The sequence below is a fragment of the Apus apus genome, chromosome 1 (genome assembly GCF_020740795.1).
Source record: "Apus apus isolate bApuApu2 chromosome 1, bApuApu2.pri.cur, whole genome shotgun sequence".
Lineage (NCBI taxonomy): Eukaryota > Metazoa > Chordata > Aves > Apodiformes > Apodidae > Apus > Apus apus.
The window spans coordinates 59,956,939-60,245,296 of NC_067282.1; the positions used below are offsets into that span (position 1 = coordinate 59,956,939).

The following is a 288,358-nucleotide window of genomic DNA, read 5'->3' on the forward strand; positions in this document are numbered from 1 at the left end:
GAAGTTGTGCAAATATTGTTTGAATTTTTCACCTGACAAATGCGATCTTCTCATTTCGCTGCCTTTAGTTGTTGAGCTGTTGAAAACATATACTCATGTGTTTTGAAGTAATTGAAAACAGACCTTTTTCAGACCTTTTTTAACTCAGTCAGTTTAGCATCCACATCTTTGCTACAAAATGCTCTGCCTGGGGAGTGTGTGAATGAAAGGAGTCCACTGTCAGGTGTTAAGCACCCGTTTTATGGAGATCATGTCAATGCAGACATGGCATGTTGTTTGGTATGAGCAAGGCTAACAAAATTAGGCTTTTTGTAAGAGTTCCTAGTAAAAAAAAATATTTTCAAAGTGGAATTGGTGGAAAATAACAGTTTCCTTGCAATGAAATAGTGAAAAAATATGTGGGAACCAGCAAGTTCTGCTATAAGTAATGTGATATAATGTCTGTAAGATATCATTTAGCTTTTGTTGAAAGAACCTGCAAGGTAATGCATGGACCCCATAAGATGTCTAGGATGCTCTTTCTACACTGAATGCTGTAGGAACTCAGAAGGTCCAATGGCACTTCACAGGGTAACAATCAGCAGTTACCAAAAAAAGCTAATAATGCCTGATTTCTGAGAAACCAGCTAGGCAGGACAGACGTTCAAGACACAAATCCATGGTTCTTGGCCTTCCATCCCCTTATTGACAAACAGCTTGGCTTGGGAAGGTAACAGGAAGACTTCCCACTAGAAAACTATTATTCCCAGTCAGCAAGAAAAAGCCATGTTTCCATGCTTCATCTAATTTTTTCTGAGCTGACAGAGCTGGACAAAAATAGCTTTTCCACTCTATGAAAAAAAAAATTATCGGATCCCATTCTCAGTTTTTAAAATTTGAAATTTCAGTTTTAAAAATTTGAAATTTCAGTTTTGAAAGTCCATCTAGACATTATTTTTAATTCAGTGAATTAAAATGTTTGGCTTCAATAATTTAATATGGTTTGACCTTCACCTTTTGCTCTTGTTAGCCTTTAACACATATATTTTAAAAGCAACTTATAATTGTGTTATATAGTGTTGTACATATGCTATATATAACATTGCATGCAGTAATGAATATTTTGCATGATGACATTTCAAGCAGAAAAACAACTCTATCTTTGGAAAAGATAAAAATTTTCGTCCGATAATTAAATTTTTTTTTCAACTTTTCTTGAATCGCAAAATGTTTCTGAATGTACCTTTTGACAACTATGGTTTTGGCTTTGCTTGAAAATTTCCAACTAGCTCTAGCAAGCATATCTTGCTGGTGGAGAGATATACAGTCTGAGCAAGGTAATCTCGGAGAAGGAAGAACACAGGATGATGAGCTGACTTGTCCCTAGTCTCAAAAGCCAGATTTTAGCAGAGGTGAAGATAAAATCAAGGCATGGAACCCAAGCATTAATAAAGCCTCTGATATTTTTTTCTCAGAAATCTATGGGACCATGATTTTCTCACTACTCCTGGCACCCTTGCCATGGGCTCAGATAAAATAATCAAAGTGTAAAGGAATCAGATATATAATTTAAAAGAGTTTGAACCCTAAGAGAGCTTAAAAGATGAATCTACAATGAATGTCTTTTGAAAGTCAGAAATAAGACAAAAGACACAATGGGATTTTGGTAACATAGGACTTACTTGATGACCACACAATATGTTAAGTCAGTGGAAGGTAACCTTTATCACTTGCAAGTCCCCTGAACACACAGGTTCAACCATATCCTTCACCCTGTCAGTGCACCCCTGCCAGATATGTCTCACTCTCTCCCTGGGTGGATGCTCTTTGTGTCTTATTTGGAAGTTTTAAGTAGCTCCCCCCACTAAGAAGGCTGGGCAGTGTGGTGCTAAAAGCTGAGGAGAGATTGTACTTTGTACTGGAACACAGCCCATGTGCTACTTGATCCAGAGTACAGCAGTATCTCTTCTTAACGTTTGTTTAAATACCTGCTAATTCTTAAACTAATGTAACACATTTGTGCCTCTCAGCTCCAGCCTGCAGTTTGTGCCCAGCCCTTGCTGTCTGTAGATCAAAAACAACAGCATACTGCTGGACCATGGAGCTCAAACTGACGCCTGAGGACTGAATTGATTCAATGTCAACTCCCATTCCTGCCCAGCCTATCTTCCCGTGTGCCTCCATGGGTCTCAGCAGCAGGCTTTCAAAAATAAACTTCCAGGCCTGAGTCTGAAAGATGAAGGGTTGGTATGGATGTTCATCATCATAAGCAAGGACTACTGTGAAAAAAGAGGAAGGAATTTATTAGGATTTCATAGAGAACACATTTTGTCAAAATTCTGCAAATTACAGAAAGACACATTGAAGCATTCAAATAATGTCTTTTAAGATATTTGCAAGTTTTCATTATTTTGGAGAAATTTTATGGTTGGAGATAGTATTTTCTATTTGTGGGGGTTTTTTCTGTTCATGGTTTGCAAAAACAGTATTCATAGGAAAAATAAATAAGGAAGTAAAAATATGCTTTTTTGCTTTTGACAAATGTGGGAGCTGCAAATTACTGGTGGAAAATGAGGATTTCCATCTTTGTGTGAACTTGGTGAAAAGCCAGAATCTTCCACACAGCTGCAGAGGTGCAGGGCCAAATTAATTTTTGGTGCAATTCAATGGACTTCTATGAAATGACATCAGTAAGAGTTTAGTCCCCATGCAATAAAAATGAAGGCATATAGTGGCTCATAGTGGTAAAAGGTTTATTAAGTATGATATGAATAGAAGCTGATGTAACATATTTCGTTGGAGTAGAAAGAGTACAGAAACAGGTAAAGAAATCACTAAGCTTGTTTTACTTGCAGCTCTTTAATTAGTGGTAGTCCTTGTTCAGTGATGCATAGTTGCTCCTATTCTATCCCCCTCATGTGTAGTGAAGTCTGCATTCTCCTATTTTCTTATACAAAAGCAAAACTGATGTGAGTACTACTGCAGATTTTGTCTGAAAACTTGTAGCTGTAGTGGTTTACACTGTAAAAGGCCTACTAAGTAATTCCCTGGTCCGTTGCATCTCTTCTTGGTTCACCAACCAGCCAGTGGATGTTTGTAATCCTTGAGCCTAGAAGTACCACAGGCACAGAGATGCACCTGGAGTTACAGGGAAGAGGCTGCAGTCACACTCCACCTGGAACATATGTCTGTGTTTCCATTCTGAAGGAACATGTGGAAGAGGAGAACAGCATGTGCCTATATTTGGTCTCACCCTGTTATAGGGGTCTTCACAAACTGGCTAAGCACTTTTGGATTTATCTTAAATTCTGTTCTGATTGAAGGTTATGTGGTTCTGTACTATCTCATGAACATAAAAGGATTAAATCCATCTCCTTGGCTTTCCCAGCTAGGTAAGGACAAGAGAAAGAGCTCTATGGTGCACAAGTAAGGCATGACAGAACTCCATCAGTGTGTGTTTACCCTTCAGCAGATCCTGTTGGGCAACCTGCAAGCATTTATAGGAATTAATCACAGCTAGATCCTATCAGGATGTTGCAATTGCCTCTGAACAAGAAGTACATCTGTTGGCCTGTTGGCCATGTATGAATTCATAAGCCACAATGTTTGCAGGAATCTTTTGACATGGGGCTGGCAGCAAGTGTTTCATTTATGCAAAACACACCTTTTTTTTCTGTGATCAGATTTTGCCCAGCTGCTTTATATTGCCACTTCTAAGTGGTATTAAGTGGTTGATGCTACTCAGCCAGTGTTCAGCAAGTCAGTGTGGATTCTGCAGTCATACTATTTGTTTTATCTCAGCCAGTCTATTTGGAATAAGATAGTTTTACTCAAACTTGTGGAGTTTATCAGGCAAGTGCCAAGTGCAGCCAACTCTCCTTTCTCACCTACAGCTCTCAGGATGCTCTCTGATCTTTTTCTTCCACACAACATGGGATAACTAAAATCAAGACTTCCACTTTGTATATACCCTTCCAAAAATATCACATTTATTGAACTCCAGACTTTGGTCTCTTTGAGAGTTCCAGTGTTTCTAATCAGAACTGAGTTTATTACTCTAATAGCTTTTATTCATATTAGAATACCAGCAAGACATAGAAAATTAGTTTTACAGTTTTTCTTTTCTAGCATACTTGGAGACTGTGGATCCAGTTTAAACAGCACTATGGATTTAATTAAATTCCAGCATTAACTCACAAAGGCTTTTTAGACCTTTACTTTGTCCCTTGGAAGTGAGTTTACATGTGGAAAATTCATTTCACAAGTAATAATTTTTAGAGCATACCGAAAGGTATTAATAATTATGGTTATTTTATATTGGACCTTAGTGACATAGCACAGATGGCTTTGATGTTTAATCAGTAGCTGTGCTTCACAGCTTATTTTCATTAGTGATTAACCCTGACCTATTATATAACAGAAGAGCATAAGATAGAGTCTGAGAGTCAGTTTTCTTTGCTACGGCTCTGTTTGCAGTGAAATCTGGCCTCATTTTCAATGAAGCTTACATCTGCAGCTGATCACTTCTTATGAGTGATCGCACATGGACTTTCATTCACTCCACTGGATCATAAATAAAAATATGGCATTTGTGTATTGAAATTAGATGTTGCTGAGGTGTCAACCTATGCTTATTTCAAATCATTCAATGAGAATGCATTTTTATTTTAGAATTGTAAGGTCTTGTCAGATTTTTTTAAAAACAGAGAACACAGAGATCCACCCTTTTTTAAAAAAACAAACAAACAGCAGCAAAAACAAACAAACAAAAAACCTGAAACCCCCCCCCACTAGCTAGGCATGCTAAAATTGTCCTAAAACCTTGACCAACAAAACGTTTCTGACCTTCCATCTGCAGTTTTGCTTTCTGTGACTGAACTCACATTTGGCCTTGCTGACTTACATAGTTCTGACTTCAAGACTCGATTGTCTGGGTTCAGTATATTTGGAATGAAGCAAAATGCCTTGAAAAGAGCTTCAACTAATCAAGGAAGCAGCAAAATGTCTGCTTGACAATGCAGGTCAATTGTGAACACACGTTAGTGTTCCTTCACTTTTTCGCCCCATTGAATTCTGATCCCAGTTCAAGGTCTCTTTCTGGTATTTACGGTTCTCCATGGGATTGATTCTATCTCTTCCAGCAATTACATTTTCCTCGGCAGAGATGACCTCCATGACAGATCTGGTCCACTAGAATCAAAAGAACTGTAAGAGGAATGGAAAGGAACAAAAAAAGAGAGCTTGAACTAGATGATGTAAATACTTATCTCGAAATACAAAATAACATTAGTGAGAAGATCTTGAGAATAAAATACAAAACTGTAATTTTTCTCATTGAGTCTCATTCTATATGCCATCAACATATGTAGTCAATGTCTTGATCTTTTGTGCGTTAAGGCCATCACTTCTAGAGGTATGACTGGTAGGGCTTCAAGCAGAAAACTGAGAAGAGTTGTAAATATTCTTGTTTTAAAAGGGGTTTAGATAAGATGTGAGTAAATACTTCAATCTGTGCTCACACACTGTCCCTCTATACTCCATAATTACCTAGGAATTCCATCATCTATCTGCAGAACTCAGACAGGTGAGGCAGCCTTAAAAGAAGAGTCTTTAGTTGATTTGATTATGAACCCAAACACTCAATCCTAGCACAGTAACAGGATCTTAGAATATAGCCATCTTAATGTTTGGCTTAAATAAGATTAGATTTCAAGCTCTATTTGTTTCAAAAATTCAACTGTTAAAGACAAGTCGCCATATCTTGCTGTGTCCTGTTTTTCCTAACACACTAAACACTGTCATAAATATGTTAACTTTCCTGGTAAAGATGACTCTTTTCCACCCAAAACCCCTCCAGCAATAGCATACAGCAATTCTGCCATTTCATTTCACATCTATTTTTCATTGTAAAGGGAGCAGCATTTAGCTGCAATCTTGCATCTGAAGAGACAATCATAAGTTAAAACAAGTGAAACACACATATGGACTAACCATATAGATGACAGTACCAATTAGTAGAGATTTTGTATTTATTTTTTATATTTTGAGCACAGGGTGAGACCTGCCTTTTTCCAGCAAGTGGCAAATTTGAATGTCATTAGTGCTGTTTTTCACTAATACAATTTCTTTTCTGAATAACAAAAAACACATCAGTGTTATTTTTAATAAAAAACCCACCCTTTAATTTACATACATTTAGGGTGAAGTAAATGAAAATGCATTATGTTACCACTGTGCTATTGAATAATGAGCCTATAGGGTTCTAAATGGGAAGGAAAGTTGTTTTTCAAGCCGTGTACCCACTGTTCCCTTTACAAAGGCGCCATTGTGATCAGGATACATGAACTGGGTTTCTAACTGTAAAGATCCACCTTCTGGCAGAGAGACTGGGAAATAAAGCACCCCAGTAAGCCACCACTTCAGCAGGAGAAGCTGAGCTAACGAAGGAAGGACAGGTGGAACTGGTCCCTTGGCCTTTCAGTGACATTTACAGCCTCTGTGCAAGGACATGCTCTTTTCTTTCTGTTTCTATTTTCTCCAGTTAATCAGGTGACTTGAAAAGAAGCTAGATAAGGGTATTGTTTGCACTGACAACATCCTGATGATACTGTCAGAAGAGATCACAGGAAAATGTTCCCTTTTTGAACCAATAGAGTCATTAGGGAGAGTACTCATCACTTGAGTGCATCTAGGTTAATTACCACGGAAAATCTGGAACTGGCAGTTATAATTTTTCTGAAGAAAGTACTGCTATTTTTACTCCTGATGCTACAGAATGTCTCATAAAGTACCTCGCAGGACCCCATTTTACAGCTCAAAGGCAAAATTATTTCAGAAATGTAGCTTTCTGGCTAAAATTAGTGGGACACTATCCATGGAAATTTAGTGAAAGTACGAACTGTGAGTTATGTACTGCATGAATGAAATTCATCTCTGTTTGCCAGGACTGATTACTCTCCCTCCTATAAATGAGCAAGCATATTTGTCTATTGCAGTGTCACTTTGGGAAACAGAGAAGTGTCAGGTTGAGATGAATGACTTATCCCTGCACAGATGTAGCAAACTGTCAAATGCCTGATTCTGTTTGCTATGGTACATTATGGCATAGAGGAGCCAAAAACCCTCCAGCATGAGACAAACACAGAATGCTGTTTTTGGATCAGCATCAAAGCACACGCAGTGGATGCCTTTTTAGGAAAAGAGAGACATGGTGTAGTTTTAACCCACCCAGTATTCAAGGAGTGCTTGCAAACCCTAACAGTGTTCTTGATTTTTAAAAAGCCTCGAACAATAAAAGGAAGTTGCTTGAATGTGCTGAATACTTATTCAACTAATAATTCTTAGAATACTTCTACTGCTGTGCCTGTTCTTTAAGGGTTTGCAAAGACTGATTACATTTTTTCAACCTAATTATCTTTTATCCAAAATTATTCCAGGCCAGGAATTTTTGTGGTGTTTGCCTACCCCTGATGTGATAGGCGTGCAATCATGTCTATCATCTCTAACAGGTGTCATCAAGCCAGAGCAGTCAGTGGCACTTGGAAAGTTGCTCACATCCAATAGCATAGAGAGGATGCAAATGGAAAAGTGTTATTATGGGTTTGGTGGATGGAAAAGAGTTAAATATTAATTGGTTAATGCAATGAATCTCATGTGCTCCTCTCCCCTTTCAATTCACCTTTTTTTCCTATGGTAAGATTGTAAAAATACTAGGTTTAAAATACAAAATCCTGTTCGATGTTAGCAATTTCCTGTAGAAATGTGCATTACTAGACTGTGCTGCTTTCTGTAAGCAGCTCACACATAGAAATTACAAATGTTTTGACCCATTCCAGTTAAGTCTGATGAAGTAACTGAAGCCTCCAACACATGGAATTCTGTCAAGTTTCTTGAAAATGATAGCCAGGTTAAGAAAAGAGATGCTATAGAGCCAGATGAACAGCATTATTTGACATCATAGAGCCCCCACTTGACAGATGTAGATGAATCTAGGCTGAGCAAGCATGCCCGGTCATGAAACAACTTTATTTCTTAGAAATTTTTGGTTTAGACCCATTCCTATATCCACATGAGAGTGAGATGCCAGTAACTTGTTAAAGTGTAGAAAAAATATTTCTGGTTTCCAAAGCAAACATTTTAGTAATTGCCCCTCATTTATTTGTATTTTCTAATTTGCTTTACATACTACAGGGAATCCTGCAATTACCCATAGAATGTACTGTCTGTACCTTCCTGATTGAACTGCCACCTCCCCTACACTTTGTTAGAGCTGCCATTCAACACAGCTCTGATTCATACTCAAGGGAATAGCCTTGACACAATGCACTGAAGGCAATATTTGCAGAGAAAAGGGATAATCGCTGAACAGCAGCCTAGCTCCACATTTCCATGTCCCATGACCTCTTTTCTCTATAGCCTTGGCATACAAACTTGGTATAAGTCCCTAGGACTCTGCTGTCCCCTTTCATGACCCCTTACCCTCAGGAGCACTTTGGCACTTTGGAGGTACTTCTGACTGGTTGATATACTTCACAAGACAAGAGCAGTGAAATATCACAGTCTGTTTCCAATAAGGTTTCAGAGGAAGCTAGAGCGATGTCTTTATCTGCTGATATTTGCCAAGATCATCACCTCTAACTGCACATGGTTTGCAAAAACTCCAGCCAGTAAGACAGACTTTAAAAATGAAACTCGATGTCTCTGTTTTGTTTTCCATTCAGGATTATTATTCACTCCTAATGATATTTCTTTTACCTCAGGCTCTGTTAAGTTTCCAAAAATCCCAGTTTCACATCATTTTAAGAAAAATCTTTAATAGAAACTTTGGCTTAGGCTGAACTGTCCTTACAAAATCAGTTCCCTATGTGATGTCCAACTGCAAGATTTATCTTCAATTAGATGTCAGTATGCAAGGAAAAAAAAATCAAAGCACTAATATGAAAACATAAGTTGCATAAAATACTGAATACCAAAGTCAAAACTTAATATCTACAATTTGGGAGGGGTTAACGTTATGCTTGCAGGACTGTGTTTTACTTCTGTAGTCCCATAGATTTGTATGATTCTTTAAAAAGAAAACAGCTGGCAAGTTCCTGCTAGTGCTGGATCCTGTGTCAGGAACAGTACAGTGCTACAGAAGTGATTGTGGATGAGACAGGGAACCCTTAATGGGAAAAAAATAACTCAACACCCCAGATACTTCCCAAAAAACTGCTATTTTCATTTAACATGTTTAAAATGTCTGGAATGCAGCATGGCTGCATCTCTCACCTAGTGAATTTCATTTGTGTTAGCCTGATTTTCAGGAGGATGAAGAGACTTCATCTTTCATCTTCCTTGCTACCTCTTACTGTTAGTGGACCCAGTGAATTAGCAGAAGGGTGTGTGCACTGTTGTATACTCCTCGCTACAGTATACTCATCCTGGGAGAGGGAAGTTGTACCTGTGCCTTTCTTTGGTTACCAAAGATTAATTTACTACGGTCACTTTTGCTTGACATGTCCTCTAACTTCTAGAAAATTTCAGCTGATATGTATCAACAGTAGCCATGTCATAGTAAGGATGCAACAAAATTGGAGGTTCATGGAGATATTATATCTTAATTACCTTCAAGTCAACTGATCAGTCTTTTGCTGTTATTCTGCTTGTATATACCCATGAGACATGTGCCCCTTTACCTATGTCAAGACTCTAAAAAAGCTAAAGGAGTACATGAATGCAGACTTTGCAGGAGGTTGCTTACTGTGCATTGTTCATGCTGTAAAACTACACATTCAAATCTTACCTGCTTTGGCCTTCCACACTGTCGAAAGATTAAAAAGGCAATTCCAGGATGTAGAATTTGCTGAGAAATCTGTCAGCATATGAAAGAAGCTCAAGGGAGATGGAGAAGTGAAGCATTTTTATCATCTTGATTTTATTTCATTCAAAAAAGAAAAGAAAAAGAGGCAGCACAGAAAAAAGAAGCAAGCAAAAAAACCTGCCAAAAACAAACCCCAGAAAATTTCTGGCGAAACCTCAGAAATTCACAGTGGAAATCCTTCTGAATGCTGCAGCTGGGCTTCTTGGACAGGCAACACAGATCCCAAGATGCACAGCAGCTTCTCAGTCAGGGAACTGCTGCTGCTCATCACAGGAAGCCCCCCTGGCCACGGTGCATTAATGGCTGGTGCATCAACAGACCAGCTAGTGAGATTAGTCTACAGAAATGGTGCATTTTGCATGCCATGCCTTCCATAAAACATCACAAAGGGGTATTTTAATGCTAAATACAGTAAAATTATTTTATATACATGTAAATGTAGCTATAAGTATCTTGTGTATGTTTTCAGGTGAATCTTCAGACAAATTTAGTTTAGGCAAAGTGCACCATTTTAGGAAAAATTTACACCAGTCGAAAGCTGGTCACACTTAGAAAACTCTTGCTGGCCAATACTACATTCCTTTTCTTTCCAAAATCACCTGTGCAAAATGTAAACTTGTTTCGACAATGTAGTTTTATTTTCCATGTATCCTTCAGCCTGCCAGAAATCAGCATTGCAAAGGAAGGAGACAGGTCAAAAACTTTATCATACCTAGCATCAGAAATTTTCCCCTGAACAAGGGGTCAAATGAGCCTAAGGGCCATTTTTGCCTCTTCTGTTCTAACAGCTGTCACGGGACTGCAGTACACAGTACAATTTGTTTCTTTACTTCAGGTATTTCAGTAAAAGTAGCAATTAAATTTCCCTGTCTTTGCAGAACATTTTAATAATTCTTCGAATAATGAAAAATAATTATTTTCATTTGTTAATTATTTCTTATGAACTTTTAGGTCCTTTTTAAGGAAGTGTAAAATGCAGCAAATTGGAGGCAATCAATAACCTATTGCCCTTTCCTCCTGCCTCAGTTTAATATGCTAATAACATACTTTTGGACTTCAGAAAAAAAATCTGCCTCACAGATGTTTGACACAGGGAAGCCAGGCCCTACAATACTCCCCCTAATACATTTTTAGTTGAAGATATTGAAAGTTTTGGACACTGAAGCCCAGTCAGAGTCCTTCTAATTGGGTAACTGAAAGATACATGTGTCCTACATACCAGCAAGTTACCTAGGAGAGATGGTAGCAAACATAATAATTACATGTATCTGTTACTGAGTTTTGTTATTGAGAGTAATTGGTAGAAACAATATGTACAGGATATTCCTAATTATCCCTTCAGTTTGGTAGCATATTTAAAGCACTGTCAGAAATCTGTGCTTCCTTCTCCTTTACTCTCTCTGTGAGAGTCAGCCTCAGCCAACATATTCTTGATCAGTACTGCTGTAATTCAGCACAGTTGGCCAACTGTATTTTTATGCCTTCTCAAGTGACTAGGGATGTTTTCTCTTTAATAGTAGCTGAGAATGTGTTGTTCATAAGTTTCTCCTAAAATTTTATAAAAGATTGAATTATTACATGTTTTACAGTTAGTGAAACAATTAGCATTTTCATTTAGTCCTGAAAGCATGGGCACTTCAAAGGAAAGGTAACACTTATTATGCCTGCTTTATTGCTTGATTGTGTCGAAAAGTAAGAACTCACCTCTAACAAAGGCTAATTTGCTGTAAAGTTCATGCTTTCTCTGATATGCATCTGCTGGGTACTTAAGATAAAACTCTTTCCCACAATGAGATCTGAGAGGACTATTTTCTACATCACCACTCATACTGTTGACTGGAGGGCTTGTACTTTGACTTGTACTTTAGCTGTATGTTGTCTCTTATTCTCTGTTTCTCTTTGAGTTGTCAGAAATTATTGCGTAGTTGATTTTCCAGTTGCTCAAGAGACCTTGACATAGCTTTTCTTGAGCTTTTCTATTTCAAAGTTCTCAGAAGCAGCAAGGTGCAAAAGAAAATGTATAGTAGAGATTATTTTCCTAGAACCTGTTCAACAGGTGGAGCTGTGTGCTGCAAAATAGAGTTCAGAAATTAAATCCATATAATGAGGTGTTTGTTCAAATGAGATGTTTGTTTTCAAAGTTACAGAGAATAATACACCTGTACCAAGCATGTTTCTTTTTCAAGTTTTAGGGACAACCTTTCTGCCATTGCCCGAGATTGGAATAGGAAAAATAAGTCTCAAAAATGTTTGTTGTGCTTTTCAGTGTGTTTTGCTAGTGGGCAGGAGCCCAGCAAGCTTCGCTCTAGTCTTCCTTAGAAGATTAAGGAATAAATGGAGCTGGGAGATCTTGCCTGTCACACAGCTGGTGTTCAGCATTGTATTATTAGGGAAGCATAACGCTACATCAAATATTTATTAATCAGCACTCTTTATGACATTTCCTCTTGCTATTAGTGAAGGAAGTTTGGGTGACTGAAAACTCACAAAAGACAGTTTAATGAAAGAGTGCAATAGATAGAGAATGCATTATAAAGCATCTTTCTCTCTCTGTCTCTCTCTCTCTCTCACTGCCAGTTTTAACCTGTTCTCCTTTGAGGGAGAAAAGCAAGATCTCAGACTGTTCCTCTACAGGTGCCAATATTCCTGTTCCCCTTCTCAGAAAAAAGGACTATTTGTCTGAATTTTCTATTTCCTTTAGAACACACTGAAAATACAGTTTTGAAAAATGAGCTATATTACTGTCACTCATTAATTCATCTCTAACATTACTGGTGCATCAGAAGGTGTTTTATTTGCTCATGTCAGAGGACAGAGCATGCATAATCTAGTGCAGTCCTCAGTTTGTATCCCACATTTACAGAGATAAAGGTATTATTTCAGTAACAGGAGGTAACATATTATGTGCACCTACTGTGACATATAAATGTACCTAGAAAGGAAAGGGGAGGAGATTATATTCACAGCTGACATCTCAGTTATGTATTATCCATCCTTTGACAGTGTTGTACCAGTTTCATACTACATCTGTTTACAAAAATATACATAAGTATCATAAAGCAGTAAAATGGTAGTAACTAGAAGAGCGTTTTTTCCACAACACGAATAATTTTTTGTCATGAGTTAGTTTAGTTGCCATTCTTTAACCTTTTAGGGATTTATTTTCACCTGATTGGTATTTGTTTCCCTTCATTAGTGCAGACTGTACCAGATTTGCTTGCCTTTCCTCAGGCTAAAGGAACTTACAAGATTTACTGAAAATATATCCTACCCAATGTGACAAAGGTGCAGAACCATATCTTATTATTTAATCCTCTTAATTACCTACCTTTATTAGATTAGGTACTTACCTGATCTTCAGAACTATATTAGTTTACAGCCACAGCTGGAAAGCTTTACTCATGCTGGGCAAGGAAAGAATGATTTAGCTATTTCACTTGTATTAAGATGCCCAGTGTTCCTCTTTTCCCAATAAGTCTGGATTCATAGACTTGCAGAGTTTCAGGGTTTACGTTCCGTTCGGGTTTTACCTTATAATGCCACCCAATATCACCTGTGAGAAGGTCCTATGTAAGAGCTATGTATGCCTACAGGAAGCAAAAGTCCAGCTCTGACTTGCCCAAGGCTCAGGCAGGCAGTGACAAACACCAGAGACCCAAAGAGCATGCTACAGTTGAGTAATACGAGTTCTTCCATGCATGAAGGTGTTTGTTTGCACTAGAGAGGAACAGTTTCTGGATTCTTTCTTTGAAGTTGCTTGGAAAAACATTGCTATGGGCTTCCTCAACCTATAATAAGTGCCAATGGTGAGCATTTAGCAACCAGCCCTCATACAAGCTGACCATAAAACAGGACCAAAATAACATAACCCTGCTCAACTTGAATATTTCAACATAGGGCTTCATGAAATATTGTTTGAAAAAGTATGAAGAGAAGGGAATGAAAGAAGTAGAAGACATGGCATAAAGCAAAATGGGAAATCTTAGACAGAGGGTAGATGGATCTAGAAAAAGATTCAGAGAAGTCTTTTTGGTCTGGGAAGTAATCAAAATGGTACTGAGTGTGGGAGGGAGAAAGCTGCCTTCAGATGCTCCACCTCTCCTGGCTAGGAGGTAGTGGATTTGGATTGGTCTGTGTGACAAGTAAGAAACTGCATCAAAGAAATGCTGAAACCAGTCACACACTTGATTTTTGAAACTGCTCTAATAAGTTGTTGCGTTTACAAGACAGCTGCCCACAGTCCCCATGTGATGACACATCATGACAGTGTAGTCCAACATTGAATAGGAGTAACTGTGTTGTCCAGCAATGAAATGAGCTACTCCTCTCGTTCACAGATACCTTTCTGCTCAGTTGGGACACCTGATAAAGGGATTTCTCATGATGAATACATGCCAAAACTGTTTACCAGTGGGTAAAATAGCTGTATGTCTTTGCTAGCAAGTCACTACTTAAGTTTGATTCACTTTTTGGCTTTGATTAAAATAATAAGTTTTCAGGACATCATTTGAAGTTGATGAGAACGACTAAGGCCACTAAGTTATAGTTAAAAGGAGATTCATCTCAACAGTAGAGAAATAGTAATATTCCTTTTCTGTCTTCTTTTTCTTTGTCAGGTTTTTGCCCAATTTTTCCTTCAAAATAAATGTACTTAGAGGTGCACTTCTCTTTTGACCAACAATTTCATACAGCTACCTGGAGCAAAACTGTAGAATTTACTCAGCTGAATTTTTTCTCATTTTTCTGGGTAATTTATAAGTAAATTACATTTGCTATCAAGATGCCTGGTCTTTGCTTTCTATGATTCTGGGTTCTTTGAAATGAAATAGTCACCTAAAAGAACTTTAAAAAATCACAATGAAATTATAGGCTGGGTCACACAAATTGAGTGTATGGGTTAATTCAAATTTTTAAAAAGATCATTTTTAGCCAGCTTCTCTTGGCATCTCTCTGTATAAATAGAAAAGATCCACTGAACTGTGCAACCTGAGATTGCCTTTTGCAAATTGAAGCTATACTGGCATAAAAATGAACTGGTACCAACATCTGCAGGACTGGCAGTTACACGAATGAACCTATAAAATCACTTATGAATCCCACCTGGAAAAACGAAATGTTTCAGAAATGCTGTGGCAAATAATTTTGAAATTTCTGGGGTTTTTTTTCTTCCTTTATTTCTTTGGCTGAAACTGTCAGCTGAATGCAAGTTGCAAATACACTTGAATTGTCAGAAACTAGTCGGTCAGAGTAATTCTGATTTTTTTGTCATGAAAAGTATTTGCCTCCTCAAAACAGGCTTGGATTTTTATATAAGAAGTTGTACTGGGAAGGAAATAAAATCTAGATGAAAGATGATGTCTCTTCATTTTTATTGAATCATCAGTCAGTTTTTTCAAAATTAAGAGTTTATTACTAGATTCTATTGTGGATAGTCATCACTAGCACTGATAGGGTTTTCTAACTGTAATTTTGGAGTGAAATGAACATTCATCAGAGTACAAAACAGGAGAAAAAATCACTAAGCAACATCATAATTTTTATTTATTTATTTTTAACTGATTAGCTTTAAAAGGTACATCCATCATAGTAAGAAAAAGTAGCATGGAGAACACAGCTGAGTTCAAACATACTGTATTAATCACACGTAATGATCATTTCTTCATTTGGCAGCAGAAACCACACTAAATAGATGGTAAGCTACAACTGGCTTCCTAAAAAATCATGGCCCTTGACTTTAATTCATCCTCTGTATCAGTTTTGTATATTTAAGAATGCCTATTATTAGGTCTTCTTGCTGTGCTCTCCTCAGTTCCATGTTGCTAATTGGCTGTGAGTGAGTCTGATGTTCTCTAATACACCCTCCTCTGCTGTGACTAAGTCTGCTAGAATTGCCACCACCAAACATCTTCCCAATGCTGTAGCAACTGTACTTACTACACCATAGAATATCTCTTTTGTAGTATTTTCCAGTAATCTCTCTCAATCCAAACAATATTCTTGATAAGATTTTTACATTTTTATTCATCTTAGCTGCCTGATATTTTTATGGGAAAACAAAAATTAGCTAAATCATATTTTTCCTCTCTGTTTACCAGTTTTGAATTTTGTGGATGCTGGAATGTAAGGGGTTTTCACTGCATTCAATGATATTTGTATATCTCGGTGTGAGTGTTCTGCCCATTCTACATGCAAATGGACATGCAGATTTGTGTATGTGCATATTGAATTGAATCTTACTAGTAGGCAATGAATGGAGCTGGTGTGGGCAGATGCAGACAGATGTGTGCCCACCTGTCTGTTTTGCAAGCTGGCCATGTTTCCAGAGGGGTTTATCAGTTTGGGCAGGGTGCCATGTCTACAAAGCTATACAAGTCATCAGCTAGAGCTTGTTCCTATCCAGCCAGCTGAAAGCAAGACAAGGCAAATTTGTACATCCAGATGTATCCCAAAATGTTTTCAAAAGCACTGTTGGTGGGGTCCTTCCTTTCCTTCTGATTGTATCATACACTGGGCTGACCAAATTTCTTGCTTTCCCTAGCTGAATTGTAAAATTTGACAGAAAACACAGGAGAAAAAAGAAGTAATTTTTTATCTGAAGGTAGAGTAAATTTCTTCCTACATTTTTAACTTGAGCCTGTTTTCCTTCCAGGCATATTTTGGGGACAATCAGTGTTGTCTGCTCTGAGCTGTTGAACCTTTTTCCTACTTCTCCTTTTAGCTATTGCTTGCAGGACCTATTCACTCAAAAGTCTGCAAAAGACCAAACTAATGGACTGGGGAGCCATGGCTCCCAGCTAATACTTGTTTTGTTTCAGCTGTTTTGAGGAGCAGTTGTGATCAAAGCTAGTAGTTTTGTAAGACAGTGACCATTGTCATCACCACTGAAATTGGGAAGGGGTGCCCTGTGCAGTCTCATACATGTCACAGAACATGGACCTTTCTTCTCCAGCATGGTATCAATGAAATCAAGGGACTGAGCTTTTTACTAAGAACTGGAGAAGTGCCTTTCTGAAATTGTATATTTCATAAGAAGATGAGGAAGAAAATGGACAGCTTGGGTGGTTAGAAACAGTCTTACAGTCTTGATTTAGCATCTGAAGAGAAGATGCTTAGAATTAATATTGCAGTATTGACTTGTATGCAGTGTCATTCTCTGTCACTTCCAAGTCACTGCTAGAATTGGCCAGAATTACTTTATTTTTTTTTAATTATTTTTTTTTTTCCCCCCATGGAAAATATTTCCTCTTGCTAAGATTTCCTTCTAGCACAGATTAGAAAATGCCAATATTTCCTGAATATGTTTTTGGGATACTTAAGACAATTCTTGAAATGTTTTGCTTGAATGAAGCATTGAATCTTTAATAAAATTAAACTTTTTTATTACTTTCTGTCAAAGCATGTGATTGAATACTATGTTCCCATGAAACACTTCTGTGTTTTCTGGTATATTTCTGTCTGTGTTTACCAGCTCTGGGCATTGCTAAAAAGATAACCTTACTGTACTTACTTCTGGGTCTTCGGGCTTACACATATCCCCACCGTACAGAATTACACGGTGTCTCTTGAAATCTGATGTTCCACCAGATTTAGTGACTGTAAAAAAATATATAAAATTATTCTAAGTTTGGATATTTAAATTATGGAAAGTGTATGTCCTACATATATCTATAAAACATATTCCTTTTTCCATGTAACTTCTTTTTCAGTATAAAAGTTTCCTCAAAACTTCTTAGTAGGATTTTTTTTTTTTTTTTTTTACATCAGTTAGCAGAGGTTTCATGGTAGAGAATGTGTAAAGTATGATACCAAGAACAATTGAGGCATTTTTAGTTACTCACTAAAGGATAGTTTTTAGTGCTACATTTTTACATGCTAAGTACTCCATATAGGTAGAGTCTATTGTGTTCTCTTAAAATAGTTCTCCTTCTGATATGCTGACATTCTTGCTGTGGAGCACGTTCCTGAATTTCCCTCATTTGGTTCACAAGGTTACAAGAACCTTTCAGCCACCAGCTGGAATTTCTGAAAGAAAAGTTGTTTCAATCTTCAGCTCGTCTTTCACAATTTGCTCTACAGAAAATTGAAGGAATGACTTTTAGCACCTTCACATCTTACAGGACACTGACACAAACATGCACTTAGCATGAAGTATGCCAGTAATGGTCTGCAAGTCAGCAGAACCATTCACTCACTGAGTCAGGCGAGTGCTGGTGCCCTTCATTAGCCTGAGGCATAGGAAACTGCCAATGTACAGTAGAGCAGTGAACAAACCCTTCCTTTCCACTTGATCATTTATAATTGCTTGTGCACAACCTTTATATCTTTCACTTCTATAAATGACATTTGGGCATACCTGGTTGGTACAATCCAGGAGATTAATTTTTTTGTCAGTTTTGTACCCTCTCGACAATGAAAGGAACAGGAAAGAAAAGGTCTTTTTATTTTCTGAGATACTATCTGATATTGTCTCTTGAAGTGCCATAGCATATATGTGACAAATTACAGAGATTAGCAGTGGTGTCCTTTCTTGGTGGCTACCTCATATTGTAGCTTGCTGCAGCCAACCTCTAATCAAGGAACAACTTGTAACAACCCAGAGCTCTGAGTTTCTATGCTGGCCCTATCCTTCTACTCCTGCACCAAGAACATATCTCATACTATCTTACACCTGCAGACTGATTGACAAGAGTATTTCCTTCTTTCCATCCATAGAAGTGGTAGAGGCCTTCTCAGATTCAAAAAGAGTCTGAATCATCAGCGCTCAAGGTATTAATTCATGCCCTGATGGGTTGATTGCCCCCAGTGTTCACCTTCTTGCCCCTGCAGACCTTTATGTTGTGGATATGCTGTGAGGTCACCAAAAGGCAGGGACTGATAACAAAGTTGTCCAAGCCCCTCACAGTTGTGCAATGAATTTACCTGGCCAAGTTAGCAGCTTGATCATCCTGGTGTCATTATGTAGTGCCTGCAGAAAGGCTGAGGCTGACCCATTACAGTTTGCCATCGCCATAGATATCACTCCATGCATAGACAAACTAAGAAGACTAGCCCACCACCTTACCCCTTTAAATTAGCTTAGCTAAGTGTCTCAGCCTGGGTGCTGCAAACCTCACATCCTCATTAATACTGAATTAGTCTGTGAAAATTTCTCAGAGAAATGACTTTTGACTCTCAGCAGACTCTCAGTACTTACTAAGCAAAAGTCAGATTTTCTAATTTTTTTTTGCAATCACGATGGCTAGAAATTGGTTTTGCTGTGGAAATTTAAATTCTGAGGTATTCTGAAAACTTAAATTCAACAAGAATGGATTCAGCTACCCAGCGTGGACCTCTAATGTTATGAATTTCAAGTGCCTTACTTTGGCCAAGATATTTGCAGTAATGCAGTTTGGCTCCTGTAAGTGATCTATGCCCTTGTAGAATGGCATCTGGAGGTTAAGGTGGACCTCATAGCAGGTCTACTTTTGTCAGCTGTATCTCATCTCCAGAGATTCAAGGAAGAGAAGCTCTGGTTGTAACTCCATGCTGTAGTATGCCCCTGGTTGTGCAGGACCTAGAAGTGTTGAAGCCTGCATGCTGTTTTGTGCTCTCTTCCACACCCATTTTGGAACTGACATATGACAAGTTCAGCCTGATGCTTCACAAAGGTAGAGAAGATAGTGTGAAGGCTGCTGCGTTTATACCTTAGAATGTGGAGCATATTCTGTGGGAATTGACAAGGGGGGAAAAAAAGCAAAAAAAGCCTATCAAACAGCAGTTAAATTAATATTTCTACTATTTGTTGACAAATGCTAAAAAAGCTGTCATTGAACTGTCTGTAGCATTTTTTAGGTTTTATTTGCTGTAGGAGTAGTTCAAATAAGGCAACACTGCATAATCATGGAGTGAACCACGAGTACACAACTTTTGACTGATTCACGTGTACACTTAATCAGTTTCAATAAAAGTTTGGGGTTTTTTTTCTGTATTTGTTTGAGAATATTAAAAGTCTGCCACTTTGCAAGGTCTTGGATTTGCTATAATTAATATCCACCTCCCTATCGTGCTCAAAATTTACCTCTTAAAATTATGAGGTGCTATGGAAAGCAGTAAGAATGTTTTGGGTGTATTTTGTTTTTGTTGTTGTTGTTTGTTGGTTGTTTTTTTGTTTGGTTTTTTTTCAGGGTATGGGAAAGTCTTTTAAATCTGAACTCTGTGATCTCATGCCTGTGAATTAGCATGCAGAGCTACACAAGCCTTGTGGTGGAGGCAGGGGAAGAAGCCAGCATTGAGAAAGAGCAGCAGCAGGTGAGAGATAGGGCTAGCTGCAGGAGGAGGGGTACACCAAAAAAAGAGAATGGAAAGCAGCTTCCAAAGGGAGGGAAATGGGAAAGAGAAGGGCATTAGCAACAGTAGAAGGGTGAAGGTGAAGAGGGGAGAACAGCTGCTTTTCCCCCTCATATCCTGACTGAGTTTTTCTCTGAAATGCCCGTGTTTTTTTGAGCATATTGATTCTGTGACCCTCTTTAGCTGTTTGAACTCTCTATTGGAAAGAAACAAATTCAATCCAAATCTGTTTCTGGAATCTGTATTATTTTGCATTCCCTTGAGGTCTGAAGGAAACAGAAAAGACAAATGGTGCGATAATCACAAACCACACAAGAAAAAAACAAAGCCCGGTAGGGGTGAAACAGTCTGGGAGAGAGGTCTGATTTCAGGGACTGGCAATGTGATGGTCAATTTCTTCACATGTAATTTAAGATGCTTTTTCTGAGCTCTGCAGTGGTGATGATAAAAATGCACTTTGAAATATGGAATTGATTTATTTGTTTCAATTACTGTTTCACCAGAAAAATCTTTTTCATTTAAAAAAACCCCACAAAAACCTACAAAGGCAGAGTCCAAAACTGAAAAAAAGGTGTTGAAAAGGCAAGAACTGGGTCAGTAATTTTTAAAAAACCTGCAAACATACACAATACCCTTAACAAACGTTAGCTCTTTAACTTTTCTCAGGTAATGTACTTTTCCTGTGCATTTAGTTTTAAATTTGTTCTGGCATCTTTAGGTGGTGACTGCTGAAGATACACCCACAACAACTTACTTTGCTCTTTGCCAGTAGCACAGACAGTGCAAATTGTAGAGGTGAAGGGCTTTCACCACCTGAAGTCTGAGTCCTTAGATCCCACAGCTGTATTCCAGTATCAGTCCCAGCAAAACAGCTACCTGGGAATGCCACCCGACCTTGGGTACCTTGGTGCTGCCAGGAACTGTAACTGATCCAGAGAGGAGTGGACTCTTATGGAATCAAAATACATTAGCACAGCAAAACTATTTAAATGTGAGTGCAGTCTAAATAATAATGTTTCTTTGAGAGAGGGACAATAGAAGGAAACCATATTAACTTGGAATGGGAAATGAACGTTCGTTTAATTGGATATTTAATTATTATCTGTTTTCTTCTTCTTCTTTTTCTTCTTCTTCCCTTTTTTAATCCAAACAGAAAGGTTAATCTAACTATACATTTAAGGCTTTTAAAGGCTCCATTACAAGACTTATTATGCTAAAAGAAACATACCTGGCATGCTGTAGTTTTCTAAATGTATCAGCGATGCATGTAATGATTCACTTAAACCATCATGGTCTGAATTCTTTTACATTATTTCTATGTAAATTGGATGCTTCACAATTACTATAATACGTGTGAAATTCCACTTATTATTTCTTTTAACATGGAAACTTTTATCACTTAACTTCAACTCACTGGACAGAATATTTGAACCATTTGCAGTCATTAGAGCATTTTTGTTTGGTCAAAACCCTTGTGGGATTATACTTTGGAAAAATAGCATGAATTACATTCAATGCAAGTGAATGGCAATTTTAAATATATAAAGGGCATCAGGAGTGCTCATCATTATGCTTAGAATTCAACGTTATATTTTATCTGTTACGGACTTGTTTTTACATTTGCGTCTTTTATCTTTAAGAGACTTATTTCAGCACAAAACCTTTAAAAAAGCCATAATCCATACAGAAAAGGCTATCTGGTGAAGTACATCTACACATCTACCTTCTCATGTTCTGGAAGACTAATTTAAAATACTAGCTTGGGTCTAAGTTTTTTAGTTTTATATTACCTGTCAGAAGACATTTTATATTCTAGGAAACACTGGGTGAGCTGGTGCAGCAGGAAGTCTCCTCCAGCAAAACTGAAGGTGAACTACTTCTTTGCTAGTCTTGAGACTTGGCACAGGGTCTCTCAACACTTCCTGAGATTCCCCAAAAGTCCCAGTCCACATCAGGAGAAGAGAATAGACCCAGCAGCCAATATCCTCATCATTCAGGCATTTAGTTGAACAGTAAGAAGCCCTGGTTTGAATGTCTACACTGCCATTCTCTCATAGTCAAACTAGCCTGCCTTGTTGACTGTTAGGTCTTCTGGGTGGACTTCTCTGGCTACAGCTTGAGAGATTGCTCTAACAGCTTGCCTCAGGGAGTGTTATTTACGGACTTCTGCAGAGCTCTATGTAGAGTTGTGGCACTAGAGAGAGGGAGCAAAAACAATAGCCAAAAGGTTTTGCAGAAGGTTGTGCAGATGCATGTCTTCCATGTTCCAGTGTGGTAGGACACTGATTTTTTACTATTCTGGCTACTTTTTCTTAATGATCTTTCTTTCATCATCTTCCAACCCAAGTACACTGACCTGACATTTTCTGCCTCTGCTTCCTCTGGCTCAGAGCCTTCCCAGCCTGTTTCTATGTTAAACACACTGTGTAACATTTTTCCAGAAAAAAAGTTAACTGACAATAGTAGATTTTAAAGTTACAATGTTTCGGGTTTTTTTCTCTAGCATGTGAAGATGCCATTTTTAAGACAAATTGATGAAACAGATTGTGGTCTCACTGTTTTAGCTTTTACTCCAGTAAACTCTGTTTCTCATCCCTCAGTAAAGCACTCATTTCAATTTGAGTGAAAATGCCTCCAGTTAAAAATACACATCCTGATTCCAAGGACAAGTTCTCCAACACTTCCACCACTGCTCTCCCACCACTTGGTTCCAGAAACACATCTACCTGAGCTCACAGAACTGTAGGCCTTTGATTTCTGCATCGAAACACAGAAGACACTTTAAAAGCATGGCTTTTTATAATAAAGGTGGAGAGATCATATCCTGGGCCCTGGTATGGGGGTTTGGGTGTGCTGAGTTCCTTAGATTTAAGCCTCTGTGGCTTTAAGCAAAAAACTTTGCCTCAGTTTCTTGTAAAGAAAGGGCATTATACAAGGTGATAAAAGACTTCTGTCCTTTTGACAGGACAGGTATATGGCAACAATTTTCTTTCTGTTAGTTAGAAAATTCTCTGCTTCTCTACAACACAGATACACACAGTGAAAAATAAGCTTAACATAATTGACATAATTTTTTTTATTTCTAATAAAAAGGTAATTTTGTATTTGAATTAATATTTACAATACAAATATTGGCATATTTTATTAAGTGGTTTGAAGGGGATATGTTGAATTTTCTAGGTTGGTTTCTTTTATGTTTTTTATATTTTAATTTAACTTAATGAATATCTGCAATATATAGACAAATATCTATAGCTATGTATGTTGCATGTACTGCATATTTTAATTGCCATTTTAAACTGCATATTTAAAATTAATATGACTTATAAAATCCAGAATCTATTAGATAAAATAATTTTTTTAAAATGTCCCCTATCACTCCCACACCTTAACTGATGTGTGTGTTTATGGCATTGTTTTAGACATGCACATGTGCATTTTAAGATAAACTATTCTTCTAAATACTTGCTTTTTCTATTCATTATGGTTTTACTACACTCATTAAAATGCAGAGTGAGTGCTCACTTTAGATTTTTCTTTAGAAACTAAGTTACCTGGGAAATATGGGGTAGTATATCTCTCTGCAATGTAATCATCAGCTATTGGAATCGTTATAGTTAAAAACAGTCAAGACTTAAGTTTCATCATAACTCCTCGTGGAATTAATGACTCTGCTCACAGACCTTGGTTTGGAGGACAGAGACCGAGCAGTGCTGTTACACAGAATAAGCCACTGGCAAGACAGGCAATTCATTGAGAACAGAATGATTAGCCACAAGGAGCACTTACAATGTGCACTGGTAATTTAGGTAATTGTATTGCAGGGTTTGTATACCCATGAATTACGGAGTTCTTTTTAAAAATATATATTGTGCAATTTGAACATATCCTGAAGCAGACACCAGGAAGAATTAGCTATCAAGTAATTCAGATACGATAAAGTTTCATTGATGTATAGTATTTGGAAAAACACATAGAAGGCAGCACGCAGTAAAAGTATAACTATAGCATATACATCTACCATAGGAACTTCTTCACTAGGATATTGGGTAGTTAGACACTCCAAAAGACACAGATTTCCTGAAGAAAATGAAAAGCAAAACAAAAAGAGGGGGAAACCTTAAGAAGGAGGTGATTTCAATGGATTACAATGTTAGATTGATTTATGTTATGGCTTTAAAATATATGATATACCACACCTAATCTAGCAAAAAAAAAAAATATCCTTATATTAATTTGCTTTTTTGCATTGCATATTTTCACAGACCTCCTATAGTTAACATTATAATATAGTTAGTTGCTACAAATAATCTGCACTGATTATAGGAAAACTGTCAAGGTCTGAAAAGGCTGCAGCAAATAGCTTTTCTCTTTGCCATGGAGACTGGGGTCTGTTTTTACGGTTACTCTGGTAACCAAAGCCTTTCTGGTGCTAGTCCTTTTCAGTTACTTTAGGTATTAAACCTTCGGGTTGAGACAAAAGAAGGCGGTATGCAGACACTTCCCTATAAAGCAAATCTCAGGGTTAAATTTGAGCAAAACTTGTAATAAAAGAAATAAAAGCAGCTTCTAATCAGCTGGTTACAGTGTAGCTGTGGGGTGTTTGTGTGCTTGCCTATATGTGGGAAGCTAGGCTTTGGTGTGTTTGAATTTTAATCTGATTATTACAGGACTAGAAAATGGATTAGGTATCTTCAGGGCTATTCCAAGGAACACAGTCTCTCAAACTCACAACCTTCACAGTGCAAAAGGTATCACTTTTCAAAGTTATCAGTTGGTGGGGGGGATTTTTTTTAAGGTGAGGATTCTGACATTGCTTAGGGTGATGGATATTAGAATAATTGTAAGCAAAGATTACAGAATTCTGCCCCCAAAGTCATGGGTTTGTTATGCAGCATCAGTGAACCTTCAGAGGGTCTGGGATGCTTTAGAAAACTAAGTCCAAAAGTGGATGCTGACCTGAAAGCTTATTATCATCATGATAAAAAGAATATCCAGTACAGTGATGAGTTTCACAAAGCTGATTACTGAAGATTAGCAACAGCAACAACAAAAAGATGGAAGGCTGAATAGCAAAATATTTAACAGCCAAGATGGTAGTTAGTGTCAGTTTTGCTTGAAATCAGTAAGCGTAAGCAGGCTCCTGAATAATCTTGTTTTTCAGAATAGTAGGGTTTTTACCTTAGGTAAGGGCTTATTATGGGTAAGGGCAAACTGTGACACTCCCTACACATTTTGGTTTGAGCTTTCTACTCCAAATAGAGAGGATTTTTCTCTAGAAGAAACAGCAGAATAAACAGACCAAAAATAATATGCTTCCCAACTGAACAATCCATTCTTGCTCTAATATGGTCAAACTAAGTAACTCTAAACACTGCAATACCCATGGTGATAAACCACTTTTGAGCTGCAAAGTATTCAGTTGTTTTTCATTTGAACTATTAAATATGTCACTCAGAAATTCCCCATTGCTATTTTCACCCACACAGATTACCATGGTTAAAAAAAGAGACTAACTTTGTCCTATCAGAAGAGAGTTCAAACTACAACACTGCAGAATATAGCAGCTAAATTAAGACCAATTTGTATTTGTCAATAGAGAGGAAATCACCTTCAGGATTTAAAAAGCTAAGGTATCTGTTAATCCGTAAGTTAAGTGCAAGATCACAACACTGGACTGATCTCAGTTTAATCAGACTTGAACTTTTCAATAGAGAATGTTCATTTAAATGTATAGGCACAGTATGAAAGTGTTAAGCATAAGGTTTTCTTGAGGCCACTGTTTGATGTGAGCATCCCTACTAGAAGGGGCAAGTACCAATTCCTGATACCAGGTGTGCAACTGATAACCAGGTGCTCCCACACTTAGAAATAAAATGTATTATATGTCCTTTTTGTTCCATTTTCTGGAGAGGTGTCATAAGGAGAAGGGGAGAAACATATGTCACTGAAATGGCTGAAACTGGAAGGAAGTTGACTGTTTCTGTATTCTCTGTAGTTACTGTTCTAAATAACTTACGGAAATTTGTGCTGAAAATGGATCCTGCCATTTAACCTGGTTTTGCACGGCTTCCAGAATTAGTGGGTTCATGCAAAATTTTTTGCCAAATCTGTTCCCAGTCTTTCTGCCACCTCAGGTATTTTTCTGTTTTCAAAGAATTGGATATTATTAATGAAAAAACCTTGATCTTACACATACCTATGTGTGTAAAAATCCAGACATGTAAGTTAGATAGAATGGAGGACGGGTTTCTGACAGTCCTGCAATCCCTGAGCTAAACAGAGGAAGCTCTTGGCTCAGGAAGATTTTATTTCATTTGTCACTACCCTTTCTTACTAATTCCTTGTGTTGATACTTAATGTCTCACTGAATGCTCTAACCACAACCTCTCTCTGACACCCATATTCAGCAAAGCCCATTAGAAGTGGCAAGGAGGGGGGTATTCTGGGTTTGTGCCCCTTGTCAAGTCCCTGATAGTGTGGGAACATTCTCATGACCCAGAAAATCAGCTTTTTCTTTATCTGTGGTCATGGGTAAAATGGAGATCAAGCTCTGGCTGGCTAGCTTTGGTTTCCCATCCCATATCCCCGGGAATGATATTCCTATATCTCCCTTGCAAATCAGTTACCCAAGGATAACACTGCAGGCAGCCTCACAATTTGCAGGAATCCTGCCTGGGCTCACGGGTGAGGATTTACTTGCAGAGCCCTGCCTGAAGGACATGTCCCAAATGCCTCATGCTCCTCTTCTGAGGAGGGCTGGATACTTGTAAACTATTGCTTTTGCCCTTTGTGTAGAGGGGGGCAGAATTTTTTACTGCAAACAGTGCACATGGTGGTTGGCAGTCTGCAGTCCTTCATGGCATTTTGCCTGCAGGAAAAAACAGCCATTATTCCCACGTTACAACAGAGAAAGCCCAAGCTGAATGACAGCAAAGACTAGAATTTAAACATGAGCTCTGGGGTCCTAAGTCTGTGATGAACTGAAAACTTCATGGCAAAGGGCTTAGGCAAAACCCCCAGCTAGGCTTGAGACACATTCATCTGGGGTAAAAGCATTTCTGAAGGAGTGCAGAGCAGTTCAAATTGAACTGAAAGCCTACTTGTGTGTCCTAGCTTGCACATCACGTGGTTGAGAAGATGTGCCTAAACTGAAACTACAAGATAAGGTCATCTGACCCACCAAAAAATGATATACAGGTAAATAAGGGGGATTTATTGCTTTTGCACAGAGGCACAGACACAGAATGGCTGGAGTGGCCTGCTCATCTCCAGTGAATGAGCAAGCCTCACAAGTATATTTGATCAGTGCATACTCGGAACGCTCATCCCAGGATAAGCTGTTCTATCTTGCTGATTTTCTATCTTCTTTGGTATTTACTTTTATCAAGCAAAAACCTGGGCTCTGTGTTTTCCAGATGTTTTACACTGCCTCAGGCCTGTGCACAAGTGCCCTCAAGGATGATCAGTGGTAAAGCTCCCAAGAGCCTTCTAGCCCTGCTCCTCTTTTGTAAGATTAAAAGCCATGGGGCATAAGTACTTGACCTTTTGTGACTTCTGGGAGTGCAGGGATTTGTGACGAGTGATGGAGAGCAACCTTTGGGCTCCAGGATTTTAGAGAGGACATCTTTTAAAATGAATGAGTAATGTCTGAGAGGGAAGGAGGTGGTAGTCAACACAGGAAAAAATACCGCTGCTTGTGGAAAAAGGTCTTAACAATGACTCCATACAGAGACAAGCTGCTGTATATATTTTCCACTTCATATGTCTTTATATGCAAATACAGTTCCAGTTTCAAGGAGGACATGTCCTTGTAAAGCTGCACTTCACCATGAGCTCTGTGTAATTTTCATCTTGTGTAAGTGTAGACAACTTTTAAAAAAACATCTTTACAACATCTCATCCGTGAAGTGGCATGCTGAGGTGTGATTTAACAATTGTGAAGTCGGAGTGATTAAAATATGGGCCTGAGATGTCTCACACTGGTTTGAAAGTCATGACTCCTGAACCTGCTGCTCATATGGGACTGAGCAAATCATTTAACTTCTGCAGTCTACAGCTACCTCTCTGTAATGGGCAAAAACATATTCAGGCCCCAGTTTTGCCAAATCAAATGTGCAGAAGAAAGCAAAAGTGGAATTTCATAGAATCATAGAAGGGTTTGGGTTGAAAGAGACCTAGAAGATCATCTAGTTCCAACCCCCCAACAAGTTTGCAGAATTTTAGCAGTAAAAGCTTATTTCTAGTAGGCTTTTTTCAACTGAACAGAAACCTTACACATATAAATGTAGCAGGGGGATTGGACTCAATGATCTTCAGAGGTCCCTTCCAACCCTTACGATTCTATGAAATAGTGCTCAGAACCGTTACTTGCAAGCACTCAGCAGCAAAGATATGACTGGAAGACCCATTTCTCTGGCTGCTAATCTTGTGGCCTTGCTTCAGTTGCCTAAACCTAGACAGCCAGAACCACTTGAGGCAACTCAGTTTGCCTGAGATATCCTTATGGTGCTGGCAGGTAGAATGCAGGAGATATGGAAGACCTCTGGACCGATGGATGAGAGCCAGTCTGGAGACCCTCACCTATTTCAAACACAGCAGTTGCCTGTTTAGGCAAGTAAGGCAACTAAGTTTACCTGTTTAGGCAACTAAAGCACACATGCAGATGATCAGCGGGAGCAATCCCCGGGGCCTTTGCAGAAAGACAGTCTCAGTAGCTCACAGCTTTTTTCAGTAAGAACTGATAACAATAGAGTCCAATGAACATGCTGACTTAACTTTTTTACCCAAACACCCTGAAAACATTCTTCCAGCAAAAGAATGGATACATTTACTTTAGGAAAAAAATTGTATAAAGTTGTTCTAGTTTCGGGGAAACTGTAAATAAGCATCTGATTTCACCTGCTCTCCTTCAAATCAAAATAAACCAAAAATAACCTCAAACCAATTTCCTTTTAAATATTTTATGCCACCCTTGTAGTATATTACATTAGGCCTGCTGAAAAGCTACACTGACAACAAACGTGTCACTGCCATGAATCAGTATGTTAAAACAATTAAGACAGGTTTCAGTAAAGTGTGGACTGAAGTATCATTTATATATTTTTAGTTTCTATTCATTTCCTGGAAAGTAAACTCTTTTACTCTTGTTAGTTTTAGAACAATCTTTTCTGTGCCATTAAGCATTCAGATAGTCACACAGTTGCTAAAGTTACTTAAATTATTTGCGTTACCCTGCGAATTTGTAATTCACCATCTTCCAGCATCTAGCCCATGTCCCCAGCTTGGCAGACAACTTCGTCACAGATGTCATATTTTCTTCTTTCTCACAGCTCCTGAAAACTAGAGCTGTATGATTGTAGGAGGTTCTCAAGCTTTCATCAAAGCAAGACTTTTTCTGCCTTTCATTTGCCTACCATATTTCAAAAAATGTAATCTAAGCATGACAGAGATTTGCAAATAATACAAGCTAATGAAAACTGATGGAATATTCATTACTAATTTTTCAAAGCTTTTTCAAAGTTTTACAGGTTTGTATCAGCCTTGAGTCCAGTCTTGCTTGCTGTACGTCCAAGCTCATGTTGGGCAATTGAGGTGAGAAACTTTCTGCAAATTCAAAATTTTTGTTGGGTAACATGTTCACTTGTAAGGTTGCACTTAGCTGAAGACAGAGAGGTCTGTTCTCTGTCCACCCATGCAGATGTCCAGAGCAGCCCATGGTGGGGATATGTGGGGAATAAGGAGTCTTGGCTGGAAAGCTAGCAGGTACAAGGTAGTAACACCCCTCATACCACCTCCAACACCTCTCTCCCCAAACCTGTAATCTTGCCTGCTAACATAACAGGACTGAGCAAATGAGCAGAAGCTGATGCCACAGAGAAAACAGTGCTTCTGATGGGCAAAAGAGCATGACCCATCAATATGGGCATCAAGGCAAAGGGATAGGAGTCATAAGATTTCCAATGTACTACACACCTATTTAGGATGAAGAAACATTTAAGAAAAACTCCTACCACTGAAATTTTCATTATGGATTTGTACCGAAAGCAGGACTAGCTTCCTATACCTGCTTTGAGACCTGTGAACACATGCTGATAAACTTATGGTAGGGAGCAATTTTAGTTTTCTCATAAATTTCCATTTACTCTGTGCTTTTCTTGAAGAAATAGCTATTTAGCAGTTAAGTCTATCGGTCATCTTTTACCAATATTCTGTAACACCATCTTCAAGATTATTGTTTTCCATGTGTAAATCAGTGTTTGTAGGACCTTTGGCAACATATACTCTTTGGCCAAGATAACATGATTATTTTGTTGGAGCCATGTATAAATTCTTACCTTGGCTATTTTTAATCTTTATTAAACAAGTTATTCAAGTGCAACATGTGTCCTCACTTGTCATATGTGTTCCAAACGTTGTAGAGCCAAAATCCATGTAAAGGATTGACAGAGCTTTGATTTATTAAGCTACCTACACCTGTGCCTGATTTTGCCACAAGGGTAGTTACATGGACCCTTACAGAAGTTCTCTAGACTTCAGTGCACAGCTTTATAACTGTAACTTTTTAAAGCACAGAGAAATCATGTTATAATTTGTGTGCAAGTCAGGAGTCAGTACTGCTAAGATTACTCCTGCCAAGCACCAGCTCAGTCCACAAGATACATTGGCAAAACTGCTCTTGACCAGCAGATACACTACAACACAAGTAAGAGTAGCAGTCTGTGTTTTTGTGGATAAATTAATTATAGATAGATTATAGATTAATTATTACCTGAATTTTAGTTGGTAGATATTTTTACTTGCAACCAGGTCAGCCTTTCAAAAGTTGATGTAATAGTTTTACTCCGTTTTATTTTCTGTTCCCATATATTGCTTATTACTTTAAGAAAAAAAATTAGAACCCTTTTTAGCTCAAAAGGGTCCTTTTTAACTCTTTTTTCAATAGAAAACACTCATAGATTTTATTCCAGAATTAATGGAACAGATACATATATATCACAACATGAAATAAAATACTTCCATAAACTTAAAACTGGAAGTGTATATCTGTATTTCACTGATGTTTGTTAGAAGGCTTCCACATGATACCTGTCTCTTCTGATACAGAATTTTAACAGGTACACAAACACCGGATTATTTCATCATGGTCCACCTCATTGCACATTTTTTTTGCCAAATCTAATATATCACTGGTCGTTTCTAAGAGCTCTCTTCCCCCCTCCCCAATTTTTGTCACTTCTGTTAAAAGTTTCTGGAAACAACAAGCCTCATATTTTCTAAACAACAATGCAATTTCCTGCACAGTAGGCTTGACTTTGCTGAAAGCCTAGAACTGACCTCCATCAGTCCCCATCAGTACCGTAAAATCAATCCAAGGCGTCTTGAGGTGGGTTATCTGAGTGTTCTCTGTCTCTTTGGCTTGAGCCTCCTTATACAGGATGAGCCTTCTGTACTAAACTTCAAGTCTCAAAGGTGAAATGGAACAGGCAGTTTCTTCTGTTTATGCAGGGCTACATGGCCCTCAAGCTACTTTGTTATTTCTTTCTTTTCCCAAGATGTAAAACATTTCACCTGCAGCCTCTGAACATTTGCATCTCAGGAGTTCTGCCACTTCACGTAAAGAAAGGAAAAAAACTGTTAAAGATACCCTAGAAGCTGGAGAAAGGGTTCAGCTGTACAGATTTGTTTTTATTTAGGTGACCTGTATGATGTTGCAGGTTGTCCCTTTGTCCAAGAGGACAAAGACCTTCAGAAATGTGGGTGCCTTTTATGGCTCTATAGGGTTATGTCTGTTGTGTGTATACGTGCACACGCAATCTCACATACACCAAAGAGAGGAAGTAATTTTATTTTACACAAATCACCTACTTAAAGTAAATTGAGATATATAGAATTTACCAATGAAATGAGTGATTTGATGTGAATAAAAGAGGTGGTGTGTTGTAAATCAGTACTGACAGCCAAATGGGAAAAATTGACAGAGCACTGTAATCACTCCCAACATCCACTGAAGTTATTGATCCAGAACCTCTATAATCCCCTTCACATAACACAAGCAATTTCATATAATACCTGTAATAACAGTGCATTCAAACTCAAGTAGCCATCAGAAGCTTTGTATCTAATGGCGAAGCAGGCCTCTGCTGAGTAAGTGTAACAACTAGAGCACAAAACCGCCGACGGCTCTTGCCTTTCATAGGTAACGGTCTGTGATAAGAGCTAGTTCAGAAGATAAACAGTTCCTAAGACCAAGGAAAAATGAGCTATTAATTGCCCGCTCACTAAACGCGTTGTAAAGGCCTAAAGCCCCGGGTGCAAGACTGGGAGAACGTAAGGGGGATTCGGGGACAGATAACGCCCCGGGCACTATCCACACGGCAGCTATCTGATGTTAATTACAAGAGGGGAAGGAGGGCTGAGAGGTATTTAGCTGCCGGGTCATTACATCCTTCCCAGGTGTTTTTCCCATGAAATGTTCCACCAGTTTTACAAGCTCCTTCTCTGGCTGATGGATTATTCCGCCGCCTTATCAAAGCTTTGCCAGCTCCTCATTAATATATAGAGCGAGCAGCGAGGTTCTATATATCATTGTCTTCTTCTCGGGGAGGGCTAATCAGTCAGGCATTATCAGCCCGTCAGCAGAAGGCAGGCAATCAGGCCTGACAGCGGAGAATCATGGGAGAGCAGGGAAGGTTAAATGAGGCTGACAGTTGTGATAATGATGATTATACTATAAATTAAGATATGATGATAAAGGAGAATAAAAGACACAATCTGAAGCAATATTTGGTTTAACATGTCTCTCTTTTTTCGGTACTGTTAAATGGCCATAACATTTATCACGCCGAACAAGAATGGACATTTAACTACCATGATAAAATAGGACAGCATCAGATTGAAAACCCAACAAGTTGTGATTATTGTGTCAGGCACTTTTCCACTGGTTGAAAAAACTGGAGATAGAGCATATGTTATAATCATTCATACATTATTCTGCAGAATGAAAAGAATATAGATCTATTTTAGAAATGTCTTCCAGACTTCTAGATTTAAAAAAAAATATATAAAAAAATCCAAAAGGAAAGAATTAGTATATTCTACTGCTTCCAAGACCATTTTTATCAACGAAACCATAAGAAGCTAAGTGATAGTTCCTCCCCTACCACTTTCTCATAATGAATGTGTGTATTTATTAGGAGCTGATTTGGAGAATTTGTAACTGTTTCACTGTTAGTTTCTTATTCGGCAAAAGACTGTAAATGAAATTGCAGAAGATCAACACATAATTTTAAAGATTGCTTTCTCAGGTGGTGAATAAAAGTAGGCTCACACAGGTGAAATCAAATATGAGCTGGCATGGTTTGACTGTGAGAGTACATGTAATACTGTGAAATTCATGAAAATATTTATTCATTTGCTTAGATAGATGATATACATAGTTTGTTTCTGATATTTATGTTCAGGGTGTTTAGCAATCCTAAATGAATATCATCTGACTGTGAAAACTAGAATGATGTTGATAACTGCTTTTTACACAGTGGCCCAACCCCCATGATTCTCTATGCTGTCAGCCAGGGCAGCCAGGCCAGGCTGAGCAGAGAGTGCTCTGTCCGTGGGTGAGACTGCCATGCAATGGAAGGACGGAAAAGTTTGGAAGGGAAAGTTCAAAACACCCTTTTTTTGGAAAACCATATATTTTAAAATAAATTAAACCCAGATGTCCTGTATATCTGCAAATAACCACTCTGCTTCTTGCAGGTATGTCAAAGAAATCATTATCTATTTACATCGAGATCTTTGTATAAAGCACAAGTCTAGGAATTTGCACAAGTATGTAATTTCTGTGTCCGTAGAGCTGATCATGCTTCTATTGCAAAGGCAAAACCTCAGACTGAGCCAATGGTGTAAGGCTTCACTCTCAATAAGTGTTTTGTATATGAATATCTGAGTATATTTTTGTATCATGCACTCGTATGTCATGCACCTGCATCTATGATATGCCTGCAAGTCCATCACTTACAAATACATGCAAGCACCTAATAGTTTTCTAAAACACTGCATTATCTGGTTGCTAGCTGATCTGTGAAAACAGAGATTTGTGTTAGACATAGAAGAAGAAATAAACTTCAGTTAGTCTATGCTGTATTAAAGTGACAGCATGGAAGAGAGAAACAAATATTCTGGAAGTTCACAGCTTCATTTTCTCCATCTTTTCTTTATCACCTCAGAATGGGAAGTATTCTCAGTATAAAAGCTGATTATTAATTGTAGAAATTGTTGAGATGACTGTGCAAGTCACAGACACAATTAATTTCTTTATAAATCAAACAAAGTTGGTACATAGCAAACCTCCCATAAAACAGGACTTCTCTGGAAGCTGCTCAGATACTACAGTGATGCCAGTCACTTAAGTGCCCTAGGCAAACAGAAATCTTTGCTGTGATTAGCTTTTAGTGATTAGCTTTTCTTCAGTGACTGACTCCATGGAGATAAAACTAGAGCTATTTTGTAGCAGGTAAATGAATAATAATAATAATAATAAAAATACAACAACAAAAGCCACCTTGAGACAACTGCTGTTATTTTTCACTGGAAATGGCCTATTGTCTAACACACTTTAGATCGGTATTTTTATTATCTGATCAGTTTGATTTACCAGAGTACTGAAGACTGCACACATTCTTCTCGTTCAGATGTAAATGAAGGAACACAAATGAGTTCATATACCTGACAGTCTGTAATGGAAATGCTTATGCAACCAGCACTCCCCGGCTGGGCATTCTGTTCTTCAGAAAAATCTATAGATATTCATTAGCAGAGAACAAGGCAAGAGCATGGAAAAATACAAAGAAGGAAATGTGATCAAATGGAATATCCCAATGCAGCATCCTATGCTTTATTTGTGTTTCTTTTCTATAGTGAGACATGGCAGAAGTGCCTTGTTTCTGTTTGAAATGTGTTATTGCTTCTGAATAAAATTACTACAGTTCTTCATGAAGATAGAGATTTTGTTTTGCTATTTATCCTCCTTAAGATCAGGGTTTTATTAAAGGAGCAACGCTGCTTCAGAGACTTTCCCACTAGCTTCTTCCATCAATTCAAGTGCAAGCTGAAGATATATTCACAGGACTTCAGTCCAATAAACCAGCAGGTTTTAGTGAGATAATATATGTCTTCTAAGAGGCAGAGAGCGGATAAGCCTGGTGCAATCAGGAAAGAGGGAGGAGACCAGTGCGAACATTGTGACTACATATCTTAGGGAGATCCACTGCAAGGGTCACGGCAGCCCGGGCAGGAGCAGATTCAACTTGTGTTCTTAGAAAATAGTAATAAAAAACCAACATGCCCCAATCAGAAAATAAAACCAAGTTGTTAGGTGGATCAGTTGAGGAGGTGTGTGTTATTAAAACCAAGCTGTTTTCAAAGCCTGTATCCATGTGTGGTATTATTTAGCTGAGCTGTGGAGTTCATGACATCTGTTGGGATAAATATCACTTACAGGGCTCAGAGCCCCATGTAGGCAATGACCAAACTGAGATACAGGTCGAGGCACATCAGGGTAAGCTGTAAATTTCTTAGGGGAAATAGCAACTCCACTGAATTCAGCTGGGATTTTGCAATTAACTGGGGTGCAGGTCGGGTTTCTTCTGTGGAGATTTTAACAGATATGGGCATGCATTGTGGGTGTTTGGATACTAAGGTTCAAGAAAAGGCATCCTTTGTCTTCCTTCCAACTTCTTTCCTCTCTTTCCCCTCCCACCGCTCCTTAATGGCCCAAGCATCTAGAGTGTACCCCCCACTCAGTAGATGTCCATTGCTAATGCCAGTCAACCTGAAATGCTCAGCTGAGACTCATTAGTCTTGTTATAAACCTGCAATTGGATGGATGGTTTATCATTTGCAGGTAAGGTTCTAATTTTGGCACATAGGAGGCTGCAGGCAGGAAAATATCTTGTTCCTTATTCCATTTTATTAACTTTGTTTTGTTCGCTTGAGCCTAGTACTGTGTTACACTTTGAACAATCACAGCTGTACAGGTAGCTCCAGTGGAGTGAATGAGAGGCTTTTTCAAGGGCTCTGCTCCCTGCAGAAATGATTTGTACCTCTGCCTGATTGTCACTAACAGAAAATGAGAAATAGGAACATTCAATGCAAAGTAATGTGTTCTGTACAATTACTGGATTAATAATTTTATTCCATTACTGTGTGGGGAGAGAGGACATCAGGTTGAAGATCTGCAATTCTAGTATATTTCTAAGCATCCTGTTAAGAGAGTGAGCAAGGGTCAGGAAACTTAATTATGCCATAACTAGATAGAAATTGCCAAATGATAAAAAGAAACATCCAGCCAGATTCAGCAGGAAATTACAGCTTTAATAATATAGCATAATGCCTACTTCTATACAATTATTGGAGAGACCCTGAATGATTTTAAATAACAGGCTTGGTTTTCCAGTAACGACAGGGGAAAAAAAACCTGAAAACGACATTTTGCTGTAAATATTTTTCTGAGTTTTTGGGGGTGTTTTTTAAGGATTAAATTATTAAAAATCGCATATTTACTCTTGGTAATGTGGAAATGCTATTATTCTGAAATTAGAGAAAGGTTAGTATTATGGAGGAATTTATATTTGTAGAAATTAAGCCTGTGGAATCATACTTTTGGTCTACTGTGCTCTGTATTGTATTTGTAATTTTGAAATGAAAAAGCAAAGTGCACTGAAATGTATATGAAAAATTTGGACAGGGGTGTTTTTTGTTTCATGAGCCCAGTTTTTTCCACACTACAACCATGTTTTTGTCCACTATCTTCCCAGATGATATTATTTCAGTAAAATGCTAATGAACAGATTAAAGGTGCACTTGCATGCTGGTACAGGATATCCTTATAATTTTGTAGTCTTTATGAAAGATTTTAGAATGTTATTTTAGCATAAACAAAACTCTTCATCCTAATGAGAAGCAGCTTTTTTTTTTTCTTTTTTTTTTTCCCCCCAGATGAAAGAAGGTATTTTAAATATTACACTCTTATCACCTCCGTAAACACTGCAAGTGATATTAAGGCCTTTTGCAATATACGTGCATGTGTTTGTCCATTTATTTCTAGTGTAAGAAGGAAAAGTCATTTCTGGTGCTAACCCAGGAGAGCCCAGCATTTCATTTTGTATTCTGAGGATGCAGATTAATCAACCTGACTCTCTTACCCAGGGCTAGCCATTCTGCCTAGAAATCTGCATATCTGCATATTACTGTTCTTCCCTGAATTTAATTTCCTACAGGAGCTGATATTAATCACCCTGTTTAAACAGAGGGGATTTGGGGTCTATACAAATATGACATTTTTTATGGAAGTCCTAGAATATTTTCTCCTTTTTCATTATTATTTAAAGAGACAATAGTGTGGTGCTTTAAAGCAAACTATAGGACATTATTTTTGTTTATTGGAGCTCATATATCCCTAGTTTAGATTTTAATTGCAAAATATGGCACACCAAGAAAACTGTTTTACATTCTTCCTTCCAGAATCTACCTTCCTCATCAAGAAAAATCCTCCAGGTTTCATTGCAAATGGCAGAACAAGGTTGAGACTCGGGTCTCACAAATACATCGTAGCTGAGAAAGTTTATTAAAACCCTTTATTTAAAACCTGTACCAGTTCCATTGCCTGAGTACCAAGCACTGCAGCAAGCAGGCGAGCGTTCTTATGCTCCTGTTCTGCAGCTGGTGAACCCAGGTAGAGAAATCTGGTTGACTTGTTGGGTTGCCACTGAAATCCATGAGCCAGGCAAAGATCTACTCTTGGATTTCTGCATCCTCTGCATGTGCCTGGGGGAGGACTGGAGGAGCTGCAATGCCAAGGGGTGGGAGGAGGAAATTAGCCGGTAGGCTGTACCTCCTGTCCTCTGCCAGGTGAATCTGTATCTACACAAGGCTACCAGCCCTGTCTGCGTGTGGTCACAAAATTTGGTCATACCAGGAATCCTCACAGCTGATAACTCCCTGTTGTCTCCAGGCAAGAACAGAGACAATTTAATGAAGGCAGCAGCAGCAATGCCTTGCCTTCCTTCCTTAAACCCTCCTCCATATTTTGTGTTTGGAAGTGGAGAACAATGAACTGTCACTGTGTGACTCCACTGATGTCAAGCGCATTGTATCAGGCAGGAATTTGGTCCAATCCATCTGTCCCTCAGCCAGTATTACTTGGCATATTTTATTTTGGCTGCTGAGACTGCGGTTATGGTCCAAACGCAAACAGCTCAGAAGAACAACATGCTTGGAAATATGTGCCTGCATACCCCAGGAGTCGCTGCCAGCTGGAACAGCAGAGCATACATCAGTTACTGCCTAGATATACTGCCCTAGTTAAAAAAACGAAGCTGCCATCCAGGTTTTTGTTTAAATTTACACCCTGGCCTATTGTGGCACTCCAGGTTAATTTGGATTGGTACTTCATGCAGCTCTGAAAAAGATGGGGCTTTTATTTCATAAGGCTGAGCTCTTTTCATAGGAAACCCTAGCCTCCTGTCATGGCAGTGTTTTTCTGTCTCCTATTTACATACCCCAAATCTTCATGAGGAGAGATCCAACATTGCATCTCTCTTTCTTTATCAAGAAATACGTACAAGCTTTGAGCTCGGAAAAATTTAAACACAGAATTGCTGACTGTTTTCCAGTTAACACCAGTGTAGAACAGGTATAATAGTGAGTAAATTTTCACATAAGTTATGATGTAGACTTGTTTCTTTATTTGTAGAGGTTAAACAACAGGGAAAATTATTGGGAATATTAGGAAAAAATTAAGAACTGAAAGAGTCATCAAGCATTGGAACAAGCTGCCTAGGGAAGTGGTGAAGCCACCATCCCCGGAGGTGTTAAAAAAATGTTGTAGGCATGGCACTTTGGGTCATACTGTAGTCGGCAGGGTGGTGTTGGGTTGACAGTTGGACTTCATGATCCTAGAGGTCTATTCCAACCTTGATGATTCTATGATACTATGAACACATTTTTAACTGGGTATGGTCTGGTTTCTGTCGGAGGTCCTGGTTCTTCTAATCCTTGTTTTACAATTCCCAGAGAGGTTATGTCACCAGCAGTTTCACGAGTTCTGCTCTGGCAAGTAAATTATGATGCTGCAACATACAATCAAGACAGGTGTTTGTAGCTCTTTGATAAAAAAATCATAGTGTGTGTTTTTTTCCATTTCTGACCTAAGAGTGAATGTGAGTTTGATCTAATTTTTTTTTCCTCTCTCTACAAATTTAATCAGATTTTAGAAATGCTCTCCTGTTTCAGAAAACTTTTGTAATAAGGTAAAAAATAGTCAGTCATCATTCCTAACCCAAGACTTTCTGGAGGATTTATTATCAAAGGTCTTGGAATCACTGTGAATAGATTACTGGTATTCATATAATTCTTCCTCAACACCTAAGCTGTTATATTTTCATTGCCTGTTACAAATCACAAGGGTTTCACCCCAGGCAAACAGCAGCTTAGCAGGTTTATCTGTCTGTGTTAATAGCATTTCATTTGAAGTCTTAAAAGTCACAAGTGGCTTAAAAGGGCACTATTACATGACTTCACATTTTATTGCAAAGTGACAAGGTCCAGTTTCATTTGTTCTGCTTTGAAATATTTGTGTCCCTTGGCTTCCTGATTGCAGCCTTTTCCTATTCAAACTTGGAGCACAATCCCCTTGAACCAAGATGCTGTTTTCTCTGGACAAGAGGGAGAACTTTGCTTGTAAAAATGCTCTTTTCAATCTTAGTTGTCTGGCTTCCACTGGTGTAACATTATTTTAGTGCTGCCTTGCCTGTAAAGGGAAAGATTTGGTAAAAAAATACAGTTTTGCAACTAACTTATGCTAACTGACTGCATTCACTTGGAAGCTAGAACTGAAAGTTATTTAAGAGCATTAAAATGTGAAAGCTTGTAGAAAAAAAATCTGTATTTAAAACTGATAGCCTGGACTGAACATGTTACACCTGGTATTTCACAGGCTTTAGTTAATTTATAAAACAAATATTTTTCTTTTAAAGTTTTGGCACCTACAAGCTTTTTGTAGGAAATAGAAATTGCAAAATACAACTCAGGTACTGTACCTAAAAACTTTCCTGAATCAGGGCGAAAGACAAATCTGATTTATTTTTTTTAGTCACAGATTTTCTGAGACACACCTATAAGTACTAAGTACTAGAAATAGCCCCAGTCACTCTTGGCTAAGGGAAAAATCATGTCATATTTCTCAAAAACAAATAATAACAGATAAAACATTTTTTATGCGAATCTAAAATATTTTCATGCAATTACAGCAACAGAAAACTTGGTTCACATAGTTCTTAGCAGGCCCTCTGAACAGTATAGAGACAACTAACTTCTGAGCACACTGAGAGTACAGTATTTTGATTTGGATTGAAGGTGTTTAAGTTTTGTGAACTTCAGAGTAACCACACAGGACGAAATCTTAGAACATGTGGAAAAAACCCTCTTGTTCCACTTGAACTAATTGGGAAAACATTTATAACAGTCTTTAGTAAGCAGAGGAGTAAGAGCTGCAGAACTGGCAAATTAATTTTCATTTCAAAATGTCTTAAGTCCAGAATTAATTTTCATAGTGCTTTTAGCAGGAAACAGCTTTCTGGTATAACATACGTGGTATTAACATATAAACATAGTTTCCAGCTACAAAACAAACACCAATGCTTTGCTTCAGAGCAAATATTGTCATCTGATATGCCTGGCTTAGGTTAACACACTTACAGCACACTTTTGCAGTATCAGGAATGAGATTCTATGTAAATAAATCTATCAAAAAGTAAAAAGGGAAGGAATTGTTCTGAATCAAATTATTTTACCTGTAAAGCTTGTAACAAGAAGGTTCCTTACTTTTCTTTAAGAAACAAGAAAAAAGGAGACAAGAGACAATGACAGGAATATTTATTAACCTGAGTCTTCTCCTATAACCAGATTCTTATTTATTTTACTGAAATCAGAAGAGTGTTCCGATCTGCAAGAACCTGAGTGGGGGAGATATATGTCAGAAGAAAAGATAATTGATGGTAAACGTCAAATATTAAATCTTGATCTGGTTATTACCCAGTATATTAGCTATGTAAGTAGCTTAACAATTACAGCTGTGATTGACTAGGTGGGATCCAAAATCCTAAATATCAACTGCCAGAAGGGATAATTATAACACATTAGCACCTGTGTGCTTAGACAAGATTGACAACTCCAGTCTAACATCTGCTTAATATCACTTTCATACTTCTCCTATTTTTTTTTGTTTTAGAAAGGAATAACAAAGATTTTCTTGAAGCATAACAATAATTCAGCGTCCATTTTACACATTCAGTTGTTTACAGTTGCTTGTTGTGTTTGGTCATATTTTGCGCTGACACATTTAAAATTAAATAAAGCCTTTTTGGGATTAGACAGTCACAGTTGTGGTATATTTTTAACAAAATGTACCTGTCAGAATCACATGAAGAAATCCCAACAAGTGGGCTGCTCTTCAATCAGCTGGGCTGGCCAATGCATTTTAAGAACAAAATTAATCTGGGTTGGAAAAAAAAAAAGTGTTATACTCCCACCATGGAAGCAACAGAGAGAAGAATATCTAGTATTCGACAAGAACAGCATAGTGAAACCACCCTGCTGGGGTGTTTGCAGAGGTGAGGCAAGCTGTTCCCCTCTGGCTCAAACCCTGACCACCCCAGCTCTGTGCCTGAGGCCAGGGTGTCCACCATGGGAGGCATGAGGGCTCTTCCGCTGTGGCACTCGCCCTCAGACCCTCCCCAGCTTCCTGCCCTCACCCTGGCTCCCCTCTTGGCCTTGCTCCTGGACCATCCCAGGAGCAATTTGCAGTGGTGTCAAGCCTGGCCACAGGCGTCATGGAGATCAGGGACCCCTCAGGGCTGCTCTGCCTCTAAGCCCTCCCAGTGCAATCCAACAGCACACACTGTCCAAAGGCAGGAGCTGTTTTCCTCATATTGACTCCTAAAGACATAAGAGAATTTACCTGAGAAATAACACTGGCACAGCCACTCCAGCTTTCCAAAACAGGAGCACCGTCATGAGTGGAAAACTTATGGGGCTGGATCATGGCCTCATAAAAGAGGAGGGTAGCAGTAGCAGTGCCATTATGATACAAGTTCAGTTAAGCATAGACTTCATTATTCCTCTGTCTTACAGGGCAGGGATGACACCCCTCAGTTGTTAACCCAAAGACCCCTCCTGGTTCTTGCATGTTTCTGTGATGGGGAAGACCAGTGGCTGAGGCTGCCCTTGATCCCATTGAGAAATTTCTGTCATTTTCAATTGAAGTAGACAGAAATTTCTCACAGAAAAACATATAACCAGTCCAGTAGCCTATTCTTTAACTAGACAAATAAACCCACTCAGTAAAAATTTATAAAAACTAAAAGAAATTTAAAAGAGGAAAAAAAATCCTCATTGCTTCTAGCTGTATCTTTACAGTAGTGGAACAATAACTAATTTTAAATTAAGTCCTTCAATGCCTTTAGTGAGCTATAAAGCTTTAACCCCATTTAACTCTCTTCACATCTTTGGGGTTTTAATCCTAGGTTTCTTTTTAAGTTTAGAAAAGGTAATTCAAGTACACATCACTCAGACAAGATGTCATGGCAAGCTGGAAGACTCACCCACCCAGCAGTACTAGCAAAGCTAATGTACAGAGGCAGAAGAGTCTTCTCAGGGTACAGCTACTGGGTATTTTGGACAAAGTCTGTTAGCAAAAGAAATCCTCTTGCTGGTATAACCACCTGTAGATAACCCTCATCAGTTTTTCCATTCTTCACCTTTGTTCTGATGTGGTCTTTTATTTCACAGTTACACAGCTTTTATACCTTGCTCCAGTGGAAACCACAGGAAGGGAAGACTTCCTGAAGCTGTTGCACATACTGGGTAACTTGGCATCAAAAAAGAGCTGCCTACTGCCCTCATCTGTGAAAAACCCCAACTCTTGTTGGTTCTCTACTGCTCCTGAACATAGACTTAAATCTCACATGCCTCTGCATTATCATCCTTTACTCTCCATCTGCAGTGCAACAGTTGCCATTTTGTGCTGCCTATCCCTGTAGTCTGATGCCAGTTTCTGAACTTACCTCTTGTACTGCAGAGACTTTTCAATTTTTTCTGTGTCAGCTTAATGCACACTTTCATGAAAACTTAGAAAAAAAAACACTTATTGGTTAGTACTAATAGTCACCAATCTCTGTTTTCAACCTGAAGACGGTCAAACACTGGAGTAGGCTGCCCAGGAAGGTTGTGCAGTCTCTGTTACTGGAGATTTTCTAGCTCAAATGAGATAAAGCCCTGTGAAATTCAGTCTGAGCACATAGCTGACTCCTCTTCCAGCATGGGGGCAGACTACAGGCCTCCAGAGGTCTATTCCAACCTGTATTTTCCTATTATGCCAACTTCTGAAAACTAAAAGGAAAAAACTGGTATGATCTATTTGCTAGGGAGTGTAAAAAAGATCATAGAATTATAGAATCGTAGAATCATTAAGGTTGAAAGGGACCTTAAAGATCATCAAGTTCCAACCCCCCTGCCATGAGCAGGGAACCCTGCCTCTAGACTAGGTTGCACAAAACCTCATCCAACCTGACCTTAAAGACCTCCAGAGATGGGGCGTCAACAACCTCCTTGGGCAACCCATTCCAGTTCCTCATCACCCTTATAGTGAAGAATTTCTGCCAAATATCTAACCTAAATCTCCCCTCTTTTAGTTTAAAACCATTACTCCTTGTCCCATCACTATCTTCTCTGATGAAAAGCCCCTCCCCAGCTTTCCTGTAGCCCCTTTCAAGTACTGGAAGGCTGCTATAAGGTCTGCCTGGAGCCTTCTCTTCTCCAGGATGAACAGCCCCAACTCTCTCAGCCTGTCTTCATAGCAGAGGTGCTCCAGGCCTTTGATCATCTTGGTGGCCCTTCTCTGGACCCTCTCCAACAGGTCAATATTTTTCTTGTGCTGAGGGCACCAGAGCTGTACAGAGTATTCCAGATGGGGTCTCACCAGAGCAGAGTAGAAGGGCAGTATCACCCCCTTGGCCCTGCTGGCCACACTTCCTTTGGTGCATAAGATGTCATATAAATGTTCATCTCATTCACATCAATAATATTAGCTATTTTTAAACCCTAAACTATTCTGTATCTTTCAGAATGTTTATTAAGATGTTAACATCAATGTGTTAAACTGTGAAGACTTCTACATCACATTTTGGTACTATGGCAGTATTAGTGCTTTGTTAAAGTTCATGTTATTGGCAGGTTTCTACCAAAGAAGCTGCAGGACTGAATTTTGCACTCACAGAGCATTAGGAATATTCTGATTTTTAGAAATTATTCAATATGCTGGGTATTATTCTTTTTATTTTTTGAACATTAAGAAATACATAATACATTTTAATCATGTATTATCTTTGCTACTTATAGTGGTTTCATTTGCATTTAATTTAAAGAAGTGGTTATTAAAGTTTAAGTTTAATTTACAATACATTAAATAATCTTTTCATTTCTAGGTAAATGTCACCACTGAAGAAACTGCTTGACAGAATTGCACTATTCAGGCTAGTATTAGAATAGGTTTGATTTTTTAGTGACAGGACAACAGAAGACATATAAATCACATAACAACGTTTTGCATGTGACATGATTAGGAGATACAATTTTTTACTTATTTGAAGGGAGACCATCCAGAATTAGTGTCCTAAAATTTATGCTGAGGTATTTGTTTGATGCTGCCTGGAGCTGAAGTGATTTTGTATATTATTATTATTGTCCCTCACATCCAAATCCTGATACAACATCTCCCTATTTGTTGATGAAATATGTTGACTTAATAATATACATACACAACTAGAGTGATGTTAAATCAAGGTGATCATCCCTGAAAAGAAGGAGACTTTGGTAATTCGATATTTCTAAATCTTCAAAGATATTGTCAGGTGGGGAGAAAGGTAGGAAGGCTGTCACTCACACCTTTGGCTGGCCAATGCTGTCCATTTTTCCCTATAAAAGAGACTAAGATGTCAATTTTTCAATGTAGAAACTACTATTCCTATGCAGACTAACATGGTTTTACATCTTGTCATGTTCCTTCCATTAATAGACATTTCAAAGGAGGTCATGGTACCTAAAATAAACTACTCTCTAATATCTTAGTGTCATTAAGCTGATAAAATTATACATATGTTCCACAGTGATAACAGTTATATAAATTCTTGATTTTTTAGGTTAGGAATTGGATACATGAATGTCTTGCTCATACTCTTGAAGTTACAAGTTCTTCTGTTGCCTGAATCATTACGTGATCAACACATCTACTTACAAAATAGACTAAAAAATGAGTGAGATTTTTATTATTTATATAAATTTGATGTTTTATCCTGTGATGATCTGCTAGATATTCTAGGTTCATAAAATTTAGCAGCAGTCAGCTTTTTGAGAAAATTCTAGGCATAGTTGCTGAGGCTTTTTAGTATCCTTCATTGTCCCATTTTCACAGTATTCTGAATAAGGGTCAGTCCCATTGCTGCTCTAAGATGTTAAGAAACTTGGGTTCATTTCAAGTTATTTTGTAACTTCATGATGTGTCCAACTGTTAAAACACCACTTCTACTATATGTGAATGTTCCTTTTTATGCTCACATAAGATGATAACAGTGTACAATCCATACAGAAAAAGGGAAGTTTATATAAGGTGGAAGGACTGTTTTGTCATCTGTTATCCTATTTTGGATTCACAGTTATCTCCTACATTCCCTGACAATCCACATTGGATCTAAATTTAAAACAAAAATGTTACACATACAAATGTTATCAATTTACTCCATGTTCTCTTGTATTTCTGTTCTTTTTTAACTTACACAGCCTTAACTTATTTATATTATGAAGCTTACTGTTGGTTTTGATTATTTGCCCTTATTTTGTGATAGAACTTGTTATGAATCCTGTGTTTGTTTTTCTTACCCCTTCAGAAAAAGCATTATTGTAGATTTTGCTGGCAGAATAAATCCACTATATTTTCTGTTCTTCACCACTTTCTGACTTCTGCAAAGAATGCTGGTAGATGGGAGAGACATGACTTATCTTTACAGCAACCATTCTGGTTTGTCCCTAGCACAATTGAGCACTTAATGGACAACATATTTCCTCAGACTAAATAAATAAATAAATAAATACATAAAGCCTCATCTAAATGGCAAGATGTTATGTAATGATAAGGGCAATCAGGTCTCCTTCTTCAGGCTGTTAGATGATCACAGAAACAGCAGTAATGTTTGCAAGCTTCCCCACCGATAGGTAGAGCAAATAATTCACAATGAATAATGCATCCAATGAATTTAGTCTCTCTGTCTGATTGTGGCATATGCACAAGCAGTCCATGATTTTGTCTAATCTATTCATTATTCCAAGTATTTGATTAGTTTAGGGTGAGCTTTTTAAATTCTATGTACCATTTTCTATGAGTGTAAACAATTTTATTTACTTTGTTTATTTGTGATTGATCAGGCAAATCATGAGGGTAGTTTTCTGGAACGTATTTGTATGACACATTTGTCAGCTCTTATATGTTTGAGCTAAAAAGTAATTTTCAGGAAAGAGGACTTTGAAATTCACTTCTGCTTATGTTTTTTACCAGTATAACTCAGTTTTAAGGACTTTCACAGAAGAGGTGCAAGCTAGAACCACACTAAGCCCATTAAAAATCTTACCTACTGTAAGACGATTTGATTACTCACTGAGCCTATGTAGTAAATACAGGAAAGGCACTTCAGCTTCCAGACAGCTAAATCTTTACCTTTTTGTTTTGACCAGCAGGAATATCAGTTGATGTATACAGCTATCAGAGCCTAAGAAGGCCAGCTCCACTCAGATATATCATCAGTCAGCCATCATAAAAGAAATGCTTTCGTTTATTGATCACCTCTAATGTATGTCAGCTTTGTATAATATGATCCCTGTCCTCTGTTTCCACTTGACATTGAATTCTTTTTTCTTCAGGAACACATTTTGGTGATTAGTCCATACATTCCTTCACTTAAGAGCTGATCTCTCCAATTTCATTATTGCCTTCAAATGCTGTTGGGTTCATCAAAGCTGCTTTACTAAATCTGTCAGTGAAAAGAATGTACTCCATTACAAATACTATCATATTTATGTCTAGAACAAATGCCACTCCAATACTCACAGTGTGTTCTGTTTCAGCATACAATGTATTAAATCCTTTCATAAACACTGAAGTGGCATTGCCAGTGCATCAAACTTCACAAAAACCCATAATGTCAAGGTTTGCTGGATGCGGTTCCCCTGTTATGGAGCAGCTGTTCCATCCGTTTAAGTAGTTAGACATTTTAAAGTGCCAACTGGTACATGTTTTAACATCAGATTGATCCAGTTACTGTGGTTTTTCCACCACAGAAATATAATAATAAGGAAGACTTTACTATGTTTCCATTGCATCTTTTTGAACTCGCAGTCAAAAATGTCTTAGAAAACTGTGGAAGTTTTAACTTTTCCTTTAAGGCATCTACATTTAAGAACCTGAAATTGCACTTGCTCCCTGTGTTCTTACCAGCCTTGAGCCCCAGATTTTCCTCAGGAAGCTCCCTGACCCACCACTCCCATGCAACCCTCAGCAAAGCACTGGTCTTGTGGGAGCTGGGAGGGCTAGTGCTGTCATTCCCCACACTGTGTCAGGAGTTTTTACTTCTTCCCTCTCTTTCTGGGTGGCAGGCTCATGCAACAGCTAGCCCCTGACTACTGGCCACAGTGCTTTAGGCACAAGAAGCTTACTTTCCAAGAGGAGGGCAGAGTAGAGCTGCTCTAGTTGGCAGTGCTTTCAGCTGAGCAGCCACATCTATTGAGACTAGTTAAAAGGATGAAATTTTTTATGAGGAGGGTGGTGAAACATGGGAACAGGTTGCACAGAGAGGTGGTAGAAGCCCCATTCCTGGAAACATTCAAGGCTAGGTTGGATAAGGCTCTGAGCAACCTCTGATCTAGTTGAAGATGCCACTGCTCACTGGAAGGGGGTTGGACTAGTTGATCTTTAAATGTCCCTTCCAACACAAACTATCCAATGATTCTATGATTAGCTGCACATTCCGAGATAGTAAGAGCACGATCCTTCTACTTCCCCTCTCTCCTAGGACAAAGAATCATTCCACATCACAATAGACTGTTATGAAACAGTAGGTTTCCCTACTACCTTTTCTTTATATATACAATGAATAATTTCTTGCATCAAAATAATGTGCTAACCTCCTCTTCATATTTGCAGATGGAATGAGATTTAGTATGGAACTATGTTGAATAATATTAAGGAATAAATTTAAAAATTAATTTTAATCTGTTATTGTCTGCATTACTTTCTGCTTATCATAGACTTCTAAGTATTGGGTAGAAATTGGGAGTAGCTTATATTGGTGGAAAATTAAGTTAAATGCCAATCTTAAGGTTCAAGCTGCAGTAAGAGCTGTTTAATCTGTGAGTTATCTACTTAAATCACTTTATGAATGAGGAAAATTGTATGATTAATCTATAATACAGACACTTTTCAGGCAGTAACTATTGATCATTTTTGCATTTTTACACTAAATGGGCAAAAAACCTCAAAATCAAATAAGATTTTTGTACTCAAGTATATATCTTTGTTAATATATGCATTAATCGAAGCAGAATGGGAGTAGAAGTGCCTGTGACTCACCAGAGGGATATATACAACTTCTTCTTACATGATCTGAGGAAGGAAAATATCACAGGTTATACTTTCTGGTTCTTTGTGGTTCCAATACCACGAAAAAAATTGAGGACATGAGCAGAGAAAGGTCTTACTGTCTGTCACTCTGATGGACCCTTACTAAATGTCCCTCCCTACTTGTCATGTGCTCTGCACATATGGAAGGAGCTCCAGAAGCCCTGAGGACTTACAGCAAGCAAGGTGTGGACAACAGTGATCAAAGTGTTGTTGGTGTTGTTAATATTCTTCTAGTAAATTTTGGCAATGTGAGTGAAAATAAATTTCGGTATGTTTTTTTCCCCCAATAGCTATTCTCTGAAGGTCTTACCTGAATGCAAGGGGGATTGGCCTGTAGCAAAATTTTAGTTGTTGGCATTAACAACCTGCGCATTAGAGGTTCTTGTGTAGGAAAGATATGTGTAATTCTCCTCTCTCCTCTCTGCAGTGACTGGGCCATCAGCCATCCCAGGCAGTGCTGTAACAGTAACTCCAACACCCCTCACACAATGCTGTTTCAATTCTAAGTCAGCTTTATTATCACCTCCACTTTTTTTCACTTTTTTTTTTTAAACTTGGTAAAATCAAGTATAGCCACAGGCAAGTACAGACCAGCAGAGTGTCCCATCTCATATACGAATAAAACCCCAAGAGAATCATTGTGGATTTAAATCTTTGCCACTACTTTCTGATTGTATCTTAAGTTATATATAGCAAAGACACACAAAAATCCAAATATAAAACCAATATATAATCAAAATCCCAAATATGGAAAAGAACAAGGATGGAGGTCTTCCTGTACTATTCCTCCCACTGTTGGACATTATTTCAATTGCTTTATTTGGTAGCATATCTGCTATTTCTTGGTTAGAAGGTGTTTTCTATAAAGTCCCACATTCATCAGCAATGTGCCTTAGATCTATCTTTACCCTGGAGAGACATCCTCCTACACTGCCAAGCTTCTCCAAAACCAATGGCACTTGTCTCCATTTGAGGAAATATTTTAATTCATCCCAAACTATTTAGCACGTCTCTTTGAAGATGATATTGCTGAACACTGAAGCTTTACTTAATTTTAAAGTTTCATGGTTCTTGCAAAGTTTGATCTCTTTTTCAACACTGATGTAGTTTTAGAAAACTGTTTAGTTTTCTGCCTCTCTCTTCTTTGACATTGTTCTGTAAGTGCTGTCTTGTTAAGAATAATGTTTCTTCTGTCATGGGTATTCCTCTATCGTTGCTCCATCTCCAAATATGTTTTTCCCATATCCACATGTCAATCAATAGCTTGCCTTAAACTAGCAAATGATAGTCATTGTAACTCAAAGGGTTTTATGCTGAAACTTAACCACTGATGGTAGAAGAGACAGTATCCATGGTTTCAGCAGGGATGAACACAACTCCACAGTTGTGGATCTCCACAACTGCTCATGTGGGTCACATGAAGTAAATCTGAGGTATGTCCTCAAAAGCTCCACAGAAACAATTGCCTATTTCTGACATACACTTTACCGAGATAAGTGCTTTGTGAAGGTAAAGACCAGTGAACCAATAAACAGGGCAACAATAACACCTGCACACAGTGACTGTATTAAATCCAGTCATTACATACAGTGCTCAGGCAGAGAGCGAGGAACTGAAACTAAGTCCACTGAATGAGCTGAAATAATGTTGCTGACCTCACGTAGCTTTGGATGAAGATTAATATGTAGTAAATGTCTGCCCCACAAGTGACCTCTGACCAGATTGCTGGAGAAAATACGTTGTGGTTTTCAGCATCTTTACTACATTAGCAACTTCTAAAACAGTCTGTGATACATTTCCAAGTGTGTCTGTATCTCTAAAAGAAAAAGTATGCACATACACACACACATATATTCAATTCTCTTTATCTATTATTTGGGTTTAGCATGTTTTCCATTCTGTGTTTTTCTTGATTGTCGTCTCATTTATACAAAACTTATTGCTTCTTGTATACGTTAAATCCTTCCCATTTCTCACAGATATTTCCAGTCTTTCCCTAGGATCCACTGGTAACACAATGTAATTTTGTTAGAAGAGAGGTAATCATGTAATTATCATTGCTTCTGTCTATATACTTTCATAAATGTGAGGATATATACAAGCTATACTAAATCAATTTTATTCCTCAGTCTTTGTCACCTGCATTTTGAGACATTAAACTCTTATTCTCAGAAATGTTTTTACTGTGCTCAGCATAATGAGACCTTGATCCTGAAAGGAAGCTCTTGGTGGTTTTGTATTGCAAAAATCCTCTTTTATAGGATAGTGAGAATACTAGTTTAAAAACATCTTTTCCCCATCTTGACATGCTCAAACCCCGTGGAAACTCTTGTGTTTAGCTTACTGCTTGTGAATGGATTAATGAATCTTCAGGCATCAAAGTTCAGATGTTTGGGCATCTCTCTTCTTTAACCTGTTCAAATAAATTCATGACAGCCCACAGACAAAATACTATATCTGGCAGCTTCAAAACATTTTTTTTTTCTGCAAGAACATAGATCTCAAATGATATTCCAAAGTAGAATTATGCCATCCAATAGGAATTTGAAGAGGCTGCAGAATTGCTGTAGAAAAGCAGATGATGTAGACCTTAATTATCACCTGAGTATTATCAAGAAAATTTCAAAATGTCATTACCTATTACAATAAATATTGATAGTAAACTATAACATAAGTGAATAGCTTTGAATATCAACACTTCTGTTTTCTCAGCATTCATATATTTCTGTTGTGATCAGCTGCTGTCACCCACTGACCCCAAACTGTCATCTTACACTCCAACCTTTCAAACTGGTAGTAATTAAAAACTGCAATGCAAAGTGAAGCCTTATCTTCTCATTCCCTTCAGCTGAAACAGGGCACCCAAATTTGCATGACAGGTGGATTAGTGGTTGGTGTGCTACCCCAATGGCAAAGGGCCAGATCTTTGTTTTTGTATCCCTGGTTTCCAAAGTGGAAGCTACTGCCCTGAGAGAAACATTTCAGTGCTTGTGGGGAGACAACAGATTTTATTAGATGGGGTAGGTTTATATTAGATATTAGGATAAAAATCTTTCCTGTGAGGGTAGTGAGACACTGGCACAGTTACCCAGGTAAGTTTTGGATGCCCCATCCCTGGAATTGTTCAAGGCCAGGTTGGAGGGTGCTTTGGGCAACCTGGTCTAGTGGGAAGTGTCTCTGCCTATGGCACTGGGCTTGGAACTAGATGATCTTTAAGGTCACTTCCAACCCAAACCATCCTATGATTCTGTCATGTCACACATGATAGGGTGGGAACCCAAATATTTGTCTGCAGGAGGGGTATCACCTGAGGGGTGCATTCACCCTCACACATTCAAGTTCCTGAACATAAAACACACTCATGAGGTAACATAGTTATTCAATCTCTTTCAGAAGATACAAGAATCTCCCTCTTTATATGAATGTACATGAGTTTCATGTACATGAGTCACTCATCCACCCATTACTGCTCATCTGTGTTCCAGAAGATGGGCATCCAGACTGCAAAATTTATATATAAAAGGTTTACAGAGAGTCAAAGCATTTGTTAAGACGCATTTTCATTAGTTATTTTCATGGATTACTATAAAGTCTACCACATCAAGGTGTTACAACCTTGCTGATGATGAAAGGTTAACACTTTCTGCCTCCTGATGTATCAACACTTAGAAAATAGACACAGTAATAGAAACACATCAGTAGAAAATGTGTTGACAAAAACATATCAAGTGCTACTACCCATTATCAAGGTTGAGAACGTGGAGGGGGGTGTGCAAGGAAAGGAATTAAATTTATAACAGCCAGAGAAAGTAATTCCACTTAAAAATTGACAAATAACATTTTTCCCTTTTCTTCTATGTAAATGTCAATGTACATACAGTTGAAGAGTGCAATTCAGCAATAGTTGCTAAAGAAACGCCTTTTGGGAATATAAAATCAACCAGTTTGGATACCTTTGGCCAACCATGCAGACTATTTGCTTTCTGCCTTCATTTGCTGTAACTACTTTGACCTATGCCTTGAAGAGTTTTTCAAGCTCTAGGTATCTCATAAAAAGAAAATATCTGGAAAACCTGACAAAGTTTTGGGTTTTTTGATCAATTATAAGAGAGAAAGTCAATGGTATTTATGCTTTTACAAAGAAAAGGGACTTGTTTCCTCAGATTTTGGTGGGAGCACATACCTATGTGGTCCCATGGATCTAGGTCTTGGGCATCATAAAAACATCATTCCTTTCCATTATCAGCATTTTGTAGTTAAAAGGCTGAGTTGATTAGGCAGATAATCAATTTGGGCAGCTTGTGCTTACAGTGCTTGCTTTGTAATAGTGTAATAATATTATAATGGTTTAATAAACAGAGTCATGTGAAAATAAGTAATGAGTCTACGAAAACCAACCATAACCTGGCAAGTTAGAAAGAAATATAATTATAAGGGCACCAGCAGAAAGCACTATATTGATATTTTCAGCAAAATTAAATAGAACCATTTAATGTAATTTTGATTTCCAGGAAGCAAAGTTATGAATTCTGAAGTAGTATCGCTATAAAAGGAGTTGGAGCTCAGGCAGTTTAAAACCTAAGTGGGAATTTATTAGCAACAAAAATGCATTTGCCACCTGTTATACTAGTGATGTGTTAAAAACGCTGATATCAAGCATATGTATCCTAGACTGTGAAAAAGGAGCAGCTGTTCCGACATGTCCATGTAAGCTGAAAGGATGGCAAAAAGCAGTGAAGAAACAGTGCTACAGTAGTCCTTAGGCTTTCAAATCAAAGAGCCAGAAATAGGAGAGATAAGACAGGCAGTAGATGAAAGGTGAGACAGAATGCACACATGCCCTCAGCTTACAGAAGTACACATTTACACACACTTGTGTACTCATATAGACAGACATCCTCAGGTGGACTCAGAGCTAAACCTATACAGAGAGTTCAGGAGTCCTTAGATCTCCAAGACCTCTCAGATCTACTGTGCTGAGGGGGGTTATATGATCCTCTGCCATGGGAGCTTTTGCTAGCTCAGAAACGACACAAATAAGCTACCTAAGGTCAGCATAGAGCCAGTATGGAAACCCCACAGAGGGGGTGAATCTCCCATTTTATCAAGTCCTGCTCAAGGTGAGAGAAAAGCAACCTCTTTCACTCCCTGGGCAGTCACAGCCCACCCCTGCTTAAGGTAGACTCATAAGCTCAGCTCCTTGCAGGTACATTTTTTGCCTTTGAAACCTGGCTGTCAGAGCCACTTTGATAAAAATTTTATACAATTGTTAGAATGACTTTAGAACTCACCAAGGAAATTAGAAGTTAGCTTCATGAATTTGCATCTTGTTACAAGGATTTATTCTAAGCATGGGTGCATAGACCACTGCCATCACTCAGGCTTTATTTGTGACCTTATTAACAAAGGAATGCAAAATTGGTGGGAAGGGAGAAAAGTCATACCTACAAGAGAGGACTGCTGTCTAACCATCACATGTGAAGAAGGGAGATTCAAGGATATATCAAATCCTTCTGGGCCCCATTAAGGAATAAATCTTTGCCTGGACAGTGATGAGCTTCCTGTTCCTCCAAGCAAGACCGTATAATCCCATGGATAGGAAGTGCGAGAAGTAAATTTGCATCCTCTCATAAAAGAAGGTGGCATTTGACCTCCATCTTTCACATGTGTAGCTTTTCTAGCTGAACAGCTATTACATGAGAAGATGAGACTGACCATATTTTAAAGGAAGAAATGGGTGCAACTGAATTCAGTAGGGAATGCTATCATGTAGATGCATCCTAAAGATTTTGTTTCTGGACACCAGTTGCAGTTAAACTTGACCATGCTATGCAGTTTTATCAAAACAAGCAGCTTAGGCATGTGTAAAGGGAAATTAGAAGTTGTAAAGATGCTGCCAACAGAATTTAGGTGCTTCCAGAGCCAAGACACAGCTCAGTCTGGGACTTCAGGATCATGATTCTTACAACAGCCACTTGCATACCACTAAGGTCCCATTTCCGGTACTTAAATCCTTCTTGAAACCCACATTTATGCTACCATAATTTAGGCAACTGACAAACATTTCTGAGTTACAAGTGGCCCTATATGTTGGCTCCCTATTTATTTAATGGTAGGAGAAAGGAATATTTAGAGCGTGAGGTAGTCCACCTAGAAGTCAGCCCTTCTAAAAATACTGGCTACCTAAAGTTAGGAAAAAAATCTCAGCTGGATAATAAATAGTTATCCAGGAAATCATGTTATTCCCGTTGCTCCAACTGTTGACTTTGGCAACACACTTCATTTATTAAAAATACCTCACTCTACTGTTTTTTTTCAGTTTCATTTTAATTGTTTCCAATCATGCTTTTACTCTTTTATTTATTAGTAGATCAAATTGTAGTGCAATTGCTGCTGCCCACACTAGAATTTTCCAGACCTCAGATTCCTCAGTAAGATCCACTTTCTTTCTCTGAGAAAGCCACAGGCAATTTTGTTTTGTTCTCTGACCCTTATGAATAATTAAGTTTGCTGTCTACCTGATTCTATTGTCCAGTTCCCTGTGCCTCTGCTATTTTTATAAGGCATAGAGAACTCCCTCATAGTATTGCAAATGCAGCTTCATTTATAAATCCCTTACACAGGAGTATCATCTATGATACTATTATTACCTCTCTGAATCAATGGTAACATTTTGTATTACTGCTAACCACTGTCCTGAAGCCTTTTGATCTCAGTCTATCTCCACATCCTGCTTCTACTGCCTCAGTATCTTGTACCAGATGATTACATCGGGCATAAGCACCTTCTCTTATTTTGTGTCCCTGATCTCATTATCTTACACTTCTCTACCTTTAATTGTATAAGGCACTTATTTTCCTTTGGGCACATTCTGTCAGAGTCGTCTTGACTTTTTTGCCCTTCTTTCTATTGATTGCCCCTTCCTGGTATGTATCATCGACAAATTTCATTCCCCCGGTGCACATCCCACCTCCTGGGTCAAAGCAAGTTCTAATCCAGAGCTAAGCAGAGCTGCAGAGTTTCCCTTTAGAACAAATTGTTACTCTTCCTACAAACCTTTCCCCTTGGTCTCATAACCACTCTTTAAGTACTTATATGTCTGCATTTATGGCACTTTTAATGGCCTTCTAGCACAAATTTCAATGCCATACTAACTATAAAACTCCCCTCAAGTCCTTTTAACTCTTCTGGTTCCCTCTTCTTGACTGATCTGTGCATTATTGCTGGTTATCTTCAACACCACCTTCGGAAATTTAGGCTGTATTCTTTTCCAGCATCAATATAAATTGAGGCCTTCTCAGTGGAAATGAAGGCAGGAATACAGAAAGTAATTTGAAATGAGAATCAAGCTAGTGTGTCTGCAACATATGCATGTTTATATCACACATTATATTAAGTCTTTAAACTAATATGATATAAATGTTTTATCAGCAGATTGGAATGTCAATATTGTTCATTACTCATTTGTCAATTTAGTAAGAGCCTTGTAGATTTTCTTTTATTTACCTTTCACTTACTTATGCATTTTAAATATTTTGTTCATTTATCTCATTCAGAGATTTAGTTTTACAGATGTTTTGTAACTACCTCCCCTTGTTACATCTTTACAGAGGCATTATCTGCAGCCACTTAGTAATCTGTGTTTATACATTCAAAAATGCTTTTCTCAGTGTCTACAAAACAAAACAAACAAACAAAACCAAAACCAAACCCAAAACAAATAAACTACTGATAAATAAAATGCTGAAATATAATTTTCTTTTTCTGATGTTATACTAGACTGTAAAAATTCTTTTAAAATAACAGAGCAGAATTAACCATTATGTGAATTTTCTTGGGGGGTGAATAGGCAAAATATCATGAAAGGAGGTATTTTCTTGTAATAATTAACAATCATTTAACAATCTCATGGGTCCAGGCTCTCAGCTGATACAAATTGCTCTGTTGGTTTAAACCAGCTGAGAGTCTGACACATCAACTCTTTCCTCTATTGCTTATTATTTTAAATTTAATCAAAACTGCATTTTACATTTGTGCAGTGAGAGGGAACTGGAGGGATAGAAAAAGATCAAATATTTAATTTTTATAATTTCTCTTCTGGGTTTTCACATCACCCTTTCCTTTCTGTGTCTCTTTTAGATAGTTACTGCTAACAGATATCTTATAGTCTTTATGTACTTACCAAACTTAATTGCCAAAGCCCTCATTATTACCCTAATTCTTCTTTCTTTGAAGTGAATTGAAATTTAACTACTGACTTTAGCATGTGTAGTTTTAAGGACAAAGCCAAGTACATAGTAGTTACTAGTATCAACAGATAATAAATAGGAAATGACCAGGTTATACTCTTAGTTTTAATGCAGAGTAATTACGAAAGCAGGTGTCTCCTAAAGCACAGGCCCCAGACCATGCAGAGGTTTCCTTTACAAACAAGCCCCCTGAAGCCCTTTTTTCTTTATTCAGTTTTCTGAATGCAGATTAAATAATCTAAACAATCCTACTTTTCATTATCACAGGTCATCTGTCAGTACTTTGAGGTTCACAAAATCCTGAGGGCAGGGTAAGAGGCCAGTTCAGTATTTGCCTATCAGAGGCTATTCTGGTGCTTCAGTTTTCAAAGTATTGACATCATAGATATCAGCAGATCTCCTTCAGTTACAGAAACACTCTTTGTAAGTGCTGATACAATAAGATTAAAATTTAAGCACCCATGGTGTAAGGGATAAAAAAAGAAGATATTCAGGGAAAGATATTCAGGGACTTAACACTCTATTTCGTCTTCCCATTGCAACGGACTGAGCCTGTAAGTTCCAGCTGTGCAGATAAATGTCAACACTGCCAGCTGTCCAATGCTCAGGGAAATTATAGTACACACACACTGAAAACCTCAATGTCTTTTTGAAAGCCTTTTTTAAAGCAAAATTAATTATAAAGTCATTTGTAACTTATAAATGTACAGAGTAAGTTTCTCTGAGTGCCCACTGATTTTGTGCTTATAGTAGCATATTGAAAGGTGCAAAGAAACGATTTTCAGGTTATCACTAGCTGTCTTCTCTGCCTTCCCTATTAACTGTAAGGATTTTCATGTTTAAATAATTCATGCACATATGTCATTTCACATAGTCCGTGCTAGGCTTTGGCCCTGAAGCTGAGCATATCCAGGAGCAGCAGCAGCTGCATGAAGGAATCAGGGGAAGCTGTGTAGCTGCTGCTATACATGCCACTGGGAAGACTGCATCTGGTATTGCTTGTTGAGATGTGGGAGGAGGAAGATGATCAGTCCTGAGAGGTCTTCCACCCACCTTGGTAACGCATCCTGGAATAGAAATCTCAACCTCGTCAGCCAGATGATGGCAGATTTTTTTTCCCTGTAGACATACATTTCTCTGTTAGCCCATATCTGAGACTATAGTGGTTTCTCTGAACACTGATTAAAGTCTGAGAGATCAGGACTGACAGCTGCCCCTTCTGTAAATGTAGTCAGTAAAGGAAAACAAGTAAACCAATTTAAATCCTCTGATCTGTACATGAGTAAGGTCACTGCAGCTTGGAGTCCTCTCCCTTGTAAGAGCTTGTGAAAAGATGGAGTTTGAGATCATTGCTTTTAGTAATTTCCTCTGGAAAAAAAAAAAAAAAAGAAGATGTTTTTTCATCTTGAAAATTTCTATAATTAATCTTTATATCATAATTACATTGCTGGCTCAAATTTACAGGCTTAGACTGTAAATAACAACTGTGAAAAAGAATTCAAGACTGAAATGAATGAGATATAAAGCTAATTCCTACCAGCCTTCCTCATGTTGAGAGATAACGCTACTTCTCGAAACTGATTGCATCCAGACTTATGTGGGAGAGCATCCCACTTTAGCGAGACATATCATCCTGATTCCTGCACACTTTGCAGTTCCCTAGTCAGGGTGACCACATCATGTTGGTCATGTTCTGGCACCACGTCACAGCGAAACTTATTTGTCCCAGACACCTGCTGGCTACTGCAGAAAAAAACCCTCCACCCTTAGCCGGGGCTGTAGCTCCAGAGGAGTCCAAATGATGCCTCATTTTAGGTCCTTAGAAAACCAGCACCCCATGAGGTACCCTGGCAAGTAACAGTCCACAGAGCTTAGAGACATGCTCCTCATAAGATGAGAGAAAACTCAACATGAGCAAAGATGGAATGTTCTGGCCCAAAGTCATGGTATCAAGATTGAATTCATAGGAAAAAAAGGGAAACCTGTTCCTTTATTAAAGGTAACCATGGTGAGAGTGAGTCTCCATACAATTAGTTTCCGAATCAAGCTCGTCTAACGTGTGGCTCACAGCACAACCCCAGGGCTTCTGCCCTGGCTTAGGCAGAAGGTCAGTCTGGCCTGCACAGTGTGGCTTTGCAAGGTGTCTAGAAACAAGGGCTTCTTAAGGGGTCACACTGTTCAAGGGATCCCTGCTAGAAATGAAGCTCTTTGGTCACAGCCCAGCACCAAATCCCACAGTCTGACTGCCTGCTGAAGTATGATCTGATAGACTGGGTGTTATGCAGAGGGAGAGAGAAAAAGAACTCTGCTGTATTCATTCTGCAGCTGCAATACTATTCCTCACCCTTGCATTCCTGTGTGGGTAATCTGTCTGAAAGCTTGCCATAAAAGGACAGAGAATTGACAAGAAATGAATAGATGGTGCCTTCTTTTCACATCTCTCCCAGGGTTCCACCCAGACTCACTGCATCATTTGATAGAAAGGAGTAAGCTGGACTTGGCAATGGGCTGCTTCAAATTACTGCCAGCCTACTCCTGAAGCCAAGAAAATACAAGTGACCAAATTGCAACTCTGAGTCACAATTCATTCCCAAGATTGCTCCCAGGCTGCTCACCTACCTGCCACCCCTTGATCACTGTATCTGTCATGGTTGCAGTCCAGTTCTTTGCACTACAGGAGAATCATGGTGTATTTTGTCATTCATTTTCATAACCCGTTCTCTTCACATTAAGGTGTCTCTTCAGGCACATTTGGTCCATATCTGCAGGCAAAATTTACAAACATACAATAGTGTTCCTACTTCCCAATCTGTCCAAATGATAAGGCAGGACAAAAAATCCCCAGATAAAAATCCACATACTTTTAATGTATCAGAGTGCCTCTAAAACAGCCTATGCTCATTTTTCCACCTTCTGTTTAAGTTCTGGTTATGCTTTACAGTTTTTTCTTTCACATCTGGAAGACTCAGACCTTCACACCTGATTCATGTTTATGTTTAAGTGACTGAACAATGAGAATAAGAGTAAAACATACATATTATGGCAGGTTGCAATTCACATTTGTTCTTCTGGGGCATGCAGTAGTGTTTCTTACAGTTGAAAAAATAACACAAAAGAAGAAAATAAATGTGATTAAAGTCTGTTCAGCAACAGGCTCGTTTACATGTCTTGTCTGATTGTTCTGTTAGGCAACATCTGAGAAAGAGGTCTAAACTCAGCAAGCCATGAAACTATGGATGTCAGAGGACCAAGCTTGTTTTTTTCATGGCAAGTCGTTTGCCATGTGTAACCTGCAGTAGCTTTAGATGACTCTTCATAGACACACTTCGCAGGCAGGGGGTCAAGCACAGCTTCCTAGCAGGGGGTCGGTGTTATGCCTCAGTGATTGCTGACTATTTCTACAGCAGTAAAGGAGCTGGTCCTCAAAGGAAATTATATCGCAGTCTATCAGAAGTGGTCTTTTTACAGAATGACACCAGCTTTCCTGCTCCAGACTATGACACGATGGAATATGGAGTTGTCTGTGAGTGCAGGAGCTGAAATAACTTTGGAGGACTTTCAGTGGAGTTGGGAACTCAACTTGGGATGCAGCCTGAATCCATACCACCTTGTCAGGTTCAAACTGTGAAGCAAGGTGTCATGTTTTGAAAAGTGCCTGCAGTTCCCTGTTGAGGGAAGCAAGCTCAAGAGTCAGCTGAACTACTGCATGGACAGTCAAGGGACTGTGGCTTGATGCACACTGAAAGTTAAGATGCTTAATACAAGAGATGGAACCCAGTGTAGACTCTTAAGAAGTGAATATTAACAAAGTTTCATCAGCTTGCCAGGACTAACTGAACTTAACTAAGAAATTTCAGTTTTGTTGTAGTTAACTTGGGCTTCCTCATGAGTCAATACAAAGACACAGCAACATTTCCCTGGGAATTGCTCAAACTTTTCTCTTATGGCAGAGGAAGATTTCGGTCTCTGTTGACTAAACTCCTGGTGCTGGGTCTCCAGCAGAGTAGCTCAGTTTGCATAGTATGAATCTTATTAGTGCCTGAACACAGAACACAATTTTTGCAGAAGAAATATTTTCTAGGAAGCCTTCACATCAATATCAGAGAAATCTTTATATGGGGGCTTGAATGCTTAAGGAGCATTTTCTTAAGTTTGGAACAGTGCCTGAAATAAGGAAAATCCACATGGCATGACTTTCCAACTGAGTCTTATTAGTCTGTAATAATTTTTCCATTGCAACATATTTTATTATTCTCCTTTTAATTAGTTGAAATGTAATTATGCCATCTAATAGAAATAAATTGTTCCCTAAAAACTGGAGCAGTTATTTCCAATGGATTTGTTTCCTTGTCAATTTACTTTTAAAATTAATTACACTAACAGATGCTGTTTACAAACACTACTTCTAAACACCAGAGAATCCATACAAGAAAGATGTTACAAATGCTCAAAATGTGAAAAAGGTTGAGATTTGTGGTTTGTGCCTTATTAAAAACCTGAAAATCCACACAGAACAGAAACCTCAACTGAGGAGCAGATACTTTAATGTCTGTTAATGGCTGAGCTCACACAGATGCCTTTTTCTAGAATGGACATGATGACAAAATTATTCTTGTCTGCTTGGCTATCTATTTCCATGCGATCTGTAGCTCTGAGATCTCTAATATCTGCCAAATATGATTAGAACAGGCCAAGGTTTCAAAAGCCGTCAGGCCAACAGATATAGCTGTTCACAAACTGTTGTTTGTGCATGCACACACACACACACACACACATACTATGTTCCATGGGAAGAAAACCATTTCCAGCTTGAGCTTTAAAAGTCATCTGCACTGTTATACCCAAATGGATGTTAGTTTGTAAATATTTGTGAAGTGAGGGAATTTTACAGTGGAAGTGCTTAAGGATGAGAGATCCAATAGCAGTATTTAGAGAGCTGCTTGATGGCTTTTCACATAGCTGAAAGTTGAGATAGCCTTTGGGTACTTGGTGATGTGCCAGCTGGCATCTGTAACAGGTGTTTGTTTGTTGATGCCACTCTAACAGCTTGCACCACTAGCTGGACTAGTATGAAGTATCTGGCCGTGAGGAGTGATGTACTTCTTTGTTTTAGATGTGTCACATTGGCATTAAATTTTTACATTACACTCCGTGGTTAACTGATATGGTAGAATGAAATGTTTGTATTGAAGCATGTGTAACAGAAGTAAAAAGAAGAGATGTATAATGCATTAAAAGACAATAACCTTTTGACTGTGGCTGTGAAGTCGAAGCATTATCTCTCTGGATGTGCTAGAATTATTTGCTTACACCTTTTTGCTTAGGTCAGCAGCTCGTAAAGATCCTTGGATGAAACAGGTAAAAAATCCATCAGTTCTTTGAAAAGTTATGTGTGGTTCATTCAAGTGGTTCAGATCAGACTGACAAATAAAATACATTATAATAATTTTGGAAGATGGACTTCTTTGTACATTTGCACACATCATACTCTTATGGATGTGTATCGCTCAGCTGAGCAAGAATGAACATAGGCATGTCAGGGAGTGCTGTTTGTCTCGTTAGAGACTAATTCCATGGTATTGTAAACCATTCCAGTGCCTCTCTATTCCTGCAGAGCATGACCTTTTTTTTTCTTTTTTCCTTTTTTTTTTCCTTTTTTTTTTTTTGAGCAAGTTTTTCTTAATTTTCTTATCCTGTTCTATAATCTTGCTCTTTTAGGCCTTGATCTAATCACTAAATGTCCAGAAGCAAAGGATATTCTTCTCTTAATTAGTATATTTAAATATCAATGGTATGAGTGCTAAAGGTTAAATAAACAGCAGAATATTTAAGCTAAAGGCAATCTTTTTCATATTAACTATCCTTAAAGCTGTCCTTGAGCTCTCAGTCATTGATAAAGAAACGAGAAGAAATGGAAGTGTATGAATAATACTTGCACTATTTCACAGCCTAGCACTTATAGAGGCAACACAAAATTTAGTCTGACATCTATGCAAACAGCTGTAAATTACTTCCAAAGCAATTTTATGGTCAATAAGTGTAACTCCTGTAAGTTGGGAAAAAGCTTTTTTTAATGGGAAGAAAGTCTACAGAATTGTGAAGAAGCCTCTTCTGTTGTTGTTCTTCCTGTTTTTCTGCATTTTCTTCCACATTTGCTTCTTTATGCTCCTGAAGTTGCCCTGTAGCTACTCATGCTACTGAAGCCCTATTTAGGAGTGGAGCACAAGCTCTACAAGGTTCTGGCCAGGTTTCGGACCAGCCATTCAATCTGCCTCAGTAACTTTAGCCCCATTTGGCCATCTACTACAAGCCTCCTCCAAGCTCTAACTTCAAATATATCTACAGGCACAATCACAATGCTGACAACTCATTTGAACAATTCTAGATAGTTTTTCTCACAGTTTGACTTAGGATCAGCAATTGAACCAGTGACAGTAATGCTCTCAATCTGCTCCCTGCTCCCCCAGGTGCAGAAATGAGAGAGATAATCAAGGGAGAGAGACTTTCCGGATTGAAAACTAAACTAGACAACTTTAATTAAATACTAATAGTAAGAAAATATGTACAATAATATACAAATGTGTTCATGAATGTGCAAACCCCTGTTGCCTCCCCCCACCCCCAGCAACTCCTGCGGCATCTCCTGAGCTGTGAACAACCCTGAGAAGTTCTGGAGCTGCCAGAGAGAGCGGCAGAGCAGTCAGGAGCTGAGGGGAGAGTTATGAGGGTCAGGAATGCATGAGCCTGGGGATCAACACTGATGGAGAGACAGGGTCCTCTCTGGATACCAGGCATGGACAGAAGAGGAGGGAAGAAGAAGCAAGTAGGAAACTGACTTCCATGATCCCTGACCTTACACCAAGCTTAAGCAGATATATGGAATGGAATACTTTGGTCAATTTTGCTGTCCATCTAGTCCACTCCTCCCTACAGGAGGGCTGCAGATACAACTCTTCTGCTGCATTTGAGCTGCAGATTGAACAAACAGAGCAAAGTGACCTTCCAGTGCCGGCAGGAGCATAAACATTCCAGTGTTATCAGTACACTAGCTGGAAAACTTGCTGCTAGATAAAAGAGAGCTTACTGAAGGGAGGAAAAAAAAAACAACAAAAAACCTGTAAAAGGAAAATTGGCTTCATCTTGGCTCAAATTGGGACAGTTTTACATATGTTGTTTTTGATAGTGGTGGCACAGCGGTTGGAGCAACTCAGATCAAGGAGAATTATTTGTTGCTACTGCTATTGGTTACTTTGTTTGGCATTTGTTCTTGAGGTTATCTGTGCAAGCCTCCATTTTCAGTGGTTTTGTTTGCCAGAGGTAGTTGGAAACACTCTTGATGGCATCAAGTGTGAGATTTTTTTTTCTGCTTGATGACTTCAAGTGAGAGGTTGCGTATTGGTATCCAAAATGCATACTCCAAATGTATTCAGTGCTTCCATCTGATTTTGATAGAGTTCATAGTTGACAGATAGTACCTCAGTTTCACAGATGGTGATAAATCTCTCCATCAAAGGCCAGTAATTTAAAACAAAAAATACTGTTCAAAGATGTCTCCTTTCTTGTCCAGTGCAGCAGATCTGTGTCCTACAACCTCATGCTGACTTGTTTTGGTGTTACATATCACTATTTCTGTAAACTGGTACATTCAGCAAGTTCTGTACTGTATAGTTGATGTTATCCCTTTCTTGAGCTCTGCTGTAGACCTGCAACAGGTTGCCTAGATAGACAAGTCACTGCTTTCCCTCTGTGATGTTGCCTCTTGACACATTGGTTTTGAGGTTGCTTGTTTTGGTTTTGAATGCTCCAGAAGTTATTATGTCTTGCATAGCTTATCTGGATCTCAAATGGATACCAAGGTGCTTGGTGTGTCAGGAACATGAAAAGAGTAGAGGCTTGCATTATTCTGGGATTTTCTTGCTCTCTGACAAAGTTGTTTATGAGAACATGGTAAGACACAAAGCACAATGCCAGTCCCTTGGATCTAGGTTGATACGTTCTTCTCCCAGGCTTCCCTGCTGCTTGTTCCATTCTTTGGTTGTCGCATCTACTTTGGCATTAATGTCACCCATCACAAAGTGTAAGTTGTGTTTTAATATTCTGTCAATCACACTTTTGAGGCAGTTGTAGAATTTGTCCTAGTCACTATGTTCTTCTGTCAGAAAATATCTCTGTATGATTGATGTCTTTAGGAACTTGGTTTGGAATCTGGCATATATCATGTGCTGGCTGATAGCTCCCCAACCAGAGATTGATTCTTCTACAAAATCTGCCATGGTGAATGCTGTCTGGTTTGAGTGCTCCTTGCCACACAAATGGTTCATCTTTTAGTGGATTAAGAGATGAGTTCCCACATTTTATCTTTACCAAGGATCATGAAAAATTAGTAATGAAGAGAACACCAATGCCCTTTAGAGGGATTTGTAAGCATGTGGAGGGAGAGGTACGAGAACCCTTCCCTGAAAATCAGCAGGCAAAACAAAATCCCTCTATGTTCACATTGCTCCACAAGTTCTTGTACCTATAAGGGCAAGCAGATAAACATACAGCAATTATATTAAATAGCTGGTCAGGTTGTCCAGAGGTGTGGGAACCTCTCCTTAGTTTCTGAGGCACTGCACTCCTGCAGGGCTCTCAAGGATGATACAAGCCCCCCATCTAGCACTAATGCAGATAGAACTGCAAACTTTGCCAAAACAGAGAAATCATAAAGAACCACATAGACCCTAAAAATCTAAACATGATATGGAAATAACATGAGAATTGTCTTAGGAAAATGTGATTGATTGCACTGCAAATAATGAAACATTACCTGAAACATTGCTTGAGAGAGTCCAGCGCAGAGCTACAAAGATGATTAAGGGAGTAGAACATCTCCCTTATGAGGAAAGGCTGAGGGAGCTGGGTCTCTTTAGCTTGGAGAAAAGGAGACTGAGGCGTGACCTCATTAATGTTTACAAATACGTAAGGGGTGAGTGTCAGGGAGATGGAGTTAGGCTCTTCTCAGTGATGACCAGTGATAGGACAAGGGGTAATGGGTGGAAATTGGAGCATAGGAGGTTCAAGGTGAATATACGAAAAAAATTTTTACTGTGAGAGTGACAGAGCACTGGAACAGGCTGCCCAGGGAGGTTGTGGAGTCTCCTTCTCTGGAGACATTCAAAACCCACCTGGATGCGTTCTTGTGTGATGTGCTCTAGGTGACCCTGCTCTAGCAGGGGGGGTTGGACTAGATGATCTTTCGAGGTCCCTTCCAACCCCTAAGATTCTATGATTCTATGATTCTATGAACATATGATACAACATGCAGGTGAAACCCAGAAAGTAATAATGCTGAAAAAAAACAACCAAGAAGTGGGAAGCACAGTGTACTAAACATTAAATTTTATTGTTATAGTTCTGGAATAATCCTGAATACCACTTTGTAATGTCTACTTAAAGGCATCCCTTTTCCAAAGAAACTTCTGTGAGTTGTCCTGGAAAACTGAAGTCAATCCTGGCCAACCATCACTTAGCAAGAAATTTATAAACTGCTTGATGATTAAGCAATGACTAAGGTGATAGGCAGAGCGGAGGAAAATAAGGGAATAGCATAACATTAATATATCCAATTATATGGATATAGGCATCAAGGAGGAAGTGTTTCTTGTGATTACTATGCCTTTTGTAATTAACACTAATGTATTGACCCTATAAATAAAACCCTTAAAATTGCTATTGCAAAAACTTCTGTTAAGCTGTGAAAATTTCTTCTGAAGGAAGCTGGCTGGAGCTCAGGAAGAAAAGGAAAGTTTACGGCCTCTGGAAGAGAGAACAGGCCTCTCATGAGGAATACAAAGATGTAGTAAGGCAATGCAGGGAGAAAATTAGGAGAGCAAAAGCCCAACTTGAACTCAACTTAGCTACTGCTGCCATAGACAATAAAAAAATTCTTTATAAATACATTAATAACAGAAGGAGGACTAGGGAGAATCTTCACTCCTTATTGGATGCAGAGGGAAATACAGTGACAAAGCATGAGGGAAAGTATGAGGTGCTAAATGCCTTCTTTGCCTCAGTCTTTAGCAGTAGAACTGGGTGTGCCCAAGACACCCCGTCCTCTGAGCTGGAAAATGGGGAGGTGGGGCAGAATTAGACCTCCATAATCCAAGAGGAAATGGTCAGTGACCTGCTACACCAACTAAACATTCAGAAGTCTATGGATGATGGGTTGCACCCAAGAGTACTGAAGGAGTTGGCTGATGCACTCACCAAGCTTCTTTCCATCATTTACCAGCAGTCCTGGCTAACTGGAAAGGTTCCAGTGGACTGGAGGCTCCACTGGATGTGGTACCCATCCACAAGAAAGGCCGAAAGGAGGGTAGGGTTAATGGACTTGATGATCTTAAAGATCTTTTCCAACCTAAGTAATTCTATAATTCTATGATTCTATGAAGTAAAAAAGCCTTTAGAAACTGATGTCTACCTAGCACTGGCAAAAGTCTAGAGTGCATAATCTCACACTTACAGGGAGATGGAATGGATGATCTTTGGTCTCTTTCATCTATCATGTTTCAAATTCTGGTAGCAATGCATATTTAATAGTAGCCTGGTTTAGTTTTCTGTTCTCATTTTGGTAATTTTTGGCCTGTTTTGCTTTCTGAGTAGGAACTCATGTAATATATTCAGTCACAGTGTAATGTTCAACTAATCTTCTTCTTATACCTTGGACTGTTTCTTCAGATTTCGAAATGAAGAATGTCTCTAAAACTGTAAAAAAAATATAAAAATAAAGTATTTGAAAGCTAGCAGTGGAAATCAATTATCAATCATTATTTTATATTAGCTGTGAAATCTGGCTTTCCTTAATAATATATTCCATATTTTTAAAATAAATATCACTCAAAAAGACAAGAATAGCTGCCTGTTTAAAAAGATAGACTAGTTTATTTCAGAAGATATGGAAACCCCATTGTCCATTATAGTCTCTTCAGCTGGCAAGAACAAACACTACAGCCTTGGCAATATTTTTGACAATACGAATATAATTGACTAGGCAACAGAGTAATCTAATAGCAACAGCTTTGGCACATTACAGTGAAGCCAAAAAATTGCAGCAGTTAGTTAATACCTTCAGCTTAACCTTACTACAAGCTCCTTAACTTCAGAACCCCTGCCTCTCACGAGAGATGCTCAGAGAGCATTTGGTCATGAGAGCATGAACACAAGGGCAAGCGAGATGCTGGTCCACAGCTCAGCAAAGCCTTACTCAGCTCCCAGTATTGCCTCAGACCTCTTTCATGAACAATAGGATATTGTGCTGCCATGGTTTGTATCACCTGCATCTGAACTGTGGGGTGTAATTCTTCCTCTCCCCCATCCTGATGCACCATCTCCATTCTTTTTCTGAGCAAAAGCTGTGTTCAGAAATGCACCCCCAAACCTTGCCAGCAGCTGGATCAAACCTGCTGGCTGGCAGTTAGGGTGTGTTTTTGGGGGCACAGCAACGTTGGCTCTGCCTGCCAGCTCTGTGATGTGCCTGCCAGCAGCCAGTGTGGTAAGAGCGTATGAAAGCATCACAGCCACAATCTCTCCTGTCCCACGAGTGAGGGGGCATCCTGCAGTTCCTGAACTGAGGAGCCTTATGTGTTACCTGGAAATAAATATACTGTAAAAATGTCAATGTAAGATTTGGATGTCACTATAGCTGGTAATGAGGACAGTTAAAATGAGAGAGGGAATTGTATGGTCTGCAGCTTGTGCAGTTCTCCCAGGTGCTGTATCTGACAGCTAAAAAGAATTTGAATGGAATTAGAAAAACTTAGAATAAAGTATTTTTTTCTCAAGCCTATATCTTAGATATTATTTGTGGTGACTTGCAATATCCCATTTCACAACTATATTGGCAAACTCTCATGCTGGTGTCTGCTGGGTTTGTTACGTTTTATTTTACATGAAAAGATACCAAGTCCTGAAGCTTGAGTTCACTTTGTGGCGAGGGTCAGAAGAATCCCTTTTCTGATAATCTTCCAAAACTACCCCAATCAGCCACAAGTCCTGTCTTCAGACTCACTCTCCAGCCTCTAGCTAACCAAAATGCTGGTGCCCATTTAAACCAGGCAACTTGTCTTCCTACTTTCCAGGGATTTTTGCCAACATGTCAGAAGGAAGGAAAGCACATGTTAAAGTAAAGCTCACATTAATTAAAAATGAAATAAGTTTTATGGCTAAGTTGGATGAAATGTAGTGCTGTTTTGTGTCTCACCCATACCTCCATTAGATGGTCTGGTATGGTCATGAAGATCCAATATTGGAACAAAAGGTATCAATATTTCTAATGTAAGTGACATTAGTTGGTTTCTACATTGTGTATGAAAAATAGGGGACTGTTAATGTAGTTAGAAGGATTTTTGCATTACTTGGGATGCCATTATAAGTGTAAACTACACGCAGCATCTATTTTTATTGCTGTTTCCAAATTGACTTTAGGTGAAAGCACAGCTGGGTGCTTAACACAGTGGTGCAGAGGAAGCAAGCATTTAAATATTCAGCTCCCACTTTTTGAAAATTGCACTGCAATTTGGGAAGTGCATTCTCTCTTAGGAAAATTAGGCCCTAAAGTCCTGCTGCAGATGACTGATGGTGCAAGTTCTCCACCAGTCTTCCATTCCTCTGATTATTTAGATGGCATGACAAAATTTCATATTGTCTGCTCACAAAGCGAGGAAAAGTACTGTCTGTACTGTCTTTGTGGAGATGTTAAGCAGGAAAAAAAAATACATTAAAGAACTTACCTTCCAAGATCATGCTTGCAAATAAGGGCCTGAATCTCCCCTTGCTGATGTCGGTAACACTGACCATAGGATCAAGCTATAAAAAATCTTGACTCTTGAAAAACTGCATGCACAGTGTGATGGTCTGTTTTAACAGAGGTATTTACTCCCTATTGACCCAGCTATTGTCTTACAGTGGGCCCAGATTAAGTAACACTTGCTTGTAATAACAGAAGAAAGTTATCTAAGTTTAGTGATCAACTAAGGCTGTAATTGCCACTGGAGAAGCAGCTCTCCTTCCCACTAGTCCTGACCTGACTTCCCAAGCCTTATAATAGCACCTTTGTCCTCCTGTTGGTGCCAGCAATTAACTTGAAAAGAAAGGCTGGGAAGCTTCATGATCCAGTCCATGCATCAGCACAGGCACAATAGAGTGTGTGACCATGCAGTTAAGCTTGGAAGGGAGCGCAGTCACCTCCTCTAAACAGGAGCTTGGATTTGGACTGGCTTCATCTGACCGTGAAGCCACCTTTTATTGGTGCAATTTCGTGTCATGCTGACTGTGGTCTAAGTGCAGAAAGAGTGGTACCATTCTCTCTTTCCTTCCTTCTACTTTCAAGGTCCTTGGTCATTTGAGTGACCATGTGGTGACCTGGATCCTACTGGAAAACTAATCAATGGTTCATAGTTGGACCACTACAGAGCTGCACAGCCTTAGGAAGAGGCACAAAGGGGAGAGAGAATGTGCCTGGAAGAAGTTGAAAATGTGCTGGTAAGCAGTAGCTACACTTAAAACAGATTATTTGTGAAGCTGAATCACACCCTTGAAAAGCAAAGCTGCCCCAAAATGCTTGGGTTCACCTCATCTCTGTCTAGATAATTTCAGTGCATTCCTTGTGTCAAGGTAGCATCTTTATTTTAAGGAATATAAGGTTCCTTTTCACCATCTGTGTTTTGTGCTGGGTAAAGTAAGGTGTGCATAGAGCCACTTACTTGATTTTCAGATATATCTGATCCTCTGTGATGCTGAATTATATTTGTACCCACTTTGAGACCACTTTAAGATTGCCAGAATGGTGCCTGTGAACCCCAGTGGAATACAGATTTAGTCATTTCTCAGCTATGTTTCTCTAGATGTCCAAATACATTCTGTTTTTTCACTCACTTGATCTATTTTATGTGGCTGGTGAGTTCAATGGTGTTTGAGGAGCCTCATGTGTCTCTCATTCTCTACTAGAAGGGAGTCAGAATTTATTATCTTTTGAACAGAACCTGTATAAGGATTCTTATCAATAAAGGTTTCTAAAATGTAGGAGGCTGACAAAGTTCAGCTGAAGAGAGCTCTTTTATTGAGAGATAGCAGCAAAGAACACCAAAGTCTGAGTAAGTAAACACCCAGTAATTGACTTACAGGAGAAAAAAAAAAAAGAAAACAACATAAAAACACCAAACCCAACAAACACCAAAAAACAGTCTTCTAACAAGCTTTGTCATTAGCAATGCAAAACCAGTCTTTGTTGTTGTTGATACTGAGTTGGGTTTTTTTTGTTATTCCTCTCCTCTTTCCTAGTTCTAATTCAACCATTATTATTTTGCAAGATTTTGCAATCAGAAAAAGCCTCCATACATCAAAGTGTGTAGTGAGTGGCTGGGACAAAGTTCTGTGAAGGGAGAGAATGGGACACTTGGCATTAGGAATAAGTGCAACGCATTTAGAGATGAACAGTTTTATTTTAATCCTTTCCTCTACTTTAGCTCCTTTTTGTTTCAGCTGCCATAAACACTTGCTATGGAGCCAATGTTCACTACTGAAAGGAATTTTTGTATTATTTTTTATTCCTCTCATTTCTGTTGAAACATGACACTCAAATTGGAGATAGGAGCAGAGATCAACAAACCCTGTCAGATCTTGTCAACCCAGGTGTAACAGTGTGATCTTCTTAAATTGCTGCTAATCTGCCAAAGATCTCTTTATCTGTAGTCTCCATCATGCTGTTTGCTCACATTTGGTTAACACTTTAAATTTCCCTTTTGGAGGTGTCACTGTTTGCCATTTAGCAACTAAGAAGAACTGTGAGAGCAGCTTAAAGCACATGGATTTGAGAAGCTAGAAAAGCTGATTAGCTATTCAGGGAGAATAATCTTATTGAAAGTAGTAAGAGCTGTATAAAGAATGCTTTTCCCTTTCCTCATAACAATCTTCTAATTATGTTGTCAAGCTTACTGTCGTGTTCTCCCCCTGTGCCATTAAGAGACCGTTTTCTAAGTTAAGAGATTTCCAGATCGTGATGATGTTTCCTGATTATTTTTTTTATTGTTTAAAAAATTCTGTGTGTTAAACCAAACATTAAAAATTATTCTTGTGCAGCATAATTATCTGAGATGAGGTGGTCAAGGTTGTGGTGGCAAGAGAGGCAAGGGGGTGCTCAGCAGGCAGGGGGTTACCCTTCCACATCAGAGCCAGGGGATTTCGCCTCCGTGACTGGGATCAGAGTCTAGCAGGAACCTTTGTGTCTAAAATATAGTCACAAATTGATAGTTGCTCCAGGTGTGAGAAGCAGGTCCATCAGACACTTGCAGCTGCAAGTTTCTGAGCAAAACCCAACCATGTTTCTCGGTGATGGATGAACAAGTCCAACCGTGCTTTAATCCACTCTTTCATTTTACTGTTGTCCATGTTAGGATAGGAAGAATAAGAGCCTAACTTTTAAATATTCCCTGCAAGCTGGATGCCAGGTAAATTAGTGGCACAACATGGATCCATTCACTGATATCAGCATGTTGGTGGATGTGCAATATCATATAATTACAATAAAATGCACTAGAGGTCAAACAAAATCCAGACTTGGTGAACGATCTTCTTGTGTCTTATTTGCATAATTATCACCTACCCACCCAGTGGTTCTGACTGTAGTGTTTGGGTACCAGAGGTGCCTCCATTTGACCAAACATGGTACCAGTGTTCATTCATTCTCTTTTGCTGCTGAGTGCCCAAATGAAGGCTGAAGATTATCTTCGTAGCTGGTAGGATTAGGAGATACATCCAAAGATCAATCCACTGCACGGTTTAGGAAAAATCTTCAAAATAACCATCTTTATCAAAATTATGAACTATGGCCACAGTTCTGTCTTTATGCAATTTGCTTTGTTCTTGAGACATGGTGATTCATTTTTCCCAAGCATATTTTACGGCTAAAGGTGTGTAGAAAGTGTTACTGAGCAAACACAGTGCACTGCCTAAGTCCTTCCTGTCAAATTGTATTGGCGTGTCATCACACATTCCAATTTTCAAGATGTTTCACAGAGTCAGATTTCTTCCTCTCCCATTTGCCACTGTGTAATTCCACTTTATTCAGCAAAAGTAATTTTTATTTTAATGGTAAAAGAAAATAATTTTGCTAGCAAATTTTCCTTTTAAAATTCTTTTTATCTGAGTGAAGACAACTCTGCTCGACTGATGCAACCCACCCCAAAAAAATGTATCAATTTTTTCTTCTGTAACAGAATACCAAGAATTTTATAAGTGATCTTTGAAAGTATCTCCTCATGCTTTTCACGATGTCACATATGAAACTACTATCCTACTTATGGATACAACTGGACAATTGCATATTTTTTACCTCCTCATAACATCAAATCAACCATCTTCTTTGTTTGCATATATATAGCAACAATTTCTCCTGCAGACTACTGAGTAGGCTGCCAGAAATGAAGATTTCTAACAGAAAACTATTTTATTAGCACTTCACTTCAAGTTCAGTAAATATTCATGTACAATGTTTTGCACTTGACAGATTTGCATTTTCAGATGAAGCCATCTGGGTTTCAGATTTTGCCCAACAAGACAGAATTAATTTTTCTTTCATACAGACACATTCTGTGTGCTGTATTAGCAAGCACAATATGTACTAGTGTGTACCCAAAGTCATGGCCATGCTGAATTTGAAGATAACATAGTTAACTCTAATACTTAACACAGAGTTTGTCTCTGTGAGTGGAAAGTTAGGTGTGTATCAAGGACTTGACAGGGAGGAACAAACTGATATACATATATATTTATTTATTTTAGTGGATAGAGTTAAACTTTGCTCCCATAAAGTATGCCTTCACAGTGGGAATCAATTTCTCCTGAGATTTTCCTTTTTTTGGTCTTCTGAGGTGGTATAATCACAACGGAAACCACTTGCCAAAAGTATCTGCTTCTTTCAGACCCAATGACATTCTAGAGAATATTAGTTTTGTGCAGATTTTTTTTTTTTCCCTGCACTACACTTGTCACTGTAAGTCAGCTTAGCCTTAGTAAGCCATCTCCACCACATACTCTTCCGGTACATGACCTCCACATCCATGGGCCCCATATTTGCTATTCAGGAAAAGTTTTAACAGAGCAAGTTTCTGATCTGTATAAACCCAGCATTCTTCCATCTTCATATGGGACTGATGTCCGTGTCCTGCTCTTCCTTTCAATGATAGAAGTCAGTATTCTTTCCAGATAAAGGATCTCTATTATTTATTTCCATATAAATACCCAACATTAGGAGTTATATCAGGTTCTGAACTCTTGTTTAAACTTAATGAAACTTAGTGAAAGGAACATGCCACAACACGATGGCAAGCAGTAGCTGAAGGGTACAGAATCTGGGAAATACTGCACGCTGCCTGTGCAACTTTTCATATGGTCTTTTGGCTGTTCTGCCTGCTGGTGTGTTTGGGAAAAGTGTCCTCATGCACAGCAGTAATGTAACAGATAATGTCAGTCTACATACAGTCTGACAGTGGAGGGTATAGGAAGCATCTTTGAAGCTGGTAGACACATTGGCTGCCTTCCATTAAGGGTAAAAGAAATAATTATGTTCTTGCTTGAAGTTGTAACAAAAGGAGATCCTATTTAGTGCTCACTCTCAAAATTGTCTGCAGTGAACAGGCTGCCATACAAACATGTTTTCTGCTTTCTACTTCTATTTTTGTTTGGTTCCTCTGCATCCCTCCTCAGTGCTATTGAGAGCTCTTCTTGCAAAGGAAGATACAAGCTTTTTCGGATCATTCTACTATTCTGATCATTCACCAGCTGTATCATTCTTGATCCAGAGTATATAATTAATTTTGATTATTCACAATTTATGCATATCTCCAATGAATCATAATTTTTACATGTAACCTAGGTTTCTCATGATTATTGCACTCCAAGTCTCCAGTATACAGGAGGCTGCAGTCTCTGATTTGAAGAGGTTGCTTTCTAATTTGTTCCAAGATAGAGGTGAGCATGAATGAGGAAAAAAGGACAGAAAGAAAAATGGGCTCCTACTCATTACATAGGTTTGCAATGTCACAGCTTGATGATTCTGAATAATTTTCAAGTATTCCTTTTGCAAATTAATAAATAATTACTGTTGTCATTACAGAGATGTTCCACCACTATTTTTTGGCTGAATTTTTAAGTATAACTTGCAGAAGTGGGTCTTGATAAGTCAAGGGACAGAGGGAAGTAAAACAGAAGGTACCAAGTTTCCATCTGCACGTAGTGATACAGGGGACAGTCTTCCTGAGAACCTGTCTGTGGACTACTTGCTTCAATTTCTCTGGCAGAAAAAGGTGCAAGTTGATAGCCCAAAGTGCCAGAAGACAGGAGCAGGGGACTGAAGAAGGTTAAAAAAAAAAGGCCTAAAATGCACTTCAGTACATTCAAAACTTGCACATACGAATGAAGTCCAGAAAAAATGCCGAAAGCAGGAAGACTAGATGGGAATTAGACTTAGGTTAATTTCATGCCAGATTACTGCTAAAAGTTGATCTGAGGGCTTACAACAATGCTTGTCTGTGGGTATGTGCTTGTGGACAATGTTACTATCAACCCTAACCATGGAGAAGATTCATTTCAGTTAACTGTAGTAATCCAAAAGTGAAGTCTCCAGTGTAAACTCTGGAGACAGACAGAGACAAAGAGTAGTATTTATACCTTCTTGCAAGTAGACTATAGTCATCAAACACATTATTGAACAAGGCATCCTAAGATTCCTCTGTTTCTGCGGGACAATCTGCTTGAACTTGTGTGTGCGAGTAACTGCTTCCATTTTTGTTACTGTTCATTTTGGTCTGTTTGCTTTCCATTATATTCAGAAGAACATAAAGGAAGTGTGCTCAGTGTTAGATTTTAGGGCTTGGAGTTGTTTGTTTTACTAGATGACATAATGACATAATGTAGAGTCCATCCAAGTTGTGTTTATTTTACACACAATACTAAAAATCTCCCCCCGCCGCCCTTTATAGCAGTTACAAAGAGAAAGTATTAGTTGAAAGAAAATTAAGAACAATACCACTTTTTGGGTTTTTTTGAGATAAAATACTTTGTGTAATAATTTGCAGTAAAAATTGTGCCTGCAGTTAGATGATACCTGATTATTAATATTCCATTACAAACTAACTTCATGAGAGACCACAGGAGGCACTGAAGCTGCTTCCAGAAAAAAAAAGATAAACCTGCAGATGAGGTATCTTCTCATTCGAAGACCCAATCAGTGCCTGTGTTTTGCATCAATGTTTCCTAAAGGTTACATCACTGTGAGACATCAACAGAACATATCTCGCTCAGCTGTCCATTCTCCTTGACCTGTTATGTTCTGTCATCCTCCAGGAGTTCAGTGAACTCACCTCTGCCTTCATCCTGGGTACAGCTTGTTGTTCTGAAGTTAAAAATTGTAAGTTTTACCAGAGATAAGAGAAGGAGGGGAGAAAGGGAGAGGTAACCTCCACAGTGTCCAATCCACAAGTAGGATCAAGTCTTACTTTTCTACATAAACATGTATCAAACCAAAACATTCTCACATTTCAAAAGAATAGCACATAGTTTTTCAAGGCTTTTCTTTGGTTCCAGTTCTATTTTGCTAGCCAGCCTCAAGGCAGCATCTAGTGTCATCATGTCTGTGTTCAGCTAGAAAGGTTTTGGTTGTTGAACTTTCTTACCAAGTGAAGTGGTGAAATTATAAAAACCTTGGAAAAAAGGAGAGAGAGCTGTAAAACTTGAATTAATTTGATGCATCCAAAGTCTTGCCATTACAGTAGAATGTCTCCTAATTACACCCCTGTACAAAAAAAAAAAGTGTTTGCAACCTTCTAGTGGCACAACAAGTACCCCTGCTGTGGGCGTTTATGGACTAGTTTTTCCTTCTTCTTCACTAAACAATTATCTCTAAGATAATTCAGTGATGGGACTCATATGAAGTATCTACCCAGAGCTGTCCAGAGTCAAGTTAATCCACGTACTGAAGTTCTCTTTGGAATGTCCTCTTGCTAATTGTATTCAGAAATGCATAATTTTTTTCTTAATCCTCAATGTCTGTGGTTTGCTGTTCTTCCCTTGCCTCTTTGCGTAAGCAATTGGCATTACCCTGCTTGGAGAGCCACTAGTATTTGCTTTCCTCTGTTAGAAGTGGGAGAAGTAAATAGGGTCTGAATAATGTATTTTCAAGTATACTAGTTCAAAGTCATTTCGGGAGAAATTATCTGCAACAACACTTAAAGGATGGTGAGAATGAGAGAAAAGTAATTTCTTTGCTCTCTTCCTCCCCACCATTTCTATAACCCATTAGTTAAACTTAAATTCTGTCCTTGTTCAAAGTTATGCCTGCTGACAAGAATTTTCTTTCTTAGGTATCTTTCACAGGCCCTTTGACAAGAGCCCACAACCCCCACCCCAAAGAGAATGGCTTTTTTTTTCCAAGAGGAGGAGTCACCTCTGAGGTGCTGGGAGTAAATATCTCACTAGATTCCAATGGAAAGGATGGGGAAAACTCTTCATGGTTGGAAAGGCTGTAAAAGGTTGGAATTCATTGTAATGTTCATACATAAATGTTCATTGATAGATTTCTAAATGCAATGTTTATTTCTAGATGTGTCCATTCCATACAGAGCACGCATCAGTGGATTGCATTTTACTCCACCCTCTGATCTACATTGTTTATTAACTCACTAGCTTGTCACACAGAAATATCACTGGAAAATACTGTCTGAATTTACTGAAAATGGTGGCAAACAAATTACGGTTTGAATGGCACTGCAGCAGTTAAGAAGTGCATGAGAATGCAGAGTAAAAGGCCTGAGTACTGCCAGACATTAACGTCTTTATACTAGGGAAGTATTTGTGAATCTGAGCGGAGCAGAAAGCCACAAGCAGAAAAGTCTTGTAACTACAGGCCTATGTAGCTCATTAAAATAATTAAATATTGTGAGACCAAGGACCATTCCCTAGAAGCTCTGGAAGTAATGCTTATTGATGCCTTCCTGGTAGCAACCACACTTTAAGACCTGTTACTGAAGCAATTTTTAATCCACCCAACTTGCACCTGCTAATTCAATGCATTATTAATTTTTAATCATGCAGTACTGTGCCAAATGCCTTGGAGAAATCCATGTAAACTTTGTCAGTAAATTTGCCTTTATCAAGCAGACCTGCAATCTTGTCAAAGAAAGCTGTCAGTTTTGTATGACAAGACCTGCTTTCCATGATACTGTACTGTCTAGTATTAATTAGATTTTTAATCTCTAGGTCTGTGTTCCTAGAATCACAAATTAACTTTTCATGAAACAAGTTAATCTCTGCTATCCCAGGTCATTGAACAGATTCCAGAAAATAGCCAAATTTCATTGCAACTCTCCAATCTTTTGGCGTTCCCCAGATTTTAAGTTTGCTTTAAGAACTTCCAGTGACACAATTCTTCTGGTATCTTCTTTAAGTCTTTTTTAAGATTTCTAGGTGAGTTACGAATTATGAACACATCACCAACAGGACACATAACACAATTGGAAGGAAAAACATCTGATTTCACTATTTTTAACTGAAAAAGTAAATAATGCATTTTGAACACATCATTGTAATTACTTATGTGACTGAATTGAAATGTCTGAAACAATAACACAGTTGGCAATAATTTTTACTAAAGCACTCTGTATTTATGTGAGTTCTTCCATTTACAGTAGGTAAAATTCACAACACATCTCCCATAACAGTCTAAGAGGAAAAATAAGCAGTTATTTAAAACTACAAGAGAAAAATATTTATGATTTTCTGTGCAGCTTGGCACTCATGAGATCCCTTCTGCAATACTGAATTCATCTTTCCTTAACATATCAGGAAAGACATTGACCAGAAGCAGAAAGTCAAGATGAGAGCAGCAGCAATGGAAAAGCAAAAGCTATGAAGAAATGTCCAAAAATTTGGGTTGCTATCTGTAGAAAAGATGACAGAGGGAGAAGGGAGCAGTCTTCAGGTACACGAAACATCACTGCACAGCGAACATAGGAACACGTATTCTCCTTGAGTTCATGTAACAGTGAAGACTGAAGTTGAATATGCAGAAAGAATCTTAAAAATAGGAGTAGTAAAGCCTTGCAGCTGGTGATCTAGAGATCTGAGGGCCTGTCATTAGGTGTTTTTCTACCTTGGACCTTGAAGGAAGCCGATGATCCCTTCAGGTCCCCTCCGGCCCTGACAGTCTGTGTCACAGCTGTCAGGAATAGGAGCCTTCTGCTCAGGACCTCTCCTGAGACTGAAAGAAGAATGAAGGTGTCGGAAACTTTCTTTCAACATGTCTCCTTCCAGTTATTGAGTTCTTTCTCCTGTGCAGCTTTGTGAAGGGTTTTTTGTACATACCCTTAAAAATAGAAAGTCTGGCATTCTCATCATCAAAACATGGAGTCATTTCCGTTGTCATGAGCAATGAGGTAAGAAGTGGGGTAGATACTTTTGTCACTGCAACTTGCCTCTATTTGTCAGCCCACATGAAATGCTCACTTTAGAGTTATAATTTTTAAATGATCTTGGCATTCATTTTATTTACTAATAGCAAGAGTGTTACTGGTTTTGTGTGGGCTGCTTGTAGCGGCAGGCAGCAGCAAAACAGAGCCTCTGCACAGCTGTTAATGCCTCTTCTTCATGGGGAGTGAGTGGGAAGAGTGAGGAAATGAGTAGAGATTTGGCTTCTTCCCTTTGGCATGCCAGGTAGCACAGTTGAATCATCACAGCAGGGAAAATGTGTAAATGTGTATCAGCAGCAGATTACTTCCCTCTGGAGCACATGAGTAGTGCAATATACTTTTAGGTACTACTCCATAAAATGCATGCCTAGATGGTACAAAACATATTACACACAGATGCTTGAGTTAGCCCTGAACAAGCTGGTTTAGGCACAAGATGTTAGGCAGACATTAGTACAGTATCTTGCTTTGGCGAAATCCTCCCCAAATAACTGGTATTTCTTAAGGCACTGTATTGTGCTGCTTATGAATCCTAGTGCTACTCAGGCAAGATTTAGAAGCATAAGCTCCAAATCTCTTTGAACCACCACTGAGCTATTGACTGCAGAAGTTCCTTAGTGTTTGGCATTGAAAATGTCTTACATTTGTCCTGTTATATGAGTGTTTGTATGTGTCTCAGAACATCATTATGGGCATCAAACACCTAAGTCCCTGTAACCTGTCTCCCAGGCATCTCTTTTCTCATGGAAGGTGACTCCTAAGGAAGTCCATGTCAGTGAGTAAGAGCTCTTTGAAACCACCTTTTGGAGCAAGTGCTACATAAGGCACAGAGGCAATCACATTCTATTAAAAAAAAATATTAATTCTGGATGCCTTGTGCTGAAGCAGTGTGACTTACTATTAACAAGAAGACCTAGTGTGCCCTGAAATAGAGATATGTACAGCCCAGGGGGCTGACCTTTTGCCTAGTGGCTGTGTAGTCACAGTGTTGTCCTGAAAGAGCTTGTGGGAAATGGTCTTTCTCCTTCCCCACATAAGTCTGAACAAACCCTAGATGCTGTGGAGTCCACTCTTGGAAATTGCTTTCATGTTATAAGACAGACAGGATCTTCTTGTAATTCTAAAACTGCGTGGAGCAGGATTAAAAACCAGGTATATACCTATATCCCCTTCTCACACGAGCTTGCTTAGCAAGCAGGTTCCAGCCACACTCTTCCTCATCACTCCCTAACTCTGGCCGAACAGATCTTCAGGGCTGCTCAAGTCAAAAGAAGAGGCACAGAGCTGGATAATGCCATGTCATCCAGTCCTCTGGTAGATAGACCATAAACCTTTCTGTCTATGCAAGCTCCAGAGGCCAGATATCCTTCTGCTGCAAGAGTGAGGGCAATCTTTCCCCAAAATGCTAAAAACAAGTGGCATGAAAAGAGATCACATTAGGCTTCTAAACAAATTTGTTTATTAAAATACAGTGTTGACGAATTTGAATTCAATCACCTATATTACTATTTATCTCCATAATATGTTCCAAGCAACCCCTTTAGAAGCAGGCATATTTGACAATCAGTTCCTTTCTGACCTGCCAAACTGCAGGCTCCTGCACAGTTTTTCTAGGTTCACTTCTAACCTCTGCTACCAGTTCAATTTCCTTTCCAGAAGGACTTCAAAGTTAGGATAGTTTCTCTCCCACATCTTCATCTGCAAGGCCACCTCCCTACTTTCCCTTTCTTTCCTCACCCCTCACTGTCCAGTCACCTTCACTCTCCAACATATTGGAAACAACTTTAATAAGGCATGTGGAGGGATAAAACTCTGACACAATGCCAGAGTAACAAAGGATGTGGGTCAGCACAAACGTGGATCTACACAAAGGACTATAAAATTTAAAGGTAATGCAGCAAAAATTGGATATTAATAACTTTATGTGGTTATGAAGAAATCATCAGAGGAGTTCAATTCAATTAAAACCATTCAGCCACTCTCATGATGCATCTTCGCTCCCATATTTCAAGTGATTTACTGGAAAAGTCATAATGGTCAAAAAAATATAGTGCCTTCTGTAAGGATCAGCAAGGGCATGGATGCACCCATAAGAAACCTTTTAGGCAGTGATCATCTTCCACCCATGGTTTCTACCCAGATTTGGGGGATCTTTGTCTTCTTGTGGTAAAGGCTCTGTTGTAGTTTTGTCATCTTGGTAGCAGCAAAAAGGCTATGATGATGTTTCAATAGTTACACCAATGGCTCCAACTGCTTTCTTTTCATACTTCTTCAAACACGTAGGGACAGTTCTTGGGCTCCAAATCATGTCATTTGAAGGAATAGCACAGAAATCACTAACTTTACATTGTGCTGTACTACACAAGGGATGAGAGTGACCACACAGTTTCTTCATTATTTCCTGATTTTTAATTCTTACCTGTGCAACTATATCAGGATTTTAGGGAATTATAGTAAAGAAACAAATCACCAGATGTGTCATGCTTTAGGATCCCATCAGCACGTGCGCAATCTGAGTGAGCCATACCGTTGAATTTTGGATCTTTAAGTACCTTGCTGAGCGGAGACAGTATTGGTATCCTTAAAATGGTTTGAGATTTTTGTCCTCGAAGTCCAATGGGATTCTTTCAGTTTCTTCTGGAAATCAAAATTCTCACTATTAGTTTAATAGTTAATGAAGAACTTAAGGCCCAGGATTATGTAAACTGCTAAAGAAAAAAGACATGGGTTTCTGACACTGATTTTCAGTATCAGAAAAATGTAGTATTTTTCCTTTCTTATCTTGAGAGTTATTTCAAACCTCCTTCAAATTCATAAAGTTGTAACCAAAGCATTTTTATTTATATGTGTAATTCAATTAATTTTGAAAGAAAATACCTAGTTAGATGCATGTAAACATGCTAGTTAAGCTGTATATCTTAATTTTTTCCACTTCAGTGATTGAGGCTTTGTGGAATAGACTGTAAAAACTGCACCAAAGAGCATATTCTCTTTTTATTGCCTGTCAAATTATTGCTGTGTTAGTCTTAGTCAGCAGTGAAACCACTGTTAGCAATGAAACACAGAGTGTGAGTTGCTCATTGAGTTTAGGTAATGTACCATAAAACATTGCATGAAAACACTAATTTTCTCAATATATATTAGTAGACAGAAACAGTATTTACAAACGAGAAGTTGAAGATGGTTTTAAACACAGTTTATTCATCTGAAGGCTTTCCTAGGCTCTACTGAATCACTTTATATTTAGGATTGCATTAAAGTTGAATTGCCTATGCTCTGAAGGAGCAGAAGTTACAACTTGACCTACATGTCTGTCAGTTCTGGGTAGATGTCACATCTGACAGCTGCTGACATTTTTCCAGTGAGCTTAACTTTTGTTGTTTTTATCTTTACCGTGTTGCTTTGATTACTCTTCCTTTGTATTTGATACACATGCAACTTACAGGAAATTTGTAGGTCATTGCTTGGGTCCTGCTAGTACCTCTCTTAGCAGTCTAAACACTGCACCTGATATTCATTCCTACTCACTGACCTGCTCTGACTTCAGGTATCTTACTGAAAATGATCCTGAGACTATTGTTACAGTGTGGCTTTAGGAGCTGTATAGATAAGAGCTAGTTTTATTTAATTTATCTAAACTGTATAAAGAGAATCATAAAACCCGGTATCGTCAGCCTTTAATAATACTACCATTGAAACCTTTCATTATCTTAATATTAGTGTATTCCTGGAGAGGTTCTTTGTCTCTGTCCTTTTTCTTAAGATGCCTGTTTCTCGGTGTTAAGTAGCAATTGTTGGCTAAGACCAGCAGAGGAAAAAGCACTGTTTCTTGGATAGCAAAACAGTTAGTCTAAGCACATCATAATAAACTTTATAAAGTGGCAAACATTGTGGCTTATATAATGTTCATTATCTTTTCTCAGATCCTCCCTGTAAGGTTTATTTTCTATGTAACTTCTTACACTGCCCTTGTGGATCCAAATGCTGAGCTCGCCTTGAGTGCTGTTGCACTTGCCTCATTCTCTGCCTTATCACCCTCCGGGGTTAAGAAGTGTGTGCCTCATGGGTTTGACTTTGCCAACAGACAGGGAAGGGATCCCCAAACCTTGTGCTCTACAAGAAGGCATGCAATGGGGATTCAACTTAGAAGACTTCCTCAGGACACTTATTCAACACGCCCTAAGGCATTACCTCATCACAACAAGCAGGCCCTTTACAGCTAGATTGTTACTGCCAGTGCCTAAACTGTTATAAACACTGTCTACATTCACTGACTTAAGAGGAAAGTAGGGGCAGGAAGCCTCGGAGAGCAGACAGTGGGAATCTTTCACTTTCTCCCTTGTAGTAAAACGTCATAAAAGTCATTATGACAAAGTACATCAGGAAAGGTATGTATCAGTAGTACAGAAATATAATCTGCAGCATATATGATTAGAAGCCACAAAAGCTATGCCTTTCCACTGGAAAAGACAAGTAATGATCTCAGGATAGCTGATATCCTGTGCTCTATATTGTCAGTTATCCAGACATCCCAGGAAGTGGATTGCACATGAGAATCCTTGTGTGTCCTGTTAGGAGAAATGTTGCTTCTGGACTACAAAAGTGGTGACCGTTAATGGACGGTTGTGGGCAAAATATGACCCATGACCACAGAGAGGTTTACTGTATGATTATGGCTAAATCTATACCATCTCACATGGTGAGCATCCTCCAGTTCTGCATACACACCCCAATCCAGAGAAAGACATGGGAGGATACTGTTCCCTGTATCCAGATTTCTACATGGGGGAAAGCTTGTAGAACAGATGAGGGCAGACCATGTCCTACAGAGGTGTTAGGCTGGGTAAGTGGGAGACTAGCACAACTCAGCTTGTCATGGCATACATTAAAACCCAAGTCCAGGCACAGACTAAGACCAGCGGTTCCAGCTTCAGCACCACTACACATTCAGTGTATGTGCATAGGTGAAACCTGCCTCTGGAGCTTCAAAAAAGGGCAATCCTACTTCCTACCACCACTGCTCAAAAGCAGCTTATCCTGGGAGAAAAACCCCTCCATGGCTTATGTTCACAGTCAGCTGGAAGTGTAAAGATAGATGTTCATTTAGCAGCAAATGAATGGCAAGCAAATATCTTTTCAGTTTCCTCCAAAAAAATCAAGCACCTCAGGTGTTAGAACATTTGAAGCCTCTTTCTTTTTTGTGCATTTTGTAGTCACTGTCAAGGTCCTCATCAGAAAAGACAGCAACCTGGTATAGCAGTATTATTCCTTTAATCTAAGTCAGATAAAACAAGCAGTATTTCAAATGAATTTTGCATATAGATAAATAACTTAGTTTCCTTGGCTCTGTGAATCACATGTATTTATTCATTTCTCAAAAGTTTTTTGCTATCTCTGTCTTCATTATTTGAATTTCATATTAAAGGCATGGGAATGAGACAGACCTTTTATCTTACCCTAATAAACATCTTGTAATGTAAAAATGAGCACAGATCAACCAAAGTGTGTGGCTGGTATTCCCTTCATGTGCCCTAACACCTGGCAAAATTATTCATTAATTCAACAGCCACATTTAAAAGCAACAGTTCAAAGGCCTATGAATGGTAGAATAATGTGTTCAAAACTGAAGTGCACTTCAGCAAGCAGCAGTGTCAGAGTTTAGAGAAAGAACCATTTCCTGTGAGATGGAGGGCTTGGGAGAGTGAGACAGTGGTTAGGAGGCTCTCTGCTTTGTGACCTTGTTTCTCCAGCCTCTGGCAAGGCCAGCAGAGATTACCTGGTGTGTATTTAAGAAGAGAGAGGCATACAGTGGGGAGAGTTTTCCACACTAAAGTTTCTCCATGAAGAAAACTTTTTAGGGTTATGTGAGTTGTTTTTTTTTCCCCATGAGTTAGTCATCAGTGGAAAGTTAAATCATAAAGTTAATACAAAAACACAGAAAGGAAACTAAAGGATAGGACTTTGGTACAATACTTTGATGCATGTTAGAATATGGGTAATGTGCAATGTAGCTCCTATCAGCTGAAATGTCTGACATGTGCCAGTCACATAGACCTGTTTACAGAGTTCTTGTATTTGCTTGTATGAGCTGAAAAGCTGTCCAAAATCAGACTTGGTGGGCCTCAACTGACCCCATCCCTGAGATGCATCTTTGCCAAAGTGTAATTCCCATGTCCTCTGGCCAGGTATTTATTGCTTTTAGAAGTAGGTCTAATTTCTTCCCTGAAGCCAGTAAGTCCCAAGGCTTGATACTTCTTGGATACTTTCACACATAGAATTTGTATGAGTTTCAGGGCGTAGCAAGGCAAACTTGGTCTTTTTTCGTGCACAATTACAGGCTGGGTGGAGAATGGATTGAGAATAGTCTTGGGGAAAACGACTTGGGGGTGTTGGTTGATGAGAAGCTGAGCACAAGCCAGTAATGTGCACTTGCAGGTCAGAAAGCCAGCTGTGTTCTGAGCTGCATCAAAAGAAGCATGGCCAGCAGGTCAAGGGAGGTGATTTTCTCCCTCTGCTCTTGTGAGACCCCACCTGAAGTCCTGTGTCCAGTTCTGGAGCCCCCAACACAAGAAGGACATGAAGTTATTGGAATGAGTGCAGAAGAGGGCCACAAAGATGATCAGAGAGCTGGAGAACCTCTCCTACGAAGACAGGCTGAGAGAGTTGGGGCTGTTCAGCCTGGAAAAGAAAAGGCTAGAGAAAGGTGCACTTTACAGCAGCCTTGCAGTATCTGAGGGGCTTACAGGAAAGCTGGGAAGGGACTTTTTACAAGGGCTTGTAGCAATAGCACAAGGGGGAATGGTTTTAAACTGGAAGAGGGTAGATTTAGGTTAGACATTAGCAAAAAATCCTTTAGTGGGAAGGGGGTGAGACACTGGAACAGGCTGCCCAGGGAAACTGTGGCTGCCCTCTCCCTGGAAGTGTTCAAGGGCAGGTTGGATGGGGCTCTGAGCAACCTGGTCTAGTGGAAGGTGTCCCTGCCCATGCAGGGGTTTTGGAACTAGATGATCTTTAAGGTCCCTTCCAACCCAAACCATTCTATGATTCTACAATTCTCTGACTTCTGCCATCCTTAGGACAGTCCCAAACATCCAAGGCTATTAGCAGCATGGAAGGACCACACTTGAGCATGGCTGTCCACACTTTCTCACAACGCAGTATGACCAAGACTGCCTCCTAGGGACAAGAGACATCAAATCTATGACAGACCACCCAGTCCAAGGTCCTATGTATAAATTCATGATGCTGCAAGGTCTTATTGGATATGTGGTCTACTGAAATGCAGATGTTCTGAGCCTTACAATTTAGCTGCACATTGTAAGATGTGGTGTGTGATTGGTAGAGTAGGCCAGGCAGCCATGTCCAAGACACTTAGAGAAACCCTCTAAGCCTGCCTGGTTTCAAAGCTTTTGCTTTTGCTGTGGCCAAAGAGGTCTTATTTCAGGAAGCCTGTTTGTGGGCAAAAGCACTATAGATTTGAGCTTCAGGAGCTAACATCTCTTTCAGAAGAATGTATTTTCTGCAAAACTATACCATCATAAGGGGTGTCATGAAATACTTACTGATGTCCACTGTCATCTTTCAGTGAGAATAAAATCTCCCACTGCTGGCAATGGACACTAAATCAAGCCTCAGTTGAGACTGTCTTTCCAAGATTCAGAAATTTTGCTTTCTTTATGTCACAGTTTTCTTTCCTCATACAACATAACATTGGAACATGGACTCTCATTTACATCATAAGACACAGTCTCCAGAGGGTGGAAGCAATTATTCCATAGCACCTTTCACCTTTTTCAGTCTATGAAATTTTAAATGCCTCCATCCATTAAGTGATTTTAAATAGATCTCCCTTCACTCCCCAATCTTTCTTCTCAAGGTTATTCAATTACATGTGTTGCATTGGGTAGTGCTCCATTAAAGGTTTTCATGTTTTTGATCCAGTAATATGTGTAAGCCTTGGGTGAAGGAGAAGCAGATGATGGTCTTCTGCTTTTATTTTGAGACCTATTTTTGCTGCATTCAATTGTACAGTCAGAGAAAGCAGGTTTTAATTTTTTTTATTATTTTTTTACTTATTATTTGAGCTGTTTGTTTTACCCAAGAAAGCAAGATGCAAAGCATGGAGTTTGTTTTGTATAAATACTTTCTCCATAGTTAAAAAAAGAGGAATTAACTCGAGCCAAAATTTCCAGAGGGATTTTTTCTTAATTAAATGTCCGAGATTCTGAGTGGCATTAAATAAGAGAACTGCATCAAATGTACTGGACTCTTGCAAATCCCCACTGATGTCATGAGGAAAAACAGCTGCTTAAGCACCATGGAACTATAAAGTCACACTACTTTGAAAACATGATCCCTCATTTCAGTTTCCTACTGTTCAGCAGAGGAAAAGCTCTATATACACAAACTTTGTATGCCTTCCTAACCACTCTCCTTGCTTTTTTCAGGAGTCAGAGCAAGATCAGCTCACTACATTAAGATAATGCTAAGATAGTGTTAAGATTAAGATAATATGCTGAAATCAAAACAGACACTTTATCAACCATATCTGCAGACAGGTGAAAGGGAAATCATATTCAGATGTACATAAAGGGAAATTTCTGGCATCACTGTTTTCCTATTAATTTCCTAAGCGATGTCAGTGGCTGACAGTAGATAGAAGCAGTTAACATCAAGTCCTCTCATTGCCTTAAAATGGAACTGCAGATGTGGCATTTGGCACGGTGACTCGTTCCAGATGTCTGTCACATTGTAACATGTTGAGTCTCTGTAGGAAAAAGGTAATAAGAAATCTAGTGTGGGAGCGGGGGTGACACATTGCAACAGCTCACCTTACGACAGGTGCTGCTCTGGGAATACAATCAGCGTTTTAGGCTGAGAAGCACCATGTCACCCACAAGTCTCATTAATATTGGTGTAATGAAAGAAGACAAATGCTACCCTCAAAGATTACCAGTGGATAGAGTTTCCAAGCTGGTACCTATTTGGGTTTGGACCACAAAGATTTTGCAACACTGTGTTGTGTTACAGGTGGTTACATTGAGTGAACAGGTCTCCTCTCACCGATGATTATTATTTAATGAAGGAATCTAAATGAGCACATACAACCTTAGCCTCAGTGGACTTTTGATTACGTTAATTTAATCTGCATTTGGACTGTATTGCATCTAGGTAACACGCATTCAGCTATTCAGTCCTCCTTAGTTTTGGAGTTTATGACTACAAAGATCAAAAGTTACTATAGACTTGTTCAGAGGTGAATTAGATGTTTAGGTACTTTCAGGTTTTGGCTCACATTCAATGAACAAACAAATGCCTTTTTAATAAGCTGATTTCCTTCCTCTCCACTGTTTATAAGGCCTTTTTGCCTACGGTTGACAGCAGACTGAGCAAATAGGAACACACATCCTTACACATCCTTCAGGCAACAGGTCAGCATACTAGTACAAGCTTTCCTCCACTAGAAGAAGGATCTGGATCATCTTACAGTCAACCAAGCGTCTGGAAGTTGGGCACCACCCCAAACAGAGGGATGGGAAAACTGCCACCTCAATTACCTGTATCTACATCTGTTTCAGTTTGTCTGTGATAGCCCAGGTCCCACTGCAACAACACTTTTAAAATGCTCCTTGTATTAATACATCTCATGCCCTTATGGACATTCCACAAGAAAACAACTTCTAGTGGATGCTTTAATTGTTATAGGAAATGGGCTCTTAATATTGCCAGTTTACATTATCTGATGTTCTGTTCCCAATAATGTATTTTTGAGTGTCAGGCTCTGGCAACCCTCACTGAACCTCAGCTGAAGTCTAAATAATTCAAGTTATTCAAATCACATGAAAGATCCATTGAACCAGTGAGAAGTGCACAAACTAGGCTTAGGTTTCCCAGCAGTCAGTGATCACCCACAGTGGTCTCTACCTACCATAATCACAGGGTCACTATCTGTGCCTGCTTCTCAAGTCATAATGGTAGCATATTCATATGGTGTTTCCACTTTTTGTTTTCCCCTTGGCCCTTTCTTGCAGCTGCTGGTTAGTAGCATTTTTCTGTCATTTTGTTCCATGCAACCTCTTTGCACAGAATCCCAGATGCATGTGAAATGGCCACAAAAGAACTATCTGGGTTAAATGAGTACTAAACAGGTTTAAAATTAGTGCTTATTGTTTCGAAGCAGATGCAAGCTTCAAACAAATGCAAAACATCAATGCAAATGCAAAAAGGAGGGCAATTTGAAAATCAGATCCTAAGTACTTGATTCTATAGGTTGTTTTTTCTAGTAGTAATACCCAGAACAGTTCTGTTAATGTAATGGAAACACACTGAATAACTACTCTACTAGCATTTGTGTTTGCGGAGTTCATGAATCAGCAAAATAACTCAGGTTCCCTGCTATTCCCATTTTAATGACCTGTTATCTCTACAAAGCTACTCTTTTAGAAGCTAGTAAACACTGCTACACATCTCTACATTCCATTCTACAGAAATTATTTGTATAGAATTATTTTTGCAGTTTGTTTTTCTTTACCTTTTGCATTTTTTTTTCTTAAGGCCAGTCTAATCCAGAATCATGGTCCTGAAGATCTACAGCCCTAAAGTCTAATGAACTTTATCTGCCCATACTAAATGTAAGCTGGTGGCAGCATATGAGAGAAATGTCTATGTTGGATATCTTCAAATTCAGCATTGACAAAATGCGTATCTTTTTCTGAATTTTCCTTCCTTATCTTGCTGTGCAGCTGGAAACAAAACCAAGCAGTATACTTGTGCCAGCATTTCGGGTCATGCCATGGATGGGTGTTTGCTTTAGGCAGAAGGGAAGCAGCAGGTTGCTAGCATGGCACATGAATAACAGTGACAAAACCTAAAGTGAGAGATGGACATCTCCCAAGCTTCATAGTTGCACCCTCATTCCTTAGCCCAGCCTATGGGCACTCAGAGGTAGTGGCAGAGCACTGCTCTTGTGAGCTATCCTTGCAGTACATATAGGATGCCAAGATGGAGTGAGCTCCCCAGCTGAAGTGGCAGACCACCAAGGCTGTGCTGCTGTGCCCTGTTTTATATTTGCCTCTACCTGCATCCTCCTGCTGCTGCCAAGGGCTGTGCACCTGGTAGGTGCTTCAAAAGCAGGGAAGGAGACAAGGGAAGCTGGATAGTGGAAGTCAGCCATGACACCCAGTTTCCATTTGTCTGGGATCACCTCAGAGTGCCTGAGGAGTAGAGAGCAGACACTCCCCCAGAGCTGGCTGGGAAGCTGTTTACAGAAAGGCACAGAATGAGGCTGGCTGCCCAGGCCCTGAAGCAATGGCTGCTTGCATCAGAAATACTCACTCAGCCTCAGTTCCCCAAACTTGGAAGGATAGCGTTCTGAAATGCCCTTGGGTTGCATTTACAGAATCACACAGATTCACAGTATCATCACAATTGGAAAAGACCTCTAAGATCACCAAGTCAAACCGTCACGTCAGGAGTAAGAAAAAAAACCAAAACAACAAAACAACAAAACAAAACCATACACTCCACAAAACCAGCAACAACATTTAGCTTGGGTTTGGCCTTGTGAAGTCTTGAACTAGCTCTAAGTATAGGTCAGTGTCAAGCTCTGAAAGCATGTGGTGCACAGCACACAGGGACTGTCCAGAGTGCCATTACTAGAAATTCAAGTTCCCTCTGCAAAGAACAGATGAAATGTAAAGTCCCCAAGGAATCATCATTGCCAGTATCTCCTCTGGACCCTATGTATATTCTTTCTTTATAAGAAACAGTTACAAAAAGTATTCTGCATAGGCAAATAAAGAGCTTTTAGGCAACATTAAACTGCCAGCTTGTGTTGCTCACTATAACAGCTCAACAAAAAAGTTATGTCCTGCAGCACTTTTTGATCATCTATCTTTAAAAGATTTTTTTTAAGACCTGCTCTTTTGAACAAGGGGAAGAAAACCCTGTTAATGAGTGAGATCTTAATTCAGTGTATTGCAGGCGTACAAATATATTTCCCATTATCACCAAAAGATTACTATTGTCAGATTTCTGTAAATTGAGATGAGTGTGTCTCATAAAATATCATTAACTAACATAACTATAAAGGAAAGAAATGGAAGACAAGCAAATTAAAATGGTACCCATTCAGGCATTATCATGAATAAATAAGTAAAAAATGGAAAATTAGAACTGACTCTACTTGGATAACCAGAGAAGGTCACAGACCTGATTTTCTTCCTCCATTTTTAGCATTATGAAATAGAAAAAACTAAGTATGCAGTGAAAAAGAAAAGCCCCTTCAAGCCTTCAAAATCCCCTGCACTTCTTCACTGGAGAGTGATTTTGACATAGTGCTACAATCATAGAAAAGTGTCAACACCATTACAGTGCCCTCCTGAAGAGCCTTACATGCATGTTAATGAAAAGAATAATGGATGGCTAAATGCACCTTTCCTACTTTATTGTTTTGTAACAGTAAAAAGGATGTGCTCAGAAGTAGCTTTTAGGGTTCCATTTGTATTTGGTCCTTGTCTATATTTTTTTGTTACTTGCTAGCAAGTCACCTACCCCTGGAGATGGTCTCTAAGCCAGGCTCATATATGGACCTGAAAACTTTTGATGCAGCTGGGTTTAAGCAGCATTGAGACCCCACCAGCAGCCAAGGCCTCCAGCATGGTGTGGACCCATGCCTTGGGACTACCACTCCAGTCATAAGCTTGTAAAAGCCATATGCCCTTAAGGCTACACAGCAGCCTACATGTCCTTAAGTCTTCAGAGAGATAAAAGACATCAGAATAAAGAACATGGACTGTTGAGAAATACTTTCTTACATACACATACACACACATAAACCTCTTAGAAGTTCTAGTTTGCAGTGCTGGAGAAAGGCACAGCAGGAACAGAGTTTGCAACCAACATTTTCTTATGTAAATGAATATAAGCTAGATATCTGTGCTGAGGGCAAGACATCTTGCAAGAAACCAAATAGTCAGTTTGGAGAGTGGGGCAAAGGGAATAGATAATGAGAGAAGATACATGAATCAACAAGGGAAATTCTGGCAGAAGGCAAGGACAATAATAGTCATGGAAATAGTGGGTAGGCACAGGCAGAAATTCCTGCAGACACTGTGGAATCTTCATGCTTGGAGATACTCAATACGCTGCTGGACAAGCACCTGAGCAACCATATCTAACTACTAAGTTGGCCCTGCTTTGAACTCAGGACTCACCAGATGGCCTCTAGAAGTCGTTGTCAATCTCAATTACTTATATGATTCTCTGACATGCTAGAACAAGGGGTTTTATGTTCATTTCTCACATCTGTGAGGTAAATCCTTCCCCCATGACATGAAATAAAGCAACAGTACTAGATTTGTGTTTCTGAGGTAATCAAAACACACAAGAGGCTCAGATATTCATCACACAAGCAGTATGTGCCTTAAAACATTGCAGTCTGTAGTACAAAGGCAGGTGATAAGGATTGGGTGAGGACTAGGTCATAGCATAATATTCAAGTGGGAAAGATCACTCCAGGTCATGAGACTACAGTATGACAGTATGGTTGTTATTTGCACTGCTCATCCATGCAGAGGGAATGGGACACAAAACCCAATGGCAGCACATTTATTATCTCTCACCAGCTCTTAAAAAGTAAATACAGCTAAATTGGCTGGAATTATCTCTTTTAGGACCCAGATATACCATGAAATACTTAGGAAAAGTGAAGAAACATTACAGAGGCAAAGACATATATTGTGAGTACTCCACAGGTTAGTATGATCAACATTTAGCATTGGGCTCAGGGGCACAGGACAATGAGAATGAAACTGGGATTTGGCACATTTCTGCAACATAATAATATAACCATTTAAGTGAATAACTAGCCATTGAATTTCTTCATTTAGTTCACTTCAATTTCAGACATGCAACATTTAGTGTGTGAATTCTTTTTCTGATGGCACAAATTCAATGAAAGTCTTGAGAGAGAGCTTTGCTTGTCCCTGTTGCCGGCACAAGTTTAGAGGGAGTAGACTGGATGAAAAATATTGATTCTCAAAACTGTTGCACATCACCAAAGAATTACAACTAGGTACACACACCACAGAAGTCCCAAAAGTACCTATGTCTCTGTGTTCATGCACAGCTAAGCCATGAGTAGTACACAGCAGCTAGGCATTATGATTCTGTTTAAGCCCTAATGGGCTTTGCAGAACAGATCTCACCTGCAAGGCCCAAACCCAAGTGAATTAAAAATTAAAAAAAAAAAAAAAGAAACATACTACAAAATTAAAACACTAAAAACACTAGTCTGGCAGTAGCACAAAACAGATGAATAGCACCTTTCTCTCGTCCTGTCTGAGCACTTATCTGTGCAGAAAGCTACCTTCAGCTCTCTTCTCTATCTGAAGAGATGAGAGTACCCATGTATCACCTCCTTGCAAAGTTACTGCCCTCTAAAAGGCAGGATATTCTGGGAACTGGGGTACCCCTCCCTCTCTCCTTTCCTATTAAACATTTCAGTAATTTGAAAATTACTGAAAATTTTTTTGAGAGAAAGACAGATAGAAACTCACTAGCTGAGTAATTTGGGCATGGAACCAGAAAAAGGAATGTGAAATCCATCTAATCCTTTAGTGTGCTGAAGTTTTATATGTAAAGTGGAAAGGTCTCATGAGAAGATAGTGGGATATGACAACCTTAGGGACATAGTGTAGTTGTGGACTCAGCAGTGCCAGGTTATCAGTTGGACTTGATAATCTTAAAAATCTTTTTCAACCAAAACTATTGTATGACTCTATAAATCGAAACTCAGGGCCTGGGTCCTGCCATAATTGGAAGAAGTTCAAGCTCCAGCAGGCAGGGAAGAGGATGGAGTGATCTCCTCTCTTATTCTCCCAAGTTATTTGGCAATCAGTTGGTCATTGTCATTGAGTTGATTATTATTTGCAGTGGAGGACAAGAAAGGAGAAGGATAGGAAATTATGAAGTTGCTGCAGGCACTTGATTTCAGGAGCGGATTAACAGAAGATGTTTGGGAGCACTTCTTTGCACTCCAACATTGAGCCTTCTTGAGAATGGCAGACTTTGAAAGCAGCTCTTTCTCCTCAGCTTTTTTTCATTTTCTAGCTTAGGTGGCTTCTTGGTCAATTCATCTGCTTCTGCAATAAGGTATGGCCATGCCAGCCTCTAGCTAAAAAAGATACACAGCCCAGTGTCCTTTGAAGGACACCAAATGAAAACAAATATGCTGATGGAACAAAAAATACACATTGCCAAAAGTAGAGTCATAATGATTCTCCATTCTTCCACTGAACACAGTATTTCAGGAAAATTTCTGAGCAGATGAGGCCCTGCTGCCTGTCTGTGTAAGACCTGTGCACTCTCTCCCATTACTGCAGTACCTTGAGGAACAGTACTGGACCGAAGGGCACCTTCTGGTCTTAGCAATCAGCACTAACACACCCTTGCCTTTTCACAGATTTTAACATACACTGGTAGGGGAGAACAAAAATGCTTTGTGAATAGCAATATTTTCCTCAAGCAGTGCTTCTCCTCATTTATGACAGTGAAAAGAAAGACCAAAATAATAAGTCTGAGAATATTAAATATATGCAGTTAAACTGGGAAGTCTGGCCTATGTATATCATTGACCATTGGCAGACAGCGCAAGAGAATTTTGGTTTTTAAGCTTCTGACACTACGGAATCATAAAAAAAAAAGCATGAAAAGAGATGAGATTTGGTGTGAAAGGTCATAACTAACGATATTTTCATAACTAATGGTGCTAATGTATCTATCAAGGAGTCTCTGCTTTTAACATCTTAATAGAAATGATACTATTCTCCACATAAAGTTTGTGTAGCTGTGCAGCCAAGCCAGTCTTGAAATCAAGATGTCTTACAGATCATCCAAGCAATATTAATCACTGTAAGATCTCTGAATCACCAGATAGGTTATATTTGACTTCTTTATTCATAGCAAATAGAAGAACACTGGAATGTTTTCAAATACCTAAACAGTCCATTTCCTCTACTTCAGTCACTACTTACAGTCTCTTCACTTAAATATAGGAAACTAAAGGAAGTGGCCAAGCAGGGGGGATTGCTATTTAAATAACCATACTCTAGCATTTGTACATACTGTTCGTGTCACTGCAGTTTTGGACAGGATTAGACTACCTGCTTTGGATACAACATTAGGTGTTGGCCTAGAGCTAAGCTCACAAAAACTTTTATTAGATTGAAAACTGAGATTACAATACTTTTTGCAAGCAAATCTACACTTACTCACATTTAATTCTGACCTGATTTCATTCTGTATGGTAAGAGTGAGCAGACATGTAGAATCAGCATAATAACCACTTCAGTGTATTACAGCTGATAAAGAGGAAGCACAGGTAACTAAACAAAAGAGAGACTAAAAAGGAAAGTTTAAAAAATGAAAAACACATTTCATACACTCATAGAATCATTAAGGTCGGAAAAGATCTCTAGGACAGTCAAGTTGAACCATCAACCTACCACCACCATGCCCACTAAACCATGTCCTGAAGTGCTATGCCTACACATTTTTTTAACATCTCCAGGGACTCCACTACTTATCTGGGCATCTTGTTTCAATGCTTGACCACTCTTTCACTAAATAAATTTTTCCTAATATCCAATCTAACCTTCCTAGACACAGCTTGAAGCCATTTCCTCTCATCCTGTGGCTTGTTACTTGAGAGAAGAGATAACCAACCACTTCACTACAACATACCATGGTAGGCTTCAAGATTGTCATTGTATGGGGGACATGCCCTTTGGAGAATGGAATTCAAACCCAGTTGAAACCAATGGTACAATTTATGAGAGAGAAATTATATAATAGGAATTAGGAAAGCCGAGAGAGAATCTGAGGAGCAGATACAGAAAGACACAAGATAACATATTATGTAAATACCTGTGGAGCAGGATGGTGTGGGGAGACTCAGAGGTTCCACTGGGCTCTCAGGGAAAAAAAGGAGCAATAAATTCGGATGAGGACACCACATTTGTTATATGTTCTTTTTGCTTCAATCTTGCCAGAGAAAATTTCTTTCTCATCATGATATGAAGAAAAGGCACTGTCAGAAATTAAAGTTTTTGAGATTTCTTCTAAGAGCTTCTAGAACAAAATACTTTAGTTGGTCTTGAGCCATCAAAGAACTAAGACTTGATTCAGGAGGGCAATAGCAGTGCTTAATTGCTGCCTCATCACCACTCTCAGGAAAAAGTAGTCCAAACCTTGAATCTTGTAAGCTTTGATCCAGGGGGTGTGCTGGGAACCCTGGGTATTGTAACTCCCTGATCCTGAGATACCAAGGTACTCACCTCTTGGTTGGGCTTTTTTATGACAAAGTTGTTCCTTGAACACCCCTCACAGACTCCTAGCTTCCTCTTCTAAATGCAAGACCTGGCCACTCCTAGACAGACTTTCAGGCAGCATGAGCCACCAAGACAGTTAGGCTGTCAAGGAAGTATCTCTGTTCTCCTGACAAATACAGTGGAAGCTCTGTTTTTGTACTATCTGATTGAGTGACACAAGGATGAGCTTTCAGCCCATGAGAGACACATGTCATGATTTTTTTGAGACAAAACCAGTTCAAAAAAGTATATAGACTGAAGGATGCCTGCTTAAATCAGACTCATCTGCTGAACCACCTCAGGGATTTTAGCAATTCAGAATCTGGCATGTCCGTTTCATATTAGACTATACAACCCCCTGGTGCTCCCCAGATTTCCAGTTTAATTGACTCTGATGTGAATTTCAATTTAAAAAAATAAATAAATAAATAAAGTAAGCCTCTTGTTTCTTGTTGAATAAACAAACCTTGTGCATTCTTGGTCTGGGTCAGTTTGGGGGAGGAGGAGCTGGGCACAAGCTCTCTGGCCCCTAAAGATCAGTGGGAGAGGAGAGTGGTGAGTTCCTGCTAGGGGGTCTGAGCCCACTGCAGAGTCAGCTCCTATTAGCATACCAAGTGCCATATGAAAGCATTTTTATTTTGTTAACATGTGCCCCTGGTGGAGTCTCATTCCTTTTGGTTTGTAAGGAGGTGATGGCTGCAGCTTTGTTACTTCTCTATCAGACAGAGGGAGGAAGCATTCAGAGCTTGCCATTGCTTTCACTGTGTCATCTCATTTACGCCATCAGCACATCTGCTTGCGCTTGTGAGGCTTGTCATCTGGGGACTTTTCAAAGGTGATGTTGACAGCAAGAGTCTCTCACTCAGTTCAAGTATCTCACTTCTCCCTCTTCCTCACTAAACAAAGAGCCTGTACTTGCTTCTTTGGTGAACACGACAAAACAGTTGCCTGCCCATGGCATGTAGCATTTCCTTTGACTGGCAACATATGCAACTCTGATGTCCTTTTTTTTTTTTCAACAGAAATCGTGTTTTATCATTTTAAGATGCTGGAATATTTGTAAGAGTTGCATAATCTTTCTATATTCCTCACTCAGTGAAATGTTCTGAAATTTCTGAGATTGAAATTAAATTAATTACAAAGCAAGACTGTGTGAAGCAAATTGATACAGATGTATCAACAGTATCTGACCATTACAGAAATGAACATCACTGGAGCTCTGCAATTATGTAAAAAAGTAAGTTCACTCTGCTGTCTCAACAACTCAAGCTTCCTGCTAGAGGGTTCAGCAGTGAAAGACAGTGACAGTAAAGTCTGGTTTATATATCTTCCCTTGGTCAAAATTTACACTTATCTGCAGAGATAAGTTTCTTATGTCTTCATCAATGGTGCTGCTTCTGTTTACTTTCTGCTGACAGTTCAGAGCTTTTGAAGTTATGGGCATCCTTGTTTCCTCACATCAGTTGACAGTTTCAGGAAGCAGTCTATGGATTGCCATTGGGAGTAAACCACGTAAAATACCAGCACGCCTCCTTTTGATTCTGGTGGAATCAAGCTGCCAGGTCTTGACTTCTCGGTAGTCAGCTTTGGCAAAAATACCTACCAAGCCAGACAATAATTCCTTCCTTTTCTAGAATTTCTCATGGGCAGTGGTTTCCGGGGATGCCTGATTTTCCTACGTGATGCTTCAGGAAGTTCTTTACTTCTAGAAGTGGATTTTTGAGTTGAAAATTGGCCCTTTTTTTGCTGTGCGTTGGTGAAATTGCCAGGATGAGGAACGAGATGAAGTAGGGAGCACAGCCTAAAAACTACACTCAAAAGTCCATTTGTTAAAGAGAGAAGTCTGAACTTCCATTCTAGTCAGGAAGTAAATCAATAAATAATAAAAATAATGTTTACAAGGTTATAAATACACTTCAAAGTAGCCACTCCATTAAGATGAATAGTACAGTTTGCACTCCTCTTAGAACTATTGATTCAGTCTGGATGCCTGTAGATTCATGAAAATAGCACTGCAGCATCCACATTTTAGAAGTTTTTTTTTTCTTCCAAGAAGTGCTGTACTTCAAAATAAAACAGAAGTTTCAATGGTACAAAACAATTGTCAGAAGCTGCTGCACATATTTTCAGCTTTATGTTATTAAATAGTGAAGGGTTTTTTTCCCCGGTAATAAGACTCCAACACTTATGTAATAGTAACAGAACTGGGGGGGGGGGAAACACAACAAAAAAAAAATCTAAACTAAACAAACAAATAAAAAAACCCCACTTAATCAACTTAGAAGAAAAAGTGATCCTATTTAATAGAACAGCCGTACTCTACGAAAGGTCACTTCATGAGCAGTTTTGAGAACATTCTGTTGATGAGAGATATCTATACTTTCATTTTTATGCATCTGTCCCTGCTCATTCATGTGACTTGTAGAACATAAGAATCTGTTGATTATGAGATGTTCCTTAGTGGGAAATTGTTTTTTTTTAAAAAAAAATACAGAATCCTGAGTCCCAAAAACTCATTTAAAAGCTTTGGGTCTTTTTTACTTAGCATTAAATGTGATATTACTCTCTATTTGCAATAGAGTTTTAGATGAACCACTTTTCATTCATCAATTAGATGGATGCTTCACATAGAAACATTACCACTGCAGATCTAAAGCCAGGTAAGGTTTAAACAGCTATTGTGTTCTGTCACTGCCCACATGAATGCCTTCCAATTACAAGTTCCTTTCTGTCATCCACTCTACCAGTGATAAAAAAGATCACTAGTAGGCTGTAGGTAGTAATTTCCAAACCCACAACTTTTCTCACAGACCATGAACTCATGCTCCTTTTGCCCATTACAGCCCTTAACAGGGACAGGTTCTGAAGTGACAATATCTATCATTGAGTCATAGAACACTAGAATGGTTTGGGTTGGAAGGGACCTTAAAGATCATCTAGTTCCAAAACCCCTGCATGGGCAGGGACACCTCCCACTAGCCCAGGTTGCTCAAAGCCCCATCCAGCCTGGCCTTGAACACTTCCAGAGAGGGAGTGACCACAACTTCCCTGGGCAACCTGTGCCAGTGTCTCACCACCCTCACATTAAAGAATTTCTTCCTAATATCTAATCGAAGTCTCCTGTCTTTCAGTTCAAAACCATTTCCCCTCATCCTTTCATTACATGCCCTTGTAAAAAGTCCCCCTCTAGCCCTTTCTTGTAGGGCTCTTCAGGTACTGGAAGGCCATTGTAAGGTGTCCTTGAAACCTTCTATTCTCCAGGCTGAACAACTGCAGCTCTCTTCAGCTGTCTTCACAGACAGCCCTCAGATCATAATTGATTACTTCAGTTGGTGCAATACCATCTCTCCTTACAATTTGGTCACATTGACATATCATTTATCATCTAGCTTGCACAGAGATGTATAAGGAGGGTCTTCAGAGGACCAGAATATTTTTTTTTACTATGAAAAAAAAATTGAGAGTGAAATCAAGGTAAGACTGCTGCCAATTTTTTATACAGTTTAATCTAGTCTCATGTTCTCAGGTAGTTTCCAGAAGCACACTACTCAGGTTTCTCTACCTGTATCTAACTGTACTCCTACAAAAAGCATCTGTCCTAAGTTTACTCTTGATACTTCTATGGTTTTGCATGTAGTGTTTTCTCCAGCAGGAATGAGTATAAATCTGGCCGAGCATTGCCAGGGTTCTCATGGAGTCCACATGACTTGAATAAATGGTTGGTCATTTCTTGATAAGCTGTGCTTTTGTTCACTATTGTCAGTATTATTCTTCCATATGTGATTGATTCGATGGGTCTTGTTCAAAAAGAAGACATTAGGCAGAAAGTTAGTTAGGTGTTCAAGAATGCGAAGTACTGCATACAGTACCATCTTAGACAGGAATGAGAGTGCCCTGCCAAAAGGTTGGAAAGGACCCAAGACCACTCCCTTCTGTTGCAAGATAGATAGGTTTGAGCTAATTGCTAAGCCACTGGTTTAGATTTCTACTGGTAGTCAACCAACATTCAAAGGAATACTACTGTATCTGCAGCAGTGATCAAAATTTGTGCACTATCTTCTGCTTATCCAGAGAACACCTGAGCAGCACTCACTGTGGGTTCCTGGTTGGATTTGAGCTGTAACCACCTGTTTGACTTTAACCACTTATTGCCTTAAATGTCATATCTTGGTGTCTTTCTGCACTACAATTTTTCTTTGAAAAATATTTTCAGTATCAAGAAACCCTTTTCTTCTTTATAAATTCCACTGAAAAATTCAGTATAAAACCAACAGTGTTTGGGTTTGCACTGTTTTGAAACAGATTAAGACATACCTTAAGAGACGTAATTTATAGTTACCATATTTTATTCATTTCCATCACTTTATGTTTCCTCAATGTATTTGAGAGTAAATTAACCACACCTAAAAAAGATGTGTATTTGGTTTGCACATCTAAATGTCTCACAGAATTACATGTGTGTGGTTTAAGCCATATGAGAGTCTCTTTGTCACGTATGTCATTCATCTGGTCTAGAATTACAGCAGAGAGAGGAATGGTCTTGTCTAGTTACATGGACTAACCCACTAGCAATATACCAGTGGTATTTAGTGAACAATATACCATATTGCTTCTCAACATTTGTCCAGAATGTAATAGTCTATCTATCACATATGGTCTGTGAGCCCCTACTATGTGAACACAGTGGTCTTCCCTATCAATTCCATTTTCTAGTGGGTCAGATGCACAATACCACAATTATCATAAGGCAAATACCTTTCTAAGTGCAAACAGAACTGAACTCATAAGAATTAAATTAGAGGTACCATTGCTTGTTGAACATACTCAACAGAAAGAGTCATCGTCCCTCAGAGAGTTTACCTTTTTAATCTGAATCTCCATTTAAGCCCTAAAAACTTATCTTTAAAAAGACATACTGCCTAGCTTTACAAAACAGAGCAGCTCCTGCCCATCTGCCTGGTAAAGGCAGTTAGAGGCATTGCTGGAGAACAGGGCAAGCAGACCCTTGGCATGGAGCAGTTTGGGACTGAGAAATTTCCACTGCCTAATGGAAAATGTAGCAGATCTTCCTGGTGGAAGAAGAAGGAAGAAGTTCGTCAGGAATCCTGATGAAAATATCCTTCGCCTAGGGACCCTGATAGCAGTTTTCTCAACTTCTGGTTATTTTTTTAAATATGCTGACAAGAAAGTCATTATGTGGATCATGCAGATGTGAACACTGTGTTCCGCTAATGGAACTTCAAGGATGTTGTTTTGCAGCTTGTCTGAGAGGCCAAATACATCAACATCATAATATGCTCAATCTGTAAATGCATTTGTCCATAAAACTCCAGTGTCCTCACAAAGACAGGTCTCCTGTTAATGGAATCAATTAATAGAGTTGAACATATCAGCAAATAAGAGCAAACAAATCCAAACAAAATCCTTTTTTGCTTTTTGATTTTTATTTCATGAAACCTGTTAGCTCTTGCCTTTTAGACCCATCCCCTTTTACTTACTGCTTCCTTCACTGCCATTATGTCTAAATTAATGATGTGTTTGGCAGTCAGACAACTGATCCCATTGGCTACAATGTCACAGCATGAAAAAGCTCATCAGTCCTGCAGAGGACTCATTTTTTATGATTGACATTACCACAACCATGGAACAGTGTGCATGTTCCTGCTCTCCCCACACGCTCAGCACAAAACCAGCAGTATTTACATTAATTTGCTGAATGTACAGCCATGCCCACTGAGTATGGGTGTCTCCACTGCAGAGGTGAGGGGAGGGAATCGCTGCTCAGTGAACAGTGACTCTGCAGATGGCTCTGGGAGCCCAGCCTGGTGTCGCACAATCCCTTCTAGAATAAGGGAGGATACATTTTTGGAGGACAAGACCTCTTCAGTGAGCAAGCTAGCATAATTGCATTTCTAACTACTTGGCTGCAGCAAGAAGGCAGAAAAAAACAAAGCTATTCATATCTAAGTCTCTCTGGCACTGACTCAACAAAAGGATTTGGATGCCTTACAGTGCTAAAATGGACATCCCTCTTTTCCACCATCCAGATTATTAATGACAGTATCGAATAGTACAATAAACAGAGTAGACTCCTGTGAAAGTGCATACAATTTAACCTTCCTTTTGAAAAGAAAACCACTAACTACTTTCTAAGTACAGTTTTCAAACTAATTTTACACATACCCATTAATTTTTTTATCTCTATACTTCTTTCTTCTGCTTCCTTATGTAAATGTCATGTGAGACAGTGTTAGAAGTTCTCATAAGATCAAGAAAAATAGTGTGTGTTGTTTCTCCTCAGTGAGCTAGGTCTGCTACCCACTTTGAGACATAAATTATATATATATATTTCAAGTTGCTTGTTCTTGGCAAATCACTGATGATTATTTCTCATCTCTTTGCTTTTAAGGTACCTAGAAATATTTTATTTGATTGCTCATTTCTTTTTTGCCAGGTGATCTATAACTTTGCAGCGCTATTTCTTTTAAGGGTAGAAACTGTAGTTGTCCAGAGACAATTTTCTGGCAGTTGCTTCACCCTTCCCAGGTTCTCGAAGATAACTGTGAATGGCCATAAGACTTCATCAGTCTGTTTTCAAGTATCCTCAGAGAAAATCAGGCTTAGCTCTCATTTATGTTCCTTCTTTTTGAGGCTGAGGTATTGCTTACCTTTCTGCAGCTAGAAATAGTTGGACTACCTGACACCTCAAAACTGGACTCTCTAATGAAGGGCAATGTAGAAAAACTTATTTCACTTCTTTTTCCTAGACAAAATCTCTAATACTTAAGTGCTGATGTCATAAGCATTGCAGCTAAAAACATTTTCCCCTAGGTCAAGTGGAAAAATCTTGGGAAATGAACAAATGAACATTTTCCCCATCTAATTCCTTATCTTTTGTTTTGCAGTGATTTATTTTTTTAAACTTTCAGTATGCCTACACATTTGCAGCAGTATTTTCAAGAGTATTTAATTCTAGTTAGTCTCACCACCTCACTCTGGCTTGAAGGTAAAAGAATTTCTTTTTTTCCCAGCCAAGAACAGGTTAACAATTAAAGCATTCACAGTACAGCTCTTATCTATATATCAATAGGATGATGTCCAATCAATTGGTTTAAGCACAGAACAGTGTTATCCTCTGAACCAGTAAGTCCCAAACTATTCAATAACACAACAAGGATGTAGCAGATTAAAGACAATGAGCATCTTTGTCTGAAGCATCTCTTTTTAGTTTCTTTTAGATGTATAATTGATTGGATCTCTCCAGTAAACCGATTCCTTCTATGTTGTTAGCAACAACATCTCATCACATATTCTTCACTTCAGGACTGTAGCTGTGCTAACCATCTCATGGCAAGAGTGAAAAGTTCTCTGACAACTGGTTTACAAGACAAGGAAGAGGCTGAGAATAGCAAATGAAACAACCCATGCTTCACACTCAAGTTTGAGAGCTCTGCAGCAACAAAACTTACTTTCTTACTTAAAACACTCAGTTTTGCTATGTAAATCACAGCTTATAGAGGACTAGCAATAACTAATATGAGAAAGAAACACATTGGTTCTAAGACAATGTTTATTACTTGGCATTCCTGGTCATTTAGAATATATGTCAAAATTAAAATTATGCATGTGAACCAAAGATAGGTTAAATGTCTGAATGGTTTTCTGATTGCAAAAAGAGTCATCAGCCATCAGCCATAAAAGACTCTGAGATAAATATTTTAGCCTTCTTTAAAAAAATAAGTATTGTTTTGTGCACTTCAGGCTTTGTCAATATCTATATTAAATTTTTCTATAGGCAATCATGCTTTTCCAAATAGGAATATTTCCATAAAGCCAGGGAACTTCCTTAAGTTTCCCCAGGCAAGCAACTGCTGAGAATAGAAGAGGAAAAGATCTGGCAGCTACTGAAAAATGTTTTGTGAAAACCACAACAGCAAAATGTGCCAATGGGGAAGGAAGCAGGAAGCAGAGAAAGATGAAAATATAGAGTCCATTGAAAATGAAAAGACAAGGAAAAGCGGTACTATCACTATTGCAGAGCAGCTTTTGTATCTCACGGGAGCAAGGATTTACACTAACCCACTCAATATAGCATCACAACAAATTAGGAATATCTCAGCTATGGAGGCAGCAACCTCTAGCAGTGGGATGGAGATAAATAGTAGGATAAAATAACACCCACATCTGTACTTATAAAATATGTATAATGAGACAATATAAGCATGGAAGATGAAATTATAAGTGTAAAGGTGCAAAATTAATTAATACCAATAAAGAAATGCATTTGAAATCGGAGAATCCAAAACAGAAAACATAGTTCATCATTTAATGGGAGAGAAGAGCAAATAACAGAAAGAAAGATGAAGATTCCAATGCTTATTTTACCTCAATCTTCACAAAAAGAGAGCAAATGTTACTGCAATTAATTTAAAAGAGAACAGTATAGTGGCAAGAACATAAAAGGAATAGGTTCAGTAATATTTAGTTAATTGCAATGTATCTAAGTTAGTGGTTCCTGATGAAATTCACTACCGATCACTTAAGGAATCATCCAAAGCAAATCCTGGGGCCCTACAACAGCCTCTGACAACTTGAGGAGGGTGGGAAAGGATTCAAAAGCCTGCAGAGAAGTCAGCATAGTACCTGTTATTAAAGGGGAGGAATAGGACCATAGCTTAATTCAGTATCAGAAGCAATATTAGACAAAGAATTAAACAACCGATGTATAAATATCTTGAGGATATAAAGGTGATTAAAACTGCCAACATACATTTGTCAAGAGTAAACCATGTCAAATCAAACTACTCTCTCCTCGAAAAGGACAGCTGTTCTGGTAATTGAAAAAGACACAGTAATATCTGTGATATACCTATATTTTTATAAGATTTTTGAGTTTGTTTTGCTTATCTTGGTATATGGAAATCACAGAAATAGAGTCTAGAAAAAATAATCATAAAATAGATGCAAAACTGACTGAAACTGCATTTAAACCATAAACGTCCTAAATGCATTATAGCATGGGAGTGATTCAAGCAGGATTCTGTCCTGAAGTGCCCTAGACCCAGTTTGATTTGATGTGTTCATGAATGACTTGTGTGACAGAACAGAGAATACACTTAAGACATAATGTTATGCACACAACAGAAGACAATATCAGAAATATAATTGATCTTGATACATTGAATGTCAAACTTGAAATTCAATAAAGGCGAATGCAGAACACTACACCAAAAAGAGACATCAGTTACACAGTCACAAAATAAGAAACTGAAGAGGCAGCAATCCATCAGAAAGGGACCCGCTGCTACCGCAGTTTGCTGAGTGAACATGAGTAGAAGCTGTGATAGTTCTGTGGAAAAAATTAAGGCAAATTGAATTCTGGATTAAATTCAGAGAAGCATCACAGGTAAGAAATACAATGTCCTGATTCTGCTCCACCTCCAGTCAGTCAGGCATCCACTGCACCATGGCCTCCTGTTTGCTCAACATGTGAAAACAGACAAGACATGTACAAAGAGGGTAAAAGTCTGAAGGAAAAAAAACAAGCTAAAGAGGAGATGCAGCTGTCCTTCAACATGTAAAAACAGAGAGAGCTGTATGAAGGGTAGACAGAGGCAGCAGTCCCTGACAGCTGGAGACAGCTCAGTGGTCCTGGGTTACCCAAAGTGCTATACCAGTGCTCAAGAAAGCCAGGCTGCTTACTGCTGTCACCACTGCAAAGAAAAGGGCTTGGGTTATTAGAGTTGAGGCTGTTCTGGGAAGGAAAAGGAGACCCCTGAAGCAAAACTTACTGTCCAGGATTAGGACAGGAGTAACAAAGTCTTTTTTCTACATATTTTCACTTGCAAGTACAGTCTGGATTCAGTCTTTCTCCTTGAAAGCTGATGGTCAACTTTCAGTCTTTCCTAAACCAGCAAGAAGCTTTGAGCTGTGCGGTAGAAGGCACATATAGAAAGCATGGGAATCAGGTCTTGATGTCCACCCAGGGAAGGATGACAAGAGTAGCTTTACAGGAGAACAGATATTAGGGGGAAGGTCCTAAAGAGAAGCACCAGAAATCATTGCCCAGAACATTATGGAATCTCCTTTGCTGGAAGGATGAAGAGCAGGTAGGGAAAATATCTATTAGCAGGTGTGTTTGTTGTCTCTCTGGGAAAGAAGACAAAAAAGTGACCTCCTGAGACCCTTTCTATCTTCATATTTTTTATTAATAACATTTCTCTACATCTTCATGTTTTATTGGGAAAAACTCTGAAAGCAGCACATTGTACTCTGTGCTGATGGCAACTTTCAGAGCCCCTCTTCAGAGCACTGGTAGGAAAAGATTCAGTATCATTTTTAGCTAGGATTATATGGTGTGTGGCATCAGCCCATAGAAATTGTTTCTGGCTTCGCTCTCTGGCATCAGTGAGCAAGTGCTAAGTCATACATCTGTTTGGGAATGCAATCACATTATTATCTCCTGACAGAGAACATAATCAACTAATTTCGGTCCTAGTATAAATGGATAACCATTTATTATAAATGGATAACCATTCTCAGTTACCCTCTGAAGAAGCCTTCTTGTCTCCATTACTGCTGTATAGGTAAATTAAACTCCTCAATTTATGTGCTCCAAATTAGTTAAAATAATTTAAAGTAGATGGAGTTAACCGCTTGGAAGTTATTTCTCAGTAACTAAGCTATTAGTAATCATTCCTAGGGCTCTTTATAATCAATGCTGGATTGTTTCTCAGTGAATATGCACATCTCCTTGCTATTACTTCAGTGGAGTAATGCTGAGTTAAAGCAACTGAGGATTTGGCCCACAATATCTCAAGGGTGCTTCCTTTTAATTTAGTAATAATTACACCCTAGACTAATATACTAGAAAGTCTTTGGCCTTTGAGTTAATGAAATAATACCAGCATGGCCCTCAGTATCACTTTATTCAGCAAAGAGGAAAATTATTACTTCATAAACAGGAAGCAACCTCAATTTATTATAATAAACTTCATTGTGTATACAAAAAGAGAAAAAAAAAAAAAAAAGACAGAGGAGATGAACAAGTACAAGGACAATTTTTAATATTATTTTCTATGGTTGTTATCTCTGTAGTATCTGATAACTCAAGCCAAAAGTGTAAACCATGGGCATGCACACAGACACACAAATTAAATGAATCCCAATTTCATCACCTACTAAAGGCCTCACAGAATTATTATAAATGCTACAAAGGGATGAGAAGCACTGTATGTTCTGCCACCCACAGGAAGGATTACATCTCAGGCTAGATTAGTAAAACCCTAGGAATGTATGTCTTCCATACTCCCAGGGAACTAGTAGGGAGACTGAACATGTGTCAGAACAAGAACCTAAACAAGCAGGTGATGGCAGGTCCTCTCTTCTAAACTTCACAAAGAAAAGTTGTTTCATTTCCCTCTCCCATTCCTCATTTTGTGCAGGAAAACTGCCAGGAAGAGCAAGCTGAGAAATATAATATAGTCCTTATTGCGCATTTTCTTACACTGAGCTAATTCTGCTGACTACCACACAATTATATCCACATAATGTTAGAACTATGCAGAGAGAGAATCTGCTCCAGCAAAATCAAAGGGAAGTGCCAGATTCTCATACACTAAACATTGTATCCAACAGAAGAGTTAGAGAGGAAGGATTTTTAACTTTTTGGTCAAGTGAAACGTGTGCTTCATGCTGTAAGTTATCTGCATATCCCTAAGATAATTATTTCTAACTCACATATGTTCACTTACAAGTGACTTACTATACGTTTCCATAGTACAACTATAGAAGAAGAATTTTGCCCAAAGCTTTACATAATTAAATGGTCCTTCTCTGTTCTATATGGAAATGTTTACCATACTTCCAAAGAATTATTTTGTGAAGACCCCAGCTAAGAGTGAGTTTTGAAAATATTACAACCACTAGTGATTTATATACCCAGACCACCAAACCAGAGCAACATTGATATTGCAAATTTCATTTGCACTCTCACAAGACAAGAAATTATGCTGTTGAACAGAAGTAACGGCTGGGTAAGTACCTGACCTATAGAAGTTTGAAATACTTTGGAGGAGATGCATTTCCAGTCATTTTTTAAGAGGACTAAGTTATTTGATAATTTTGCATTTTAAGCTTGATAAATTTGTGGTTTTGCATCTTAATATGTATTTGGGTAAAGCTAAACAGTTCCAGCTGATTTTTTCACTTAATTTTTAATATAGAGAAGTGTGAGTAATGGTGGAGAAGAGGAGAGATGAATCCTGCAAATATTGGTACCAAGGAAAGAATGCATAAAAATGTTTTGAAGCATAAGTACTGTATTTTGCAAAACACAGAGCAATGGAATTTAAGATGTATGCTTTATTGTGTAAATTTACTTCTACTAAAATGAGTATCTTTTTCTGCACCAGTTGCATGTAAGCAGGTACATTAACACAGAGCTTACATAGGCATATGCAGACATATATATTAATTTTAAACAATTACGTAAATATGTACAGTTGCATTGAGGATTTGTCCATTACATAAATATGATTTCATTATATTTACCTTTCATATCATGAGGTGGCAATATCTCTAACCATACAGCCTTAAATTAATTTAAGCTTAGTGCAGTCTTTCCTATGAGTAAACATTGCATCATTCAGTTCATGTCCTATTTAACAAACACTTAAGAAGTCCCTGAATGGTTCTTGGAAATCAATACATAAGTGAAGAGTGTTCTGAAGAAAATGAACTAGATTTTGTTATAAGTGGAATATTGTCTTCTTGGTGTATGCAGTGACAGAGATTTCCTGCAGTGAAATAAAGGCAACAATTTTACACACAATAATCACAAAAAGTGATTAATCTGAGCTCTGAGGAAGTTTTTGGCTGAAGTGGAGACAAAAATAAAATCTTGCCAAAGCTGCAAGCAAACAAGATACAGTGTTTTGAAAATCAGATGATAGCCAGAAAGAACTCCATATTAATTTTAAAAAGGGAATCTGTGTCTCCTTTTAAATCTTCTGATGCTCTGGCAAGGGCCCAAATAAAAATGGGACTGTGTCCTAAGAAATGCTGTTCTTAGTCCACCTAATGCTGCAATAGCACAGACAGTCCTAAAACTGAGAGAGACATTTTGTCGGAGTTTGTGCCGCATGGGTAAATTGAATATCGAGGAAACCATAAAACATGTTCCTTCCAATCACATCTTTATCATGCCTACCATCATGTTTGCAGACCCAAAACTGATCTCATAAAAACTTCCCAGTTTGGCTTGTTGTGAAGGTTTTGCAGCCTTGCAGAACCTACTGGTGGGTTATACTCGGAAAGGAAGGGAGTCACTGCCAAGCCTGAAATCTTGGCAGACACCTAGTACCCTGAAAGCATCAGCTACACATGAAATTGAGAGTTAGTTGTCTATGGCAAAATAAGGTCCTTTATCCAGACACTCAAAGAATATGGTCGTAACACAACTTTGTGAAATCTTCCAAACCGACTGCATGAATTTTTAAAGCTACAGAGTCACACTAGGTAATTTTATTGATGTGTGCTTTTTTTTTTTTTTCTGAGGCAGTAAACTTTGCATTCTTTCCTGCACAGTGTTTACATGAACACTGCACCCTTTCTCCTTCCTCCTTCCCCTCCAACCACTTCAGCTGTAGGTATGGAGGGCACTTACCTAAAGGGTCACTGAGGAGAGACAGAACCCTCTCAGAATGTTGCAGTATCTAACATGAGGCTCTTTATTGGACAAAAGAACCTGCCTCCACTCTAAAAACAGTGACTTGATCTCCTGATGGTGTGTGGTTCTGATACAAACTTTGAGATAGTTTGTCTTGACTTCTTGCAGGTGATTCTGAGTTTTTAAACCATCTTCATGTTCTGCACTGCAGTTTGGACTCTGATTAGGAAACAGTGCAGTTTCAATTTAGTCATAGAATCATAGAGTAGTTTTGGTTGGAAAAGACCTTTTAGACCATCGGGTCCGACCGTTAACCCAGCACTGCCAAGTCCACAATTAAATCATGTCTCTAAGCACCACATCTACACGTCTTTAAATACCTCCAGGGATGGTGACTCCACCACTTCCCTAGGCAGTCTCCTCCAGTGCCTGACAATCCAAGTGCACTAGTTTATCCTGTGACTTGGTTCTTCTACTGTCAAAGATCAAAATGTTTCTACAAATCATGGGGACACTTGAACACCTGTGGAAAGGAAATAAAACTTAATCATAGAAAATAATAGACACAATACAGGGCTTGACAACAGTCCTTTCTTTGTACATCAAACCTGAACACATTGTTCCCAGACTAGCTAAAGTCCAAAGCCTTTGTTGTGCTGCTGTACTTGAGAGGTAGCTTGCAGAATATGACAGAAGTTACAGAATGAAACTGGATTATAAGGGAGCTGACCATTCACGTGTGAGTCTGAAAGCCTTGCACTCTGGATCCTTCTCAAACAATCTAGAAAATACTGTGAAAAGACTGTTGTCATTGTTTCAGAACCACTGTCAGTTTCTCAGGAAAAGAAAAAACACACATCAAGAAAAGTGTTTCCTACAGAAACACTGCAGAGTAATACAAGTATTTCAACTTATTTTAAAAGCTCTCAGTAGAATTTTCCTATTACAAACAAGTGGAACTCCACTCTGAGTTAATCTCATTGGGCAACAGTGAACTGGAAATTATACTTAATTCTAACCCATTTCTAATAGCCTTGTGTTGGCCTCAAGGCATACTTGAAATTCCAATACATAAGACTGGGGCAGCTGCTAAATTTGAATTTACCTATTAACTATTTGGATGAATTAGTTAATTAACTTCAACATTGTTATAGTCTCTTTAGCAGTGTTTCAAAATAACTGGCTGTGATTAATAGACCATGATAAGAATTTTGATCAGCTGTGATCTAATGTTTCTTAGTTAGAAAAGGAAGAATTTATTGCATATTAAAATTTTGTTTGAATTATTTAATTGTAGATTTCAGTCTTGTTTCAAAATCCAATCTTCATCCATTCAGTGACATAAGAAGGTAGTTTCCCCTACCCAGACATTCACAGACCTTGTCTCCATTTTCTTTCCTTCTGCCATTATTTCATTTAATTTCATGTGGTTTTAATGAGTGATTGTTTTCAACAGTTTTTGAGAGTTTCAGTCAGCAATATTTCATTCTGGAATAAAAGCTAATGATCCATAAATTCTTAATGCCATATTTTTATAGCCGGTAAATTAGTCTTAAATGGGTTCAGTAAGTTCTGTGATGTATGTCATTAATTGTTAATGGTGTTTTAACTAGATAATTGTTGTAAAAGGTTGTTTATCATCACCATTCATGGGTGACTGTTCCTTGCAATCTGTTCCACCTGGTACTGCTGAACTTATGCTATCTAGCATTGTGTGCAGCAAAAGATGAGGAGACTATGAAGCACAGTTTAAATATTGAATTCAGACATGTACAGTGGATAATGAACCTACAGACCTTATCAGACTTAGTAAGGTTAGGTTACTTTTAATTTTTCAAACAGAAGCACTTGTATCATATACTAGTAGTGCTCTTAGCACATAGTGTAAATGAGTTATAAACCAGACTTGCCTAAGTAGTAAAAATGACTATGCTTAGATCCAAGCCAATTAAGCCATGAAATTACCTAAAGATTATGTTATCCAATGACTTAGTGACCTGAGTAGCAAGTGAAGCTTAGGTAGTCATTAGTGGCTTCTTCTTAGGATAAAGAGGTAGTATTACCTTAATGACATGCAGTAATTAGAGGAAAAGTTCATCAAGTGCTAAGCAAAGTGAACTACTCAATACGCAAGGGTAAGTCAGCAAAAGTAAATTGAATTTCCTTGTTGGACTTGAATGCTTGACCAATATTATGACTTCACAAGCTGTTTCCACCAAATTAATTATCAAGTAAAAAGATATCTTCAGCAAGGTCAGATGTAACTACAGAGTAGGAATACAAGGTCTTGTTCACCAGACACAGGAGGCACTAAGTATCTGGAGGCAATGATTTTGTTTACTATTCCAAGTCTCTCTCTGAGCTGCCCTCATTCCTAAAAACGCACATGCTTTTTTGTCCTTGCTCTCAGGTGGTGGTTTTTCTTAGGGTATTCCTGCAAATATTGCTCTTTGGTGTCTTTGGGTTGTCTTTTCACATTTTCTCTGGGATTCTTTGGCCTTCCCACTATTTTCTCTGGCACACAGCTCCCTCAGAGGCATCCTGGCCCCTTGCATTTTCTTTCCGATGACAGTCAGCTGTATAGCCTGACTCTTGACTGCTTGGTGCATGGTCTGCAGCTCAGTCCCAGTTTGCTTGCACTTCATTCCATGCAGCTTTTATATATTTACCCTAAATGAGAGGCAGTGGATATTTGACCTCAGTCTTAGGACAAAATCTTTAACATAAGATTCGCCCAATCCTTGGGAGAACAATGCAGGCAGAAGGAACCGTGCAGACAGCGGCTAGCCCCTGGGTCATACCTGCTGTTCCTTTCCCTCACCTCCTCCTGTGCCTGAAGTTACATGGAGCCCCATGGACTGTATGAGCAGATAATTGGGTTAAAATCCTTTAGGGTGAGCTCCTTTGGGTATCTGGATTGTTATTTGTAGTATCTATTATTTCACTATATATCTCTAGAAATGTCAGCCAATATTTCAGTCCAAGACTCCAGTTTCTGCTTTTACTCTTCTCACGTAAGCTCATCATAATCCTCTTAATAACCATGTGCTCTGTTTACAATATTTTGAGCAATATCGACCCTAAGCCATTAATATTTTTCCAGTTGTTTAATGAAGATTCGATTAATTTTAGTAGCATTCAAAGGGTGTTCTGTACTGATGATCTGCCATAGTTCTGCTGGGATTTTTTAAAAAGCCTAAAGGAGGTGGTTGTCCAAATACCAATGAATTTAAATGAAAACAGATTACATAACACAGGCCATTGGAGAATCCTAACTTTAATTATAGCTGCAGTCCTAAGATCAGCTCCTGAAATACATCATGCTTATACGCAGACTTGCTTGAAGCTCAGCCTTGTATCATACTACCCAAAAAAACCCGAAAAAGGTAGGAGTGATTTAAAAAGAAAAAATAATCATTTGTAAGCCTCAAATGGTATCATGTATGGTCTGAAGGCAATTATGTGTTCTGTTAGCAAAAAGGGACTCAGGCAGTGCCTGCTTCGTTAGTGCTGCTCTGGAATCATAAAAGCAGGGTTTTCCCTCAACACCCCCCATCCTGCCCCATTGCTTTTTTTCTCTTTACCCCACCCTAAGCCTTCATTCTGAACCCAATCTTTAGGATACAGCCAGTGAAGATTTCTTGCCAGTGGAGATGTTTATATCAACTGTATAAAGCTGGCAGAAATCTCTTTACAGGGAGGACTATAATAAATTCGGTCCCCTACAGAGCTCAGAGACCTCAGCATGGAGGAGCACATTAAATAAAATGTTTCTTAGTTTAGCATAAAGTATCCCTGACATCGATGGTTGGGCTAAATATCTGATAAAACATTTCCCAGCCCTGTAATTCCATGATTTGTTGAGAAGGACTGGTTCTCATGTAGAGGACGTGAATAAACACAAGCTTCTCAGAAACACTGACTTTAAATGATGCTTGGCCTTGCTGGCTATTGCTCCTCTTTTTCACAGGTGACTATTAACACCGCTCTTGACCTCCTTTGTTCCCCATGGAGACTCTGCTCAGGAAGTCACTGATGTGTCCCCATGCTGAGAAGGAGGGAGGAACTGCGCTTTCCCCAAGCACTGTTGGCAGGGAGGAGGAAAGAAAGGGAAAGAGTCCACTGGGAGCATCAAAAATACATAGAATGCTCTGGCTCCTTTTAATCACTGAATACAAATGACCTAAAACTGACCCTAAAGATAATCCACCTCCAAAAAAGAAAATAAAAAACTGAGGCAAGCAGGCATAAGGAAGGATTATGAAGACATCCCTTTGATAAACTCTGCCCCTTTACAAAGGCTGGAAGGCAGAATTTCAAGATACAAGTGGTGATGTTAAAGGTGGCAGCTTTTCAATATCAATGAAATCCTGAAATATCAATGAAATCAATATCAATGAAATCAGTCCTGAAAAGCTGACCTTTTTAAACTATCACAGAATCTTTTCCTTTTCTGTATGACAGCATTTGCCTTTTTGTGGAAACAGTTCCCTAATAGGCTTTCTCTTGGCCATTTATTACACATCGAGTGCTAGGTTTGGTTTCTAATAGTTCCTTTTCATCTAGCTGCCTACTGCTGACTGTGGAAAGTGTAGGTTTGGCTCCACTGATGGCTCTCTGTAATGGCTGTGATTACACCCTCTGCATCTTCTTCACAGTGCCAGCCTTTCAATTGAACAGCACATTATGCTTGGATAAGACTCAAAGAGCAGCTTAATATCAGGGTTCTCTGGAGCTGTAATAACTGGTTCAAGATTGAACAGATAAAACCACGTCAATATTTCTGTATGGTCCATGAGGTAAAACATCAATCCTGTGCATGCCTACCTGTGAGTTAAAGCTGTATTTTGCCATCACTCTGAAGAAAGAGGGATGAAAAAAACAGCATCATTTGGAGGTCCAGAGAACAGTATAAAGCAACCTGTAGCCTGCTGCATCAGCAACACAGTGTCTTCATGTCAGACCCAGCAGATTGCTTTGCAAGTCTCCATCCTTAAGCAGGTATCCCTTTAAACTTGAGAAAATGTGATTCCAGAAAATATTTCACACTAGCTGAACCCAGTTATTTCCAGGGGATCTACTGAAACGTTGCTATAAGTACAAACAGAATGGTGCTTTCATAGAGGGTATCTGGGAAAAGGCTGGACATGAAAGAAAAACTGTGAATTTTTATACCATATACATTTATTATTCAGTTTTGTAATCCTGAAATGTTAAGAAAACAGGTCCAGGACAAAAATATAAAAGAAAATAAAAAGACTGACATTCATGTGGTATTGGCTCTTTAGAGTGACATTTTTAATTGTTTTCTGTGCACAGGTAAATTTTGAAAAGGGAATTTTTCAACTCAACTTCAGCTCTGTTGCATTTTACTGATTCTCAAAAATGGGAAGCAGCTTTATAAAAAAACCACCAAATTTTGCAAGGAATTTTCATGAAGGCAGAAAGGGTGATGGCAGTGCTGTTGCCAGTTCTTGTATTCAAACCTCACTCAGCTCCAGCCCTAAGAATAGGCCAGTAAATACACTTACCACAAACTTCAGTTGTGGCAGTAGTGGTGTTCATGTGAAAAGCTAAGAAAATGCTGCAGGCAGTTTTCACAAAGTGTTGGATTGTGGGTCCTTTTTGTCACACCATGTTGTCCACAGGACAGGCCTTATACAGGTCATGTCCCTATCAGCAGTCAGTGTGGATCAGTGGCAGTGGGTTTCCATAAGGGTGAAGCAATTAATGCTGAGAAACTGATGTTCCCACAGTGCACATTTAGGAATGTTTTTTCGGGGGCAGTCACTTTAGACTGGCTGGTTTCTACATCTTTGTGGCTAGGCAACACTAGGTGCATATCTGAAGCACATCTTCCAGTTCAGTTTCATTTGAAGTGAATCCAGTTTGTTTACTCTGGGACTGCTCCATGACACAAAACCAAGTGCAAGTGGATGTAACTGGGGGATTTACTTCAGTAACACACTTCTGCTCTGAACTCAAATGTGAATGTAGATGCACACTCAACATCCAAAAAGAAGCTACTCCCTGAAGGGGTTGATGTTGTGAAGTGCTGAAGTGGTATGTAGGACACTGGACTCCATTTAAATAGCCAATTCATAGATTCAACATAATAACTCTGTTCTTAGCTTTCTGCTATAAAACAGTTCATTAAAACAGATTTTTCAAAACATCAAGCATTACTGTGGGGAAACCAAATCCTGACATTTACACAGAAAAGCTGCACGTGTCATATAGGTATACCTTTCAAGACTCTGTATTTTATGATAAAGATTCCACCTGTCTCCAAAAAACAAATCTTTGCATTTCAATCCCAAATTTAACTCCACCTACATCTTTACAAGGCTCCACCTGCATTGCAGTAACTGCCGGTGTGTGAAACCACAGAGGGGCACTGTTTTTGTTCAGCAGAGCCAATGTCATCCACTCGTTTTTCCACCTGCCATCAGCAAAGACCTGTGATCTGACAACAGCCAGAAAAACTGCTCAAGTTTTGCTCCTCCCAGGCTGCTCTGTTCCCCGAGGTTTGCTATCTCACGGAGGCAGGCACTTAGTGAAACTGCCATCAGACAGATCAGGAGGGACAGGCACAAATTTCCATGGATCCTTACAAGTCTCATGTTGGTTTTAAGCAAAACCAGCTTTGATTTTTTTTAATTTTTTTTTTTTTTTTTTTTTTTTTTTAGGGGGCTCTGGCAGCCTTTCTGGAGCTGACATGAATTATGCAGCTGAAGCCTGAAATTTAGCATGTGAGTTAAGGTGCTCCCATGAAAAACACACTGGTGTTATGTGTCTGGTTCCCAGAACTCTGATGCCTCCCTTTGAGTCCACCATCAGCAATGCAATCATTCAAATAAGCTGAAATCAATCATATAATGAGCCCCACCATATGATACTTATCTTTGAGGGGAATGAATAAATCATTGTGCCTTTGACAGGGTATTTATGCCATAAATTGACCTAGAAAGTGGCATGGCAACACTTTGATAGTTATGGCTGTGATAGTGACAATTTAGGAATGAATGCATCTTTGTACTTCGACCAGTTCAAATCCTGGCACCTGTTGAAACTAAAACTGTGCAGGGAAAAAATCCTGCCACTAATAGAGACATTGGAAACAAAATGGAGAGCTGTCAGAAGGGAATGCAGAGGAGGTCTGATGGATAATCCCCCCGCCAGGAGGAAACATACCTGGAAGAAATAGGAAACTGATAAGCTCCTTTCTCTGCGGTGACAGAGCAAAGCTTGCAGGTCTGAACTGAGAGCTATCACCAGCTACTGAGCCATGCTCTGTAGCAAGGAGTGGTCTCAAACTGATCACGTTCCTCCTTTGGGCATTTCTTACTGCTCTCTGTCCCTACTCACCAAGCTTCTCATTTATAATTAATATTTTCATAAATATTGCAGTCAGAAAAGCATAGATTTGCAGTAAATGGCCATGTCTGTTCTTTCTGGCCAATACCAACTAGTCTCTACTTAAACATGACTATTATGAAGAGTTAGAGACAAGCTTCAGTTGTTCAGAATAAACTAAAACTGAATGTGAAGGTACCTACCTTTTGCTTTGGATTTGTTTTTTGCATTTACCACCTGCAAGCTTTGTGTCCTGAGCAAACGATACTGAAGACATTGAATGTTGAGTGACATCAGTGTGTCAATCTTTATTGTTGCTGTAGTGAATTTTAGTGTGAAACCCATTATTTTAAGAGAGTATTGTAGGTGTGAACAAAGCATTATATCAGATTTTCAGGGGTTCTGGAAACTATAGCCAAGATAAGTAGCTGTAGGGCATAAAGGAGACAGTGGTTTAAAAACAGCTGTTATAAGCAATAATATGTTCATATTATACTAATCTAGTATATGCATTATGTATTATATATACATAGAAATAAAATGCAGAGTATAATAAACTTCTACGTAAATAAAATACAAACTATATATAATACATGAATACAAATATATATATATATTTTTATATACACACAGAACTCTTATTCTTCCTCTGAATGTCTGGTGACTCTGGAAACTCTTAATTGCACTACTAATACTTAAAATACCTGTACTTGGTACTCTAGACACAATTCAAAATAATCATATGGCATAAGTTAATAGCCTTGTCCCCATTTATCCAATGATAAAGCTGGGCCATGGGGCTAGATATTAATACAAGGCATCTGTGTTTTAGCACTGGATTCAAAGATACCTTTAGAACCATCAAATCCAATTCCCTGTTCTCTTGGTTGATCATGGTGCACATTTTATTTCATGAACTGATCCGTTTATATCTGGAAAGCGATTGGGATTTTTTGCCTATGCAGCTCCTTTGGAAGACTGTTCCCAAGCCCTACAGTCCTGATGTTTGCAAGTGTTTTCATTTTTCTAGACTAAGTGTATTCCTAGCTAGTTAACAGCCTTTTATTCTTAAGTCAATAATGTTCCTTAGCTAAATACTTTTCCCCTTTTCTGATGTTTATTCTCTGGACATATCTGTACACCACAATAATACTCTCTTGCAACCTTTGTTTTCTCTGGCTAAACAAACGGAGGTCTTTGTTTCCTCTTGCAAAATAGACTGTCCTTTCCCCTGATTACTGCAGAAAGCCTTCTCTGTAGTTACTAAAACTTGATTTCACCTAATTTTAATATAAGTTCCTTATCACAGAAGTATCTTATTCAACAACATTCACAATTTCCATCTCTACTGGACAAACATAACCTAACAACTAGAATAACATTTGCCATTTTTTCTTGGCTGCACAATAATGGTTACTTAGAGGCTTTCAATACTACCCTCTCTTCTACATCCTCCCTTCTACCTAGGTGATGTTACATCACCTCTGCTTCTAACAAGTCTGACTCCCTGCTATATAGTTTATAACATGTGGTTATAAGTAGGTATTGTGTGCATGGTCTTGCACTTTTCCAGTTGTATTTCATCCCATTCCTAGGAATTAATCTGATTTATTCTGTAAACAATCATGTAAGCTTTCTCCCTGACGTTGGTTCCACACACTTTTGTGCCAATAAATATGCATAACTTGCCCACTTCTTGTGATTGTTCATCAAAGAAAATAGTGAATGAGTGATTATTTTGTCTATCCTGAGAAATTCCACCCATAATTTCTCTTCAGCCTCATACTTCTAAGTGGGTTAGGGCCACCACACATTCTTAGGTATAGCATCCTGTCAAAAAAAGAGTATTGTGTTAGGCACTGTCTCTCCTTCAATTTTGTCTCCTTTTCCATTATCTCCAAGACTTTCTTGAAAAACTTACCTGAAAGCCATACTGAGAGTTCAACTAGTTTCCAATGAGTATTCTGTGTGGTCTTCAGTTGAGCCATCCCTCAACCTCCATTACAGCATTCTTCCTTCTCCACTTCTCTTACTTTGTAACTGCTGTAGGAGCAACATCCGCTCAGGTCTCAGTTCTCCTTCATTTGATAGCTAGATCCAGCACAACTCCTTAGCTTCCTGACTGCTGCAACTGCTCTTTTTAATGCTCAGTACTGCACCCAAGGAGCTGATAAATAAATGTACAGAGAGGCATTCTGGCTAATCTGCCTATAGTAGTTGGCACCCTCAGTCATGTTACCATCTTCCTGGTCAAATTGAATGCTCATCTTGGGTCCACAAATGAACAGGTGGGACCATTTGTGCCCCTGCACTGAACTGAGCTGGCTTTCCAGCTGAGAGTATTCCCTTTGCAGATCTGTCAGATTTTGACAAGTGCTGTGGAGTTCTGATATTGAAATAGTGCTGGCTTTAGACTCTTTCTAATATGGTTCATGAACTAGGACAAAAGACCTTCAGGATGGGAATGGTCCTCCTTCAGGTTTGTTTTACTCCTCTCTGGTCCAATCAAGTACACCGCATCTTGGTGGGTTACAAGTTTCTAAGGTGCTCAGGCTTCCCACTGGTGTCCAGAAAATCTAGAATGACTATTTCTATGAATTACTATATTATCTTTCATTGTTTCTTCTGCATGTTTCGTAATGACTCTGATCTCAGTGCCCAAATGGAAACCCTCTATGTCCACCCTAAGATGTAAAGAAGCATTTTTATCTTGTGATGGAAACCATTTCAAACGTCATACCAGTGGATACTTGTGCAATGGATCAACCACATTGTATATCCTCAGTCATTGAAGAGGGCACTGTCTTGTTTTCAGTGATCAGGTCTGCTTGTTAGTATTCTCAGAGCATACATAAGGGGAATCTATATCAAACATGCCTTGCCTTTTTCATACATGCTTTTTTCAGGTACTTTTTATGTCGGGCTGCAGAACAAGGACAGCATTGCCTGCTCTCCTGCTTTCCATAGAAGAAGGTATATTGTGATCAAATCCATTGACCCTGCTGCTTTAATAACCTGCTCTGAGTGCAAAACTATAGAAACTACAGTTTACAGCTGGGGGGGAAAATGATGAATTCCAGGAGGTCTTGTGTTCCCTGAGTTGCACACAAGCGCTACCCTGTGTTCATTAGAATTAATACTGATCCCTTGTACATCAGCAATATGAGATCACAATTTTCTAGTCTGGTATTTCTGAGATTATACTGCAGCTAACTCCACAATTTGCCTGGATTCAAACTGGTGTTCGACATAATGAATACCTGCACATTTACAGCCTTCTTGTAAAGCGTTCTCTCTTCAGAATCTAATTAAAAATGCTTTCCTTCAGCTGCTGCTCTTAATTTATCACTTTTAAAAAGCAGCAAATTAGCAGGTCCAGTGTGTCAAATGCTATTCCCGCTGAGCATAAGTCTATCACTTTTTACCTTCTCTCCTCCTGTGATAAGACACCTATACCTTCTTTTTCTGTCTCATCCTTCACTTTCAGTTTCATATGCAGAAATTATCTCTGCTTCCTAACTTTTGCAAGAATTCACATCTGTAACTTCCAGTGTTTTAAGTCCTTCATACTCTAAAGCATCCTTTCTTCTTTACTAGAAAATCCCTGATGGATGAGGCAACCTAATGGTCACCCAGATAGCACCCCCAGAATGATGATGGCCATATGTAGACCTACTTCACTTCCTTCCTTTTAATGCTGTGCCCACTTAAACTTTATATGGGCAATTTCAGCCATACACCCATTAGTGCCAAAGAGCCATACCAGGTCAGTGACATCTCTTGTGTTCATGAGTAAACACCTCTGCTTTGCACATCAAGCACAGGTTAAGTCAAGCACCTCTACTTTCTCTAGCCTTTCTTTTAGTAGCTTACGGTTTATCTTTCTGAGCTGATGGCAGCTCCAGCACTGGCTATATTTCAGGTTTCATTAGTACACTATATTAAAGATGTAAAATGATGAATGGAAGTTGAAAAGTCAAAGCTTCTGCATTACTTATCCTTGTCACTGGGAAGGCACTGAGAGGCAGCCATACTTACCATGGGCTTAGAAGGATTTCACCTCGCTGTTTGCTGATCAGCATGGACTTTGGCTTGGTGGCAGCCGTTCTGATGGAACCTCAACTATGTTCTAACTGCCTTGGACTCACCTAGCCAGAGCAAAGACAAAGGAGGGTTCTCTTGGGCTGTCAGCAAGCTTTAAATCCACTTTTTGGCCTTTTTGATCCTAGCATAAAAAGGGATCATGCAGCAGCAGTAAGAAGGATTAGAGCACTAGCCTTCTTGGTGGGATGATTTGCTTCCATGCAGAGGAGGTGCCAAATGCTCACAGGTCAGAACCTGAGCATTTTATACCCAGGAGACTTCAGAAAACAATTAAGATTCAAGTCCTACAGACTCCAATCAGTCCTTGTTTAACTTCAGTTCTATGCCAGAGCAATTTCACTGAAATCAGGTGAATTACTTCAGTGTTATGCTGCATGAGACTCTCCGTTGCTTTCAATGGAATCACACTGGCATAAAAGTGGTGTAATGTGGGTGACATGAATCAGGCCTTGTGTTTGCAGCAGCCTTGAATATACCAGAATTGAGAGGACCTTTGGAGCTGGGCCCAAAGCACTCACAAAGGGAGCTCCTGCTGTTATTCCAACCCATAGGCAGTTCCCCGAACAAAGGCCAATTATCTGAGCTTTGTCTGAAGGGGGTAGGGGACATGCACCAATATTCATAAATTAGGCAAGCCTGGTGTTTACTGAAGTGGAGGGTCTTCATTCCAATTAAAGTCTGTCTTCATTTCTTCTGTGAATTCTTAATTTCCTTGCCTTGTGATATTTGTCACTTTTCATCTGTATATTATGATGTACTTCACAGACAAAATTAGATGTCATAATTCCCCATTTACAGATAGGGAAACCAAGGCATAAAAAAAGTGAATTGACTTGCCCAAGAGAATAGCCTCAAGGTCACTTGCTACCTAAGGCAGGGCTTTGCCTGCATGCTGCCTCCTTTTAATAATTCTGCTCACCTCTTCTCGTGGTGTGCAATACAAAGAATGGAAATTAGACTTTTTTGAAGGCTTTCTTGCACCACATCTTAGAAAGAGCTGCTGCACTTTTTTTTTTTTTGTAAAAAATTTAAGCAAATAGACATATTAAAAAACCACTTAAGAATGTTTTTAAATTATCTTACAGAATGTTAAAGACTGAGACAGAAAGTTATGAAACATTTAAATATTTTTTTTTATATTAAAAGGAGAAAACTTCAGAAAGAATGTTGATAATGTCTTTATTTACAGTATAATAACAAGATCATCATAAGTTCTAAATATCATGTCATTACCCATTGTAATTATCTCATTACATTCACTTATTAGATGTAATCTCACACTTATCAAGTAAAATAATTTTTAACATGTACAGCTGCATCTTACCTTTTGCCCCTGGCTTTATCCCTGACAACAGGAGGATGAAGAAGTTCTGAACAAGTGGTCATTTCTCAGAACAGCAACTGGAACGTCTGTTCCCACATGTGGAATAAAAAAAAATAAAATTATCTACTCATTGTGGCCAGAAGGATGGGGACCTTGAGAACTAAGTCATGGTAGCAGAGGTAAATGATCTTGTGAAAGAAGATAAAAAGAGAAATTAAATAGAGCAGATAAGTCATTTTAATACAAGGCTAAGCCTACACTACATCACCTAGTGAAAAGACAAATCGTATTTATTAATGTATTATTTATTGAATGTAAAACTACACGTAAAGGAATAGTGCCAGCTTTCAGCTATAGCCTAGATACCCTTGACTCTTTGTCTTTTCTGACAAACTTTCATAACTGCTTTTCTGCCTTCCAGAAGGTACCCCATCACTATACCTAAAGCCCCACAATCTGAGCAGTGCCTTTGCAGGTACAGTGGTGCAGAGGTTAAGAGTTACACTGGGCCAGCCTGAGGGACACTCAGATCTGGGACACTGCCTCAAACAGTGACTGTATTCCTGAAGCTCTTTCCCTTTTCTCCTTCCAGTCTTCCAGAGACCCACCAAGTTCCCAACACCACATCACCTCTGGCCCCAGCCAAGCTAGCCTTTTTACACCATCAGTAGGAGGAAGTTTGAGAGGGACCAGCTTCTGTTCCCTTTTCCTGCCATGCCTCTGGGCAGGGCAGCATCTGTCAGCACTTCACACATGTCCAGGGAACAGCAGGAGCTGTCTGGGTGCTCAGCAGCTCCTAGAGTTACCCAGTTGCACACTTTTGATCCTGTGACCTTCACCCTCTCCTTCCCTTTTCTCAGCTGTCATTGCCAGTGTTTTTCCCTTGTTTTGCTTTCCCTGCAGCCCTTTCTTCCTAAGGCCAGGACCAAACACAGAGGGGCCGTGCCCTCATGCCTCTCAGAAATATTACAAAGAATTTCTATACTGAAAGAGTCGTCAGGCATTGGAACAGCCAGCCCAGGGAGGTGGTTGAGTCACCATCCTTGGAGGTATTCAAGAAAAGTGTAGATGTGACACCTCAGGGCATGCTCTAGTGGCTGAGGTTGTGGGGGGTTTTGTGGGTATTTTTTTGGTGGAGTGTCTGGGCTTGTTTGTGTGTGGTTGGGTTTTTTTATGTTGATGTTTGGACTCGGTGATCTCAGAGGTCCTTTCCAACCATGATGATTCTGTGAAATCACAGGCTGAAGGATACCCCAATGCAGAAGAGGGATCCTCAAATGTAATTCCCCTTCACAAACTGTTCTCTAGTGATCTTGTCTAATCCTTGAAGACAAGGGCCTTTTGCATAACCACATCTCCTGGCAGTGCATCACACTCTTTTCCTCTGCTGTATGAAAATTAATTTCCTTCTTGCTTACTTAGAACTTATTCCCTGACCTCCTAATTGATTCCTCCTAGTTCTTGCATAAGAGAAATGGAGAAAAATAATTTTCTGTTCAGCTTCTGCATTCCGCTCAGTATCTATAAACCTCTGCAATCATCTTTGTCTCAGTCAAAAGATCTCTGGTCCATTAAAATTCTCCTTCTATAAAACCATGCTCCTATCATTCTCAGAGAACCATGCCCCTATCATCCTTGTCCACCTTCTCTGTTTTCTGCTCCTTCAGGATTTTTCTCTGTTCACTTCTCTCAAGTCTTGGGCTCTGCCTTTCAAGGAGATGCATGGAATGCAAGTCCTTAGTGATGGAATCCTCCAGGAGACAGTCATGCAGTTCAGTATCAGTCATGAGACTTGGCTGGTCAAGCCTAAACACTGCAGATGTCAGTCTCAGTGAATGACCACAGATCAGAGTTTCTACCCCACAAGTGAAGCCTCAGGAGTCTGAGGCAATCCAGATGTCTGTCTCATTCCTGCACACAGCAGAGTTCCTCCCTTCATCCAAGCAATGCAAGGAAGCAGAGAATAAACACAGAAGACACAGATCAAACCTTTTATTACAGTGAGATGATTTCTGGAAAATCATTGTAGGAAAAATCATGGTGAAACCTTTGAAGCTGACACCATCTTGCAACAATATTAAGAAGTGGAAATGGGTGTGGCAAACTTATTTTAAACTTCAGTTAATAAATTCTCCTCAGTTAGAGAAATTTTGCCACTTGAGTGAGCCACCTGGGAATTTTCCATGTGTCAACTGTCGTTCAAAATTAGAAGAGGAGGTGGTGATTCAGGCTGCCTACCTGGAGACCTGGAGAGAACCTAAGAGATGGGCAGATCTTGTCACCTAATGGCACTTTTCCCTCTACCTTTGTGTCTACCCATACACTACTCTCTGTGACTTTACAATCACTAGTTCTTCTTTGACATAGCTGTTTTCAAATCTCAGTCCAGCTAAAGATGAGGGAAGCTGTTGGGGATGATGTAGACTGAGTCTTATTATATTGTAGGAATAAAGTCTCTCTATAGGGGTCCAGTCCAAAGCAGTTACACAGGGCTTTAAACTTACACATCTGACTTGTATCAACAAAGTAGGTAAAACAAAATACCTGAAGTAAAGCACACACATTAGTGGTTTGCTAGTGCAAGTCTACAGCTTGTGTAGGCTAACGATATCAGCTACTGCATCTATTTGTGAGAAATTTGCCAACACACTGGTCTAGGACTCTTTTCATTCTTTTTTCAAATGAAATTGAAATGCACTGATTGTTTAGATGAATCATTTCCCTCTCCTTGTTTTGGATTACACATTCTTTTTTTTTTTCCTCACCTGACATCTTCCTTGCTCTTGATGGCAAAGCTAATGTCAGAGCAAACAGAACTAGTCCAAGATTTCCCTAAGAGATATTTCTGAAGCAGAGCAGGTGCAGATGAGGAAAAAGGATCAGCCAATTTTTAAGAAGTCAGATGGCATTGTGCAGCAAACAGAAGGCAAAGGATTGATTTCAAAGCACAAAATCAGGTCCTTTTATTTATGTAGAATGCACCAATTCTCAGAATTTGAAATGGCTGGTTGCATAAACTTACACATTTGATCGTAGTTTAATTTTCCATGGGCTGCAATACCTAAATCAGGAGAGCTGTGAACATACGATGCAGTTGATTCTTATATGGAAGATATGGAAACCATAGTTTATATGATGCAATGAGAAATCTTATCATGAACTTTATTCTTAGAGCATTGTCTATAGCTGCAGCGAAAAAAAAATAAAATACTAAACCATTTTGTATTAATAATTTTTTACATATTTTTCCCCTGAGTTGAGTTCTCTGTCTCTCTAAAATTTAGTAAACTACACAAAAATGAGATACCAGCTCATCATGCTTCTTTTGTTGTAGCTGTCCTATGCCATCTATGAAAAAGCAGACTTGCTAAAATGAAAATGTCAGTTACAGTGAAACATCAAGCTTGTAGCTTCTCCAAGACCCTATAGAATGGTTTCACAGAAATCTCATGTTTAAATCATTTTATCAGCAAGATCACTCAAAGATGTAAGAGTGGTTGAAATGTTCACCATATCCTTTACTCTTCTGTACAGATCAGGCAAGACCATTTAAATACCAATTAAAAATTCTGAAAGCTTTTTTGATATAATGACCAGCTTTTAAAAAGAATGTCTTTCTACATCTGCTTTGTTCACCAATATGCTATAGGTATACAAAAAAACAGCTTAGCTGCATTATATATATGTGGATACACGGGGGTGAACACCTAATTAACACCTCAAAACATAATTACCCTCTGAAAACATAGTGACAAGTTCTCCAAGATAGTTACATGTCCTAAAGTTATGAAGATTCACTGCCACAAGTTCTATCAAAGTAGAATTATAAAATAATAACTAGATATTAACAAGGAGATCCTATCAGGTGATGTCAGTGGCAAAGCTGCTGCTATCTTCCATGAAGTCAGTGCCTCAGGTAGGATTTGATAACTTGGTCATTCTAATAATTTATAATTTATTTAAGTGAAAGAAAAAATAACTAAATTGCACAGCTTTTTGATCTTTCCATCCTGGTGCTAATTCCCAAGAAAATTATACTCCTGGAAAGGATGTGGTTTCTGCTAATTCCTGTGGTTAATATGGAGCTGCAGTTATTAACAGAGGTGTAAGCAGCATCAGTTGGGCCCCTTGACACCAAACCCCATCTCTAGAACAATTTGGCATAGCATAGCCTGGAACCATGCAAATCAGCTCAGCCTTCCATGTCCATCAGGCAGCTCCTGAGAGCAGAACCTGACTTCACCAGCTGCCAGCAAAGTCTTCTCAAATACCACTTGCTCCAGTGTTCCTATCTCTGCCAGCTCCCCTGCTTGGTGGATACTTCATCCATGCATTATCTCAGAAAGGAATTTCCCCAAAGCAGTGGCATTTCTTCTGTAGAAGACAACAGGGTGTTGGGGTTGTCCCTCTCAGAGATAAACTAAAAGGCTGTTACTGATGGCATTACTGTGAACTCTCTGCCACACACAGCTGCAGATTTACTGTCCAACTTGTCCTTAATATTGTAGTTGTTACTACCTGCACAGAATGGATGTAAAGTGCTATCCCTAAAATAATGCTGGAGAAGTCTGAGGAGTAGAGAGAGAAAACTGTCTTGTTGCAACCAGTAATTGCAGTTATAACAGTTTCACTGTTATAGCAGACCACACACACACACACAAATTTAAAACCCCATCTTATGGAAGAACCTTGATGACAAAAGGTTACCAAAATGTACCACAAATGATCCAAAAGTACTTTTCTTCTCATTCAGTGGGTGCCACTTTCATGAAAACAAGTTCTTTTCATTTTTCTTCTGTTTTGCCTTTTGGTAAGTCAAGGAAGGCTCCTTTCTGTTTTTCACTCTCTTCGAACTACTTCTCTCCACCACTTGGTAAGCCCCAAAGAGACTGGCAGCCCTGACAATATTACTGCCAGATGTTTTTTTTTTTGTTTTTTTTTCTGCAGCTTCAAACAAGACCTCCTGTTCCCATTTCCAATCTCAGGATGAGCAATGTTGGAGTTAGGCATATTCTCACCTGTCAGTCCCAAGAGCTTCTTGGCAGCCACAATCCCAGGCAAGATCAGAGATTATTGCATCCATAGGGAAAACCTACAAAAGCCTGCACTCAGCAGAGGATTCACTTTCTTGACTTCCAAAAAGAAACTGGCAATGAGCCTTCTGCTTCAGTAAACTGTTCCAATTTCTCATCTGAAGATTTAAGTACTGGCAAGCTTAAAATGCATTAAATACAATATCTGCATTCACAAACACACTCATGTATATCTTCACACAGAGACAGGAGACCACTTCTATAAAAAATATCGCTTTTCAGTTCATTCTGACATTTTTTTAATACACCAGTTCAGGCATCAAACCCCTTTCACTATGTATCATTTCAGGAGCAGAAATTAAATGCTAGAATGGGCGGGCCAGTATTCAGAACAGGAATCATGGCACAAAACCAAAACCAATTCAGCCTTTCCCAAGTCCAGGGATGTTCCCTCATGCAGACATGGGATCATTCTGGTGGTTAAGAGTTAGTAAAAAACTGGGAGAGGGAAGAGAAGAAACTACCTCATGCAGGGTTTTCCTCTGCCAACCCACTTCCATTCCCTTTAGCAGTTTCTAAACTGACTCAGCACCAGCAGCTTTTGCAGTGGTATCTCATGTCTTCCGATATCGAGGAGTCTGCTTGTATTCCAGGTCTTGGAGTCAGGAGATTACCTGAGAATCTCCTCTGACCTTATAATAACAACGAAAAATAAATAGAAATATAAGAAAGAAATAATAACACTCAAAAAGGATGATTTTGGCCTGGTAAAGCCACTCTCCTTCAGCTTGCTTTAGAGACTACCAAAGATCACAGCCTAGTTTTAGCTGCAACAAATCTGGAACAGCAGCACATTTTGGTAGCTGTCTGTCAGCAAGATACTGCCATAAGGGTGGCAGGACAAGGAGGAGTACACCAGACTTTGCCATACTGGGATGGGATAAAGATGTGCAGATATGGAAAGCAGCTGCTCCATTTCCAGTTGGACAAACGTTTTCCCTGTTTTTTTCACATCTCATGTACAAAAGATGCAAACTGAAGGGAAAGGAAAGGCAAAAGCAGTTTATGCACAGTATTTATGTCTCACAATGAAGACCAAAATGTTATTTTTATATTGTATTTCAATCAGGTTTTGATCACAAACAAGAATTTAAAATTAGTATCTTATTTTAAAACTCATGGTAGTAGCAAAATGTATTTCTTGCAGACTTATCTCTCTTTTTCTGTTTAAAAATAAATAATATTGGCATTTTATGCTTCAACAGTGCAATCTTTTTCATTTTTTAGAGACATGTCAACAAGCTGAAGCTGCACTTAAATATTTTAGCATTCAGCATAATGCCATAACTGGTGCTAGATACACTTGTCACTGCTCCGAAAAATGCTTGTGTATAGAGAGTTCAAAAATATACTTGGCAGTACATCTTGTGTGCTACCTAAAAGACATTTAATGCAGTTTTTACTACCAAAAAAAAGGTAAATACATTTCAGCTTGAAGAAAATTGCTAAGCTGGTTGTTGTCCTTTCCCCTGCTCCATTCCTTCCTCTTTCCTTCTTGAGGAGGAAAAAAAAAGAAAAAAAAGAAAAAGAAAAAGAAAAAAAAAACCCACAACAACTTTAAATTTTACATTTTTACTTTGAGGACAGATTGGGTCCAAAACAGAAATCAAGCAAAAGCAAACAGTTTTGCAGGAGAAAGGGAAAAACTAACAGTAGGACATTACTCTCAAATGGAAATTCAGAACTGCATGTTTTTTATGCAATGCCTATTTCCCTTCACAGAATCTCCTGAGGCCTGTTCTCATAGTAAATCCTGGGGAGTGCCTAGACATCATGTTGGTAGATACTTTTTTGAGAACCCCAGGTCCATACACAGATATGCCTCTCTGTCCAATATACTAGCTTTTCGGCCCTGCTGAAAGGTGCACATATAGAGTCACAGAATCAGAGAATAGTTCAGGTTGGAAAGGACTTTTGAAAGTCATATAATCCAACCCATTTGCAGTGAGCAGTGATATTCTCACCTAGACCAGGTTGCTCAAAGCCCTATCCAACCTGACCCTGAAAGTTTCCACGGAGGGGGCTTTACCACCTCTCGGGGAAACCTGTTACAATGTTTCTTCTATATGCCTTGTCTAAATCACAGAATCACAGAATGTTAGGGGTTAAAAGGGACCTCCAAAGATCATCCACTCTGACCCCCCTGCCAGAGCAGGAACAAAAAAACACTAGGGCAGGCAGATCACTCAGAAACACATCCAGACAGGTATTGAAAGTCTCCAGAGAAGGAGACTCCACAACCTCTCTAGGGAGCCTGCTCCAGTGCTCTGTAACCCTCACAGTACAGAAGTTCTTCCTCATGTTGAGGTGGAACTTCCTGTGCTCAAGTTGGAGTCCATTGCCCCTCGTCCTATCACAGGGCACAAGTGAAAAGAGGTTGTCCCTGCCTTCTTGATGCCCAGCCCTCATGTATTTATGGACATTAACCAGATCCCTCCTCTAGACTGAAAAGCCCCAGGTCTCAGCCTTTCCTCATAAAACAGGTGTTCCCATCCCTTAATCATCCTTGTAGCCTCCGTTGGACTCTCTCAAGTAGATCCTTGTTCCTCTTGAACTGAGGAGCCCAGAATCTACCCTCTTTTAGTTTAAAACCACTACAGCTTGTCCTGCCACAACAGGTACTGGCTAAAGAGGTTTGTCCCCCTCTTTTTATAAGCCCCCTTTAAATATTGAAAGGCCACCATACTAACCAGTAACAGAGCAGAAACGACTCCACCTTATGATTTACAGCAAAACCTTTTTACACTGCTTTGTCAGCATAAAGCACTCATGAAATTGATATAATTTCCCCTCATTTGAAGATTACTTTACTTTGCAAGTGGCAGGCAGATGCCATGAGTAAATGAGCATCTGTCTATTAAAGGAGGAGAGGATCTGGATTCATCTGTACAAAAAGTCGATTCTATTTTGAACTTAAGGAGGAGCTGACCTAACTCTGTCCAATGACATTTCGGTGATAGTTCTTGCACAGAAAGAAGTCTGCTTCTTTATCAATTATTACAAGGCCATACTGGAGATGGTAGTGGAGAGGAAAACCTGGAATGGGCCACCAGGAAAAGATCCAGAGGATAGAAAGTGTATTGATAGCAAAACGAGTTTCCAGCATATCACCAAAGTCACCCATTGCCATCTGTGGAAAAACAGGAGGAATGCATAGAGTGGATTATTAGTGAAGCTGGCACTAGTTTGCCTCCCCTGGGACATTGTGCCCAATTCTGCTGCTCATGGTCAAGGGGTGATTCCCAAAAGAAATACAAGAACCATTCAAAAGGTGAAAACCACAACTTAAGAGTGAGAACCTCCATCCAAAGGGGCCCTTCCTGAAAAAAAAAGAGCAACTTCTAGTGTCTCCATAAGCAGCACTGACCCAGCTGCAGGCACAGGTGTTGTGTGTGAGAACCAAAAGAGAAGTCTCCTCTGGCAAACTGTCCTTTAGTTATCTACAGCACCTAGGGAAAAAAGTACAAAACTGATGGATGGCAGCACAGGTTAGTGAGAGAGAAAAGTAAAACACATTTATCCTTATCCTCACAATGTACGGGTTTTTTTAGTTAGCAGGACAATTAGAGTATTCCTGTAGGAGTGGTGGCTCTGTCCCCAGGGCCAGGCTGTGGAATCTGTGTGGCCAGGACATACACGTGTGCACATGTGAGGGGGAGAACGAGCTTTCTAGCTGTGAAGACAGCTGCTGGGTGAGACAGCAGCGGGAGGGGGTGGCATATTAGAGCACTCACTTTAGTCTCTTGGCTGGTTGCCAGCGGTACAGAAGTTGAGAAATCATTTGTCACGAGGATAAAAGCCAAATACATTGCTCTGGGTGAGAAGTAACCTGACAAACAGCCTCCTGTGACTGACGCATTTGAACTACTAATATACTCTATATAAATGCCTTTTTTTCTGACAGCCAGCAGTCACATTTTTTTGCTTAGTTATTCTGCATGTTCATGCTGAGCTTTCTGAACTCATCCTAGATATCAGATTGCTTGGCAAGGAGCACTGGGCAGGACAGTTCTCTGTTGTGCTAGTTCCACACCACAAGTTCAGGAGGAAACAAGCTACAAAAGAATTAAAAAACATATTTTTTAAAATTCCTTAGGATCTGTCTTCCTTTTTCCCTTTTTTTTATTTTTTCCCCCTTTCTCTCAAAATGCCATACAGTCAGCTGGTCAGCAGGAACTTCATTTATAACTGTCAATTTAACAGTTCATTTATTTCATTGAAGCAGTGAGACACAACAGGGGTGTGGTAACCATGAGATAATCACACCTCTGGGGTCTTATGAGGCAAGGAGAAACAGCCAATTCACTCTAATCCCACAGTGGTGTGATTAGTGCTCTTGATAGCCACAGCCAAGGAGGTTATGAGATAAATGGTGCATTTCATGTTCTAGAAAAAGAATTAAATCAAAGTTAAATGTTTAACCAGCCTCATTCGAGTTCTGCAATTCATCTTGATTATAGATATGTATGATAATGAACATTTATCCATATACATTTGCCTACTTTAAAATGTTTGGCAGACGATAGGACTAGACATTTGGATACAGGATTATACTACACATATAAGGTATAGCACATAGCTGCCTGTCTGTCTACAAGCCTTATAGGCAGGGATCCATCATCATGCTATCCAAGAGTTCCTCTGGGCATGTGATCCTTATACACCTATCTATAGGAGCTAACTAGATCGTAGTAGCAAAAAGACTGCCTTTTTTTTTTAGATGTTATGGCTAACTGCTAATCAGTCTCACTAAAGATTCATCTAGTATCTATGTCTGCTACGGAAGGTCCATTCATGTCTCACATATGATGCTTTCACTAGAAGACATACAAAGGGTATTTGCCAGACAGACAACTGCATCATGGAGGACAGAAAATCCAGAATTAATTATTATCTCATCTATTAGGTCATATTACTCCTTTCCATCCTCCAGTGTTGGGGCCTGTAGAGTACCTTTTTCTGTCAAGTTCTAAAAGGTTGACTGAAGAACATACATTTATTTTTTTAAGTGAAACATTTTTAAAGAACAATTTTAATTATTGTTCTGAAGACTAAACTGATATTTCTTTATAATTAGCATTGTCATATGAAATACCCTATGTCGATGTTGTGTGATTGATTCCTCTTGCTGCTTCTTACTCCTCCTGAAGTCTTGACTGAAGTAATGAAGATCCTCTTCTGCACCTCCATGAGTAGTCATTGTCCTGGGAAGTTGTGCTGGGTTGACTTTAGCTGGCTGCCAGGTGCTCAACAGGCTGTTCTATCATTCCCCTCCCCAGCAGCACAGGAGGGAGAAAATAAGATGGAAAATCAAACCCTGTGGTTCAAGATAAAGGCAATTTAATAAAGAGAAGCTGTCTTGGAGCTGAATGAAACTGGCTCCATGTGACATGGGGACAGTTCCTGGTGTCTTCTTACAGAAGCCATCCCTGCAGCCCCTCCCCACTACCCAAACCTTGCCACATAAACCTAACACAGGAGTCTGAAGTACATATATGTACAACTAATCAGCCAGGCTACAGGTGTCATGCTTGTTTTTGAGGTCAAGGGCAGTGCATTCAGATTTACAGAGATTTTAAAGTAAGATGGGAAAGACCAAAAGTTGTCTGTATTACTGCATGTGTAAAATGACCCACTGCACTCTTCTCCAACAAACCACGTTCCCTCTGTTGTATGTTGCTCATGTTGGACCTGACAGTCAGGCAGTTCAAAATGCCCCCCTGGACAGCTGGGATATGGAGGCATGCAGGGGGCAGCTCCATAAGAGTGCAAACAATGCAAAACTTTCAGGAGTGTCTTTGAGGTTTGCTATGTCTGTGGTGCCTCCAGGCAGACAGATGCAAGAGATCTGATTTCTCTGCTGGTGATAGGTGATTGTAACCTCAAAAACAAAACAGAACAACAACAACAAACCCACAAAAAAAAAAAAAAAAACACAACCAAAATATCTGCTTAAATTTTCAGGGGAGACCTTATTAATGTCTATAAATATCTAAAGAGTGAGTATAAGGAGGAGGGAGTCAGGGTCACTTCAGCAGTGCCCAGCAATACAAGGGGCAATGAGCATAAACTGGAACACAGGAAGTTCCATCTGAACATAAGGGAAAACTTTATGGTGAGGGTGACAGAGCCCTGAAAAAGGCTGCCCAGGGAGGTTGTGGAGTCTCCTTCTCTGGAGATATTCAAGACCTGCCTGGATGCAGCCCTGAGTAATATGCTCTAGGGGTCCTGCTTTAGCAAGAGGGATTGGATTAGAGTATCTCAAGAGGTCCTATCCAACTCTGACAATTCTGTGATTCTTTGGGCTATTCTAAATAGAAGAAAATTTGCCTACTCTGTAACAAGTGTGCAAATCTCAGCAGTAGTATTTCTGCAAGAGGGAATGCTTTGGAGCAATGTTGGCCTATTTCTGGTACTAAGGCAGGTTTGGGAGAGCCAGTGCTTTGATACCTGGGGCACTCTGCAAAAAAGAAAGACTTCTTTAAAAAAAAATTATTCTTCTTTGAAAATGAAAGAGAATTATAACCCTTTTGTCCTAATGATAGGGAAAGGGCTTTAAATTCCTGAGTGCTCCCTCCCTCTAGACCCAAATTTTTTGTAGCTGTGGCACTGAAAGCAGTCCCATTATTTTTAATGACATATCAGGACTGGCTAGAAGAATAGCACACCACATATCAAAAGCTACACCCTTGGAAATCACAGAGCTCTTCAAGAAGCCACCAACGGGTTAAACGGTGACCTGACCAATTTGCTATGGTTCATTTGGTCTATGCTAATTGTTTTAAATGCTCACTTTGTGGCATATTATTTACTGTGCTGATGGGAAGTAAGGCATATTTCTTTAGAGGAAGGATTCAAAGATACATTTATGCTGGAAGGACCTTTTCAGAAATGTACAGGCACACCTCAATAGTAAAACGTAAATAGTAATTAAGCTTCAGCATATATCCATGAAATAAATACTTTCCAAATCCTTTTGCTTTGCTTCATTTTTCAATATGACACTTTTTTCTCTATTCTTCTGAAATGCTTCAAGTCAGATTCTTCTTTCCTATTACCTGGCATTTCTGACAGCCTGTCTGGTAGGTGTGTTTTTTTTCTTTATCACTTTGGACCCTGACCTGATAGTCGTTATTTTGTCTTTTATCTTCATCTTCTTTCCCCTTTATTTTTCTTCCTTTTTTTTTTTTTTTTTAAATTTTATTAGACTAGTCAGCCCTGATATTAGTCTTCCCAAAGCTACTATCCATTACACTGTCAGCAAAGCAAGCTGCTGTACTGTAGGCCAAGTGTCAACAGAAGGTGAGGCAGAAAATCAGCCACAATCTAAAGCTAATTACCCTGCCTAGAAGTTAATTAAATACTTGTTAGGAGCAGCAGGGTAGATCCTAATTAAACTTGTCTAATAACAGTATGCTGACATACTCTGACACTGGGAATTCCTACAGGGTTTAAATAATTGTACAAAGGGCAATAATACCTGTCACATCATGGTGTGCAGGCAAACCCTGAAGATGCACATTTCTCAGTATTTTCTGTACTAATTTGCCACATATTGTGCACTTCACATGTGTTTAATTTACACGTTTTAATTTTGCTGCCCTGGATCTTTCTAAATTACTTTGCTATTGCTGATCTAAGTGTAAATGATTGCAAAGGGAGATGGTCACTCGTATTTCGTCATACGATTTAACACACTAAACCTGACAAAATCCTGTTGATGGTGATACCACCAGGGTATTTTGCAAAGTTGAGCCCTTTCCTTTTAAATTTCAAGACATTAGCAATTTTACCTAGAAGCACAGAAGAAATGAGAGCCTGGCACACCTTGCCAGCCTTCCCACATTCTCCAAGGGCCAAATTTTGTGCCCATCTGCAGACTGGGAATTTTTCCTATTGCATTTTTCATTCACGGGAGTGCCACTGACAGAGACTTTTACCCCCACTGATAAGCATGTCTTAAACCAGCATCTCTTTAAACCAGTCAGATCTTCATTTACATTCAAAACAAAAGGAAGAGGAAGCCACTAATAGGTGTAACTGCCAGCTGAATTGAAGGGAAGAGGACATGAGAGGTAATATGTAGGAGAGCCTGATAACAGAAAAGAACCTCTCTCTTCTGGTTATTTCCAGCCTTTTCAAGGGCTGGAAACATTTTTGTTTCCAGACAGGAGATCAAAATTTGCCATCATTTCAAATAAATGAAAGTTCCCCACAAACCACAGCAGGGCTTTTGTCTAGTTTTTTTTAAGGGATCCTCTACGCCAGCAGTTTTAATGCTGGTTAAAAAACCTGCCATTTGACCAGGTTCTGTTTTTCAACTGATGAGTTGTCACACTGCCTTGCGTGAGGTTTAATCCCCCATTGTGTCGCCTATGCCACCGCAAAGAAGGACAGCAACGACAAATATGCAATTGCTGATAAAGCTTGTCTCTTCTCGAAAAGCCCCGAGAGGCTGTGTCGCATGCTGATGGTTGTTTACTGCAGCAAAACGCTGAATGTCAATTTTAGGAAAGCAATGTTTCGAAACTTTTTTGCCTTTTCTCCCGGTAAATCAGTTCGATTTCTCACCGTTCCTCTCCTACCCCCAACTCGATCATCCCTTTTCTTTAGGGCTCTTGGGTGGTAACTGGCGCTGAATGCTCGAAAGTAGATTCGATGTTCCCATCATTAGACCATACTCAAAATGCCATGTCAGTGAAACTGATGAAATGGAGTGCCGTGACGTGAAACTTATCAGACATGAGCCAACTTTAGAGAGGGGGAAATAAGAGACCTGCAAAGATTTAAGCCAATTGCAGTCCTCTCATTTTGCACCCTCTCCCTGAACAGCAAGGATTACTGGGAAGACGGAAGTGCTCTGATCTTTTCTGGCAAGACTGTTGTAGAAATAATCAATTAACCTTGGGAGATCAAATTGACAGAGCTTAAGCGTGAAGTTATTTAAAATGCCAGATTATCTAGGCTGATGAATACACTTGTTGCAATACTAAAAGGAAAATGAAAGTATTTTTCCAAACTTCGTTTTTCTGAAGATTTAACATTATTTCCCCAGGAGTCAACTCTGCCTTTTTCAGTGTGCACTTTAACACATTAGAACAAAATGAGATCTGATGTACTCCATAAAGAGACTAGCGATTTTTCTCTCTTCCTGCATGGAGTGGGAGGGTTATTATGGAAAATGGCTTGTAGTAACCTCATGCTTTTATCTCTTTACTTTTGTTTATTTGACAATTTGATTATTTGGGTTCCTGTCTTCTGTGGTGATTTTGGTTGGTTTGCATTCTGGCTAAATCATCTGCTGTTTCATCAATGGAGTAAAAATTCCTTTTGTCCTTAAAAATAGAAAGAATGGGAAATATTTAATAATATCAGTTCTTTCTATCCAACACAAGAATCCAGTCAGATGTTCTCTAAGCAATCAATTTAACTTTGTTTGGTTTGCAAAGAGAGAAATGTTATTTTCTTAAAATGCTTTGGGCTGTTTATTCAGACTAATAACCTCTCTACTACTTTATCACATTGTAATAAAATGAGGACAACATAAAGTTCTAGCAGCATCAGGCTGTAACTCTAGACCCATTGCTGCAAATTTCAGCTGTGATTCAGCATATAACAATATGGTTAATGTAAGCACATAAGCAAAGGCAGTGCTTGTATGCTTGAAGGTAAGCATGCACTCACAGACAGGCTTAAGTCCTTCCTCTAAAGAGAATTTGTGAACAGCCCATTGATGGAATTGGTGCCGATCTATAATTACAAGAACAGCACAAATTTTACCACATTAATTTTAAATCAATTGTTCTGTTAAAGTGGAAAAAGTTGTTGTATTTCACTCGCTCACTCATTCATACTTTCATTCATTTAATCTTTTTGTTACTTTTTCTTCCCTCATTTATTTACAATGTCGCAGAGTTTATATCAAATGCAGTAATCTAATTTGAGAACATTCTAGAACTTAACCTGACTTTTATTAGCTGAATTTATACATTAAACTCCAAGCAAACAGAAGCATTCGATCCAGTAAGGAAACATTTCCAAAGACAGACATATGGGCTGAATTGTAAAGTTATACTGTATAAACCAGTTCAGATTGACCAGATAATCCAGCTGCACTTCGTTAGCAGCCGCACCAGTTTTGCAAATTGCCATCCCAAATTATTTGTTCCCACATCAGCACTGGAGGTTACATAGTGGAATAAAGTAATATATTTCTGTGCACCTCAATCCCAGGTAACCTGAGACAGGTTATTTTAGCCAGTGCTAGCTGTGAATTGAACTAACTCGGTTTTTTGCCTGGTGCAGGGTAGAGAACATCCACTGAGCCTTTCTTCCCAACTGTATTTCAGCTGGTGGCGATATGCTATTGAGAGTGCTGATGTGATCAACCACTTCAGCTGGCTCCAGAAAGGATGTCTGTCCATGCTCTTTTCTGTTCCTTGACTATGAACCCTCTCTTCTCTAACTCCTGCTCCAGACCATGATATGTCAGACTAAGAGGGAAGCAAGGACTGGAAGCAGAGGAAGCTCTTGATGGGACTGGCACTCAAGACAGAAGACAAAAAGAATAGGAAACAGCTAGGACCAAACTCATTATGCGAAGAAGGGGTTAGTTATGAAGTAGATGGGAAAATTATTCTTTAGACTTGGAAGAACTGAGAGGAAAACTTGTGTGGAAGGTTTTGAGCTTTTACAGGTGGGCAGAAGTGCTAGAAACTATCAGAAAAGGGATGGGTTTAATGAACAAGGAGTCATTGAAAAGAATTACTACATGTCGCAAAAGCCACAAATAAACTATTGGCCAACTTCTGATACTCATCTTTAAGTCAAATGCTTTCTTAATGTGTTTGTCAGTAAGCACATCTCTTTCCTCAAGCTTAGGACAGTACATCAAACATTAATTACATTTTTCAAAGGTTTTCAGGTAGCAGGCTTTCTTCACAACATAGTTTGGGCAGGACAATTCATTGCAACAGAAAATTACTGGATGTCTTTAAATTGGAAGAAGTCAGCTTTGAAGAAGCAAATGACACTTCTTCCAAAAGACAGAGATATGAAATAATTCAAAGACTAGAATCCCCTGTACTTGGAAAAATTATCCTGGAAAAAACTTAAGGGTCATGACAGGTAGCCAACCAAACATGAACTCTCAGTCTACTATTGTGGTAAGGTAGTAGTACAGCTCTCCAATTAATTAACAGGATAAGAAAGTAAAATTGCTGGGTTTGCTTTTCAGATCCTCTGCCTGATTGTCATGTCTTAGTTCAAGAACAAGGATAATAAAATTAGAAGGAATTCAAAGAAGAACCAGAAAAATGTTGAAAAATTTGGAAACAATTTAAAGCATGATAAAGCATGATAACTTGTTTAACAAAAGAAAACCAAACCAAACAACAAATAAACAAAAACAACCAAACCAAAACACCAAAACATTAAGAAGTGACTTGCCAGCAGTTTGAAAAGAGCAAAAAAACCCTATTGAAGGGTTCTTCTGACTATAACACAAACAAGCCAGGATGCAAAGTCAAAAGGTGACAGAGTTTAGAAATAACATATCTGTCCACAGGAGACATAACTAGCTCCTCAAACAATCCATAGCTATGGTTGGTTTTCCATTGCTGGGTATTTCTACTTGAGACTCAATGTTTTATGTAATAGTATTCCTAACACCAAATAAAACTTATTCTACAAAGCCTACAGCCTGTGTTACATCAGGATTTGTAACAGCTGACTTTTACAGCTCTCTCTGGTTTTACAGTGTATGACAGTTCTGATCAGTGATACATGAATTGAAGCAAAGGAAAACTTTACAAAACCTATTATAGAAGAAAAAATCAACTACCTAACTTCTTTTTTTAGAAAACTTTTATTGCCATTACTTGCCCTTGGTTTTCAAAATTCACATCTCTACTGACCACAGCCACTCGTATACTGAAGCACTGTTGCATAGTAAATGGTGCTAATGCAGGTTTTTCTTTTCAAAGTCCAGCTCTAAGATAATACAATGGACATAATGGTTCTTGTGCCTCTCCTGGATAATCTGCATTTAACAATCTTCAGTCACTGCCAGCATGGCAGCACAAAGTGAAAGAAGAGCAGCAAGCCCATGGTGCATCAATGGCACAAAGTGTCTCTGAATGTTATGGATGATTTGTCCACCAGTTCTTACTCAGCAAAAGCACCATTCTGTAGACCACCTTTACAGGAACCCATGGCCTTCAGTGTTCTTGGCAAAACAACCACTAAAGGCAGCTGCCAAGGGGCATGCCAGAAGAAATAGCAATGATGCAGGGAACTCTGCAAATTTTAAATGAAGAATGTACATCTCTAGCACGTTCCACAGTCTTACATAGGGAATTCCAAGCAGCATGCGTTGCAGATGCTGAAGCCCCACAGCATGAAGGTAATGATTCTCTTCCATACACATAAGGGGAAAAACAATTTATGTCCTGGAAACATATCCTTTATTTGATAGGGATGCTTGCTCCTCCCCTTCTTTTCTGCGCAAAGATGAGACGAGGCAAAGAAAAGTCAGACCAGGGTCAGAAATCAAACTCTCTGTTTTCTCTGCAAGACTTCACTCTAAATGCAACACAGCACACCTTAAACTGTACACAGCCTCAGCAGAATGGGTGACAGCCTTGCTAAAACCATCCGCTGCTTCGGTGTGTACATGGATTAATTGCAGCCAAATCCTTAGACAGGCAAGGATCAAACTGGCTTCTGTACCAAGGAAGAGTGCCTCTGCCACCTTTTTTTTCTTTGGCCACTACCATCCATTACAGCCTTAAGGAAGTGCAATCTGCCACCACATTTGTCCAGTGCAAGACTGATGGACTTTGTCCCAACAGATTCCTCTGGAAATATATTTAACAATTTAATACTTCTAATGCTCCTAGCTTAATATTTTTCTCCAAAGTAAATATAGTTTAAGGAGATGAAGAATTATATTATTGCTTTGCTTTCCCATGAAAACATACATCTGTTAGCATTTTTTCCTTGGATTTTCTGTTATTGTAGCACTGGAGTAGATGGTTTGTGAGAAAGTCCTTATTCCAGAAAAGATAACCAACATAAAAAGCAAAGGAATTCACGGGAAAAAAATAGTCACAGCATTCATTTAAAAAACTCAGCATTCCAAGTTTCTGTGAAACACATAGCTGTAAGCATGATACCCGCTGCTCTCTGGCACTGAAGAATAAGCTGTACAGCAAGTCTGAGCTGTCTAGCAGTCACTGCAAGTCCAAATATTAGGTTTCTGCTCCTGAAGACTTGCCTGCCTAGGCCTAGTGACATCTCCCATAAGATGAAATTTTCAACTCACCTGTAGCTGCATGTAAAACCAACAGAACTTCACAGAAGAGTATCAGGCTAAGGAGCTGATACCTGTGGCAGATTTGGCTTTTTTTTAAGATCTGTGCAGCACCAAACACAGTTATAACAGGAATTTAGGAAAGAAAAATCTCTCCTTTTACGCTGTTAGAAAACCTACATTTTCATGTCAAGAAAAGTAATACTTGTAGGACATACTTTTGACCACCTACATATAATACCTGGGTGAAAAGTACCTTGTAAATACAAAATGTTGTTATCCTCCGTTTAATTTACGGTTATTAATTTGCTTTTCTTTGGCATTGTATGAAGTAACTAATGAACCTTTTTGTGGAAGAGAGAACTCTGAAAATTTGCTCATGTTAATTCAACAGCTGGTAATATTCAGACATTTTGGAAACAAACCTGATGTTCTTTCAAACAGGAATTTAGGATACAAAGCATACAAGGTAGCAATAATATTTTATCTGTCAGACTTTTACTACAGAAAATGGGGCTTGGAGGCAGAAGAGAGACTACAGAAAAGTAAAGAATAAAGGACAGAAATAACTGAGGAACAGTTACAGAGGAACACAGAGGAATACAGAGAAACTTTATGAAATACAACAAGGGCAAGTGCAGAGTCTTGAATCTGGGGAAGAACAACCCCATGTACCAGTACAGGTTGGGGGCTGACCTGCTGGAGAGCAGTGTAGGTGAAAGGGACCTGGGGGTCATGGTAGACAGGAGGATGACCATGAGCCAGCAGTGTGCCCTTGTGGCTAAGAAGGCCAATGGCATCCTGGGGTGTATTAGAAAGGGTGTGGTTGGTAGGTCAAGAGAGGTTCTCCTCCTTCTCCATTCTGCCTTGGTGAGGCCTCATCAGGAATATTGTGTCCAGTTCTGGGCCCCTCAGTTCAATAAGGACAGGGAACTGCTTGAAAGAGTCCAGTGCAGAGCCACAAAGATGATGAAGGGAATGGAACATCTCCCATATGGGGAAAGGCTGAGGGAGTTGAGTCTCTTTAGCTTGGAGAAGAGGAGACTGAGGGGTGACCTCATCAAAGTTTACCAATACATTAAGGGCGAGTGTCAGGAGGACGGAGCCAGGCTTTTTTCAGTGATGTCCAGTGATAGGACAAGGGGCAGTGGGTGCAAACTGGAGCACAGGAGGTTCCACATAAACATGAGGAAAAACCTCTTTCCTGTGAGAGTGACAGAGCACTGGAACAGGCTGCCCAGAGAGGCTGTGGAGTCTCCTTCACTGGAGACATTCAAAACCCGCCTGGAGACGTTCCTGTGTGATGTGCTCTAAGTGACCCTGCTCTGGCAGGGGGGTTGGACTAGATGGTCTTTCGAGGTCCCTTCCAACCCCTAAGATTCTGTGATAGCAAATGGAGAAAAATAGGAGAGAGGGAGAAAAGACATGGTTAAAGGAGAAAAATGTTTTGCAAGGATACAAAATGAAAGTAAGGTAACAGCTAGTTAGTGAATAAAAGGGCAAGAATCCAAGTTCTGTAATAAAGAACTGATTAATTGAGGCAGCAAGAGAAATTATTAGAACAGAGAAGCTCTAACATAATGTAGTTGGGAAAGAAGGCTGAGAAAACTGTAAAGCATAAAAAAAGCAGCAGACAGAAGGGAACTGGAGGAGAAAAAAAGATGAAAACTGAGAACAAAAAAAAATGGATGGCATATATCCACTTACTAAGCAGTCCAAAGAAGGACGGAGGACCGGACAATAAATAAAATACGGTTTGGTTTTCCTATTATTCTCTTTTATTGGATGACAAGAAATGGCAATCACAGACTTGAAATTAGGCAAGAAACACATGGCTAGAAGCTAGTATGCTTAACAGCCTGAAATTGCTATCTATCCATCAAGCCCAGATTCCTAAAGAGACTAGTTTTATGTGTTTTTCTTCTTCAACTATCCAGCTCTCTCTCACACTCACTAGCTTTTGCCAAGTCCAACCAAGAATATCTTGGAGATACTGAATGTTTACTTGTTTCAAGGAAAGCAGCCACTACAAAAAGGCAAGAAATCCAAAGCAATTCCTACCCACCAATGACAGAAGATTGCAGTACACACACAGATGTTCTCTCTTCTGCAACTAGTAAATAAACACCACACAGTTAATAAGCACAGATGCAGCACATATTCACCCATAAGACATGCTGCCTCTTGTTCAGCTGGTAATTGGAGACAGAAGAGGGAACTAAGGAAACTGGTAATATAGAAGGCTTATTAGGCACCTTAAAAATCTGAGAACCTGTGAGGCGTTGTAAGAAATGCTGGAGGGAGGTAAAAATCCAGTAAATGTGAGTTAGTTGAGAAGCGCAATGTGGGGACGTGGGGAAGAAGATCCCTTGAGGACCTGGGGAGGGGCTGAGGCTATTGTGGAGGGGAGGTCACAGGACACAGGGAGTAGAAGCAGAGGTGATGGTGATGAAGGAATGTAGGATGCAAATCCATGGGAAGCAAGGCTTCCACCCGTCCACTCCTCCTGAAACTGTATCCTCAGTACCCTTAGTGACTTCTCTAGTGTTTTGGTAAAAACTATATAGGATGAAATGCAGTTAAGCTATTAAATGCTCACAGGTACTTAGAACACTGAGTGAATTGTTCATAAGTTACGAATTTGTAAAGGAAAACAAGGGGAAGCCACGATGCCTTTGAGCTGAAACGACACTTTTCTAATCTTAGTTATGCTGGTATAAATCAGAAGTAAGTTGGCCTGATGCAAGAAGTTTTATAATCATTAGCAAGAAGATAAAACATATTCTTGCTGCAAAATGATGTCCATATTTTATTATTTTTGCTATGTCAGGTATTCTGAATATTCGTTTGTAAAGAATAGCTTCCACTAACATTAAAAAAAAAAAAAGAGTAACCAGAAGGTCATCAACGAGGGAGCTGAGAGAATAATATATCATGAATAATGTATTAAATTATTTCAGTCTTTATCTATTAATGAATTATCTTCAATCATCTTATAATTTACTTCAATGTATTTGTAATTCAAAAGTACTCCCCATGCAATTTCGCCAAAAAATTATTTCTCTAAAATTTTCTAGGTCTTTTTGTGGATAGGAAGTAGCTGAAATTTGAATTAAATTAGTTTATTTTTAATAGGCCATACAGATCAGGGTTTTCCATTTCTATTCCCTCACAAACACATTTCTAAGAATTGTGTTACCTATATGGAATTAAATTTTAACCATGAAATCCCTTCCTCTAATATTTTTCTTAGTACATTCCATTTCTACCAGTACCCTAACAGGAAATGCAGTGGGCTAGGGCAGTCACTGAGACTCAACACTGAAAGGCTACTGCCTGCTCTACCTGGATTTGTGCAAGGCGTTTGATACTGTCCCACATGACATCCTGGTCTCCAAACTGACAAGGCATGGATTTGACAGATGGTGGATAAGATCCACTTGGTGGATAAGACATTGGCTGGATGGCCACACCCAGAGAGTTGTGGTCAATGGCTCCATGTCCAAATGGAGGCAGGTGACAAGTGGTGTTCCTCAGGGGTCAGTACTGGGACTAGTGCTGTTTAACATCTTTATTGGAGACATGGACAGTGGGGTTGAGTGTATCCTCAGCAAGTTTGCTGATGATACCGAGCTGTGTGGTGTGGCTGACACCCAAGAGGGAAGGGAGGCCATCCAGAGGGACCCTGACAGGCTGGAGAGGTGGGGCCAGTGCCAACCTAATGAAGTTCAACAAGGCCAAGTGCAAGGTCCTGCACCTGGGTCAGCACAGCCCCAGGCACAAATACAGGCTGGGAGGAGAATGGCTGGAGAGCAGTCCTGAGGAGAAGGACTTGGGGGTGGTAAATGAGAAGCTTGACATGAGCCACCAGTGTGTGCTGGAGCCCAGAGAGCAACTGCATCCTGGGCTGCATCAAAAGAAGTGTGGCCAGCAGGGCCAGGGAGATGATTCTGCCCCTCTGCTCTGGTGAGACCCCACCTGGAATACCGTGTACAGTTCTGGTGCCCTCAGCACAAGAAAGATATTGACCTGTTGGAGAGGGTCCAGAGAAGGGCCACCAAGATGATCAAAGGCCTGGAGCACCTCTGCTATGAAGACAGGCTGAGAGAGCTGGGGCTGTTCAGCCTAGAGAAGAGAAGGCTCCAAGGAGACCTTATAGCGGACTTCCAGGACTTGAAAGGGGCTACAGGAAAGCTGGGGAGGGGCTTTTCATCAGAGTAGATGGTGATGGGACAACGGGTAATGGTTTTAAACAGAGAGAGGGGAGATTTAGGTTAGATATTAGGAAGAAATTCTTCACTGTAAGGGTGGTGAGGAACTGGAATGGGTTGCCTAGGGAGGTTGTTGATGCCCCATCCCTGGAGGTTTTTAAGGCCAGGTTGGATGAGGGTTTGTGCAACCTGATCTAGTGGCAGGGTTCCCTGCTCATGGCAGGGGGGTTGGAACTTGATGATCTTTAAGGTCCCTTTCAACCTTACTGATTCTATGATTCTATTCTATGCTCTTGGCACAATTTTTTCTTCCTAAAGGAACAACCTCTGCTATGGGTTTTCACTCACCTCTTGAAGAATTTAAGTGCTCAAAAGTCATAAAAAGAAGCTTTTCTTTCAGAGCATGCTGAATTATAGCAGCTGACCAGGCACTTTTTTTTTTTTTTTCCCCCCCCTGTATTAGACAATAAATTAACTCCCAATGATCTTAATGGGAATCTTTGGTGGTCCATATATGTTAAGACAAAAAAAAAAATCTCGTTCCTCTTTCCAGCACACAAACAATATCTTGTACCCCACTGACACTTCTTAGATACTGAGTTGACTTTGTCTTTACTTCTAATACTTTATGTTACAACAGTGACCACCATACCTGCATAGGAACCCTGCAGTCATAATGAATGACTGAAAAAGATACTATTTTAATTTTCATTGAATAGCCACGGAAGCAATCTTTACTGACATGCCAAATAAGAACAAGATACTTGTAGAGTACTTATCTCATACAGCTCATTCCAGTGTGCAGAGATGTGCAGAGGTCCCTTCCACATGAAGGTCCAGCAGCCTTTTCTAAAACATCTAGGGGTGAAGAAACCTTAATGATTTGGAAAATATTGTCAAAGGCTGGCTCATTTTGAAACTCAGTTTTTCATCACTGATTATGGTAAGTGCCTCATAGGTCTGTATTACACATCCAGACTCTATGAACCTCTAGAAACTCACCTATTCTTGTGTCTTCACAATAACTTTTTGGCCCTCAGTAGTGATCAGCTGGCATTTGTGCAGCTAATATGTGTGCCAACTTGAGGCACAAATAAAGAACATTAAAAAAATTATTCATTCCCATATTCGAGTCATGGCTGCTTTTTGAATGCCATTTAAAATAGGTTTCTAATAGGCAAAAATACGTTCATCTTCATGTCAAAATTCACAGCACAAAATTATGTAATCTCTACCAAGTTGAAAGAGAAAAACAAGGTCAGACCTTCCACATAACAGTGAGCCTGTCTGAGACTTCTTCCAAGTTCCAAGCTCTTTTCTCTTGCTCACTCACCCATTCATTTTGTTGGCACAGTCTTTATTTTTTCCGACTCCTTTAGCCATATGCAATGCCACCAGCTACTCTGCCAAGAGCTCTGCCCAGCACCTGGTGCCATGCCAGGGAGTTCATGAAGTCCATCAACAGACTTTGGCTCAAGCTCTGACCATGATACACAGCAGCTGCAGACGCTCTACCGACTGGCCTGTCTGCTCACTTGATCCCCATGGAGAAAAACCCTAGCGGGAGGACACAAGCATCTGTAATCAATGGTGACATTTAAGCACAGTCACTAACATACTTTGGGTTTCTTGGCATTAGTTCTGGGAGGTAGCATCTCACAGTGAAAACACCTTTTTTTCTTTATTTCTTTCTTTCTTTTTTCTTTTATTTTTATCCCTGGAATCATCAAGCATACTTTAATCCAAGTACTATTTGCTTGTGAATAGCATCAAAGAATTTACGAAAGTACTAAGGGACACAGAGTTTCCAGATTCGATTTTAATTAAAGGCTATAAATACTCATACAGAGAGGCTGGTACTCAGCTTTAGGGATCAAGCAGTGTAATCCTCATCTGGAGCTTTCTTGTATTCATATGATCTTGATAAAACAGTGATTTATCTAAGACAGAAACTTGCAAAATCTCCACCACATCTGAACAAAACACGTTCTGCCAGGCTTTTTAAAACCAGAACAGGTCAGACAGGCTCAGCTCCAGACAGCTCCAATACCAACTGGAACCCCCCTCCTCGGCTCCCAGAGGACAGCGTTCCCCAGGAACTTCAAACAGCTGTGAAATCCTGCCTGGCCCCACCTGTAGGGAGCACAAAACAGCCATCAGACAAAACCAAACACGCAATTCCTAATCTGGTGGCCAGAACTCACTCAGTGATCACCCACGGTGAGCAAGGAGCAAATGCAACAAGAGCAACGGGGAGGGGGAGGGGGGAGACAGGGAAGGAAAAGGCAGACAGGTCCCTTAGCACTAGGAATCCCTCCAAACGTGACTAAGGGGTGTGATGTGCAGCAGATACACTGCACCACACAGACATAGGCATGCCTGGATGAATCAGAAAGACTGAATCCAGTGAGCAGAGTTTCAGCACGTGAGCCTTTATGTGGGAGCAGAAAATATAAAGGGAGGGAGAGGAACTAGTGATCATAAAACTTCCTGGCATCAGCTGACAGAGCAAGGGCAGAAAGGACATGTCTAATTTTAATCTTTCCTCCACGAGTGGTTTTTCCTTCCCCTCAAACACAGTGAAGATGCTTTCTCCAACCATAAACTGGTTGGAGAAACTGGTAACCAGGACACAGCCTGACTTAGTAAAGGTGATCTACGTTCATCTGGCAAAGCTGCCAATCTCCACGTGCAGGCTCAGGCAGCCTGCGCTGGCTAACAAATGGGGGGCACTGGTGGGAAAAGAGGGGGAGACTCCAGTCCATTCAAAGGCTACCACCTCCAATAGCACATCTTAGTCCAGGTAGGTCAGATCCTGAGCACCTCAGTCTCCTTCCCAGCTTTTGCAGCTGCTCTTTTAGACCGTTTTGGCTCTATGCAACAAGCACTCGCTTGCACAGCCACAGACCCTCTTTCAGCCGGTCTTCTCCAGAGGCTCCTTACTCTCATTGGGAATGACCTCCAAAACTCAACAGCCTTCCCCTGCCAAAGGCTGCTTTCTTTTCCACAGAAACGTACAAAATTACAACCAGATCTGTGCTTATATATGTATTTTTACATATAAACAAAGATATGTATAAAAAATCTTTAGCCTAACCCAAAATGCGTTCACTGGATTTGAAGTTAGAGGAGGAGAGAACTCCCATTGCATTTTACCTTCACAATGGTGCTGGAATGGTTGAATAAAGTGTGGCCCCGCTGCCCATATGCCATTCAGCTTCTGTCTGTCTTTTTGTTTACACTGGGAATACAATAGGAACTATAGTCCTTCCAATGCATCATTTATAAGTGTATTCTACCTCTGAATGTACAGACAGAACTGGCTCTGTGAATGAGCTCTGTGAATATTGCCAAGACACTGTGCTTTGTTCAGCATTATTCTTCACAATAGATACCACACTTTGGAAGTAATTTTAAAAAGGGAATCAAAATAGTGGTACTTTTAGCCTTTGTTTCTTTTATACCACACTGCATTCTCTGTCTCTCACTCAGCTGCTTCTATTATACTGACAAATTAAATAAACCACTCCATTGCTAAAGAGGCTTGGGCGGGCTGGGCTTCGGTACACTGCTGCACTAGGAAGTTGAAATAAACATTTATGCTGGTTTTATTCTTAACAATTTTAAGCTAACTTTAGTCAAGCATCTTTCTTCTTTTTTTTTCTTTTCTTTTCTTTTTTTTTTTTTTTAAAGAATGAATGAACGAAAGAAAGAGGGAAAGGGGAAAAAAAGAAAGGAGTACTTCAAATTTTTGAGCCAATCTGCAGCACCAAGCGATCTGGCATCTGAAGCAATGGAGTAATGAGAAGCCATGTGTCCAGGTAATGAGCCTGCTTTTTTTTAGTATTCCACTATTTAGAAGCACTGCAAGTTCATTCCTGCTGTGGGGCCTCTGGGAGAGTGACTTGGTAAGTTCTGGGCAGAGTGGTGTGGTGCAGACAGGGTCGGTTGCAGAGGCTCACTGCAAGCAGCTTGCAAACTTCTGCAGCAAACTTTCAAATCGGTCCGAGAGTTCACCTCTCCTGCTGCAGGCATAGCTCTCTGCTTTGCAATGTGTCTTGTTCGCATGCTGTTCAGTGTACAGAAACAAGGGCAGGTGGAGGAGTGCTGAGAAAAGCATGCGGGACGGTGAGGGCGGATCTGGCTGCTCGCAGACGTGTATTTATAGATAGATGGGTAGGTAGAAAAACAAGATTTGTATTTTGGCTATGGACTCGTTTTAGCATTGCATCTGTAGCAAAGAGAGAAATAAGAAGCTGAGGAGGGAATAGCAAGTTGTCTTTTAGCGGTGTCAAGGTGCTTTCTGACTTCTGGCTCTTTTCTATGGCAGGCAGTAAGCAGAGAGGAGAACTGGGGAGCAATTTGTGGCGGTCTGCTTGTGCGTAGATTAGCTGGGAAAGGCCATCCTGTGCATTTGCAAGCACTCGGTGCAGTGCTGGGGATGTATGCTGTTCGTAAGTGCTTGTTCACAGAGTTCAGTATTTTTGAAAACAGGTTCAAATGAAGGGCGTTATTTTCCAGAACAAGATCAGAGTAACAAGTGCGAGGTGGCCCCGGGGTTAGGTCTGAAAGCTCCTCCAGTACGCCTGGGCTAGCAGTGTGCGCGGAACACAGGACGAGACTCACCCCGCCGTGCCTTTCCCCTCCTCTCCTGACAAAGCGGAGGGACAAGGGCCAGCAGCCAGAGCTAGGGGGGGAAATTACTTCTTTTTGACGGGTCTGTGTTTGTTTTAGGGGACCTTCAAGGCAGTCAGCTTCCTCCTGAAATCACCGCTAAATGCCAGCCATGGGCTTTGAAGACCTGAGCCTCCTCTGGGAGGCAGGGAGGCAGCGGCAGTGGGCCGGGAGCGAGCAGGGTTAATCGTTTATTAATACAGGAAGACTTAAAAAAAAAAAAAAGAGGGGTGGGGGGAAGGAAAAAAACAAACAAACAAACAAAAAAACACCACCCAACATCCATCCTCAGGTGAAATTTCCTTCTGTTGTCGTGCAAAATTGCCTTTAGTCTGTCCCCGGGGCCATCCAGCCGCCTCACAATTCCCCGCTCGGTTCAGTCAACGCCAAGGTCTGGGGGGGCTGCTCCCTGGAGAAGGGAGCAGGGAAGCCGAGGGTCAGGGTTACCCTCTGTGGCATGACTTTTAAGCTAAAGGGGTTTTTATTTCTCTTGTTGCCGTGTCAGGTTTAATTTGGTCGGCATTATTCGAGAAGGGTGGGCCTGCTCATGACAGGAGGGGGTTAAAAGGGATTACAAGCTTTAGAGGTTGTCAGCAGCCACTGCTGCCTGGGGATGTCAAATTGCGATTTAATGGTCAGCTTTATCCGCCGCGTATCGGTGGAAATCTGCTGTTTTCAGCAAGTCGATAGGGCCCTGCGTGCCCAGGAGGGGCCATTTGGGGAGTTGGGGGGGGGGCGAACCGGCGGGAAGCGAGCGGGCCGCGCCCGCCTCCTCCCCGGGCTCCGCTTCCCGAAGGGCACCCGGCAGCCTCGGCCTTCTCCCCTGGGGCCGGGGGAGGGGGGAAAACAAAAAGAGCTGGGGCGCTGCAAGCTGCCGGGAGGAGGGCGGCGGGCGGCCGAGCCGAGGGGCTCTCCGAGCCCGGCCGGGCGGGGACGGCCCGGGAGCAGGCGCCGCACCAGGCCCCGCGGCGGGGCTGCCGGGGGTGGGGGGGGGGACGTGGAACACGCCGAGGGGGCCTGGCGGGCTGACACCGGTGTTGTCTGCTTGGGCAGCGAGGAGGGGTCAGTCCGGAAAAGTTCAGGATGAGTACGTGTGCTGTCCTGTCAGCAGTCTCCCCGCTAACGAGGCCTGGCCGGCCGCGCTGGCGCAGCAGCCCCGGCCCGGCCGCTCCCCGCGGGTGCCGGGGTGTGCGGGGAAGAGGTTGCGCAGGGGCCGGGGAGGGCGAGCGGCGCGGCCGAGGAAGGGAGCCCGGCGCTCTGGGTCGGTTTTTTTTAAGTCGTCCTTGCACGTTCCCAAGCTCTCTGGGCTCTCGTCGCGTTTGGGCTGCGTGTGGTTGTGCCCTCCCCGCTGCGCTCGCAGGAGTTGCCCTTCCCTCGGAATTCCTGGCATTAAAAGCAAGAAGGGGCGCGGAGAGGCAAAAGCCTTATTAGCTGTGTGCGTGTCGCGCTATAAACTGATTTTCAAAGGATGACTCTTTAATGTGCGGGGCTGGGAAGGTTAAAACGGCGGGCAGGCGGGTAGGGGAAGGAGACGGCAGTGCAAAGCAGTAGGGTTGCAATAAATAGTAAACTGTGGCCCCACCGGAATGTATTTTGAGCTGATGGATTATATTAAAATACAGTTTCTAAGCAAGTAGCAAAAAAGATGGGGGGAGGAGGGATGGGAGGAAAAAAAAAAAGGGGGGGGGGGGAGAAAGTTCCTGTGCACTTTGTTCAAGGTTCTGCACCTCTCTAAGCAGCTGTCACATCCGTACATTATGGTACATTGAATCTGAATGAGGCTCTCCACATCAAAACCTTGCATCCATTATGATATCATCTCCTGCTCTAAGCTGTAATGCTTATTAATTCTGCACCCATACTCTCCAAGCTTCAGCAAATGTATTCCATCAGCCTAGCATTTAATTTAATTAGTACAGCTGGGCTCTCATTCTCCTTTCTGTGTCAGAGGTATTGTCAGCACGTTCTGCTATAACACAATTACTGATTGCTTTTAGATAGGCAGAAATATGATTAGGGTATTGGGTGACTGTATCATAAGCCTTATTAGATTCATTTGAAATCTGGAGATAAATAGGAAACTTTTATTTGCAGTGTAATGAGATTATGCTTATTAGGCCAAGGCCTCACAACCTTTTGCAAAGAACATAGTGTATCACTAGGATTATGCTCTGGAACCACACTTTTTGCTCATAGCATCCAAGCAATTTCTCAGCAGCTTTGAGATTTAACTGTTGTAGCCCTGTACACATTTTAGAACTGTTTGCGGGCTCAGTGGATTTCTCCTGTGGTAGATGCTGCACACGTTCCACTGTGTGTTTTCTCCTGCTTCCACACAGAAATCTGGAAAAGATGAGTTACTCAATGGGGCAAAGATGTCTCGGTGAACTGCAGTCATGTGTGGATGAGTAAACATGCTGGTATATAGAACAGAAGAGTTTTTGCCAGTACCAGTCACTTCATTTAAACTCTTTTTCTCTCAGTAGAAAGCTGCAAAAAATGTTACAGGATCTATAGTTTTCAGAAGCTCAGAAGCATTGCTGTTCAGGTACTTCCAGCATGTGATCCTTAGAAAGAAATAATGAGTTAATTTTCTGTATAAAAATTGCTGGAAAGGCTTCACATTTCATGTCACTTCCAGATAGAGTACATTTAAATCTTAATGTATACATCACAACCTTTTGTATTATACTATCCTGACAAAACACACGGCACAGTGTTTGAGCAGCAAGAGTTACGTTTTTTAAAGTTCATTTATTATAGGGATTGAAAATTCTGATCTGGTAATTTCCCTGTAACAATCAAAGGTACAAACAACCTATCACTGACTTGACAGGTTATAGAAAGGAGACCATCAGTTTTAACATTGGTGTCAAATTTAGGTTTCATTCTGTTTCACTACAAAGTGCAGTGGGAGGAAGATCTGGCTCTTCCTGGATCCTTTTCCTTTGTGAGTGGTATTACCCAGTGGGGAAGCATTTTGTAACCTGAGTGTGAGCAAAACCCTGAGCCTAGTTTTGTATTCCTTGTTGCATCACTTGCTCTACAGTTAAGGTAGGATCATTTATCTGGGTATCAGTATCTAAAGCTACAGATCAGACTTGGGTAGGAAAGTGTGCATCAGTACTATCGTATTTTATTTTGCATTTCTCTAGCATCGAAAGCATGTCTGCAAGGGCTGGCTTGTCTGTGTCATTAGCAAGCTCCATGTTGCATAGCTTATCTCAAGTATTCATGATATTCAAAACTGACGTGGGAATAAACTTTGAGGAGGTGAGGTGAAAGTTCCTAAAAAAACTGCTTTTCTGTATTTCTCATCCAGTTACTAAGGGGGCGTCCAGACATTAAGGCTGTTGCCAGAGCCCAGTGGAGTCCTTTGCCAAAGTGCACTGTGCTTTTGACGTTCACAGCCCTGCCTCCTTTGGTACTTCTGCAGGTGCATTGTCATGCAATTTTGTGTCATTCTCCAACTGGGGAATCTCTGTAGCTACACCGTCTTACTTTCCTGCAGAGGGATCCACATCAATTTGCAATGGCTACTGACTTCCTTCAGGACCCACTGTATGTGTGCCTAAGTGAAAACAGCAAAAAGTTATTCTAAACATGCTCTTAAAATCAGGAGACCTCAGCATTTTGGAAAAAGACGGATTGCTCTCTCCATTTTAGGTACAGGCAAGCTCAGGCACAAAACAGTAAATCAGCTCAAGTTACGTATCTAGAAGCAGCAGCCTCGCTAACAGAGTCTGTTAAAAAGTCAAGTATTAAAATTCTGGTGTGTGTACTATACATAAGGAACTATTCTATTATTGGATAGCTTTATAAAGAGGGATGCCACTTTAAATCAGATCTATTTTGAAGAGGAGGTGATTTCTCAGAGAGTTTTAGAGGGGAGAATGTCTGGCTTCTTTCTGCCAACCAGAAAAAGATGAACAGCAACCCTGTTTTACACTGGCTCCAAAAGCAGCAGGGATGACAAATGCCACAATTTTCCAGTATGTTGCTTCATCAAGAAAATATTTTAAAGTGTGGTGTAATTGCTGTATGTGAGAATGAACTGGTGGCCCTGTTCATTTGCCCCTCGTCACCATCCTGATTTGCAGTGAGCAACAGGGTTATTCACATGCTTAGATTACACACATGCTTCGGTGCTCTGCTGGATCAAGGCCTAATTGACACCCTAATTGACAGGCACAGTTGAGAGACTGAAGACTAAATTGGGCTTGGAAGCTGAAACGTGATGTATGTTTTTACCCCCAGAGATGGTTTGTCCAGGCTGTGTTTGAGATGTGTTACCAAATAATGTGTTCCACCTTCTGCTGTAGCTTTTGTTGCCTTTCGTTTGTGGCCAGATAGAGAACTTCAGCTGCTGGGCAAAAAACCCAAATAAATATGTTAGTCCAAACTAATTACATGTTGACTGCTAAACTGAAACAAACAATTTTATCTTTGGTCTTTCTAAAAGAACAAATTTGTTAAAATAAAGGCTAACAGCCATTTATTCAAAACCAGTTGATTAAATGAAAGTGTAACTAATTGTTAGATGTTTGTTTCATGTAGACTCAAAGGTAGAATCACAACAGAAATAATTAGGGTAATTATTAAGGTCTGTATTTCATTCAAACCTCAGAGAATATTGCATATTCATTCAAGTGAGCTATATTTCCTATTAAAAAGGTAGCAGTTTCTCAAAGCTTTAATTTACAGGTATGTTTTTGGTAGTGTCATTTGCTATGGTATCATGTCATCTGGCTCTCTTTCTACTGTGACAGTGTTTGGTATTCATAATAATGGCAATCAAAGGGGAAATGTTACTGGTAATTTCTGTGTGCACTTCTAACCCCCAGATATTTGTAACAGTCGTTTACCTAAGACATTTGAGAATTCAAAGATAAAAACATTAGGATTAACTTGTCTTGATCTCTCTACAGAATGTACTGGGTGCATTCAGGTAGTAAAGCTAGGCATTTTTATATACTCCTAAAGAAAATGCAGTGAGACAGTATCTATAGAGTAACTGAAAAACTGAGGCAGTTCTTGTACCCTTTTACTGACAATGAAGAAAACCCTAAATCTGTTTCACATACAGTTTTCTTCGTTTTAGGACTAGTCTTTATAAAATGCAAAGAAAATCTACAAAATAAATGTTTGGGAGCATTTGCTGTGAAGAGGTTCTTAAAGGGCTGTTTCGAACTGTAGAGTGAAGACAATTTTGTCTCAGAGCACTTTGCAAAAGAAAAAAAAAAGTGCTTCATGAACTCAGTTCCTAAATGTTACTAATCATGGAGGACACAGTGTCAGCATGTGTTCCAATATTTGTTGCTGGCAGATGATACACACCATCTTTACAGGGCAATTGGACTGGTGTGGTCTCCTCCTTGGATTTAAATCCAGATTCTTGTCTCAGTAAAGCAAAGTGTTTCTCTTGAATTCCTGAAATTCAAATTGAGTTCTCTTGAATTCCTGAAATGCAGAACCAAGTTGATCAGACAGAAAAACATGTTGCTTGCTAAATTAGCAAGCACCATTTTTTTCCATGTTGTTTCAGTCCTGCAATGACTGTGTGTGTTTCACAGAAATAAAACCAAATAGGATCTGTGTTATCTCAGCCATATTCCTTGGACTGTACTGCTCAAATTATAAACTCCTGGAATATTGTTAGTGCTGTTGTTCAAAGAGATACATAACACACTAGAATTAAGCATGAGAAGAGATTTGTATTGCGTTTTTCTATTACTGTAAAAGTGCAGTAGTTGGTGACAGTAATACCTAATTAACCTAATTTACTTGTAGAACGGTAGAAGCATAAGGTGTTAGTATGGAGCCAGCTATAATGATCTGTAATGGTCTGCCTTTCTGAGGTACAAACAATTAGTGCTCTATGGAGCTGGCCAAACAACTGAATGGAGAGAAAAAAGTTAATGCAATCATAAAAAAGGAGCGAACACAGGTTATAGGTTGCATTACAATGCATTGTATGCATTACAATTGGCATAATTACAGCTCTGCAGTTAAAGCTGAATTTGCATATTCATTGTATTTCACATTTTACACCCTTGGACTTTTTTCTTTTTCTTTTTTTTTTCCTCACCAGGTGTGATACCCCTTCTTGCTTGTGACTCTTTAGGTGCACATTGTTGAATGAGGAATAATGCAGGCTCATTACTGAGCCACTGGGGACTACTGACATGGTGTAGCTGTCCACTAGAAGACAGAAAACACGGGGTTGCTCACTGATTAAACTTTTTGGCCAAATGACTGCACAAGCATTGTCCTCATGTGTTAGGACTCAGCATTTTGCTGCTTAGCCACATTTCCAGAAGCATAACTAATTGGAGAAAAAAACAAAGCATCCTTTCTGTCCTCCCTCCAACTGAGCTTGATAAGCCCTGCTCTATCTGCATTGCTCTTCCACCCTCCTAATAGTGTCCTTCCTTTATCAAACTATAGGGAAGCCTGGTAGGACTAGCTCTGCTATGTTGATAGAAGTTCTCCATCTAGACCCTGTTTCTTCCACCCTCCAAAAAAATTGTGTGCCTTTTCCACATTTAAAATTACCAATGGCTTTAGGAAAAGGCACTGTGAGAAGGAATACAGTTGCCATGCAGCAGAACCAAATCCCCACATCACCGTTTTGCAGTAAAGATCTTTGTCATCCATCTTTAGAGTGTACATTTTCTAACCCAGCAGTCCTTTACTTTACAAATTTATATAAAACTGATTTCAGAAAAAGGTCTTCACCTGCCTTATAATAAAAACCAGACTTGGCCGTCTGTGCCCTATCATGGCAATGAATTGATACACAGTGTCACAGAGGTTTTACAGAGTTATCTAGTAGATCCAGTTTTAATGGTAAAGGAGTTATTTATCTGATGCATAATATAAAATGCTTTTACCTTCAGGGGCTTTTGACATGCATATACTTTAGAGTGGGCAGAGAAAACATGAAAACTTGCTTTAAAAGGGTGAAAATTTATATAATTACTGTTAAGGCTAACTTGGCTTTGGTTTCCATTATGCACCACCTTACCCTCAAAGAACACAGGAAGAATTTTATTTTTTTTTTCCCTTCCAAGATCTTTGTCTAATTATTAGCTTCTCCACAATATTTCTGTTGGGGTGAGCTGTGCCCTTAATATTCCTACAAGCTTCCTGCAGTTTACGACTTAGTGTATTTGTACCGCTACAGGCAGGTACACTTCTCTCTTCCCAGATACATCCTATTCAGCCACAACCTGAAACCCATGTTGTGAATGGTTACCTGTTCTGTTGTGCATTTTCTCTGCTCCGTCTCTCCAGTTCCATATTAACACATGTTCTTTTATTTTTTCAGTTTTCTGCCACAATTTTTTATACTTACAGAACAGTTTGGGGGGTCATGGTGAACATTTCCCTTCTCTACTGCCTTCATGTGTGCTATATGAAAAGTTAACAGAAGGGTTAAGATCATATTTCTCACTTTCCAGCAGCTGAGACCTAGGTTCTGTGGCTGAGACTGAGCATAACAGGGATGTTGGACTAGATAACCTTTAAAGGCTCCTTCCGATCCAGACCATTCTATGATTCTATTACGGTTGTTCATTTCTTAACATGGAGAGCTGGAATAACACATGACACCTTGATTAAGAAATGCCAACAAGGGCTGGGAGAGTTAGATTTTGTTCCAGTCTTCTAACTTTTCCATTTAACCTGGATGAGAGTTCTGAAATGCGACTTGGTTAGTTTAGAAATCTTACCAACACTTGAATGAGTCTGCTGGGATGGGTGTTCTGGTGAGTTCTGTTGCCAAGCTATCTGAGTGTAGCTGCTGCCTGTGATAGCCACAAACCAATTCCCTAACCAAAATACAGTTTATTAAAGCTGAGAAAATTTTTTTGGTATAAATGTGTATATGTGTAGAAACAAAATCCTATTCCAGAAAAAAGTCCCATTTTAAAAAAAGTAAATAAATAAAATAGTGTCTACTGTGTACCATAAAATTTATCCATCTTCTGAAGATGAGTATTCTCTATGAAGTGACTCAGTGCAAGCACCTGTGAACCTGTAGATCTCACTTTGGGAATTGTCAAATGTCTCAGATTCCCACCACTAAAACATTCTCATCAGCCTGTTCTAAAAACAATTATTAATTATTAATTATTATTAATTATTTTTAACATAGCATGCAAGTATTTAATTTTAAGACTCTCTACATTCCTATTGGTCAAAATTTCCCCAAATTTACAATTTTCAAAAGTTTGCAATTAAAATAGCATTTTTATTACAAAAATTTTAAAACTACTAATGACAAACACAACAGTTTTGACAGACCTACAAATTGGAGGATTTTTATAATTGGAACAAATGGAACATGGTGGCATTTTTCAAAATACCAAGGTGACACTTAGGAAATTTTCTGTGGCATACTTTTAACATTTTTTAGTAATAATTTTAAGGTAGCATGTATTATTTACCTGTTTTGTGGTCATTTTTTTAAAAACCTTGATAGATTAAATCAGATTAGAGATAAAAGGTTGGAAGCTTCAGAAGGTCAAATGGTGAGAATAATGGTCAACACGATGTGTGTGTGTAGGGCAGTACAGAACAGAGGAATGCAAACAGTAGAAATTTAGAGGTTTGTTGGAATAAATTCAGTGCAGAGAAGAAAGTTACACAGGTAAGAAAGGACACAGGGAAAGCAAAAAGGGAAAAAAAGGTTGTTTTGAAAAATGGTTGGGCAATAAAGGTGTGATTGGGAGCTGAAAGGATAGAAAAAGGGTAAAAGATCAGAAAACACTATGCCTGGTGCATGGCTAACAAGAGGAAAGAAATGGGAATCTGTTTTTCATAGCTTGATTCCTGTCCAGGTTACATTCTGTTATCATAACTTAATCGTCTTTGTGTAAGTCAACACCACCTGGAAACTTAATCACTGAAGCATCTGCTGCTTGTCTAGGAAGGGAAAGTGTTGGACTTGGCATCCCTTGGGGTCTTTTCACACATCTGTATTGCAGGGAACTGAAAAGAGTTCTCACTGACACTTCCTTCAGCAGCTATCCCTGGTCATTGTGAAGAAGAAACCTAAAGAGTCTGAGGAGTTCTCTTGTGACTTCCCATTGAGACCAGACCTGAATCCTGCTCAGAGGAAGATGGGACAAAGAAAGGCCATTAAACCTTGCAATGAACGAGGTCGTGTCCTTATTATCAGACTCTGAAGTGTTCTCAGGTTCCTGGGTTTCATCTGCGTGCTGGCCATGTCCTGACTCCATCCTGGAGGACAACCACACTTTCCCTTTACCCTGTACATCCAGGTTTCCATTCAACAGGATGACAGTGGCCTTGTCTAGCTGATAGGGAGCTGTGACTCCAGGGCTTATGTGAACAGGTGTGTAAAATACAGTCTTAAGCAAAGAAAAAAAGTCAGATCCTTGCGACCTTAGGATTTGCTTTTTTGAGGAAGGAATGCTAAGTATTGGTGACTCCTAATAGTTGTATGATGTCTCTTACGGCATACCACTGGTTTCGCTGCCATCAGACAGTAAATTCAGCTTCTTGCTTGCAGGGATCTAAATTTCAACTAGTACTATAGTAGCAAGGGTTGGTTTGTTTTTCAAGTTCGTATGGCCAAGATCCTGATTTAATTAATTTATCTCAGTATCTTGTGACGAAAGGTACAGTAGGATACCTGTTTTTTCATGCTTCAGATATGATGTATGCATAAGGCAGGATCTAGTGGTACAGAAAATGTAGAATTAACATTTAAGTATTTTTGGTAGGACTTTTAATTTATGCTATACAGGCAGCTTTAGGGTATGAGTGTATGGTTTATATCAAGATCCTCTTTGTCCTCCTTTCCTCTCTGTGTTGAGTGTGCAGTTCTTGAATAGATCCAAAAAAGGTGCTGCATAAGTTGGCTGGAGTTCAAAGGTAAAGGGTTTCTCTTATATCTGCAGAGGATTGTCAGCATGGAGATGGTATTTCAGGTGACTGTACAACAAAACCAATCCTGAACTCTAAATGATTTAGCATAGTAAAGATTTTTGCAACAAAACTTCTAATGCTGGTGAAGCCTAAACGCGAATATGGAATTCTTCCCTTACAGAAGTACGACTAAAATACTGAATAAAATTAATATGCTGGGGAAAAAATGTGGTATTGAATCACTAGGATGACTTTTCCCATTTAAAGAACCATTTGCTAGTGAACTATTACCAAAATTATACATATTCTTTGGCATCTTATTCAGTAACAATGTTGGAGGCACTCAATGCTAATCAGATCTGTCCTCTGCTACCTTTTCAAAAGAACACATGCATTCACATTCCATGGGATACAGGATCAAAAATAATGCTGTGCAATTAAAAATGAAGAAAACGCTCACATGACAATTCCCAGGCAGCCTTAAATCCTGAACAGTATTTTTTTAAGGTCAGCACAGACTCGTGGGACTGTGTACTGTGACCTTCTGAATAATGCCAGCCACAAAACCTCCCGACCAGTTGCTGGTCTTGTTCCTGTGACGTATTGTTGGATCTGCTACACACTTAGAAATATTTTATCTGTGTAATATATACATATATCTTACAAAGTTACCCAACTGTGAATTTAAAACTCCAGGCTGTTTCCTAAAGTGAAGTAGCATATATAGCGTGATCACTATGTCATATAGTGAATCTCTAACTCAATTATCGATGATAATGATGAGAGTAAATATTATTAATTATTAGGTGTGTAGGCCTAATAGAAACAACACCACTCAGCCTCTACCTGTGTTTGCCATTTTCAGTCCCCTAAAAGAGAAAATGTGAATTAAAACTGATGAAAAAGCATTCATTGGGTTACATGTCACACAGGAAAATCGGAAGCTTAAGCCCTGTCATGGTTTGGGCCCAACACAACAACAAAGGAACAGCCCCAAGGCCACTCACTCAACTCCCCACACACACACACTCACACTCTGGGATGAGGACAAAGTTCATGGGATGAGACAAAGGACAAGGAGGGTTCTTCACGGATTAAGGTCCTGGGCAAAACAGACTCAACTTGGGGAAAAAAATAATAATTTAATTTCACACTAATCAAACACAAACAGGACACAGACAACACACAGAGCAGGGCTTGCATATGTTACCCCACCCCTCCCTTCTTCCTGGGCCCAAATCCCTTTGTTCCCGGTTTCTCTCCCTCCTTCCCCCCAGCGGCACAGGGGGACAGGGGATGGGGTTTAGAGTCAGTTCACAGGCTGGTGGTTCCTGCTGCTCCTTCCTCCTCAGGAAGAAGGATTCCTTACAGTCCTTCCCTGCTTCCCCACGGGGTCCCTCCCATGGGAGAGAGTCCTCCATGAACCTCTCCTTCATGAGTCCTTCCCACGAGGTCCAGAGCTGCTCCAGCCTGGGCTTCCCACAGACTCAGGGGCTGCTTCGGGAACAGCCATCTCCCCTGGCCCCGGGGTCTTCCACAGCTGGGCAATCAGAGTCCACTGGCAGCAAATCCACTGGCCACAGAATCCAAGTCTACCCCTCCTGGCACCTTCAGGGAATGTTCCACCACGTTCCCCCATGAGTGCAGGGGGACAGCTGCCATCTCACCATGGGTTGCAGGGAAACTTAGTGCTTGGGCACCTTCTTCCCCTTCTTCCTTTCCCAGCACTGCTCTTCCCCTCCAGCACAGCTCTTCTCCCCCCTCCTTCTCTGCTCAGGTGTTATCTCAGTTCTTTCCTATGTTAATCGCTGAGGTGCATCTATTGTCCCTCTAATGGCTTCTTGGCTGGGTTTGGAGCAGGGGGAGCTTCTCCGCTTCTTACCGGAGCCACTCCTGGAGCCCTTCCCCTGCTACCAAAAAACCCACTGAACCAAACCAGAACAAGCCCTAGTCCTGCAAATACGTTAGCAGTGCTTAACATCAGTGCATGCAAGTTGACTCAAATGCAATTACTCTTATATTTTTTTAGGTGCACTTGCTAAAGCATATGATAGAGAAGGGCAGAAATGGGGCTTCATTTAGCAACAAACTGCCAAAAGTATGCAAGGAAATTGACCTGTAGAATCACAGTTGACTCCTACACCATTTTCTCTTAGCAGATGAGCATGCCTATACTGTATTCACTTCTCCAGTATTATTCCAAGATAATTGAAATTATTAGTGAAACAATATATTTGTGTTCAAAATAGAACAGTATTAATAGAAAAATAAAAAGCAAATAGCAGTGTGTTTAAGCTAATCTGTATGTGTGCACCTGTAGTATAGTGATTTATCACTGAGGAATGTGTTGGATATGTAGCTATCAGTGTTTGTGCCTGTCATGAACTCACTCACCCTCAGCAAGCTTTGCCTTTTTTAATGTTATAATATTATTTAATTTCATTCTTTTAATCTGAAAGAGCGGCCCGAGATCAGTAAGGGGCTGGTTTTATCTTAATCATCACTCCTTCCTTCATAAACATGCAGATGTTCAGCCTTCTAGTAACTCCAGTGATGATTTTTTGATGCATGAGGACAATGGAGTGAAGTAGTTTCACCTTAAACACTATTAAAACTGGTAGTCTGGTTATATTAATATCAGAAGGGCATATTATTGCTTGTGCCTTTTTAGAGGGTGGGAAGACATGACAGTAAAGCTTGGAGCACAGCTGCTTTTTTCTCCTTTTACTCCATAGTGGCAGAGTGTAACACTGGCAGGACTGTTGCTGGGCTTTTATAGAAAGATATATCTGAAGATACTTTTCTTAGCTCAACTCTGATAAACAAAATTGGCAGTTACAGATATTCTCATTTTTCCTAGTGGGAAAATCTTAACCAACATTGTTTGTTTCAAGAAAAGACTAATGGAATTTTTTGAAGCGTTTATCCTTCATCTATGTAAAGGTTTTCTGTGGGGTTTTTTATGTAGTGTATGTAAAAGATTTTAGTGGTTGAAAATTGTTCTGGAGCTTCTGATAGAAAGGACAAATTTTATATCCTTTTGAAATATGAGGGAAATTTTCTTGGGTTTGTTTTCTTTATTTCCATACCTAGGATGCCAGAGGAAATGAGCGTCAGGGTTAAGACTTAGATGCAGAGGAAGCTTGTTGATTGAGAGGTGGGTACACAGGAAAAGCAGATTTTCCCAGCCAGTACTTCAAGACCAGGAGGTGTTTCTCTGGTTTATCATCAGAGTACACCTTCTGGCTGTAAATTGCTCCATAGGGTAGGTGAGGAGATGTCACATTTCATGTTAGGTCACATATTTCTCCTCTTGATCTCAGATGGCAAAGTGAGACCTTGACACTAATGCTACTGTGGTTTTTTAAAACAAAACAAAACAAAACAAAAACACAGGTATTTAGAAAAAATAGGTTAGGTTATGTCAGTAACTAATCCCTGTTACATCCTGGTTTTCACTGGAAGGAAGGACAAGCATGTTACATGGTCTGGCCAGGCCTCTATCTGCATGACCTGAGGGCACCACAACTGTATGGTACAGTGTGGAGCACACGTCCCACTGGCTAGACAAGCCTGTGAGTGCACAAGTGAGACACAGCTCTTTTTTGTGTGTGGAGACTCCACAAGGTGAGACAGTTTCACACACCTTGAAAAGAAAAAGCTTGGAGCATGTCCATTGGATATACAAAACAAAGGCGTCTCATTCATTATGTACCTCCACCTACTTGGGATTCAGGCTACTGAGACCAGTTCTGAGGCACACTCTAGCTAGGGCAAAATACTGACCTTTGTAGACTAATCAGTGTGAAAAAGTGGTCACCATTCTTGTCCTTTTTAAATTAAAATTATCTGGACTCTTCTGTTTTGCACAGGCTTCAGCAGTCCTGTTGTGCATTGTCTACTCTGAAAATACCTTCTTCAGGCAGGTTTTTTTGACATATCCCTTCCTGCTCCTAAATCATTCATTTTGGACACTGGAACAGGCTGCCAAGGGAGGTGGTGGAGTCACCATCCTTGGAAGTGTTTAAAAGAAATATAGATGTGGTACTCAGGGACATGATTTAAGCACTGAATGGGTATATTAGGTTATGGTTGATGGATTTAGGTTATGAGTGGACTTGATGATCTTCAAGGTCTTTTCCAAGCAGGATCATTCTGTGATTCTGTGATTCAAGAGGACAGTTAAGACCTACGTGAACCATTTCCAAACTTGGGAACTTCTCAGTATGTCTAGCAATTTTTGTGGTCTGAAATAGAGGCAGTGCTTGACTTTGCTACTAGGTGGCATTTGGGGGTAAGCAGACAGAGGGGCAGCATCAAGAGCTCTCCTTGTTGGTCAGAAGTCTACAGGGCAGAGTTGGTAGGCACAGATTCCCTCTACTGCCAGTGGACAGAAATAAGCACACTTCCAGCATGTGAGCTATCCAAACAGGTTTAAACATGCAGTCAGGTTTTGAGTATCTCCAACGATGGAGACTCCACAGCCTCTCTGGGCTATCCACCACGGGTGAGCTGAATTGTACCTTTAGAAGTCCCTGTTCCCCTCCAGTGAATATAAAGGAAACCTAGATGATAATTTAAATGGAAGCATCTGATTTAGCTGTTGTAAAGCCTGCCCAATTTGATCACTTAAACTAAGATTTAGGCATCATAGAGATGGCCTAAGTTTTACTCTCTTTCATAATATTCCTTTTCCTTGCCTTTACCTATCCTTTATTCTGAGGTAATTTTAAGCATGTGTATATTACACTGTATTACTTACAAGCCATAAGATGCAATATCAAAAATTGAATTAACCAGTCCAGGTTAACCATGAGCTTTTACCCAAAACATGGAAGCATTTTTTTTAAAGTTGAAAATGGCTAACCTTCATTATCTTCTTTGCTACTCCAATGTTCTATACTATGGTAAGAGGTTAATTATTTTTGTCTAACTGCTGTTACTCTTGAGGGAGACATTTGCTGGGCAACAAAAATCTGTGTTTATTGTGTAGCATATGCACTATAAATTCAATCTCATGCATATGGTAACAGCCCAACTGGGCAGGGCACAGGACTGGTGCACTAGGACTTTTTGCCAGGTGGTGGTAGTTCTTTATGAATAAGTTATGACAGAAAAGACAATGTGTCTAGAAGTTTTATGGTAGCCCCAGTATGCTGTCCTCTACTTCATGGAATGGCTGGATTTGTCCCCTTCTAGTGCACAAAAAAGATAAAAGTTTTCCTAGTACAAAAGCTAAAAGATGTTTTTCTCCCACATGGTGTGGGCCTGTGTTTTGCCAAGTTGGAGTTGCCATGTTACTTTATTTCATTGGTCTGAGTCTAGCAGAAGTACTTGTGTTAAATATTCTTCTAAAATACAAGCATGTATTAAACTAAAAGAGGGGAGATTTAGATTAGATATTAGGAAGAAATTCTTCGCTATAAGGGTGGTGAGGAACTGGAATGGGTTGCCCAGGGAGGTGGTTGATGCCCCATCCCTGGAGGTTTTCTAAGGCCAGGTTGGATGAGGTTTTGTGCAACCTGGTCTAGTGTTAGGGTTCCCTGCTCATGGCAGGGAGGTTGGAACTTGATGATCTTTAAGGTCCTTTCCAACCTTAACAGTTCTATGATTCTATCTATCTTTAATTGTTATATGCACACCATTATTAATATACCTATAGTTGTGACATATGATTATTCATGTAAGAAATCACTTAGACATTTTAATGTAATAGTAACATAGAGTGAAACGCCCATAAATAGCTGCTGTTGTTAGTGTATCTGGAAATTTGATGCAGAGTTCCTCTATGACAGTATGGGTACAGGTATTCTTTGTTCAGCTTGTTCATCTAAGATCAACATCTTTGTAAATATTGTATGGAGCAGTTTAAATTACTTGCTGTTTGTGTTTGTTTCTGTTGCATTGAAAGCAGCTTTATGCTCCTTAAATGATCTTGGCATAGTTTCATCTAATCTCAGATCTAATATCTTTTGTCTTTTATTTAGGGGCATAACTGTAGAATTTCTATTGTGACAGTTCTGAAATATAATTAAATAGATTTGTATCCAAATGACTGGTAAAGAATTTTGGAAAACTTTTAGGAATGTGTGTTCAAAATATTTGACACTGGTGTAATGTGTGTGTGTTTGTGTGTGTATACATACATATATGTACACATACACTATATATGAATGCATAGATGTATGTGTGTGAATATTCATGCAGGTAGTGACTTCCTGATCTAAAAATCTTGAAGATTACTTGAATATAGGGATTTTTGAATCCTGGAATTATATCTTGTACTGAGTATGAAACATGATCACTCCTAACAGGAATTCTTTCCTTGATGAGATTGTATTTTATGTGAAGCATTGTATCTAATAGTTTTTCAGGTCAAGGCAGACAAAGTTAGTACTGTTACAATTATTTTATTTTGTTTTCACTTAAAAAGACACAAAAGGAGCAAGGATACTTGCCAACCTCATATTGGAAGTCTGTAGAAAATAAATCTGATTCAACTATGAATACATTGTATATTTACCTGATGAGGGAGGTAAATTTTCACACTTGCTCAAGTATATACGTGAGTTTGGAATTTGTTTTCTTTCTTTTTTCCTGTTTGTTCTTCTTTTTTTTGCCTAGATTTTAATTTAGATGAAGAGGAATGGGAGTGTCTTTATGGTGTCTGTTTAGTGTATGTTTTTCAATGTTGTACTTTAAAGGGCTAGTTTACCGTGTGTGTCTTATCTGTATGAGTAGTTCCTTCATGTCCAGTCTAATACATGTTAAGTTTCAGATTATGTTTTTTTAGCAGGACTGGGATGAATCAATCTTTTCTTATCCCTAGAGCATTCTCCTCTGCATCACGGCATTGCCCTTTTACCTGTTCAGTGTAATTTAACCTGTGTCAGGAAATCAGTTGAATCTATGTCTGGAAAACAACCAAATCAAAGAAATAAATGCTCCCCCCATCCCTTGGGGTTTAATACTTTCCAGCATAGTCATATTATACAGCATAATAAAACTCCAAAAAAGCAAAGTAGATAAGAGAATGAATTCTGACTTCAGTCCTCAGGGACTGACTAGATTGTTAAAACCAGTTTGCTGAATGTCTGTCCAATTAAGTTGCCTTTTTTTCTATCTACCTGTGTTTGATAGCTCTCCAAATCTTGTTTTGGTTGTCAGTTACACCAGTCTTGATTAATTTAGGGTATGGAAGACAGTAGAGTAAATCCTGAGTTCTTCCCTCTCCCATGACCACACTCTTAAACCTCAGAGTGCAACATGGCCAGCAAGCAGGCTGGTATCTTCAGACTTCTAGTTTCAACCAAATACAGAGGAACCTTTGATTCATACTCTTCATAAAAGACTTCTTGTTAGTATATGCCAGAAGTCCTTAGGAAGACATACCTGAAAAAATTATACTAGCCTTATTTCTAGACAAAGTAGCTGCCAATCCTGGATTGCTTTCCTTTTGACTTTAACCTAGTTGTAGTTACTCTTCTGAATTACCCATGCACGATGAAGTGCGTCTAAGCAAAAGTGTCATCTTAAACGTTGAAAATCTTAACCACTGCTAATTCATGGGGTTGGGAGTGGGAGAGGGTTACCTATGGATTTCTTTGAATTTCAGTCAGGTTTGACGTTCGAGTTTATGCTGTTATTTGGAGCAATAACAACAATAGCAGTTAAGTTCAATATCCATCGGTGCCACATTTGCGTTTCAAGGGTGGTGTACGGTGAATGCATTTTATATAGTCACTCTTGAATGAAAACAGCAGTAGTGGTGGCAGTATTAAAGTGGTTAGGAAGGATGCCTCTGCCCAGGCCACCACATAGCAACCACTATGTTTCTAAGGACAAATAGCTCTTGCCTGCCCTAAGCAACTGGATGAGAACATCAAAACATGCCTTGTGAGAGACCTCTAATACCCATTAGTGTTAGCAACTGTTACCTCAATCATGAATGACACAGCCCTAATTATTAAAGTAATTAGAAGTTACAACACTAGCAATATTAAAGGGAGAACTTCTAAAGCCCATTAACAATGTTACTTTAAGTGATCTGGCTGTGAACTGTTCAAATCACTAATTACATTATGCATCTATCTTAAAGGGTAATGTAATTAAGTGATGGGAAAGGGAATTAGTATATAGTGACTACTGAGCTATACTTTGTAAGTACTATTTTCACAGAAACCACCCTCAGTTATATTGTTATGTCGTTTAGGTGCAGGCTTTTTTACTCAACTGTGTACCACATGTAGCTAGAAAATACTTATCCTCAACATATATATAAATGATATATCATATTTTTAGTAAAATGTTATTATCAAAATTAGGTTGGATTGGCTACATTATTCATGCATGACAAGGCCGCCAGTGAGACACTTGTACTGTTTCAAACAGAACTACACTTGCATGCTACCCTTTACCAGCATATGTGGGTAAATGTCAATCTCCTATGTGTCTTACAAGGGGCAGAAGCTATTTAAAATATTTTTAAAGGAAATCTATAAAATATTACCAAAATGAGTCAAATTTGTCAAAAGTTAACAAAAGTTGTGCTTGAATAAGATCAGAGGGCAGACTTCTGTGTTTTGGCCTCTGGGTGTTCCCATCATGAACTTTTATTAAGAGGACTAGAGAACAAAGGAAGCTTAGCACCAGTGCCGTATTTTCAGTTTACAAAGGTGGAAGAAAATGGGGATATAATGAAAAAGAGAGTTGGATGGATGGAGGACATCTATAATTCTCCAGTTTTCTTTGGTAAATTATCAAAATTGCTTTTCATGAAGTACAAAAAGTAGAAGGGAACAGATTAGCACTTTCCCATATTCAGTAAAATATTCATTATCTCAGCAAAGAAGAACAAAATAAAGTAACTCCCTCTTTCCGTTCTTCTTATTCAGAAACTGGCTATTTCTTTCTAAGTATGTAATCTCCAAGTTCTAAAAGACAGTGGGATCCAGGTGTTGGAGTTTTGTTTTGTTGTTCTTTTGCATAAGCCTTAACCCAGACCTCACCATTTTTATGTATGTATATGCAGCCACAGTAGCAAGGTTTTTGTCCAATTAGGTGGTTACATTTTAAAAGGTATTTCTTCTAGATTCAGTCGAAGTCGAAAAGGCTCATATGCAACAAAGGAAATAAATAACTAAGCTCTTTTTTCTGCTCTTCTTCTCACATTTGATATCCCATCATGGGCTGAGTATTCTTTCATATTTGTAGGGATAATTAGAGGATGAGCCTTATAGCCTTTCTCCAAGTTCTCCAAGGGGTGGCTGAAGCAAGAAGAATTTTTACTGCATATTCAAGCAAGCATCTCAAGGGCTGTCCCTTCCTGTGGTGTGTGGGGATATTGACCCACATGCTCCCCTGCTTGCAGACACATAATACCACAGAATCATAAAATGGTTTGGGTTGAAGAGACCTTAAAGATCATCTAGTTCCAACCCCCTGCCATGGGCAGGGACACCTCCCACTAGACCAGTTTGCTCAAAGTCCCATCCAGCCTGATCTTGAACACTTCCAGGGAAGGAGCAACCACAATTTCTCTGGGCAGCCCATGCCTGCATCTTACCACCCTCATTGTAAGCAATTTCTTCCTTATGCCCAATCTAAATCTACCCTCTTTCAGTCAGAAGCAGATGACCCTTGTCCTGTCACTGCAGTAAACTTCTGCAGTGTCTCTCCTTTTGCCTTAGAGGCCCCCTTTCAGTACTGAAAGACCATAGTAAGGCTCTCTGATGCCTTCTCTTCTCCAGGCTGAACAATCTCAACTCTCAGCCTTTCCTTATAGGAGAGGTGTTCCAACTTTCTGCCCTTTTTTGTGGCCCTCCCCTGGATCCACCTCCCCAGGTCCAAGCCTTTTTTTGAGTTGGCGGCTCCAGAACCTCCAGGGAGGGAAGAATCACCTCTCTTGACCTGCTGGCCATGCTTCTGGCTGAGAGAGTTGGGGTTTTTCAGCCTGGAGAAGAGAAGGCTCCAGGGAGACTTCATAACAGCCTTCCAGTACCTGGGCTACAGGAAGGGTAAGGAGGGACTTTTTACAAGGGCATGTAGTGATTGGATGAGGGAGAATAGTTTAAAACTGGAAGAGGGTAGATTTAGGTTAGACATTAGGAAGAAATTATGTAGTGTGAGAGTGGTGAGACACTGGAATGCTGTGGCTCCCACCTCCCTGGAAGTGTTCAAGACCAGGTTGGATGGGGCTTTGAGCAACCTGGTCTAATGGGAGGCATCCTTGCCCATAGCAAGGGGGTTGGAGGAACTAGATGATCTTTAAGGTCCCTTCCAACCAAAACCATTCTATGATCTACAGGCCACTGTCAGCAGCCATTACGTATCCTTGCTGAGTGGAAACACCAGCAGCAGATAGGGCCTAGGAGCATTCTAATGTCCCCAGCTATGAGACTGGATATTGCCAGAGCACACAGCCAGGCCAAAAGCCAGGAAGTACTGCTCAGTGTATTACCATAGATACAATTTTGGTCTTTCACACCCTGGCATTTGAGCTTGGGAGAGGCCTCCATTTTGGAGACACATAACTGGAAAGCATTTGTTGGAGATTACAGCAGAGATAGGCCATTGTTGAGTCAGAGAAGTTCCTTCAACAGCTTTACTGTTCCAGTTTGTGTCTTCCACCTGCTCCACTAAGTTGTGGTTGATGACTAGTCAGTTTGGGAGTGATCACAGGGATGACAGACTTCTTTTCTTTGTCCAGTTTATATGCAGTTTTGGAGCTGGGTGGGAGGTGTGCTAGCTGAGAAAGTTCTTCCCTGTAAATCTGAATGTTGAGCTAAATTCCTGGGTAAGAAAGACACCAGTAGGTTTTGTAAAAACTTAGATGGAGTGAAAACTGTTAACTCTTGCTGCTGAAAGTTAGGTCTCTTCCATCTGTCCAAATAGTGTTTCTGGGTGCACATATTCCATTAATGCAATCCGTGGACATTGTATGTGAATATCTGGCGAGAGAGAAGGACTTAAGAAATCATTGATACTGAGGTGGAAACGGGAGAGAAGGGAAAGGGAAACAAGGGGCAAGGTCAAAAGACAAAAAAGAGTTAAACATGGGTTCACAGTGGATGAATGAAGGCCAAAGGTGAAGAGGAGAGATTGGTCAGCCTGCAATTTTTTCAGTCTTTCTAGCACTTTTTGTTACCAAAGGTCTTCCCTGTCTGTAAGATTTATTCATTAATCCATGTGTCACCAGAGCTCTGTCCTGAGAGGACATTATGGCATTAGCAGAAACAGGTCCTGATGTTTGATTGAAGGACAATGATCCTGCAGAGTCTGTCAAGTGCCAGTAAATCTGCCAAAAATTAATAACCAGTGGACATACATGATGTGTGTATGTGATTAGGGGGTTCTTTTTTCTGGGTGCCAGTAATCAGCAAGTTAAATTTGTACCTAAACTTGTAATAGCGGGAGCTGGACATGTCGCTTAATTTCCCCTTTTTCTTGATCTTGTACAGAATAAGATGTTTAAACCTTTTTAACAAAAGAAAAGACAAAAAAATGTTTTCCTTCTTCAAAGCAGGAAAAGAAAATAAAAAAAGTTTTGCTGTTTTAAAAAAGATCATTGCTAAACCATGCATAGAAAATGTGTAGCTTAATAGGAATCAGGTTCCTCAGAAAACTGACAGTGTGAAAACGAAGAATTAAAGTGAACTTCTGAGATAATTTCATCTTTCACTCTTGCCCTAGCAAAAGAGCTCATGTGCATAGAAGCCCTGGTTGGAAATTATCCCTTGTCAGGAAAGCACTCAAGCACTTGCTTAGATGTATTCCTGAATGGGGATATAGCCTATACACAAGGATAAACTGCGTGGTCATAAATGGTATTTATACCATTTCTCTCGATTGCCACTTTATGAAATCACTAGTGTTGCCAGAGTGCAGAAAAAAGTAGAATATGATCTACTGAGCTTGTTTCTTCTTACTGCCTCAAAGCAAGAAACATTTATGGTTGGACTACATGGTAGGTCCTGCTTCACATGCTAACAGGTTTGTTTTTTCAAAGCTTTGCAACCAACATTTGAAAACACGTGATCAAAAAATAGTTCCACAGTTTGGGAATATTGTGTAAGTCAGCTCTCTGTCAGGGCAAAAAGTCATCACTGCATCCATTCCTATCTTAGTCCCTGCAAGGTGGCATGTTAATGCAGATCTTCACTTGAACTAATACCTCTCTGTTGTCAAAGTGCTTGATACTGAGCTCTGTTGGCCAGACAATTTCTGGCAGAAGCATGGGTCAAAGGTTAAAGGCTGGGCAGATGTTCATCCCTCCAGATTTGAGAGCTGAGTATAAGACATACAGCTTCACCCTGCAATCAAAGAAATATTCTCCTCTCAGACACAACAAACAGTTAATTCCTATCTCAGTTTGAAAGCAGAGAGTTATATTCCTAATGTATCAAAAAGAAAGAAGTAGAGTAAGAAAGAAATTTCTCTTCTTTGGGGACTTCAGCAAGTAATCAGTACCTTAGTCAGGCCCTAACTGGGGCTGGGTGTAGAGCCCAATCAATAGCAAGAGCAAGGCAAGTCAAAATCAGGCAACAGAAAAGTAAAGATCTACAGGGCAAGTATCTAGGCAAGAACTGGGCTCAGAAGCCAAGCCAAAGGACAGGAAACTGCATACAGCTGTACCAAGCTGAAGGGCAAAACAAGAGGAAGGTCAGACAGCCAAGGAATTACAATGCAAAGAAGAGCATGAGAAAGGGAACAAGAGGGAGCCAAAGGCAGAAATAAGCAATTAGGGTGTGATTTTTCATTTGATACCCAGGGCAAAAGACCTACCATGCTCAGCTGGTTGGGTTTATCAGGTCTTTATGGAGCAGCAAATGCTGCAGAAGATGGGGCCTGGAAGGTCCCTCTAGCTATAGCTGCAGTTGAAATGTTGAATCAGGAAACTGGTCCTCTTTGCTTTCCAGTACTCAGTCAAACATAAGTCTTAAAACACTTCACCCTGCAAGTAGACATTTGTAGTCGTCTGTTCTGAGACAAACAAGAAAAGGAATGAAAAAAACGTTTTGTGCTTGTGTGCCTGATTTACTCAGCCACACATGTGGAGGCATGGGTGCTGAAATAAGAACTGCCATGACCTTTGTCCTGAACTTCACAGAACATTGCACCCAGAGACATTTCTTTCACTAGTAACTATGTCCTAAGTACTTATATGGAAATACACTACAACAGTAGGTATAAAGAAGAGAAACACTTTGTTCTGGTTGGTTAGAGGGTTATGAAAGTAGGTTTTTAGGGTTACAGGAAAGGACATACCTTTGGCAGGTGGTGTAATAATGCACAGGAAGACATATATTCATGAAGTCTGTAGAAGTTATTTCATATTTTAAAATATATTTTGAAAGAGAAGTCAAGCTAAGAAGTTACATTACGGCAGTATTTTGATGTGTTTAAATTGTCTTTAAATTTATGCTTAAAGTCTGGAAATGATATGGTGCTGAAATTTTTTTCTTGGGAAGGGGACAGCTAGGCTCCCAGATCTCACTGAAAGTCTAACGCAGACAGGCTTTTCATTTTCAGTTCTCTGAATGCCCATTGTCTTTCCTGACCCTGAGGAGCTGATCACATGACCTTACAATTTCAGTTTTACTTTACCTTCCATACACATTAGAGTACAGTCCCTAATTTCATTATTATTTACCTATTCTCAAAGCCCACAACATACACAATGTTGTCTCTATGAACACCTTTAATAATGGATTGGTATGCTTCAGCACTCTGTTCTCCCTTGTGCTTACGAGTGGACAGAAAGATGAGCATTACGGCTGATGTGTGTGAGTGGGTTGGTTTCTTTAATTGAGGATTCCTGAAGATGCTCAAAACATTGTATTACAAGAGGTTCAAAGTGCTCTACTAAAATAAAATACACACAGCACAGATGGTGTTGATTGTGTGATTTATCAAGAGTTGTGTAATAAATTGAAGTCATACCTCTCTTCAGTTTGTAGAAGAGAGGGTGATGGTGGCAAATGAGTGAAGTTCCACCACAGAGGTGGCAGGTATTGCAGAACTGTTGTTCACCAAATCCCACAGTATGAGAAGCAAAGGCTATTCAGTGAAGGAGGAGTCTTGTTTAAAACAGAGAAGGGCCCCAGTGGATAGTGAACTCCCAGAACTTGCTGCCACAAGAGATTGTGGCCTCAGACCCTAAGAACATCTTCAAAACATGAACCAGAAAAATTCACGGATGGCAAGTCCATAAAGAGGTAAACAAAGACTAGACAGGCAGGTGCCCTCTAAAACCCCTAGAATAATAACTATTTTTGTGCTAGGGGAGTACAAAAGAAATGCACTGCAAATAATTACTAGGCCCACATGCTGTGCCTGAATGACAGCTGAAACAAAATAGTGGGCTAAATGGACAACTGGCACAACCCAGTAGCTTCTTATGTTCCCCTGTGTTTTGCTGCTTGTGTCTTTGGGTGACATTACCAACATGCTATCTGCTAATCCATTCCTTTGGAAGCAGCTTCAGCAGCTCTTTCCCACAATACAGTAAGGGTTTCCCTGCTGACTAGCCACAAGGTATCTCTTGTGAAACAGTTGCTTGAATGGAGGTGATGAGGCGGCATCTGACTAAGCTAATCTGGGAAGAAGGAGTGTACATCTAAACTAAATCCTGCTCTGCACAAATTAAGTGTGAGCAGCTTGTCAGAAAGATAAAGAGATGGAAAGAGCTTCCACTTGCTGAGAACTCACTTCTAATGAATATTCTGCTATATATATTTAAACAGTCCTGTTTGGTTAATATTCTTACCAATAAATTTAATTACTTGAGCATTTTTAGAAGAAAAAGTATGTAAGCCTAAAAATATATCAAAAGAAAGATCACTTAAAATATCAGTATTTGTAGGTATTTTTGTGAGATATGGTGTTTAGTTTTTGTTATTATCCCATTCCTGGCAAGCATACAAAGTTTGGGGTTACAAACTTTCAGATGAGAAAAGGTTTCTGTGATAGCAATGTCTGTCAGACACAGAGCCCACAATCTGGTGTACTTTGCAGGCAGGTGTGCACTGATGGACCAGTCTGCATGGTGTATTGTGGCCAGTTTCATCTAGGGGGTCAGAATCTTTTGTTTATATAACACTGACTCCCTTTTTTTTATGTGTCTCCAACTCCCATTTTATTTATTAAACAGGGTTCTGTGATATCCAACACAATATAAACTGTTTCGTAGACCCTCAGCAACAGCAACTTGAACTGCTTTATGTAGATGTTGTCCTTGTACGTTTTATTTTATTACAATTTTAGATAAGTTAAATACTAAACATTTATCAGAAGACTCTACAGTTTACATAAAAAGTATATCCTCTTACTAAGACCTCTATTCACTCGAAAAGTTCTGATAACACATATAAACCACTCAATTTCCATTTTTTTTTGTTATTATAATATCAGATCCTCAGTTGAACCAAACCTGCTTCTGCATTATCCCATATTAAATTTTTAAGCTTCCGGCTTAGTATTGTTCTTTCTTACTATTCGTCAAGTAGATAAATGAAAAAAATGTTCCTGTTTTTATTGTGATTTATATATGCACTTTAAATACTTCAATCTGTTTTTTCCTAAAGTTACCTGAAATATGAAGTTGAAAGCCCATTGAGATTCACTCACTGAAGGCACCGTGTTAACTGCCTCCACTTGCTCTCTAAACCATGTGTTACTTTTCTTTTCAGTCACTGCTCCAAACTTGATTAGGGCTCACCTTTGAGTACTGCACACAATTAACTGGCAAAGCCCAGAAAACAAAGGAAAGGAAATTCGGATCATCTGATGGAGCACAGCAGTTTCTCTTCTTGCTCAGAGATTGCCTTACCATTCCCCTTGCTACTGGACATTACCTGTGGTGGCCTTGGTTCTGGCCTTCTGTCGCTCCTTTGCACACACTCCCTTACAATGTCAGGTTCTTTGTTAGGGTTTGGGGGTCTTTTTTTTGCCTATAATTAGTAGTTGCAGACATTTTCTGTAGTCATTGGTTGTGCTATGAAAGTGTAATTTGGTGAAGGGGCATTTGCACAAAAGAGAAAATGGAAGGCTGATTTCAGTAGTAGGGGGCCGAGTGATTATGAGGCAGAAAGAGTTTATGTCAGTTCCAAAGCAGTGTAAGGTCTACTGACAAAAAAAAGGACTTTTATTCCAGAATAGTGTCTGTGCAGGAGCACAGAGTTACACAAGCAGTAGCTGCAGCAGCATTATAATTATACTGCCATAGTTCTGCCAGTTAATTTCCTCACATGGACAAACCCTCAATTTTTTTACTTGCAAGGCCTCACCAAGAGTTCTTATTCCGGATTACCTTCATGAATTCCTGGCCTCTTTTTAAAAATGTATTGCTTTATAAAACTTCAATTATTGGAAGAGCTGTGAAGTCTCTCCCGGACATCACAATGTCTTTGAAGCACTGTGCAGATTTTATAATGTCCAAGAAACACTCTCTGGATTGCATTTTGTCATTGAAATGCTGTGCAGACATTATAAACCCCTGAGACGGATGGACATGACAGCATTAATAATAACTGCAAGTTTCTTTTGCAAAAATTAGTATGGCTGCTAATTAGTCTTTAGACATTAGGTCTATTGAAGTAAAAGAGTAAGGGGTATGCAACAGCAAAATGGAGGTGTAAGTTAACAATAGGAGGCCTAAAAGCTGAAGTGATGCTTGGATAGATGGACTGGCAGTTCCTTGGAAAAAAAAACTTTATGACTTCTGTAAAAACCATTGCATGAAAGCCTTCCTCAGCCCAAAACAAGGGAAGGAATAGGAGAGCACAGCTTACCACTCTCTTATCCACACAGAGAGCTGCTTTCTTCCAGATAAGGGCAGCAATGACACTCCACCCATGAAGGGGTAAACTGTTTCTCATGCAAATCACTGTCTACGAGATTGGTAATATTTATGTCTTTATCCCAGTGAATAAATTTGACTTGGATGGACTGTGACTATAATTATTGGGAGACGACATCTTTCTAGAAGTGTATGCAAATTTTTAATTAATCTTTGCATTCAGGACATAAAGCTCATGAAGCGAGTCCAGAGGAGGGCCACGTAGATGATCCAAGGGCTGGAGCACCTCTCCTGTGAAGACAGGCTAGCAGAGTTGGGGTTGTTCAGCCTGGAGAAGAGAAGGCTCCAGGGAGACCTTATAGTGGCCTTCCAGTACCTGAAGGGGCTACAGGAGAGCTGGGAAGGGACTTTTTACAAGGGCTTGTAGTGAGAGGATGAGGGGTAATAGTTTTAAGCTGGAAGAGGGTAGATTTAGGTTAGACACTAGGAAGAAATTATTTAGTGAGAGGGTGGTGAAACACTGGAGCAAGTTGCCCAGAGAAGCTGTGGAGGCCCCATCCCTGGAAGTGTTCAAGGCCAGGTTGGATGGGGCTCTGAGCAACCTGGTCTAGTGGGAGGTGTCCCAGCCCATGCACAGGGGTTGGAACTAAGTGATCGTTAAGGTCCCTTCCAACCCAAACCATTCTTAGATTCTATGATTTCTGCCATGCAGCTGGAACACCCTCATCTCCTTGCTGTTGCTAGACTTTTTGTTTACTTGAATATTTAATTGTGTGTTTTGTCCTGTTAGTGTAAGAAAGACAGAACACAAACTTGCTAAAAGCATACTTAATTTTAAATACATGATTAATTATGGAAGAAAATCGTTAAAACCTGGACCTAAAAGGGAAATCCAGGAAGTTTATAGTCAACATGACAAATAAATTAGAATGAATGTACATATAACCTTTTAGTACAACTGTACATGGTGTTTTCACACTATTGTCAGAGGAGTTCATGGATAGGAAAGTGCCTCTCTTTCTTCTGCTTTATTGAATTTCATTACATTCCAAGGACAAATATGCATTTGCTCCAACATAAAGCTCCAATGTGTTCTCCTGTTACAGTAGAATGGTATTTTCAAATAGGAACAGCCTTTACATTGGAGACAACCAGCTTGGGACCCTTCAGGGATCTCCACTGTCAGAAAGTGAGTTCTGAGGCTCCTTCAGATATCTCACCTACAAGCTACTGGCATCAGGTCTCACTGCAAATGGAAGCTGTATTTCAGCTTTTAGACTTACTTTTCAGAAATATTTAGCTTTATAAGAAGACTCTCCCTGCTTCAGCTAGCCCCCTTGGTAAGCAAAGACTCATTGTTTTAGTGACCACTTAGCCTGTCCTGATCCACTAGTTATTTCAGTGGAGCTGGACACAGCAGGAAAAGGAGCTGCTGCTTTGAAATTGTGACTCCCTATGTTTATTACTAGGATCATATGTGTGGAGTCAGCTATACAAAGTAATGAACTGATGATAAGCTAAAAGGTCACTTCCAGTGCTGTTACTACCAAGAAAATAAAAAGATTCACCTAGAACCACACTAGCTTCTATCCATGATCCCCAAAGATGGGCTGAGGACACACTGGTCCATAAGAAAATAATCAGTTTCAGTAATGTCACTTTTATTAGGCTGAAATAAGCTCTACAAGTTGCACTGACTTTGAAGTCAGTTTTGCCTCTCTTAGTTAATATTTCTGCACTGTATATTTCCTTTTTTGCTTGATCAGAGGGTGTATCCTCAACTGTTTTGTCTAATTATTCTGGGTAAAATTCAGAGTTGTTCCCTGTTTGATCGACATCCACTCTATTTAAAATTGCCAGTCTTGGACAACCTGTCACAATCTCTTGGCAAACAGGATATCCTAATCCACTTTGCCTCATTGAAAGAAGGAGATAGAAAATTATTTGGGTTTGTGTTTTGTGTTTTGTAGACCTGCCAAAAATACTTTTTTTTTTTTTTTGTATCTTTAACAGTAGCATTGGGAGGGAAGCTGATCTTCCTTCTTAGGATTTTACAGGCAGGGGGGAAATAGGGTTGCATAAGTAGCACAGATAAGAAACTACTTACTTTTTTTAAGTTGTGGCCTCAGACCCACAACTCATTGATTAGTGGGAGTCTGTCACGAGCCAATGCCAGGGTTCCTATGTGGGGAAGAAGAAGAACCGTTTCCCACAGAGTTGTAGTGCCAGAGCTGGAGCTCAAGTTTGACAATTTGCACATGTTTTACTTGCAGTCAGTGTTCCAGCTAAAGACTTCTGGGAAGACAAAAGAATTCCCCAGTGTGGTGTAAAGCTGACAAAACAAGAGAAAATGAGAGGAGAATACTATCAGGACTCATAGGTCTCCAATTCTAGCAGCTCTGCTCTGAATGCTTTCTTCCTTCATTTGAGCTTCCAGTAGTCTGCCTATGTTTACCTCTAATTTAAGGAACTGTCCCTTAATCCCATCCCTTCCTAGTCTCTGTCATCCTCCTGTTGCTTCCTTCCTCTTATCTTTTAAAAGCTTGCTCACTGGCTCTCCACCCCCACTCCGGCTTATTTCTTCCATATTAATAATAATCTTAGTACTGAGCACTTATATCGCTCTCTACATGTTCAAAGTGCTGTACAAACCTTAGCTAATTAATCCTCACAACACACTCCCCTCCCTCTGTAAGATAGGTGAGTATTATTATCTCAGTTTTACAGATGGGGAAACTGTCGCAATGACTCAGTGGCAAAGACACGAACACAGTAACCTTGTTCTTGCAACCTCTATTTTGAAAATACCTTCTCCAACCCTGCTTGCCTCTATAAATACCTTCCCATCTCCTTTGTCTCCTAAATCATCAAGACAAATCCACTGCCTACTCCTGCTGCCGCAGCTCCCTTAATTGTTGCCATCTCGTTCACTCCCTCAGACACCTCCTGCAGAAGCTTTGCCAATGCACTGCTCCTCTGGCTCTTTGAATACCTTTCTCCTGCATCTGCAGTTTTCATCTAGCTTCCACCAGTCAGGAGAAAAGTAACTCCTTGCCAGCCTCACCAGTTTGTGGCTCCTCTTTCTTTCTCCTTACCTCACTTTCTGTCTCTGGATCGCATCAAATTCAAGGTAAATGTGCCTGACACAAAGCTGCATATTTGGGATCTGGATCGAGAGGGCCTGAGTTCCCTCTTTGTCTTTTCCTAATAGCTGGACATTGCCCAAGGCATCCTATCCCAGCAGGAAAACAGCAGGCTGAGGTTTGACAGTAGAATTATACCCTTTCTATTCATGCACCCCCAAATCAGGCCACAGTGCTCCTGCTCAGGACTGTGTCTTGGTGCAATCCACTGCTTTGTATTTTCTGTTGGTGAGCTGCAACTCATCCCCAGCGTGAGGGCACTGCTTGATCATTGAAGATGTCGACCTCTCCCACCTGACAGCTTTGTGTGTCCTGAACCACCTTCCTATGATCTGGCATTTTGATGCTTAAATAACCTTCTTTCAGTAGATATCCTGAATGTGGCCCTGAGAGCAAGTGGATTGTCAGAGGATCTTATATAGGAAAGGCATATCCACACTATAAGTAAGCACATCCATGATTTATGTGACCCTTCTTTGTTCCTGTACATTGTAAACAGGTGACCTTTGTTGTCATGTCCCTGTGATTACAGAATATGTGTGTTGCTTAAAAAGACTGGACCCAACTACTAATTACTCAGATGTTATCCTTGATTTTCTCTCCCTGGAGTGGTGCTCTTCATCTTACCTGACCCACAAGTAGCAATAGGTTCTGACGGTGCACATAACTGAGGATCTTGCTTAGCTGCAGCTGTAAGTTTTGTCAGTCTCTTGTTTCAGACCAATTAATTAGACATGATTACATGAGTTTGCTCTTTCAAAGACTCTGCCATAGTGTCATACCCTGCCAGGAACAATCTGTCTAATGGATTGGTGCTCATTTTGTCATTTTATGTTCTGTGTCATATGACATGGTAGCATACCTCTGCAGGTGAACAATCAGGCTCTATGGTGCTGTACTGAGGATTTTATTTTTAAGATGCCTTTGAACACTTTTTATGATGAGACTCATACTCACACTAATGAGAGGCTAACCACAATAAACTGAACACAAAGACACATCTTTTTTCATCTTATATATGCATCAGTGTCACAGAGGTCAGAGACTTGAACAAAGAAATTGCTGGCTTCTTACAGCAAAGTTTTGCTGACCCATACCCACTTGTACTGCTGCCTTTTTCATTATTTTCTGTCAGTTTAGTTTATACATCTACTGTTAGTCCATCGCTTTGTTGTGCACTGGGTCCTCACCTTCTGCAAAGTGGCTGACCTCAGCAGTGTTCTTTGGGAGTCTTGTCTCAGTGTCAGATGTCATTTAATCTGTGTTTGGCTTGATGCCCACAGCTGGGGTGATGGGACCAGTATACACCTGAATGGCCTGCTTATGTGTTTGTTCAGGTTTAAGAAGGTCTCTCTGTTATGCTAGGTATCTGAAGCACAAAACATAGCATCACTGCATAATTCTGCACAACTATTCTCAAAAATACAGGAAACTTTGGATACCCCCTTCCTACCCGGTTCTCTCCTCCTTCCACATCAAATGAACGCTAGAGGGTGTAAAACTCTCAGCTCTCCAGGGGCCATTCAGTGTGGTTAGCATTGGCATTGTTCCCACCAGTTTACAACTTGTACACTTTTGTGGGTGCTCTGCTTCCTCCTCAGCAGCAGCATCCTCTGCGTGAAGACCTCTGTGCCTCACTGTACGTCCCAGACCAAGCAATATTGAATACTAACTTCATCTCTCCTCCTCTTTCCCCACCCTAGCCTTTTTTCTGACTCTAACCCTTCTCAATAAAAATGGAAACCAGCTTCTTAGACTAACAAATACTTCGGCTGTTTGCTTATGGGCTTGGGAGCTGGTTTTCCTGAGGACCACAGGTTATTTATTCATTGTTCCTAGAGCCTCTTAAACCTGCAGATGGAAGTCTGTGCATCATTATCTGGGAGCTAGGGCAATTGTTTGTGGTTCTGGGAGTTTGTTCTGTCCAGTGGAAAGGGCAAAGATCCTTGGTCTTTTCTAAGCCTGTTTCTGATCTCATCATTCAGTATATTCATTGTGCTCTCTGACTACCCTGTGGAAAACCTAAATATGAAAAAAAGACCAATCAAGAAATCAAACAAGCTCAGCTCAAGGCACACAGAGAGAGTGCTACAAACATTTGAACACTGCCTCTGGCACCAGCCCCCATGCCTACAACCACTTCAGTAGATTTTTTTTTTTCCTTTCTTTCCTATCTCCCAGAGAATAATAAACAGGGCTGTGATATTAGTCCGTGTGTGTGCTTACTCATACCTGTTTACCATGAGTATAGTTACTGCTGTCTGCTAGAGTGGGTCCAGGGCCTTCCAGATGCTCATTCAGCTAGGCTGCTGTCAAAACCTGTTGGAAAACAATGACTGGGTGAAAGCTGTTCATTGCTGAGGTTTTGCAGTTGTGTTTTCACAAGGAATTTTATTCAGTGTTTCACTGGAAAGCTCTTTTTTCTAAACTAGAGTTTTGATGGGAAATTTAGATTATCTCTAAAATGTTTTTATTTTCTAATTTCCAATGAGTATTAGCCTATTTTGAAATTCCTTTTTTCTTTCATTTTTCTAGATTCAAATGCTATTTATTTTTCCTATGAGAAGTGTTAGTTTACACAAAACCTACATTTGAATAAACCTTTTTTTTAAATTTCAAACATTTCCACACTCCTTTCTAGTTATCTCTTTGAACTGGTAGCAAGTTCTATCAGGAGCCCACATAAACAGTTTCAGTGGGAAGAATTTGCTCCTTAAAAATACGTAGGTATGTTTTTGAAGATGCTCCAAGAATAGGCTTGCTGACTTCACCAAAGCCCACAGTTTCCTTTTGGAGCATGAATGAGAGTACTACGTAGCCCTCTGTACAGACGTTGATGTTTTACTGAAGGTCTAAGGTGCTACTTCAGGGAAGTATGTTGGCAGGTGTTTCATGTTCAAGTTAGGTCTCTCAGAGGGAAGATGGAGGCTTTAAGCTGTCTCACTCATGTGCTGACAGCAGCAAAGGTGCAGCCACACTGGCTGCAGTTGCCAAGGCCCGTGCTTTTCACTTGCACGATCACCCTTTATTGCAAAAATTCATGCTAGGTCTTCCTTGCTCTCTGGGCCAGTTTGTTGGGTTTCTGTGCATTGCAGTCAGACCTCTACCTTCCTGTAACCATGCTCTCAACACCCACCATCCCAGAGTTGACAGTACTGATAGGCAGCACTCGCTCCCAGAGTGATGCTCATCAGAGTGCTCCTCAGCACGATTTCCTCACGTGCTGTGTGGCCGCAGACCTGGAGACCCATCAGATTTTTTCCAAGCCATGTTCATTATAAAGTACTTTGCTAGATAAGAACTGAATGTTTAATAAATTTCTGTAATAATAAAAAGGAGAGTCACGTGTTTTCTGGGCTGCTGTTGACTACCTGCATGCAAAGAATAATGACAGTAACTGCATCTCCTTATTCTGCCTGTATTCAACCAGAGTGTCCAAAAGTGCCACGTGCATTGCTGGTGTTTATACTGATTTCTCATCCCAAGTATTTACCTCTCAAATTACCGAATACTACATTCAAAAAAGTTGCAGCGATAGAGGATTTTGGTCTTTGCCAGGTTCTTGTGTAGCATAAATAATTTCTTACATAATTGGCTAACAAAGTGGAAAGTCTCTGCAGTTTTTAGAGAACAGAATTTCTCTAAAAAGTTATCTGCTGTGACCAAAACATTAACATTTCATTCAGATAATTTGTTAGTATGAGTAAGCTGCCTTTCAAACCACAAATTAATGTTTAAAGAGCAAACAAAGGAAAAAATAACAGTCTAGAGAGGTCAGTGCTTTGTATCTAATATGCTTTTGCAGTTTACTTTTGTTCTGGTAAGCAGATGCTTTGAAAACTGTTCAGCTACAGTTCAGACAAAAGTCAATATCAGGCCAGTCAATATATCATACAAAGCTCCAAATCCATATCCTATGAAAGAAGGGTCAACACCTTCTGCCTAAAAAAGTATCTAAAATAGAACTTATTTCTGAGACTCAAGCTGTCCTGGGGGATTTCCTTCTTCATGTTCCTGCTGGAGGAGCCCATCATAATATTGCAGTAATTGGTAATCTTTTAACCACGTATCCATCTATTGAATTTTGTGATTTAAGTGAGCGTATTGATAACCAGCCTTTGCTTTTTTGTACATAAATGTTAGGGTGGCAAGCTTATATTTTCCACATAAAAGATCAGCAACTTTATTACCTGCAAAAGGTGATTATTAGGGTCCAAGACTAGAATTCATCATAATAAGTATGGTTATTTACTTTATACATTTATGCAGTATATCAGCCACAGCTTTGACAGTGCTCTGCAATTTTTTTTCATGCAAAGGCATTCAAATCCAGGAAATATATTCATACCTGCTGTCAACAAGTGCAACTCCCTTGGAAAGCTCTGAGGCAATTTCAGCAGTGACGTGAACAGCAGCATAAATTTTAGGTCTAAATTGGTCAGAAAATATGTGAAAGTGGGCATAATTTGCATGCTGAGGACTGAAAGAGAAGTAGCTAGCAAAAAAGAGTGCAATTAAGTGGGGGAGGATAGAGGACCTACTGGCATGAGTGTAGTGCATCGAATTTGGTTCTGAATTCAGACAACTACAAGCAAATGTAAATGTTATACTTAATGCAGCTAGCTATTTATAGTGGTGTGAACACACTTTCTCTACCTGTTATGCTCATTGCTATGCTAAAGGATGGACTAGAGTAGATCATGCCTTGGCTGACAGACATTCAATACAAACCTGCATGTGTGTGCTGAATATGTTTCCCAGTTCCTCACTGGGCTCTATAGTATAATTTCAAATGTGCTGACTCTTTATGGAAGTGAAATATTCAAAAATGAAAGAGAAAAAATTATCTTGAATGTGTTTCAGGAGTGTTTTTCTTAAATCCTTTCCTGTATGCTGTGATAGATCATGGAAGTTGAAGGATATTTGTCACAAAAGCATCACTTCTTTGGCACCTGCCAAAAGGAAATGGCTAAGAACTGTATAATGAAATGAAGGCAGTATTCAGACTTCCAACAGGAACTGCTCAGCATGGGTGCTGCCATGCTTCCAGGCAGTCCCTGGCCCAGCAGGATGATTCAGTGCATCTGAGGAGACATCTCTATTCAAAATCAAATGGGTGGGGAAAGGTGGTCACCTCTGAAGTCATTCAAAGTGGCTAGGACCCTGTCTTTCTGCACTGCCTGAGCAGGTCACTGAAACTCCCACCTATCAATCACCTGGGAAACCTCTCAGTTTAGATCTGAACAAGTGTTCAACCTCAGTCCCCTTCATCCACTTGAAATCCAGAGCACTGAGTCCTCTCTTGAGAGCAAGCAGCTAATGATGGAGGAGGAAGAGGCAGCAGCCACTTCAGAATAACTTCATTGCTTGAACACTCTTACAAGAAGTGGGAAACACAGATTTTAAGCCTTTCTCAGACTGAAGGGGTTTGAACCACAATTCCCTTTTCCTCAGAGCTTATCCTACCCATCAAACTAGAGAAGTTCTTCATTCTGCTCACTATGTGAGGCCACAGAGCAGAGAGAGAATAGTTAAGAGGCAGCTTGATTTTGCAGCCCATTGGTGAGGGCAGGCATGAGAGAGTCCTGAGACTTGGTCCCAGCTGTCTCTGCTTTTAAAGTATTCTTTACTGTTAATTTTTCAATACATGCACTCATATAGTCAAGCAGCCGTGGTTGACAGACTGTGGAGACTGTAGTGTTTAATTCTGTCTGAATTTGTATGAAGCACCAAAAACATGTGAACTAGATACTGCCCTCAGCCCTGAATTTATCACACCCAGTGATAAGCATCTAGATGAGACTACCAGCATAGTTGCTTAATTAGGAGCAGAGTTGATCAAGGTCTTTTGCTGAGGTAATTGAGAGAGAAAGGAACCTCCAGAGCAAAGATGAGTCCATTCTTCATCTGAATCACGTGCTGGATGTGCCTGATCTTCTCTGTTGATTACAAAGGTAGCCTAGGAAGACGATGTTCCCCAAACAAGCCTCTCAGTTGAATTTAGAATGCCCGAATCACATGAATGTTTTGGGCTTTTTTCTCCAGTTATTTTGCAGTTTATTGCTGTTAGTTTCCTTTTTGTCCACCTGAAAGCAGTGTAGACCTCTGGAGGAGAATACAGCAGAATCTTCTAGTTTCAGCCTAAGTGCAGCGACTGCTGCATAGCACCAACCTTTTGAGGTGGCGTGTGAGAGGTTTTTAACCTTCCCTTTTCTCCGGTAAACTAGTGAACAGCAAAGCCTTCACTCTTTCATGAAACCAGGACACCACAAACAGAACCCTTTGGAAAGATACACTGCATAGTCAGTCTTGAAATATAACATCAGTTAGCTAATCTACCTGCTTTTGTATAATTAAATATATCTTGTCTATCAAAGCATTGTGCATTTTCAAAGTGTAAAATGCATTCATCGTACTCTTTGATTTTTGTTTTGTTGGGGTTTTTTCCATCTGAGAACTTTTTCATTATCCCAAACAGTGGCTCTCCTAAAAAGTGACAAGTCCTAGAAAGGCAACAACAAGGTATACAACACTGCTTGACTCCTGATGTAGCTTATGGAGCAGTGTGTAACAGAGAACCACAGAAATCCCCTTTGAGGTTCTGTCTTACTTGTTTTCAGTATTTTGTGACCAAGAAGAAACAAACTTTATATTATTAATGTGCTTATTTAAGAAAGGTTGCCAGTACCAGAGAAGAAGAAACTCGTTGCTGTGAGAGTATAAACTGGCAAAGTATCATTTAGCCAAATACATAGAGGAAAGCTGCCCTCAACTGCAGCTATTTCAAAGGTGTATCTCTATTACCAAATGGCCCTGTGGATAATTCTGGGACCATAAAGTCTTATTTTGGCAGATACTGCATCTTCCTACATGCTTCCAAAAGCCCTTGTTTCTGGCTGTGGCCTTGTGTCATTATAGTAATGACTGCAAACCCAAAATTAGGCCACTATAGATTATTTTCATTTTTTTCTGAGATGTGCCTTTTAGGAGCTTTGAGTGGAGGTACAGCATTTTGTAACTGTGATCCAGAATATATACAGATAAACACTGTCCCAAATAAAAGACTTATCAAATCATACAGATGTCTTCAGTCCTCACCACTGGCATAGCTGGCCTGTCCTCCCACCAGTGGAGCTGAAGAGAAACTCTAGGTATGTAGAGATATTTTTCTTTTTCCTAAATAACAGTGCAAACAACTGTAGGAGAAATGGTGGTTGATGGTGAAGATCATATTAAATTTGGGCTAGTCAGCTTCAGCAAATTAGTAGAGACACTGAGAAGGCTTGCCATTTTTGTTTGGGAAAGGCTTCAGTAATAATGTTACAGCAATTACTTTTCGGCCTTTATAACTCTCTGGGCAGTGGTTTTTACCTTTATTATTCAAAGGGTATGTTAATCTTTTAGTGAGAATTGAATAAAGATCATGTAACTGGAGTTGCAGAGTTCTCTGATGGTCTCCACATATTCATCACCATGTTTCTTGACCAGAGTGATCCTGTCATCTGGATTAAGCTCTGCATAACCTATGAAAGAGGTGTTACTGATGGCCCAGGGAACCATCCTTTTTGCTGATCAGCTCAAGAGCCACAGCAATAGTGTTTGCCTGCTCATTTCACTGTATCAGTTGACTTCACTCCAAAAATAAGTAGCACTGTTTGGACAGGAAAGTACTAGTGAAGAAGCAAGGATGTGCTTATTTAATCTGTAAAACTGATACCTCTTGTTATAAAGGAAACACACACCCTTTCTTTGGTTTTCTTAAACTTTCTCCCTCTTCTATGTTACCTTTAAAACTCTTCAAAACTATGACTGTAAAAAACTAAGGACAGTGTGTTCCCCCTATACCATCTAATTTAAATGTGACCTTGAACAAGTATTCACATTAGTTACTCAAGCTTAAATCTACCTTCCTTTCTGGAAAGCTCAGATAGAGAAGCAGCAAAGGTACCATATGAATGCTATTCTAAATGGGGAATTCCCCCCCCAGGCCACAGCTTTCCCCTCATTTGACATCTCTTCCATACTGATAGGGGTGATTTTACCTATGGATTCTGGCAACTTCCCTTCTCATAATTTTGTTGTGCTAGTGGGTTATGGGAATGTTTCATTTAATGTTTCTGGCAGTTCTTGTTTCCTGTTACAAATTTTATGATTATTTCACCAGCGTTATGTAGTAATTAACACATCCCCTTCTGTGTGGAGAGCTGAAAATATTGCATTGGAACTGATAGGATCAATTCAGGAAGAGACTCTTTCTCTCTCTAAAACTAACTATTCAAAAAAAGTATACTGAAGTTATCAATCATTTAATAATCTGTGTGCTAATTCACTGTGCTATCATGTTTATTGATGCCATTACTGATGTTTTTAATCACTAGAGTTGCTCTCTGCTGCTTTCTATACTGAGGTGTTGTTACCTCTTGCATCTCTGTGAATGAGCTTTGCTCTCCTCCTCCCACAATACTCAGTGCCTCTGCCTAGGCTACCCTAAGGTGCCCCAGGCCAGCTGAAAGCATGCAGCATTAGATCTCCTGCCAGCTTTCCATCCATAAGGCTGCTCCATACATAGTCTGGGGATGCCACTGTGCTTCCAGGTTCAGAACTTAGAGAGCAGGTAGGGTTATGCTGGCAGCCTTGGGATTCCCATAAAGGCAGTAAAACTGGAAAGCCACTGATGTGCTCGTTGGTGTCAGGATTTAATCAAAAGTCTTTCTCCATCTGTAAAAGCCAGGGAGGCTTCCACCCAGCAGTTCTGAAGGCTGAGGTGTGTACTCAGGCAGGATCTGGCTATTCAGAAATTTTGGCTTATTATAATCTAAGGATTTTTTTCAGGCATGAGGTGACTTCCACATGTCTTTTGTCACAGCCTGTTCTCTCTGTGTAGCTATGTGCATAAGAAACAATGTCCCATTGTTTTGTGACTCCACTGGGCTTCAGTAATGCAGATTATAGGTTCTCCTCCAGTGCCTGGCAACCTTTTTTTTTTTGTTTTTAGGCCTCCTATCATGGTGCATAGACATTTTATCTTTACCTACATACCAGTGTTTATTTAGCTCCTTTATTTGATACTATTATTTTTATACAACCTTCCCTCTGTGATCTTACCGATACTACATGCATTTCAGTTGCTGTCTGAGCTACAGAGAGTTACTTTTGTATTCCTCAATCTATCTGTAACTGTTACAGCTTTTATCCTTGGCTGTTACCAATTCTGAAAAGTACAGTTACATTTGAATCTCCAACAGATGTCTTATTAGGATCACAGTGCTTCTCAGCACTTGTTTCTTCCCACTCCTGGTTTAAGTAAACACACATAATAATTAGTTTTCCAAGCCAGTAATCTGGTCTCATTTTTTGTTAGGCAAAAATCTACCCTTGCTGTACAGATGTTTTGTTTTAAAGGGGAGCCCAAATACCTTACAAATATAGCTAAGTTCTCCTTCTACCATTTCCTCCTTAAAGAGGGAACCTTGACATCTCCTGTCCTTGCCATACCATTTATATGGTCCTATGCAAAGAACTGCCAGAGAAAACCACCTAGAGGCCTGAAACATCACTATCTGATAATATGACCATAACTCCTAGATTTCCACCTTTCAGAGAATCATACAATGCCTGGAGTTGGAAGGGACCCTTGAATGCCATCTAGTCCGCCCCCACCCTGCAGTGCACAGGGTCCTTTTTAACTGGAGAGCCCTGCCAAACCTGACCTTGAATATCTCCAGTGATGGGGCCTCCACCACCTCTCAGGACAACCTGTTCTCTCTGTCATTAATATCAATCTATACCTAAGAGCACAGACACCTGCTCTGTCTACAAATCTAAGCATCAGATGAGATCCATGGCCTGCATAGCGTAAGTCATGGAAGTACTGATATTTCTGTATAACTGAAATCACTATTACAAAAAGTCATCTTTACCAGGAGACCTTCTTGGAAAGTCCTCTTTAACATAACAGGCATGTTTGCTTTCTTCTAGCTGTCCAGTGAAGAGGATTTGTTTCATGTGTATGTTTGTCATCCTTTTTCACTATGAAAAAAACAAAGAGGATCTTCAGGATGAGCAAACTGGGAGCCTTCTCTTTGCAAGCACTGCATGATGCAGTATCCTTGTTGACATTTCAGCAGCTTTTTATGAAGTTAAGACTGCCAGACCACATGGGAATAAATGCCAAGAGTGTGAAGATTCAGTAGATGATCAGTGAGTTGGACATCTCAAACCGTTGGTTTTTTTTTGCACAGAAGACTTTTTTTTAAAGCTTCTTTGGCCCAAATAGTGTCTAATCAGTTCACATTTCTCAGCTGGAAAATGTTCAGTGCCCATATCAAGAGCTCAATACTTTCCCAATCTGGTTACATTTGCAGCAGTATTATAACTGTTCTGTGGCAATAGGTCACGCAACAGCATTAGTGTACAATAAAGGTAACAAATTAATGGAGTTAGACAAAAAAATGAGCTAAATGAAAAAGAGTTTAAGAGCTGGGCTTCAAGCTTCCCAAAAGTCTCCTGGATATCCTCTACTATGACATATAGTTGAGATAGCATAATGCAAATGAGACATTGCCCAAAGCCAAAGCTACTCCATATATTTAAGCAGAAGCAAAGAAGGGGGAACTTCAGTTATATAAACTGACATGACTGTCAGCATAAGAAAGTATGACATTTATAAGCATTTGTTTGCTAGAGAAAATAAAAAATAGGAAGTATTTATACCTAAAGATCACTCTGGATAATAAATTGATAGATAAAAAGGTAAGAGTTGGATTTTACTGCATGCTGGAGATCAAAGTTTCATGAATGTTGGTGGTTTGATGGGGTGCTTTATGTAATTGATGTGCCATTACAGAGTGTTAGAGATTTACATTAGCGGGATGTAGAAAAGAAAGAGGTACTGAAAGAAGGAGGATGGGGTATGTTGTTGGTGAAAGAAAGGCCTAACCTCTATTTTATACTTGCAAAGAACCTTTTCAAATTTATGATCACAGAATAAATGCATTCATGTGTTACTGAACACTTAAACTTTCAACTACCTGTTTGCTCATGTCCATAGCCCAGGAAAACAGCCTGGTGCCCAGAACTGAATTGTGAGAGCAAAACGTGAACATTTCAAATGTCCAAACAGCTGAAAATCAGCAGGACGTGCACACTTAAGCACCTACAAAACCTAACTTAAAAGCAGCCAGAGGTGTTTTGTCTGTGAAGTAGATTTCTCTTCAAGGAAGCCTATCACCAGCTATAGATTATAGCTTCATCTCAGCACGTATATTTTCAAGTCAAAAATAAAAACAAAGGAAGGCTTCTTAGAAGTGGTGGTGCTCTGGTTGCTTCATTTATCACTAAGTAATCAAGATCATACTGCTTCCTGATTATTTCTTCTTTCAAGACTATGTTGATGTATACTGCCTATTTAGTAGTTTATACAGCAGGTTTGATCTAGGTGGAAGTCACGGGACTTCAGTCTTCCTAAAGTTAAGAGTGTAATCCTGGGAAGGCACTGTCTCCAGTCAGCAGGGAGGAACAAGTATCTTCAAATGGTTGTTCATCCCACCCAATATAGGTGACTCTATAGTCTTACTGTTGGGAGAAGACCATCTCATGCTATTGATTAGAGACTCTCTGGGTGGCAGGTTTAGAGACCATTGGCAGGTGTCCATGCTCAAGTGCTGCCTACAGTGTAAGATAATGTGTGAGGTGTTTCTGAGCACTTGCCATTCCCAGCAGGTGATTCAGAATTACCTCTTAGAATAATAGGTCATTGGGCCGCAGTCTACCTCTGCCTTTACAGGTGGCTGGACTGCTCTCAAGGTGCTTTGACTAGCAGAAGTGCTTTGAGTAGACCCAGAGAAGAAAATAAACTTGGTTTTCATAGACATTGTATTTGGAGCTTTGATTTCTGTTTCTTCTCCCAGCAAAGTCAAGAGATTGAAGAAATCTTCCAAAGAATTACGCAGTACACCAATAGCAGCAGCAAGCACAAATGCAGTTTTAAAAGGCTGGGGGAGTTTGAATAATTTTCAGTTGAAAATTTAATACCCAGGTGCTGCAGGGAAAGAAAAAAGGTAAAAATATTACCTGCAGGGAAAGAAAAAGTTTTAACATTAGCCACCGAAGGAATTTGTATTTAGCCTGAAAAACTGAATATTAGTCCAGCCTACACAGGGTTGTTAGATTTTGTTTGTAATCACAACTGATGACTGAATTAAAATGTGGGGGGCAGACAAAACTCTAGGGGGAGAAGAAAACTAATTTTTAATTGTATTTACAAAACAAAATTACCATCCCTGCTTGAACACTGACTTGAGACATACCTTGCTTGTTCCATGTACTTTGTAAGCTATGTCCACGATGGGGAGAGTTATTACACTCAATTTGGACAACTAGCCAGCTGCTGGATTAATTAATTTTAAAGGAAACATAAGGAAATTAATTATGCTTGAATAGTCCTGGCAAGAGCAAACCAAATAGGAGAGAGATGCAGATCATGAAACAAGGGTCTTCTTTCTAACTTTGGGACCACAGTATATACCTGGCATATATCCTGCAAAGCCAAGGACTGGCACAATTGTGAAGTGTATGTAGCATTCATTGCTAGACACTCTTGAAGTTCTTCACTAAGGACCTGATGTGGCAGCAGCTGGTGGGTGTCAAAGGCTGTTACTCCCTACTCTTCCCTCTTCCACCTACGTTGCTGCTGGCTTTCCAGCATCAGAGGGTCTTCTGGTGGGGCGTAGGTCATCTAATTTTACATGTCCTTATCTGAACTTGTTACCTCCAGATTTCTTCATATCCAGTGGAAAAAAAACAGGTGTAGTTCTAGAGAACTACATTTTAGACATGTACTTTAGGAAAAAAAAACAGTCATATTATTGGAAAATGCTCTCTCTTTCCACTGATTTTATGCAGGGTTCAGATCACCAGCTTAGATACAGACTTGGAGAGCACGGACACTTAGCAAGGTGCATCCCGCTCAGTTTGTCTGTATATATTTTCAATCACAGAACCATCTGCACCTCAGTTCTGATTACCTGAAAATAAGAAAATGATATGTCATTTTTCAGTTTCTTCACTGCAGGTCATCCAAATGGCCAGTCCTTGGCAGCTATTTCACTTTCCAGTATTGCTTGCAGTGCTATTGTTAATTTAAGCCTTTTCTTTTCATTGACCTTCTAGCAATTACCCTGTCCTCTTTATTACACCTTATTTTAATGTCAACAGTTTTATGCTAGAGCTCAATCATTTGGATGCTCGAATGACTTCACAGAAAACTGAGAAAAATGTCCCTTTAATATCTTCAGATGGAAATTATGGTAGATAATTAACTTTAAAACACAATTCTGTAAGTGACATTTACTGAGGCCATACACCCAAACTAAATACAATTTAAGTTATTCCATTTATTACTTGGACTGTGTTTTTACTTTCTGTAGTCTCCAAGATATGTGTTTGATTCCCACAATAGAACTTTTCAGCTTTCATTTCCAAGCCAGGCCAACAAAAACAAAAACAAACAAACAAAAAAAGCCACAAATAAACAAAAAAAAAAAAACCACAAAAAAAAGAGGTGTTCAGTGTGAGGGGTGCTGGGTTCCTAAAGATTATCAATATACACCCATGTCTTTCTGAAATACCTGGCTTCTCTTTGAGATGCAGAGTGTAACACTAAAACTGTCTTTGGGAGTGGGAGAGAGAGATGGCAGAAGTAGAGATGGAGGTTAGGAATGGCTGTATGTTGAATAAAATTAATTTATCTGTGTTGGATATCAGGCATCACAGATTAGCCACTTCTTGCTGCTCACAGCAATCACAAACTTTATGTTATCATAGGGAGTTCAGAGAAGTACAATGCAAAGAGCCTTATAATTTATTTCAGTGTCTTTATTCTAAATAAATATCACTAAACCAATTAACAAGCACAGTGTTTCCCATAAGGAATCTAGTATCTTTGTGTGGATTTGTTTTTTTATGGTATTTTTTGGATGTAGATGGAATAAGGGGGATCTTCGTAAATTCCTTCATGGAGTTTGCCTGAAATAAAGAACCGAAATGGAAATGCATAAAGACTATATATATATATATATATGTATATATATATATCTTCTCATGGGCCAATATTGCATTACATGATCTCTAGTGCTGTTTTTCACCTTCTTCTAGGAGAACATTAACTTAATTCTGGATGTATTCTAAGATACTCCATGTCATCCACTCATACAGTTGTTTTCTCCCATTGAATTCCATCTTCCATCCTGCAGGAGTTCTGTGGAAGAAAGGATTGGTGAATCAGAACCATAAAATCCTGTTTAGATTTGGGAGATACCTTTTCTTCTGAGATGTCTATCTCAGGTCCTGTTCACAAACATTTGTTTGGGCTTAAGTTGTGTTTCTCTCTGCCACCAGAAAAACCTGCCACCAGCTGCCCACAGCCATTTTCTTTTAACAATGTGTGTACACATCTCCATCTCCATTCTCCATCTCCATTCTCCATCTCCACATTTCCACATGTGTATGACATTCTGTCATACAATAAAATACTGCAAAAAGCATAACCATATATCCTTCCATTAAAACTATGTTCTTAAAATTCACAAAAATGTTCTAGACTTCTGTAATACAAATATATTGCAGGAGAGATAAAATATGGTATCATTAGGTTTTGGAGGAGTTTGGGGATTTTAGAGAGAGCAACTGGGCTTGCATAGTAAAAATCTCAAAATGTTGTGTAATGACTTTGAATTTTTTTTACCTTAACACATGTTAATTTCTACTCATGTTTTCAAAGCATTTAAAAATAAAGTTTACGTAATCGTTTTGTTTGTCCAAGCAAATGTGCTGAAGTTCTTTGCCAAGAATAGTCCTATGCCTCCTGAGGAACTTGTAAGTTGCTTGTCTCATGTAAAGAAACAGTTAAGCATCTTGAAATATATATCCTAATGTGGTGAAGCACACACTTAAAGCTCTGCCCTTTTACATAGACACACGACAAAGTATTCATTAAGCATTAAGATTCCAATAAGGAAGCAGGGGTGGGATGTCAACTCTGTAGCTTTTATCTCATAACCTCAATGAAAGCAGCAGGGTTGTTTGGAGGGAAAAGAAAAAAAAAAAAAAAAAAAAAAAGGAAAAAAAGCCACACAGAAAAAAGGTTACCAGTAGGCACTCAGGATACAACTGTCACTGTTTGTGACTCTGAAAGTCTGAACTGATGAGAGTTTAATTTGTGTTTTTCATGTTGCGTGCAGGTATGTGAGTGGCTTGTTAGCCACTATAATTAACAGAGCTGGGGAGCTTGTTGATTTGTGGCAAATAGCAGCCTGATCCAGCAGCAGTGGTGACAGGGAGGAGAAGAGGCCACACAGCCCTTGTTGTACCCCAGGACCCAGCAGTGCAGGCTAAATGTCTGCCCTCTCTTTCCATCTCAGAAATCTACCTGTGGTGGACACCTGGCCAAGACAGCCCATTGCACAGACAGGGTTAGCTGCCAGCAGCTGTTGGGAGAATACCCAAATCTTTGATTTAGTGTGATCAATTGCATGATTAGGCTGGATGTTGCACAGAGTGGTGATTATCTAATGCGGGCACTGTGATCTCTGGTACAAAGAAACTCTGCTGGGGAGGAAAAACTCACACGAGACATCAATATGCATTTATACAAAATACCTCAGGGCATCTGTGAAACCAACAGGCTGTAAGTTAGTAGAGCTTTTTCTCTGTTAAGTCAGTGGAAGGAAACATGCTTGCATTAAATCTATGTCAGGCAGTGAATCTTAGTGGTTTTCTTTCAGCTAATGCATTTAGCCACACTAAGGTATGAACTTAATTGTTGAGCTATTTGGGAGGAATCAAACAGACATTAAATAGGATTATGCAACAGCAGTCTGCTTTTGCTAATTAAAATGGGGAAAACAGCCAGTATCAAATTATTTTTTTCAGACAAACCATGGCTGGTTTACATACTTTGGCATGTATTGCAGTAGCTTCACTATTTGTTAAGATTCTGACAATTTCACAATGACCTATGTCATTCTAATATAATGTGTGTTTTGCCCAAAAAGAGACTTAAAACTTTTTTATTTAATTAGGGTTTTAATAAATAATTGGTATTTTATTTATGTACTTATGTATTTTGAGAAATACATTCTTAGGCCTGCACATTATAACTGATGTTCACCAGTAGCTTCAGCTACCAGCTTCACCTACATTTCAACTAGACTATGGGCAATCCGTCCTTTTGGAAGACTCTTCAGTTAAAAAAAAATATATATATATATCTACATATATATATAAAACATATTTGTGCTACATTTTTGCTTTCAAAGGCACTTAGATGATTCCTATAGGACTGCTTTCTAACAGTCCATTCTTCTGACAAAATTTGCTCTTGCAAGACTGCGTTGTAGTCACGAACTGTACTGATGTGCTTAGCATGTGTCCAGTAGGCATGATTCAGTCCAGAAAAACACCCCTAGCTTGCCCCAGGAGGGAGCTCTAGTCTGGGTTAATTGCTCTGGCAGTTTATGTCTTGTCACCTTCTTTCCCAAGGGCCCCAGCACACCTCTTTGCCCCAACAATGTGACTGAACGTTCATCCTTTGCTTGCACACGTTTTGCACAGCCCCTGCCAAGTGCCACGAGTTTGTGAGAATGTGTATGTGCTACACATATCTGCAACATGCTACAGGGACCACCTTCCTTCATGTTTTTTGTTGAATATTTTCCCATCCCCTTGGGAGAGGGTGGCTGTATCCTTTGTTGTATGATGTGCATGCTCAGCAGCACACCCAACAGCCATACATCTAGATGTTTTCCATCAGGGAATCCACTGGCACACGCGTCACAGCTGTTTGCTGGTGCAGCCAATGAAAAGCTGAACACAGGGATGGGATGATGTGCACCTTGGTCTCTAGCCCTGTAATGGAGCTAGGCTGTGTCTGGGTTGTCTCTGCAGAGTAAAGGGCTAGGAAATCACTCCTATGTCCTGTGGTGTGATACAGCTCATGTGGCCCACTATAGCCGAAAGCTTGGGCACCACTTCATTGCTGCTTGAAACCTCAGTATGTGCCACCTCTCAGAGCCTTCTCAGATAAGTGAAACCCCAAAAGAACTCTGGTGCAAAAACACATGTGACCATACTTAAGGTTATCATGACTGGAGTAACTTCAGAGGCCAGTATAGGAGATCTGTTCTTCTCATGGTCATTTTGTTGGGTCCTGCATTCTTTGTTCTTCTGAAGCAACCAGCTGTTATAATTAGCTTTCTCTTACTACCCTGTGTCCACATCAGCATTCAACCAAGGAAAGTATGTTGGTATATTCATTAGGCACATCACTGAAATGGTCAGCAGGAGCACAGCTTAGAAAATTACATTTGTGTTGTCACAATTATGGTTTAAAGTTAATGCCTGCTACAGATGAAGAGAACTCCTGCCCCTGCTAGACTTAAAGAATCTGCCAAACCATTTGAAGATGATTTTGCATCCTCCTCACATTTGTACAGTTTTCATTAGCAACCTGAGTATTAAAAACCTTATTAAAATAAATCTTGGATTTCACTGCACTGTTCTGTAGCAGAGTCAGTTCAGTGACAAATCTTGAGCCCTTGCAAATGAGTAGAGGAAGCTGGAGTTCTTCAAACTCAGTAGTTAGAAGAAAAGATGGTTTGAATAACCCTTCTAAGAAAACAAGCTGGGTTTCAAGCAACAGATTCAGTAGAGAGTCTTACACTCAATGAGCAGAAAGCTTTAATAAATTCCCCAACCACTGTTTTCCTCCTTGCATGAAAATGACTCATTAAAAGGACACATCAAATTGCTCTCCACGGCTGTGAAAGAGAACACCAACACAACTGGAGAATTGCTAAACTGTTACATTGAATGTGATACATAACAAGAGGGCTAGGAAACTGCTGCATTAACATGTGGGAGATATTAAAAGAAAAACACAAATGTCGATGTAAGAATGGAGAGGAAATTTGAATTTGCAATTATGCTGTGGATTTTTTTTAAACAAATGTTACAGTTTGTAAAGTAGAAAGAAGACTCATTTGGTAGTTCATGCTACCAATTTTCAATATAACTTTAATGTAAATGTACGGAATATTTGGTTTCACACTTTAGGTCTGTTTAGGTTTTGCTGTAGTATTTTTGCCCTTCATCTTATGCAGAGCATTCATGACATTCAACTATGCCAGCTGTTGTGGGAAACAGAACCACACTTTTAGGCCCATGTACTGATACAAAGTGAGGCTTTATATTTAGTGATTATAGACTGTTAAACGTAGCGATTTCATAGCAAGGAAGTCCTTTAAGTTGAATGTCACAATAATCACAGAAAATAACTTCTACCCATCCTTCTGTAGGCAAACCCCTAAAAGAACCAAGAGTGAGATAACTGATCTGAGCCACAAAGGATTCATATTGCTCCACAGACTAAAAGGATGAACATTTCCTAGATTCTGCTCCACAGACTGTGGAGGAAGACTTTTCCAGTTGTCCTTGTCTCATATCCTCTTGGGTACTTCTGGTTTAGGCTTATTGGGCAGGGGAAGGCAGGCAAGCTCCCAAGGACCTGGAAATAGCTGGAATCAATAGGAAGTCATGCAAGGCTCTCTTATTTTGAAAGCATTGAAATAGTGTATTTATGGACATTATTTCACACACCATTATGAAGGTGTAAATCTTGTGGAACTCAGTGCAGTTGTTCCTGATTAGTATGTCTAGCTGAAAGCAGTACTTGAATCAATGTTTTAGCAGAGAAGGCTGTTTACTCTGATAATTAAGGAGAGTCAAACAGCCTGTCAATAAGAGTTGTGTCAGTCAATTCTGTAGAAGATCTCATTTTCGTAAGGAATTTGGGTGAAAGACTCTGTATGCTATTCTGTTTCAGAAAAGCATCTGTTAACACTGCATTAAAATATATATATATATTGTTTGAAGCAAATATTTAATTAATTTGACCTATCTGTGATAACAGTTTTCATGACACAAAAATACCAGTGAATGTTACTACTTGTCAAGGGAGGCGTGTTGCTATCAGAATACACCCTGAATGTGTTCAGCTAGTTCAGCTCAAACAAAACAGATATGGTAGGCTAACATTCAAACTGGCAAGGTTCCCATTACAGACATTCCTTCCTTTGAATATTTCTTGCCATCCAAGTCCTACCTGATGCATATAATTTAAGCATTAAATCACATATGAAGAGCAATGTCTACAAGGGAATTTCAGGGGAGGTGTGGGACAAATCCTGTGTTACACTCAGTGAGCATCTCCACAGAGAGGCAGTGGGAGTAGAGTCCATGATCCAAAGACTCTTGGTGGAAATATGACCACAGCAAGCTTTGGATCTAGCCCAGAGAGTGCACAGGACCTCTCCAAAGGTGTTAAACTGCTAGCAGGATAAAGCCGCAGCTAAACATATATAAATCTAGTGGTCTTTATGCAGTTTTGGACGTTTAAGAGTAGTCCTGCAGAGCTTGAAAAGCTGAGCTTGGTCTGATTAAAGAGCATGGGATGGGATCCTAAATTACTGAAAATAAAATATGTATTGTTATGTATTGCTACTATATGTTTTCTACAGTTTGTATATGAGAAAGTATGATTAAAAGTCGATGAGAGACTGTTTATAAATTTTGATTGCTTCATAATTTTAACTCTGAGCAACATTTTTATCATAATTATAGGCTTTCTTAAAGCATTTATGCAGATTGTTTTATTCAAAAGGGGTTTATTCCATATAAAATCCACTCTTTTATGTCTCCATAAAATCAGTGTGTGAATTCCCAGCAACCACAACTCCACTAGACAGTCATCACATTAGTAGCAGAGATATTTTCAAACAAGGCAACATTCCTTAGACATTCTGAACATTATTTTCCCTTTTCCCATCCCAGTGAGTGTCATGGTGGTAAACAGTAATAATAATCCTTAGCACATTTGTTACCTCTTGATTAGCAAGTTTATACTCGTAATTCCTCTGTGATGTCCCTGTGTATTATGGTAGCTAGTGTATCCATGTTCCTTGGTGACCTGGGGAGATTGAGTCAGATATCTTAAATCTTCAGCTCAAGAAGGCTTAAATCAAGGGGTTTAGATGTAGAGCTGCTGTTAGTTCAGTGAGAATTTTGTGTCTAAATATCCTGAAACTGCACAAATATTGAAGTCTAAAGGACTTATCCAAGGACCTCAGGCTGTTTTGTAATCATTGTTTACATTCAGTTAATTGCAGTCAAAACTGCTTTGTGGTCCACAGCAGGGAATGAGTCTGTGGTTTCCAGTTCAGATTTGTTCATGTCCATATTCCTTGTAAGGAGAGGGCTCTGGAGCAAACCGTCCTCTGTACTCAGAGAATTATAGAATCATAGAATGGTTAAGGTTGCGAGGGACCTTAAAGATCCTGCTATGAGCAGGGACACTTCACACTACACCAGGCTGCAGAAAGCCTCATCCAACCTGGCCTTGAACACCTACAGGGAGAGTACAGCCACACCTCGCTGAGCAATCAAGTTCTGTACCTTACTACCCTCACAGTGAAGAATTTCTTCCTAATATCTAACATAAATCTACCCTCTTCCAGTTTGAAACTCTTCCCCCCTCATCCTATCACTATATGCCCTTGTAAAAAGCCCCTCTCCAGCTTTCCTGTAGCCCCTCCAGGTACTGCAAGACTGCTATAAGATCTCCCCACCGCCTTCTCTTTCCCAGGCTGAGCAGCCCCAACTCTCTCAGCCTGTCTTCATAGCAGAGGTGCTTCAGCTCTTTGATCATCTTCATGGCCCTCCTCCAGAACCTTTCCAACAGCTCCATGTCTTTGCTGTGCTGAGGGCTCCAGAACTGTATGCAGTATTCCAGGTGTGGTCTCACCAGAGCAGAGTAGAGGGTGAGAATCACCTCTCTCACCCTGCTGGCTATGCCTCCTTTTGATGCAGGAAGCCTTCTCCAGGTTTCCTCACGAAGGGTACGAGACATCTATCCCAGTCAAAAGCCCAGGATTTCTATGGTGAGGACAAACAGGGTGTCAGGACTCTTGGGAGACGCTTGAGTCAACAAACTGGCAGCACAACTGAACCTCATGGAACTGAAAAGCAGTTTAACCCACTGGGTGAATCAGTGACAATCCTGATAACATGACAGAGGAGCCCAGCAAAAGTAAATCATCTTCACTGGAAGAGGAGCTGAAAGGCTTTAATAGTTTCATACTAGTTGCTGTCTCAGAAAACTATGACTTGTTGTGATCTTCTCATCCCAATGAGCTGAGAAGGCACTTCTCCATCTCTGGAATGTATGTAGAGTGAATAGAGCAAAATATATACCCTCTATTTGCACATACAGCTTGGGCATCGAATTGACAACGTGCTATCACCTTCCACATGATATACCAATATATAATGTTAAATGTATATAAAATATGTACAAACATTTTTGCCATTACAGTTAGTGTTAGACCTTTTGGCACATGTGCTTGGATGCTCAGAAGGAGGCTGAATTCTTAAAGGCATAACATGTTCTATGGGGCTCAGGACAGGGATGACCAAGTACCTAAGTGCTTCAGTCATCAATGAGGAGTATCAGTTTTCCTCAGTCCCTTTGATATGCCACAAGGCCTGATGCTAAGCCACCCTCTATTTTACAGCACTACTTTCAAGTTTAATTATTTCCTCAAATGACTGGATCACACTGCAGTGGGATGACCTGATCCCCACCTCATACTTTCTACTCACAAGCCACATGAAAACTGATTTGCACCTCAGTTTTGGAATATAAATCCTGCACTTGAATGGTTCAGGCTTCAGACTTTATTCAAAGAGGTGGCAAATCTAAGACCTAAAAAAACCCACTAAGAGCACAGTTCAATTGCTATCTGCTGCTCTAAAATGAAATGAGAGAATCAGCACAGTGCCAATCCTGAGTTCTGTGCAGCAATGCAATTGGAGTTCACCTGTTGGTTTTTATAGCTTGCAACCTTCATGTTATAGGTCTTGTAGCTTCCCTCTGATTTCTCTCCATGATGGAAGCCACAATTTTTGTGACCTTTGTGTTTCCCATCTATAGAACAAGTCCCATATAATCCTTGAACAGTAAAATCATAGTCACCTCATTTTCAGTTTCTCATATTATTTTGGAGTCATTTTCCAGTTCTGCCATCTGAATTTATGCCATAATATTTCCACCCTGGAAACATACTAATGTTAATGTTGGAAGTATGGGAATAAATACAAGTTGAGTGCCTGAATTTCTGACGATGCTGCATTTAGAGAGGGCGCTGATCTGTATTTCAGAGCAATTTTAGGACAGTCAGGTTGTCACTGGACTTAATTTCAAGACTTAATAAACTGCTACACTGGAGAAAAGCTATTTATTTATGTCAATTATATTTTGACTTCACAGCTGCTTGATGGCAGCAGGCTGAAAAAGGGACAGCTGTGTCTGTGTTGGAAAGCAATAAAACATTCGTACAAGTATAGTGGTAACAAAAAAGCAGCCACATTAGAGGTAACAGAATGTGCAAGAGGAGTTTTTTATTATCTACCAAGGATAGCAATAAAAAATGTTTCCAGATTTGTTGTTCATTTTTTTGTTTGAAAATAAAGGTCATGGTTTTACTGTAGCCTTTCTTTGCAGGCAAATGGGCTGGATAATAACTACAGGCATTTTTCTGTCAAAGGGAATTAATAAAGACTGTTTACAGCTCCACTCTAGAGCCAGGGACCGGCCACAGAGTCAGGCTGCGCGTTTTACCAACCTGCTGCACACCAGAGTTGCAGCTACAGGTGACTGATAACAAATCGGAGACAATTGTTCGAGAATAAAACCAGATTTCTTCGACTATTTTATGGTGATGCTAGTCTGTGGTTGGCATTGTCAAGCCATGGGAAAAAGTTTGCCTCGGGGCTGGTGCTTGCAACCCGAGAAGTCCCCCTTAACTTCAGCCTGGAGCACTCCAGGCACCACCTCTGGACTTTTTTTAACTTTAAAAAAAAATAATAAAATAAAAAATGTGAGGTTTCTTATCAAAAGGAGGCAGTAACTTTCAGGTCAGTCCCGAAAGCCCTGTGTCTGCTGTGCTGACCTAAGAGCCCTGGCAAGGGCGGGGGGCGACTCTGAGCCCTTCTCCGAGAGCTCGGGGGTGCAGCCCCGCAGCGGCGGCCGGGGATGCTGCCTCTGCCCGCGCCCACCCAGCGGGGGGACCCCCCGAGCCGCGCCGGGCGGGGGACTGCGGGTATTTCTTGCTCCCCGAGCTTGCTGAACTGCTGAGGCAGGCTTAACTGGCGTCCCAGGCACTCAGCGTCGTTCTGTAAAAGCAAGGGCTGAAAGCTCCTGCAAAACAGCCAACAAGCAAAAACCTGCAAGGAGGAAAACGCTGTAATTAAGCAGCAGAGATCTGGGGATCTGGGTTTGGAGGGACGGAGGGAAGAATTCAGATCAAGTGGGACTTAAAGACAGCAAACAGCAGTAACTACGTGTTATCAGTCATCATTCCATGTGCATTCCTCTACTCATTTAGCATCAGCTAGGACCGTGCAAATATTGCAACTGAGTGTTAGACAATGAAATCGGCTGAGCGTGTGTTTAAACTACGGTTCATTATTATTACGAACAATTCTTTTCAATTAAATGTTTCATTCAATCGCCCCGTGTCGACTTGTTTAGGAAGCTACATGTTTAGCTTCCAAAAGGATGGTGTGCCTACAGACTTATTCTAGGGGATTTGATATCATCCGTATAATGTTATTCATGCGATGATCATCTTTTTTCCTTTTGTTGCCAGCTGAGGCAACGAACATTTTTTGGTATAAATATTTATGACTTTTTTTTAATGTTCACAGGAAACTTGTCGGGGGGCTCCCTCGAAGTACAGGGGAAAACCACATCTCGGTGAAGAGACGAGTCTCGGAAATATGAGCTCAAAAATAAAAGCAGCTCGTATTTCTATTAGTAACTTCGGAAGAAATTAACTGTGTGCATTTTTATTTCTTTTTCCTGCTACCTCTCCTAATCTCTCTTGTCATGTCCTAGGTGGGTTCCTGCCTCCCTTTGCAGCGGCTCTGGCCATCTCCTTGCGTTGTCCTTGGCTCACCCTATGGGGCTGTGGTTGTGCAGCTGCCTGCTCGCTGCGGTTGCGGTCTTCCCTTCCCCCGCCGCCTTCTAAATCAAAACACTTCGGATCCCGCTGTAGAAAACTGTCCCTGACAACTTCGACCCTGCCAAGCCTGTCTTCCTTCCTTCCTTTCCTTCCTTCCTTCCTTCCTTCCTTCCTTCCTTCCTTCCTTCCTTCCTTCCTTCCTTCCTTCCTTCCTTCCTTCCTTCCTTCCTTCCTTCCTTCCTTCCTTCCTTCCTTCCTTCCTTCCTTCCTTCCTTCCTTCCTTCCTTCCTTCCTTCCTTCCTTCCTTCCTTCCTTCCTTCCTTCCTTCCTTCCTTCCTTCCTTCCTTCCTTCCTTCCTTCCTTCCTTCCTTCCTTCCCTCCATTGAGATTTGGAGGAGCAGAAATGAAGAGTCCCGGTTTTTCAGTACATATGGCAATCAGCCCCTTTCAGTGAGCCATCATATTTGTCGTTAATTTCGACTTTCGCAAGCACTGTTCTCATATTCCACTGTTTGAAATGTCGGAAGATTTAGCATAATTTGGAGGTCAGATTTCTAAATAAGCCTACTTTAAATAACAAGCCCACACGGGAGATTGTCAGTATCTCTATTTTGTATACAGTTTACGCACAGGAACCGCTTTTTAAAACCCTATATGTGGGTTAAAACTCAATTTTACAACCCCCATTTATATGAGATGTAGGTTTGACATCTGTTTGCCAGAGTGTTTTGCACTTAGCCTAACACCCACTATTAAATGACAAAATTGTGGCAGGCTGTCAAAGCCAGCTGACTGACAGCTGCTCTACTTTACAAAAAAGCCCCATTCAAATATTTGCAGGGTTTGAAGCTTTCTGTAACGCTGTCGCCATTCTACCCGTTATTTAGCATGTAAAATATAAGTCAAAGTTTTAAAGCTGCGTTCCAAAATGTTGCCGGTTTTCCATATAAAAAGAGCGAGCGGTGGTTGCTGGCAGGGATCCAGCGCCGAACGCATTGGATGGGTATTTCGCTGGGTCCCCGCGTTCCTCCTATCTGCACAAACCCGATAAAACTGTCATTTAGCAGCGTTTCTTAATATTGTAGCTAATTAGAGCCGGCGTGTTATTGAAGTGAGAGCAAAAATCCACTTAAAAGAGAGGGGAGGAAAAAATTTAAAAAAAAAAAAAAAAAGAAAAAGAAAAAAAAAGAGGGAGGTGGGTGTTAAAATGTTTCCACGCAGGCAGAGAAGCCCACCCGGGCACTGAGAAACCCCCCTGGGAAAAGGAGGGTCTGCGGGGCAGGGACACCGAGGGCATCCTTGCCTCCCTTTGGGGGTGCTCCTTCCTGCCCTCACCTCCAGGGGTCCCTCTGGGTGCCCGCCAGCCCAGGGCAGCTTTGGGAGGACGTGCAAGGGACGGTGCTGATGGAGGGCGAGAGCTGTGCCTTGGCAGAGGTGGCTCCCAGTTCTAGAGCCACTGATGAGGACGCAGGATTTATTCAGGACCTTCATTCACGCCCGTCCCTTACCCTGTTTCCCCTCCAAGCGAGACCACGAGTTTACATACGGCAGCGGTGCTTTAAGCTTAAAAGCCAGCTGCTTTTATTCTAACATGTCTAATGACTGTGTGTGACTGAGCAACGTAAAATAGCTGGCAAGGTAATCTCTGCATATTAAGAAGTCTTTGCAGCAATCTCTGCGGTTTATTTGAACCTCGGGTGATTTCCGCAGCCTTTGCGAGACGAGCAGGGGTGTAGCTGTCAACTAAATCGGAGGTTAATGTGCGGCGGGGAAGGGGGGGGGGGGATTTATTTATAATTTTGGTTTTCAAATTAAGACTAGGTCCACCCCCTAGTAAAAGAAGAAGGCGACTGTCCCCAGTGTCCGTTCCAAGCGGCAGGTCCCCCCGCAGGGTACAGGCAACCCCAACCCGCCTGGCCGCTACCTCCGGCTCCGGCAGCGGGCAAATTCCGTCCCCTTCCTCCCCTCTCCTCCCTCCCAGGAGCACATTTCTCTTCTCCCGGCTCACACGGGCAGGCACGCACCGGCACACAGCCAGGGCGGAACAGAACACGGGTTACTCTCAGCTTTACCAGGAAACGTTTAGCAGATTTGTGTCCATTTTAATAACCTCTATCGACGGCTTTTCCTAGAGCGGTTGTCATTTTGTCATTTGGTAGAAAGGGACTAGGAAGAGTATGAAGAGAAGGCCGGGGCGACAGGGGGGAGTGGAGAGGGGGGCGGTTGGGGGAGGGGATGGAATCCAGGAAGAAAACTAACGGCGCTATCTAGGAAAGGGGAGGTCAGCGCAGTGAGGGGCACAGGGCGAAGGTGCGGACCCTCCGCAGCCACGCCGGGCGGGCAGGGGGGTGCTGACAAAGCCCAGCTCCATCCCGGGTAAAGCGAGGGGAAGCAGGGGGAGCGAGAGGGCGGGAAGAGAGGGGGGTGTCTGAGCCGCCTTGGGAAATCCAAGTTTATTGTCAACAAAGGAGGATCTGGCCGGGCTCGCCACCCTCGCGGCCCCGAGCTGCCTGGGACCGGCAGAGCACGGCGGGGGGGGGGGACACGACAGGAGCGGTGTCCCAGGGTAGCCGGGGTGATCGCGGCGCGGAGTGTCCGCGGCGGCCAGGTGCGGGGAGAAGCACCTGGGGTGGCTCTTCCCTTCCTGGAGGCATCTCCGCTGGAGAAAGGGGCAGGAGAGAGCGGCCCAGCAGGAGCGGGGAGGCAGAACGGCAAGGTTAGAGGAAAAAGTGCGTATGAGAGAGGGAAAGGGAAAGAGAAAGAGGAGGAAGGCTCCGGGCTCCACCTCCCCGCTCGGCGCTGCGCTCCAGCTGCTCTCAAACCAACTGCTCAATTCTATTCACTCCCGCGACGGAACAAAAAAGTGGCTATTTATTAGAATACTTGTTTGGTATTGTTCCGTGCCACACAAAAGGCGTTTCATTATGTTGGGGTGGGGAGAAAAGCCCCTCGCTTTTTTTTCCCCTTTCTTTTTATTTTTTTTCCTTTTCTCTCCAGACCGAAACAATAACTTGAAATTGTCTTTAAAGTCTTTTATATCAATAATAAAATTCATTTTCTTCTCTCTCTCCCGCTCTCCCTCTCTCCCCCTCTCTCGTGCGTGTGTGTGCGTGTGTGTGTGAGAGAGAGAGAGAGAGGGAGAGAGAGAGAGCGAGTGAGCGAGAGAGAGAGCGCGGGTGGTGAGTGTGCGTGTGTCGCCGGGCACTCGTGGCTCGGGCACAGCCGCCTGGGAGCTGAGGCTGGGCGAGGGGCGACGAGGAGTGCTCGCCGGCCATCCGCTCTTGGCCGGGTCGCGGTGCTCCGCGCCTGCCCCGGCACGGTCGGAGGAAGGTGTGAGCTAGGCTAGAGGAGAGGGGGGGAAAAAAGGAAAGAAAGAAAAAAAAAAAAAAATCATAAGGCTGCCTCTTGAGCTGATATGTTGGGAGGAGGCTGGAACTGGAAGAGCAACTGTAAGTGTGCCTCTAACTTTTGAGGGGGTCTTCACCCTGTCTTGGGAAGGGAGGAGGGGAAGCCGGCGAGGGGAGGGCTTCCGAGTTACTTTTGCTGCAAGGAGGGAAGAGCTGTTTGCAATCACAGGGTTATCGGCTGTGACACGGATTTTGGGGGGTGGGGGGAGCCGGGGGGTGGTGGTGTGATAGTGTTTTGGGCTGCCCCCCTCTGCCTTCCAGGGGAAAACGCCTCACTGGGTTTTGAGGCGGGGAAGGGAAGCGGCGACCGGGGCCGAGGGCTGCGGGCGGACTGGGGAGGGGAGGGCGGTGGGGGCGGCGGCGCTTGCTCCGGTGACACGCTCAAAAATTAACATGTCGGTGCGGGGGTGCCATTGAGTGAAAGGTGTTTTGGGCAAAGAATCAATTTTCCTGTGACTGGCCGGCAGGGTTGGCTGTATTAATACTGCCAAAAAAGGGAAATCAATAGGCAGAGCAAGCCCTCAGCTATTACAACTAATGCCTGCTTAATCTCTGCCCCTCGGAGCGAGCATTCACATGGGCTCTTAGCATTGCTAATGCGGTCGGGCTGAGCCCGACTCCATCGTCCCAGGGAACGGGGGATCCCCGTATCCGGTCCCCCGTGAAGGTGACAACTGCAAGGACCTTTCGATGGCGAGGCTTTTCCCAGCCTTTCGAAGTAAAGTCCCGGCGAAAAGAAACTCACAGGGCTTAGGGCTACCTTGGGCCGTCTGACCCGGGGCCTTACCCTCCCTCCCCAGCTCCAAGGTGTTTCTACAGCTTTCCCCTATTGCCATAAAGTATCGGGATGTTTAAAGGGTGAAACGGATTTTTCCTCTCTTATTTGCCGGTGGTGATTGGGGTCGATCAACAGGCAATGGAGCAAGGCTGCGCATCTATCGATCAGGGAGGGGACGGGTTTTGGCTGAATCTCTTTTCAGAAACAGGTGTTTAAACATGATAGCGGCTCCAGTCAATTAACCCATTAAAAAACGGTTTTATCGCATTGATTCCCGCAGGCTGCCATAAAAGGTTGTGGTTTGAAAGCCTCTTTGTTAAGGGGGGGTATGGATGGACGGATTGGATGCGGGAGGTGGGGGCGGGGGAAGGGTGCAAGTTGTCCCCAAACGTACAGTACTAAGCAGGCGGGTAGGATGCCGATCTACCGTTTCTTGTTTGTTTTCCACCAAGCTAGGCTGCCCCGGCATGCCAGTCCGCCCCGTCTCAGCCCAGGTTGTTCTCGGGTCCGGCTCCGTGGAGCGGCAGGGCCAGGGCAACCTCTGCTGCCCCAGGGACTGCCGCCCCCCCCCCCCCCCCCCCACCTCCTCCCCCCCGCCTCCCCTGAGCCGCCCGGCTGCACAGCCCCCTTGGCAAAAGCTAACACATCCCCTTCGGGAAATGGAGCTCGCGTTGCGGGGAGGGGGACTGGAAGAGACACGACAGGCAGACTCATGCCCGGGGAGGAGCACTCGAGGGAGGGGGGGGGCGGGGCGGGGGCTGCCGCCCTGCACCGGCTGCGGACCAGGCGGGCTGAGGGTGCAGCTAAACTGTAACCCTAGAAAAGTTGCAGGCGCTGTTATTCCCGAAACAGAACAGTCTAGGAACAGCCGGTCACCCTCCCCTCTCACTCTCCCCCCCAGCACCTTTTTCAGATTCGCCAGTGATAGCGCTATAAAAGATGAATTTGCTAAAGGCGTCAGTAGCCGTGTCATTATCCCGTTTTAGGCTGACTACCAGGGAATCTGTGTTAGGGTAAGGTGAAGTTAGTGATCTGGTCAAAAAAAGATCTGTGAAAATCATCTCTTTTGCAAAAGGCAAAAAAGTCCTGGATCACAGTTCAGGCCATGTTGCCGGCATCTCCAGTCAGTAGGAAGGAAACCGGGTTTTCCCCCTCGCTTCACTGGAGTTTCGTTGTCCGCCTTTCCATGGCCAGAATGCTGCACTGGATGGAGCAAGAGGATCATGTATTTCCTCTGGGTACCTTTCATTCCCAGACTAGCGGGCTGAGATTTAGATGTTTCTAGTTTTCCCCTTGATTGCTGTTTTCTGAAGTAAGCACTGGATGCGACTGAAAAGGTTTGAAATCGTGTCAAAGTGATGTTTTAATCTCACTGAAAATTGTATTAAAGGAGAAGATGTAATTTGTGGGGGATGTTTCGATGAAAGGAGAGATTGAAGTGGATGAGACTTTCGCTCTCCTGTGAACCTCGTGTCATGTTTATATTGAAGCCCGTGTGGCTAATCTAATTTGCAATAACAGAATGGCCTGCAAGAAAGAGGATTCTGTATGATTTCTTTTCTTTCTTTCCCCGTTTATTTTTTACACAAATTCGTTCTGACTTGCCCTGACTGATGCCTTTGCAATTGGGGGATAATCGACGAGGATGCAAAATAGAAATATTTTCTTTATGGTGCTCTAAACCCCATTCTGCGAGCCTCGTGCCACAGACATGCACACCAGGTTGCCCTGTGAATGGGATCCCTCACTTCGGTTCGTGAAGCTGTTTTCCCCGTTTTTGCGACTGACAATTCAACAGGGCAATTTTTAAAGATTAACTTCGTAATAACTCCCGTGTCGTACCACTCCGACGAGCTCTCTATCCCCGCAGCTCTTCTTTTCTTTAAAAGTTTACCGTTACGAAACTACACTTTCAAAATATTTTCCGTATGGTAGAAAGTAAATTGCTGGGTGTGTATTTTTTTGTCTACAGGGCCTCCCGATTACACATCTTGTAAAGAGTAAAAGCTCTGGCCATCCTTTAGATGGAAAACCCAAACCCTCAAAAATAAACCAGTGCAAACCTTCATGTCCCCCGAGATGTTTTGCCATTTGATTAGCACATATTCCCGGCGTGTGCCTTAATAATAATAATAATAATAATAATAATAATAATAATAATAATAATAATAATAATAATAATAATAATAATAATAATAATAATAATAATAATAAATATCTGAACAGACTTGAAAATTACAACTTTTGTGTCACGTAAAAAGGTGTATTCAGCCTGTTAATTACAGGGGATTGTGTCATTGGAATGTTATCAATGACCTGTTTAATTTTACTCTAATTACTGACAAAATAAGACAAGGATAGATCACAATACAGAATATTGCCGTTTCAGAACAATATTATGCTGCAAGTCGAGCTAATAAGGAATGTAAACAAACACTTTAGAAATAATGTTCCTGCTGGCAAAACTTCGTGAAGACCCGATTCTGCTTTCTCTATCGACCTCTAACTCCCACTGGGCTAAGGATCGGGCCCGTTTCGCGGCAATGGGGCACTCGGTATATCCTGCAAGGGTGGGGGCGGAACCCCTTCTCAGGCTCGAGCTGTGCCTCCCGCCGTCCCCCCGAGGTGTGTGCCTCGCCGTTCCTCCGACAGCCCCGGCCCCGGGACCCGTCCTGGGCTGCTGGGCGGTGACACCTCCCGCACCGCTGGGACCCACTGTCCCCCTGGGGGAGGCCGCCGGCTGCCGGGGAGATCAAACGTGCGGAAGATCGATGCTATTTCTTTTAGGCAGAGCCCGTTCTCAAAGCCAGTGAAAACTAGAAAGAAAGCAGCAAAACCGAAAAGGCTGGGATATGCAGACTCTTCGGAAAGGGGCGATTTATTTAACCTGAGTGGGGGCTTAATGCAGAACTCCGTTAGAAAAATGTCTCCAGCCGTCCTTTTACCTGGCACAGTGGATAAATACATCGAAGTACCTACACCAAGCAGCCGGCTGCCCTCCGGCCGCTTTGATTTTGTCCAGAGCCGGCTGTACCTTAGCACACCCCCGAGCACACAGCCTGTGCTTCGTGTCGTGCCCCGCTCCGCGCGGGGCGGGCACCTCCCGGCCGCCGACCACCGGCGCCAGCTTCTCCGTCCCCGGGCGTGGAAGAAGCCTGGCTGGTCTCACTAGGACTTAAGAAATCTTTCAGCCCCGTCTCTTACCCACCCTCGGTATTTTCCCTCCGTGCCCCAGCCTTTACCCCGGGGCATTCCCGGCCAGGTGGTCTCAGCGGCGGTGGCCGGTGGCCCGGGATGTCCCCTCCCTGTATGTTCCCAGAGCGACGGTTTAGGGGGAGACGCGGGGAAAACAGCCTGGGGGCTGAGATGTCCCACTCGAGCCGCTCCGGGGAACGGCCGCTCCGGTCGCGCTAGTGTCGCGACAGGCCGGGCTGGCCGGGGCGGTTGCGGGACAGCCCTCATCCTCTCACTCTTCGCGTTGGTTGGCACGGCTGTCCTGGGCGAAGTGGGGGGGAGACATTTCTCGTCAGGGAATTTTAGCCCTTTCCTTCCTGCCCCCGCCCTGTCCCTTTCCTTTTCTCCCCTTCCCTTTCATTCATAAACCTGGTGGCTATAGACGCAGCTTGAATATTGACGTCTCTTCCCCAACTGCTCCTCCGTTAACCCAATTACAGAATTCATCAAGAACTGTGTTGAATTATCTCTTTCCATACAGTATCAGCATTAGCCTAATTAAAAGCTATAATGTCTGATATAATGATTAAATCGTTAGCTCTGCTGTAGGGAAGCAATATTTTGTTTTCCCTTCAATTAGAAGCTGATTGAGGTTTTCAGAGCAGGTCAGCTGTGAAATTTGAATTATATGTGTGAGTACCGTTCACAGGGTGAGCCCCTACTCGAAAGCTCCAGAGATTCCCCAAACGCTTTTACCCAGCAAGCTGGGAAAAGACAACAAAACACATAGAGAGCCTGTAGCTGATTTGGGACTGGTGCTGAAGGATCCCCAGAACAGTTTTTAGTGCTGAGGGGGAGAAAAGAGAGGCTTGATTCAGACGCCCTTTTTCCTCCATCCCAGCTGGGTAGGAGTTCCTGTTCAAAACAGTGATTCCCAAGTTGCCAAGTCACCGAGGCAAGAAGGGGTTTCCCCTTTCTACCTCGCTTGCCCTCCCTGCTCCCTCCTCGGTTGCTCCCTTTGGCACAGGTAGCGATGCCCCGGCAGCGGGGGAGCAGCTCTCATTTCGTGCTGGCCAGGTGGGTTTTGCAGTAAAAGGCCCTTGCACCCCTCCTTTCCCTCCCCACCCAACCCCTCCCCCCCCCCGACCTCCCCAGTCCCATCCCCCCCCCCGCCTTTCGGACGGGGTTGGAAAGCGATCAATCAGCATCTCCCCGGAGCACCTTCCTCATGGCATTTCCCCGGCGCGGGCTGGCGCTCTTTGGCCCCGGCCTGGCCCGGGGCGAAGGAGGCACGGCGGCAGCCAGCAGACGGCGATCGCCGCCTGCTCCGGGGGGCTCGGCTCTGCCCCGCCGCCTCCTGCCCCCTCCTCGCCCTCGGAGCAGAGCAGGGCTGGGGCATGGCGGGCTGATCCCCGCCCCGACAGAGCTGTGGCCGGAGTGTCACTTGTCACTCCGGCAGGCCTGAGAGTGAGCCACGCCGGCACCTGCCCCCTCCGCGGGCCCAGGGGGGCGGCCACGGCTGCCGGACCCTTAGCTCTCCCTGGTGCTGCTCCCAGTGCAGCATCTCCCCGCCTTCTCTCTGGCTTCCCTGCAGAGTTCATCCAAGCACACATCGGTCCCTCACCGACTTCCCTGTTCCCACCACCACCCGACTTCTGGCTTTTTGCAATTCAGCTTTCCTCCGTGGAAGTCCAAGGACCTCTTATCACCCTCCTGCATCACTCTAGCCCGGCAGACCACTCCTGTCTTGTGGCCTTTGTCAAACGGCTCTCGCAAAAGTGCTCGGCCTCTTCCCTGTCCAGCCAGTTGGGATCTGCGCTGCCTTTACCTCGGAAGAAAAGCCTGTTTCTGCCTCCCGAGCTGTTTTTTACATCCCAAACCGGTCGATATACACTCCCCCGACCTGCAGGGAGCGGGATGCGCCTGGGGCAGAGGCAAGGGGGCTCACGCCAACAACATCTTTTCGGGCCCCCCCTCCCAGTCTGCGTTTATCCCCCCTAAAGGGCTGCGTTCATGGCGGTTTGGCTGCTTTTCGGGGTGTTTATTTGTCGCGGGAGGGGGAAGACCCACAGCGAGAGAATGCTGGGGAGGGCACAGCCTCCCGGGGGGGTGCGGATGAGCGGCTGCCCCCCTCACTGGGGAAGGGCAGGGTCAGCCTCCGCAGCCGTTTTCCGGCATGAGAGGTAGAGGGAAGCCAGGAGTGTATCCCCGACTCCCAGGAATGAGCGTGTGTTCCCACGGGGTCCTTAGGCTAACAGGATGTGCGAGACTGGTCGGAAAAGGTAGCCCCACGCCGATTCGTCTCATTTCTTTATCAGGGGCTGTCGGGTACCTTATATAAAATGTCAGGGGAAAATAACACTAGGGCTTTGGGTGGATAATGTGGGAGCCATGTCATTGATCTCGCGTTTTTTGCTCTTAATATCTTCGTTTGGCCATCCAAGTGGAAACGTGCTTTTCTGCAGTCACCTTCTCTCCCCTCTCCCCTTGTTCTCCGCCCCCCCCCCCCCCCTTACTCCTCCCCCAACCAATTATATTTTTAATACATCATTTAGCAATCACAGCGACCTCGCTTATTTTGCCCGTGCAAATGTGCTAACCCATCAGCTGGGGCAAATATCAGTGGCAGCAGCGTGTCCCATCCTCCCTCGCCTCCCCTCTCCTCTTGGCACCTTTAGGGCCCACTGAAAGGGAACAAGACCCCCCCCCGGAAAGCATTCCCACTCGAGCAGCAACACTCTGGCTGAGCTCAAAGTGCCCAGAGGCAGGCCGAGCCTTCAGCCATCAGAAACGGAGAGGCGCTTTCCTCTCTTTGGCAAACCCAGATTATCGTGATGAGATCACTATTTCATGACTACTCGTTGGGGAAGAAAAAAAAAAAGAAAAGAGTCTATTGCTAGCCCATTGCCTATGGCTGGTGCTTTGTGCACGGTGCGCGCTCCTCCTGCAGAAAACTTCTGGCGGTAATAACAGTAATAGGGGGAGCTACGGCGCGATTCCAGCCTTGCAGGGCCACCAGGGTCAGGAAAATTAACACTCACTGGCCGGGAAAAGGCCAGGGACGCCGTGTGGCCCTTTCTCCACCTGGCGAATGATGATGGGGGTGGCAGTTTGTGCGCGTGGGCGTTTGAGCGACGAAGCGGCCATTCCTACGGCTGCAATTAGAGATCACAGCGTGAATTTCAGCGCGGGCCGTTTTCTCCCCTCTACAAAATCACTATAATCTAGCTCACTGGACAGGCAGGACACAAAGACAGTATTTTAATATTTTCAGGGGGGAAAAAAGTCATATTCCTGCACTTACTTTATACTAATATAACACGTTTCCGTGTACCTTCATTAGCCTCAGATGCTTTTAACTCCCCCGGGACTAAGTGCCTAACGACCGCGTCCAGCCTCCGCCTTTCGCCCGGCTTTAGGCCTGGGAGCAGCTTGAACGCTGGGGAGACCCGTCTGCCGCCGCAATCCCCAGGGAACGCTCCAGAACGGCTCACGTCCCGTGGAAAAGCCGCGTTTGGACGCCTCTCGCACGGGTGTGGTGGTGGCAACGGGGCGGGGGGCGGCCTGACCCGGCTCCGGGCGGACAGCACGGGGGCACCCCAGCCTCCCAGAGTGCCGCTCCGTGACCGTCCAAGCGTGTGGGGACGGGGCTGCCGGCGGCAGCGAGGCCTCCCTCCAGCGATGCCCGGCGGGGAGCGGGTGGCAGGGGGAGCCGGGTGTCCCCTCTCCCCCTCGGGGCGGGGTAGCGATGTCACCCCGACACCCCCCTTCCTGTCCCCCCCCTCCATCCCCATCCCCATCCCCATCCCGGGCGCGGCGCGCCCCGCCGGACGTCACTGCTCAGCGCGCGCCATGCAAATCGCCGCCCGCCGGCGCGCTCCTATTGGCCGCCGCCCGCGGGTTTAAGGCGGGCCCGGCGCGCGCTGGGTGGCTGGCTGCAGCGCCGCTCGCCCGCGCGCCCGGCGGCTCCTCCTTCTCCCGCCCCGGCCCATCCCGGCCCGTCCCGCCCGGGCCGCGGGAGGGAGACCCCCGCCGCACATTGCTGTGCCACCGGGCTCCTTCCTTCCTTCCCCCGCCCCTTCCCTCCCTCCCTCCCTCCCCCGATCCTCCTCCCGCTTTTTTTTTTTTTTTTTTTTGTAGTTAACGTTTAAATACTTTTTTTTCTTCTTTTTTTTTTTTTTTCCTTTTTTTTTTGCCTCCTTTTTTTGCGTGGCGGTGGGTTCTCCCCTCTCTTCTGCTCCGTTCACCTGCGATCAGCGGATGCAAGTCACACACGCTCCCTCCCTCCCTCCCTCTCTCTCTCCAAGTTAGCAAAGAACAAAAAAAAAAAAAAAAGGAGGAAAAAAAAAAAAAAAGGGAGAAAAAAAAAAATAGCTGCGTTAGGGATAAGAGCGGGAGCGGAGGGGTGTGCGCGCGCGTGCCGGGGAGCGCCGGGAGCGGAGGACACCGCCGACGGCTCCGCACACTCCTCCTCCCTCCGCCACAAGTGAAGCCGCAAGTTTTGCCGTGCACCTGTTTGAGCAGCTCGGATCCCCGCCGCCGCCGCCGAGCCCCGCCAGCCGCTTGCCAAAGGGAGAAAGTTTTTTCGCCGGCGGGGTCGCCGATCGCCCTCCTGGCGGTTTTCTTTTCCTCCTCCTCCTCCACCTCCTCCTCCTTTTTTTTTTTTTTTTTTTTTTTTTTTTTTTCCCTGCACGGCGGTCGCTACCTAGATACAAACGGGTTTTGCCTCGCTCGCTCCCCGTCCTCCCGGGCTCCTCTATGTTTGATTCTTTTTTCACGCCTGGCGCCGGTGGAAAATAAAAAAGCTACTTGAATGTACAGCATGATGATGGAGACGGACTTGCACTCCCCCGGCGGAGCGCAGGCCCCCACGAACCTCTCGGGGCAAACCGGAGCGGGAGGCGGCGGTGGCGGCGGCGGCGGCGGGGGGAACAAAGCGAACCAGGACCGGGTCAAGCGACCCATGAACGCCTTCATGGTGTGGTCGCGGGGCCAGCGGCGGAAGATGGCCCAGGAGAACCCCAAAATGCACAACTCGGAGATCAGCAAGCGCCTGGGGGCTGAGTGGAAAGTGATGTCGGAGGCCGAGAAGAGACCGTTCATCGACGAGGCGAAGCGCCTGCGGGCGCTGCACATGAAGGAGCACCCGGATTATAAATACCGGCCTCGGAGGAAGACCAAGACCCTGCTCAAGAAGGACAAGTACTCTCTGGCCGGGGGGCTGCTGAGCGCCGGCTCGGCCGGGGGAGGCCCGGCCGGCGTCGGCGTGGGCATGGGCGTCGGTGTCAGCCCCGGTGGCGTGGGGCAGCGGCTGGAGAGCCCCGGCGGCACGGCAAGCGGCGGCTACGCGCACATGAACGGCTGGGCCAACGGCGCCTACCCGGGCTCGGTGGCGGCGGCAGCGGCGGCGGCGGCGATGATGCAGGAGGCGCAGCTCGCCTACAGCCAGCACCCGGGCAGCGGGGGGCACCCGCACCACCCGCACCCCCACCACCCCCACCACCCGCACAACCCGCAGCCCATGCACCGCTACGACATGGGCGCCCTGCAGTACAGCCCCATCTCCAACTCGCAGGGCTACATGAGCGCCTCGCCCTCGGGCTACGGCGCCCTGCCCTACGGCTCCCAGCCCCACCAGAACTCGGCGGCGGCGGCGGCGGCGGCGGCGGCAGCGGCGGCTGCCTCCTCGGGGGCGCTGGGCGCCCTGGGCTCGCTGGTGAAGTCGGAGCCCAGCGTGAGCCCGCCCGTCACCTCGCACTCTCGGGCCCCCTGCCCCGGGGACCTGCGGGAGATGATCAGCATGTACTTACCAGCCGGGGAAGGCGGGGATCCGGCCGCCGCCGCCGCCCAGAGCCGGCTCCACTCCCTGCCCCAGCACTACCAGAGCGCCAGCACGGGGGTGAACGGCACCGTCCCCTTGACGCACATCTGAGCCCCCACCGGCCGCCGGCAGCGGCGCCGGGAGCGGCGGAGGCGGGAGCGGGCGCGGGCACCGGCACCGGCTCGGCCACCGGCCCCGGCTCCGGGCCGCCCCGCAGGACTGCGCACCCCGCCGCCGCCACCGCACGCTCAGCCCCCGCGCCGCTCAGCCCTGCTCCCGCCTTCCCCCCTCTTATTTTTGCCTCTTGCTCCCCTCTCCTCCCTCGCCTTTTTATTTCTTTTTTCTTTCTTCCTTCCTTTTTGTACAGAAATGTTTTGATGTTCTTGTAATAATAATAATAATAAATAATAATAATAATAACGAGAGAGAAAAAAGGTAACGGTTGCTTTACTTACCTTTTTTTTTTTTTTTTTTTTTAGAAGGACTAGTTTATGAAACTAGTTTTAGACTGAACTTCTGTGTTTTATCAAGACTTTTTGTACAGTATTTATCATGCACCCAAGAGGCACAGAGCATTTATTTGCAGAAGAGAGAGAAAGAGAAAGGGAAAAAAAAATTAAAAAGAAAAAAAAAAAAAGGAAAAAAAAGGACGGCGAAAAGAAAAAATATCAATAATAACCGCACAAAGTTATAGGCGATACCAACTTTTATACCGCGCGGAACCGCTACGATTTCAGTCACGGATCGCTTCTTGCGAAGGCTTTTTATTGCCTAATTAACTCGAAGTTGATGGGGAAACAGTTCTCATTTATTACTCATGTACTAAGGCAAATCCAAAACAACATTCAAAAGTTTTTGGTAGATGTTCTCGTGGGTTTGTTTTGTTTTGTTTGACGTTTATTTTGTTTGTTTGTTTATTTATAAAACTTTTTCTTTTATTTTGGAAGCTGCAATGTTGTGGGTTTTTTTCCTGGGTTTTGTAAAACTTTATTGTATCTGGATCTTTTATGGGTTTTTTTGTTTGTTTTATCTTTGGTTATGTTTTCTTTTTGTATCATTTCTTGTAAATGCATTGTGAAATAATTTTTATTTAGGCTTCAAGAGGGAATTCAGATTGTGTACATAGTTTACTAAAAAGCCTTTCTGATAAACAGAAATCCTAAGGATGCGTTCAATTTTCAGTTAAATAAATTTCAAAGCGCAAAAAGTCACCTGTTTTTTTTTATATAAAAATATAAAAATGAAAAAAAAAAACCTAAGCGGAGAACATGACAGGTTTGCCGTGATGTGCCTGGAAATACAGCAGGTAAAGCTATAATATGGAGAGGAAGTTTTAAACCAGAGCGTCAAGCAGAATGAAATGCGATCCCGCAGTAAATGTCTGTGTCTCCTAATCCGTGTAAATCAGGAGGGATAAGGTAGATTTATTTTGATTCTCGTTCCGAATTGCTAGGGAAGGCGAGTTACTGGATGGTTCTTCTTAGCCCTGAAGGTTCAGTTTGTGTATTTCATGTCTGGGCTGCCAGTCCAGCCCTTGCCCGGGGCCATAACTTTCCCCCCTGGGGCCGGTCCAGGGCTGCGGCCGGGCTGCCTGTCCCTGCCCGCCTCTGCCCCCTCTCTGTCCCCGCCGGCCCCGGGGGCACCGACCTCCCCGGGGGACGCGAAGGCACAGGCGAGCGCGCCGCTTCCCCTCTAACACTATGAAAAGCGAAAGCGCTTCGATTTCAGCGTCCCGAATAGAAAAGAAAAAGCGTCTTCTAAACCCCAAGCCCACCAGGCAGCCCCATCCCCGCCGAGCACCCCAGGATGCCAGCAGGGAGCGGCAGGGCCACCCGCTCCCAGCCCGCCTCAACCGGAGCGCCGGCTCTTGCGACCGGTGCGAAAGTTGCCGTTGCCTCTCTGTTCATTGCAGAAAGCGGTGCGATGTTTTGACGTTTAATTTTCTTTTCTTTTCTTTTTTTTTTTTTTTTTACCTTTGCTGTTAATCGGTACCCTTCGATATGCTGGAATTAAAAGTTTACTGTCAACTTCGCCTGATAGTAATTACAGCATTAAGCCTTGCTTTCGAATATCGTACTGTAGCAAAGAAATTTTGAAATTTGGCAGGATTGCTTAAACAAAAAGGGGGAAGGGAAAGACTTTCAACTTCCAGGGCGGTACTGTCGGTCGCAGCAGGCTGTAGGACTTTTAAAACCATCTTTTACAGCTGGCGAATGTGTACTTCATCCATCCAGGAGTGGAGAAAGGTTAGTTGGTTAATGAGGAGCAGTTTCTGTCGGCGTTAGAGGTTGCACTTTACGTATATTGCTGACGTGACAATTGACATATATAACTCTTCAGAGTGATTTTGATAATTTTGTTTAAATCACTCATTCCTTAACGAGAACGCAAAATTTGCATGGAAGTTGTGTATTGATTTCAAATCAGATAATAAAATTTCCCTCCCCCCCCCCCTTTTTTTTTTTTTTTTTTTTTTTTTCTTTTTCTGTATGAGCCCCTGTATGAGCCTCTTTTAAAGCGAGGTGTGTGCGGGCTCAGACAATCAGCAGTCTCGTTTTGGAAATGCTCAGAGCACAAACAGCTCCCAGAGAAAGCGGGAACCTGGGAGAAACCTTCTGTTAGGTTGTTTACCTCCAGCCAAGCACGGTCCTGTATGTAACTGTAAATAGTGATAGGCGCACCTTTAATTATGCAGAATAAGATGAGTACCTGTTGAACTGTTTCTTGAAACGCCTTATCCATCATATGTATACGTAGTCATACACAACTCTAGACACTATAGATAGCATCATGGCCGAAAGGAAGTGTATGTGTGTGTGTGTGTACGTGTGCACTTGCAGACGCATATACATCTGATGCAACCTTGTTACGTGCCTTTTCTTTATGGGTCATAGCTATTGAAAATCACATTTACTGACAATGCGGAAGAGAAAAATCCCGGCGAGACTATGCTTTACAGCTGAACACGGCTGGTGGAACAGGCGGGTTGGGGTGGTCAAGGGAGAAAACCAAATAAACATCTGTACGAGTCCACACAACAGAAATAGTAGGGGAAGGGCTTGGAAGAGTAATGTTACCGCTCTCTAAATGAGCTTCTTTTAACGCGTCTTCCCTCACTCTCTCACAATTTAGCGGCTCAATGGCGTTTTGCCTAGAGTAATAGGAATACCTGCACTTTCAACACGAGGGGATTAAACAGACTCAATCTCGACTATATTCAAATAAGTTTCGAATAATCTCAGCCCGCCTTTCAAAGAAATACAATCACTTCTGAGAATGTCCGGGAAAACAACAAACAAACAAAAAAACCCAAACAACAAACACCAAACCCACCCACCCCCTCCCCCTAAACACCATAAGAATGGTGTAGATTTTTTTGCTGTTCTTGGTTTATTGGTTTGGCGGTTTAGTTTATTTTGAGTTAAACTTCACGTTTGGGTATGGAAAGTGAAAACAATTTTGCTAGACAGACGAGTTGGATTTAGGTACGGTAAAAAAAAAATAAATCTTTTTGCTTTTTGCTGTGGAGGTAATAGATAAGAGAATAATTCAAGATGCAAAACTAAGAACAGGTTTAAGCCGTTTATGGTTTAAGTACATTTCAACGAAAATTGTATTAAATGTTCCTTCTATAAAGTGATTGACAGAGCTATTAAAATAATCTATGTGGAAGAATTAAAAACAAAATAAAAAAACCCAAAACAAACAAAAAAACCACCAAACAACAACAACAACAATTCAAGAAAAAAACCAACAATCTCGTTTTCAGGAAAGGGAAGAAAAATCCATGGAGTAAGGCAAAAGGGAGCGGAGCGGACGTGTCCCTTGTGCGGCGTTAGGCTGAGTGTAGCGTGGGGGGCTTGGGGTCAGGCCCCCCCGCGGGCTGGCCCGCTCCCCCCTCTCCAATCACCGCTCTGCCGGTGGGTGCCTCTGCTTCGGGAGGGGGACGGCGGCAGAAGAGCCAGGAGGACAGGAGGCACAGTGCGATAACAGGTTTGATCCGCTCCAAACTTCGAGCCAAAACGCAAACTTGGCCTGAACTCCATAGCTCTTTTCCCAACGATTCTCCCTCTTTCTTTTTTTTCCTTTTTTATTCTTTCTTTTTTTTTTTTTTTTCTTTTTTTCCCCTTCCTTCCCCACCTCCCTCCTTTTTATGTGCGTGGCTTGCTGAGCTCGTAGGAGTGGCGCTGGGCCCCGGGGAAAAGCCTTTCCCTGCAGCTCCACTCCTCCGCGCCCTCAAACGGAGTCACACCGCAGCAAGCCCGGGGGGGGGCGCAGCGGGGGGGAGCATCGATGGGATGGCTCTGAACTTCTGCGAGCAACGGAGCGCGGGAGGGAGGACACACATGACATTGCCCATGAAGATAAAAAGAGCGACGGCTCTGGAAATCTCCGCAGAGAGCCGTGAGGACGCAGCCCCAACGAGCTCAGGGGGCCACAGCGGGGCAAGAAGCCCCCCGAGATGCCCTTCGGCAGGGTGGGGGCGTGGGGAGGACCCTCCCTCCCAGCTGCGCCACATGCAGGCAGCATCAGGCCGGAGGCACCTGAACGTCTAACGCCGCTACAGCTTTTTATTATCATGAGTAAACTGCCACGGAATGGAAAAAATAAAAAATTACACACACACACCCCGAAAAAACACAACCTCACACCGCCGAAAACCGAACCAAACAGCTAATCTGAGCCTTGCTGTAGAGTAAAACGCGAGCTGGCAGCTGCCCGTGAGTTTGATGCGTTAGCCGGAGGAGAGACGCTCCCGGGCCGGGCGCCGACCCTCTCCCGCGCCCCGCGACCCCCCCCGCCTCTCCCGAGGACTCATCGATCCCCCCAGGCCCTGTTTCCCGCCCCGCACACTTTCTACTCGCTCCCGCCGGCAGGCTCCGGCTCTCCCGTTCCCTCCCACGCTCAGCAACACGTGGGGGAACGCCGGGAAGGGGCAGCCCCGTAGGGGTGGACAGCGTCAGAACGTGTCTGTCTGTCCGTGTGAGTGTGTAGGGGGCTGATCTTACGGGAAGGCCCCCTCCTCGCTAAGCAAGACCCGCGGGACCGCGACGCAGTGGGCCTGGGGGGGGGGGGGGGGGTTCGAGGGGTGTGCGTGGGTTTCTGCGAGCTGCAGCCCCCACAAAACGAGGTGCTCCGGTACCGTCGGAGGGGCTGCAGATGAATGATGCAAGAGGAAGATGAGGGTGAAGGGAGGAGCGGGGGGATGGAGAGAGGGAGGGAGAGCGCGGGCGGGGGGAGGAGGGAGGCCGGTGTTTGGAGAGCGAGGGATTAGAGAGGAGAGTCCTGACCCCGAGATCAACGGCCAGTCAAACCCGTTTACAATCACCCAGCGGAACACCGACGGCTCCTGCTGCAAGCCAGCGGCCGGCCGGGCAGCCAGCGAAACCAGAGCCCCCCGCGGAGCGGGAGGCTGGTAGGGGAGGCCCCAGCCCGGCTCCGGGGAGAAGGGAGACGCCACAGCCTTTGAGGGGTGGTGGGGGGCTGAGAAGTCCCAGATGGAGGGCAGGGGGCTGCAGTGGGTAGCGCTGGGGAGAATGCTGCTGTGCTCCCCGTCTCCCAGCCGCAGGCTTCCGGCCCTTCACCGACTAGTAGGGGAGAAGGGAAGAGGGGGATTCAGGCGGGGAGGGGGGGAAGGGGCAGAGATAGCTGGGAAAAACAAGCGCGCTGCTGTCAGCCGGGAAAGGCTGCTCCTGAACTCCACACGGGACCCTCCCTGGCTGGGCTGCGGGGCTCCCGGCGACACCAAAGCCGGGCTCCAGTCATGCGTACAGCGGCGGGCGGCGCGCAGGCCGCCCTCCCGGACCGCAGGCCATCTGCTGCACGGCTACCAGGGGCGGGGGGCGGGAGGGGAGGCACCCCGCGACGGGCTGCCGAGCGGGGCCGGCAGCGGCGGGTGGGCTCCTGGGCCACCGCTCCCCGCCCTGCGGGGCACCGGCGCCGCCGCTCCGCTGTGCCGCTCCCACCCCGCGCATCAGACACTGCACAAGGGGGGGACGATACACAGGTTTTTTTGTTTGCTGGTTGTTTGGGGGTTTTTTTGAGGGGGGAGTTGAAGCAAATGGTCCCTCCGCCTTGGGCCGTTTTGGTGCCTCCTGTTCCAGAAAATGCAGCACCTCCCGAAGCGGGGATGTTCGGTGGCTGGTCGCTACCCCACGACCAACACCATAGCTAAAGCAGAAGTGTCTGGCCCGGTTCGGAGACACTTCCCTCCGGGCAGGGCGAGCACCCGGGGGCGGCAGGCTGGGACCCGGAGGTATGGGTGAAGATCAAGCAAGGGTTCGTAGTGAGGTGAGGGGTGGATACTGCTTCCCGGGGCGGAAACGAAGTTCTGGGGCAACTGCTTTCACGTGGTTGAGGCAGAGAGGAGTCGGACAGCAAATCTTGGCTCAAAAGTCACTTCTGGAGGGGCAAGGCCAAAAGAGACGCAGAGGAGACAAAACAAAAAAACATGTGCCAGGAGGGAAAGCGGAGATTATGCATATAGGACGGGCAGTGCCTTGCCTGCCTGCCTGCTGGCTCCGGCCTCGCCGCGCCTCTGCTGAGTAATGTCAGGCGGAGCCGTGAGACAGGGGTGGCCCCGGAGGGGAGGGCAGCTGGCAAAGGAGCCGAAGCCCCGGGTCCCAGTTGTGCAGGTGCAGATGTAATGGGAGGCTTTCCTTAGCGGGAGTTGAATCACAGAATCACAGAATCTTAGGGGCTGGAATGGACCTCGAAAGATCATCTAGTCCAACCCCCCTTCCAGAGCAGGATCACCCAGAGCACATCACACAGGAAGGCGTCCAGGCGGGTTTTGAATGTCTCCAGCGAAGGAGACTACACAACCTCTCTGGGCAGCCTGTTCCAGTGCTCTGTAGGTAAAGCCTACAGAAGGTAAAGCCCCTGAAGGTAAAGCCCCTTGACTTTGGCGTGCAGCAAGGCATTATCTGTTGAAGGAAACTTAGTAAAAGCGAGGATTATCAAACCAAAGTCTGGTGACTCTCGAGGCGCCCTCCTATAATGGTGCAGTGCGTGGAGCCTGCATACACCCCATGCCCGAGAGGGTATGGGGTGCTAGCAGGTGACCTAGAAGTCCTTCTTAGTCCACAAGCCTAAAATCGGGACAGCCCTGACAATGCCTGTGTACGCGTGAAGTCAGTATGAGTTGTCTGAACTGAGTCGCAACTACTGTATGTGCTGTCAAAAGGTCTGGAGGTATCAAAGGGGAAGGGCCAGAGAAAACCTCGTCCTTTAAGCTGCCCAGAGTTGGTGTGGAGTGAGGAGCAGCCTTCCAAGGGAAAGCATGCCGGTCCCTCGCTTTGGGGTGGAAGCAGTGGGGCCTTTCAACAAAGAAACCCTCTTCCCTATTTACAAAGCCTTGGGGTGCCCCCGTGCAGTTTCATGCCTATCTTTCCTGGAGGGTGTAATTCCCTGAAGGCAAGAGCCTTCAGAAAGATCTCGTTTCAAGAAAGTCATTCAAGTGCTTTAGCATGGCCTGTCAGGACGGGTTTGGGGGTAATATGCTTCATGCTCGGTAAAATCCCATTGTCCACGCTTTCAGCACGGACACCTCTCATTGATTTGGAGAAGACGTGTGCCACGGTTAACTGCAGCTCTCAGAGGGACTATCCCTCAGAAACCTTAAGAAAAACCCACCACAAAACAAACAAAAAATCCCCACAAAACCAAACCAAAACGGGGACAATGAAACCAAAAAGAAGCAGGAGAGCATCTGGCGGTGATCAAACAATTGGGCAAGTGCTAGAGGGCGAGCTGAGCTCTGAGGAGTGGGAAAACGCAGCTTCAGCCTGGGGCAGACCAGCGTGGGCCGAGGAAATGCAGCCGACACGGGGGGAAGGACCAGAGTCTGCAAAGTGTGCATTTAGGAAAAGAATAGCTTTCACCGGGAGGAGGTGAAATATAGTTGACCAAGGAGTAAAACTCTCCATAGCAACTAGGAACCAGCGGTGAACAAAGGCACCACACATTTTGGGCAATATAATTTATCCGGGGTGGGGGGGGGGAGGTGGGTGGTGGGGTGAGGGTGCGGGAGGGATGCGGGGGGGAATAGGAAGACATTTGTTTCCAACCCAAATATCTTTTTGCACAAATTTCAGAAGTACCGAATTGAGCTCACTTATTTATTCCAATACAGAAAAAGTGTATAGGAAGATTGCCTTGCTAAAACTGTTGGATAATGCATATTTCAATCCTAATCAGATTAGCAGAATCGGGTAACAGGCTCTTCAGGCTTGGGGATGAAAACACAAGCGACTCAAGGCCAGAGGAGTGACCTAAAACTCCAGGCAAGGGAGTTTCAAAAGGAAGGATGGACAAGAAAACACAATTCCGACCTGCTGCGGAAAGCTGGGGCCTCTGAAACCATCTGTGGTGCCTCAGAGATACGTACACCCCAACTGTGGTGTCCCCCTCCTGCCTTACGCACAGGTTAATATTTTTATCTTTTGGAAAAATATGGAGCTATAATTTGACCAGATGATCGCATTAGCTTTCCCTTACCTGTCGTTTTACGTGCGTTGTAGCAGAAGACGGAACGGGGCTTTGCTTTAGTTTAGAGCTTGAGGGTGTGGGTTTTTTTCGTTATCTGTGCCTTCCTGCATTATCAGTCTTACCTTCCTTTAAATGGCTTTTCAGACACAGGGCAGGTGAGGGCTGTGTTTCCCCGCGATGTGAGGATGTAGGGAATAATGCAAAAGCCAAGATGCTTGTGCAATCGAGTCACTGCGAACACGTGTATTTCCTACCTTGAAGAACAGTGAAAAAGAAAAGAAAACTAGGTGGGAAACATCCTGTAAAATACACAGCTGTAGGGGAGCTGAAGCCTGCATGTTTCATGCGTTCTTTCTCTAGGCAGAGAGGTCTGGAGGACTGTGAATTTCAGATTCCCCCCCCAAAAAAAGGCTCGGGAAGATTAAAATTTCATACATACATACATACATACATACATACATACATACGAAAGAAGGGGAAAAAAAATAAAATCAAGTGTCAAACAAGGGAAACGTGGGGTTTAGCTAAACAAACTTCTCAGCTGTGGTTTCTTGAACTACAAGGGCGAAGAGAAAGGGATAGAGGAGTGCAGTTCATTTTCCAAATGGGCATTTGCCGTGCTCTGATGTCACATCCTTACTTACGTGTATGGCGGAATAGCCAAAAGAACGATGAAATGAGAGCAACACATGCGTTTATCCCCGCAAAGCACTTAATCTGTTCATGTACCTCTCAGTTTAAAACTTCCTAGAAAGGCTGAGGAAGCTTCTGCTGACTTGCCACCCAGAAGGCCCATTTAGTAGACCAGATTTTGTGTCATTACACAGGGAGAAATAGTCTACTCATCTTTTGGTGGTGACTAGGCAGCTGCAGGGAAAAGCCATGCATGATTTTCCCGAATCTTTTAAGGGTCGCAGACCAAAAGCTCACTAGGTAAATGGGACAATCTCATAATGGTAAACGTGCTACAGATCCAGACATTAAGACGTCTATGGGAGATCAAACGAGCGATTTGGAACGATTTCGTAGGAACTTTCTGTTACTTAGTGGGCAGTTCCAGGTAGATAAACTAAACATGTTCACGCGTCTCAAACACGTTTCAAATGTTTCTTAATGCCTAAATTACGTGTCCATGTATTCACGGCTACGATGGGTTCCTATTCAGAAGGTTGTATTTATCATCTATCTTAGAGTAGCATTAGGTGCCAATAAGACGAGATACTATAATTTAAAGGTAAATTTATTCTAATGAAAAAGGACAAACTCAGAGTCCCTTGTTCAAAACATGGTCTCTGTTCCTCAGAGAACAGAGAACGGTCGTGCTGACCCCGTTTAACCAGCAAAAGCTATTACACATGAAAAAATTAAATTAATTAATATTTAATAAATTTCTACCTGTGTGGGAATAGCAACTGCTTCCTAAATATATCTAATGGCGTAATTTACTGGGGAACATCCCATTGTAATTTCCCAGAGTTTGCTGGAGAATACAAATCTCTCTCCATACACATACGGTTGTGCATCAGATTCAGACACGGAGGAGCCGAGGTGTCCTGTCTTAACTTCGTGTTTTAATATCACATGCCCCTTGCCTCACAGGTAGAGGACTCGCTTCAGGCGTGCAGATTGAATGATGAATGGAAGTACGGCTGTGGAAAATCAGAGATAAAGTTCACAGAGGATCCTTTTGGATTCTATGGTGCAGGACCTAATAACAAAAATTTGAAAAAAGGGCAGAAAACCTGTTACAGAAGCTCCGTTCCTAATCAATGGAACAACTGGGCAGCATCTGGAAGAGCTTCCTCTCACTCATCGGACATCATACACTAAACACAGCCGCGAAACACCTGACGGGGAACTTCGTCGCTCCCTCCCCCAGTGCGGACGTCTCGGTTACTAAGAACACCTGGATTAGAGGGATTTCTGGGGGTGACAAACGGAACTGTGAAAACTCTTTGAGTTTTCAGTGGAAGAAGGCTGCCCTTTTCCTACCAACAAGGAGAATAACTCTTTCGCATGGAGAGCAGGGGAGAGGCAGCTGTCAAGGAGCCTCCCGCCGTGTCTCCTGCGAGGGCGGCTGCTGACTAAAACCGGGTCAGGCTTTAGCGTCCGTTACTTACTCTGAAAATCAACCTAATTACTCTAACTAGTTGCCAAACGTCATTTAATGAAAGCCAGGAGCCGGCTATCTTATGCGCCCTCCCCCACCCCTCCCTGACGGCGCCAAATAGCTTCTTACAGAAACCGGTGCGAGTGTCTCCTTCCCACCCTGCTGTGGCACGGCCACCGGGGGACAGCCGCCCCATGGACGGGGTTCTTTCGTTTGAGTATGTTCAGCTCACACCCCAAGTCCTCCTTACTCCCCCTCATCCCATAGAGGGGCGGGGGGTGTCTCTGCCCCGGTCGTGGACTGCTGGGGAGCCCTGAGGTGGCTCATGGCGGGGAAGCCCTGGGCTCAGCCTTGTCCCAGGGGCTGTCGTTCTCCACAGGCTTTCTCCTCTCCTAATCCGCTTTATTTTTCGTCCACTAGTGACCAAATGGCAACTTTTCATGACCTAAGTCTCAGTGCGTCTTCTTGCCTACCTTCTTTCTCTAACGATGGATTTTGGGGCGTTTTGAGGGAAGGCAGCTACTTGTGGGGCGTTGAAAAAGCATGACTGATTTTAGAAACATTTTTAGGAAGCCTGTGAAAATGTTAAGCTTGGGACTGCAGTATTTTTGTCAGTGGGTAAAACATCAAACATGAACCAATTTTAAGGAATACTTGCCAAGGAAATAAATCCGGAGCCATTCTGCAGTAAAAAGAGAGGCCAGAAAAAAATTTTGTCTTAAACGAGTAGTCACTGAAGAAATATCTTTCCTTACATTAAATGCGAGAACTTTGAAGAGTTTCCCTAAATGAAGCGCCTCTGAGACGTGTATTTTCAGCAGCAGGCTTCTGTGTTTTGCTGAGTTTTGTCGTACCACCAACACAGGAAAAGTGCAGCTGGGGTTGTTGGCGTGCTGTTTAATAGGTAGTGACTTTCTCAAAGGACAAGTAATGTCCACCTGACAGCAAGATGCTAATAAAAAAAATAGCACCAAGAATTTTTCCACTCTACAGAATACTTTCTGAGCTTGTAAGTAAACATGCACTCAAGAAATACTCTCATTTTGGAAACTTTACAATCCAATTACTGCAGACTACTAAGATCACTCCACTGATCCTACAGAGATATTGCCAAACCTAATTCCCTTATTATTTCTCAGAGCCAATACTTGTTAAAAGGAGAATGCAGCTTCCCCAATTTAAATGTTAGTTTTTCTGAGGGGAAAAAGAAAGAAAAAAAAAAAAACAAAGGAAAAAAAAAAGGGGGGGGGGGGGGGGGAAGGAAGAAGCTGTCTTTTAAAGTGAAAGAAATTTGAGAAGTGGGTAGGAAAATGGTGTAGAGCTGACTACACTGATGTTCTCTGTTGTCCAACCTACAAGTTTTCTGCAGGTTGTTTTTCTCTAGTATAAATGTAATTTAATATCAGAGATAGATATAGTTTCACTCTCGGCTATCTGCTCTATACTTCGGTCTCATTCTACACTAGATGATTACCTTACTGTCCTATATGCACAATTTAAAGGGAATTACCTATGACTTCAATTATTTGTTTCTTATCAACTGATGTTACACTACAAGGATTTGCATTGAAAGACACAAAGAAAGAGCAAGTCATGGCACATTGCCAAATAAAAGAGTAATGTTCTGGTGAATTTAGCCTAAATAATTTACTGCTATATAAAAGTGGAAAAGTGGAAGGTGAACCCTTTGACCAATAAATCTCTCCTGCATGTGAAACCCTTATCTTGTCCCCTCCAATATATTCCACACTAGGAAGCCATCATCATTGGCTCTGGTTTGTTATTTGTAAACCTTGATCTTCTGCACTCGGTGTCCTAAATATGGATAATTAGCATCAGTTTATCACGCCTCTGCATATTTTCTCTTCTCTCCAAACATGCATGCTTCTATTGGCTGCCATTCTGTCACAGAAGATTATGGAGACAGATTGCAGAGAATGAATGTGCTAAACGAGATTAGGAAGGAATAGAAATAGCAACTTGGCCAATAAATTCCTCGTGAGAGCCTTATCATACAATTACACGTTGACTTGTTTCACACTCTCCCAGCCTCTTAATCCAACGCCCCCACCAAGAATAAAATTTCACTAATTTCTGAATTACTGCATATCCTCATGACTTGTCACTGAGAATGGCTGGAAGAAGGAACACGGTCGAAAATAACACATCAAACTTCCGAATAGAACAGAAACTACAGCCCGAAAGAGATGTGGCTTTACACCAGTTGTGGGCATATGGAGAAGGCTTTGCACTGCTGCGGTTTTAGGGTCAAGACCTCAACATCAGACGTGTTGCTCTACTCTTTTATTCCCGAACTCTTTCCACTGGGCGTTACGTTATCCTTTAGAGGGACTTGGGGGTAAGAATGGGGTGCACTGATGCTGCTTCTAAGAAAACGATGGTGAAAACACCTACTGCCGTCATCGATTTCTTGGACATTCCTGAAAACGCGGTAATTGAGAAGACCGCAAAAAAGCATGGCACCAGAGTGAGATAAAATCCTGCTGAACTTACAAGAAACATCTACCAACCCTGTGGAGTTATTTTTGTCCATTCTGCTGCCGGTATTGCAATGTGGACGTCAAGAAAACATGATTTGCATGATGTATTTAAGAGGCATGGCAAAACCCTTCAGGAGACACGATCTCTGGAGAAGCTGGAAGTCTCCATTTTCCTTCTTTTACTAGCCCAGGAGAAGGACTTGAGGGAAAAAAAAAAAAAAAAAGCTACATTGATCTATACTTACAGACTTGACGTCACAGTGCACTTGTCTTACATTTTTAGCAGTCTTAAGGATATTTTACAGCGTTTATTTCTGTTAAAAGACTACTTTAGAAAGTACAGTGTTTCTATAACTCGAGTAATTGTTTCTCTAATAAATGCGAATCATCAACCACATACAGATTTCAGAACCCGAATGGGAAGTATGAAAAGTCGTGCTACGTATTCTGCAGTTGTTTAGCATCACTCCTGCCTGTGCAATCAGACCCTGGGAAAGTTTCAATGTAGCAGTGAAGAGGGTCATGTCGCGAGTGTTAAGAATGCTCAAAATCAGGGGATTCCCTCGCGTGGGAACTTCCCTGCGCGCTTTTCTCCCGGGGTGGAAGAGGTCCAAGAGACAGCAAAGCATCCCAGCTCCACTTCCGCGGTCCCCAGCTTGGGGGAGGCGGGACAGCGGTGACCTTGGGATATGGCAAACCCATCCGGCCAGTATCATAATGCCTGGGCCCTCTGAGTTTTCTTAGAGTGGGTTATTTGTGTTCGTGGTGATGTAACCCATTTATTTATTTATTTAACCTGCCTATTGCTATTCTTTTACTCTCCCATGGAGTTTTGCTTGGTACTCAATCACCTCCAGAGGTAAAAAACAGCTCGTAGTTGAGGGTCACCTGCATTCAGAGTCTTAAAACTGTTGCAGAAAATACTGGGATGGTAGAAGCGTGACCTAGTGGGACAGCAAGACAGCCTGGCTACCTGTTTGCTGCCTCAAGAGCCTTTGAAAGCTTGCGGTCACATCAAATGAAAAACTAATAAAGCTCCCTCCTTTCCTTCTTCCTTTTCTTGTTGCACACGTAAGCACGCATACAAAATCGTGTGCATGTATATCTATATGTATACACAAACATATATACATATATATAGGTATGTATGTGTGTACACACACATCTCCCGAGTGAACTGGTTAGCTGCAGCAAGGAGGGAGGCGTTTGCCATTAATCTGGGAACAAACCGCTAACCTCGGTGACTGGTATTTTAGCTTTTCTTTTCTCGTTTCTCTCAGTGTGGGGAGAGCAGTAAAGCTTGTGTGGACTGATTGTGAGGGGCTCTGCTGGAATTTGGCAGGCCAGGGGCTTGGAGAGAAGCCCCATGCTGACTCCTATTCAGCGGGCCAGTTTTCTGCGAGCTTTGGAAGTTTCACTCAGCCGTGCACTCAATGGCTTCACAAAGCTGATTACAAGCTTCAGCGCATTCCTGAAGGAGCCAAAAGCGACGCAGGTGCAAACGAGCCGAGGGAGCCCCTTATCCCGGTGACAGAATGGGACAAGCTGGGAAAGGCTTGGACCACACAAATCCAAGGCTCACCAGGCAGCAGCAAGCCTGCCTTGGGAACCGGGGATCATTATCCGCTCCATTCAGCGGGGACCCAGCGGCCGCAGCGGCACGTCCCGGGGCTGGGGACGGCTCCCGGGGGTCTCCGTTCCCGGTGGGAGCTGCGCCGCTTCCCCTGGCATCCCCTCCCCTCTCCCTTCGCTGCTTCCTCGTGTGTAGACCTGAGATGCCCCCAGTCTCCCGAGCTGTTCTTTACCCTAGCATCTGCTCGGCTTCAGCCCGACTCCAGAAGCACCTCGTCGTTTCTTCCCCTAGTGCCCCACTGCACACGAAAAGCCCTTCTACACACACCTCCCCCCTCCCCGCGTCTCCGCTTCCCCAAATAAACACGGTGCTTCAGGGTCTGTCTGGAAATGAAGCACAGAGAACGCACTGATCCGAAATGGCAGGTTTCCTCCGGACCGAATTTTTCTAACAAACACCCTATTTTGAAGACTGCCTTTAATTCCAGAGAGGAACCAGCTGAGAGAGCGCCCGCCTCCCCCCCACACTTCCCCCCCCCTCAACCCCCAATTACTCGAGCCACCCGATTCCCACAGAAACCTCCCGCCACACAAGCGCCTGGGGAATGTTTTCTGACTTCGTGAAAGCAGCCCACGGTCTTTGCCCTTCCTGCCTCCCCGGGGAGCGAGGGGGTGGCGAGGAGTCGAGGGGGGTCTCGGTGCCTGAGAGGGTGAGGCGTGATTTTCTTTAATTAGGGGTTCTCAGAACGAGTTCCTCTCGCCTCCGCTGCCTCTCCCCTTTTCCTATGTCCTAGTTCTTCCCCTCCAGCCTGGAGAAGAAACTGCACTTTACTTCGCTACGAAATTAATTACGGTCCTTCCCCGCTACCAATTACGGAGGAATCAGCCTTTCCTAGGGAGAGGAGAAATAATCAAAAGGCTTTTCAGTCTTGGGAGGAACCTCGGACCGCCAAGCACATAATGCGGCAAGGGGACCGCCGCGCTTCTGGCCACTGGTTTCATATGCAAATAGCGAGCTGCCTCCGAGTTATCATTATGTTTTTATTTATTTATTTATTTATTTATTTATTTATTTATTTATAATGTTATTATTGTGTCGGGGTTTTAATAGCCACATGCTCTCCCCTTCTCTTTCAGCCAGGTTTCCCTGGCGATCAGCCACGCCGCTTCTTCCCCGGGCGCGCTGCCTCCCGCCCCAGCGCCTGCCCCACGTCCATGTTAATTTCGCCCTATGGAAATGAAAGCGGCCCGGCCGGGCAGCTGATATTAAAGCGATCCCCCCGCCCTGGGGCTCGCCCTCCCCGCTCCTCGCAGCGGCCGTGCCACCGCAGGAGCGTAGCGTGGCGGAGCCGTGACACCCCCATCCCCTCCCGTCCCCCGCTCTGCCCCCTCCCTCCCCGAAGCCCCCGGGCCCACCACCCCTGTCTTGCATGCGAGATGCTGGGGAGGCAGCGGTGGGTTTGCTTGTGCGGAGCACACCGCCTGCAAGCGGTTGCCTTGGCAGAAAGGTGCAGCTTTCTGATGTTCTTTTGTCTGATAACTAATTCAAGTTAATGCGATCTTTATGTAAAGCTAACAGCGGATAATTGTCTATTTTCTCGCCAACAATCTCCATCACAATCACTTATCTGGAAACCTGCGGTTGTATTAATCGTTATATTCCCCGAGATAAGCGTCTCTCGAATTATCAGTAAACACTGGAGGGAAATTAAACAAACTCCAGCGCCACTTAAGTTTTCTCGGCAGCTTTTAACCCCCATTTCGGGGGCTGGGGGGCAAAAACCCAAACCAACCTAAGACCGGACCACAAAATGAAAGGGGTGTGAAACTGCGGAGAAGGGCCTGAACTTTTGGATAATTTTGAAGAGCCGAGTCTTGATGACCGAGCCTTCCCTTCGGGGTGCCCGTGGTGCACAAGCGGGCACACACCTGACGCCCTGCATGTCGGGGAGGGGGGTGTCGTTGTTTAGCAGCCCCTGGGACCTTGTTGGCAATTCTTGTAAGTCATGTAATGAAGTGTATGAGTCGCTGCAGGGGAACGGCGAGCAGCTTGGAGAGAATACACCGAGAGATTAAGCAGAAGTCGCACGGCTTTAGCTCTGGTATGCAGGGAGGAGAGAGTTCTGCTTCGTTCTGCGAATCACCGTATTAGCACAATTATTGGCAATATTTATACTAGAGAGTGATCCGAACCCCAGGAGGGTAACAGAGAGTGCGAGAGAGCGAAACTACAGTGGGAATATGTTTCACTGCTCAGATCCCATCAGTTCCGTTAGGTGTAAATTACAGCAAATTGTGCTGGAAGCCCCTCCAGGGAAAACATACTTGTACGAGAAAGATTTTGTCTTTTTGAGATGAAGTCAAAACATCGGTGTCAAACGAAACTCATTTTAGGGGCTCTGTCGTGTGTGTGTTTACCGAAGTACCTTGGTGGGGGCGTGGGCGTGGGGAAAGACCAAACCATGATATTTCAGTCAGGAATTTGGGACAGCAGGGAGTTCACAGCTTCTCTGCGGAGGACGAGGGAGTTGCTCCAGGCTCTCTTCTCCCTACTTTCTGTCCCTCCACGCCCGGCTCTCCGGCCGGAGTTCACAGCACTCTCGCCCTCCCGGTGTGGGGCTGGCTGAAAGCTCTCTTTGCCTTTTGAGTTTCTAGGAGGGTTTTCCAAGTCGAAAGCGCTTTATGAACATTAACTAATTAATCCTGGCACTTAGTTACGGAGGAGGCACCAAGGAATTTCAAAACTCGCCTCTATGATGAGCTTTATTTATTGTCGTCTTACGATTTTAGTAAGGAAGCTGTGATTTGAGAAGGTTTCCAATGGCACGGTTCTCATCTTGAGCGGGGGAAGGTGAGGTCTGGGATGGAAAACAAAACAGAACAAAACAAAAACAAACAACAACAACAAAACCAAAACAAAACAAAACAAAAAAAAACAAAAAAAACCCCAAACCAAAAAACCCTCAACATAACCAAGCGAACCAAGCAAAACGCAGTAATGAAACACGCAAAGCTCCTGTTACTAGTTTGTGTGTCAAGGCCGCGTATTTCCAAATACTATCAGTTTCTTAATAAGATAAGTTTTAAAAAAACAACAAAATCAACAAAAAACCTTTAACTCCTTCAATTCTCGAGCTACTTCTCTTGAGGTAAAAGTTCCCAGGGTAGTTTTTTCTTATGGCATTTGAGAATCATCCCACTTCATCTCTCACCTGAATCTTGTCATCTGTGCCATCTTGAAGTGATCTGTGAACAATGCTGGTCCCTTGGACAGCCCAAGCTGGTCAATCAGGCAGAACAGACTATGCAAATGGAATGGAAAGGCGAAGCGATGGAGAACAGTGGCCCCCATTGTCTTGAGCATTTCAAAGCGAAGCCCAGCTGCAGCAGGCGTTGCTGTCTCGGACCCTTGGTTGCTACTCTAATGTCATCATTGCAAAACATCACATTTCGAAAACTCTACAGTCTGAATGCATGAGCAGCCCTCCTCAAAGATTTCACTTTGCCGTGACATCCTTCGGAGTCACAAAAAAAAAAAAAAAGAGAGAGAGAAAAAAAGGAAAAAAAGCTTCACCCCCCAAAAAAACTGGGGACTAGGATCCCAGACACATTTGCCAGCTCACACCGCTCAGTCCCTTCCCTGAGCTTCTCATATTTGTGGTACGGCTGATACCAAACGCCTTTTGGCGAATGCTTCGCCTTTCTCGTGGCTTTCAGAGTTGAATCGCATCATGATTTATGTTGCATTTAACTTATTCAGGCACTCTAATAAGCTAAAGGTGAGGAAATGTCGTTGTGAACAAGGCAGTGAAGTATTTATTCTCAGTCTCTTCCAAAACTTCAGATACGCGGGGCTCTAAAAGAATCAGGCGGTGTCTTTGCAGCTGATAAAGCGGCAGCTAAGTTGGGTACTTACTGGTCCGTCAGAAGTTTCTTTGAATACTCAGTTTCTTAATACACTCAATTAAGTTACCTCTCCTAAATACTGCTGCCAGCTCTGCTCCAGCTCCGCTTCCCAGCACTGGTCCCAAAGTTAGTCCCTGCATGAGAAATGAACTTTCTCATTGCAGTAAAGCTGAGGGATATTGATTGATTAATTAATTAATTAATTAAACACTGCCCATGATTCACTTATGGTTCCTTTTCATTTTCTGTTATCTGTAGGTGACGTTCGTAATCATCATGTTGTGAACAGAGGAAACTCCCCTCTTTTCCACCCTCATGTCAGAAGCCTGTGCTCAGGGAGCAAAGGTCCGTGCCACCGGTATCTTAAAATGTTGTGGGTTATCCTTCCCTCCTCGTCATCTCTTATCTCGCAGGGGTTAGTGAATCCAAAGCTTCTTCTCCAACGACAGCCTTGCTACACTGAATCTACAGAGATGGATAATGCAGCAGCCAGCCTCAGACGCTGCCTTAGCCCATAGCTGGAGGGGTCACACACTTCAGTGGTGAGCTTTGAGTGAGGACTATGTTTAGCATTCATGCAGAAACAGAGAAGGAACTTCATCAGTCTAAAAGAGTTAAGAAACTCTTAATTACATTATTTGCAGGACCAAGGATAATTCGGAGTTTCTCTCCCACTCCTTGAACTGGCTTTTTCCCTTTTGCTGGGTAATCTATCCTGTAATAACATCAACTAAATTACAAAAGAGGCAAAGGATGGAATTATTTAAAACTAAATAATTACCCACTACAATTTTATTAACTTCCTAAATTTAAGTTTGCCCCTTTCAGAATGCAGTGTGTTGATAAGTAGGAAATATGAGTGACAAACAAAAGCAAAGAGATGTTGACATGAATGGGGTAAAGAAAATCTTCCACAGGTGCTATTTCATCTTCTGTCTGGAAGTTTCTCTCCTCTGGATTAAGGCAGTTTTCCAATTACAAGTACTGGTGTAAAAGAAAATCAGTTTCCAACTACATCAGCCTGTGGTCCAATGAGTGACAGCAGAACTCAGACTGTTACATTCATACAAATGTTACTATGGAGATGATATGCACTGCAAGCATCCTTCTCCACCAGGTATGTGTTAGCAGTTGTCCCCAAGACTCAAACCCCTGTCACAGAATCACAGAATCACACAGAATCTTAGGGGTTGGAGGGCACCTCGAAAGATCATCTAGTCCAACCCCCCTGCCAGAGCAGGATCACCTTGAAACTCTACCTACTAGACAAATGGATCTCCTAAAATCTAGCTTCTAGAGGTCTTGGGAATGCTTCAGGTACCTTCCAGGCCCCTCACTTGCTAACTTTAATGCAGAAACCCAGAGGCAATACAATGATGTGTGGGCAATGCACATGGCCAGGGGCCGAATGCCCTGTTGTTGTAATTGGGTGCATCTCTGTCTGAATCTCTGCTTCCAGAAGTACTTCCAGAAAGCGTTTGTGAAGGTTGATGATTTAGGGGCTTTCAAAGAGGATCAGCTCCTCTGTAAGCCTCCTGTGGAGGGGTTGCCATGGGGCTATGCAGAGACAGACACCTGCAGCTCACACTAGATGGTGGGCTGGGTGATATCCCCAGGGCCCAGACCATGGGTGAGGGATGGGGGCACACATGGTCATGTCACCATTCTTGATCCAGCCACCTTCCTCTTCCCCAGCAGCCCTACTATTCCCAACCCATGTCGCCAGCCAGACCTGTCCCCCTCCCAACATCCTGCCAGCTTTACACACCAGGGGTGGAGAGCCCAGAGGTGGGTTAGCCACCCCATGCTCAGGTCCTCCACAGCACCAAAAAAGTTCATATCACCCCAGGTTAATGGGCTGGGCACTGGTGGGAAGAAAATGGCCCCAAATCTGCTCCTTGGGTGGGACACTGGGATAACCGGGGCCAACCACCTTTTCCAGCGGCCCCACATCCCCTTGCCAATGTGAGCTAATTGGAAACAAGAGCAGCTCCTCCCTTGAGGAGCTGAACTCCACTCTTCTCTCACAGTTGGAACTTCTGCCCCTTCCCCCTATCAGCCCCAACCCTGTTACATTCAGTCACAGTTATCTCTGCTCATGCACTGACTGTATTTTTCATGTTTATCATCATCCAACCCAGTGCAGTGCCATCTGGCACATGCACTCATGGGGGGAAGAAAACCATATATTCAGCAAATGGAGCAATCAGGATTTCGGCTTTGTTTTGCCTTCTTTTTCTTATTCTTCCTGTTTCCATTAAAAAAATTATGTGGAAGGGATAGCTGAGCAGTTCACCCTCATGAAAAGGGCTCAAAACCCCCAGTTATGAAATTAGAAATTACAGGAGAGCAGTGACGTCAGGAAGGGAGAAGAGCTCCTCTCCTGCTGAAATACAGTTTCATGCTTGCTCCCTCCATTTCATTTCATCTGTGCTCAAATAAGGAACAGTATTACTTTAAAATGTTTGTGTTAACTCTTTCAACCCAAGGTTCCTTCTGGTCTTTCAAATCAGTACTTTACATGTAAAAGACGTGTTTTAAGCAAGTGATACATAAGAAACCACACTTCTCTGAAGCACTAGGACACTGAGAGCTGAGCTGCAGTCCTTGAGATCTTTGTTCTTTTCACTGCTACAATAAAAATGGATGCAAAAATGCATCTGCAGAGTGGATGTAATAAGGCACATAGTAGTTTCAGTGAAGACAAGCAGCTAAAGCACTGCCACCTGAGTGAAAAGATGGTTCGGTAACAGAGTTGTATAATCAGTGTTTTTCTTCCCTGACAATTCATGCACTGTAAGATTATCAGTGGAGTTGTCCATGCAAAAAAGTACTACACAATTTATTGTATTGCTTGATTAATTTTCTTTCAAATGTTACAGTAATTTTACCTAATTACTGTATTCTGATCTAAGTCAGCGATCTTAAATTAGCTACCAACTTAACTTTTAAAGAAACCCTACAAATGCATGATAATGATGAAATTTAAATTACTGTCTGGTCTACACCATCAAAAAACAAACCTTCACCTATTTTAATTTCATTTCCATATATATGATTGTACTTTGTTTCTTTTTTGAGAGTAGTGTTCTCTGCCATTTCAAACCTATAAAATTACTGTTTAAAAAAACACTGGGTTTGGTTTTTTATTTTCTCAATTGAACTTCCTTGAAAATGGGAAAGAAAATAGTTCTTGGGGCTAAATTGTCAGCTACTCAGATTTCTTCAGAAAAGCAGCTTGTTGTTTTACAGATATACATGCAGAGTGGTCAAACTGCTCCTTGAGCCTGCTAAAATAAAGACATTTCAGTGCAATTCATGCAGCATCTGTATATTGAGCTAGATTCTGGTCTCACACATGTTTAAAATTCAATATATAATTTGCTCAAGCCCTGATCCAGACTAAATGATGTCACTGCAGTAACTTCAAGTGGCCCATGAATCAATACCTTTCACACTCATGCCACTAGGTTAAGAAAAGTTATTTTTATTAAGTTTTTCTTTTCCTATGAAATCAGATGAATTTGGAATGAATGAGAAATGCTTGAACAGAGAAGATCAGGTTTACTTTTTATGACAATGCTTTTGATTTGAAATATTTATTGCAAATACATTTTGATAGCAAAATAAAAAAACTGAACTTTCCAGTATATTTCTGCTCATCTTTGATTTTTGGGTGAATTGCACTTTACTTTTACATGCATGTGTTCATTGCCTTATTTCTGGTGACAGAGCATTGCATTTTTTATGTAAATAACAAGTGAAAAGAGAATCTTTTGTAAAATACAATGTACAACAATTACATGTACATGTACAACATGGAAACAAGCAAACAAGCAAAATAATTTAAATAACAGTTATTCAATGAATGTCAGGAAAGCAATCCCACACCTTCCCTGATCAAGGCTGCTATGTAGCTTGGAAGAAAGTGATCAAGGGAGACTTTTTATGCGGTAATATATGGAGCCTGTTCCAGTTGTTAAGCACATAATTAGAAATTCAGCAAGTCTTACCAAAGAGGGTCATAAACAACCACAATTAAAAACTCAAACCTCTTTTTGCTTCCAATGGCAACGTGTATGGGGAAAAAAAAAAAGTTGTTTTTTTTTGGTTATGACTCAGATTAGCTTCAATTAAACTTAGCTTTAACTCCAAGAGCTGCAAAGCACAGCAAACAGAACTTTATTTCCTGACAGAGGTTGTTTTATTCACAAACCAGTATGATTGCTTTTAAGCATCTCCAACAAAAGAGGAATAAAAAGGAAATCAAAGTGGAAGAAACACTCAGAATGCTACAAGTATAATGCAAAATCCTTATGTGTAGGTAGGAATTAACAGGTAACAAAGCCAATCTGAATCTACTCATTGCTTTTCTTCATCCTCTATGTGGTAAACAGGTTGATTGCAAAAAAACTCTTGTCATAAATTACCTTAGTTTTCAGAGTTTACAGTGTTTCCATAAATATCATTTATTTGAGTATCCAGAATCACTACAGTTTAGCTAAATGATCTATAATCAGTAAAAGTTTAACAGTGATCAGACAGTAGCAGAGTGATATTTCCATATATTGAAACCACCTCGTGCCACTTAAGTGAACTGCAATGGCAGAACAGACTTGCCTCCTTAAACTGTGTCGGGGAAGAAAATACACGGGGAAAGAAACACCACCATAATTATAATCTAGATTATTGTGTTAGTGTTATAGTTATTATATAGTGTATTAGTAATTGTAAATGGTGGGTAAGTGAAGCAATGTTTCTTTTCAGATGTAAGTGATTTGAAAATTTTAAGGAAGTGAAATTCTTGAAAACGTTTTCCAGCTCACCTACTTTCAATGTCAAGTTTAGGCTCTGATTTCCCCGTTTATTCCTCTAACTCTCCTGAAGTGGCCTTCAAAATGCATAAACATGAATTTATTGGAAACTTCACTGTCGCAGCTTCACTGTGGTTGTTCTGATCATTTCAGGACAAATGTGACAGTTTAAACTAATGACTGAACATCTATTGTGTTAGTGCTGTTTCCTGGTTATCTAGTTATTATTTATTTCCTGCTTGTTCTATTGTTTCTTGCCTTACGAAGACTCCTGTTCACTCTGATAAAATTCCTTATAACATGGCTGCAACACCAAGGGTTGGGTAAAAGGGCTCCTCTGAACGATAACACAAAGAGCATATAAAGAATCCATCACAACAGTCAGCAGTATAATGCAATTTATTTTCAGTAGACATCCTCTTCACTACTGGATTAGTCACTTCACTAATGAGCAAATGACCCATAACTCACAGGAGTGGGAACTTAATGTGTAGGTCTTGCCTTCACCAGTGCAGATGAACTGCACCTTGCTCACCGTTATACAATTGCTTAATATTTATGGCTCCTTCCCATCTTTCTTGGGCATTCCATATGCAGTGAGAGTTTCAGGTGGGTTAAAAATGGAAGACTTGATGGCAAAACGGATACCAAGCTTTATATATTTTTTTATTGTTCCAGAAAACATTAATAAAAGATGCCTCTTGCATCTAGATTCCACCAAGAGCCCATAAACAGACAATGAACTGATTTTAAAAAGCAATCTTTGTACATGCTAATACATTCAAGATGCTATTTTCTACCACTGTACACTAGGCATCTTTCAAATTTATTGTCCAAATCTCACTTTAGCATGACTTTAGGTTTAAAGAGAATGTATCGGGTCATTCACTGTATGAATGTATCTTGTCTCCCTGTACTAGGAAAAGCTGACATTATGAAATCTAAAAAATTCTTAGTTTCTCAGTGAAAGAAGAGTTTACTGTTTCAGTGGAACCAAAGAAATTGTGAGATCTTGCTTTTAAATGTGATGGGTTTTTTTCCCTTTCCTTAATTTTCAGAGCCCAGAAATTTGTGTCTATGATTATTAATTACTAGTAACTCTGAATTCAGAGCAAAATTCAATCAAAAGTACAAAATATGTAAAATTTTGAAGTTGGTGGATCATCCTATGTGATCAGGGAATCAGAAAGGGAAGCAAAATTATATTCTGTACCTCATTTGGTTATGACAAGATTTTCATCTGAAGATTTCCAGCATTATTTTTAACATTTTAAAGTAAATTCCAGGGCTCACTTTGTATGCTTAATCCAGAAACAGTTTCCTAGAGACAAAAGGATTTTTAGCTTTGATGATAGAATTGCAACTCTTCTACTGAAATCCCCAAGAGAAGTTTATCCCCAACTTTATACCCAGCAGCTCACAGAAGATTTACCTGCCTGCCACAATAAACCTCATGATAATTAGGATTCTAAGCCTTTAGAAATATTCTAAGCCTTTACCCTCTTACACACAAGGCCAGAAAATAAAATTGTTTCTGTTTTCTCAAATCCTAAGTAAGACCCTGGACCAAACCCCACCAAAGTCAGCTGTACTCTTCTCTATTGACTACCATAGATCTGAAATCAGGACATACCTGCAACTCCCTTTTGTTGTTCTGCATCAGTGATGGTTTTGTGCAAAACCTTGGATAAAGTATTGCCAGAGACTCACAGGATAGAATTAGCTGAGCAGCAAAATGGAACGATTGGCCCGCTGCTGTGTTATGTATTACATTTTATTGATGGAGCAAGTACAATAGGTGTTAGGCCTATGAATGCCTCTGATCTTTCCTGAATTAATTCCTCTTTCAAATCAAGAAGCTGTGGTTAAACTGGAGTATACTTTAGAAGCATATTTTATTTGGAGAATTTTCAAATATGAAAAATCCACCACAGCCTTCACTAGACAATTTCAGTGGTTAGTTGCAATCAATATTAATCATTTAGGGCTTTTTTTTAGTCAGAATTTGTCTAGCTTGAACTCCCAGGTGCAGCGTAACATGTATTCCTTTGTCTGCTAGATTGAAGAGTCCTCTACAGCCATCCTTCTGCCCCCATATGGATGCTTACATGATCAAGACACCCCTTAACCTAGACTTTAACAGGATTTATCTAGACTGAGTACCTTCCCTTTCTTCTACATGCACCGTCAATAACGCTTTCCAGTCTTTTAACCATGCTACTTGCTCTCCTCTGAAGTCTTACCAACATCCTGCAGATTTATAGCAAGGTGTTCTCAAGCAGCCATGCAGAATTCAGACCTGGAGTAGTGGCTTGTGTTGAATTCTCATTACAATCGTATTAGTCATAAAGGTATTAGAAATAAATAACAACAACTAGAAAAAAAAAAAAAGTGATGTATCAGATGGTACTTCAGGGTTAGATTTTTAGGAACAGGGGCTTAATTGGAAAATAAGAAGCATTTGTGCCTTCAGCATTTACAGAGGTCAGTCACTTCATTTGCATTTCTAAATATAGGTGTAGGAGCCTGACAAGAGGCCTCATTTCATAACCTAGAAAACTCATCCTTTTATTTGTTTCTAAATATGGTTTATCATTTAAAATTTTCGATGTTGCTTTGGTTGAGGGCACCGTTCTACATCTTGTGCTTGGAAGGCTGCTTAGTGTTTTTGTCTAAAGTTGAGGCCACTGCAGAAACATGGTCAGAGGACTGATGCTGTACAATGCAACAGTCCCAATAAAGCTTAGAGAGCATTTGCCTGGCTAGCAAAAGTAACATGTTAAACTTTATCATAATTGTTTTTTTTAAAAAAAAAGTTATGTTGTTATAATTCAAACCTCCTATAAGATTTCCAGTGCAACTGCTTCATGAAATTCTTGCTATGTTGTGTGAAGAGGCTTATAAAAATTATTTTAAGTATTCCAGCCAGTAACTGTCAGTCAGTCGACTGGGCTGTGACACAGATGTGTTATGCAAAAAATATCTGGCATTTTTCAGACTAGCATGCAGGTATTTTATGAAGTTGCTGTAACAAATGAAAATCCCATCAGATTTGGAGGAGTGGAATATTCTACTTTTCTATGTTTTGTTGAAATCTGTCCTACCAGTAAAGTAAGCAGTAGCCCTGTAAAACTCCGTATCTGTTAAAACAAATAGTTCAATGTGCTATTTAAGCAAAAATGCTCAGTTGCTTACTATTCTCACGACTGAGTTTTTCTTCTAACCTTTTCTATCAGGCTTTTTACTTCTGCTTCTGTTGGTTTTGTTTATGCTCTCAGTCTGTCACTGTTTTCCTACACTCTCATTTGTCTATTTCCTGTATTTCCTTCCACCTTACCAAGTCCAGGGAGGATGAGCAGAAACACAGGCTCCACTGACCATGCCAATTTTCCGACATGGGGGTTTTGTGCTTTAAATAGAGGTAAGCTAGGGAATGACTGAGGTCAGGGCTACAGTCTTTGTTCAGTGATTTAAAAAAGAAACAACAAGGAGAAAGAAGGCAGGACTGAAAAATAAATCCCAACAAGAGGGGCTTTAAGAAACCCCCCTCTGTTGTGGAACTCTACAGTCGGTTGCTGCAGGAGGACTCTATATCTGTGCGGTCCCCCTAAGCCCTCATCCTGCCAGGGTTATTTCTCTGATTTCACAACTTCAACGCAGCACTAGAATTATGACATGGTTTACCAAGTCAGTTCAGCATGCAGCCATTTCACCTTCCCTCATCCCCCCTCACTCCTGCAAAGATGAGTCTAGGGTGCAGTGACAGCCAAGAGTCAATCAAGGATGGTTCTGATTGTAAATGCCTGCAATGGTATAAATGACAGCACGGAAGGAGATTATATTCAGAGCCACATACATGCTGCAGAGGTCCCACCTCGAGATTAGCCTAAAATACCACCCAGATCTCTAGGTCCCTCCCAATTAGCGCAGGCAGGCAATCTTCCTGGCACTACAGAGCCAGAGACATATTTTTAGCTCAGTGCTGTGCTCTCTCCCCTGAACTCTTGGAGCCCCGCTGAGCCAATGGAGTCCCAATCAGTGGGCTAGCTCTGATGCTGCCCCTTCACAAAATTGCCTGTAAAACCAGTTCAGCAAAGGGATCTGTAATGAGCTCAGCAGCTCGGGGCTCTCAGTGAACTGCGGTGGTGAAGTGAGTTCATGGCTGAAATACCAGCCCTTTTATTCATCAGTAGCACATCAATTAGTAGTTCAACAGGCAGAAGAAAGATACAGTGAGTGTTCATTTAATATTAGGCTGATCATAGCCTTCATTTGTGCTAATTCTGGCAAGTTTTCCACATTTTGGTATTTGAGGAGAGCTATTTCCTTAACTGTATTTCTCTGTTCTCCACGCTACAAAAAATGTGCCTGCTACGTTCAGTAGCAATGTACAGAATAAAGATGTAAAGATTAGTAAACAAGTAGTTCCAACAATTCTAACAGATTGAACAATTCATCAAGAAAGAAAGATGTCCCAGGATCCTGCAGGATTCATATCTTATTTGTGATATTATTGTTATACTGACAATTCTGGTTTATTACTCTCAGAGACCATTAAGCATTAATGATATGCATTATACAGGAAACACTTGTGAGTTAATCAGTGCCTCCAGTTCTTCAGTGGTTCCACCCTTTCTTTCTTCCTGTCTTTCAAAGAGCTGTTTTTATTACTTAATTCGTTTCTTTGGTCAAGGACTATGGACCCAAGTGTTTTCAAAGTTAACAGAAAGAAACATCTGTCCATTCAGCTGGAGTTCTCTCCCATCAGTGGGAGGGACAGGCAAACAGTGGATGGTAAGCAGTATGTTCACTAAATCATGGGCTATTACTATTTAACAAGCCAATTGGAACAGTTTAAGGATTTAAAAATACTACTACTATGACTACTACTACTACTGCTACTGCTATTATTATTATTTATTATTATTGTTATTGTTACTATTGTTATTATTGTTATTATCATTGTTATGTAGAAGTATTTGAGAAATACTTGCTGGGGGCATATCAGCCCATTTCAGTCTATTGCATGTTGGATCTGCACTCTCCCAGGGTAACTGATCCCCCAGGTCTCATGAGGTCTTTTCTTGTCCATTAGTGGAGAGTGGGACTAATAAATAGGAGGGTGGAATTATGAACTAATTTCTGCTTTCTCACTAGGAAATGGAATCCTCTTATTTTTGTAGGCAAGCACAACCCTACCCAGCTCAAGCATAATATAGGATATTGGAAGCTGAAGATTCCTAGGCCCTTGATTCCCTCAGAAAAACAGAAAAATTTTTGAAGGTCAGCGGGTATAATGAATCTATATATGAATATATATAGATTTTAAGTTGTTACTTGCCTTGCTGTTCCTGGAACTCCACAATATGAAGTCACAAGCTCAGGACAAATACTAATTTTTATTCATTAGTATTGCAAAAAAAGTCTTATTCTTCATTATTTCTTTGCTCTGTTCTCCAGTAGACAAAGAACACAACAGTTCAGAACTTCCCACTATCCTGTTTTTTTAATAAACCTGTATAATCACTGCTTTTTCTGTTACCTTAAAATAGTTTCTGGGAATCAATTTCCATTCTTCTGACATTCACCCCACAACAGGATGCTGACATCTTTTTCTACGAAATATGCCCCCATTGTCCCCAGCTGTCTCTCATGTAGCCCATCAGTCAGTTTTACTGGGCTACATAAGCATCTTTGTGTTTCTGCCATGTCCTGAGGCTCCCCAGAAATGTGGCTCTGTGACTTCACCTCATTCACTTGTATAAGGGCTCAGGTTTTCAACAAACAATGCCATATTTCTCATAGTCCCATTGTTCGTGTTTTCTGAGACTAAAATATTCTCAGAATTCTCAGTTTTCTTCCATACAATGCATTTATGTATGTATGTATGTATGTATGTATGTATGTATGTATGTATTTATTATGTGCCCATGCACTTCATGTGTTCTGAAACTCCTGTCAGTGGCTTCACCTATCTGAGCCATTCTTCAGTCTACATGTCTTGCCCTCTGATGTGTCTGTTGCCTATGAAATAAAAGATCTCTTCTCTGTGCTTTCAAGGCACTGCATTGGTTGGCTCATGCCTTTTTCCTAACCTCCCTGCTAAGGCTGGTCAGAATGATTGTCACACAAGGGTTTTTTCATTAAAATATGCTCTTTTTTTTTTTTTTTTTTTTTAAGGTGGCTGAGTTATTTCCAGCGAGAAAAAAAATTAATGTTACAACCTTGGAAACTGTCAGAATATAAAATTGTTGCAAATTGCCATGTCTGCTTCCACCCATTTCACCTGTCTCTGTTTTCTCCTTCCTTCTCTCCTCCCCAGTGGGTGTCTGATCCAATATCCACTTTATCTTCCTTATCCATGGTCCCAATGCTCCTTTTCTGCTCCTCTTCCTTTTCCTGGCTTCCTTACTTTCACACCATATTGCTTATTTTCTATCAGATTCAGACTTCATGCTATTCTGAGGAAGGAGCAGACTGTATCTTCTTTGGGTGTTTCTGGCACATGTTTCAGATTTTTTAGTCATTAAAATATTAATAAGGTATGTAAATTATATAATATAAAGCATAAAATATAACACTAGAAGCACATGACAGTAGCACCTACTAACACAAGCAATTACACTTGAAACATACATGTAAGTCCTCCTTCTGAATGGCATGGACAGATCTTTATTTGCTCCTCAGGCCTTGTGAGGGGTTCTTTAGAAATTTGTGGTGATGAAAATGATGCTCACGCAGTTTTGTCAGTTTTACATAAATGCAGAGCTACCAAGGCTTTGCATGGTGCTTGGTGGGTCTTTAATCCATGGCACTGTTCATCACTCCCTCACAAATTAAAACCCTATATGAATTTATTCATAAACAGACCTATATTTGTGTTATTATTTGAGGGGGAATAGACTAATTTAATGGTATTAATACAAGGACCTAGAGAGATGGCTTTGCTTAGGACTCTAAGAGAGACAGAGGGCAGAACAGAGAGCAGTGAGTATTTCCCCTCATTTCCTGCCATACCCTACAAAAGCCAGGAGGGCAGAAAAGTCTGTCCCTTCTCTCTTCTTCCTTCCTGTCTTCCTTTGCGCATCTGGAGGACATCTGAGAGAGAGGCTTGTGCTTTTTGTCTTCAGTTTGCCACGTGCTCTGCAGGATCTAACTCCATCAGTTGCTGGGAAGAGCCCTGGCCCCTTTTCCTGAGCTGGCTCTGCCACAAGGAACTTTTGGACACACATGTATTTAATGGTATATATATAGATATACCATTGAATGTGGGTTTTGTATGTGTTTGTATATTTTTCGTTATTACCCCACATGTTACTATTCCTGCCCTGTTTTAGTGAACCTATTCTAGTTCTAATTTCCAACCTTGAGGTCTCTCTTACTAATTCCCCTTTTATCTTTCCCTGGGAGTGGAGGGGGTTGAGTAATAGACATCAATTCTATCCTCTGGGTTTTGGTAAGCCCTGGCCACTAAATGGAAACAACTGGTCCAGCGTCCAATTCATGGACAGGCAGTAGGAACAGGTGTGTGGAATTTCCTGCCTGGGAAGGAAGAGGATTTTGAGGTCATGACAGCAAAATTCACCCTGTTTCAGAAGGACCTGCACCTTGCATCCTGAGAAGTCTGATACTGGCTGCACTGTTGAGGTTGCCACAAACATCTGACACTCACTGGGGGTCTTTCTACATTTTCTGAACTGGAAAAGACACAAATAGGTCAGTGAATAGCCTCTCCATCACAGTTCCCACTGGGACCAGAAGAAACAGCTCCACAAGGCTCTTCTGCTGTGGTATTGACATGTGAACAAGAAGCAGCAACAAATGTAGAAGGCCACAGTGGCAGGCATGTGCTTCTGTGGCAGGTACTGTTGGCACAGCTTTCTCTTTCTCTGCTGCCCAGAAATGAAGGCAATAGATGAGCTTGGCTGAAGGAGGTTAGCAGTCAGGGAGAGAGGGAAGTTTCTTTTATTGGTCAAGATACTGCATGATCTGTTGTGCTTTTACAGGGTGCTAGCTGAGACAAAGTAACCAAGGGAAAAGTAGTTCTGTGTAGAAGACATCTGTGATGTGCCTTTTTCTGAGGGAGCAAGAATAATGTCTGTTCCCTTTGTGGAGGTGAGATAGGGGGAGATTTCAAGTCTCCTCAAAATGAGGATATGCAGACAAACAACAGGACCTAGGCTACTAACAGCAATGTATCATCATGTATGCACCAGAAAGAAAATCTACAAGTAATGATCTTCATTAAAACCTTAACTTGTGGTTATTTTAATGGTGATATCCCTGTATCAATAAGTCAAAGGAGTGCAGGGATGAAGAACCTTTACAGAGCCCTCAAGAACTGAAGTGTCAGAGCTAGCCTGACACTGAAAAGGGTGTACAAGGTCCAACCCAAGCCTGGCAGCTCCTTGTGACTATCCTCCTCAGAGGCTGCAATTGGTATTCAGAAGTTGCACTCATGCATAAGCTGGTGAGCATCCAGCAGTTTCTGGAAGGCAGATGAAGCATGGCTTCATTTTCTGTTTTATTCCTGATTTTAGAGGGAGCTCTAAATAGCATACGATAAGAAAGAAGAAAACCTGATGCTATTCCTCATATTTCAGTGCTTTAAAGATGAATGGGTTACTTCTTTGGCCAAGCAGACTAGGTCTTGCTGTGAAACTGCTTCTGGGAAAAACTGAGAGGCTAAATGGTCTTGCCGTCTGAGATACACTGCATCCTTGAGCCTGAACTGAATAATATGCAGGAAAAACAAAACATGTTTTGCTTTCCTGAGTGTTTGTGAAAAGTCAGCAGGAAAGAACAGTTTAGCTTTTAAATTAATCTAAGTATTTTGAATCTCAGTTTAGATAAAATTTCAATTTCTGCTTTCGTCAATTGTTTCTTCTCTACTCTTCCTATTATGTTATTGACTTCTGCTCAGCAACCTAGTTTTCAGAATTGCTTAACTTTAAAGATTAAAGAAAATCTAGTAGCCAACAGCCTCACATTAGTGACTATTTTTTTGGTATGTTGTCTTGTAAATATGACTAAATCTAATAATGTTCTGTATTATAGCTTCTGAAACTCCTTTAACATCCAAAGGTCTGCATAAGTGGCAAATCTGACTCATGGTTTTTTAAGAAATGTTTATAGTGTCTCTAGGCCTTTATAGGGTCTTTGGCATTATTGTACATGAGTAGCATAACACAGTAATAGTGTGAGCTACGCATTTAAGAAAATTTCTTAACAACATTATACAACATGTTTAAAACCTCAACACTTTGGAAATTATGATACCACTTATTTGACCTTGATACAGAATGCATTTATCTTCTGTATTTGTATAAACTTGTCAACACCTTATCTGGAATAGAAAAGAACTTCAATGGATCTTCTTTAGTTCCTAAGTAGGAAACCTCTCTGTTTATTCAGCAATGAAAATGTGAAACTGTGCATTATGATGCTAATACAAATGGTATCACAAAATCCCACTTCAAGAAGATTTCAGTGAAAAAAAAAAAAAAGAAAAAAAAGTTTATCTGTATTAAATATATTAGGGTAACCAAGTAAAAATACGTGACAGCAGTTTGTTATATATTAAGATAAGCAGCTACTACCTCAATGGGACATAGCCAGTGTTTTTTAACTAATTAGGGATCTGTTGCCAGCTTTCAGAACATATATTGCAATGGCAAATGTTCTGTAAGGGCATCATAAAGACTCTGTGAATACAGCACAAATACTGGTACAAATGCAATACCTGATGAGGTTCTTGAAGGCACCAAGTAACAGCACAGGATACCTTTCTTTTAGGTTGAGACAACTGTAGTTTAAACAACTGATCACAGCACTGCTCTCCAGTCTCTGTCACCTAGGGTTTAGACACCATCCTGGGGTGCCCAAGGCTGCTTTCTCTGTACTCCTCAGTAACTGGCCAAAACACTGGGTACTTGGAAGAGTACATCCTCAGCAAATTTGCTGATGAAACAAAACTGGGAAGAGTGGCTGATATGCCAGAGTGTTGTGCCATCATCCAGAGAGACCTTGACAGGTTGAAGAAATGGGCTGACAGAAACCTGACATTCAGTAAGGGGAAGTGCAAAGTCCTGCACCTGAGTAGGAACAAACCCAGGCATCAGTAGATGCTGGGGGCTGCCCAGCTGGAAAACAGCTCCGCAGAAAAGGACCTGGTGAACATAAAGCTGAGCTTGAGCCAGCAATGCTCCTTGACACAAAGAAGATTAATGATATTTTGGGCTTCATTAGACAAAGTATTGCCAGCAGGTTGAGAGATGTGATCATTCCCCTCTGCTCAGCACTCATGAGGCCACAAGGGGAGTACTATGTCCGGTTCTAGGCACCCCAGTATAAGAGAGACATGGAGATCCTGGAGGAACTCCAGTGAAGGGCTATGAAGATGATGACTAAGGGACAGGAACACCTCCTCTATGAAGACTGATTGAGAAAGCTGGGACTGTCTAGCCTGGAGAAGAGAAGGCTCAGAGGGGATCTTATTAATGCATATAAATACCTGAAAGGAGGGTGCAAGGAGGATGGAGCCAGGCTCTTTTCAGTGATGCCAGTGACAGGACAAGAGGCAATGGGCATTACCTGAAATACAGAAGGCTCCTCTTGAAGATAAGAAAACAGTTTACTGTGAGGATGATTAAGCACTGACACAGCTTGCCCAGGGATGCTGTGAAGCCTCCATCCTTGGAAATCCATCAGTTTTCCAGGCATGGTCCTTGGCAACTGGGTCTAAGTGTCCTTGCTTGAACAGGAGTGTTGGACCAGACGACCTCCAGAGATCCCTTACCACCTCAACCATTCTGTGATTCTGTGTAGTTTATGCAGCTAAAAGAACCACATTCCCCCAGAAGTCCTAGTGGTATGAGGAGCTCCAAGCCAATGAAGATGCCATAAGTACATCTGTTCAGCACAGTTATGTACATGCTGGGTCAGCTAGCTAGCTACACTGGCCTGGTGAGCCATGGACCATCAAGTGAGGGCAAATCTCCCAGCCAAGGCAGGTTGATGTTCGTCACAATGACAACAAAGAGCAGTGTTTCTGAGGCCTATTAGCCGGAGTTAATGTTTACAATAACATGCTTTTTCATAAAGAATGGGGTCAAATTAGGAGCATGGGCTACTGTATTTTCTTTCTTCAGCAGTTGGGGATCACACCACGCTCTTACCATGTAAATGAGGGGTGAAATAACAGATCTTTTAACACTGTTTTTTTCAGCAGACAGGATTACAGCACAGATTGTGTTGTGAAACAAAGAATAGCTCCACAGGAGCCATGACTCTTCTTATGAATCATTCTGTGTGTTCCCCTCCCTTCCCATATACCCATCCTTTTTGAAATTTTTCTTAAAGGTTAATATCTTCTAGATGGGAATGCCATACTAACTGAATGTCTGGACTAAAAATGGCTGAAGTTGGCTGTTTACTAGCTACGATTTTATTTAATAACTAGTGACTAATAGTGGTTATTTGCCTTTCTACTATAAGACAGAAAATATACTTTAAGCACAAGCATATACATTGTCAAAGATATAAATATACACTTCCCCTAAAGGGCCAAATAGAAATAAAATTAATAATACACTTCCAATATCAGGAGGGAAACTGGGATGAGGGGCCTGGAGAGCTGGGGTATGTTTTTCTGCATAATGTTAACAACAGTTATGAATGAGGAGAAATTATATATGGAGCCATACTGACATTTACAGGAACTCTTGTGGAGAACCTGAAATATATAACAGAGAAAATGAGATTTGGAGTTAAAAGGTTACATCACATTTAGAAATCAAAGGAAACAAGTGTTTCAATTCATGATAATACAGATGGACAAAGGATTACAGGTGTGTCTAAGGGCTGCTTGGAGAGCATTAATGGACAGTGGTTCCCTGCAACTTTCAGTGGGCAATTTGTCAAATACTCCCTGATGTGTGTTTCAAAGTGAGTGCTTCTTTTTGTGCATCCAAGGTGCTCTGTGCATATTCCTAAGGTCTGGTTTTGCTCCCTGGAGCAAAGCAGCAGCAGTCATAAGTCTGCCCTGACTTGTACTATCTGAAGCAGCCTTTTTGATTTGAGCCTAATACCTAGTGATTTACAACATAAAGTAATAACATAATCTTATTTTTTTCTGACCCTCTGTTCTGGGAACAGGGACAAAGCAGCCAGATCAGCAATATAGCACAGAAAGATAATTTTAAGAAAGAAAAAGGCTATCTAGCTGCTGAATCCTGCTCTGTCTCTCCTGCAATGTTTGGTGGCTGGCCACTATCTGGCCTGAAGTATATTCAGTTGCAGTAACACTGACAAACATTTTGTGTCACATATCACTTCACAGTCATTTCCTGGATTCAGCAATTATTTCACTGATGTTTGGTTTTTTTTCAAGTCTTCAAACGTGCCTAAGTATTCAAATTTGATTTTTCATGCATAGAAGTAGTCTTCAGAAGCTCTAACACACAGAGGAATGAATATGAGCCTTAAAACAGCCTAGGGTCTGGTTACAAGGAAAACACAATGTAGGTATGGCTTTATACAGGAAATACAGTCACAAACAAGACACTCAACTTCTTAAAAGACATTTCTAAGTGCTTACATTTCAAAAGTACCATCTTCAAAAGAAAATAAGGTTTTTCTTTTAGTAAGTACATAGCACATCAAGGCTGATAAATTTGTTAATGTGAGTGTTCAGGAGAAGAGAGATTACAGCAATACATGTTCTGACATGTAAATTAAAGTAGTTGGGTTAGACGGAAGAATATTGTAAAATGTTGTGTGTGCTCAACTTTGTAGAAAACTTTTACTGGGGAAGCATTGGGGGGCTTTGTGATCACATAATTAAGGCCTGCAAGGGTCCAAGCACAACAAATTAGAGTGAGTTTTGTCACTGGTTTTGTGAATGCAGGTGTAACCGCACACGCAGCCCCAGGAGCCCTGAGCTCCTGGGCAGACTGGGGTGAGAAGCTTAATTGTTACACAAGTTTAACTGTTCCTCTAAGAAAATCGAATGAAGGCTTTTGAATGGAAAAATTTCAGGATTCAGCCCAAATGTGAGGAATCTTTGGGTCTGGTTAATTATGATCCACTTTGTTACAGTAGCAGAAATAGTGCTAGACAAAAAGAGACAGTTCCTGTCTTGACAAGTATGCACTCTTTATTGTTATTTTATTTGTATTCTTCCTTCTGAAAATTAGGCACTGCTAATAAAGTATCCATAGTAAATACAAACAATGGGATGGAGACAGATTGACTCATTGAAACCTGCCCTAAGTGAGCACCCAAGAGACCAACAGAAATCAATTTGCCTTGCAGAGGTAGGTGGTTATCTGTAAAAGCTGAGAAGAAACATCCTGGAAGCCACGGGAACAATTTTAAGTGGGGAAATTGAGGGTTGCCTACAGCATGTACCCTTGCTACCAGAGAGTATGTATATGCATGTGTGTGTGTGAGTCTCAGAGAGATACTGAGAGACAGAGAGTAGAAGAAAGAGAAGAAAGAAAGCAGGGGAAAGAAAAAGGGGGGGAAAGAGAAATCACCAGAGACACAAAGATGCAAAAGCATAATGGTTGTGTTAAATTATTTTGAGCTTTTCAGACAGCTTACATAATTCTCAAGTGGAAGAAAAGAAAACCAAAATTAATGCACAGCTCTCCCTAGCAAGTAAAAGGAAAAAAAAAGAAAAAGAAAAAAAAAAGAAAAAGAAAAGTTATTTTTACAGCCCCCTATATTGATTGTATTTTTAGAACACTTTCTAAAATAAGTGGAGAATTCAATCCTACTCTCCAAAGCATGTCAGTTTCTGCCCACATAGTGGATGGAAAAATTGAACCCTAAGTGCACATCATGACATTCTGCTGTGATAAAAGCTGTTTCTGTTTGCTTTAACACTCATGCATAGTGGTAAATGCCACCTGCGACACATTGGGATAAGTATTGTTACCTCTATTGCATCTAGTGATTGCAATACACCGAAAGTTGTTTCTGAAAGTTACCTGACTCTCTCTACTTAGGTAGCTTAATTTTCTTCAAGTGTTTTAGGACAGGAGAAGACAGTCAAGCTATAGATACAAATAAATTTCACTTGCCAGGGTTTTTTTTTCAGAACACGTTACCAATTAACAACAAATAGTACATTTCTTAACAGAAGATCAGTCTGTGATCTACTCAGTATGTGTTTGTTTCTAACCCTGTTCAGAAAATGCCTTGAACTCTTTGATCCTTCTTAATTGTGCCTGTAGACTTTGCTTAAGCAGTGCTGTGGTAAAAATCCATTTGCCCAACAACTGTCTGCCGTAGGTTGTTATGTATGTACAGACATATATATACTAATCATCAAGATCTGGGCAGAAAAGTGTCCTACAGCCCACTCTCTTCATTGCCTCCCAGACACTAGCCTCTTCTTGTACCATCAAATGAACTTGTTTCCGCTATTGTTCAAGTCACTGTGGTTAGGAAGGCAGAACCAAAAGCTGCCGGAACCACCTAAATCAATGAAAATCTATTGCTGAAGAAACCTGAACATGTCTCATGACATTATGTTCTCAGAGATAAGAGCTGTAAGCTTGCTATGCTGCCAGAGATGTATTTCTTTTTGTATGCTCAGAGAGGGCAGCAGGGTGGCAGGCTGCCTTCCCATGAAAATGTCTGTAACTTTTCCAACTGTCTCTTCATCTTCCACAGGCTTCCTGCTTCAGAAAGCTGCTCACTACCGTGAGTCTCCCAAGAAAGTTTGTCTACACGTTTTTTATATTAAGTTTGGTGGCTGCACTAACTAGTATTTATTAATCAGCTTTTCAGGTGGAGAGCCAGCTACCCTGTGTGTCTGGGAACTCACACGCTGAGGTTCTGGTCCAAGCGTGGAGCTCCTGGACACAGTGCCAGCCCACATATTATGAATTACATGGCAGGAAAAAAATATCTTCTTCTCCACCCATGCTGGTTGTCCAGGTCCTTGTCTACCATAAGGAAGAAGAACGGCCAGGTTCCAGCTCCAAAAATCCTTCTCAGTCCCTCGTCTGTGCTGCAGCCCACACTGGCCTAGTTTGCAGCCACACTGGATAATGGATGTGAGCAGCTAACGTTTCCTTCCTGTTTAAGAGAATATGCTCTTTCTAATATTAATTTCTAGAGGATCCCAAGTTTTTTAGCAATTTAATAAATCCAGGTGGGCACTAAAAAAAAATAATAGTAAGTATTGACAGGCCCTCTGATAATAATAAATAAGTGAAAATGGCTATTTGTTAAAATTTTGCTGAGAAACTATTTTTGTCCTTGGGCAGCATTTTGTTACTCTGCATGCCTGTGTATTTCCTTCTGAGTTGGCTCTGTAGTTCTATAGATATAACAATACATATGCATGCATGCATTATCTTATATCTCTTGTTTGCTAAACCTGAAGTAATTTATGTAATTATACACATAATGTATTTTATCCAAATACACAAAGAAGATTTTTTTTTTTAAATGCCACTTAGGATCTAGATTTAACTTAAACCACTACTTAGTCTATCTTCCTTAATAGGATACTAAAAAGGAATTTTATGACAACATTATCAGTAGCATTTTGCTGATAATTAGAATAACAATAATAATACTGAGATATTTTTTCAGTAGTAATGGTGTTATTAATGAGATTTTTATGAAAGACAGACTTCTTCAGTATAATTATGAAAATTGATCTTTTGCATTTTACTTATTCATTGAAATCAGATAAGTGGCTTAACTACATGTATTATTTCTAATAAATATTCAAAAGAATGCATTTAAACAAGGCACCTCATTCTATTCTTGCTCATATTCCTTGCATTTAAATAAAAGTGTAATTGCTCTGCTTTTTTAAACTGCTAGTTTGGATTAGCTGTCTAACCTGTACAGTGTAGCTGTTTGCTGTTTGCATTTTTAATAGCTTTATTACCATTTGGTGAAGCCTTAATTTCTCACTCCCTTGAAGAGTCCTGCCTTTAAGTCAGCTCTACAATTTAACCAGCAATAATCTGTCAAGATAAGATAAAGACCTACACCAGATGAAATGCAGTATTTTTGTATAGCATTCTGTCATTGTTAACGGAAAGATCTGAGTATGTCAAAATGTAACACCTGAAAGTTTAATAAACTTTGTAGCATAATTTTACTCTTCACATTTTCAAATAAATTGTTCTAGAATACATTAGCTTGTTCACTAGTGAAATCAGTTAAATATCTATATAAATATGTTTGGGTGAAGGGAGCAGCAGTTTCTCAACAAGCATAAAAGTTTTTTCAGTTTTCAAGCCTCAGATTCAGTCACTTCCATAAATACTTGTTTCAATTCAGTTCTAATAACTCTGCAGTTTCCTTGTAGCTCCTTCATAATATTTGGCCATAACATCACTGGAGAGGTTAATTTATTATTGCAAACATTTTTTTTTTTTAATTTTTTTTTAGAGTTGCTGATACTAATGTTATTGAAGTGAAGCATACTTAAGCACTCACTTTCAGGATTCTGGCTGCTTTTCAAGTATTTCTACTTCTTTTCATATTTCTGCTTCACCAGGAGTGATTTCTTTTTTTTTTTTTCTTAAAGAAATATATGAAGATGTAAATGTAAACCTATGTTTGGGTAAAAAAGTAACTGAACTGTTTCAGGTATATATGAGTTAGTACATTTATAAGAATGAAGAATGAAGAAGGAGTTTCTGAGTCCTACCTTAGCAGAACTGCTATTCCACATAGAAATGGGCATTAGCATATTTTACCTAACCAGGCACATACAATGAAAATGACACAAGTGTAGGCTCTGTCAGGTGCTCTTGAGTTCAGGAGTTTAGATCCAGGGTCAAAGAAGTGGTAGCGAAATGAAGGCCAGAGCACTGCACATGGGAATGTCTGGACAGCACTCTCTCTAAGGAAATGGCCTCAAGCTGTGCCAAAGGAGGTTTAGACTAGACATTAGGAAGAACTTTTTCGCTGAAAGGGTTGTCAGACATTGGAACAGGCTGCCTGGGGAGGTGGTTGAGTCACCATCCCTGGATGTGTTTAAAAGTCGTCTAGATGTGGCACTTGGGTACATGGCTTATTGCTGGACTTGGTAAAGCAGGGTTAATAGCTGGACTCAATGATCTTAAAGGTCTTTTCCAACCTCAGTGATTCTGTGATTCTATGATTCTTGCAGCTGTGACCTTCCTCTGCACAGTCCAGGAGGGAAGAAGCTTTAGGATTTCACACCAAATATTTTTTTATATATATCAAAATATATATAGTAACTGCATAGCTATTAGTACCTTTTTTTTTTTTCTTAATGAAATAAAAAGCTGCAGTAAGATAAAAAGCCACTGCCAGTAGGTGGCTGCAGGCATGCAGCTCTTCTCACTCCTTGGACCCAAGCAGTTGAATCTCTCCATGAAGACCAACACTCCCCTCTTAGGCTGGTTAAACTTTTCCAGGGCAGCTTTGCTAAAGCACACACTTCCATAAAATTGTTCTGTTTTGATGAACCATCTCTTTGCAGTAAAAAAAAAAAAATTGTATTTGCTTTCAAATTCTTCAGTATTCCACATCCTTGGACTGGTTCTGCACTGTACTATATTAAGCAGCAGCCCAAAATACTCTTTTGGAGGGCTCTGAAGGTTTGGCACCACAGACCCTGTATTAATTACAAATACCATAGTACAGTGTATTTCAATTTCTCACACTCAGTGATTCATGAACTGCAGAGCCTTCATTGAATTGACTTTGTCTCATGAGAACCAGACCCTGCCTGAAATCGCAAGGGTTGTTAATAATTTAGCTCTGCTTTGACATAAACTTGGTGAGCGTTGGTTATTAGTTATGAGGAAAATCATCCAATTTTTAGAACAAACAGGAAAGACATATCTGCAATAAATACATCCCCTGTGTGCTTCATCAAACACACAGCTGTCAGAAACTCTGTTCAATATTAAGGTTAAGACTATAGGACTATTTTGTACTGCTCACATGAGAAAGTCCTCTAGGACATCACCTTTCCAGGAAAACAACTGAGATACAAAACTCACATTAAGAAGTAGGTGTATTGAGAATTAGGCTTCTCAGTCCCTTGTTAAGGACTTGAAAAGCTCATAGGACTTTAAAAATGTTTAGTAGTGGTTGCTACTTCATGGCAACCATGGAAGAAGGCTCAGTGATAGTCATTATCCTTATTCCATAAACAATAGTACATGATATGTCAATAGCAATTTTAGCACCTGTGTATGTTGGAGAATTTTCCCTTGATAATGATACTGATTACTGGCCTGGTCTAGAGCTGCTAAAATACATTGTAAAGGAAGCTCAAAGTATGCAAATATTTTCTATTTTGACTTTACAGTGTGACCAATGTTTTTTTTTCTACATGGATATTTGGGAGTTGAAAATGGGAATAATGGCAGCTTATGAACGATGTCACAAGCCCATAGTCTACACAAAATCAAGAGACAGGCTGCAGGGAGTGCAACCCTTAACAAATGCTCAGTGTCTGTGGGTCTGCTTGAAGTAAACTTGCAACAAGCACAGGTCCCTGTTGGACAAAGCATTTAATCACACTTTTATGTCTATACTTGTGCTTAGGGCCTGATCTATGTCTCAAGGATGTTTTGGAACTGCCAACCGACAGTCTTATGCTCTGGCTCTGTCTGGAAGACATGGTTTAGATCCAGGGAAAGGGTTCTTTGGAGGTTGAATTATATAATCTCACAAGACCACAAAACATACTGGCAAAAGAGCCCATCTGCCAGCATCAAGGGCCAGGAGAGCATCATCTATTGCACGGAGGCTTGAAGCAGTGTAAAGATGTCTCCTCTTCCAGCTGTACCAAGTGAATGTGGTACTGTGTTGAGATGCTGATCCCTGACCATCACAGGAGGTTACTGCTTCAGCAGCTAGGCTGTGTGAACAAGCTTGTAAAGAACTTTGGCAGAAAGCAGCCAGGTTAATGCCAGCCCAATTTGTCCAGGCTAACGCAAGCAGCTTTGCCCACCGAACGCAACAATGGTGACCTCCAGGAACGACCCTGTGATACACTCATCTGTCACAGCTCTTTGCACAGTAAGTACTGACTTTTAATCTGCTTATTTTAACATGGGTTGGGACAATCCCAAGCACAAATAAGGGCTGGGAGGAGACTGGATTGAGAGCAGCTCTGAGGAAAGGGACTTGGGCGTGTTGGTTGATGTGAAGCTCAACATGAGCCAGAAACATGCACTTGCAGTCCAGAAAGCCAGCTGTATCCTGGGCAGTATCAAAAGAAGTGTGGCCAGCAGGTCAAGGGAGGTGATTCTCCCCTTCTACTCTGGTCTCATGAGACTGCACCTGGAGTGCTGTGTCCAGTTCTGGAGCCCCTAACACAAGAAGGACATGGAATTGTTGGAGCAAGGACAGAGGAGGGCCATGAAGATGATCAGAGGGCTGGAGCACCTCTCTTATGAAGACAGTCTGAGAGAGTTGGGGTTGTTCATCCTGGATAAGAGAAACCTCTAGGGAGACCTTATAGCGGCCTTCCAGTACCTTAAGGGGCCTACAGGAAAGCTGGGGAGGGATTTTTTACAAGGACATGTAGTGATAGGATGAGGGGGAATGATTTCAAACTGAAGGAGGCTGGATTTAGATTAGATATTAGGAAGAAATTGTTCAGTGAGAGAGTGGTGAGACACTGGCACAGGTTGCCCGGGGAAGTTGTGTCTCCCCACTCCCTGAAAGTGTTCAAGGCCAGGTTGGATGGGGCTTTGAGCAACCTGGTCTAGTGGAAGGTGTCCCAGCCTATGCAGAGAGGTTGGAACTAGATGATTGTTAAGGTCCCTTCCAACCCAAACCATTATATGGTTCTGTGATTTTGGTGGATGGACCACTCATTGGATAAGGAACTGGCTGGATGGTCGCACCCAAAAAGTTGTGATCAATGGCATAGTGTCCGAATGGAGACATGCGACAAGTGGTGTTCCTCAAGGGTCTGTACTTGGACCAGTGCTGTTTAACATCTTTGTTGCCAACATGGACAGTGGCATTGAGTGCACCCCCAGCAAGTTTGCTGATGACACCAAACTGTGTGCTGAAGTCAACACTCTGGAGGGAAGAGATGCCATCCAGAGGGACGTTGACAGGCTCGAGAAGTGGGCTTGTGCTAACTGCATGAAGTTCACCAAGGCCAAGTGCAAGGTTCTGCACCTGGGTCAAGGCAATCCCACACTCAAATGCAGGTTGGGTGGAGAAAGGATTGAGGGCAGCCCTGTGGAGAAGAATGTGAGGGTTATGGTGGATGAGAAGCTCAACACGAGCCGGCAACGTGCACTCACAGCCCAGAAAGCCAACTGTATCCTGGGCTGCAACAAAAGAAGTTTGGCCAGCCAGTTGAAAGAGAGGTGACTCTCCCCGTCTGCTCTGGTGAGACCCCACCTGGAGTCCTGTGTCCAGTTCTGGAGATCCCAACACAAAAAGGACATAGAGATCCTTGAGCAAGTCCAGAGGAGGGCAACAAGAATGATCAGAGGACTGGAGCACTTCCCCTATGAAGACAGACTGAGTAAGCTGGGGTTGTTTAACCTGGAGAAGAGGAGGCTCCGAGGTGACCTTATAGCAACTTTCCAGTACCTGAAGGGGGCCTGCAAGATAGCTGGGGAAGGACTTTTTGCATGGGCATGTAGTGAGAGGACAAAGGGCAATGGTTTAAAACCTGAATAGTGGTGATTTAGATTAGATATTAGGAGGAAATCCTTTACTATGAGGGTGGTAAGGCATTGGAACAGGTTGTTCAGGGAGGTGGTGGAAGCCCCATCCCTGGCAGTGTTCAAGGCCAGGTTGGATGGGGCTCTAAGCAACCTGATCTAGTGGGAGGTGTCCCTGCCTGCGCAGGGGGGTTGGATCTCAATGATCTTTAAGGTCCCTTCCAACCTTAACCTTTCTATGATTCTATGATTCACAGTCTAAAGTGATGCATGAATACATACATCTCTTTATACTAGCAGCCTGAGTCTACATCAACCTAGAAAAGCATTTATACTAGCATGAATCAAGACAGAAAGAAGGGCAGGTAGAGTCTCCCACTAAGCAGGAATAAGGCTGTGCCCAGCAGAGCTGAAGTCAGCTGGACTTCAAAGGTGCCAAAAAGAGTTCCTTAATCACAACATCACAGCTGCCATCTCAAAACAGTCTCAAAACAACATCTCACATCCCATGTTTTAGACAACACAACAAAAAACAACCTGAATTTAGACCGCTCCAGGCTTGAAAAACATTTTTTCTATTTCTCATGTAATTTTTTTATTTTTTAAAAAGTAGGAGCAGTACCCTATGTATGTGTGTGCTGTGAGGGCTTGTGTCAATTAAAGGTGTGAAAAATTATTACAACAAAAGGCTCTGACTAGAATAACCACAGAGAAGCAAAGAGGCCTTTGGTTCACTAACAAGCTCATTGAGAAAATCACAAGGCAATGTGACAAATGGAGTGAGGAAAGACTTGTGACAACGCTTTTTTAAGAACTGTATGATGAAAAAAATCATAATAAAGAATAACAATGTTTTTTTGTTGATTGTTGTTCGGAGGGTTTTTTTTCCTTTCCCATGACATAACAATAGCACTCTGGTCATAAGCCAAAACCTGACAACGGTCCAAGGTTGAAAAGGGTTTCTTTGAGCCTGTCTTCCTTGTATAATTATCGTAGGTTCAGAGGAACCAGATCTGGAGTGTTGTAAAACTCGACACAATGAACTTGACAGACAGCCAGATTTCTGTTTTCAGGCAGTTTAGGGTTACTATAATCTCATTATTATGCTTGAAAGACGACAAGTAATAGAATCTCAGGTAGCCGTTCTGTCTTTACTCAGCCGCATCTTCTCTTTTATGCCGATTTCCCTTGATTACCTGAACTAGGGAGGCTCAGTTTTCAACCACTTATCTTCCAGAAGTAATCATCTGATCAGCCTTACAAGGTTCTCACTGCACTCAATGGTTTTAGTGGGTCAAGCGTTAAATTAACCCTTTAACCATATCCCAGGAGAATACAAAACTTATTAAAAAACAATTTACTATTCAGTCATTGTTAACTTTACAGAGGAGAAGGAGTCCCTTAGCCAGCTTTGCTTGGTGTTCCCTTCACTCGTGTCCTGTTTTACTGCATCTTTGCCCTTACTAACACACAAAGTTTTGAAACCTTCTGCCTAAGGATCATTCTTCTGGTTTCTTATTTCCCCAAAAGCATAAAATGAAGCCACAGGAAAAGTGGTGTGTACCTCACATTGTTATCTTAAGGCAGCTTTTTACAATGGTTAAATGAATTTTCCCATGTATGGAAAAACACATCTGCACACTGTGACTCATGTCAGTTGATGTCGTATTACACGCAGACCTGTAAGGCTCGTGAAACTCTTATGGACCAAACTCTGTGGTGAAAAGGGGTTGCAATGCTCTCTGGCACAGGAGGGTATTTGCACCAGCCTCAGCTACAGTAGGGAAGCAGCAGAGCAAAAGGTCATTGCTTGTGTAGATCTGTGTTGGTGTGCAGAACACTCAGCAGCTGTGCTGCTGCTTCCAGCCTCTCCAGAAAACTCTGCAGTCCCCTCTGGGAGGAGGCCAGAGGCAGGAACCCAAGCAATGCTCACTGGCTTCATCCTTCACCAGGACAGAGCACAGCCAGCAGAAGAGCCTTCTGCCCTGACTCATCCTAAAGCCAGGGAATCAGGGGAGGTGTGGGAAGATGTGGCCCTGAAGAAGCTGTCTTGGCAAAGCTGCTCCTAGGAGTAGGTCTGCAGCATCAGGGGCTTGAACAAGAGGCAGATGGCACCAATGGCTGTACCAGACCATAGCTGCTCTTGTGAAGCCAATTCCTTCTGCACACAAGAACTGCCTTAGCAGAGCAGTCTATCCATTCACAAAGGGGAAAATTCTCCCTTTCAGCAATACTCTAACAACAAAAAGAGACCAGAGCAGAAACATTTCATGTAAAGCAAGGCCAGAAAGTGCCTCAATTTACTAGCTGTTATGAATGAAGGGTGTAATCCATCCCAGTGCTGCTTCTTACAACAGTCACACAGTAGAGATGCCCAGGGTGTAGATCTAGCCTGGCTATCTTCGACCAATTCTTGCTCACAGAAAATTCTCAATGCTGTTCACAGGGGTATTGCCAGGAAATTACTTGAATGAAAGATGCATTTTTTAACAGAAAAATCTCATACAACACTTTCATCACCTTTAGTTTGTACAATTCCAAATCTGATCTTGGATGACAACAGGAACTGCTTAAGGGGTTTTAGATGCTTAGGTTAGTAGTATCAAAGGAATATTAGGACTATAAAATCTACTGTGCATGTTAATAATTAGGTGTCTGTATAAAAATAATGTATAAAAACAATGTGGTAATTTCAGTCTATTCATAGTATACTTGTTACAGTGAAGGTATGGAATGAAAGAAATAGTGTCTAAAAGTTAGATGGTATGATGATTTTGGGTCTATGGGAGAGGATGCAGAGAAGGGCAACTAGGCTGATTAGGGGTCTGGAAAACAGACCTGATGAGGAGAGGCTGAGAAAGCTGGGGCAGTTCAGCCTGAAGAAGAGGAGGCTGAGGGGAAACCTCATTGGTCTCTACCACTACCTGAGAGAAGGTTGTGGTGAGGTGGGTGTTGGCCTCTTCTCCCTAGTGACTAGTGATAAGACAAGAGGAAATGGGGTCAAGTTGCAGCAGGGGAGGATAAAATTGGATACTGGGAAAAACTTCACAGAAAAAGTGGTGAGGGATTGAAACAGGCTGCCCAGGGAGGTGGTGGAGGCACCATCCCTGGAGGTGTTAAAAAAATCTGTAGATGTGGTGTTTCAGGAGGTGTTTTAGTGGTCATGGAGGTGTAGGGCTGATGGTTGGACTTGATTCTCTTAAAGGTCTTTTCCAACCATGATGATTCATTCAGTGATTCAAAAACACGGGTCGCTATGGCCAAAAGTCAAACCAGCAGCTTTGGAGGGCTTTAAGAGGAATTTAGAATAAACCCTAGATCTTTACGCAGAAAAGGGAAGAGCCAGTGCCAGAGACAGATCCAGCTTGCTGGGCAGGGCACTGCCAATAGCTGGCAACGGAAACACTAAAGAGAACACATCCTGGGGCTAAGTTCTCTCCAAAATTTTGGGATCTTACTGGGGTCTGCAGTGAAGGTGCCTTGTTGTTTTGAGTCCTTCCATGGTGAGGCATGTTTCTTTTAAAAGTATCAAAGGTGATGGCTACTTCTCTTCAAAGTATAACCATTGGAGAAGACACTGTGGTGAGCTTTCTGCATCATTCTTGTGTGCAGGATCTTACTGCAGGACACCTAGTGTCAGGATTCAGTGACTCCCAAAGTTTGCAAGGGTCTGGGAGCTGATCTTCTTCCTACCAGTTCTCTAATCACCAGTCTGCAAACAGGGTCCTTGAGACAGAAGCGCAGCAGCAGAAAAAGCTATCTAAAGACATGTTTTTCCCCAGTAATTACTAAAAAGAAGCATATGTCTGGAGCTTGACATGTGAGTAGTATTAATGAGTTACACCTTTCCCAGTTTCTGTTCAAGCCCTTCTGGCAAATATCTGTGGCAAACCAGTATTGTACCTATATTGAAGATGGGATTTCACTGGTGAACAACAGCAATGAAAACGTAACATTAAACAATAAAAAAGGCATGACAACAAGTTTCCACAAAATAAACTAGAAAGAAAGGCAAGATTCGGTTGTAAACACGAGCACACAGTGTCCCTTCAAGGTATATCCCCTAGTTTTTGGTTAATCAGTTTAGATACCAGTGTCAGAAGTTGGCAGCCTTGTTAGAAAGCCTTTGAGATAGCTATACTCCCCCGTAGAGGCAGATGAAGGCAAGTAAAGAGATGTCCTACATACCTAAAGTAGCTCTAAATGTCTCCATTTAGGCAACTGAACCGTATGCTTCGATTTTTTTCACCTTTGATCCCAGAGTCTTGATTCTTTTAAATATTAATATTGTTTTTTTTTAAAAAAAAAATTTTCCATCAGTTTCCATTTGAGAAAATAACTTTTTTATTGTTTTCTCTTCACCAGTAGTGCTGTTGCAGATTATCCCACAGAAAAAAAGGACATTGCTATAAGATCAGCAGGGAGTAGAAGTTTGATTGAAGGCCATGTCAGTATGTGAGAAAACAGGAAAAGAGCTAAGTGAAATTTAAATTAGTTTTGAAGATAATGAATCCATTTAAATTTAAGAGGAAAAACCAGATAATTTCTACTTATACTGCTGGACATATGAATGATTAATAAAGGGCAGATTCGAGACAAAATAAAACAAAAGAGGAAAATACTGTAGTTTACAAGTCTTTACCAAAGCATGTTTCTGAACAGCCTCACTTCAATATAACAGGGTGATATACAAAAATAATATCCAACTTCTCATCAAACAGCTAATGTCCTTCCAAGCTTTCTGGAAGATTGTTGGGAGCAACTTATCAAGTGTGCATGGTCTGTATTCATCTGACCCAGCCTGAACATCTGCAGCTCTTCACCCAAGGCTCCCATTGTAGACAATGCAGAAAAAAAGACACATTTAAGGAGCAATTTCTCTGAATAATTTCAAAGATGTTCTTTAAAGATTACTTGTGCCTATGAAGAATCTGGAAAGGGAGGGCCTTGGTTATGTCAGTCAAAGTATGTAATTGGTAAAATGTAAACTTTATTTCAGGGGCAAACTCAATTTCAGAGTCTGCTTTCCAGAAAATATTCTAAGCAGAGCTAATGCTCTGCTGGAAGACCACTGGGTCTGTCCAGCTCTCCCAAAGGCATAAAATGCCTTAAACTTGCAATTACAAGATTATTCTCTATATATTATCACAACGCAGCTCTGAGACAGCTTAAGAATAAAGGCTAACATCTTATTTGTTTTAGCTCCAACAAAGATTCTTGTAATTTAAGGAAAATGACTTACAGTTAAAGGAGAAAAAAATTCAGTAAACAGTACCCAAAAACTATGTTGAAAAGTGCTCCTGAAAAAGGGTTGATTTCCTAGTTAATACAAAGTAAATACGGTAAAACATCTAATAGGAAATCAGTGCCAAATTGTAGTAGTTTTAAAATAAAGCCTGTTAGTAAAATAGAAACATATTGCAGTAGGAAACGTGCAACTCAGGCATCACATTTCTTTTTTCTACCCATTTTCTGCTTTATGCACATGGAGAACTTCATTAAACTGAAAAGGCCTTCCTTAAGTTGAAAGTGTATCTTTGGTTTTTAAAAGGGGTACAAGAACATACCTGCAACTCAGGTTGAAAAGCAAAAAAGGGTTAAAGGAACTTCCTACTAAATTTAATTAATTCTTCCCACTTTTAAGATAAAGGTTTTAAGGATTAATAACCTGACAAATAACAGAAACATACGCAAATATTTTTTTTTGTGAGTAGGGCTGATGATAAATTGCCCTTGAATTGCTGGGCTCCTACAAAGATCAAGTCTGTGAAAAACTTCTGTGAAAGCTCTTTGAGTCAGAAGTCAGGCTTGCATGTTTATTTGGCACTTGTATGCTGAAGATCAGGATGTCATATAAACAGGTGAAAACAAGGATTGAAATCTTTGCTCTATAGAAGTTCTAATGCAATTTCCAAAGCATAATTTCCTGTATCAAATTTAAACTGTCTGAAAGTTTGCTATCCAGGTCAAACTGCTTGTCTAAGTTCTTTCAATAACTTTGGAGGGCAATCTAACCCCATCCTCAGACTGGTGTCTAAAACAGATGGCCCTGTTGCTCTGTCTGGCTTAGACTAGGCATCTTGATTGGTGAAGCCAACATCCAGATGGCTGATGACAGGTAAGAGGAAGCCTGTTCCCCATGACAGCACCATTTGCTATTAAGGTAATGTAAGTCAAGAACAATTTCAGAAACTTCCAGTGGGAGTTGGTCCTTCTTTGGATTATACTGGATTTTTTAATATATTTGTCAGTTTCTTACAGACTTCTAGGAATCAAAGAAAGCCCTACAAAACTTTCCAATGTTCTCTTAAGTATGGGTAAGCAAAGACTGTTTACAGAGCGGTGGCAGCCATGGAAACAGGTGGAGTTTTGCTTAGATTTTAATTCTGATTATCCTTAGTAAAGCCCTACCAGACAGTGGACTCAGGAGATGAGTGATTGTTGTGGGACACAGGGATGTCTGCTCCACTCTTGCTTCTCCTGCTGACTTGTGTAGCCTTGGGCAAACTGCTCCACCATCTGTTTCTTCACCCTGCTTCTCTCTGTGCAGGGGATGGCTACAGGGCTTTTTGCAGCCAGATGCAAGTAAACTCTCTCCCTACCCTAACTCAAAATGTCATGACCTAGGTGGTGTGATGCCAAGTCTGAGGTAAAATACCCAGAGTCTTAAGAGGCTCTTCAGCTCCAACTTCGTGCTTTGTTAACTGTAGTGATACTGCTTCTGCTCAGCTCATGGCATCAGCAGAGCACAAGGCCAGAAAGACATATCCCTAGACCATAAGCGCCTTCTAAGTGCTTAAAATCTAAACTTGCTCATTCTTTCCCTTGAAAATATTGGCAGAGCAAGTATCGAAAGGAAGGAACTCAGGTACAAATGAAGCACTCTTCCCTGCAATATCCATCCTGCTGCATTTGTCCAAGGCAATCCAGAAAAATGAGTGGAATTTTGCTTCTCTTCTTTTCAAAGCCTCTGCCATTTCCTTCTCCCCCCACAACTGACAGGCTATATCTGTACCTCCATTGTGGAATCCAGGAATACACGCTGGGCACACCTTCAGTATTGGCAGCCATGGAAGCCTGCTATAAGGTCCTCCTTTCGGAGAGTGAGAGTTCTGCAGCCCAGCACAGTGGTAGGTACCAGAGTGTAGGCATGTGAATTTAGCACAGCCACAGGTTTCCTGAAGCTTTGACTCTGACCCTTGGCAGTGCAAGACCATCTCTATGGAGTCCTGACCTTGGGCCTCCCACCAAGCAGCCCATCATCTTTCTATCGTGCAAATGACAGACTCTCCCAGCTTTGTAGATGATCAGTACATGTGTTTCCCAGGAGGTTCCTCAGCAGAGCAAAGGAGCAGTGCCTCCGCCAACCCCAAATCACAGATGCATGAACTGAAGGCAAACAAGAAACACCAAAGCATCAGATCTGATTTTCTGTATCACTCATGCCTCTGCATTTCATCCCAGGGATTCAGACAACCAGATTAGTCAGGCAAGCATCTGACTAAGTGTCATGGATCAAGGATGAATAGCATGCAGGAAGTAAGGGAGAAAAACTGTATCTCTGTCTGCCCTGAAGTCTGGAGGGGTGGGAAAACACAACCAAGCAAGCTGTGATCCAAAAAAAAAGCAAGCAGCAGTGAAGCATCATCAGCAAAGGCTCAGTAGTATGAACCCAGTGATGCTGTGGCTTCACCAGCACCGCAAGCTATGAGGCTAAAGCAAAGCACATCAATGTAGAGACACCTGGGCATGGTTCAGTCATTCCTCTGGCATGAGTCCCACATGGAGAAAGAGCCCTTTGCAGAGGCTAGGGATGCTTGTACAGAAATATATCTTGTGACTACCCCCTACACCACTTATATATAGAGAGCCCATGAAATGTGTCCTGCATCTTTGCTCACGTCCAGCTGACCAGGAGGTGTTTTGCCTTTCCGTGTGGCTGATGGAGTGCTCTGCGGGACTTCACAGGGAAACTGTGGTGAGACCTGAGGCTATCCAAAAGATGAGGTGATAAATCATTTGGCTAGTCACCCTTCCTCCTGTAGTGAGGATTTGTCTTCTTTTGCAGCTGGTCTTGCAAATTTTAGTTCTTAGGAAATGAAAGACATCAGGAAAGTCTGCTGAGCTAAATAATTTGGTCATTGCCTCCCCAAGTCCTTTAACTTAGATTGCTGTGGTGAGTGAAATAGTTGCCTTTGCTTGGCCAGACCAGCACTACTTAAAAACTACAGCCCTGTAAGAGTTAAACTTATTAGCTATAGCCATACAACATTAAATAATGTATATCACTTTTGTAGGGGTGTTCATACTTCCCCCTATCAGGAAAAGAAAGGCTTTGCAAAGTTTACTTCCCACCCCCACCATTTCCTATTAAAAATTCATTCTGGTAAAAATTTGGGTTATCTTCCATACAGGTTTACTCTTGCAAAGTCTGTGCTTCAACAATAAAATTTCATTTGAAGGAAGAGAGATTAATATTATTGAGTACTCCATTAGGGATCTGGGATTTTACAGCCCTCAGAGAAACATTTCCATGCAGCGTAGATTTGTTTGGAAAATAAGTCCATCTTTTGTTTGAAGTAGTTAATTACCTCGGTAGAGGAACCAGATGAAATAAAAGATTTATGGATCCTTCTTTCTCATAGCGAAGGAGAAAGTGATCTGTTTGCAGGAGTTATATTTTCAGGCACTTTGCTGAGACACCCCAACCCCCCTCGGTTGCTGACTGTAAAATAAGAAAACTATTACCCAGCTGGGGTAACAATAGGCTCCCACAGTGCTTTTCTGCTCAGCCCGCAGCTGCCAGTGAAAGTGGAAACTACAGCAGCAGGATAACATTCTTTTCTTACAGCCTGTTTCTATGGGCAAGGAGCCCTCCCACTGCTTCAATGTATTTTCTATGCAAAACTGTAGAAGAAGTGACATTTTAAAAGTTTTGACCTTTGTTTTTTTTTGGTGGTTTTTGTTTTTTTTTTCTTCTCTCCTCCTTCTCTCCCCCCCCTTTTTTTTTTTTCAAGACCAAAGACATACATTTTTTAAACCTTCTGACAGGGTGTGTATTAGGAACAGCAATAGCTGCTACTATAGTAACAAAATGTTTCAAAATTTGAAAATTCTATATTGAGTATTGACCACCTTTGTGCAGAAAAAAAATAGTGGTGAGAGATACAAAGCTCTTCTGCTTATTTTCACAGGCAAACAAATGACTGTGGCAGACCTCACACATTTTTCCAAGATAGTGTGTTGGAACACCATGTTTTCATTTGTTAATTTCATGTTTTAAGGCTAAAATTTGAAAGGATATCGCAGGCAAAGATTTTTTCTCCCATCACTCTGCAAGAAAAAAATATCAACATTTTAGCAGTTTTTATTAGATTTGCCTTTAAAAAAAAAAGTATTTACAAAAGAAAAACAACTGGGGAGAATGTTAGTGAACAATAGTAAATTAGCTACATATACATGTATCCAAATTTTATGGATCTAATTTAATAGGAAATGGGCACAGTTCCCAATTAGATTGCAAATGCAATGAAGGAATGTACCCTACTGGTTAACACGTAAAAATAACACACCGAATCTCAGGAAATTGTAAAGAATGTTAGAAATGTAAAACGTATTTTCCCAAACACAAGCAAAATAGATGAAAACTGCTCAAGTGATATAGGGCGGGGGAAGGGATGCTCACGAGTCATTGAAGTGAATGAAGAACTGATTCAGAAAACAAGCCTGGCAGGTTAATCCATGTGAGAATTTTCCATTTACTTCTGAGTCCCTTTGCTAGCTACAACCACTGGCTATCACCAGCTCACCCTTATGTTCACCAAGGGCACTGGCCCTGCTGTGTGTCCATCTATATATCTATCTCTCTGGGTCTGACCCCACATTCTTTTCATACCCAACCCTCTCCCCTCCACACATTGAAACTGATGGTAACTTGACCAATGCAAACCATGATAAATAGGCTGATAGGGCAGCAGTGTTCTGAAATAATCAGGTTGAAAAGCTGTTTTAAAATTCAGTGAGATTTAGAGGAGAAAATAGAAAAATCCCACGTTTTAAGCTGGTGGCTCCACTGGTGGATTGATAAAGAGCTATAGAGGTTTCTTGGTAACCTGAGTCCTCCATCAGAACAAGATAAAATCATCTCTCACTCTACAACACACACACTGTAACAAAATCCATCATTAGCAAACTACATCATTCATCATTAGGCAACAATCTACTATAAATTACAATGGGTCCATTAAAAGACCTTGAAACCTAACAAAAAAAAAGAAAAAGAAAAAAAAAGCTCTCCCTGGAGGGTCTGTGTCAAGACAGAAAATTCTTTCAATTCTTGGATTTCACCAACTGTACATGACATCCTCTGGTAAACAGGGCAAAGGCAGTCTTAGTTTCTACCTGGAGTGCCTGGATTGTTTTGTTGTTGTTTTTTTTTGTTTCCCTGGGCATAACTTCTGTAGATTTTCAAACCCAAAATTTCTTTTTTCCAATATGTGGATCAGCCACTTAAAAATATATTCAGAAACTTTTGCATGGCAAGCCCGTCAACAGCGACCTAGGGAGCAGTGATAGCTCTGGGAAAGCAATCACGGTACCTGCAGCTTTCCTGAGGGCTCCTCCAGGGATGGTGCACAGGGCTCTAGAGGAGCTGCCAGCCAGACTCTGCACCCACTGAACAACCCTTCCTTGGCTTCAGTGAGGGTGCAACCAAGTCAAAACAAGTTAATAATTTCAAAAGTGCATCTCTCCTAATCTGCTATATTAATAGTTATTTGCATGTTATTTCCTGGTGTCTTTGCTGTGATATGTGGGTGCAGGCAGAAGAATTCTAAAGGATTTTTCATCTGATAGTACTTCCATTATTCAGGACAATGTGCTATCCAAGGCAGGCAGCTATTTGGGATAAATAGCATATCCCCATTGGTCCAAAATAGCCAAATGTCTGGCATGAGTCATGCCAAACAGGCAGCTGCTCGGCAGGAGTGTAGTACTGGCATACTAAAAAGCAGAAGACATATTGAGGGGGCAGAGGGAGCTAAAGGTGGCACCACAGTACAGTGACAGAGGGTTGGTGGGGTCACTAAGACACAGCTATCACACTCATTAAAACTGTCAGATGATGGCATCATAAATGGCAGCATTTGCCTGCAGTTTGCACAAAACAATTTCCAAGACACCACTTATCTCCTTAGTACTTAACAAACAATAAACAAGTATGTTAGAGGCCACCGTGTGGGAGGTACTGGCAGGTATTACCAGACTGCAAGTACGATATTGCTGCCAGAGAAACACACTGGGTATGGACACTAAAGTCTTGGGAAACAATTCCTTTAGTAAGGGTGCTGCTGTGTGACTTGCACTGCACAGGATATTTCCCAGGCTTCCTGAAAAGTAATGGCATTCACCAGGAGCAGGACAAGTGTCACTGGAAGGTGCATGAATACATTTCCAGGACAGTAATCTCTGTTCTTAGTTGGCTGCTGGGTCAAGCCATGTATAGGCAGACTTGTGAGCACCATACAGATCCATGCTGCGTGCAGGCTTCCCACCTGTGTTTTCTAGTCTGTAAAGTCCCTTCCTCCCTCAGCATCACACAAGTATTAAAAATTTAAGCTGCAGATACTCCTGCAAAGAAGGTAATGAACTTTATTTTACAGAGAGAGAAACCAAAGACCTTAAATTTGTGCCATACCCAACACTGCAAAGGAAGCATGAGGCAAAGCCTTCAATGAAACCAGCTCCTGAGAAATAGTCCTCTGCTGCAAGAATATCCTTTGTCACAGTCACTGCAATGCAAGCTCAGCAGGTGCCGTTTCAAATTCAGCATCTTGGGCATCTACTTTTCTTTTAAAATACATGAAAACCGATCCTGGCATGTAGTAAGCTGCTTGCCAAATGTAGGAATTCTGTAGCTTACATTATCTTTAGCACATTTAAGTTCAAAAAAACCCCCAAACTGTAAACATGTAGTTAGTCATGCTTGTAAAAATGTCAAAGCTGTCAAAAATATTTGTGTGAAAATCATAAACAAAATCTGCTGCCATGAGAAGCTATTTGGTTCTTAATTATGGGACAAAATGTCTTCTTTTTCATGAACACTTAAAAAAAGAGAGCTAACACTGTGATGGAAATACTGGCACAATCTTGACTCAGCTGCTTCCCGGGGTAATAAAGTTGCTCCCAGAAAGAAGTGGGTTATAATCTTCACAGAATACCTTTAAAATCCAGCTAGTGTGCCTGGCCAACTTAGCAGATTCTTAATAGGATGTGCAATCCTGCACCTCTAAGTGTGTTTGGATGGGTTCAGGTTCTTAGAGGCAAGAGAGGGTTGGTGGTAGTCCTTTAATTGGCATTTCTAAGTGGATTTCTTGAACTGTAACACTCAGATTTGCACACTTGCTTACAGAGTCTGGATAAGCATATTTTATAACCTGAAAAAAACCCCAAACAAAAGCAGCAGGTCACCAGACCAAATCATGCAGGTCAGTGGAGAGGAATACCTATAGCTATCCTGAGGTTTGTGTTCACTGACCTGTGGGAACAGTTGGTGGTCCCACTCAACTTCTGAAGGACAGATGTCCTCACCCACACGCTACCACAGGTGGCAATGCTGTGGTCAGCAGACCCCATGGGCATATCTCAGGAATGAACCCCTGCAGAGGGGTTTGCTGGGGCCAGGTAGAGTGGCAGGGCCTTTGGAAAAGTTTTCCTCTCTTCTGCCTTTCTCCTTTGCAACTTTATAAGAGCAGACTGGAGTTCTTTCAACTTACAGCTAATAGGGAAACTTAAAACAGGTAGTAAAATCACAAGGAGTGGAAGTGAGCATTCAATGGCATGGCCATTCAGGGACTTAATTTCCAAACTATGTGGTGAGTGAAAGCATTGCCATCTTCCCAGAATAGATTTGTAAACGTTTGTGCATGGTTGTAAAGCACAGGACTCACCAAAACAATATTGAAACAAATAAAGGCTCTGAACTGCAAAGACAGATTCTTATAATTCCTGTCCCACTGTACCAATGTGGTCCTACTCCACAGTGTCCAGGTTTCCCAAGAGTCTGAAGAAAAGACATGGAAAGATCTGTCACAATGTGGCGCAAAACAAGTTACTAGCAAGGAGTAAATTCCTAAAAGGGCTGTAACAACTGAAGCAACGTTTCCTGTGGAGCTCTGAGGTTCCAAGGCCTCTTACAGACATGGTTTCCCACCCCTTAATGACCCTGGAAGTTCAGTACAGACTCATTCTATTGCAGACCTAAAAGACTTCTTAAAAGAGAACAAAGATTAATAAAATTAATCTTTTATTACTCCATTTCATGTCTCTGTCTTTTTATTTTCCCTCCTCATAGAATTTCAGATTATTGCTTGAAAAGGTAAGGAAAAACAATCTTGTATTAATACTCACTACATTTATTCATGAGGGTTTATGTTATCCTGTTTTATAACTGAAAATATCTGCATGGAATCCAGATACAAACAAAACTCAAGAAAAAAGTAACATTTTTCATATCACAAAAGGAATAAAACCTGAAGCAAAAAAAATATGCCATTGAATGAACAAAGGCCATGTTTTTTTGGTCTACTTCAATCCTGTCTACTTTCATTCTTCTGCACAGGTCTGCTGAGAGAGTCTTGGTACCCCTTTCTTGTCACCACCATGAAAACAAGCTTTTGCTGGAAGAAAGATGGGTGAGGTTCCCCTGTGTGCTGCCTTTAATGCTTACTCTTCATCAGATAGATGAATTGGTGAAATATTTCTTGCTTCCTGAAAAAAAAATAAAAGATGTAGAACAAGAGCAGGATAACTTTGTGCCACCTGTTTCTGGTTTGCCTAGTGGAAAAATGACATTGTTTTAACAACAAACAAGAGCACATTTGTTGCAGCACTCAGGGAGTGTGAAGACTAGGGGAATGGCAAATAAAGGATAAATGGATAAAACATAATTCTAAGTAGGAGAAAAAAATATTGCCTGGAGATATTTCAGTGTTAAGTACCACAAGCAGCAGCCTGCGACCTGCCTTGCACAAAGGGTGGCAGGAAACGAAAGGTGCCTTTTACCTGAGGTCACCCTTGGGGAGAGAGAGGGAGGTGTTGAAAGCACTGCCCCCTGGTCAGGACATCCCTCCCACCAGCAGCTCTGCCCTTCCTTTGTACCCCAGCAAGTCAGCAGGCATGGAACACGTTGGCACCAGGCCAGCACAGGATGTGCCGCTTCTGGAATAAGGCAGCAAGACCGCCACGCTCTGAAATGCCATCTGCCTTCTGGCCTGTTCCGAGAACAGTACCCAAGCACGTTGCCAATGGCTCATTCAAAGAAGCCCCAAAAGGCATCAGAATTTTTTGCTTCTCTTGGGAAATGAGCTCCTCCAAGGCCTTCTATACCCAAGGTCCCTAGAGCACAAAGACAAGCAAAGTAGGTTCTTTCAAACAACAAGCGGTGAGAAGTTTGGCTCAGCCTTGTTGAGAGCATAATCAAAATTCAACCCAAGTGTGATAAACTGTCAAGGTTTGTTTTCTACAGGCAGGCTCTCAACTCATTGTCCTCAGGCTGTTGAGATTCAGAAGAGGAAAATGGATATCTTAAGCTTTCTGAGACATCACTTGAATATTTCTACAAAACCTTGCTTCCTTCTGGGAATTTTTCTGGGGTCCTGAAAACCTCAGATTTTCCTTCCTTTACTGCCAACATTTTAGGGTTCAGAACTTGGGCCTTCTCTACTGGGCATGAGTACAGTACAGTATCACACACCTTACAACTGGTTCATACTGATGCAAAAAATGATCAGAGAAGATGTGTGAGATAGGATAATGTGGATATGTTTCCTGATAGGATGAGTCACAGCTATCCCACTAGTCTATCCAATATCCTGGTGAAGCCAGGGGTAAAGTTCCTGTCCTCATCTTGTCCCGTTCTTTCATCCTATCCCATTTCTAGCCAGGGTTTCAGAATGGGTGCCTGGAGTTAGATTCAGCCCCTTTGGTTGACCTGAGTCTTACTAACACAGTTTTTCCAGTGCAATCATGTGCTACTGGTAAATGCAGTTGTTTGTCTCTTCCCTGATCCTACCAGCAACTCAGAGGAGCTGTTGGAGGAGTCTGTGAGACAAGAGCATGTAGCTTTGCACTTGGCTATATAACAGTCTAAGCAGATATAGAGAAGCCAGTATGTAAGGATAAGGCTGAACAAACTCTAAGCAGAGGAATTGAAATCTAATATGAAAATGCTACCATTTTGTGACAGTATGCTATTGGCTGAATCTCTGCTTTGCAGCATCTCTCTCTATTCACAAACTAGTTTACTACCTTTTGTTTATGCAAGACACTGTAATGTTATCTACAAAATGTGGACATCAGCATCAAGCTGTTATTTTTTGTCTTTTCTTAATTGCCAGGCATGAGACCCATAGTAGCTGTAATTCAGGACAAATTACTGCTGGGAAGTGCTTACATCCTCCCATCAACTCTAACAGGGCAAAAGAAGAGGTGCACACTGTAGATGTCAATTTCAGTCATTTATATGTAAGTTTGAGTTACTTAGCCCAAACACAAGTGTTTCCATGCAATTTAAGAGATCCCACTTAAAAACACATCATGACATATAGAGCAAACACCAAAGGTAAGGTGGTGACTGAGAGGTGTGCAAATTTTCCATAAACAGGTTCCAGCTCACTTGTGTAACAGCTCGGTATGAAAATCAGCCTCAGAACAAAACGCAGAGATTGCTTGTTTGGCATAGCTTTCCCACAGTAAATAATAGATACAAAATTAGCTAGTGAGGGAGGAAGAGGAAAAAAAAAAACCCAACATAGATCATTTGCTTTCACTCGCAAAGCTTTTAAAACATTCAGAACAATATAAATCCTGAGACAGACAGAGACTGTCCTCTACAGATGGGCACTGGGCATCTGCAACAAAACACAGTCATGACCCTACATATAAGTTTCTGTGAAGGGCCATTAGATGGGAGACAGCTCATTGTGTGCACATGTGTTTGGATGAGAAAAATGAGTCACTCCCAACTCTGGATCAAGCAGGTGATGCAAAGGATTGGCAGGGAGGAGAATGATACAGACAAAAGCTCTGCTCTCTGAAAAGCACTGAGTCACATCCTAGGAAAATGCATGAAAAAAGAAAGCAAAAATTGGATGCAGCAATATCAGCTGAGAGCTGGGAGCAAGGATGAACACACGCACTCTGCTACTGAGGTTGCACACCTGTATAAACCAGGGACTCTAGACTATGTTTTGCAGTGGCTTCTGGGAGGCCTTAGGATTGAAACTTTCTGTCTGTTCAGCAGCAGTTTGGTGAGGAACAGTCTTTTTGTACTCTCACATGTCACATCTCAGCACAACTCTGGAATGACAAATTCTTCACTGCAGAAACCCAGTCACAGGGCTGGTAAGGAGTTGTCTTCTGAGAAGTAGAATCAAGTTCACCATCTTTTCAAATCTTCCTGTGTTTCTAATTTGGGCTCAGGGAAGGTGTAACAACCAGGAGATATGCCACTGCATTTGTAATACAAGAGATAGACTGAACAACATTATGAAGCTTGCAGGACTAAAAAGCTATTAATACAGTGAACTGTTAATTCCCCAGCTGTGTTTTTCCATGGTTTTACAGCAACAAGAAGACAAGCAGAGTTTTTTTAGCTCTAGTCTATGGGCCACCTTTACTGTATCTGGGCTGCCTTTGTGTTGAGCTGCTCAGCTATCCTGCTTTCCTCTCCAACACCTTTATTATCCTGACATCCCAGGTCCCCTCTACTTACCACGGGTAGTGGGTAGATTGGGACAGTTCACTGACTTAAAGGGATTTGTCTCACACTGTGACATTTTTTTTTGCTGACTTTACTAACTACTGACCATTCACAAGAAGGAAAAAAAGGTTGGAGACATGTAAGCCTGAGCAGGAGGATAGCCACCAGCTCTACCATCACCTTCTTGGTTGTGGCAAGGCAGTTCGCTCCAGTTAGCCTTTCAGGAGACCAGATTCTGATGAGTCACATATTCAGAAGTCTGATTTCTGAGCTTGGGACCCCTCAGATGGGACAATGGGTGTCTACCCTTTCAGGCACAGCCAGGATAATTCTGTAGGGCAGCTTCTCTATTACTTTGCATGCCCCTTTCCCTACACACATGTAACAATTGATATGGTAGATGTTCTGAAAGGTAAAAGTCACCTGGAAGACAAATAAAAATTGTATTAAAGATTAACCCCGGAAGTGATATTTAAGCAGCATAAACTGACTTAGTTATATTTTAAATTTTTAGGCATCTGTGGGGAAGAAGTCTTGTTTCCTCAAATCTCTACTCAATTTTCATTAATATTTCATGAGGCCCTCAGAAGGTCTTGTTGCTTTGCATTTGCTCTGGCTCTGCTTCTGCAGATTTTGGATTTTTGTGTATTCTAGGAAACAGATGTGAGTAAGAGATCAATTTGGGTAGATTTGAGACTTGCCTTTCTCTTGATGCTTTTCTGGAAGCTCAGAGAGGTACTTGTCACTCAACCCTGGCTTTTGGGAAGAAACATTGGCCACTTTCAGGACACCACAGATTTTTGCTGGGTTCTCACAGCTGGTCTTTGAAGCCTCCTGGAGGGACCAAGCTAAAGCCCAAGACCAGAGGGGGACACAGGACAATTAACACATTAGGCCTTCCCATCCCCCAGTGAACTTTTGTCGGCCTCTCCTCGTCCTGAAAGAAAGGGGGAAAAACATCCTTTTTGTAGTGGCTGCTTATTATATAAAGCAAATCAAGAGTAAAGGGAGAGAGTAAAGAGATGGCACAGAGCCTGATAAGTGCACCCTTAAATCTATAATTAAAACCAAAGGCAAGTTCCCAATATAGCCAATTCAGTTATATAAGATCTTACAAAAGCTTCACACTGTTTGCTGGGTTTTGCTTTATTACTGTTCCCTCTCCTCTGAGTTCACTTCGGGTCAGTAACGGATGAGGTATTGCAGTCAGAGTTTATGGCAGGGTAGAAATCTAACAGTGCCTTGTTTGTAAAGATATGCAAGTGTGCACCCAGAGGGAAAAAATAATCACTGGCTCTACTTGAAAGAGAAAAAGTTAATGGGCACTCTGCAGCTCACTTTAGGCCACCCCCAGCTCCGGAAACGGATTGCTAGTTACTAAGACATTACTTTATATGATGTTCTGAGAGTCTGTAAAAAGCTCCTCCTTGCCCACTGCCCAGAGAAATATGGCAAAACTACATAGAAGACAAGAAAACAGCCTGGATATGGCCTCATTAGCTGGCCAGACTAAGCCATGAGTATACAGAAGTGTTCCCAGAAAGCCCACCACAAGTATATACCAAATTTCTTCCTGCCTACTAAAAGCAGCTCGCAGGAAAACACAACTTCAGCTGGCATTTTTGTAAGTGTAGGCAGCTCACTGTTCTGTGCAGCTCTACTGGGAGCAGCTATCTCCATGTGGGAGTTGGAACATGTATCACAACCACTACATTAAGTAGTATGCAAGCTAGGTTTCAGAAATATAAATAAAAAGCAGTTATCATTAGTGACTAAATCCTTCATTGCTGCATCCTCTTCTTGCATTCCTTACAGCACTGGTAGGCAGTATCATTCCTAGAAGCAATGGCTTCCAATGCTGAAACTAATATAAAAAATGCAAACAACTCAAAACACCAAGAACATGGTGTTTAAACTCAACAGAATGACTTGGCAGCAATCAGCATTGGGCAGACATCCACATATTTCTGAGGTACCAGATTTCAAAGACAAGGAGAATGTGGGTGCCAAAGGAAAACTCAAAATTTTCTTCTCCACTTTCTGGTTAAGCGACAAAGTGCAGGTATGTGCAACATTTTCAGCCTCCAATTTCATCACTTAGTTAATGCAATTTGCTAGGTCTCACATCCTAGGATAGTAAATGCCCTAAAGAAGAACTTAGCTGGAAGAAGCTGATCGTTGCTAAGTGTAGCAACAACATACTCAAATCAGAATATCTTCTGTTTAAACTCCAATTATATTTAGATGAATCTGCCCCAGAAAAGAAGAAGAAGAGGAAAACAGAACACTTTCCAAAAAACTTTCCAAAATATTACTCTTCTTTCCCAGTGACAATCAGAAATATTACTAATTTTTACCAACATGATAGGAAGCAGAAAAATTGAAAGAATTTTGTGCTGGAATGTTTGTGAGATCTATGACCATGTTTTCTTTGCAATGTGAAACCTCAGTTAAAATTTCTTTTAAAAATGGTGAGTCCACACTGATATAAAGGATATGTTAATTGTTTGAACTCTGTTGTCTCTTTCAAGGCCATCTTGCAAATACTGTGTGCAAAACTACAGAAGAAAATAACATGGGCAAAACTGTGTTACTGACGCAGTATACTTAGTGTAACTGATCGGATTCATTTCCTCCTGCATGCCTCCATCAGAGGCTTTTTGTGATTAAGATCTGTCAATGTCAGGTACTAAAATGGTTACTCAAAGAGTAACCCAAAGAGTTCAGCTCTGCGAAGGCTTGTGTGGGAGAATTGTGGGGAGGAGAGGCTCAGGGATCCTGCTTTCCTTGAGCACTTGCTGGCCCTCGTGACAATGTGGGTGCTGGCAAAGCTTCAGCCTCACCGTGAGAGCAGCACAAGACCCTTCAAAAGCAGATTGGTTTTTCCAGTGCAGTGGCTCCACTGCTGCCGTGCAAAGGGTCAGACCTGGTCGTTTACAGGAGGAATGCCTCTTTACACTTCCAAAAGCTCACATACAGCACAGTGATACACCGACTCCCAAAGCGCATCTGCACACAATATAAATACAATGTTTTCACAAAGTTCTGTGAAGCCAGGTCAGAGATACAGGGCCTAAATGAGAAATGAGCTAATTAAGTTTCAAAGGAATGTAAGACCAGCCCAGGCTGTATCTGCTGACACCACTCAACTTGACAACCACCAGCAAGTGACTATCTGCAAGAAGGCTGACATCTTTGTATTAAAAGGGAGAACTGACATTGAAAAATAACACTTACATTGTTAGTACTTTCATCATAAGAGTGTGTCATGAGCTGTTGTTTTCTAAGCAAACACAATGATCAGGCAAGCTTTTGTGATATCAGAGAATCACAGAGTGGTCAAGGTTGAAGGGACCTCCAGAGATCACCTTGTCCAACACTCCTGCTCAAGCAGGGACACCTAGAGCAGGACTGTGTCCAGAGAGCTTCTGAATATCTTGTTACATATAAATAATTTTTAGTATCTCCTGATCTATAAATCCACGTAGCCTAGAAGCAGTAAGAAGGCATTATCCATTTAGTAGGTCATGTTATCAGAAAAAAAAACACAGTTCTTACCTGGGGAAACAAGAAAAAGATGGATACAACACAGACTCCTAACACTAGAATATAACACTTCTTTCTTTCTTTGGAAGGGCACCACATACAGTCTAACAAGAGCTTTTATAAACAGCCTGAGTCGAAGTGAGTTGTATCACCAGGAGTTCCATGTACACAAACTCTTCTGTCTATCGAGAATGTTTAAACCATTTCCATCACTATGCTGCCATCTTTCATGTGTTCTTAGAGACAGCAGCTCAACAAAAAAGTGCATCTGGCAACTTTCTCTCAGGCAAAAGATAGTGAGCAAGCTGTGTGCAAATCTCATGAAGAAGAATTGATGTCTATGCCAGTCTTATCTGCTTTTTCATAGAATATTAGAATAATTTGGTTGGCAAATCAAGTCCAGCCATTAACCCAACATCACCAAGTCTGAACACCACATCTACACACCTTTTAAATACCTTCAGGGATAGTCACTCCACCACTTCCCTGGTCAGCCTGTTCCAGTGCCTGACAACCCTTTCAGTGAAGACATCTTTCCTACTATCCCATCTAAACCTCCTGTGGCACAACTTGAGGCCATTTCCTCTTGTTCTATCACTTGTTACTTGGGAGAAGAGAAGAACATCCACGTCTCTCCAACCTCCCTTTCAGGCAGTTGTGAGACAACTGGGAAAAAATAATAATTTGATGGCTCAAAGAATGTTAGTTTTGTGGTTTTTACTTAATCAAGTCAGGGTGATCAAGACTGAGCTCTAAAAGCTAATCAGGTTCTGGATGGGATTGACTTCAATACAGGATTCCATTTCCTTGAGCACATTTGATAATTATGACAGTCTATCAGCTTGGTAAAATAACCTTATTGTGTCAGTGCTAACACTAATTGACTCACTTTCCAGGGTTCAGATAGTCTAACAAGTATTTTATTCTTAATACTTGTTTCAAAACTAATTTGCACTGTATCACAGATTTTCAGCTCCAGATGCCATGTCTTCTAATGCTGAAAAGCGAGTTTCAGTTCATAGTGCTATGCTGACATCTCATTTCCTTTTCATTTATCTTTTTTTATGTTTTACATCATGAAACAGCACAAGTGATTTCAAGGAACCATTCAAATAAGGTACATAACATGTATATGACAGCTCTTAAGTACTGTGTCAGAGGATAAATGTTATAAAACAGTCTCTGATTTCTTGGTACAGTAACAGCCTCTTTCTCATTAGTGTCACCTATCTTTTTCAGTTTATCCTCTGTTTTGATTCCTCCAAAACTTTCACTGTTTGTTTTTTGTTGTTTTCTTTGTTTGTTTGTTTGGTTTGGTTTAATTTTCATTTCCGAAGTCTATCACTTTAGATAGACCAATGAATAAAAGAAATACCAAGCTGAGTTTCAATTTCCGTTCATGCTATTTTCCTTCCTTAATGTTTTAAGGATACTTTTCAGTTATAATTTTAAAAAATCCCCCAGAAGGTATACATGTGAAATTATGCTTAATAACAATGAAACTAGAGATCACCACAGCAAAGGTAAAGCCCAAAGCCTTTCTCAGTTTATTTGTTATTCTTTTTCAGATGTGTAACTTCCAGAAAAACTGTCCATGATTTTTAAGACTTTTCCTGTTTCACCATTTGAAGCTGTTACATCTAGCAGAGAACCTGCCCTCCCGTGCAGTTTTGGAACATGTTGGGCTCTGAAGACTTCAAATTCTTCTCAAGGGACTTTTTTTCAAAAACACATGGTGATAAAGTACCTGGATGCAAATAAATTGGTCACCAAGATAAGGGATATGTAAAATGGTTCTCTTAAATAAGCCAATTAAAAATGTGTTTATCACAGACCCCTTTTTACTACCAGTGCTATGCACTCTTTTTGAAGTTATTTTTAATTTCTATGCACTTGTGAAAATACCTATGACCAAATACTTCAGCAATGCTCCTGCACATAACATACTTTTGAAAACAGGTTGGAGAGAAGAGCTACTCATGTTGTCCTGCCCATCAGCTGTGACAAGAAAGAAAAAGAAAACTCAGTACAACCTTTGAAGCAAAGAAAACCCACAGAATGAAACAAAATTTGTGATCCCATTCCTGACTTCCTCCTAGGGAAACAATGGTAGATGAGGTCCAGGGTGATAGGAGAGATTTTTCTCAGTGCTTCAGAATTATTCACTCTTCCTTCATCTGGAGTTAAGACAGAAAATACAATTATGGGTCCTAGTCAGATGTGCTCTTTGGCATGGAAACTGCTTCTCTCCACTGATGGTACTAAGAACCAGGATTTGTCAGTAGTGACCTGAGTCACCAATCTTGGGTGTGATAGCAGTCAGAAAGCCTAAATCAGGCACCCCAGATAGTCAGTTGCATTCTAAAAGTGGGAAAAATAAGGGATACAGAGCACTATAAATTGAGAGGGCAGATATTTTCTTTTCTATGTCTTCAAATCTGCCTTAAATTTATGTTATGAACCTAGCACATTGGTTACTTTTTCTGCTGTGGGTAATGAGGCATCTTCTGAAACCACTTGCTAAATTACACAACATCTGAATGCAGGATGGGATCATGGCTCTCAGCATTTTAGCATTTCATGTGCAGGAAGCAAGTGCTCTTACTTGCATGCTGTCAAAAACATGTTTATTTTGTGTCCCACAGAAGTTGTTTGACGGGAGGATGTTCCTCCACAGAACCCCTCCTTACACTGCAGGTATTCAAGCTTTCCAGGCTGCTGGTAGCAGGCTCACACATATTATTGGTAGTGCCAGCAGCTGTCGTCTTGTCTTAGGCCAATGTGGAAACAATTTCTCAGGGGTCCTGTAAATAATAGTTCTTTGGTATCTTTTTCCTGCACCTCCGCACGGAGTAAACTGGCAGTAATTTTCACATTACTCCAGAAAGTATCCCATTAATTGCTTGACAGATCCTTTTTTAATTCAGATTTCTACTTCTCCTTTAGCTCTCCTGTTGCAGGTAGACAATAGAATTTAACTCTTTGTGTCCATCATCCTTGGCTTTATTTGCTGCCAAACTGTTTCTGTTTCAAGAGGAGATCTAGCAAAAAGCACAGACTAGTCTGTCCCACAGAGAGCACAGAAATCTGGGGAGGGTGGGGGGAAAGCAAGTAAGAAGACCTGACAATAGCTAGTGTGAAGCCCACCTCACAGACAGGAAATTGATCTTAAAAAAGACCTCTGTCTGACTCAGCCTGGGGACACAGTACAGCAAATAATACAGAGATTGGAGTGTTCTGAGATAAAATGCACTCCAGCCTAGTGCATTTAAAAAATGTTCCCAAAGTGATTGTAAGTAATGCAGATTATGCCAGAGAACAGAAAATACTCCTACCTTAATCTGCAGTTCTGTTGGCTCCACAGAATCATACAACCATAGAATGGTTTGAGTTGGAAGGGACCTTAAAGATCATCTAGTTCCAACGTTCCTCCATGGGCAGGGACACCTCCCACTAGACCAGGTTGCTCGAATCCCCATCCAACCTGACCTTGAACACTTCCAAGGAGGGCACAGCCACAACTTCCCTGAGCCAGGGAACAACCCAATCCAGTGTCTCACCTAAATGTTCCTAATTTTTAATCTAAATCTACTCTCTTCCAGTTTAAAACCAACCAACAAAATCCACCACCTCAAACATCTTTAGCAATCCCTTGGTCCACTCGCACATGTAACAAGATATTTGTTTTGTGGGGGACAGGGAGGCAGAGATGGAGCAAAAGCAAGTTTTGGAGAGTGGCCTTATTAGAGCTATGTGCCCCATGTGGTATAAAAGCAGTTTCTCTGAGCACTCGTCGCTCGTCTGTAACAGGGAGGCTGGTCTGAAATCAAAGGCAATGTTAGGTTTCTGTCAAATAGAGCAAGCCCCTCTTTCCAGCTGTCATAAAATCAATGTATTCCCTCTATGCTTGCCCTGACAGCTATGCTGTAATATGCTTCTAGGAGAAGCAGTAACCAAGTGTTAAATGGAGACAGTGATTGTGTCTGGCAAAATGGTTCTTTCTGGATACAAATGCCAGTCATAGGCTCCCAAGGGTTTTTCTGCTCCCCACAGCAACTGAGATGCAGGTGTGCTTCTCAGAAAAATTCCTGCCTAGGATATCTGCAGCATGCAGTAGTGTCTGTGCAGAAACAGATGATCCTTGTGCTTGTGTCAGCAGACCTGCGTGGCTGGGCAAAATTAGTTTTCAGAGCAACAATTCTGAGATGCCATCTGCAAAGCACAAGAATGCATCATACCATGAGAGTACAAAATACATGCATCTTCATCCAAGATGCTGGCCTATCTCCCCCTGCCATATGCTCCAACTGCTAAGCTAAGTTCCCGTTCCTGAGTATGTGCCAAGCAGTAAAACCAGCATAACCGCTTGAGTTGCATCCAGTAACACAGGGCTATTGGATCTTCCACTGATCATGATTCAGCAGCTGAAAACTCAGACGAAGATGTAATATTCATGGCTGATAGTGAAAAGTGAAGAGATTTAAAAGGTAGGAACCAGAAGAAAGTAACCTGAGGTAGGATTTATCTTCTACTTTTCTTTTTTTTCTCTTTCTGTGTTAGACTACCATGGTTCACACAGGGGCAGGGAACTCGCTAAAGGATTAAAGAAAGAGCAGAAAACAACACCAAGTAAAAGGGCAAGTAACTGAAAGGTTGCTGAATTTGAAGAAGTTCCAATTCACCGTTGCTTCCTTATTGAAAATTTGAAAAGGATCTTTCAGAATTTAAGAATTAAATTGATAGCATTAACAGAAGTTCAGATAAATGAGTAATCGCCCAAAATTGTTATAGCTTTCATTAGAGAAATAGATGCCCCATGATTTTTTTCTAAGCCAACAGAAAGAATGTAATGGAGAATCCCAGTCCCAGCACACCGCACTGCCTTTAAAATCTTTCACTCTATTTAGAATGACCAGGTCTGAACTCCATGTTTTCAAACCAGAAAAGATAAAAGTAGGCCAGCAGTACCTACTCCAAAGACTACTGGGGAATTAATGCCGATTCTCAATCACATTTTATCCAAATTCAATAGTGTGGGAGTACACTTACACTGGAATGCATGTTTAACAAGCACAAGAAAGAACCTTGGAGCAATAATTAGATAATTACAGAAATGCCATCCCTTTAAGTACTACTGAACTGCTCCCACAGGGGATTCACAGGAAGACCCTAGCACAAAATGAGTGGAAATCCAGCACGGGTGCTGAGAGATATCAGCCCTGGTTCTACAAACACTGACATAAATAATCTCACATAACGGAAGTCCAGGCTGTGCTGATGTTCTACCTGTAACTCACCTCTATACATAAGAAGTTCATATTCTTCTTTGCTGGAAAAATCCTGCCCTGGTTACTGCCCTTACAGATGCCACATATGTAAAGGAACAGAATTTGCCTCCCTTCCCTAGAAATGTGGGCAGCAGGATTCAGTGAGGGCAGGAATACATACAGGTAGTTAGGGCCATTGGATGACAGAAACATCAGCTCCATTGAACCACCTTCCTCTTCATGGCAGGTAGAAAGAGAGCTGTGAGGGTATGGCGAGGACAAAGTAGAGAAGGAACAAATCAAGAAATATGGCTGCAGTTTGATCCTTCCTGTGCTTTTGGCTGTGGCCACTGCCACAAAGCAGCTGCTGGCCACCAGCAGTTGAGCAGGCTTCCAGCTGGCCCTGTTTGTCTGCCCAGTGTCCAGCACACGAGTATTCTGTGGTATCCTGAGCAGGGAAACAGCTTGTCCTTTGCACATTGGTGATATCCAAATGTAAATAAAATAAAATAAAACATTGTGAATGAAGCAGGACAACTTCTGTAATCACTTAGCTTTGATGAAAATTTGAGGAAGAACGCAAAGACCCGACCTCAGAGGCTCACTTTTCAACACAAGTAAGCCCATAAATTATACCACGTTGACAGCAGAAGTCAGTTTTATTCTGGTCATTTGCTTTGTACTTCAGCTGCTTTTAGTAAGTATTTGCCATCTCAGCCACTGTGCACATGTTCCTGTTTACCATAAATAAATAAAAAAAAATGTTGCTATTACACCTGGCAAATATTCAGTTTTCTTTCAAGCTGCTTTGGCTTTGCCACCCTTACCTAACTG

At 41.2% G+C, this 288,358-nt stretch overlaps 1 protein-coding gene across 1 annotated transcript; it reads left to right on the forward strand.

Annotated features, from left to right (window-relative positions):
• Window positions 1-216,604: 216,604 nt before the first annotated feature.
• On the forward strand, window positions 216,605-218,016 carry SOX1 (SRY-box transcription factor 1). Its single transcript, XM_051623333.1, has one exon. It carries the CDS (start codon window positions 216,898-216,900, stop codon window positions 218,014-218,016), a length of 1,119 nt encoding a protein of 372 aa, XP_051479293.1. The 5' UTR covers window positions 216,605-216,897.
• Window positions 218,017-288,358: the final 70,342 nt, after the last annotated feature.

Bases quoted from the DNA above. Each gene is read 5' to 3' on its own strand.
- SOX1 (XM_051623333.1), top strand. From the start codon at position 216,898: ATGTACAGCATGATGATGGAGACGGACTTGCACTCCCCCGGCGGAGCG.